This window comes from Apodemus sylvaticus, chromosome 6 (assembly GCF_947179515.1).
Source record: "Apodemus sylvaticus chromosome 6, mApoSyl1.1, whole genome shotgun sequence".
In the NCBI taxonomy this organism is placed as follows: domain Eukaryota; kingdom Metazoa; phylum Chordata; class Mammalia; order Rodentia; family Muridae; genus Apodemus; species Apodemus sylvaticus.
The window spans coordinates 137086952-137375309 of record NC_067477.1 but is presented as its reverse complement, the minus strand read 5'-3'; the positions used below and the strand labels follow the sequence as shown (position 1 = coordinate 137375309).

Here is a 288358-nt window from a genome sequence, read left to right as displayed (position 1 = left end):
CCTGCACATTGCTTTACCACTGAACTACATATCCCAAATCTGTCTGGTTTTGTTGTGAATCTCAGGCTGCTCTCAAACTCATAGCTCGTCTGCTTCAGCCTCCCTAATGCTGGTATTACAGACATCCAACACAGTACCCAGCTTGTGTCCCACCTTCAATAGAACTGTACAATTTAGACAAAAACACAAAGATTGGCGGTTACTTTAACTAGTAACAGGAAGGTTTGATCTTCTAGATCCAGTGCTCAGGGGAGGTGGAAGGCAGAAGGATTCTAAGTTATCGTTGCCTACCCAAGAAATCTCTGTCTCAAAACACCTAAGGATTAGAGAAAGGGAATTTCCCTATTTCTCCTCAGGGAGTAAGCTCAAGCTTGCCTGGACTCCAATCAGCCTGCTCTACAAGGGAAGGAGACCCAATCCCCTGCCCCCTACCCCAGCCTCTTTAGAGGAACTCAGACCTGGGTAAGGAGCTGTCCTAGAAGTCTGGAAAAATGCAAAAGTGCACAGAGAGTTGCTCCAAATGCTAAATCTTCCACTTGAGCTGTTCCTTTGACCTGGTTGATCCTAATCCAGGGCTTCTTAAGACATCTCCTCGCCCACATCCCTGACAGATCTTGAGCTCAGCCCACACCTTTGCCAGAGTCCAGTTGAGGTTGTCCTGACCAGCCTGACCATGATTTGGGATAATAGGGTATAATCTCTTCTCACTTTCGTTTGACAGAGTGTAGATCTTATGACCTGTGCCAGGAGATCCGCATGCATCTGTTCAGGAAACAATATTTGTTGACACTGTGCCAGATACTATTCTGGGGCTTAGAGAACACAGCCTTGAGCAAAGAATAAGAAGAGGAACAGGATAAGGAGGAGGAAGATGAGGCATAGGAGGAAGAGAATGAAGAAGAAGGGGAGAGGAGAGGAGAGGAGGGGAGGGGAGGGGAGGGGAGGGGAGGGGAGGGGAGAGGAGACACCTGTTCTTGGGTGCTAATAAGCAGAAGGAACAATGACTTTAAACTCTTTTAAAATGTCCTTTAAAATGTTTCCTTAATTTCCTACATTTCCCCCACTCTCTCTTATTTCTGTTTCCCCATAATAAAAACAAAATTCTGTTGCTTAAATTTAAACATGAAAATGATACTTCCTATGTATTTTCACATATTTATTGGAAACATTTTCTGAAATTATTTTGACATGATTCCCATTTACAAAAAAACTGGAAACATGATGGGGATAATTCAGAAAGATTTCCCAGTGCCAACATCTTACATAACTAATGCACATCTCATTAAATGAAGGTTTATTGTCATAACATCACTAACTAAAGTTTAGACTATATTCAGATTTCAAAAAACTTCTTGTTTCTCTAATTTACCTTCAGCTCTAGGAGCCATCATGGGACTCCATATCACATGTACATTTCCTACCATCCTCTAGTCAGTTTATTTGTTTTCCTTTTCCTGGGCATTGAAGTGTGCTGGTCAAATGAAAAGAAAAAGTCTCATTGTTTTCTTGCTGTTGTTTACATAATATTTGCCTATGGTTTGATGGAGATTATAGATTTGGGGACAAATACCATAAAATGATAGGCCTTCTTCATTGCATCTACTCAAGAGTACATGATGAATCAATATGACTTAGTATCCATCAGCCTGGTGTGGCCACTTGATTAAATGTGTCCCCATTATAAAGTGAAACAGGTTTCTTTTATGTGATTTGTTACTAAAACAACACAATAAAACACAAAACAAAACTTTCAGTCCAGTCAGCTTTCCAAGAGATAGAAAGCAAGCTACACCTGATAGAAATAAAAACATTGAAGAGTTTATAGACACATTAAAATTACAAATCCAATAAGCATTTTTGGAGACATTATTTGAGTATTGGTTATATAAGATTCTTCATTAAAGCTTCACTCAGAAGTTTCCACAACCACTTGTGGATCTTTGTAACAGGGTCATCTTCTTGTGCCCCTTTCTCTGTCCTTTACCCCCCCACCCCACCCCCACTTCACCCCTATCTAGTAACTACCTACCTCTGTGTAATCCTGTTAGCTAAAGAGAAGTGTTTCCTTAAGTTTCAGTTCATGAATTTCAGGCCTGTTGTGATTTGACCACTGGAGACACTCTTACCCATCTTCAGAACCTACCATTGTCAGTGGGAAATGCCTTAGTGTCTACAGAAACAAATTTATACAATTATTGTACATTTATGTACAATACATAAATTTATGGAACATACATAAATTGTTCAGAACAGAAAGCACAGTGGTTAAGTTGTTTATTTTAGTGGAGAAGAAACAGCCCAGGCAATTAGGAGTATTATTTCTACTTTTATTTCTCCTTCCTTAATCATTTAAGGGTCCATCATTAATACATAATGGCTCACAATTCCCTCTTCTCTGCTTGTGTCCATATGAGCTGGTTTGTTTAGCAGGAAAACACTAAGTCTCTGACTTATAAGAGATCAAGGTCTACTTTCAAGAAGAGGAGAATTAATTTGAAGAGCATGCCCTCACCCAGCTTAGGGGTTCCTGCTTACTGCTTCACCATAAATTTCTATATCTAATACAGTGCCCTTCATACTCTCTGGCTCCTTGAAGATGGAGACTTGAGATTTGAGGCCTATTCCATTCTCCTCCAGGTCCAACTTGACTACACCATCTTCTTCTACTAACTCCTGACCCCCAAGCATTCAGCAGAGCAGTGAGCAAAATGTACCTCCCATCTCAGCAACAGCTATATTGTGGCAACTTTCTAATGGTAATTCCATTCATCTAATTCAGACTACATTTATTATTTAGACTTCCTCCACTCTATTCCTTCTGCTCTTTGCTTATTTGATAATTTATTTATGCCACTTTGGGTTCGTGGGTATTTATTTCACTTCTGTTGCAGGCTTCTCTGGTAATTATGAGGTGTAAATATTAATCCACATTCTACAACTAAGAAAATGGTATTCAGAACCTTTGTGTGACTCATGTCACCAATCAACTGCCAAACAGGACCCATATTTGAGTTTCCTCATCTCAGCTATCAGCCCTGTCTGGCTTTGTTGGGCATACATATTACTGCACACCATGAAAAATAAAAACTAAACAAATGAGAAAACTAACAAACAAAGTAGTTTATTTACAAATTCACTTAGCAAATGTAACTGGCATGTAGCAATCTTCTTCTAAGTGTATAGAAACTCAAGACATACATCGACAGAGTTTCAACAACTAGCACACCAATTCTTTTTTTATTATTATTTTTATTTTTTAAATTTTATTCAATAAAATTTTTATTTACATTTCAAATGATTTCCCCTTTTCTGATCCCCCACTCCCTGAAAGTCACATAAGCCTCCTTTCCCCCCTCTGTTCTCCCACCCTTCCCTTTCCACTTCCCTGTTCTGGTTTTGTCTTATACTGCAACACTGAGTCTTTCCAGAACTAGGGGCCACTCCTCCGTTCGTCTTGTACCTCATTTGATGTGTGGATTATGTTTTGGGTATTCCTGGAATGCTCCACCCTCAGAGAGGCTCACGGATGTTTCTAGTATTATCTTAAGTTATTATCAGATGCTTTGTATATCCAGTTTTCCATGTTGCTTCCAAATCAACATATCCAAATCACCCCCTTCATATTGGTAAAGTTAACCATCCCTCCTTATTTTTAATGAGCTTCTGCTGTACCAGCAGCTTAAAAGTCCAGATCCAAGTGATTTTTTTTTCCTTTTTATTTTTTATTTTTTTATTTTTTATTTTTTTTATTCGATATATTTTTTATTTACATTTCAAATGATTTCCCCTTTTCTAACCCCCCAATCCCCGAAAGTCCCACAAGCCCCCTTCTCTCCCCCTGTCCGCCCACCCACCACTTCCCACTTCCCCGCTCTGGTTTTGCCGAATACTGCTTCACTGAGTCTTTCCAGAACAGGGGGCCACTCTTCCTTTCTTCTTGTACCTCATTTGATGTGTGGATTATGTTTTGGGTATTCCAGTTTTCTAGGTTAATATCCACTTTTTAGTGAGTGCATACCATGATTCACCTTTTGAGTCAGGGTTACCTCACTTAGTATGATGTTCTCTAGCTGCATCCATTTGCCTAAGAATTTCATGAATTCATTGTTTCTAATGGCTGAATAGTACTCCATTGTGTAGATATACCACATTTTTTGCATTCACTCTTCTGTTGAAGAATACCTGGGTTCTTTCCAGCATCTGGCAATTATAAATAGGGCTGCTATGAACGTAGTAGAGCATGTATCCTTATTACAGGGTGGGGAATCCTCTGGGTATATGCCAGGAGTGGTATAGCAGGATCTTCTGGAAGTGAGGTGCCCAGTTTTCGGAGGAACCGCCAGACTGATTTCCAGAGTGGTTGTACCAATTTGCAACCCCACCAGCAGTGGAGGAGTGTTCCTCTTTCTCCACATCCTCTCCAACACCTGCTGTCTCCTGAGTTTTTAATCTTAGCCATTCTGACTGGTGTAAGGTGAAACCTCAGAGTTGTTTTGATTTGCATTTCCCTAATGACTAATGAAGTTGAGCATTTTTTAAGATGCTTCTCCGCCATCCGAAGTTCTTCAGGTGAGAATTCTTTGTTTAACTCTGTACCCCATTTTTTAATAGGGTTGTTTGGTTTTCTGGAGTCTAACTTCTTGAGTTCTTTATATATATTGGATATTAGCCCTCTATCTGATGTAGGATTGGTGAAGATCTTCTCCCAATTTGTTGGTTGCCGATTTGTCCTCTTGATGGTGTCCTTTGCCTTACAGAAACTTTGTAATTTTATGAGGTCCCATTTGTCAATTCTTGATCTTAGAGCATATGCTATTGGTGTTCTGTTCAGAAACTTTCTCCCTGTACCAATGTCCTCAAGGGTCTTCCCCAGTTTCTTTTCTATTAGCTTCAGAGTGTATGGCTTTATGGGGAGGTCCTTGATCCATTTGGATTTGAGCTTAGTACAAGGAGACAAGGATGGATCAATTCGCATTCTTCTGCATGCTGACCTCCAGTTGAACCAACACCATTTGTTGAAAAGGCTATCTTTTTTCCATTGGATGTTTTCAGCCTCTTTGTCGAGGATCAAGTGGCCATAGGTGTGTGGGTTCATTTCTGGATCTTCAATCCTGTTCCATTGATCCTCCTGCCTGTCACTGTACCAATACCATGCAGTTTTTAACACTATTGCTCTGTAGTATTGCTTGAGGTCAGGGATACTGATTCCCCCAGACTTTCTTTTGTTGCTGAGAATAGTTTTAGCTATCCTGGGTTTTTTGTTGTTCCAGATGAATTTGATAATTGCTCTTTCTAACTCTGTGAAGAATTGAGTTGGGATTTTGATGGGTATTGCATTGAATCTGTATATTGCTTTTGGCAAAATGGCCATTTTAACTATATTGATTCTACCGATCCATGAGCATGGGAGGTTTTCCCATTTTTTGAGGTCTTCTTCCATTTCCTTCTTCAGAGTCTTGAAGTTCTTGTCATAAAGATCTTTCACATGTTTGGTAAGAGTCACCCCAAGATACTTTATACTGTTTGTGGCTTTTGTGAAGGGGGTCATTTCCCTAATTTCTTTCTCAGCCTGCTTATCCTTTGAGTATAGGAAGGCCACTGATTTGCTTGAGTTGATTTTATAACCTGCCACTTTGTTGAAGTTAACAGAGATAAACAGAGGGTAAAAAGCCATCCCAATAACATCACCAACAGAAACCAAGGCAACATGGCTCCATTCTCCAACAAGTCCTGGATACCCCAACAGACCAAAAAAGCAAGACCTGTATTTAAACTCACACTTCATGATGCTGATAGGGGATTTCAAGAAGGACATAAATAACTCCCTTAAATAAATACAGGAGAACATGAGTCAACAGGTAGAAGCCCTTCAAAAGGAAACACAAAAATTGCTTAAAGAAATAGAGAATAACATAGGTCAACAGATAGAAGTCCATAAAGAAGAAACACAAAACTCACTTAAAGAAATACTGAAAAAGGCAACACAAAACCCCTTAAAGAATTACAGGAAAATGCAAACAAACAAGTGAAAGAAATGAGAAAAACCATCCAGGATCTAAAAATAGAGGTAGAAGCAACTAAAAAAAATCACAAAGGGATCCAAATTTGGAGATAGAAAACCTTGGAAAGAATTCAGGAGTCATTGAAGCAAACATCAACAACAGAATACAAGAGATATAAGAAAGAATCTTATATCATAAGATACCATAGAAAGCATTGACTCAACAGTCAAAGAAAATGCAAAATGCAAAAAGCTTGTAACCCAAAACCTCCAGGAACAATGAGAAGACCAAACCTAAGGATTATGGGTATATAAGAGAGGAAAGATTTAAATCTTTAAGGGCCAGTAAATATCTTCAACAAAATTATAGAAAAAAAACTTCCCTAAACTAAAAAGAGAGATGCCCATGAACCTACAAGAAGTCTACAGAACTCCAAGCAGATTGGATCGGAAAAGAAATACCTCCTGTCACATAATAATCAAAACATCAAAGGTACTAAACAAAGAAAGAATATAAAACACAGTAAGAGAAAAAGGCCAAGTAACATATAAAGGAAGACCTATCAGAATTACACCAGAGACCATGAAAGCTAGAAGATCCTGGGCAGATCTCATACAGACTCTAAGAGAACACAAATACCAGCCCAGACTACTATACCCAGCAAAATTCTCAATCACTATAGATGGAGAAACAAAAGTATTCCATGATAAAACCAAATTTACACAATATCTTTCCACAAATCCAACTCTACAAAGGATAATAGATGGAAAACACCAATACAATGAGGGCAACTACACTCTAGAAAAGGCAAGAGAGTAATCTTTCAACAAAACCAAAAGAAGATAACTACCCAAACAGAAAAAGAACATCAAAAATGACAGGAAGCAATAATCACTATTCCTTAACAATCACTATCTCTTTTTTCTGCCCCTTCCCAGGTGGCCTCTGGTGCACAGCTTATCTCCCGCACTTCCTGGAGAACGAGTGCTGTGGCCCAGGCTGTTCAGATCCTAAAGCAGGCACCAGAAGGCTCCCGCTGGGGCCCGCTGGATTCACCAGAGCACACCTACTTCTCCCTGCTGGCTGCCTGGAAGCCCCTCTTGCCTCTTGCAGGACCTGGAGATGTAGTGTTGCCGCCCAGGCTGATCTGGATCCGGAAGCCCTCTTTTTTCTTTATTTTTAATTCAATATCATCTTCATTTACAATGCCATGGTAAAACCTTTCCCAATTTCACCCCTCCACAAAGAACCCCCATCCCCTCCTCCCTCCCCCTGCCTCCATGTATATGCTCCTCCACCTGACACACTCCCACCTCCCCACCTCGGTTTCTCTTTGTTGGCGCCTCTGTTGAGCCTTTACCTGACCAAGGACAAGTCCTCCCACTGATGCCCAACAAGGCCTTCCTCTGCCACATTTTTGTCTAGAACCATGTGTGCCGCTTGGTTGATGGTTCAGTCCCTGGGAGTCTTAGGGCATCAGGGTGGCTGAAAGCAGTGTTCTTCCCATGGGGCTGTAAGCCCCTTCAACTCTTCTGGACCACCCTCCAGCTCCTCCATTGGGGACCCCATGCCCAGTCCAAGAGTTGATTGCTAGTATCTGCCATATTTGTAAGTCTCTGACAGGGCCCCTCTGGAGACAACCATTGCATTCTCCTTTTGGAATAAACTTCTTGTCATCCTTAGTAGTGTCGGGGTTTATTGATTGTTTATAGGATGAATCCCCAGGTAGGGCAGTCTCTGGGTGGCTTTACTTCAGCCCCTGCTCCACACATTGTCTCCCTTATTGCTCCTGTGAGTATTTTGTTCCCTTTCTTAGAGGAACCAAAGCACCCTTACTTAAGTTCTCCTTCTTGAGCTTCCTGTGCTGGGTGAATTGTAACTTGTTTATTTTGAGATTTTGGGCTAACTTCCGTTTATTAGTGAATGCATACCATGTGTGATCTTTTGTGACTGGGTTGCCTTGCTCAGGATGACACTCTCTAGTTCCATCCATTTTCCTAAAAATTTAATAAATTCATTGCTTTTAATATCTGAATAGTATTCCATTGTGTATATATACCACAGTTTCTGTATCCATTCCTCTGTTGAGGGACATCTGGGTTCTTTCCAGCTTCTGGTGATTATAAATAAGGCAGCAATGAACATAGTGGAGCATGTGTCTTTATTACATGTAGGAGCATCTTCTGGGTATGTGCCCAGGAGTGGTAAAGCTGGGTCTGCAGGTAGTACTATGTCTAATTTTCTGAGGAATTGCCAAACTGATTTCTAGAGTAGTTTTAACAGCCTGCAATCCCACCAACAATGGAGAAGTGTTCCTCTTTCCCCACATCCTCTCCAGCATCTGCTGTCCCCTGAGTTTTTCATCTTAGCCATTCTGACTGGTGTAAAGTGGAATCTCAGTGTTGTTTTGATTTGCATTTCCCTGATAACTAAGGATGCTGAACATTTCTTTAGGTGCTTTAGAGCCATTAGAGTTTGCTCAGTTGAGAATTCCCTGTTTAGCTCTGTACCCCAATTTTTAGGGTTATTTGACTCTCTGGAGACTAACTTCTAGAGTTCTTTGTATATATTGGATATTAGCCCTCTATCGGATGCAGGATTAGTAAAGATCTTTTCCCAATTTGTTGGATGCTGTTTTGTCCTATTGACTGTATCCTTTGTCTGACAGAAGCTTTGCAGTTTTATGGGGTCCCGTTTGTCAATTCTTGTTTTTAGAGCATAAGCCATTGGTGTTCTGTTCAGGAACTTTTCCCCTGCACCCATGTGTTCAAGATTCGTCCCCACTTTCTCCTCTATAAATTTCAGTGTGTCTGGTTTTATGTGTAGATCCTTGACTCACCTGGACTTGAGCTTTGTACAAGGAGATAAGTATGGATCAATTTGCATTTTTCTGAATGCAGACCTCCAGTTGCTCCAGCACAATGTGTTAAAAATGCTGTCTTTTTTCCACTGGATGTTTTTAGCTCCTTTGTCAAATATCAAGTGACCATATGTGTGTGGGTTCTTTTCTGGGTCTTCAATTCTATTCCATTGATTTTCCTGCCTGTCTGCATACCAAACCAAACAGATTTTATCACAATTGCTTTTCAGTAGTAGAGCTTGATGTCAGGGATGGTGATTCCCCCAGAAGATCTTTGTTGTGGAGACTAGTTTTTGCTATCCTGGGTTTTTTTGTTATTCCAGATGAATTTGAGAATTGCTCTTTCTAGATCTATGAAGAATTGATTTGGGATTTTGATGGGGATTGCATTGAATCTGTAGATTGCTTTGGCAAGATGGCCATTTTTACTATATTGATCCTGCCAATCCATTAACATGGGAGTTCTTTCCACCTTCTGAGACTTTCTTCTGATTTCTTTCTTCAGAGGCTTAAAGTTCTTGTCATATAGATCTTTCACTTGCTTTGTTAAGGTCACACCTAGGTATGACATATTATTTGGGACTATTGTGAAGGCTGCCATTTCCCTAATTTCTTTCTCCTCTTGTTTATCCTTTGAGTAGAGGAAGGCTACTGATTTGCTTGAGTTAATTTTATATCCAGCCACTTTGCTAAAGGTGTTTATCAGCCTTAGAAGTTCTCTGGTGGAAGTCTTGGGTCGCTTAAGTATACTATCATATCATCTACAAATAGTGATATTTTGACTTCTTCCTTTCCAATTTGTATAACTTTGACCTCCTTTTGCTGCCTGATTGCACTGACTAGGACTTCAAGTACTATATTGAATAGACAGGGAGAGAGTGGGCAGCCTTGTCTGGCCCCCTGATTGTAATGGGATTACTTTGAGTTTCTCTCCATTTAACTTGATGTTGGCTACTGGTTTGCAGTATACTGCTTTCATAATGTTTGGGCCTTGGACTCCCCATCTCTCCAAGACTTTTATCATGAAGGGATGCTGGATTTTGTCAAAAGACTTTTCAGCATCTAATGAAATGACCACGTCATTTTTTTTCCTTTAATTTATTTATATAGTGGATTACATTGACATATTTCCATATATTGAACCATCCCTGCATCCCTGGGATGAAGCCTACCTGATCGTGGTGAATTATAGTTTTAATGCATTCTTAGATTTGGTTGGCCAGAATGTTGTTCAGTATTTTTGCATCGATTTTCATGAGGGAGATTGGTCTGAAGTTCTTCCTTGTTTGTTATAAGCATTATTGTGGCTTTGTAGAATGAGTTGGGTAGTGTTCCTTGAGTCTCTATTTCGTGGAAAACAGAGTATTGGTATTAACTCTTCTTTGAAGATCTGAGAGAATTCCTCACAAAACCCATCTGGTCCTGGGCTTTTCTTTATTTTTTATTTTTATTTTTTGATGGGAGACTATTATGTCTGCTTCTATTTCCTCAGGACTTATGGGACTATTTAGATAGTTCATCTGATCCTGTTTTAGCATTGGCACCTGGTATGTATCTAGAAAGTTGTCCATTTCATCCAGGTTTTCAAACCTCATTGAGTATAAACTCTTGTAGTAGGATATGATGATTTTTTTGAATTTTCACAGTTTCTGTTGTTATGTCTCCCTTTTCATTTCTGATTTTATTAATTTGGATACTGTCTCTGTGCTAGTCTGGCTAAGGGTTTATCTTTCCTGTTGACTTTTTTTTTTTTTCAAAGAACCAGCTCCTTGTTTTGTTGATTTTTTGTATAGTTCTTTTTGTTTCTGTTTGGTTTATTTTGGCCCTAAATTTGATTATTTCCTGCCATCTACCCCTTTTGGGGGTATTTGCTTCCTTTTGTTCTAGAGCTTTCAAGTGCACTGTCAAGCTGTTAGTATAAAATCTTTCCATTCTCTTTTTGAAGGCACTCAGAGTTTTCCTCTTAGCACTGCTTTCATTGTGTCCCATAAATTTTGGTATGATGTGTCTTCATTTTCATTAAATTCCAAAAAGTCTTTAATTTCTTTCTTTATTTCTTCCTTGGCCAAGCTGTGATTGAGAAGAGCATTGTTCAAGAAGAGTAAGGTTCATATGTATATGTGTTTTCCATTGCTTCTGTTTGAGCTTAAGACCAGCCTTAGGCTGTGGTGATCTGATAAGATATATGGAATAATTTCAATATTTCTGTATCTGTTGAAACCTGTTTTGTGACCAGTTATATGGTCAGTTTTGGAGAAGGTACCATGAGGTGCTGAGAAGAAGGTATATTCTTTTTCTTTAGGGTGGAATGTTCTATAAATATCTGTGACATCCATTTGGTTCATAACTTCAGTTAGTTTCACTGTATCTCTGCTTAGCCTCTGATTCCATGATCTGTACACTTTTGAGAATGGGGTTTTGAAGTCTCCCACTAATATTGTGTGGAGTGCAATGTGTGCTTTGAGTTTATTAAAGTTTCTTTTATGATTGTGGGTGCCCTTGCATTCAGAGCATAGATTTCAGAATTGAGAGTTCATCTTGGTAGACTTTTCCTTTGACCAGAATGAAGTGTCCCTCCTTATGTTTTTTGACAACTTTTGGGTGAAAGTCAATTTTACCCAATATTAGAATGGCCACTCCAGGGAGGAAAGAGGGCTTATGGGACTTGCGGGGAGTAGGGACCCAGAAAAGGGGAAATCATTTGAAATGTAAATAAAAAAATCAATAAAGAAAAAAAAGAATGGCCACTCCAGCTTGTTTCTTGGGAACATTTGCTTGGAAAATTGTTTTCCAACCTTTGACTCTTAAATAGTGACTTTCTTTGTCACTGAGGTGGGTTTCTTGTATGCAGCAAAATGTTGGGTCCTGTTGACATATTCAGTCTGTTAGTCTGGGGGTGCAGAGTGATTCTTAGCAGATAATATGCACCTGCCAGATCACTACAAGTATCAGGAAGAGGAATCTTCCTCATGACAGATGTGGCACAGGTCTCACAATCACTATCTCTTAACATCAATGGACTCAATTACCCAATAGAAAGACATACAATAACAGACTGGATACGTAAACAGCACTCAGCATTTCGCTGCATACAGGAAATGCACCTCAGTGTCAAAGACGAACACTACCTCAGAGTAAAAGGCTGGAAAACAATTTTACAAGCAAAGGGTCCCAGGAAACAAGCTAGAGTAGTCATTCTAATATCAGATAAAAATGGCTTTCAACCTAATGTCATCAAAAAAGACTCTGAAGGACACTTCATACTCATCAAAGGAAAAATCTACCAAGAAGAACTCTCAATTCTGAACATATATACTCCAAATGCAAGGGCACCCTCATTCGTAAGAGAAACTTCACTAAAGCTCAAAGCACACATTGCACCTGACACAATAATTGTGGGTGACTTCAACAATCCACTCTCCTCAATGGATTGATCAAGGAAGCACAAGCTAAAGAGAGACATGGTGAAATTAATTGAAGTTTTAGACCAGATGGATTAAACAGATATATAGAGAACATTTCATCCTAAAGCAAAAAAAAAAAAAAAAAAAAAAATTACCTTCTTCTGACTCATGGTACTTTCTCCAAAATCGATCATATAATTGGTCACAAAACAGACCTCAACAGATATAAGAAGACTGAACTAATCCAATGCGTCCTATCAGATCACTGTGGAGTACGGGTGGTCTTCAATAGCAACAAAAACAACAGAAAGCCCACATACACATGGAAGCTGAATAGTGCTCTACTCAATGATACCTTGGTCAAGGAAAAAATAAGGAAAAAATCAAAGACATTTTAAAATTTAATGAGAATGAAGGCACAACATACCCAAACTTATGGGACACAATGAAAGCAGTGCTCGGAGGAAAACTCATAGCACTAAGTGCCACCAAAAAGAAACTAGGGAGAGCATACACTGGCAGCTTAATGGCACACCTGAAAGCTCTAGAACAGAAAGATGCTAATACACCCAAGAGGAGTAGAAGGCAGGAAATCATCAAACTCAGAGCTAAAATCAACCAAGTAGAAACAAAAAGAACCATTCAAAGAATCAACAAAACTAGGATCTGGTTCTTTGAGAAAATCAACAACAAGCAAGTAGATAAATGGAATAGAATTGAACACCCAGAAACGAACCTACACATCTATGGTCACTTGATCTTTGACAAAGGAGCTAAAACCATCCAGTATAAAAAAAGACAGCATTTTCAAAAAAATGGTGCTGAGTCAACTGGCAGTCAACATATAGACAGATGCAAATTGATCCATTCTTATGTCTCTGTATAAAGTTCAAGTCCAAGTGGATCAAGGACCTCCATGTACACCCAGATACACTGAATCTAATAGAAGAAAATTGGGGAGGAACCTTGAGCACATGGACACAGGGGAGAATTTCCTAAATAAAATACCAATAGTTTAAGCTCTAACATCAAGAATTGACTAATGGGACCTCATAAAATTGCAAAACCTCTGTTATGCAAAGGACACTGTCAATAGGACAAAAATGGCAACCAACAGATTGGGAAAAGATCTTTACCAATCCTACATCCGATAGAGGGCTAATACCAAATATATTCAAAGAGCTCAAGAACTTAGACTCCAGAGAATCAAATAACCCCATTAAAAATGGGGTAGACAGCTGAACAATGAATTCTCAACTGAGGAATACTGGATGGGTGAGGAACACCCAAAGAAGTGTTCAACATCCTTAATCATCAGGGAAATGCAAATCAAAACAACCCTGAGATTCCACCTCATAGCAGTCAGAATAGCCAAGATCAAAAACTTGGGACAGCAGATGCTAGAGAGGATGTAGAGAAAGATGAATGCTCCTCCATTGCTGGTGGGACTGCAAGCTGGTAAAACCACTCTGGAAATCAGTTTGGTGGTTCCTCAGAAAATCGGACACAGCACTATCTGAGGACCCAGCTATACCACTCCTGGACATATACCCAGAAGATGCTCCAACATGTAATAAGGACACATGCTCGACAATGTTCATAGCAGCCTTATTTACAGTAGCCAGAGGCTAAAAAGTACCTAGTTATCTCTCAACAGAGGAATGGATACAGAAAATGTGGTATATTTACACAATGGAATACGACTCAGCAATTAAAAACAATGAATTCATGAAATTCTTAGGCAAATGTATGGAGCTAGAAACTATCATCCTGAGTGAGGTAACCCAATCACAAAAGAACACACATGGTATGCACTTCTTGATAAGTGAATATTAGCCCAAAAGCTCAGAATACCCAAGATACAATTCACAGACCACATGAAGCTCAAGAAGAAAGACCAAAGTGTGGATGCTTCAATCATTATTGGAAGGTGGATCAAAATACCCATGGCTCACAGCCAATCAATAGACTGAGCATAGGGCCCCCAATGGAGTAGTGAGAAAGTACCCAAGGAGGTAAAAAGGTCTGCAGCTCTGCAGGGATAATAATATGTATCAACCAGTACCCTCAGAACTCCCAGAGACTTAACCACCGACCAAAGTGTACACATGGAGAGACCCATGGCTCTAGCAGTAGATGGTCATTTTAGACATCAATGAAAGGAGAGACCATTACTCCTATGAAGGCCCAATGCCCCAGAGTAGGGGAATGCCAGTCAGGAAAGTAGGCAGGAGGTTGATGAGCAGGGGGAGGGGGGAGGGGATAGGAGGTTTTTCAGACAGGTGATGATGAAAGGGAATACCATTTGAAATGTAAATAAAGCAAATATCTAATAAAAAAGGAAAAATAAATAAAAACTGGAGGATTCAGAATATGTTTAAAGATACTTTGCAAGTTTACTAATAAGCTAAGATAACATATATGCATTTCACATCCCTTGCAATCAGAAAGCATGGGGAGTTAAACCAACCCTGTAGCTGTGTTATATCTGAGGCAGATTTAAGCATCCATTTATGCAGAATATCCTCTAGTAACGGGGAAATTAACTAAACCTTGTATATATATATATGGATGACAGAGCAACAAACCTTAGAACACACTGAAGAAATACAGAGTTCACAAAGTAGGTGTGTGTATGTGTGTGTGTGTGTGTGTGTGTGTGTGTGTGTGTGTGGTGTGAAAGAGAAAGAGAGAGGGAAGGAGGAAGGGAGGGAAGGAGGGAGGAGAGAGAAGGAAGGAGGGAGGGAGAGAAAGAGAGAGGGAGCGAGGGAGAGAAAGATAGACAGGGAGGGAGGGAGAGGCAGTGAGACAGAGAGGCAGTGAGACAGAGAATACAAGCCATGACTTTTGTGTAGTAGTGTCCTTGAAGGTTTGAAGAAACAAGGGCTCAGGCACATAAGTGCTCAGCCTAAGTATCTCATGCTATCACAGAAATGGAAGGAATAGAGATGTGCATATAAAGGAAATTAAACTCAGTATTCATATTTAAGAAGTCAAAATTGAAAGCAAGAATAAATACCAAAATTAACCAACTGGTTTCAGAAACATTCTAGTAGTTTCTAAAATTCAAAATATGATCACTAAAAATATTCAAAGAGTTAAGCACCAGATCAGGCATGTTTTTAGAGAAAATAAGAAACTAGGATGTCAGTGTGATGAAAATGAACAGCAAATGGAGAACTCAAAACAGAAGAGAGTACTTAACAATTCATCAAAGTATCTTCTACCTAAGTACAGAGATTATTAACAGGGAACTGGGTGGGTAGTGCTTAGATAATACTTACCATATTCCCTAAAATTAATGGAAAACATTAATTCTCAGCACCAGAATTTCAGAAACCTTCCAACAAAGCATAAAATAACAGAGCTTTGTTTTTCCCTACAACATAGATCCAAATGAAAGCAATGGTAAAAAGAAATTCTTAGAGCAAAGAAATGGTGGATCCACAGGACAACACTGAGATGATGCTAGTATTTAAATGGATGGGAAGCCAGCTTGCTGATCAATAGTATTCTCATGTATTTTCAAATTATGAGAGAAATATGAATCTGCATGTGTATTCTGTTAAAAGATTATCAAGAACACAAGGGCCAGGGAGATCATGGGTTTAAGGCCAATCAATGTTCCCTAGAGAGTTCCTGAAGAAGTTACAAGAAAATAAAAAGCAATCAATTAAAAATCAAAAGGAACAAAAAATAAAATAAAAATACATTCATATACTTAAAAATTAGTTTGTCATCAAAACATGATTCGAGAAATGAAAATTACCCTGAGGACAAAATAATGGACCAGTTTCTCTGCTCCTGTGAAGACACCACATTTGCAAGTCCTCCCAGGAGTTCCACTGCACTCAAAGGCAAGTAATACTGGACCCTCCAAACAGCTACAGCTGCTGGGAACCTGGAGGAACTCAGTGGACTTGGGACCCATCACTCACCAAATTCCCTATACTTTGGCATTCCATTTCCCTTCCAGCCAGTGCCTTTGTCAAGGCAGGTCACAAGCTTGCCTGCTCCTCTGAAGACAACACAGTCTGAAGGCCTCCCAGGAGTTCCCTGCATTCAGGGTAGCTGACCCAACAGTTTGAAAGCCTCCCTGGAATTCTGCTGCACATAGGGCAACAGATCCCACAGTCTGAAGCCTCCCAGAAGAACAGTTACACACAGGGCAACAGCTTGACTATTCCTCTGAAGACCCAAAAGTCTGAAGGCCTCTCAGGAAATCTGCTGCAGTAGGGTAACAGGTCATCAGCTTGTCTGCCCCTCTGAAGGCCTCACAGGAGGTCTGCTACAGCCAGGGCCACAAGCCTACCAGAAGACCTGCAGCAACCCAGGGAAACAAGAGGCAGGCTCCAGACAGAGACACCTAGACCAGATAACACAAGGAATAACCAGATGGTGAGAGACAAGCACAAGACCATAAGCAACACTTCTGCTGCTAGTATACTTTGGCATCATCAGAACCCTACCACAGCTTTCCTGGATACACCAACACACATGAAAATCAGGAATCCAACCTAAAATCCTATCTCATGAAGATAATAGAGACTTTTAAGGGGGATATAAATAACTCACTAAAAGAAATACAGGAAAACAGGTACACAGAAGCCCTTAAAGAGGAAAGAAAAAAATTTCTTAAAGAAATACAGGAAAACACAATCAAATAAATAAAGGAATTGAACAAAGTGGCCCAAGACCTAAAAGTGGAAGTAGAAACAATAAAGAAAACACACATGGAGACAACTCTTGAAATGGAAAACCTAAGAAAGAGGTCGGGAATTACAAATGTAAGCATCACCAACAGAATACAAGAGATAGAAGAAAGAACGTCAGGTGTACAAGATACCTTAAAAGATAGTGATAAAAATGTCAAAGAAAATTCAAAACAAAAGAACTCTTAACCCAAAATGTCCAAGAAATCCAGGACGCAATCAAAAAGACCAAATCTAAGAATAATTAAGAATAGAGGAAATTGAAGATTCCCAGCTCAAAGGACCTGAAAACATCTTTAACTAAATCATAGAAGAAAACTTCCCCAACCTAAAATAAGAGATCACCATCAATGTACAAGAAGCCTATAGAACACTAAAGAGATTGGACCAGAAAAGAAAATGTTCTCATCACATAATAATCAAAACATTAAATGCACAGAACAAAGAAAGAATATTAAAAACTTCAAGAGAAAAAGGCCAAGTAACATACAAACAAAGACCTATCAGGTTTATACCAAACTTCTCAACATAGACACTTAAAAGCCAGAAGAGCCTGGACAGACATCATATAGACCATAATAGAACTCAAATGCCAGCCTAGGCTACTATACCCAGCAAAAATCTTAAAAACATAGATGAACGAACCCAAATATTCCAAGACAAAACCAAATTTAAACAATATATATTTACCAATTCAGCCCTGCAGAGGACTCTAAAAAGAAAACTCCAACAAAAGGAGGGTGCCTACACCAAAGAAAAAACAAGATATGAATCATCTCCCAACAAAAACAAAAGGAGATAATCACATGCATATTATGGCAACTACAAACATAACAGGTTCTAGCAAACATTTATCTTTAATCTCTCAGTATCAACAGACTCAGTTACCCAATAAAAAGACATAAGCTAACAGACTGGATAAACAAACATGATCCAGAACTTTTCTGGAAAGAAGAAACACAGCTCAACAACAAAGACAAGCACTATCTCAGAGTAAAAGGCTGGAAAAAAATCTTTGAAGCAAATGGTCACATGGAACAAACTGGAGTTGCCATCCTACTATCCAATAAAATAGATTTTCAACCAAAATTTATCAAGTGAGACTAGAAAGGACACTTCACATTCATCAAAGGAAAAATCCACACGGAGAAAAATCTCAATTCTGAGCATCTATGCCACCTACTCAAAGGAACCGACATTCATAAAAGAAACCTCAAAACACACATTGAACCGCACACTATAATTGTGGGAGGCTTCAAAACCCCACCCTCAGTTATTGACAGGTTATTGAAACAGAAACTAAACAAAGACACAGTGAAACAAATAGAGGTTATGAACCATATGGATTTAACAGATATCTACAGACCATTTCACCCTAAAATAAAAGAATATACCTCTTCTCATCATCTTGTGGTAGCTTCTCAAAAATTGACCATATAAATTGTCACAAAACAAGCCTCAGCCTTTACAAGGAGATTTGAATAATCCCATGAATCCTATTAGATCGCCACAGACTGAAGGTGGTCTTCAATAACAACAAAAAACAACAGAAAACCAATATACCCATGGAAACTTAAAAACTATACTCAATGATAACTTGGTTAGGGAAGAAACAAAGAAACAAAGAAAGAAATTAAAGACTTTCTAGAACTCAATAAAAAATGATGACATAGTATACCCAAACTTATGGGACACAATGAAAGAAATGCTAAGATTAAAATGCATAGCACTAGGTGGTCTGGTAAAGAAATTGGAGAGATCCAACACAATCAACTTAACCGCACACCTAAGAGCTCTAGAACAAAAATAAGCAAACACAAGCAAGAGGAGTAGATGGCAGGAAATACTCAAACTCAGGTCAAAAATCAACCAAATACAAGCAAAGAGAATGATACAAAGAATCAACAAAACCAAGAACTGGTCCTTTGAGAAAATCAATAAGATAGAAAAACCCTTAGCCAAAATAACTAAAGGGCCCAGAGACACTATCCAAGTTAATAATATAAGAAATAAAAAGGGAGATACTGAGAAACTGGGGAAAATCAAAAAAATCACCAGATCCTACTTTAAAAAAAAGCCTATATTCAACAAAACTCAGAAATCTAGATGAAATGAATCATTTTATAGACAGTTACATGTGCCAATGTTAAATCAAGAACAGGTAAACTATCTAAAACATCCCACATCCCCTAAGGAAATAGAATTCTACCAGAACGTTAAAGAATAACTAATACCAACACTCCTCAAACTATTCTACAAAATAAAATAAGAAGCAACACTACCTAATTCATTCTATGAAACCACAATTACTCTCATACCTAAAACACACAAGGATGCAACAAAAAAAAAGAGAACTTCAGACCAATTTCACTTAGGAGTATCATTGCAAAAATACTCAATAAAATTCTCACAAACAGAATCCAAGAACACATCAAGTAGGCTTCATTCCAGGGAAACAACACCCTTCAAATTTGTCACAAATAATATAAAGTATCTTGGAGTAACTCTAACCAAACAAGAGAAAGATCTGTAAGACAAGAACTTCTCAAGAAAAAAATCAAAGGAAACCTCAGAAAATACAGAGACCTCCCAGGATCATGGTTTGGAAGAAACATATTAAAAATGGCCATCCTTCCAAATGCAATCTACAGATTCAATGCAATCCCAGTCAAAATTGCAAAACAATTTTTCAAAAACATAGAGTAATTATCAAATTCATCCAGAAAACCAAAAAACCCAGAATAGCAAAAACAATTCTTAACAATAAAACAACTTCTGGGCCAATAATCATCCCTGACCTCGAGCTATACTACAGAGTGATAAAACCTGCATGGTATTAGTAAGGAGATGAACAGATTGTTCAATGAAATAGAATTGAAGACTCCAAAATAAAACCACACACTTAAGGACACTTGATCTTTAACAATGAAGTAAAATAACACAATGGTAAAAAGAAAGCATCTTCTATAAATGGTGCTGATCTAACTGGCATTATGTGTGAAGAAAATTGAAAATAGAAACATATTTGTCAGCTTTCACAAAGCTCAAGTCCAAGTGGATCAAGGACCTCATCTTAAAACCAGATACACTTATTCTAATAGAAGAGAACGTGGGAAAGAGCCTTCAACTCATTGACATAGGGGAAAATTTCCTAAACAGAACTTCACTCAGGCTATAAGATCAAGAATTGATAACTGGGACCTCATGAAACTGGAACGCTTCTATAAGGGAAAAGACATAGTCAATAGCGCAAATCAGAAACCCTCGGATTGGAAAAAAAAAATGTTTACTATCTCAACATTGGATAGAGGGCTAATATCCAAAATATATAACACTCAAGAAGCTAACAATAAAAAAAAACCAACGCAATCAAAAATGGGGTATAGAATTAAACAAAGAATTCACAACAGAGGAATCTCAAATGGCTGATAAGCACTTAGAGAAATGTTCAAAGTCCTTAGTGATCAGGGAAATGCAATTTAAATCAATCCTTAGATCTCACCTTACACCAATCAGGATGGCTAAGGTCAAAAACTCCGGTGACAGCACATGTTGGCAAGGATGTAGAGAAAGAAGAACACTCCTCCATTTCTGGTGGGATTGCAAGCTGGTAGAACCACTCAGGAAATCAATCTGGCAGTTCTTCAGAAAATTGAAAATAGATCTACCTAAAGGCACAAATATACCACTCTTGGGCATAGACCCCAAAGATGTCCCACCATGCCACAAGGACACATGTGTGCTATGTTCAAAGAAGACCTATCTGTGATAGCCAGAAGTAGGAAACAACACAGATGTCCCACAATGGAAGAATAGATACAGAAAATCTGTTCATTTACACAATGAACTACTCAGCTATTAAGAATGAGGACATCCTGCAAACCCCTTCAGCTCCTCTGGTCCTTTCTCTAGCTCCTCCTTTGGGTACCCTGTGCTCAGTCAAGTACTTTGCTGAGAACATCTGTCTCTGTATTTGTCAGGCACTAGCAAAGCCTCTCAGGAGTCAGCTATATCAGGCTCCTGTCAACAAGCACTTGTTGGCATTCACAATAGTGTCTGGGTTTGGTAACTGTATATGGGATGGATATGCAGGTGGGGCAGTCTCTGGATGGCCTTTCCTCAGCCTCTGATCCACACTTTGTCTCTGTATCTCCAACCAAGGATATTTTGTTCCCCCTTGTAAGAAACACTGAAGTATCCACACTTTGGCCTTCCTTCTTCTGGAGTTTCATGTGGCCTGTGAGTTGTATCGTGGGTATTCCTAGATTCTGGGCTAATATCCACTAATCAGCAAGTGCATATCCATGTGTGTTCTTTTGTGATTGGGCTACCTCACTCAGAATGATAGTTTCTAGCTCCATCCATTTGCATAAGAATTTCATGAATTCATAGTTTTTAATAGCCAAGTAGTACTCCATTATGTAAATTTACCACATTTTCTGTACACATTCCTCTGTTGAGGGACAACTAGGTACTTTTTAGCTTCCGGCTACCATAAATAAGGCTGCTATGAACATTGTCAAGCATGTGTCCTTATTACATGTTGGAGCATCTTCTGGGTATATGCCCAGGAGTAGTATAGCTGGGTCCTCACATAGTGCTATGTTCAATTTTCTGAGGAACCACCAAACTGATTTCCAGAGTGGTTTTACCAGTTTGCAATTCCACCAGCAATGGAGGAGTGTTCCTCTTTCACTACATTCTCTCCAGCATCTTCTGTCCCAAGTTTTTGATCTTGGCCATTCTGACTGGTGTGAGGTGGAATCTCAGGGTTGTTTTGATTTGCATTTCCCTGATGATTAAGGATGTTGAACATTTCTTTAGGTGTTTCTCAGCAATCCAATATTCCATTGTTCAGCTCTCTACCCCATTTTTAATGGGGTTATTTGGTTCTCTGGAGTTTGAGTTCTAGAGCTCTTTGTATATATTGGATATTAGCCCTCTATGAGATGTAGGATTGGTTAAGATCTTTTCCCAATCTGTTGGTTGCCATTTTCTCCTATTGACAGTGTCCTTTGCCTTACAGAAGCTTTTCAATTTTATGAGGTCCCATTTGTCAATTCTTGATCTTAGAGCATAAGTTATCAATGTTCTCTTCAGCAAATTTTCCCACATCCTCATGTGCTCTTCCCCATTTTCTTTTCTATTAGTTTCAGTGTATGAGAGGAGAAGCCCTTGATCTAGTGAAGGCTCTTTGCCCTAGTGTAGGGGAATGCCAGGACAGGGAAGAGATTATAGATGAGTTAGTGAGCAGGAGGAGGGAGGATGGGATAGGGGGTTTTTGGAAGGGATATGAGGAAAGGGGATAACATTTGAAATGTAAATAAAGAAAATATCTAACAAAGTTTTAAAAAATATTAATATAAAATGCAAACAATACTTATGTGAAATATCAAGTATAACTAGTTCTCTTAAATGTCTTTTGCTTTTTTTTTTAACAAAGGGCAAAGAAATATAAACCATTGGATTAATCAGATATCTTAGTTGGTAAAACAAACACACAAATCTAAAGGGCATGAAATGAATAAACAATTTAGCAGTTGGATGATAACTATTTTTAAATTTTGGCTTCTTTTCATTCTGTCAGTTAATGGAAGGTCATGGATCAAAACAATTATGGACCTGAATATAAGGGCAATAGAACCCAGGTCCGTGGGGCAATGGATGTCCACCTTAACAGCTTAGCCCCCACTCAAATACTTTGATGGGGAGTTTACAAAGACACAGAATGAGAGTTCAGCAATATCATCTTGTAGAGAGAAAACTATCTGCAGTAGCTCTTAGATCCATCCTAATATATGCATTAGACACCTGGAAATAAGGAAAGCATGGCCCCTTTGCATGTAGCTGTGTCAAGTGTTGGAGGGATAGGGAAAGTTTGATTGGTGGACAGTAACTTACAGTTAAATAGGAGTTATAGTTGTTAACTGTAGGTGATGACATGCTGTACATTTCAAAAGACTACACTAAAACACCCAAGGCTTGTTTTAGTAGTAGTTGTTTTGTATTTCACCAAAAGATGAATAAATGTTTAAGGAGATTAAAAAAAAAAGAAGACATCCTTAATTTTGTAGGCAAATGGAAGGAACTAGAAAATATCATCCTGAGTGAGGTAACTCAGATCCAAAAGGATATCATGGTATCTACTCACCTATAAGTAGATATTTGCCAAAAAAAAAAAAAGTACAGAATGCCCAGGATACAGTCCAGGTAACTTAAGAAGGTTAATAAGGCTAAAGGCTCAAGTTAGGATGCCTCAATCCCACTTGGGAGGGAGAAGAAAGCAATCATGGGGTGCAGAGAGAGGGAAGAACCTGGGTGGAAAGGGGGACAGGAAGGAGAATGGGGGAAATGATCAGGTATTGGAGGGGGGAACAGGCCTAAAGCTCTGAGGACGAGCAGAAAGAATAGAAACAGGAGGTAGGAAGTGGGAGTACCTTCTATAATGTACCAGAGATCTGGGAGGTGAGAGATTCTCAGAACTCAGGAGGAGAGACCTTAGATGAAAATGCATATCAGTGGGGAGATCAAATTTGTAGAATCCAGGTCTAGTAGAAAGACAGGAAGGACATCAAGTGAGGGATGGGGTTGCCATCCCACAGTCAAAAGCTCTGACCCAGAATTGTTCCTGTCTGAAGGAACTACAGGGATAAAAATGCAGAAGAGCTTGAGGGAAAGGAGGTCCAGTGACCAGCCCAAATTGGGATCCATTGCAAGGAGAGGGTCAGCTATTACTAATGCTATGGTGTGTTTACAGACAGAGGCCTAGCTTGACTGTACCCTGAGGGAGAAACAAGCATCTGAAAGAGTCAGATGCAGATACATACACCCAGCCAATGGACAGAAGCCAGAACCTCCTGTGGTTGAATTAGGAAAAAGCTGGAAGAAGCTGAGGAGGAGGATGACCCCAAAAGCAGACAAGCAGTCTCAATTAACCTGGGCCCCTGAGATATCTCAGACATTGAGCCACCAACCAGGCAGCATACACTAGTTGATATGATTCCCCCCTCCACATACTTGGTCTGGCCTCAGTGAGAAAAGAAGCACCTAACCCTCAAGAGACTTGAGGCCCCATGAAGGGTGGAAATCTAGTTGGGTTGGGTGTTGGGATATTCACTTGGAGACGGTGGAGCAGGTATGGGATGAGGAACAGTCAGAAGACAAACCAGAAGGGGGCTAAAAACTGAATTGTAAAAAGATTAAAGAATAAAAAAATCCCTTCCCTATTAATTTTGTGGGATATTAAAAGAACTGTTTTAAAGGAAAAAAGGATAAAAATAAAGAAAATACCAAATGTATGATTTAAACTAAAGAGATATTATTTGAGGAAGAACATAAAAAGTAATTGTTAAGAGCAAATAAAGAATTGAAACAGAAAGTCTAGAGAATGAAGAAATGTAGATTTCAGATATGTCCAATTAAAGGATTTACTTAACTAAAATAATGAGCATTTACTATAAAGCTCTATATATTAACTATATAGAAGCGATTACACTGGGAAAAGTCAACAGTTACAAATAATTGTCCTAATCAAATTTGCACATGGACATTAGGAGGAAAGCAAGGATTCAAATAATACGATTTCTGTTGAGAAAACCATAAAAAGATCTTACTTACCCCTTTATACGTCTCTTACGTACTCATGCATTCTTTTTTTAAAATTCAGTGATATACAGGAAATTATCCAAGAAATTTTTAATTTTTGAAAAAGAGTAAAATAATTATAGTTAAGCATGTGAAAACGGGGATATATTTTGAAACTACATATGAGGAGAGATGTACAATCTAATTGGAAGATGAATAAATCATTCAGTTAAAGAAAAAAATGAGAAATATCTTATAACAAAACAGAAATAATAGTAAGATAAGTAAATCAAAATATTTCAAGAATTGCAGTTAATGAGTATGGGCAGACCTTTCTTAGTAAATCCCACGAAATGTCAGAGATGGTTACACAGAGCAAAACAAATACAGTTTTGCTGTATCATACAGCGACAAGTATCATAACAGAGACAGAAAGACATCCATGATAATGAAAAAAGCACAAAGTGTATTAGCTAAAGACATCTCTTTTCCTCTACCACACCATTCACAAAGGTGTACCTATGAAGGTATAGCTGAAGAAAACGAGACCAGAATGAAAGGATCTAGTTTCATAAGACAGATACTATAGCACCAATGTCCCAAATATGTACAGAAAAATTAAATAAATAAATAAATAAATAAATACTGAATCATGAGGACAAATTAATAACCTATCTGTGTATTTGCTTATTCACGAAATTTGCAGATCAAAGAGAACAACACAATAGCAAGCATGATGATATTTAAATATAAAAAATATTAATAAACATGAGAGATGAAAAATATTAATATGAAAAATTTTGTGTCTAAAATGTGTATTGTCTTCTAACATAAACAGAGGCCACTGCTTCCCAGACCTGGGAGAAGGCAGAGAACAAGTAACAGTGAATTTCATGGGTTTGGGGGCTCTGATTTTTATTGTTGTTGTTTTGGTTTTTTTCTGTACATTATTTGTTTTGTTTTTGCTCTTTTGTTATTGGTAGTGGTGGCAGTTGTAGAAAAATTTAATCTCTGTCAGGTGCTTCTACTCTGCCTTTGATGATTCAGTTCCCAGATAAAGGACACACAACCTTTATATATAATGAGCCTTAATCAGCACTAGAGCTTGGCAGATATCTACTCTCTAAGATATTTAGTGTTTACTCCCTATCAATAACCCAGAGTTATGACTTGCCATGCTCCCTATGGGTAGTTCTTACATGGACAGCCTACATGGACAGTTCCTACAATCCCTTACCGTATGATATCATCCTATCTTCTCCCCCTTCTCTCTGCCTCATAGTCTCCTCAGACCTCAAGCCCCCAAAACCCAAAAACTCTGCCTATCTCTCTTCTGCCCAACTATTGTCATAGGCATCTTACTTCAATAATCAAGGATAACTTGGGGGGGCAAGACTACCTAGCACCACTTAAGTATGTCACTTGGGTACTTGCAGAAGCTCTCTTCCCTGGGGACAACCAGGCCTTGGAAGCCAGTATTTACTATTACAAGACAAGAACCAAACCTCAACAGGTGAGAGTGTTTGGTTTTGATTTGACTTTTGTTTGTTTTGCTTTGTTTTGCTTTGCTTTGTGTGAGATAGGCTCTCATGTATTTCACTGCTGCCTTGAACTTGCTAAGTAATTGAAAAAGTTTTTGAACTTTTGATTCTTCAACCTCTAATGAGTAAATGCTGGGATTACTAGTGTGTGACACCACATCCAATTTCTGTAGTGCTAGGGGTAAGACTAGGGGTTCCGTACAAACTAGGCAAGGGCTCTACCAACTAAGCTACATCTCTAGTCAGTCCAAAATAGTAGATTTTAGATACAAATCAGTAAAATAACAACAAATAACCCAGAAATCTGATAAAAAAGACTGTATCAAGATAATGATCCTATTAAAGGGTACAAAATATATCTTTGAAAATTTATTATTTCCCTATAGGATGAGGGGAAGAATTTGAAACAATTCAATATTGGCCCATGATAAAAAAAAAAAATGGAACCAACTAGCAACAGACTAGACTATTTAGTGGGTCATCAAATTGTGTAGCCTCCAAAATCTATAACATGACCCACTAAATAGTCAAATAGGAGACCTATCTCTTCAAAAAATTTCAAGAAGGCTCATTAGAGAATATTCCAACTGGGTATTTATTGGATACTTTTGTCATCACAATAAGTATGAAAAAATAAAGCTTTATTAGAACTGGCATAGAAGACAGATAATATCATTAAATAATTGTATTTCTGTATAAATGAACATCAAAAGAACTCAATAGACAAAATGTCAGCATTAGAAAGACTTGTGAAATGCAACTAAACAAAGCATTAATATGAAATTGACTATATTTCTATATACCCAAAGTGGTTCTTAAATGCAATTTTAAAGACAGTCTTGTGTTTACCAGAATAATGTAACATATATTTCACATATATTTATATTTTACTGAGAACACACAAAAACATGATTAAATCATTTCATGAAATAAAACAATTTGAAGACATTAGAAAACAACCAAATAAACTTTAAGTTAATCAATAACCAGGGATCTTGGGTGAAAATATATATAATGAAAGCATATAAAATAGTCTTAAATTAGACTCTACTTGTAGTGTAATTTTATCCTACTTTACTAGTTTCCTTTAAATGTTTCAACAAGTTAATTTTCACATCTGTGAAATCAAAAGAATCAGCGCTTTTATGATTTTTAAGGTATGTGTGAGTGTCTATGTGTAAGAGTGTGTGTGTGTGAGTGTATGTGAGTGTATGTATGAGTGTGTGTGTGTGTATGTGTACAGTATAGATTTTGAATACTACTAAATCAGATGAAAGGAACTTGAGTCTGTTGCTATTTGACTGAAAATTGTGAGAGTTTATTCTTTTCTTTCACCATGTGAGTTCCAGAGACTGCATAGCCAGACTTGAAGGTAAGCACTTCACACGCAAAAAGAAGGCCCTCTCACTCCAGAGGCAATCACTATTAAGGAAGAAAAAGAGATTCATCATGAACTGTAATAAATACAACAATAAGAACTCATCCAATGCTAAACAAACTCAACACAAGAGAACAGTACCCAGAAACAAAATCTTTCCATGGATGCAGATTATTACTCTGATGGGTGCCGTTGACCATGGGGGAAATGGGCTGTTTAATAAATGAAGTTGGGAAAATTGCTTGTCCATATGGAAAAACTGAAATTATACCTCTGAGGCCAAAGCATACATGCAAAGCAATTTCTAATAAATTGCAGACTTACATAGATAAAAACAAACTTTGAAATACATCTCTGTGACTTTAGGGTAAAGAAGCAAGGGCTAACCACAATGGGAAAACAATTTAGTGGATTGAAAATCATGAATGACTATGTTAATATTGAGGGCTTCTCTTCATCAAAATATTTCAGGAAGAAGATGAAAATAGAAGAGAGAAACTGCTAGATAAACACAACTATAGTTTTAAATGCATTCAGTAAATCAAGTGAGAACCAAACTTACATAAAATCAGATAAAATACTGAGGATCAGTCAAAGAAAAATAAGCAAACAAATATTCTCTCTGACTCTTAAGCAAAAAGTTATGAGTCAAGATAATAAGCTATAATTCATGACCAGCAATATGACAAATTAAAATAGGATAATACTGAATGTGAGTGGAACATGAGACAATAAGTATTAACTCTCATTAGAATTATTACAACTGACTGGATGCACTGTTACTATCATGTCATACTGCTTGTACATGAAATTCCAGGCACCAGACTTTTATACAGTCACTATACCCAAAAAGGCCCAAATATTTAACGCAAGATACATATGTGATTTATGATTTTTAATATTCAAATTCAAAATAGCATATAAATAAAAAACTGCTCTTACTAATACTCAACGTTTTTATTTAACCCAATATAACCAATTTTAATATCATGTAAACATGCAATCATTATGAAAGCTATTATCTAGAAATTTAAATTTCAGTACTTAGCTTAGTAGTAAGTTAAGAACTAAGTAAATACAGAACTTATTGATTTAGGCTAGTGGTAGTTCAAGCTTTGGACCTCCAAATTACTGGTTACCATGGCATGTAATACAATTTAGGACTCACAGGAAATAAGTAGAGCGATGCTTATACTTACAATGATACTTTTTTTAACAGAAATAATCAAAATGCCCATAAAAGATTGCTCACATGATGGAATCGTATGCAACAATTACCATGAAGGAATGGCAGTCACAAATCTCAAGGATGAGTCCTAGGAACTAGTGAGGAACAGAAAAGCACCTCTCATAGAAGCACGGGGAATGCAGCCTCATTTCCACAATGCTCAAGGGGGGAGAACTAACTGTCTCCACTTAGGGGTGCAGGTAGATTAGTAACACTGTGCAGAAAACAAGAAAGGGAAATCACTCTGAGGTAGTGCTTGCCTGTGCAGAAACACAGGGAAACTGAGGGAAAGTTAACTTTCAAAGAAGCTTTGAATAGTATAATAAGTTTTCATTATTAAATGTATTTAAAATTTTTATTCTTAATTACAATTTTTGAATTTAATCACAAAACCTTTTATTATGACCTCCTCACAGTCCTCCATCCTTCTCTATTTGTGTGTGTGTGTGTGTGTGTGTGTGTGTGTGTTGTGTGTGTGTGTTGTGGGGGGTATGTGTGTATGTGTGTGTGTGTGTTGTGTGTGTTGTGTGTGTGTATGTGTGTGTGTGTGTGTGTGCTACTACACTGGTAATTTTTCTCTGCACATGATACCTTCCTCTCTTTTCTAGTAGCCTTCCTTCTGCCAAGTAGCCTCCCTCTGCTTTCAAATAGCATATGCATATATGTGTTTATGTATATAGTAAAAGCTAAACTTTACATGTGAGAAAAACACTTGGCATTTGGTGTTTCTCCCACACATTACCTTCTTCTGCTGTCACTTACCTTCCCCTATGACCTCTACTCACAATGCTCCTTCTACTTCATGTTACAGTCACACATATGCACAAATATTCATGTGTTTGCACATATTCAGCAGATAAGAGAAACTGTTTTGTTCACTTAACTCCAGTTTTGCACATTTTTTTTCACAAACGACATAACTTCATTCTTCAGGGCACTGTGTATACATATTCATGTTTCATTATCCATTCATCTCTTGATGTGAATCTAGACTTGTCCTGTGTCTCAGCTATCATGATCAGTGCTGCAATCAACATGGATATGCAAATATCTCTGCGGTATGCCACTGAGAGTCTTCTTATGCATGCATGTTCTCCAGCTGGATTGTGTGGTACTGGATTTTGGTTTTGTGAGACAACTGCAAATTGATTTTCATAGTGGCCACATCAGCTCACCCTCCCACAAACAATGCAAGCAGATTCCTCTTTCACCAACATCTGCACAAACATTTGTCAGTAGCATTTTGACAGCCCACAAAGGCACTGTCATAGGTAATCGTTTTAGTATTCTAAGTCATAAGTCACATTTTTTACTTATGGTTCATTACGTGTTAAAGTCTCCATAATAAAATGAGGGAACAGTTAAAAGACTGCTCTGGAAAACATCAGATTTCCTTGCTATGGCCAGTTATTTCTCCTCTTTTCAATGTTTTTTTTTTCAAAATTTATCTAATAGCTACAGAGAAAGCATTGGATGGATAGGCAATGACTGTAAACATTAGGTTAAAACAATTAGACAAAATGAGTCACTGATGAAATAAATAAACCAAATCCACTTGTTTAGGAAACAGCCTATAGAGGATTTAAATGGAAGTGTGATGGAAAGTGAAGTTTACGTCCCCAAATAGCACTCATGAGGAACAATGTCCTTACAGCTCCTTTCCAAGTTACTGCTGGAGCATTTTTTTGTTTGGTTGTTTGGTTGGTTTTTGTTTTTTTTTTTTTTTACATTGTTTGGTGCTAAGATGGAACCCAGGACTTGTGCATGCTAAGCACATTTCTAATCTCCCTTTGTCTTTTCTTGCTTGATGTGTTTTGTATAAAATAAATATAGCAAACTGAGAACAACAAGACCAGGGTTGTGATGTGTGAGTTCTGGCACTTCTTGCAAGCAGAAGTTATCAGGTACTTTTAACCTAGAATATAGATATTAAATAAGCAAGTGACATGTGTGAGGCATGTTTTTTACATTACTCAGTGTTCTCTCTTCATGCTTGGTGTTGCTGTGCCTGAAGCTTTGTGATGCTGCTAGATTGCTCTTGACTTCCTTGCAACAAGAAAAAAACTGAGGCTCTGCTATTAGCCTATGGTTATGCATTTATACAGTGGCCAACTCAGGATTTAAATGAGCTATAACTGTAACAAATACTAAGCAAAGGTGCCAAGGTTATACCTCAATGAAGGAGGGATTGCATAGAAGGCCACAAGCACTACAAAACAAACAGAAAAGCCAAGGAAATACAAGGATGTAGTAAATTCTTCTGTCAGGAGAATTTGCAGATGAGTGAAGGCCCACCAAGTGAAGTATTAAATAGCTCCTTGTGTGCTTGTGGAAATGTTTAAAACTGAAAATGATGCACAGTACAAAACACACCTGTGGGCTGTGCTTGCCCAAGTCAAGAAAGGAGGAACCCATGCTACACTGTGGGCGTAAGAGGAGGTGAACCTGGAACCAGATGAACCAAACGACTGTGAGGAAGAAAGGTGGGTGCTGATTCTACAAGATGACATACCAGTTAATGGAAATGAAGGCAGTGGCAGAGGATGGAGTGATTTAAGTAGTTTTGCTTTTAAAGGTACACTTTGAAATTCTGTGATATGTATAGTGAATAATTCATGTTCCCTGGCATCCCAGAAAAGCTTTGAGATTCTCTAGGAAAAAGAAGAAGGTAGAAATATCTGTCTAGAGGGGCTTGTGGGTTTGGAGAGGAGAGCTTATGTGTATTATGCTAATACAACCTGGAGCTGGATCGGCAACTCTCACGATGAACCACATGATAAGGAATCAGACTGGCTCTGAAAGGGAGTTCAAGCAGCTGTCCAAACGGTATTTTAAATAAAAAAATCTTCACATGGGGAACATTCTGTGTGAGCTGCTAGCTAAAACTGCCTACCAGTTTTCTTCTCCTATTATGTTATCTTTTTAGGTTGCTGTCTTTTTCCATCCAGGGCACCTGTGTCCATTAAAGTTTCTGCCCAGCCTCTCTCTGCCTCCTTGATCCTCTGGGCAATAGTTCTGAGGCATTAAAAAATCTGAAAAGCTTGAGATCCAACAAACATGGGAGAGGCTCAAGGGTCAAGAGAACCCCAGTGGAGCATCAGAGGAGGCTATTTTGCTGGTTCTGTGACATAGGTCTGAAACATATTTCAACAATCCTTCAAGCATTGATGGGGGATAGCAATGGCAGAATACAATTATGTCTTCCAAGTCCACCTACCTCAGAAAGCCTCTGATTTCCCCTTTTGAGAACCAGAAGAAATCCATGGGTGACAAACAAGGGTCCAGGCAACACGGTAAAAGAAGCTAAACTGTTCTTTGAAGAGAGCTGAACTGACATAATATTCTAGAGAAAATTAAGAGACAAGACCAGGAAAATCATATGAAAGACCAAATGCAATGGACAATCAAAAGAGAATCATGCTGACATCCATGTCAAGAAAATTTTTGAAAGAGACTTTAAGGACTAAATGGCCACTTTCCAACTCTAAGTTACAAGAAAAGGGTAAGACTTCCAGGCAATGCGGTCTCAGCAAATGGGCTCTTTCAGCTACTCAGAGACAAGGACAATTCATGTGCTCCTCTACGCACAATGCTCTCTGTTGTAAAGAAAAGTTTCCTTGATGAGGGATGAGAACTACGCTTATCTCTGGGGCTAAGAACAAATGTTTGGAGTGTAAGTAGGGATTATGCTGGTTTAATTTAAGGGTCACTGTAGATTCTCCTCCAAGGTCTTCGACCTCAGTATTCCTGAGAAAATGGCTTAGGAGGGAGAAAAGGAGGAAGAGAGAAATGGTATAATTATAATATACTCTTAAAAAGAAAAAAAGAAACCTGGAAAGGGTGATAATGATGATTTACTTATGCCATTTATTTACTATGTTGCAGGATTTTTCTACTTAAAACCAGTTATCCACCATGGCCCAGTGATACAGGTATTATGATTATGATTTTGGTGGAGGTGATGGTGAGAATGATGGCAACTCTGATGATAGTAGTGATGCTATATTCAGCAGATCAAGAGATTATTGCACAGTTCAGTTAAACAACTGTTTCAAGTTTAAACAGTGTTTAAATGTCAACATTCACATTTGTACTCTGGTGAGAGTTCGGAGAACCAGAGTTCTTAATGTCTTTCCATTAGTGCCTAACAAAACTGAATGATTTATAGTTCTATTTTCAAAGGAAAAGTACTTGTGAACCTCCAGTATTGCTTAATGGTAGCTATAAACTTCTTATAAGAGTCACTAAACCAAAGCCAAACATACATAAAAGCACTTAATAACTAAGGTATAACACCAATAAAATTCAATTTAAAAACATTAATTCACTATACTGAGGAATGATACTCTATTCTATTTAAACTAGATCATCACTATTGGTTTTAAGGGGAGAAAGATGAGCCCCAAGTCAGGTTCTATACTGAATAATTTTGTATATATTTTGGCTTCAATAATTAAAATAAAGCCTGTTAACATAAGTATGCTATTAATTATTTCAAGGTTTTTCTTGCCAGTTCAAAGTAAATAGACCACATTTTTCCAAAACACTGCCAACAAATAATCTTCAAGTGTTAATTTTCATTAGGTGTTAGATGATAACTCTAATGGCGTGTTACATAGAAATAAGAATCTCATTGCGCTGCTATTGAAATGTTCATTGTATTAATGCTGGTTGCCAGAAAGCCACCTCATTTCATGTGCTGATGGCATATGGCTCTCTTACAGTGAGACCTAAACGGTGTGTGCACAAACCAGAAGTTCCTGCCCAGGACACATGTAGGTTGATGTTTTATGTGACTGGAGTAAAGAACTGGAAAAGCACATGAGTGAAAGGCTGCTGCTGGCTCTGCCACCACATTTCTTCCTGGGATGTTTTTGTTAATACACTTCCTGGACTGTGTTTATGTTCAGTCAGTGTCAGTGAGCAAAGCCAAATACAGCTGCCAGGCATGGTGGCCCATGCCTGCAACACTGCTGCTGGGGAGCAACACCGCTGCTGGGGAGCAACACCGCTGCTGGGGAGCAACACTGCTGCTGGGGAGCAACACCGCTGCTGGGGAGCAACACTGCTGCTGGGGTGCTCCAGCTCTGCCTAAGCTAGAGTGTGGGGAACCATTTCATATCATCTGAAAGGTAAATGTCCACCCCAAAGCTATTTGGCAATTCCTAAAAACAGTAATCTTTAGAATGGTTCATGGCATGCCTTAAAAAGCATCAGATTATCACATTTTAAAAAATCATAAAATGTTTGGATTTAAGATTTCATGATCAATTTGAGAAACATGAAGGACACAAGCTAGTTTCCTAGCATCCAATAGGCAGAAAGCAGCTCTTTCAAGAATTCCCTACTATGAAATTTTGGATTTGAAATCGTCTTCAAATACACGGAGTTCCGTCTGTTCTTGTTCCCTTCCCACCTGACCATAAGCATGGATCCACGTTTCTGCGTGTGCATGCTATCTATGTGTACAAGGTGCACACACCAGCATTTAACTTTGGTAAAACCTTTATTATTTGTTTATTAAATTAAAAAGGCTTCAATTTAGAAATTTTTAGAGGTTTTTGGAAACAGATGTCCTTGTGGTAAGAGAAATCAACTGCCTGGCCCCTTGAGTTATATCCAAACAATGCAAACACTGACAGTAGTTCTCAAAGATCACTGATTTCCCCACCAGCACAGATGGCAAAAGTGTGTGTGTGTGTGTGTGTGTGTGTGTGTGTTTGAGTAAATTGAGTGCATCCATGGCAAACCAGACTAGCTCCTTGAAGATTTAGCTAATTGTTCTAAATAGCAAGTTTAATAATTAATGTTCTTTAAATGACACTATTTAAATTAGAATATTTCAGACTTGGAGAAATATGTTACTTAGTCTCACAACTGCCTTTTTATGGAGTCCTTCCAAAACAAATGGATTATTAAAATCCAGCAAACTGTTTCAAAGGGACATAAAACCCTCTCCAAGGAGTAGTGCCTGTGGGCCACATAAGTGATTGCTGTTATGGCCATGCACATTAAACATGGGCTATTCTGCCATTTTACTCACTGTCTATAAATGTTTATGAATGTAGCTGTGACTCAACAACATGATAATGTGGCACATGGGAAAAGCTGTGGTGTGAGGTTGTACTAAGAAACAAGGTTACTATTTTCTACCTAGATCCGTCTGAGGAGTGTCCAAGTATGCATGTGGAACCCCCTTGGAAGACAACTCAGAAAAGAAATTAGACTTATTAGAATTTCAATCATAAAATATTTTGTACTTATTTTAAGAACAAAGTAAGTCAATTTTTCTACTTAAGTATATCACATCCACCAGACATAATGCTAAACAAAGGAAAATTAAAACTCAACACCATTCCATCTCAAAACACTTATAACTTGATGGATGTGTGTGTATGTGTGGGTGTGTGTGCGTGTGGGTGGGTGTGCATGTGTCTGTGTGTGTATGTGTGTGTGTGTGTGTGTGTGTGTGTGTGTGTGTGTGTGTGTGTGTGTGTATGTGTTGAAGAGAAGGGAATGGTAGACAGGTTGGGTAAGTTTCAATAATAGAATTTCAGAAATAAGTTTGCTGCTTTAGAGTCACACTATAGAAAAGTATTTGATGTCTCAAAATTCTAATTTTCTTCTGTTGTAATATGTCACAGGCTAGCCTAGTGTAGCCAGAAATGACAAAAAAGTTGCAACAACCTCCTTCATTTCCCTCTGTGTGTGTATGTGTGTGTCTGTATCTTTTTCAATACACATACACAAACACACACACACACTCACATCAGAGCCAATTCTCAGACACGGGCTCTTAAGAGGTAAATATTCCTCTCAAGATTTCATAGGAACTGTGGTTTATCCCACTCTTTAAAAACTAAATATAGAGAAAAAGACTGAATTAGCACTTGGTTATGATATCAGAAGAATACAAATGAATAAAAAGGAACAGAGAATTACATAATTAACTCTGTCAACTGCTAAGAAACAAGAAGTTTGTCCTCTGGGTTCTAGAGTCTTTGGTCTCTCCATCTTCTTAGATATGTGATATGGCTTTCACATCTTCTTAAAGTTAGCTTCCATGAGGATAGCACCTATGCTGTCTACTGCAGACAACAATAGAAAAATGCACCTTCTGCAACAATGTGCTTGTGACAATGGCCCATGTAGACAAGTCAGAACATCTGACTTCTGCCTAAGGAGGTAAAGGTCAAATAATCCATGCAATGGAGAAAGGGAGTTTCTCTTCCCACATCTCTGCCATCGCCATTGAATTTTATTGACAAGTTCTGATAGATTTTCCATTGCTTGCCATATATATTGTGGGAATTGGTTTCTTGTGGTGTGAAGAGTGTAAATTAGGCTTCTGAATTTCTGTTCAGCACTGTCTTTATTGGGAGGTGGTGCCTGTTTGCTGTGGCCTTTAAAGCTGTTTTGGTCCCATAATAGACCAAATTCACTCTGCAGGACTTGCAGTTTCCTCTGAGTTCTGGTCTCAAGTGGCTGAAGGTCTAAACAACAAATGCAATATTAAGAACTCCACCAATGTTCACCAATGACACTCTTGTGGCTTTAATACTGAATGGACAAGTTTGTCTTCCAAATTCCACTTTACTACTGACCACTACTAGGGTTTATTACCTCTGAAACACATGTGCCCGTTGTGAGGTATAAGGAGGCAGAGGAGCCCCACTTCCTTCTCCAACTTTCCCCATATCTCCTCTATCATATTGCCTCTGAACTTCCTTTCTTCTTTTTTCCCTCAAGACTAAAGTTTTAATTTTTTGGTTTATTTATTTGTTTTAGAGAATGAGATAAAAGCTGGACATGATGTTTAGAGATGGAGTCCTCAGAAGATGGCTGAGATTGATAATGTCAACAGGAAGGAAGTCCTCAATTGACTACTGAAGGCTTTGAAGAAGATAAAAAGTGTAGATAGGAAGGAGTTGAGGGGTATAGCATTTGACTGGCATTTATAAGGCCTGGATTCTATCCTCAGCAGATGCATAAATGAGAAATCAAGAAAGTAAGCAGGAGGAAAGAAGGAAGGAAGGGAAGGGGGGACAGAGAGAGAGGAAAGGGAAGGAGTCAGTCTGTGAGTCCAAAAGATAAACACATAAACTGACTTCCTTATCATGTGATAACTTGTGCCATCATAGGGACATAGCTTTTGTCTTACAACTGCATATTACAAAATAATAATAATAATTATTATTATTATTATAATAAAAATGATGATGATGATAAATAAAATGGATCCAGGTATTAATGAAAAAGACAACATGAAAAAATTCCCAAGGACATTTGAGACATCCTTGTACCTTCTCATCACAGATCCAAAGGGCTGTAAAAGCAATATCATTTCAGAAAATCTTGGAAACTTTCTCCAGCTGCTATTCCCTAGGTTAGAGTCGATCCTAGCATAACTCTCAAGTACGTGCAGAAGTGACTTGTGCCATTGCTCTTTATTGAGCATAGGACAGACCTTAGGATTTACTTGACTAATTACGCAGCCAAACAGAATGGCAACATATCAGTTTGCGCAAAATCTCAAAGAAAAGTTAAGGAATCCAGGCATAGGTCTCTCAAGATGTCACTGCCAGAGAGGTCATCCGATGAGGTAATGTTTGCTAGAGTCAGGGTAGCCACTGAAACCCAAAATTAGAAAACTACTGGCAGGCAGCAGCAGCCTAGAAGAGGCATAATCAATAGATTAAACAGAAAGATCTGAAGGCCAGAAAATCCACGGGGCTGCTGGAGAGTTGGAGCTGGACTCTATACTAGCACACAGCAGATGCTGACCTGGAGCTGTGAGATTAAACATCTTCACTTCCAGATTCAGACTCATCATGGCTCAATAAGTATCAACACTTGTCTATATGCCTTTAAAATGAGACTATATATTGCAAGCCTGCCTCCATTATTCTATATTGTAGATATGTAACTTGTTTTGATCTCACAAGTAGCAGTTCACATTTGCATCATGGGTGATACTGTAATTTGTATATATGAATTTATGCTGGGATGAAGTTTGATAATGTAGAGATGCAATGCATGTAGTGTTTGAGAAAAACATCATAGTCAGAAAGGTAAAAGTTATCATTAGCAATAGAAAAAGCCCTAAGACAAGAATTCATTCCTTTAATGTTCTTTCTTTCTATTTTCTTCTGAGTCTCCTATAAGCTCTAGAACATTTCTGTAAATCATCTTTCACAAGTTTCTCCCCAGCCCAGTATCAGATGGTATCTGTCTTTCATCTTCAGTCTCTCTTCTTCTGCATTACTGATGCCACACTATCTACACGCCATTTTGTTTCAGCACAAACTAATGTAACAATTTTCTTCTTGATTCGTATGCCCATGATCACATTCTATCATCCAGCTTCTACAGAGTAGCGAGAAGATTTTCCCAAATTAAATCTCATCAATCACTCTTTACCTCAAAGGATTCCCCAAGTATCCCATTGTCCAGTTTTCCATTGTCCACAAAAATTGTTCCTTGGCTCGGTAAAAAATAATTTTATGATATGGATCCTGCCTAGCCTCTCCAAATCTACCTTCTACAGCTCTCAAAATGTGTCTTATGATCTCAACGCACTGAATTATCTGCAGCCCCAAAATATTTAAAACCATCTCTCTACAATATTCTCCATTCTTTCCCTCTCACCTGTCACACAAGCCATCCATGACAGTGAGCTAGCTGAAAACTGCCCAAATGAAATAACATGACGGAATGGTGGGGCAGGACCATCAAGGGGTCGGAAATATTTTATTCTTTCAGAGCAATCTATGGGTAAGAGCAATATATGCTTAAGAATCATTTTATTACTGTATTTCTTTAGAAGATTAGTAGTAGGTTTATCCCAAGGGACATAACCTCTAATCTTAGGTGGAAGAAGTGGAAAGATTATAAGTCAGAGAAGGTGGATGGCTTCAAGGAAACTGTTTCCAGACACAACAGGACAGATGCAGGTTTGAACTAACAGAGACTATATAGCATGCTCAAGACATGCTTAGGCTCAAGTCAGACTAGATCCTAGCCAGGAGAGGAAACAAAAGCACAGTGATTTGCCCCTAGCCAAGAATCTATTGGCATTGCTGTTGATTGAGGGAAAGTCAGTTTTCTTCAATGGACTGACATATAGCACCTATAACCTAAGGCAGGTCCCACACTCAAAAGTAGTCAAATATGGCCTCATGGTGGTGTTGTTGTTCTTCTTTGTTTCTTTTATTTTATTCTTTTGTTACTATTTTGATTTGCTTTGAGAAAGGCAAATCTGTAGGATCTGTAAAGTTGTGTAGTGAGGATATATGGGGAAATCTGGGGAGGGGGAGCTGATAGATAGAAATAAATAGGTAAAAAAAATACTGCACAACATTCTAAAATAATAAATGAAAACTTTTTAAAAGAGCGTTTTCTGGGCATGGTAACATAGCTGTAACCAAAGTACTCATGAAAGAAGGAGGTTGGAAATTTCAAGGCCAGCCTGAATTACCTAATCAGACTTTCTCAAAGCAAATCTGCATAAAATTTTATGAGTTGATTTCAATTCCTCTGTAGCCTGAAATTAAAATTTATAAATTGTGATTCTAATGAAAATCAATGGAATATTTAAGGATAATGGAGAATTTCTGGAGACGTCATTGTGTGTGTTTTTACTTGTTCAGAGTTTTTTCATGCTCACTCACTTCAAAACACAGATACCCTCCTCCTGGCACTTGGTTCTTCCTGGAGGAGGAGCCGAATGTCAAACACCCTCCTTGACCATGAAAGATCTTCATTTGACCAAATAGTACATTTGTATAATTTGTACAATTTGGACAAGTAGTATATTTATGTTATATTAAAGCTCTTATTCTTTCTAATTCTTAAAATTCTTCTAACTGTGATTAAAGTTTGTAAATTGTATTACAGAAGAAGACACCACTTTTTCTTAGGTAGCAATCTAGCAAGAATGTGGACAATGTCACGTTATTGATCTGGGCTGTAAAAGAAGGCAAGGGTATGAACCACGAGGAGAAAGAAAATAGATGAGATGAGAAAATGAGCTGTAGGAAAAAGTAGGGATTCAAGGTGGTTTTATCCAAGAGCAGCCAGAAAATATACATACATGCAGGAAGTGTGTATGCCATTTTTCTCCTCTCTGCTCGCCCAGGATTCTGTGTAGAAATTTCCTTCAAGTGCATGTATTCTTATTTAACAATCAATTCTAAGACAATTTGAGAAATAATACCAGAATTGTGCTGGTTTACATGGCAAATTCATCATTATTTTGAAACCCTCATGCTAAAAGCTGGTGTTGAAGTTGAGCTATTTTAGAGAACTCAGAGCCACAAAAAAATCAAACCACAGCTCTAATGCAGGAAACTTGGCCACAGGGAGGTCAGAGTGATTCATCCTGTGTATCTGGAAGAATGAAAAGAAGGATCCCAACTTTCCAGAGTCAAGGAGTCACAGAGAGTCTTGTCTCCCTAAGAAGGGCAGGAAGGCAGCTCAGTGAAGTAACTATCAGGCTGGCCTCAGAACTCAGAGATCCACCTGCCTGCCTCTGCCTCCAGAGTTCTGGGAGTAAAGGCACCAAGTACATCACTACTGCCTGGTTATTTATTCATGGTTTCAAAGCTAAACATCTGGGCTCCTTGTGGAAAAGTTTGGCATACTAGACTGTGGTACATGGTAATTTCTAGGTCCAGGCCCTTGGCCGATACTGTATGTACTTGTCAATTCCTAGACCTAGGCCTTTTGCAGACATTGGGTCTATGTATTAATTCCTAGGGTTAAGCATCTAGGAGACAGTAGATCAATGTGCATCTTACTGTTAGTTTCACTACAAGCAATGCAGTGAGGTTTCATCTGCCCTAGAATTTTAGTGGAACATTCCAGAGTTCCTATCCTTCCCACTGTTGGTTGGATATTCCTTCTGGTTCTATTTCCTATGAAGTTTAGACGTGGTAAGGGTGAAAACACTGACTGCAACGTGACTTGTTCTGCCTAGAATGCATTGACATTCACTCCATTTTTGAATGAGACTGAGACTTTCTATGAAACATTATGAAAGGCAAGAAATAAAAATTCACTTTGTTCACTCAAAGGAACTTCAAATTCCACGGTAAATTTAAAAGAACACCTTCTTTCTGCTTATCGCTGGCTATTGTTGTGACTCGTGTTGTTGATATAAAGTTTCCTCCACAGTCTGTTATCAAAAGTAGTCAAGGACTAAGAAAAGCACATTTTTCACTCAATCCATAATAAATTTGGCTTGAGATGGGCATAGTGGCCCATGTTTTGAATCCCACAGTATTAGTTCAGAGGTAGAGGCAGGTGTAGTTCTGTTCGGTCAAGACCTGCTTGGTTTATATAACAAATCAGAGATATATAATGAGATCTCATCGTGAAATTCTACCCCTCCAGAAGAAAGTTTGCCTTGACCTGCTCAAGTCCTTAGTAGAGAATGGGTCCAATGAAGAAGTGTAGGTCACTGGAGACACATGCTGGCATTCAAAGGACCCATGTATGAAAGATTTAACTGAAATTGTTCATATGTGTTTTAACCACATAAAGAAAGTGGACAATTTCCATAATACTTTCATTCTTAGCAAGACATGACTGTAATGCCATCACTTGCATAGTAGAAGCAGGGAGATGAAGAGTTCAAGGTTAGGCTTGGCCACATAATGAGTTGGTATCCAATCTGGGCTATATAGGATACTCTCACTCAGACAAAAGCAAAATAATGCTGGAGTTGTAGCTCAGTTGGTAGAGTGATTTTAGATCATTCATGAAACAGGAGCTCAGTCCCAGAAACTCCAAAAAAATAAAAGGAGGTAAAGTGGTGCATACTTGTGATCCCAGCACTACAGAGGTAGAGTTAGGAAGATCAGAATCAAAAGTTATCTTTGGCTATATAGAAAGTTTAAGACCAACATGTGCAACATAAGACATTGTCAAAACAACAATAGCAATATAAACTTACTCTCATGACAAAGGGCTAGCTGCCTCTCTCTTTCATCATGACAGCTTTGAGGAGAATGTCATTCCTACAAGGCTTTCTCACAGCACTGACGCCTACTATCATTCTTTTACACTTACATAAGTGTTTACACCTTCAATACAGAGAAGAAGAAACTGAACAGATGATTACAAATATTGTGAGATGTCACAACAGTGACAAAGTTATGACCAGAGCCTGGGTCTGCAAATGCTGGCATATTGTTCTTCTTCCTCGGCTTTGAAGAATTTGAACTATAGACTGTGGCTTGAATGCAATCCTAAATGATAACCCTGCTCACCTGCCCAAACTGCATGCTCAGCAGTACACCAGAACACTCTTCAGCAGCCCATACACCAAGGTCTAATGAATTCCCACTCCCCAAGCTTGTCACTGATTGCCAATACCCACATGCCACGACTGCAAGTCTAGCAAGGGCAGTTGTGCCTTATACACTGCTCAGTTCAACAGGCTTCAGTAATATCACAACTTATAGAATGGTCCTGTGTCAATGTGGAAAATTTGATATAATTACATTAAAATGTAATAAATATATACTATATTATATATAGTATAAATAAAATAATGTAATATAATGTAATAATATATATTATGTATTACATAATAATATTACCTATATATTAGTCTCCTATTTTTACATAATCCTTTCTATTCTTATCATCCAAAATACAAATAAAATATCACTTAAAAAGACTAATGTTTAATAGAAAACATTCAAATGAAGTACAAGAAGAAAGGAAGAATGGCCCCTTGTTCTGGAAAGACTCAGTGAAGCAGTATTCAGCAAAACCAGAACGGGGAAGTGGGAAGGGGTGGGTGGGAGGACAGGGGGAGAGAAGGGGGTTTACGGGACTTTCGGGGAGTGGGGGGGGTCTAGAAAAGGGGAAATCATTTGAAATGTAAATAAAAAATATATTGAATAAAAAAATTTTAAAGAAAAAAATAGCAGTACAAATGATATAAAAAAAACTGTACTCAAATAGTAAATTAAATTGTATGTTTAAAATTAAAAAAGAAGACATGTTAACAACTAAATTAATACTCTTAGTTTTATAATAATATAGTTATGTAGAAAGAAATTTGTGTCCTTATTAGACAGAGACAGAAAATAAGAATTAATAATGTTGTAATTTTAAAAAAATGAACCTGTATCATTTTTTTCTCTGGGGATAACAACATACCTATTTACTACGTTAACAAACTAGTAAAATCTGAAACAGAATACACAACATTATCCATATCAGCAGGTGAGTAAGCTTCATTTGAAAAATGACAGAAAAAAAAACACAAGTATATAAAACAATGTCCTCTAAATACTTCAGTACTAGAGACAAAATCCTAGTAAAAGTGATCACAATAATTCACACCTTTATTTGTACATGTGTCACAGCATTATTTTCATTGGGTAACTTTGAATCTAGTATGGCTTTGTTGCTTCATATGACCCAAGAGACTATAGCAAAATTAATGATATGTGAATTTGGAGCCTTTGGAATAGCATCATATGAACAAAACCAAACCAACTTGTAGCACACTTAGAGAAGCTGTCAAGACCATCATAGATCTACAGTTTACTGTAACCATGGAAGCGAACATGGCTAAGTCTCAAAATACTCAGCACAACTGACACAAAACTACACATCCCTGGAAGAGCACATGAAATAGTAGGTTAAAAAAAAAAGACATAATATTGTTGCATACTGAATCTGTCTCAATATCAATAAGAAAACAAGATTGTTTCATGATCTTCATATTTTGTATCCTTTTGCTAGAAGACACCCTGACAGAACTTCCTCCCCTCCATTTGCAGTGCTACTTAGAGCATTGCTTCATCATGTGACTGCTTTACCCTTAGGCTGGCATTATCCCCAGCCCAAAAGACCAAGGAGTTCACCTAGGAATGCTGTTCTCACATGACTACACAGAAAGGAGAAAATGCTTTAGAAGCTGGCTGATGAGATAGATATGTTGTAAGCATTGCCCATTCTGACCTCTGACAGACATTTCCTGATGAGGCACTAGATGCCTCTTGTGATGTCACCCATGTATTAGGACTAAACAAACCTGCCTGAAGAAATTGCTTTAATCCCAAAGTTATTCCAAGCAGAGTAATGTCTAAAGACTGTCACTGTTAAAAATTGAAATTGTTAGATGATTTCTAAGACAGTAATCACAATTGTGATAGTCTTACATTTTCATATTTCTTCCTCTCTATATAGAAGCATGAACAATGTGGAGGAGCTGCCATATATAAGGTATTCTTTTCTGGAAGTGGGAACAAGCAAATAAGCTCTAGAAAATAAAACAGAATAAATGGAAGGGAAGTTGATGACAAAATGAAATAATAAAGAAGGAGAAATTCACAGAGAAGAAAATGGGATTTGTTTTCTTCAGGGTTCAAGGTTCAAATCCTTAGTAAGGAAGGATTTAATTCAGGATTATCACCATTTTCCATCAAATTCCCCATGACAATAGAGAGAGTTTTTCTCTGTCTTCTGCTTGTATAATAGTGCCGAACCCTGCTCTCACAAGTACTACTCTGTGTCTCTGCCATGAGCAAGGTTTGTTCCCACTCTACAAGAGCACAACTCTATAGACCTGCAATAGGGAACATACCACATACATTTACCCCCTTAAACAATGCCCCCCAGAAATCTCTCATAGAGTTAAATACCACAGAGCAAAAGTCAACAGTTGTAACAAAATGCAGATGACTAAGTTCATCTTACAAAAGAAGGAAATCACAGAACTGCTGCAGTCTGTCTGCATTCCTGGGGACTCTGTGTCCTTGTGTGAAGACAGCAAACTGCTAACTCTAGCCCATTCCTAACTCCCCTCTGAGCCTCCCTCTGTCTGATTATGTCACCTACTGATTTAAAGAAGCACTCTTTACCAGGGACCCTACAGCCACCAACTGCATGGGATGCAGACTGAGTAATAGTGACTAATAATAGTCACAGGACACTAGTAATAGCAATGGAACTTGAACCCAACAAAGACGAAAACAAATATCTACACCAAAACCACTTTAAAGATCATAATTCTTGATGCTAGAGCTCAATGGAAAATATATAAACACACACAGTAAGGACAGTGTGCCTTTTCCACAAGTCAGAAACCCTACTGCGATGGGCTCTGAGAACAGCAATTCGGCTAAAGCACAACAAAAGGACTGAAAATAGAAATTACACGTTCAAGAACCTTAACAAGGATATAGGCAAATGCCATAATGAAGACTCTGAAAGCATACAAGTGAACAAAATAATGAAAACAATTCAAGACAGGAAAGTAGAATTTAGCAGAGAAACAGAACATGACAGAAATCCAAACTGAAATAAAATTAGAAATAAAAATATTGAAATCCCAAACAAAAGATGTAAAGGGAAGTAAAACTCACCAAAAGAATAAAAGTCATATAAAGGAGGATTTTAGAGCTTGAAAACAAGACAGAAGAAATAGATATATCTGACAAATAAAATGGTAAGTATTTTTAAAATCCAGGCACAAAATATTCAGGAAATCTAATTATGGAAAGACAAAACCTAAGAATAATAGGCATATTGGTGAAAGAAGAAACTCAGGCCAAAGGTACAGAAAACATTTTTAACAAAAACATGGGAGAAAGTTTCTCCAGTCTGAAGAAAGAGATGCCTATTAAGGAACAAGAATCATATAGGATGCTAAATAGACAGACTCAGAAGAGAAAGTTCTCCTAACACACAGCTATCAAAACAGTAAATGTACAAACTGAAGAAAAGAGACTTATAGCAGCAAGGGAAAAAGACTAAGTCACTTACAAACGGTGGCCCATTAGAATAATGCAAGACTTCTCAGTGGAGACTCCAAGAGCCAGAAGGACCTGGTAGGATGTTTAACAAGCTCTGAAAGACCACAGATGCCATCCCACACTACTATACTTAGTAAAACTATCAATCACAATCAAAGACAAAGAGGAAAAAGCCATTCTATAATAAAATTAAATTCAAGAAATTTCTTTCTAACAATTCAACTCTCGAGAAGGCACTAGAATAAAAAGTTCAGTCTGAAGAAGTGAACTACACTGAAGAAGACAGAAGAAATAAAAATAATTATTCAAGAACAATTCATCAGAAGAGGGGAAGCCTACAGGACAGCAAAATATCAGTAGTCAGTAACACTGGTTCATTAATAACACAGTGTTAATGGTCTCAATTGCCCCAATCAAAATATAAAAACACAGACTAAATATAAAAACGCAGACTAACAGATTGGAATACAAAACGTAAGTCATCTTTTTGCTGCCTTCAAGAAACTCATTTCTCCATGAAGGATAGACATTTCCTTACAGTATAAGCATAGAAAGATATACTTCAAGCAGATAGGCCCAAGAATTTCCACCAAAATCAGGAACAAGGCAAAGATGTCCACTCTCTCCAGATCTATTTGATATAGTACCTGAAAGATTAGCTAGACCAATAATACAACTAAAAGAAATCAAGGACATAAAAACTGGAAAGGAAGAAGTCAAGTATCTTTATTTGCAAATGATATTACTTTTTATTAAGGTATTTTATTTATATACATTCCAAATGTTATCATTCCTGGTCTTCCATCCCAGAGTTCTTTACCATATTCTCTCTCTGCTTTGCCTCTGCGAGGGTGCTCCCACACACCCCAAACCACCCAACTCCACATGCACTCACACCCCATACCCCACCAAATATCCCCCATCACTGAGCATCAAGTCTTTAAAGGATTAGGTACATCCTTTCCCACTGAAGCCAGACAATACAGTCCTCTGCTACCTATGTGCCAGGAGCCAAGGAGCAGCCCATGTAGGATCATTGATTGGTGGCTTAGTCTCTAGCTGCTTGAGGCTGTCTGGGTTAGTTGAGACTGTTGTTCTTCCTATGGGGTTGTCATCTCCTTCAGCTCCTTCAGTCCTTTCCCTAACTCTTCCATAGGGGTTTCTGACCTCAGTCCAATGGTTGGCTGTAAGTATCTGCATCTGTTTCAGTCAGCTGCTGGTAGAGCCTCAGAGGACATCCATGCTAGGATCTTTTCTGCAAACACAACAAAGCATGAGTAATAGAGTTAGGGTTTGATGCCTGCCCATGGGATAGTTCCCAAGTTAGGCCCATCATTAGATGGCCTTTCTTTCAGTGTCTGCTCTATTTGAGTCTCTGCATTTCCTTAAGGCAGGAAAAATTCTGGGTCAAAAATTTTGAAGATGGGTGGATGGCCCCATTCCTCCACTAGGGGCCCTATATATCTACTGGAAGTGGTCTCTTTAGGTTCCATCTCCTCACAGTTAGTCATCTCAGCTGAGGTCATTCCCATTGAGTCCTGTGAGCCTCTCACATCCCAGGTCTCTGGAACTTTCTAGATATCCACCCCACCCACACTTTGCCATGTTACTTGTAATTTTTAAAACATGCAAGCCTTTTCTCAAGATCTCTGTCCAAGCTCTGTCAACCTCTTCCAACTAGCTTCCAACAAACAGCCAACGACCACCCCAGATGTGCCTCTTCTCTTGCCCACCTTAGTTGTTATGGATAGAAAACACCAGACAGCCTTAATAATTTAAAACTAGCCAGATAACTCAATGGCTGGGAGAATATCCTGCCCCATTCCCCTTGGCCTTCGCCCATGGTGAAGGCTACACCCTAGGCTCCCCAAGCCCCACATGTTTGCCTTTTCTTCTGCTCCACTGCCTGTCCTTTCTCTTCCCTCTAGTCCCCTCCTCTTCCTCCTCAGATCCAGAAGTCCCACCTTTTCCCTTCACCCAGCAATTGGCTTCCATCTCCATTATTGACATAATCATGAACCAATCAAGGGATCAACACCCCCCCACACTGTCTCCCACAGCTCCATATTTCCATTCATTCTCCTGGTCCTTGGGGCTTCTCTACAATCTCCCCAATACCTGATCCTGCTCCCCTTTCCCTCTCCTCAACTCCTCTCCCTCCCATGTCCCTCCATCTGCCTCCAGTGATTATTTTGTTCCACCTTCTAACTAGAATTGAAACATCCTCAATTGGGTCTTGCTTCTTGTTAAACTTCATACTGTCTGTGAGTTGTATCATGGATATTACATACTTTTTGACTAATACCCACTTATCAGTGAGTGCATACCATTCATTTGAGGTCTGGGTTACCTCCCTTAGGGTGATATTTTCTAGTTTCATCCATTTCCCTACAAAAATCATGATGTTCTCATTTTAATACCTAAAATAGCATTTCATCGCATAAATGAACCACCTTTTCTGCCAAGCTGTACTACAGAGCAATAATAATAAAAAACTTCATAGTATTGGTATAGAGACAGACAGGTGGATCAGTGCGATAGAAATGAAGACCTCAAAAATGAACCTTTGGTCATTTGATCTATGACAAACAAAAGTCTATACAGTGGTTAAAAAAAAAAAGAAAGAAAGTATCTTCAACAAATGATGATGGTCTAACTCGCAGTCTGCATGTAGAAGTATGCAAATTGTACATTTATCACCTTGTACAAAGATCAAGTCTAACTGGATCAAGGACCACAACATAAAGCCAGATACACTGAATCTAACTGAATAGAAAGTGGGAAATAGCCTCAAACGCATTGGCACAAGGGAAAATTTCCTGAACAGAGCACCAATGGTTCAGGTTCTTAGATCAACAATTAGCAAATGGATGACAAATCATGAAATGAAAAAGCTTCTGTAAGGCAAAAGACACTCTCAATAGGACACAAAAACACCAACCAACAGATTGGAAAAAGATCTTCACTATTCCTACATCTGATAGAGAGCTAAAATCCAAATATATAAAAATAAATATAAATAAAGAAGTTAGACTCCAAAAAAACAAATAAGCTAATAAAAATGGGGTACACAGCTAAGAGGAGAATTCTCAACAGAGGACTCTCAAATGGATGAGAAGCACTTAAAGAAATGTTCAACATTCTCAGTCATCAGGGAAATGAAAATCAAACAGCATCTTACATCAATCAGAATAGCTAAGATCAAAAATTCAAGTGATAGCAGATACTGGTGAGGATGTAGAGAAAGACGAACACTCCATTACTGGCAGGATTGCAAACTGATACAAGCACTCTAGAAGTCAATCTGGCTCTTCCTCAGAAAACTGTAAATAGCACTATCTGAGGACTCAGCCTTTCCACTCCTGGGCATGTACCCAAAAGATGTTCCAACATGTAAAAAGAACACATGTTCTACTATGTTCATAGAAGCCTAATTCATAATAGCCAGAAACTGGAAAAACCCTAAATGTCCATTAAATAAGAACAGATGATAAGATTTTATAAGTAAAAGACCCCAAAGATTCCACAAAGAAATCCCTGACACTCATACAAACACTCAGCAAAATAGCAGGACACAAAATTAACATACAAAAAGTGGTAGCCTTCCTACCTACAAATGACAAATGTGTAGAGAAATCAAAGTAACAGCACCTTCATAACAGCCTGAAAAAGGTCTTGGGATAAACTCTAGCCAAGAAAATGAAAAAGCTGTTTAATAAAACTTAAAGTCATTGAAGAAAGAAATTGAAAACACACCCAGAAGTTAAAAGATCCCCCATGCTCATGCATATATAGGATTCATAATATGAAATGGCCATCCTACTAACAGCAGTCTGCAGGTTCAATATAATTCCCGTCAACATTTCAACATTAAATATCAATCTTCAGCTTCATATGGGGACACACACACACACACACACACACACACACACACAGGATAATTAAATAAATCCTCGATAATCAAAGAAGTTCTGGGATTATCACTAGCAAAGATATCATGTTATATATATTACAGAGCAACAGTAATAAAGGTTATCATGGTATTACAACTGACACAAGCAAAAGGAAGATCAGTCTTCTCCAATCAAGTGCCACCATGTATATATCAATCACACCCAAGGCAGGTCCTATGCCCAAGAGAAGTTAGTCAATAACAATGAACCCCATGCTGGAGTGTTCATTTTGCTTTGGCTTATGTATTTACTTTGTCTAATTAGTATTTACCTGTTTTATTCTGATATTCATTTTCTGCTTTTAGTGTTTTTTAAGAGAGATAAACATGAAACATTACTTAAATGTTGGTATAGCAATAGTATACAACATATGTGAGTTATTTAGAAATAATTTTAAGACATATGAAGGTAACAGAATAACATGGAAATAACATTAAAGAAATTCTTTAAGAACATGAGGAATTTTCTATATTCTTAGATAGGTAAATAATGTTGTAAAATTACCAATCAACTTAATTTTTAATAAAATTTTATAAATGTTCCTTTCCAAGGAGTCAAATAAATCTAAAAGTCTTTCATAAGCATAAAATTTGTCCAAATTCTCAGAAATTAAGTATTTTTTCTTTTTTTAATATTTTTATTTTCCATATTCTTATGTTTAAACATTCCATATGTTTACATTCCAAATGATTTCCCCTTTCCCAGATCCCACCTCCCCATATGTCCCATAAACCTTCGCTCCATTCATTCTCCAATCACCTCCCTCCTTTTTCTCTGTCTTTATATTCCCCTCCAGTGCTAGATCAATCCTTTCCAGGATCAGGACCCTTTCCATACTTCTTCAAGGGAGTCATTTATTATGCGATTTGTGCCTTGGATATTCAGAGCTTCTGGGCTAATTAGTATCTACTTATCAGAGATTGCATTCCATGTGTATTCTTTTGTGATTGTGTTACCTCACTTAGGATGATATTTTCCTGATCAAACCATTGCCTAAAAATTTTGTGAATTCATTGTTTCTAATTGCTGAGTAGTATTCCATTGTATAAATATACCACATTTTCTGTATCCATTCCTCCTTTGAGGGTCATCTGGGTTCTTTCCAGCTTCTGGCTATTATAAATAAGGCTGCTATGAACATAATGGAGCATGTGTCTTTATTGCATGCCAGGGAATCCTTTGGGTATATGCCCAGGAGAGGTATAGCAGGGTCCTCTGGAAGTCTCATGTCCAGTTTTCTGAGGAACTGCCAGACTGATTTCCAAAGTGCTTGTACCATCTTGCAATCCCACCAGCAGTGGATGAGTGTTCCTCTTTCTCCACATCCTCGCCAACACCTGCTGTCTCCTGAGTTTTTGAACTTAGCCATTCTGACTGGTGTAAGGTGAAATCTCAGGGTTGTTTTGATTTGCATTTACCTAATGACTAATGATGTTGAGCACATCTTAAGGTGCCTCTCAGCCATCTGAATTTCTTCAGGTGAAAATTCTTTGTTTGGATCTGTACCCCATTTTTAATAGGGTTATTTGGTTCCCTGGGGTCTAACTTCTTGAGTTCTTTCTATATATTGGATATTAGCCATCTATCAGATGCAAGGCTGGTGAATATCCTTTCCCAATTTGTTGGTTGCCGTTTTGTCCTTTTAACAGTGTCCTTTGGTTTACAGAAACTTTGTAATTTTATGAGGTCCCATTTGTCAATTCTTGATCTTAGAGCATAAGCTATTGTGTTCTGTTCAGGAAATTTTCCCCTGTGCCCATGTCCTCAAGGGTCTTCCCCAGTTTCTTTTCTATTAGTTTCAGTGTGTCTGGTTTTACATGGAGGTCCTTGATCCACTTGGAGTGGAGTTTAGTACATGGAGATAAGAATGGATCAATTCGCATTCTTCTGCATGCTGACCTCCAATTGAGCCAGCACCATTTGTTGAAAAGGCTATCTTTTTTCCACTGGATGTTTTTGGCTCCCTTGTCGAAGATCAAGTGACCATAGGTGTGTGGATTCATTTCTGGGTCTTCAATTCTATTCCATTGGTCCACTTGTCTGTCACTGTGCCAATACCGTGCAGTTTTTAACACTATTGCTCTGTAGTATTGCTTGAAGTCAGGGATACTGATTCCCCCAGAATTTATTTTGTTGTTGAGAATAGTTTTAGCTATCCTGAGTTTTTTGTTATTCCAGATGAATTTGAGAATTGCTTTGTCTAACTCTGTGAAGAACTGAGTTGGGATTTTGATGGGGATTGCTTTGCATCTGTAGATTGCTTTTGGCAAAATGGCCATTTTAACTATATTAATCCTGCCAATCCATGAGCATGTCAGATTTTTCCATTTTCTGAGGTCTTTTTCGATTTTCTTCTTTAGAGACCTGAAGTTCTTGTCTTATAGATCTTTCACTTGTTTGGTTAGAGTCACACCAAGATACTTTATATTGTTTGTGGCTATTGTGAAGGGTGTCATTTCCCTAACTTCTTTCTCAGCCTGCTTATCCTTTAAGTATAGGAAGGCATCTGATTTGCTTGAATTGATTTTATAGCAGCCACTTTCCTGAAGTTGTTTATCAGCTGTAGGAGTTCTCTGGTGGAGGTTTTCAGGTCACTTACATAGAACTATCATGTCATCTGCAAATAATGATAATTTGACTTCTTCCTTTCCAACAGGGACACAGTGAAACTACTTGAAGCTTTGGACCAATTAGATTTAACAGATATATATACAACATTTTATCATAAAGCATAAGAATATACTTTTTTCTCAGCACCTCATGGTACTTTCTCCAAAATTGATCATATAACTGGCCACAAGACAGACCTGAACAAATATATGAAGATCGAAATAATCCCATGCCTCCTATCAGATCACTATGGAGTAAAAGTGGTTTTCAATAGCAACAAAAACAACAGAAAACCCACATACACGTGGAAACTGAACAATATTCTACTAAATGATACCTTGGTCAAGGAAGAAATAAAGAAATTAAAAACTTTTTAGAATTTAATGAAAATGAAGACACTACATACCCAAATTTATGGGACACAATGAAAGCAGTACTAAGAGGAAAAGTCATAGCCCTGAGTGCCTCCAAAAAGAAAATGGAGAGAGCATACACTAACAGCTTAACAACACACCTGAAAGCCCTGGAACAAAAAGAAGCTATTTTACCCAGGAGGAGTAGAAGGCAGGAAATCATCAAACTCAGGGCCGAAATTAATCAAGTAGAAACAAAGAGAACCATACAAAGAATCAACAAAACCAGGAGCTGGTTCTTTGAGAAAATCACAAGATAGATAAACCCTTAGCCAGACTAACCAAAGGGCACAGAGACAGTATACAGATGAACAAACTTAGAAATGAAAAGGGAGATTTAACAACAGAAACTGAGGAAATTCAAAAAATCATTAGATACTACTACAAAAGCCTATTCTCAACACAACTGGAGAATCTGGAGGAAATGGACAGTTTCCTAGACAGATATCAGACACCAAAACTAAATCAGGATCAAATAAATCATGTAAACAGTCCCATAATACCTGAAGAAATAAAAAGGGTCATAGAAAGTCTCCCAACCAAAACAAGCACAGGACCAGAATTCAATGCAGAATTCTATCAGACCTTCATAGAAGACCTAACACCAATAAATACTCTTCAAACTATTCCACAAAATAGAAACAGAAGGAGCTCTACCCAACTCATTCTATGAAGCCACAATTACTCTGATACCAAAACCACACAAAGATCCAACAAAGAAAGAGAATTTCAGGCCAATTTCCCTTATGAATATTGATGCAAAAATACTTAATAAAATTCTTGCCAACCGAATCCAAGAACACATCAAAACGATCATCCACCATGATCAAGTAGGCTTCATCCCAGGGATGCACAAATGGTTTAATATAAGGAAATCCATCAATGCAATCCACTACACAAACAAACTCAATGAAAAAAATACATATGATCATCTCATTAGATGCAGAAAAAGTATTTGACAAAATTCAGCATCCTTTCATGCTAAAAGTCTTGGAAAGAACAGGAATTCAAGGCCCATACCTAAACATCGTTAAAGCGATATACAGCAAACCAGTAGCCAACATCAAACTAAATGGAGAGAAACTTGAAGCAATCCCGCTAAAATCAGGGACTAGACAAGGCTGTCCTCTCTCTCCATATCTTTTCAATATAGTACTTGAGAAGTATTTTTTAAGATTTATTAAATTTTACTTTGAATTTTCAGTAATTAAGACATTGTAGAATGCTTATTTTAGCAGTATAGATAGATATAGTATAGACAAGGGAATAATAAAAAGCTTAGACAGAAACACACACAAAAGTCACTTCAAACATAAAAATAGCTTTATCAATTAGAAAATAATATATTCAATAAATATTCTTAGCACTGTTGTTGATTTGTGTGATGAAACACTATTCCATCAAATATTATTATGCTATTAAATTAAAACTGAAGCTGAGTTTCTTACATCAATCACAATTATTGAAACCAAATAAAATGGAAGTTAAATATTATAGAGGAAAATTAAGAAACTTACTAGAAAAAATGTAAGTCTATTTTCTGACTTGAAACCTACCTAACTACACAGCTGATCTGGAATGTGAAGTCAGTGTAAAATGACACATAACACAAAACTGCTCACAGAGGTCCTATAAATCCCAAAACAGTAAAAGTTAAATGACAGACCTTTAGTGACATTAACTTTTATAAATAAAATAAATGACAAGCACAAAATTCAGATTAACAACACCTCTGTGCACTAAGTTGTAAAGAACTGACAAGAAAGGTTCCATGAACTAAATGCAGTAAAATTTGTCACTTCCTGTGACTTTACCACACACTGTTTATTGTCGAGCTTAATAAATTATTTATATAATGTATATTAGTTTTACATTGTGACTATAAAATTTAAAACCAAATCTCAATTTTAAAAATATTTTAATTCATTTTACAAAGACTGATTTAGTGATAGCTGGACATCTATAAAAATCTATGTCAACTGGATATGTGAGGTGTAGCAGATAGAGTTTCTTGTCACTGAAGTTATTCAGACATATTTTAAAATAAACCCAAGACATAATTGAATGAACTGACTTTTACACCTGAAAGATACTAATTCATTGGATGAGTTGTTGAGTGAATTCCTTTAACTGTTCTTCTCAGTCAACTTGTTACTAGTAATGTGTTCATATTTAATAGGGCCACAACATCCCAGAGCAAAATTTGAGTCAATCAACTGGAAGCCAGACCACACCCATCCTTTCAAATTACTTGTCTCTGTTTTCCTCAAAATGATCTAATCCTTTCATTACAACTCATTTTTTCATTGGATAGGAAAGGGAAAGTAGAAAGAAGGTCTCTGTGTGTGTGTGTGTGTGTGTGTGTGTGCGCGCGCACACGCATGCACGCACGTGCCTGTCCATGTATGTGTGTGTGTGCCTGTGCGTGTGTATAACAATTTTCATGAGATGGTGTTTGCTGTATGCAAAGATGGTACTGAAGGTAGTCTCAGCAGGTGGTAAGTTGTAGACATGATCTTAAAGATGTGTAAGCTTTTAGTGTTCACAGACTCTGGGTTGAAAGAAGAAAGCCCTGTCACTTTTGTTAAATATTCTTGAAACCCTTTATTACTAAGCTTAAAAATGCCACTACAAATACCTAGGGTGTCTCTCACAGGAAACCTGTAAAATAAAAAATATAGACATGATAAGTTTATTTATGCTAACTCTTGAAATCAGAAGGAAGTACAGTTCTCAGAGTTAGAAAGGAAAGACAGGAGATGCCACAAAGACTATGCCTGCCTGGTGAACACTGTGACCAGAAGCAGCCCATGCCTGAGGTCACACAAGTGAATTGTCTCCACAGAGAAGCCTATCACAGGCACCTCCCACCCACAGAGGCCTAGTGTTAACACTAGCTTATGCTGTTAATCGCAGGGTGACTATAGCCCAGATATATATAGTTTATGTCAGATGGGTCACAGGAAAACAGCAACGCAAAATACTAAAGGTAAATTTTGTTCCCTTCATGTCAGTACATTAGAGATGTGTCATATAGATGTGTTTGGGGGGGGGGTCAATAATGTCACTGAGGAGAAGTGAGTGGTGAACAGTAGAGACCCCGAGCAGTAAATTATGTGAATCTGCTGATATCAGTCAATTAGACTGATATCTCCAAATATGCACCAAGTTTCTATTTGTTGTCATTTTGGTGTCAAGGAATAGAAAATAGAGACCTTGAAGGATAAGGCAGATGCTTATTGACAAATATTAATCACATATCAATCATATATTATACATATAATCACTACTGACACATTAGTTTTACTTGCCTGGAAGCGACAAAAAAAAGAAAGCATCTCTTGGTGGGTCATGTGACTTTACCCGTTCTCCAAGCAGCTCTCTCTTATCCGGACAGTGTGTGGAGGAGCCTGGGGAATCTGTGGAGGTTTTCGCTGCTGGAGCAAGAAAGCAGGTGGATGGATAAATAAGCATGGCCTTGCTCCTGGTCTCCTTACTGGCATTCTTGGGATCGGGATCTGGATGTCATCACTGGCTGTGTTATTGCTCTAACAGGGTCTTCCTCTGCCAAGATAGCAAGGTGACCGAGATTCCGCCCGACCTCCCCCGGAACGCCATTGAACTGTGAGTATAATCGCGGGACAGCTGTGTGGCTCCCATTTGAGCATTGAGTACTATTATTATTTTCCTATTAGACTGATATCTGCTGGGCTGAAATATTTCTGGCCTGACCAAAGGCTACAATAGAACATACTCCCCCAGACAGACACTTCTGTCCTGTGGCTTTCCAGGGCGAGTTGGTGAAAGTTTATAATGCTATTTGTCAGGGAATACCAGGGTGGAAACTTGAAAGGGAAAGGGGGAGGAAGTAGTTTAGAGGATACATTTACTCTAGGGGTCCACACCCCCTAAAGAAGCAGGAAAAATAAAAGGGAAAGCAAAGTAGAAAACTTAGGAGACCTACACCTGGAAGCAGGAAGTGTTGCCTGAGGCCAGCTATACACACTGGATCTCACGGAGAATATCTGTGGCTTTGCAAACAGCAGCAGCTAGTTCTGGGTTCTGGGGTTCTTCTTAATCAGGAAAAGCGGGCCTTAGGAGAGGGGAAAGAGTGTGATCGGGGTAGCATGGCTAAGCGGGAGAAAACATAGCAGGGAAAGTGATGCCAACTTTAGATTTTCCTCAACTATTTAAACAGGAAGTGTGCATTCTCCTAGAATCGGGCAAGAGCTGGGACATACCTCACCCCATCTCTTCGCTTTGCAATTTCGAATCCAGTGGCCACACACTCAAGAAATTTCCAAACTCTCACAGTGTGTTGAAAGGGATCCGGAGTATATGACACAGAGACCTGCCCTCTCAGCAAGTTCTCTCCTGCCGCCCCAGACACAGGGCTGTTTGATTGTTCAGGTAGCACTCCCATGAGAAGTGCAGGTATGATTCAGGGGGTAAACAACCTCGGGTTTTCACTCGGAGCTATGACTGAATCTCTGATTGTCTCTTTAGGAGAATGTGTGGAACTTAATATGCTCCGTTGGCCTCTCAAGTCAACAGTGACTGTGCAGAGGCAGTGAGTGCCACAGAGGGAAAACATTGCACAGCTCTGTATTTTGGCTACACTGCCCAGATGAGACTGCTCTTCCAGATTATGCAGAAGAATGTGCTGTGCACAAGCCCAGTCTAGTGTCTGAGGTCACTCCAAACACAAGGAAGCCAGTGTACCCTCAACTCCCACAAGTTATCTGCACTTGAGTGTTTTAGGCAGTACCCTCCCTGCCACTGTTTTCTACCTCAAAAGCAGTATTAATGCATGGTTGGGTGACTGTGCCATAGATATAGATCTCTTACTCTCAGCACTGATTCACCTCTCTTTGGGTCTCCTCTATTGCCTCCCATGTGGCTCTGTCGGCCAAACAGTGGTGTCCATGTTTTGAAGTAAATATCCCCTATAAATTTAATTGCTGAGTAGCTAGCGTCCCACTATCTTCTTGGATGCCCTCCACGCCTGGCTGTCTAGTGGCTGTAATTTCTTCCTCAGAAGATGGAATTTTTCCATTCTGCAGAAAAAACATTGGGTAACAAGAAAAGTGGGAGGGAAAGATCAGGGGAACAAAAAGAAGGGACAAAGGAAAGGAGCGATGGGGAATGTTTGTGTGGCACATAATGAGACCCAAGATGGCTTCCTTTTCTTACACTGACACATAAATGACTGAAACACATCCCTGAGCAAGAGCATTTCACAGCCAGGGAACAAGCGTGGCCTGTTGTGATTTTATAGAAACTGAGAGAACCTTAAACAGAACAGCAGAGACAAATTCTGTGCTCTTGATTCTATAACTCTAATTATGTATACACAATAAAGAAAAGTGCATAGAAATCAAAAGACAAATAGATGCTGACTTGGCATTCCCTGACACAAGCCTTGTCATCTAGGGATGAATGTGGCTGTTTGGAAGCTCTGGGGATTATGTAAAGAAGATTTCCTCCTCCCCATAGGACTTAATCAGACTCTACTAAGTGCAGGCACAGTATGCTGTGAAAAAGAAGATAAAGTGGAATAATGACTTGATGTGTGTGTGAATGTGTGTGTGTGTGTGTGTGTGTGTGTATTACAAAAGAGAAGATAGAATGCCAAGAACAGACATTTTGTGTGAAAGCATTGTGGTTGTTTATTATTTCTTTCATTTAAGAATAGGCTTAGGGTCAAGTGGAGCTTTGCCAAGGAAGGAAATTTGAGGACTCAGCCTGGTGCGCCTCTGCACCCTGCAGTGTCCTGGGTTTGGGTAATGACCGTAGTGATGGTCATGTCAGGTTAGGGTGTGTTGACTAGCTGAGCTTCACTGACTACGACCGTGTACAAACATCAAGGCTTGGAGAACCAAGTACCTGTTTCTCCAGCCTTCCTGTCTAGTTCTAAGCAGTTTCTCTTCATTTCCTTTTTTTATGGTAATTATGTTATCCCCTTTCCCCGTTTTCCCCCAGAAACTCTATCCCATCCCTCCTCCCCCTGCTTCTATGAGGGTGCTTCTCCACCCACCCACTCCTGCCTCCCTGCCCTGGTGTTCCCCAAGCCTTCACAGGACCAAGGGCCTCTCCTCCCATTGATACCCAACAAGGTCATCCTCTGCTACATAAGCAGCTGGGACCATGGGTCCCTCTATGTGTACTCTGTGGTTGGTGAGTTAATCCCTGGGAGCTTTGGGGGGCCTGGTTGGTTGATACTGTTGTTCTTCCTATGGGTTGCAAATCCCTCAGTCCTTTCTCGAAGTTCTCCATTGGGGATCCTGTACTCAGTCCAATGGTTGGCTGAGAGCATTCACCTCTGTATTTGTCAGGCTCAGGAAGAGCCTCCCAGGAGACAGCTATATCTGGTTCCCCTCAGCAAGCACTTCTTGGCATCTACAATAGTGTCTGGGTTTGGTATCTGTATATAGGATGGATTTCCAGGTGGAGCAGTCTCAGGATGGCCTTTCCTTCAGTCTCTGTTCCACTCTTTGTCCCTGTGTTTCCTTTAGACAGGGTCAATTCTGGGTTAAAAATTTGGAGATTAGTGGGTGGCCCCATCTCCCAGCTGGGGGCTTTGCCTAACTCTGGATGTGGTCTTTACAGGTTCTTCCTCCCCTTGTAGGGCATTTTAGCTAATTACATCCTGTTGGGTCCTAGGAGCCTCTTGCTTTCCTGGCATCTGGGACTTGCTTGTGGTTACTCCCAGTTCCGCATCCGCCATTGCTATACAACTCTGTTCAAATTCCTGACCACCTGTATATATTCTAGTCTCCTTGAGTACCTGATCCTACCCCCCTTTTCTCCCTCCCTCACCTCTCTTCCTCCCAAGGTCCTCCCACCCCTACCTCCCATGAGTATTTTGTTCCCCCTTCTAAGAAACACTAAAGCATTCACACTTTGGTGTTCCTTCTTCTTGAGATCCATTATATGATCTGTGAATTGAATTGTGTCTTGGGCATTCTGAGCATTTCTTGCCCTCGAATATGCCCATGCTGGTGTAAGCAGCAGAAGGACCAGAAGTACACTGACACACAAGTGGATCCTACTTTCCAAATGGCTAGTGCAGCATGCTTTATGCTTTGTATATAGTTCCTCACTAAAAATCTACAATACAAGTGCAAGCATGACACTGCTATTGCTTTTCAAAAGCATAGAAAACTGGACAGTTTCAGGAAAGAGTTCCATGTAGCTAAAACTAAACCAAATTTAACTCTGCTTGTATCTTCTCTGCGTCTTGTGGGCAATGCATGCCTTCTGACTACGTTCTGTTCTTCTTCTGTGGAAAAATGCCAATATGCTGTTCTTAGAATCCGGACTAGAAGTCAATCAGTCTCTTTCCAGCTGTTCAACTCATATATGGTAGTGTAAAAGCAGACACTAACAACAAGTACCTGAATCAAATTGTCCTTAAAAAACGTTATTTGTGTACATTGAAATTTAAATTTTATATCATCTTATAATACAAAATCTTTTGATTTTTTTCAAACCTGATAGATAAATAATAAATAAAATAAGAGGTAAAGAAAATATTTAAAGCTCATGGCCTTTAAAAAGTCAATCACAAAAATGTTATTTTGGTTATAGATGACAGCCAATTTGGCCCAGTCCAGTTTGTTTGCTGTCTACACTTGCTTCCACTTAAAGCTTCCTTGTGAGAGAATACATTGAATGTGAGTGACTTGAGTCGGGTCTAGGAACTTGAAGCATTGCACCACAGTGAGAACACCAAGCCAGGTCAAGAGTTGGGGCCACCCAGGTGGAGGGGTGACTGTCAGCTTTCAACTGATTGTGACTAGTCAACAATGACAGAGTTAGTGCCTTGCTGCCATTAGGCTGTCCTCTGTGCTCCCAGCTATATGATAGAAATGACAGTGCATGCCTAACTCACAGAATTGCTGTGGAGGCTAAACAAGTAACCAACTTAGCACAATGTCTCCTGGGCTTCTCTTGTTAATAGTGGTGGTATTGGTACGTGTGAAACATTAGACAAACCTACTCTTGCGCACAGGGCTCTCATAAAAATTAGATCAGTTGAGAAAGATAAGAATGATTTGGAAACTGATAGATTTTATAACATCTGTTGCCTCCCTGCTGTTATATGTCATTGGGTGCAGCATTTAACGTTCATACACAGAGGGAAAAAAAGCCACCACCAACAACAAAAACCCAAACAAAAGAGCAAAACAACTTGTATTCCTGTTGGCGATCAGTATTTGCCAAGCACAGAGGAAGCAGGTTCATTCAGATCATCAAAAAAGCAATTGTGATTTTTGACTTATCCTACAATCTGCTTCAGCTGGAGGCAGCCACCAGATCGAGAAAGGTCTTTGATAACTCTTCATTCTTATTGGAGTTGAAATTCTTGGAAAAAAGAAAAAGTAAACACTCACTCCAGCTCCAAATTTTAAATCTAGAAGATACTATGGATACAATTCTTTTCCTTAGCACAGTCTGTAATAGTTAAAGAGACTCCACTGATATCATTCTTGGTTTAGGGAAGGCTGAGCCCAGCTCCTGGCTGCCTGTATTGAACCCTCTCTTCCCTTATATGGGAATATATGATTGCAATCTCATTTGACTAGCATTTACTTCTAATTCATTCTTTCTAAATTTCTATTCTTTCTTGGCCTTAGATTCCTTGTATGGTTTCTTGGCTTAGCTGGTTCTCCACATCTCATAGCCCTAGGTTATTTTTCAGTTAGGGAGAAGTTTTCTGGCTTAGAGTTTGTTTAGCAGAACCTTACTCTGAGGTCTATTTCAGCGTTCTGTGCAAAGAGGGATTGCAATGTACATTCACCATGCTCACAAGTAGTATGATCTCCATGAAAAATAGTTCTTGGTGTTTCAAACATACTTTTGGAGTGCTCTTTTCCCTAGAAGCATGATTGGGGTGTTAAGATTCCAGAAACAGAGACTTTGGGAAAAGCTGGTCTATTCAAGCCCCACTGCCAGAAAGAATTCCTACTTATTGTCAACCATAAGCAGGAAACATGGTTCCTGAGACAGTCCTACTAAACAATACCTCTTGGATAGATTTTCATTGTATTGTGCCAACAAAGTGACAATTTAATGGTGTCTATTCTTATCACCAAGGAGCTTCTAACACAAGACTAGAAAAACAGGCTCGTACCATCATGTAAGTTTCCAAATTACAAACGATCTTCCTACTGCTCCTAGCAACATGCTCTTTCCATTGTGATGACTTTTGTCCTCTGACAGAAGGACTAACCCTCCAAGGTTTTTCTGTTTCTTCCCCTATCCCTTCCTCTTAAATTCCTCTTTTGTCTCCAAATCTGCCTGCTTATTGTCAGTCCATTTCCTATGTAAAAAGCCATTGTCACCATGTTATGACAATTCAATAGGTCAATAGCTTTCCTTGATGGCGTACATCTCCTCACCCTCTGGTGGATGAGCGAACTCACAGGCTGGAAGGTTTCTCTCAAACTGCATCTCTACCTCTCTGTCTTTATCTACACTCTTGCTTCTGTTGCCCTTAGGTTTTTCTTGGCCTCTTGCTGTGTACTCTAGTTAACATGATCACACTGGAAGTTTGTGTCTTTCACAACATCATCTGTGGTTACTCAGTCTTTATTTAGTGTTGCCTTCATCTGAACCAAGATGTGGCTCATTTCACACTTAATCTTGCTTTGGGTTTAATTTTTCATATGTGTCTTATTTCTCCAACTGCAGTGAAAATTTCCCCTGTGCTACTGATTGCATCTGGTTCAATGCAATGTACATTCTGGGTCTTCAATTATGTGTTGAACAAATGATTTCATAAATCAGGCAGGATTACATCTGTTTATTTGTTCTGCTACTCAGTATTGAAGAAAAGATTTTTATAAAAGATGATTATTATTCTCTCTTGCAGTGTACCTCATCAGTGTTTGGTAGTGTTCTTGTTTTCCTTGCTTTTCTATGTGTTTATTTTAAAGAAAATGCCTATATATCACTCTGGAATCTGTTAATTTATTCAGAAAGAGCAAAACAAGTCATCTAAGTTAAAAGTTGATATTCTGTACACTAGATATATCATTAAATTCTTTTGACTTGAGTTAACTGTGTCTACCTCTCTATACTTATAAATATTAAAAAGATGGATGAAATTGCCTAAATAAAATCATTTTAAACCTGACAGAAATGTTCAAAGAGAAATATATTTTGCCAAATAGGACCAGATCTGAAACCTGGAATCTTATCCCTTAGATGTTCTTTAATTGTAGCTCTGTCTGATTACCAAAAAGTGGAGTACTCTCTGTGCACATTGTACGGTGCACAGTGCAGACTTGCCAACTGCCTTGCCTTGTTAAGATGTTCCTTTGAAAGAAACAAGCAGTTCTGTGTTAATGTTATGCATACAACATAATCCTTCCTCCTAAAAAATAACCCCTGCACCTAGTTTTTTGAAAATTGTCTATGGTCAATATTTGGAATTTAATTGGGCTGCTAGAAACATTTGTATTCCCTACAGAAGAAATACAGTACCTTGAACAAGTAGAAATTACATTTTAAGGGAAAAAAATCTTTAAAAGCAGAAGATGAACTCTACCCTGAGAATTGTCTAAGAGCTATAATTTACAGAGGCGTTATCAGCAATTGAAGGATAGAGGCTTGATGGTACAGAACTTCACTTGCTACATGATGATAAAATACCACTACTGTTCCTAGGGGTCCCTGCTACCCTTCCTCACTGAAGAAACCTGCATTTTAGAAAAGGGGCGTTTCATGCCAGAAGATGAGAAATTCATTTGGCTTTTGATTATCCTTCTCCAAACTAATTAATTGGATTATCCAATCACTATAGTTGATTGGATTATATTTTTTCTTTTAGCTGTTAAATTTTGACTCTCTAATTTAGTTTTATTTAGACTAGATTCTAGCTTATATATGTCCACAAGGTCAACCATGAAAGAGAGTAATTATTTTTAATTGCCTAGGATCTGATTATAATGAGATTTGGATGTTTGTTTCTGTTCTGACCTCTCCCTGAAATATCTGAAAGCATGCTTTCTGTCTCTGACCTGGACATGCCATCACCTTGTTCTTTTATATGGAATATGCCACTGATCTGAAGTTCTTCAAATATATATATATGGAAATCAAGCCATGGACTTGAACTCAATTAATTTTTTAGCCTTAGGTGTAGTGTGAGTTCATTTTCCCTCTCAAATCTTTCTCATCAAACAGTAACATAAAGCCTTTACACCAAGTCCTGTTTCAACAATTGCAGTAAATGTACACCTCTATAATGCCCCACTTGATGAAAACCTACCTCTACAAAATAGAGGACCCCCCATAAGCTCAATTAAGCCTCAATGAAATAGAAAAATCAACTGACTGAGGATACCAGGGAGAAAATTCTTATGTAGGTTGCTGGAAGATGAAACTAGAAGGATTCTGGTTCTTTTCATTCTGAAGTGCTTTCATTTTATGAATACCATCCAGGTAAACTTGAAAAAACCAATGGGATTTTCTTAGGCCTCAAATTCCAACAGTTGAATAATAATTCTAGTTGCTGTATTCAATATGTGAGGATTCCCTTGGGCTTAATGTAGTTTTGTTGTGTGAAAAGCAGTATGGAGAATCTATAGGTCTACAGACACCTAGAGTGTTGTTATAAGTTGATAAAGATTTTGAACAAGAATTTGCTAAGATTCTCAGCTCTAACTGTGACATTGTGCCTAAATAAACAAAGTCGAGAGGTTGCTGAGTGTGCTGCCCCTTTGAAACCCACTTAGACGACGACAGCAGTAGGAAAGAGAGGCTCCTGCTACCGGAGGGTCACATTCTGGAGTTCCAAATGGTCAGGAGTAACATTCCACTCTATGAAAATATATGAGATTGGTCTCAGAAAGACAGGATCCTACCCCTAGAAGAAGGTGTGGCCTATACTCATGCTTCCTCTTCTCTCATCCTCAGTCTGTCAGTTATCCTCTGAGCATTCTGCCCCCCACCACCACCCTGGATCCCTGGGCTGAGCTTTTGTCCCAACTTATTACCCTCTGTGATACAAGTCTCAGATTCAGGACAAAAAGCCAGATGTATTCTGGCATCAAGTCAACATCCCTGCAGCCTCTCTCGTCCTTTCTGACCTCAACTCTGTTGGGTACACACTATTTTCTCATCCCTACCTCCCAAATATATCTTCTATTTCCCTACCTAAACATGAATATTTTTTCTCATCTAAATATATTATTCTTCTCCAATATATTCCATTTTGAGACCACAGGGAAGTGACTCATTTTTTCAAAACATGTTCTTTGAACTACAAGAATTTATTGATTATATATGTCCAAGATACTTGCCAAGGACCGGCAATGTCCCTTCTCCTATGAAGTTGCAAAATAAGCATCAAGTAACAACAACTTCAGTTTTCCTTATTCCTACCCACAACAACCCACTCCCTAAAGAACAATCCTTGTGAAGACCACCAACTTGATGGTTTATTGCATGTTGTTTATGTAGTATAAAGAACAGATGATGAAAACTAGAAGAAAAGGATACCAGTAGAACTGAATGAGAACAGGGATATTGCCTAGCACTGAAATAAAGCTAAGGAAGACAAACCAGCCTTTCTACATTTTTCTTGCTGATCACCCTATGGTGGATTTCAGGAGCTGTCTAGGGCCACTTCTCAAATGCCTGTGGCTTAAAAGGCTGGAAACTATTTACTATATTTTATAAGAACAACATAGGCAAGAAATAAAAGATAATAACTAACACCAGCAAATTAATGGTAGGGCTTAATGGAACATGTTCATATAATCACATTTCACTTTAAGTTTTCAAATTATGAAAATGACAGGGTTGGATCTTCTGAGCTTAGATGTGAAAGACTGACAAACAACTTGGAAGGAGCAGCAAGTAAGAAAGACTGGGATATTGTATTTCTTTCGCCAAATTTTTATTGTATTTACTTTTCACCAAAGCTACTGTGTTCCGAAATGTTGTCATGCATTTGTTGCAAAAAATTTTGCCCATCAGTGGGCTACGTTTGCCAAATCCACCCAACCATCACCAGCAGCAGGACGGTAGTAGCACCACTAGAAGGACTGCTAACACCACCACCACCACCACCACCACCACCACCAGCAATACTATCACCATTACCATCACCATCACCATCACCACCACCACCACCAGCAGCACTAGCACCACCACCCGCAGTAGCAGCACCAGCACCAGCAGCACCATCACCAGCATCAGCACCACCACCAGCAGTAGCAGCAGCACCACCACCAGCAGCAGCAGCAGCACCAGTAGCAGCAGCAGCACCACCAGCAGCAGCACCACCACCACCAGCAGCACCACCACCACCAGCAGCACCGGCACCACCAGCACCAGGAGCAGCAGCAGCAGGAGCTAACACATTATCTTCATAGTTGGAAATAACAGTGACTTGCCTCACAACGTTCATGGGCCTCCAAAAGCAATACACCTTCAAATATAAAGGGACACAAGCAGAGGGTCCCAAAGCCCTGAACTCCTAAGGAATTTCTCTTTCTTCCTAAGGAAAACTCTTTTGTGTGGCTATGTTAGCCTTAAACTAGAAGAAGAAATCAAATACAAAACAAGACAATCACTTTTCATTTTCAGCCCACTGCATGAACCATCCGCAGCCAGCTCTGGGCATTGCCACTTCCATATACCTGCCTACACTGGGTTCAGACTAGAGAAGGAAGATACTTTGTGGGTAAGCAGTGTGACATTTGTCTTCATGTATACTGGAAAAGGGGAAAATCATGCAGTAAGAAATGCTGGCTTAGGTTATAAAACTGAGACAGTAACAAAAAATATGAGTATGTGACAAACAGCTGAGAGGTCATCTGGAATCCTGCCTATAGTAGCCACACTGCTTATCACGCCCCTGAGCATGAGAAATGCCCAAATTCCTTCGAGAGGAACACACAATCTTAGAAAGGCATGTCATTCCCCCAAACAAACACTCAAGACAAGTGGAAGAAGAACAAACAGTTCTGATAGTAAGATAGAAAGCCATAGAGCAACTCTTGGGAGCAGCTCTCTTGTGGAAGATTCCTAAGAGAAAATAACAACAGTGGCGGACACTGTAATAATCTCAGCAGAAGACCCAGCTGGGTCATTAAGTCGAGGGAACATCAAATCTTGGATCTGGACTCAGGCAGGTCATGCTCCCTGGAGAAAATCTTTCAGACTCCTGCAGGAGGATAAAGCTTTTGTTGTCAGCATCCGGGCACACTGATGGATGAGTAAGGGCTCTGGGAGAAATAACTTAGCATCTGCATTCATAACTGGTACCTAGTACCTATAAATCCACAAACTCTGTTTATGATCTGTGAAGAATGCATCTTCAGCACCTGCGCTGCTGGCCTAAGTTCAGCTACTTGGGAGGCTGAGGCAGGATTGCCAGCCTGGGTAACTTAGAGATTCAGTATCACTTTTTTCCTAATCTGAAGAATTTCATTATACAACTCAATGGCAGAGTACTTGCTTAATATTTGGGAGAGCCTGGTTCAGTCCTCAGTACTACACACGCACACACACACACACAAAGATGATACATGAATTAATGCATCTGTGATGTTTTGTGGGGTAAGGGCTCTTGCCTAACAACTCTCAATGTGTCTAGCTGCCTATTTATTTATTTATTTATTCATTCATTTATTTATTTATTTATTTATTTTTGATGAGAAGGGATTTGAGACATGATCTCCCTATGTAGCACAGGCTGGCCTAGAACTCTCTATGTAGAACATGTAAACCTCAACCTCAGTGTCCTCCTGCCTCTGCAATCTGAAAGCTGCGATTAAAGAAGTGTACCACCATCCTCGGCATCTTAAACAAACTCTGCCAACCTTTATCCAGCTCTCTTTGTTCTAACCTCTCCCCAGAGCCACCATACTCCAAAGGATGGGAACTGGGCACCACCAACCACATTGCTGAAGGAGATCACTGACTCTGAGATGTCAGAATGGCTCTGCATCAAAACAAATATCATGTGAGGGTTTCTGCTCCGACTGTGCAACCTTGGGGTGAGCTGAGGTTCTACAAATTAGCCAGCCCAACGAGAACACTACCACAGTGTTGGTCATTGGTCGTTGCATCTTGTTCACAGCTTTACAGTCTAAATATTTGGTTGCTCTTCTTCCTACAACCTTGTAGCTTCACACTTTAAAAAATATCCCCTTATGATTTCCTCGGTGAGGTTTTATGCGGAGGGGGGGGAGGGGAGGAATTGTTTGTTTAACATTTCCTCCCCACACAGGAATCCTGATTCATTATTCAGTTGGCTCAATCTGGCTCTGTTTTCATGTTTGCATTGAAAATCCTTCTTGTCACAAGGCTGGTAAATTACTCTTTATTCTTAGTACTATTGATACAGTGATTTTCAAATAGAAACAAAAAGTCCAGTATCAGAGATTTGCCTTCAAACTCAAATGGCAAACTCAAAAACACCTTGAAAGACTCCACAGAGCTGGCCAACACCTGCCCACTACTGCTTTCTTCTGACTCCATGCTAGAGCTTCTCTGACATCTCAGGCCAAACTTTAATCTTCTCTTCCAAGTTCTGCACTGCTTCCCAACCTCAGATACTAGGACACACATTCTTTAGTCTGCTGTGATCTGCATTCTCTATAGTCAGAGATTCAGTCATTCATCCAGTCTGTAGGGTTACATAATACATACTTTGTGCCATCCTCAGCTGCTTCACAGAGCCCCAGTCATGGAATGCCCAATGAAAGCCTGGATATCTTTACCTGGATCCCTCCTTGGAGTCACGAAATGAACAAGTACAAAAAAGTACGATTAACCTCCTTCACGCAAGGTGCCCACCTCTCCCTGTGTCACTGAGTCCAAGCCCCCAAATCATCCCATCACCTGGTACTAGAGATTTAGACTCTGAAGTGTGTCTCTGAGGTCTCCACGGCTCCATATCCACACCACCACCATAGCTCCAGCTGTTATCTCTTTCATCAGTGCTACAGGAAAAACCCCCACAAGTCTCCATTTTCTGGTTCCAGTGAATCCATCCCTAGCATGACAGTAAGAAAAGCTCTAGAGTCTCCCTCAGAGTGAGATTTATTCAGCCCACATTTCATGACATCTGACTATGACTGATATGATTGTACCTGTTGGGGCACCAACAGGAGGAAGAACACAAAATTCTTTCTCTTGTAGAGATCATATGCTTTTCCCTGAGTACAAAGTAACCCCTGGCCTGATTCTGTCTTCAGTAATACAATACCCATCATGCACTACTTTCCCATCACCACCAAATTCCAGTCAGCCTAGACATACACTGGGTGCAAATGTTTCCACTTCAGCTCGTTCCCTTCTCTTTCTCTCTGTCTAGAATGCTTTTGCTGATCTTCTTGACAATTTCTCATCTTCCAGATGTACCCATATGCCACCCCTAAGGCAGTGGTTCTCAACTTTTTTAATGCTGTGACCCTTTAATACAGCTCCTCATACAGTGGTGACACAAACCATAAAATTACTTCAGTGCTACTCCATAACTAGACTTTTCCTACTGCTATGAATTATGGTGTAACTATCTGATATGTGGCCCTCACAAAAAGGTCCTTCTATCTCCCAAAGGGTTCTGACCCATAGGTTTAGAACCACTGCCCCAAAGTGTCTTTCTTGATCCTCCACCACAGTTGCATCTCACGCTAGTCTAGCCTGTGATTTTCATATTTTTCCATAAACTCACTGTAATTTAAGTGTTTCATGTTCCTCTTGTCTCCCACTAACCCTGCCTCTAGAAACTATAACTGAAGTTACGTGACGGCAATAATTTCTTCATGCTTGATAGTCCCTGTCATAGAACAGAAGCATGATATGTTCATAAATTGAATGAATGAGTCAAAAGCTCCTGCAAGAAAAGAACCAAACAAGATCCAAATCCCACCAGTATGTGCTCAAGCTAATTGGACAGCTAAGCTGTTCGCATCTAACACTGTCTTTCCAAACAGTATCTTGCACCATGTTGTCACTTTCCCTGGTTTGGAAGGGAACGGAATGATATCAAACAAATAGCCCAAAGATGTCACACTTGTTAGTATCACAAACAAAACTGACATCCTGAATACAGCAGATTTCAAAATATCAAAGAACTATAAATGGCCTCCCTCTTTCCTGAACCCAAAAAGGAAGTGTCTGAATTCTTTATTTGAGGACTTATATATGTTCAAGACTGGAGTTACTTATATTCAAAGTATGCATTTTGTCCTGATCCCAGAATTCAGTAATCTCTCTGAATGTTGGCACTGCACCTCTTTATTGAGTCCCACTATACCCAGCCCTGTTGGATACTCAGTAATAACCCAGTAAAAAGAGGAAGAGTTCAATGAAAAATTATTCTATCATGAATGCGTAGAATAAGGAGTGAAGGGTAAATGCCATAGACATTTCCAGCAATAAACTGCAAAAAAAAAAATGACTAGTAGCTGTTTAATATTAATGAGCTGTTTGGGCAGTATATCTAACTGTGGAGGGTGCAACTGGCAAGTTCCTCCTGCCTTTACACCTTTCCTTTGAGTTCAGATCACAGATGAATAAGCCCTAGGTAGGTAGATCTTCTGAAGGAATAGAGATTTCTGCTGCAAATGAACATAGGGTGAAGGAAAAGCATTAGAGGAGACTCATGGTCAGTGGAGCTGCTCTCTAAATGGTCAGAACACAAATAAATGTAATACAACACTGCAGCTTTTAGGGGAAATTTACATTGATCTGACATGACCTCACAACCTCCTTTCTAAGACTTACTTCTAGATTTGGAGATTGCACCTCTGTTTTCTCATTGGACTGATGTAAAGCTATAGCTTTATGATAAGCTCATAGACATGTGGAATCACAATTTTAGAGGCATCAAGTTCAGTCGCACCCAAATATCATCTCTATGATTTGTCATAATAGCATCATTAATGAATCCTTGAACCTTAAAGATTTCCAAAATTTCCAAGATTCTGTGATTAAATATGAAAGTATAAAGCCATCTTGAATGTGTGTACACATACAGGCACACATGTATGGATGTGTCCACGGGAAGGGAGACCAGAGATCATCCCGGGGTGCCATTCTTTGGATTCTGTGCAACTTATTTGTTTAGACAGAGTTGCATTGTTTTGCAGCCAGTTGATTTGTCTAGGATAAAAGGCCATTAATTCCCAAAGACCCATCCACGTCTGCCTTCACTGTCCTCAGATTCTAAACCCAGGCCATGTATGCGTTCTAGGGACAGGACTCAGAGCATCATGCCTATGCAGCAGACATTTGACCAGTTAAGCTTTCTCCCCACGCTAAAAACACAAAACATATAAGACTCAACACGCAAACTTTTTATCTGTTTTAAGACAGTCTTGCTATGTCCAAACTGGCTGACCTGTTATTTTCCACATAACCTATGCTGGTCTCCAATATATAGCAATCCATCTGTCTCAACCTTCCAAGTGTTGAGATTATAGTCATGTATGATTATAACCTATGAAAATTCAACTATTCATGATTTTTCAAATGGTGTACTCCTCAAAGCCCTAGTTTCCAGAGACACTACATAGAAAATAAATTCATTGAAGTTTCTCTAAAATCAGGTTGGTGAGAATGCTGCATGCTATGCCTCCATTTCTAAGTGTTCACATGCATATAATAAACTAGGAACTCTCAAAGAAAGTCTAACTCAGATAACCAATAAGAAGCTGTGATAGTGATATAGTTAACCAAGAATATGATTGGCCAAATGAGCTTCCATATGTCCTCTGAGAAATTAGGGTATGAGAAAGATAGTACATAGGTGGCAATGTAAATTGATAGCAGCCACTTTGGAAATCAGTATGGAGTTTTTTCCAATTACTAAGCGGAGAAGACCACCTCTCCCATCTGGGAATATACCAAAGAGCTCAGATTCCTCCTGAAAAGATCCTTTTACAAAGATTTGAGTTATTGCATTACTCTTCACAATAGTCAAGAGGGGGCATCTGACCAGATGTTTATTCACGTACAAATGGCTAAAAGAAACATTGGTACATCTACACAGTGGGATTTTATTCATTCACAAAGAAAAACATTATCATGTGTTGAGAAATGCATAGAATTGGAAATCATACTGCTAAGCAAACTAAGAGTCAGAAAGTATTTTAATCTTATGTGCATACCCTAGACTTCAATTTATGCATATACATTTATGTACATGTATATGCACGTAGATAGATAGATAGATAAATAGATAGATAGATAGATAGATAGATAGATAGATAGATAGATAGATGATAGGCAGACAGATAGATATGATATAGATCATAACACTAGAAAGGCAATCATGACAGAAGAAAAAAGATCTTAAGGAGGAAGGTAGAGCAAGAATGGATAATGGACTATATGTTACATAGGAGCATTACTGGAGAGCTGGAAGCAGACCATGCCGAGGAGCTCATAAAACAGAACAGGGGAGAAGGAACAGAGACTGATAAGAGCAACCTATGTCCGTAAGTGCCATAATGGAACCCATTGCTTTGCTTTCTTATATACTAGGTTAAACATCAACTTCAAAGAGAGATGGAAAGGATGTGAGACAATCATGCCACATAAAGGAAGTTGGATTTTATCAATGAACACCACACACCTGTGTGTAAATATCACAACAAATTTTGTTAATATGTACAATTAGTCACAAAACATTTGAAAAAATATGTGTGCACATACACACATGTGAGTGTGTTTGTGTGGATGCACCTGCACATGGGTGTTTAGGGCCTAAAATTAGAAGGTAAACTGTAAGATCAAAGGAAAAGATTATAAGGAGGAAGAATGATATGAAAAGTGATGCACACTATACGAAGCAAGTACTGGAACCTATTTCCTCACCTTTTTTTTTTAAAGGGGAGGGGTGCTTCAAATTGTCTCACTTCTTTCTTAAGACAAAGAAAAGACATTATCTATCTCTTTGCCCTATACTTGCTTAGGACTCTCAATATAGAACAGGCTGGACTCAAACCTGCCACAATCCTGAATACCAGGATGATAGGATTTGCTACACCCAACATCCAAAATCCCTTTTAAATTCTATATGGGGACAAGTCTTTTCTTTTGAAAATGCACTTTCTTTCACAAATTAGAGAGTTTTCCACTAGATGAACATGATACTGCATGGGAACTTCCCTCTCTTTGTTTGAAGAGTAAAAAATAAAGCCCCATGCCATGAGATGACTTATCTGAGGTCAGGCAAGTCACTACAGGCATCCTGTACGTGAATCCTCTATTCCCAAAACCAAAACCTCTATGTTTGCTATACCCAAACTTCTGTGTAAAACTTAGTGAGGACAAAACATACCTGTCTTTCCACCCTAAAGTCTCCTTCTACAACCTGTAGCCCTTTCATCCTCAAATCAAGAAATACCTTACAGATATTGTGGACAATTAGCATTCCATTGTCATTTTGTGTCTCCATTATATAAGTTTTTGAAAGAAAGTTCTCAGATGAAATTAACACAGAATAACATTTAACTCAATCCCAGTACTACCAGCATCCCAGGCAAGTATTACCAGTGACATACTTCTCTACACACTAAATCATACTTATCAACCAACACTTCTCTACATTCAGCATATACTAGCCTGGCTTATCTGTCTATAGGTTTCTCTATTCTGACCTTGCATGTAGGTAGAATCACATGAACTCAATTCAAAGGTTCATTTAAGCTGATAAACTTCACTAATTGTAGACAGACTGAATATTTCCAACAATTCTCTGGGGAATGAGTTTCTCTACAAACAAATTCTTTCAAGTTAGATTCCTTCTAAGAAGTCACTTCAGAGGGCAGAAAGAGTTGTTTGCTTAGAACCTAGATTGGCCCCTTCCAACTGTCTTACTTGCATAGGATAGCCTACAAAATCTTTCACCCCACATTACAATTTCAAAAGAATGCATGGATATAAATGAAATTTTGTCTGATTCTACCATTCTGGCACTTGAGTGGTCTACAGTGTAAGGAAGATACTGGCTTGAGATTTAATTTCTTTTACTTTTCCACCATGGAATACTACCCCATGGACTAGGACAAAACTTAAGGCCCACTAGTCTTGGGCAATGCCCAAGTTATAATTGAGTAAAAGTTGCCCCCAATACTATCAGTAACAGGAGATTGGCAGCATTGTGAGAAGTGCTAATATTCGACAACTTCAGCTTGGTGTTAGACAGAGGGAAGCGATCTAGACTGGCTCCCTGTATTTCTAAGGTAGGAAGTGGATGGGAGCAGTGTTCTTCATTCAAATACTGTGTGTGCATCTGCATATGCATGTGTGTATGTCTATGTATGTTTTGCTGAATTACCATACATTTTGAAGATATATTTCTCACTTAACTTTTTGCCATTAGAGCCTTTGTTGTTATTTTAATAGCTTTCTTAAAGTTCACCGTGGAGTAGACCTAAGGTCAATCCTACTACTATGTTGCTAACCCAAAAAAGGGTGTGTGTGTGGGGGGGGGGGTTACAGAAAGCCAAACAGTAAGGAACCAAGATCTGTGACATTCCTGGTATGCCTCTGAACAAAAGAGCAGTTGGGCAAGCCAGAAGAAATAAAACATTATCATAACCAAATTATTAACCCAATGTTTGATTTCAATGTTTCTATGTGCCTTAGTAGTTTTAAATAATTCAGCACATATATGCTCTTTTTTTCCTATTCGCTCTTAACTTTTTAATTCTACCAGTATAGAAAAGCATTTATATTCAATTATATATGCATGCATGCATATATATAGATACATGTATAAGTAAAAAGAACACATAATATGATAACACATAGCACACATAAAGATATACAAATATTGATAGTAATTATGATTATTAAGCAAATATGCACAAAGATATTAAAAGAATAGTTATAATAGATATTTTCATGTACTTATAAATGCATACATATATAAAATACTGGTTATTCATGAATATGAAAGCATTTTAATGGATGCTTTTCTTTAGATATTCTGCTTTCAAATGTCATATTTAAAAATTTTAATGGAAGCACCACTTCAATTTTAATTAGTACCTTGTGGTGGAGAGAATTCTTTCTTTTTTTAAAAATAAAAATCACATAATATATCCTGATTATAGTTTCTCTTCCCTCTACTACTCCCAGTTGCTCCCTACCTCCTATCCAATCTAGATCATCTCCCTTCTGTCTCTCATTAGAAAAGGACAGGCTTCTAATAAATAACAAAAAAATACAGTACAATATGAAACAATAACTTTCATATGAAAGTTGAACAATGAAATCCAACAGGAGAAAAAAATGCCCCAAAAGCAGAAATCTCTTTTGCATAGTCCTGGAGCAGAAATGGGAAAACCATAATTTTATCATAAAGTGTTTCTACTTCCCTTTACTTCCCTTTTCAATAAATAAAAAATAAATAAATAAAAATTAAAAAAATAAATGGGAAAACCTGAAGTATTTCTACTCCATATCTTTTTCTGATTGTCCATCAGAAAAAAAAAATGTGGTTTTCTTTTTTTTCCAAAGGGATTGAATTGTTTTAATTTTTATTCAATATATTCTTTATTTACATTTCAAATGATTTCCCCTTTCCCGGATACCCCCTCCCCGAAAGTCCCATAAGCCCTCTTCCCTCCCCCTGTTCCCCATCCACCTCTTCCCACTTCCCTGTTCTGGTATTTCCCTACACTGCTGCACTGAGCCTTTCCAGAACCAGGGGACACTCCTTCCTTCTTCTTGGACATCATTTTATATGTGAATTCTTTCTTGGGTATTCCATGCTTCTAGGCTAATATCTGCTTATCAGCGAGTGCATGCCATGAGTGTTCTTTTGAGACTGGGCTACCTCACTTAGGATGATGATCTCCAGATCTATCCATTTGTCTAAACATTTCATGAATTCATTGTTTCTAATGGCTAAATAGTACTCCATTGTGTATATATACCACATTTTTTGTATCCATTCCTCTGTTGAGGGACATCTGGGTTCTTTCCAGATTCTGGCCATTATAAATAGGGCTGCTATGAACATAGTGGAGCATGTGTCCTTATTACAGGCTGGAGAATCTTCTGGATATACACCCAGGAGTGGTATAAGAGGGTCCTCCAGAAGTGTCATGCCCAGTTTTCTGAGGAACTGCCAGAATGATTTCCAAAGTGGTTGTACCTGCTTGCAATCCCACTATAAGTGAAGGAGTGTTCCTCTTTCTCCACATCCTCACCAATATCTGCTCTCTCCTGAGTTTTTAATCTTAGCCATTCTGACTGGTGTGAGGTGAAATTTCAGAGTTGTTTTGATTTGCATTTCCCTAATGATTAATGATGTTGAATATTTCTTAAGGTGCTTCTCAGCCATCTGAAGTTCTTCAGGTGAAAATTCTTTGTTTAGCTCTGTGCCCCATTTTTAATAGGGTTGTTTGGTTTCCTGGGGCCTAACTTCTTGAGTTCTTTGTATATATTGGATATTAGTCCTCTGTCGGATGTAGGGTTGGTTGGTGAAGATATTTTCCCAATTTGTTGGTTGCCATTTTGTCCTTTGGACGGTGTCCTTTGCCTTACAGAAACTTGAAATTTTATGAGGTCCCATTTGTCAATTCTTGATCTTAGAGCATAATCTATTGGTGTTCTATTCAGGAACTTTTCCCTATGCCCATGTCCTCAAGGATCTTCCCCAGTTTCTTTTCTATTAGTTTCAGTGTGTCTTGTTTTATGTGGAGGTCCTTGATCCACTTGGAGTTGAGCTTAGTACAAGGAGATAAGAATGGATTAATTCCCATTCTTCTGCATGCTGAGCTCCAATTTGTTGAAAAGGCTATCTTTTTTCTACTGGATCGTTTCAGCTCCTTTGATGAAGATCAAGTGACCATAAGTGTGTGCGTTCATTTCTGGGTCTTCAATCCTATTCCATTGATCTACCTGCCTGTCACTGTACCAATACCATGCAGGTTTTAGCACTATTGGTCTGTAGTATGGCTTGAGGTCTGGGATACTGATTCCCCCAGAAGTTCTTTTACTGTTGAGAATAGTTTTAACTATCATGACGTTTTTGTTATTCCAGATGAATTTGAGAATTGCTCTTTCTACCTCTATGAAAAGCTGAGTTGGGATTTTGATGGGTATTGCATTAAATCTGTATATTGCTTTTGGCAAGGTGGCCATTTTAACTATATTAATCCTGCCAATCCACGAGCATGGAAGATTTTTTCCATTTTCTGAGGTCTTCTTCAATTTCCTTCTTCGGAGACCTGAAGTTCTTGTCATATAGATCTTTCACTTGTTTGGTTAGAGTCAAACCAAGATACTTTATATTGTTTGTGGCTATTGTGAAGGGTGTGGTTTTCTTTTAACAGTCTTCAGTGATGTGGGTAGAAATAATGAAGGTAAGATTCAAAGAAATGTAATAGTGTAATAAATTCATTTATTTTAAGCCACTTAAGTTATAATGAGTTAGGCCCTGCCTAAGTTTGCACCTGAGAAGTACCCATGACTTGAGTCACCACATATCATTCAATATAGAATTAATTTTACATTCATCTGTTTCAACTGCCTATAGGAACTGGCTGATATTTTATTATACCTAGAAAGTCTTCAAATATAAAGCCACAAGTTCCTGAACTAAAGATTACTTTTGGATAAACTTTTGAGTTTTAAAAGTTGAGATAATCAGCCTTTTACACTTGAGAGTAAATTATTTTCAACTAAATAGAAAATGTCCCCCAAATTAACTTGAGTTTACTATTTTAATTGTCCACCCTCAGCTCCTCTTCTCTTTGCTTAAATAAAAAAGAAATTAATAAATTGAACACTTAGTATGAAAATTGAATACCAAGGACTAGAGAGCTTGTTCAGCAGGAAAGAATTCATATTATTTTTGCAGAAGATCAGAGTTCAGTTTCCAGGACACATATTGTAAGCATATAATTGTCCATAACTTCACTTTCAGGGAAACCAATGTCGCTAGCCTCTAGAAGCACCTATGTTCGTGTGTATACACAAACACACATATAAGTCATAGTTAAATGTAGGTGGTTAGGGGCTGGAGAGATAGCTCTGCAGTTGTGAATACTGGCTGCTTTTCCAGACACCTTGAGTTCAATGCCCAGGAACTACATGGTGGCCCACAAGCATCTGTAATAGTTCTCACTGCAAACCTCTGGCTTGCATTAAGACAGGGCACTCATATACATAAGATAAATAAAACTTTTTTAAAAGTAGTTTTTAAAATTATTTTAAAAATTCAAAAATAATATACTGATATAAAAATAATAAATATCAAGAAAATGGTGTAAATATCCTGCCTTGATATTTCTCGTATTTCTCCAGCTCTGTCTTCAGGGCAGGCCATCAAGATCAGCCAAGATCTGTAGTCCATCTCGTTTTATGTTTCCTTAACTCAGTTGTCTCCCTTCCAATAATGATTATGGTATAAGTGACACTCCAGGGGAAATCAATTACTTTTGACTAAATAGAAAAGACTGTCTACCTCCCTGGAATCATAATTGGTGTTTTGTTTACGTCATGGTTGTTCAAACCTTGTAAGATCCACAGTCTTGTTTTCATCAAAGTTCAGCAGCTTATCTGCTGTGAGCTCTAGGGAAGACTTGGCAGCACCCGGAAACACCCGCCTCAAGGACAGAATAATTAGAACCACTTAGTTATTACAAGTGAATTTTCCAGCAACTAGCTAAACATTGTTTTCTTCATGATTTAAAGAGAAAGACCTGTATGTCCTTAAGGGAGTAGAGGCTTTTTCCATCCACTAGAAAATATGTATAATGACAGCGTGTGCTCAGATTTGGATGAATTTCAGAGAGGAAGATCCCTCACCAGTGGCCTTTCTATTTGACTTAGAAATGCCAAGTACTGTAAGTCTGAAATCACAGGAGATTATTCTGAATGAGTGCAATTAACACCTAACTGTGAACTGATGAGTTATATTGAATTGGATGGTACTGAAGTGAATTTTAAGTGTGTGTTTATGAACTGACAGGTGTCCCCCATGAGCATAGAAGAAACAGTATAGTGCTCTGAATGAGTAGCACTCCCCATAAACTCAGCTATTTGAACACTTGGTCCCCAGTTGGTGGCACTGTTTGAGGGGTTTATGGAAGAGCCATATTGGAGGAAGGAAGTCTCTGGGTTGTGGGGTGGGTTTGGGGGATCAATAGCCTTGCAGCACTTCCAGACTGCTTCAGCCACATCCTGTGAAAAGAGATGGCAGTTACCTCCTGTCTCCTGCTATGCCTCCGCGCACGACTGACTCTTCCTCTGGAACCCTAAGTCAAAACAAATGCTTCTTTCTGTACTGCTTTTAGTCGTGGTGTTTTATCACAGCACTGAAAATGTAACCAGGACAGAAGGCCAGAGTGTTGTCTACGCACTGTATGATCAAGGCCAGAAGTTAGGATGTCCAGGCTATCACTTTGAGGAAACTGATTTTAAGTGACTTGGTCAAGGACAGACAGGAAAACAGGAGCTATCTGACACTATGGGCCTGGTAATACAAACAACACATTGTCCTCAGTAATACTGAGGATAGGCTGTGTGTCAGCCTCAGTTCCAAGTATTCACCCTGTCATCCTGAGCCTTCCTAGGTGACCCAGAGAATAGGACTCTCTACTGTTCTGTTTTCAGCTGCAGAAACTGAAGCATGAAACATTTGAATAACTCAGCCATCCAAGGACAGCATCTAGGATGGGAGCAAGGCTATCAACACACTTCCCTTAAGCCTTTAAGGACATCATGGTCACCAGAATGGAAAATTAAGAATTTATAATTTCTTACAAAAGAAAAAGCAAGATTTGAAGGAAATGGAGAAATAGAATTTTTTTTTTACTTGAGAACTTGAAATTATAAACTTTTCCAGTCACCTAAACTTAACATTGTAAAATATTCAGATCTCGCATGTCTCAGTATCCTAGAGTTTTGCCTGATTGGAGTCTGCAAGCTCGTTGCTGTGCAGAGTCCTAGAGCTTGTGCTGGCTTTTCATTTCTGAGGAGATCATGAAGTAAAAGCTTCTGGGAATAACATATTCTCATTTATGTATTTATCCATTAATTTTAGAACAACTCTATAATGATCAAATGCTTAATTGTTGTCACTGGTTCAGAGACCTTATCAGTGTTGGGCACTATAGTATATTTTATTACTATAATATCAATATATTATATTGTATAATATGCATAACAGTATATAAAATATTATATAATATAATTGATATTTATATTATAGTATACAACATTGATAAGGATATATATATCAAATTGATAGATAGATAGATAGATAGATAGATAGATAGATAGATAGATAGATAGATAGATAGATATCACCCCCAACATATCCAGGAATGCTATGGACTAGACCTGTCTTGTACACCAAAAGGCCTACCCACCAGTGAGAACTGACTGAATGTTTCCACTAAGCCTGCCACACACAAGGTCCTCATCAACCTACCAACATCAGAATTATCCAATATTTTTAGACTGAAGACCCAAACTCCTTAGGGTTTTGAAGACATTGAAGTTTTTCCTTGATGAGTTGCTTGGCATCCTTTACTAAGGAGTAGGTTTCTGGCATGGTGGTGGTAGTAGGGAGGTAAGAGATAGCTTAGAATCCTTGAAGTTTTAGTAATGTGATGTGAGCAAGAAAAAAGAGGCTATGAAGGAAACCTCAACTCTGTCATCAGCAGTGAAGAAATGGGAGTGGATGCCACCTTCTGGGTTCTGCTAGCGATAGACTGATGGAAGAGGGGGAAAATAAAATCATAAGTACTACATGGGACACAAATTTGAGATGCATTTGAAGATTACTGAAACGTTGGGAATGACCTGATGGATCTGTGATAACTGATGTATGTGTTCAACCATTATCTAGATTTGAAGTGTGGATATCTACTTCAGTATAGTTCAAACCATTATCTATGAGAAAGGTAAAATACTAGAATTATGAAGGAGTCCTTAGTTAATTTTTCTGATCTAGAGTTTCCAGATGGTTACCCTTGTACTGAAAGGCTAGGTAATGTATGACATAAAGTCTAATATTATCCCTCATATCATAATTAAGGAGTGTCCTGTCCATTTGTATAAGGTGATGTATAGCCTTGACCTATAACCCATGTCTAAAAGTATATATCCACACCTCAGGCTTTACCTCCAAAATAACAGAATACAGGGCAATGATTCCTTGGGTAGGAAGGTAGGAAGACAACCAACAATGGGTCTTCCATTTGCCATGTCTCCTATGAAAGTCAGTCTCAGTAGAACGCTAACAACAGGTCCTTCATGTGTCATGTTTCCTATGAAAGCTGGTCTTGGTAGAATGCCAACAACAGGTGCTGCATGTGTCATGTCTCCTGTGAAAGATGGTTTCCGTAGAATAGTAACAGCAGGTCCTTCTTGTGTCATGTGTGCTGTGAAAGTTGCTCTCAGTAGAATGCTCATCCTTTGTTTTCTTCTTTTCAAATGGATGTGAAATAAAATACCTTGAAGGCCCTATTTGTATTATTTTTTTGTAGTTAGTTCACACATTTTTAGATATCACTATAGCATTTTTATAGTTATAATTTTTTCTCTTTTTTGTGGATTTTTTTATTTGATATATTTTTATTTACATTTCAAATTATTTCCCCTGTTCTGGCTCCCCACTCCGTTAAAGTCCCATAAGCCCTCTTCCCTCCCCCTATTCCCTCATCCACCCCTTCCCACTTCCCTGTTCTGGTATTCCCCTATACTGCTGCGCTGAGTCTTTCCAGAACCAGGGGCTACTCCTCCGTTCCTCTGGGACATCATTTAATATGTGGATTATGTCTTGTGCACTCCACATTTCTAGGCTAATATCCACTTATCAGTGAGTGCATACCATGATTGATCTTTTGAGACTGGGTTGCCTCACTTAGTATGATGTTCTCCAGCTCCATCTCTAGGATTTAAGTTTATGCTGTTCTTTTTTCTTTTAATTGTATTTATTGTTTGAAAATTTTATTCATGTATATAATGTACCTTGATCATATATATGTCTTCTACTCCTGCATCCAACTTTCTCCAGTGGCTCCATATCTCCCTCCAAACTTCATGCCACCCTTTATATCCATCTGTCATCTACCTATTTTCTATCATCTATCTGTAGATCTATTGACCTATCTTCTATCATCCATCCATCTCTCTATCTGTGTATCTACCTATCATTGATTGATTAACCTATTTATCTATGTGGCTCACTAAATCCAAATTGTGCTGCCATGATCACTGAGTCATTCAGTGAGGCATGAATAACCTAACAGTGGCTACAACCCTAAGGAAAGGCAGCACTCCTTACCAGCCATCATTTGCCTGCCAGTAGTCTCAGAGCTAGGAAAGGGGGCTCAGAGGCCCCTCCCCATCCCACATTGGCTTAATCTTATGCAGCTCTTGTGTAAGTAACTATTGCTGTAAGTTCATGAGTGCAACCCTGTGTAATATTGAAAATAGCATCTAACAGCCTTCCTCCCAGTCCTAAGACTGTTATATTCTCCATGCATCCTACTATATGATGTTCCCTGAGCTTTGGTGCAGTGGTGAGTTAATATAAATGTCCTCCCTATAGCTAACACCTACAGTCATTTACTTTCAGCGCTTTGAGTGGGAAATGCATCTCTGTATCAACAATTACCCACTGCAATTAGTGAAGGCTGAGAGAGCCACTAATTAAGGTATAAATATAGATATTTAGTAGAGATTTTTACCAATGTGACCAGTATTAATTAAAAAATAGTTATCAATAGGATCTTGCATAGATCCAGTTTTTTTTGTCATGTTTAAAATGCTATCTATGTATTCTTTTATAACATGTAAAGTCTCTTGTAACAGACTTTAATTCAAACAGGAGTGCATTTAGCCTCCCCCTTTCATAGGCCTGCTGCTCTTGCATCAAGGAACACATCATGGCTAGCAAGTCAACACTGCAGTTGACGGGGTCCACCTGTGTATACCGCCACTAATGTCCTTTCTCCTCAGACTCCTGCATAGTTCCTTTTGGCATTATAAAAGTTAGCTAGCAGGAAGTTTCTGGTCAGCTAAAAATTGATATCTCTGCATCCTATAACTATAGAGTGTAGTGTCCTCAGCAAGAGAATTGGTCTAATTATTGTGAGAAACCAAGAGCAATGGTAATACCCTGTATTGATATAGATGCCTCTGGGCTCTGTCTGGCCAACAACTTATAAGGAGATATGGCATGCATAGCACTAGATAGTCATTTAATGAGCCATGTCTTCTGGAACTAGCCTCATTCACTAATGTGCAATGCTTTTATTCAAATTCATTTTAAATAATATATTTGAGGTATTGAGAGATCCCCCTGGAGTTAACAGCTCTTATATGAGACTGAAGCTTCATTTCCAGAATTCACACTAGGTAGCTCATAACTACCTACAAGTCCAACTACAGGGATGTCTGATGCTTTTGTCTCTCCAGGCACCTGCATATACACACAAATATACTCAAAGTTTTTTAATTAGACTTTAATTAGCTAACAATCTAGTAGTGATTTGTAAGGTTCTTCTTCATTCTTTGTTTTGTTTATCCAGCCCCTTCTCCTCCCTCTCCTTACTCCCACCCCGGTCCCTGCTTAAACCTTTGGCTTTCCAGTATTTTCTCCATGATTTTACCACCAGATTTGTGCTACTGTCTAAAAATTACTATTACATTTCTACTTGGGTTGAAAGATCTTAGATTTCTAACTAGTTTTTTTGTATGCATTTCACTTTTTAAGCCTTCACCTGGCCCTCCATTTTCCATCCCCTTTACCCTCAGCGGGGTTCTACCTTAGGGTTTCCTCTGTTTGCTTTCATTTCACCTATATTTAACTGTTGCCACTGCCTCACTAAATGGATCCTCCCCACTCCAGTGGCCGTTTTCTGGTTTCCAAGCTTTCTTATTCACTCCATGTTAAACACGTGAAGCAAAGTATTTGAAGTTAGGACCCATATGTGAGAGAAAGTATAGAGCATTTGTCTTGGGATCTGGGTGATCTTACTTAGCGTATGCCATTCTTTGTCTTGATATTTAACATTTTTCTCCTTCTGTGCATGCCAGCTTATTAGATAGTACAATGCTTTCCAAGCTGTTGTCTCGGCATTACTCTACTGGTTTATGTGTATATACTCATTATAAATGCTAATAGTTTTATCTTTATTACTCTACAGAAATATTCTTAGCTGTTCATTTACTCATTCAATAACTGTCTGCTCAACATCCTGAGACGTAGCCAGTCTGCAACACAGAAAGGCTAATGATACTCATGGGTGCCCAGGAATAAGTCTGACAAAAATTAAAAGTATCACAGAGAGACAAAAGTTTTAGATAAATTTATAAGTATCAGAAGTAGTGTTAGTAAGATCACTGGGACAACTTGAGGTTTAAAAAAACTGCACAATATAGATTTCAGTGATTTGTGACTTGAAACATTTATGTAAGGAAGAAGAGAGGGTGCATGTTCATGTGTGTGAGCATGTACACTTATACTTGTAAACACATGCATGATAGTGCCATGGGCACTGAGGGGAAACCATAGGATTCCAGGAAAAAATAATCTAACCAGTTGAGTTTTTAATAAATACATCAAACTGATATAAAAACACTTATTCCATATCTTAATTCTTTTACTTCTCCACAATAAACGTTTTGTATCTGTGCCCTTTTATATGATCCAAAATGTCAATTATGTTGCCACTAGCACTCCTTTCACCAAGGCTATTTATTCTTTCATGGATGCTTCTGCCACATTGTTCAAACACATTTTAGTCACCCGCCCTTTCTCAGGCAGCTACACAGAAGTAGGACATCTTCTTTTCTGCTGCACCAACAAGCATAAGTATTAGACAAAGGCCTTCTTGTGACAAAAGTTGCTTACTGGCTTTGTATGAAGGCTGTAGCAAACTCCTCTCCTGTTAGGTATGCCCCAAGACATGGAGGTCAAGCATGACGGTGCAGTGAATCTATGGATGGTGTCAGAGAACCTAGGTGTGGATCCAACAGCAAAAGTATAGATTTATGCAACCTAGGAAGGCCATGCACATCTTTGGGCCTAAAGTTGTTTCTCTGTAAGTGATAAAACTGAATATACTGATCCCATAAGTTCCTTCATCCATGCAAAATAATGAACGCTAGAAATGAACCGTGACTGAGAAGGTCACTCAATCATTTAATGATAGAACTAGCTGCCTATCTAGGTCACCAGCCTTCCACATTGACCACTTCCAGAGAGTTTGACAACTTTGTCATTTATGAATCTGGAAACCCCATGTGGGGAGAAAATCAAAAACAAAAACACAAAAAAAAAAAACTAATTCACTGTCCTTTTCAGCGTCTTTCTTCAGGATTGCTATGTATGAGTAGCAAGTCAAATAAGCTAGAAGGAACATTGTCATTTTATTGACAGTTTGCCCTTCAGAACTTGCACTGGTAGGAAGAAGTACATGGGCTAATTGAGCTCATTAACCTTCCACAGTTTTTTGTCTTTAGGACTGTCAGCAAGTGACATTTCATCCACACCTTCGGAGCTATGAGAAAAACTGGAAAATGAGGGCTACTTTGAATGTAGGTGTATAAACACTTCTCCTTACCTAAATGCAATCACAGAGACCAACATTTTTGAAAATTTAAGCTAACTAATGGCTTTTGGAGACTCCGATGTTATTTACTAAAGAATGAACCATAGAAAGATTAGTGGGTATCAATTCATTCATTCATTCATTCACTCATTATTTAACACATATTTATTGATTGGTAACTGTATGCTCAGTACTGTTCTGTATTCTGAAGAAAAAGGAAAGAAAACAAAAACAAAATATTTAAGTTCAGTGGAGTCTATGTTCTACATCAGATTACTTGAATGTGCTTAATAGATGTCTAATTTTCTAGGTGGTATTCAACCCATTGAAAGAAATGAACAAAGAAAGGGAATAAATAGCTCAGAAGTAGGAAGTAACATTGGCCAAGAAGCCCACTGGAAAAGATACCAATTCAGTGTTGGCCTAAAGGTAGTTAATAAATAAAGTATGCAAACATAAGAGAGAAAAGTATACCAGGAGAGGAAACAAGAGCAATTAATGAGACAGAAGCATGTCTATATGTACAAGTAATATCAGAGAAGCCCATATAAGAACTGAGATGTTAAGTGATACTGTATGGTCAGAGAGTGACAAGTGGCATGGAGTTAAGAGCATGTAGGGTCTTGTGCAGCTACCAGATTTTCTTTACAAGTGGTAAGCCACCAAAGGGATGTGATTATTCTGAAACCTTTACATTATTACCGTAAGAATTACTATCTGGATAAACAAGGATGGGAAAAGAAAAGGTAGTGTATATGGGGTGAATATACTCCGTATAAAATACACACTTGTATGAAAACTTTAAAAGTAGATGAGGAAGAGCTAGGTGTGGTGCTTCATGTCTGTAATCCTAGCATCTGAGAAACAGAAACAAAGAGGATGCTGTGGGTTTGAACTGGGTTACCTATTAATTCTAGGTTATCCTGAGCTACAGTGAGCCTTTGTTCCAAAACAATAAAAAAAACAAAAAAACAAAAACAAACAAACAAACAAAAAAACGGCAACAACAAATGGGAGGTTCCCAGGACCCTTTAGCTGAAATGTGCAGCAAAGGGGAGATAGAACCTGTAGAGACCACCTCCAGCAGATAGACACGGCCCCCAGTCAAGGAATGGGGCTGCCTACCCATCTCAAACATTTTAACCCAGAAGTGTTCTTGTCTAAAGGAAAGATAGGAACAAGAAATAGAGCAGAGACTGAAGGAAGGACCATCTGGGACTGCCCCACTTGGGGAATCCATCCTGTTTGCAGACAACCAACTGTTGCTGTTGCCAAGAGGCACTTGCTGACAGGAACCTGGTGTGGCTGTTCCTTAGAAGTTTAGGCCAGCAACTGACCAATGCAGGTGTGGATGTTTGGAGCCAACTATCATACTGACCTGATGGGAGAGCTGGCAGAAGGACTGGAGGAGTGGAGGAAGATTGCAATCCCCTAGGAAGAATAATGTCAGCCGGCCAAACCACCCAGTGCTCCCAGGGACTAGAGCACCAACCAAGGAGTGTGCAGGGAGAGATCACTGGGTCCAGATACACATGCAGCAGAGATTGCCTTGTCTGTCATTAATGGAAGGGGAGGCCCTTAGTCTTGTGATTTTCCCAGTGGCAGTGGATGGTGGAGTGGTGGGGCAGGAGGGGGCTGAGTGACAGAGCACCCTCATAGAGACAAAGGGGAGCACTGAGAGGGAGAATATGGAATGGGTGGTTTGTGGAGGGGTAACAGGGAAGGGGGGATATCATTTGAGATGTAAACAAATGGAATGATTAGTGAAACAAAAACAAAAACAAAACAAAAAAACAAAACAAAAACAAAACAAAACCACCACTACCACCACCAACAACAACAAAAATAAAATAAAATAAAATAAAAAAATAAAGGAAGCCAGGGCAATACATGGATGACCCTTCAGAAAGGTCTTAAATTAATCTGTGATCAAGGAGAATAGACTACAGGAAGTCAGAAGGAGGAGAAATGAAAAGGAAGTCTGTGTCTGGGCAGTTGAAAGTGCAAACAACAGCCTGATGATAAAAGTGGAATATGGGAGAAACGATGTTTCTAGAACATTCTAGAAACACCTAGAATGAAGGAAGCCCATTTTCCAGAATTAGAAAGAATATAAGGAGAAATGGACTGTGTGGTGAAAGTCATGGGAGTGGGGAGTGTTTCATACTGGAGGACACAGAGCATGCCTGTAATAAAGGAACTCCACAAGCCAACGATTATGGCTTGGATATTTAGTTTTCCTCCTTGTCATCTGATGCTACCCACACTAAACTTGAGCTCATCATTTGCACGTAGAATGTTAACAATAAAAATTTATAATTAAAAGTGTTCAAAAAAGTCTGGATAGCTATATTATGCCTCACTAGAAGTTTTGTTCATGTCTCCTAGTAACAAAGCAACTTTCTTCAGTCTCCAACCTTGAGCAATGTACCCTGGTTCATCTATTGATGGTGCAGAAAGACCTGAAGATTGCTGGGTGTGTCCCCTTTGTCATCGACATTCCATACTATTCTTCCTTACTTGCCCCACTTTAAATACCCAGCTGCTGTCTCCCTCCTGGCCTACTTCTCCAGGGAACAACTGTGCAAGGAAGACTGATACCTGCATCTTGCTTGTGACAAATATTTCCTCTTAAATCAGTCTATACAGCTATAGTGAAAAAGGTAGGCTCTGTAGGACTCAAATAAGTCATTAATTTGTTTGTGTCCTGAATAGTGTGTGTCCCAGGGGAAGGTGACTGTTGCGCAGATTCCTTGATGCACATATGGAGGTTGGAAGTCAATAAGATCCCTCTGTGTTTTTCTACTGTGCACACCAAGCTACTTGGCCTGTGAGCTTCTGAGGATTTCTTTGTCTTCCCTTCCCTCCTTCTGATAAAAACACTGAAATTATAGAGCTCAAGCTACCATCTATATTTTCTGTATTTTCACACGTTTACTGGGGATTCAGACTCTGGTCCTCACACTGACAGGGCAAACACTTTACCCACTGAGTTAGTCTTGTCAACCTGACTATGATTTTTTTTAATATGAAATTGAAATGTGGAGGAAGGAATAAACAAGAAAAAAAAGAAAAAAGAACGAAAAATAGAGAATAATATAATTCTTAGAAATGTCAGACATTGTGAACTATGCAGAGAGACTTCAGTAAACCTACTACACTCTTCATTTGACAGAGTAGAAACTGAGATTTAGAACCAAGATCTGACAAAGCCAAGGACAGAACCCAAGAAAACTGTACCATTTCTCAGGAATGGCTTCTTTATCAAAACAATCTTTAAGTTAACAGAGGATTGTTGGTCATTATAACTGATGATGGGAAGCGTTGGCCAGCCTTGGATCAGGGGTGAAAGGCTGAGCTTCTGAACTTTTCTCCTGGGGAGAGAGAGGAGGCCTCTATAGCTACAATGTCATGAGGCAAGACAGAACTTGATCGGGGTGAAATTAGGAATACTGACATTTGTTGACTCTGAGACATATTCCCAAAAAGGTATGAGGTTTCTGGATTTTGAAAGTTGAAAGAGCATGACACAAGTCAAAGGAGGCCTCAACCACTGCAGGGACAGAAACAAAGAGCTGTTTCACAAGCTTACTGTCACCCCAGGGTTCCATTCTTTCTTGCTTGCTTTTTTTAATTTAGGAATTGTTTATTGGAGCAAATACAGATGAGATTTGCTCCATGGTTCCATTCTTAAGGGTAGCTGGAGCCATCTCCCACGAGCTCCAGGACAATGACAGTTCTGCCAGCTGAATCAGTATGGAACCAGCTCACTCCCTTGTAAGCCAAGAACACACCCAGGTGGGTCTGCCAATCTGCTTCTGCCTCTCTCTTTCTCTCTTGAAGGTACAAAGGGAAATGCTCAGAGCATGCTTTAGGCAAAGCATATTTTATCTCAAAGCTAAGAAACAAAAAAGTTCACCTCTCACATCATACAACAAGCTCTGATCCTTTAGTTATAAGCAATTTACAGTGGCATGAGTGTCGCCTGGCTGAGCAGACATTGGGAGGGAAAACACAACAGGGGATTTGATTGAAGTGCTTTGGAGGGCAATTTTCTCAAATAAATAAATAAATAACTGGGAAAACATCACATTCAAGAGAAAGGTGTTTATTTTGGTCCTCATCATGAAGGGGTAAGGCAGACAGAAGTTGCTTCCTTATGGGAGTTTTTCTTAAGAAAAAAGTTGTTATTAAAAATGAAAATCTTGGATAGTTTGATGTGGTCACAGACTCTCCTCTGACAGATTCCAAGATGCTGGAGTCAATGTTTCCATGCATGTGGCTTTCTTGAGCTATTTTTATTTTTTATTTTTTAAGGAAAATTACAGTGGCTTACATGCACGAGAAGGTTTAAACACCTTGTACCCAATGGTACTCAGGTGCCTTGACTGGAAAGAGAAAGATGTTCTATTGAGAAAATCTGGATAGGCAATATCAAATAAATGGTTAGGCTCTTTGATGCACCACGGCCAACCCCAGAGATACACATGACTGCAGGATTTTAAGATATAAAAACAGTCAGTACAAAGCAATTTTGCATTATCACATTTGGCTTTCATAATGCCTAAATTAAAGGTTATTGTTCTGTACTGACAGCACTATTGGAGGTCAAAATGTTAAGTGATTCGTTCGAACATGTATAGGTGTGTGTGTGTGTGTGTGTGTGTGTGTGTATGTGTGTGTGTATATGTGTGTGTATATGTGTGTATGTGTGTGTATGTGTGTGTATGTGTGTATATGTATGTGTGTATATGTATGTGTGTATGTGTGTATGTATGTGTATGTGTGTGTATGTGTGTGTATGTATATGTATGTGTAAGTATGTGTGTGTATGTGTGTGTGTGTGTATGTATGTGTGTGTGTGTTTGTGTGTGTGTGTGTGTGTGTTTCAAAAATGATAACGCAGATTGATTCAAACATTGCTTTAAGAAACCAAAACCAGATCATGGAAAACACTCAGCAGTGAATGACACATAGTAACTGCTCAGTAAACAGCAACATCTGCTGCCCAAACACACAGACCCTCCTGACCTCGTAGAACTTGATATAAATATCACATCTGCAACAATGCCTCCTCACAGCATGACTGTGAAATGCAGCTATGTGAGCTATGTGAATGCTCAGTCTCTGAAAATCCAAAGGCACTTCTGGCTCCTGAAAATGGATTATGTCATATGAAAAAAACCAAAGTGCATCACTGTCCACATTGTAGGCCAGAGTGAAGATCACTGGCATGTTCTAAAGCTTGGTTAACTTTAGTGTAATGCTGGTTCAGAATTTAAAAATGCAAAAGGAAAGCACAAAGGCCGTCATGGTGTACTCTGCATCCGCATTAGGCCCGCTGCCCTGGCAAGGCCTTTGGTAAGAGGCCTCTGCATTGGACAGACTGTATGCATAAGAGAATGAGGTTTTATACATGTACAAAGCGTGACTGCTATGTCACCAGCTGGGATCTGCTGTCAGCAGCTTGTCGGCTCTAAACTTCTCTAAGCCCAGGACCTCTTTGGTCTAAGGATTGCTACAGTGCTATAGACTGCAACCGAACCACTAAAGCCCAGCTGCTTCCAGGGTGTACATAGCACTCTGCACGCCAGTGTTGAGTTACTTCCTTCTTTTTAAGCCTCCACCAACTACAAAAGGCCATCGTATGTAAGGATAGAGACTGTAATCCATCCATTTCACTGACAAGTAAACACATTTACCCCGAATTTGGTTTCACAATTAATTCTATCACCTCACTAACTCGGGAAATGAGGTTTGTATCTAGATCACTGAGCTATAATTACTTTCTTCCTTACTCAAGAACTACTACTAAGCATCCCTGTATGCCTATCCTGTCCATCTTCATGATGCGGTCTACCTCTATCATTTTACCCTGACAGTGATGTTACAGTGTGGAGAATAATAGTAGCCCAGCCTGTAGATAGGAAGACTGGGGTGTCGGCTCTGCCATCTACAGGTGGAAGTTCTAAGAATGGTGGACTCTTGATTTACTCTTATACTAGTGTCTATTTTTTTATGTTGAAAATTATCTCTTAAGATCATAACAGCTGCAAAGAGAGTGGATCCTAGAGTGATATATCTTACCTAGATGCCAGTTACAATTCATTATAAATGTTTACATAATGTTTTCACAGAATCCTATAAGTTAATTCAATGTTCAAAAGATTTGGTCAAACCAAACAAAATGAATCAGTAATTTGAACGTTGAAAAAATTAAAATGGAACAAAATTGTACAGGTGTAAAAGTGAATTGTACAGTGGGCTGGAAAGGAAAGTTAAGATAAAACTTCAACTATGGAAGTTTCTAGGAAAAAAAAAAGATGATTAAACCTGAAAAAAACTAAAATCCAGGTGCTTCTTTGTTCAACATTGGACCAAGTTGTGCATTGTTTGCTAAAAGAACACTCCTAGCTACTCATGTTTGTGACCTAAGTTTCCTCACGCTGCACCAGCATAACACTAAAAAAATGGTTCTGTAACAATAGTAAAGCAGACAGCCTATGACTTCCTGTTCTCCTCTCTCTCCCAAGCTCCAGCAACAGCAGCACCAGTATTTCATCTTCAGACAGTCCCATGACAGCTCTGGAGGGGGTTACACATTTCCAGATGTGTCTCCACCCCATCACAGCTGCCAGGAAGCCACTTCCCAGGATGCTGGCTCAGTCTTGAAGGCTGAGTGGAAGGCCGAAACATCTTTTCTTCCATTTTGCCCCATTGGGCCAGCCTCCAAGAAGAAATTCTCTTGCTTTGGCTACCAGAGAAACGTACCCTTCCCTCTCCATGCAGCCTCACTCGTAGCTTGAAAATGTGGTGCTTGTTGACCCAGGAAAGGAAACTTTTCCCTCTGCTTTTCTCTTTGCTGCAGGCCACTCTGTACAGTTGAACAGAAGCCCACAGCCTGGGAGTAAATAGACACCTTCCTAGCTCTTTTTCCTCCCCATGATCTGTCAAATTCATGTCTTCAAAGAGAATTTCCAAAGCAGCCTGTGCTTAGCCACTCCTGTGTCTAAATGTTAAGCAAATCCCTGTACCTCACCCTGTCCCTAGTCTAGTGGGAAGAGTTGCCAAGTGATTGAACTTCGATCGATGTTCCTGCACAGTTCCCTAAAATGAGAGAGAAATACTCCCTTTTGATGGGCTTTCTGCCCTTTCACTATAAGTAGTGAGCATCACTGTGGTGCAGAATCAAACCTATGAAACAGACAAAGGTGTCAACATTTAACCAGATGAAAAGGTCTCCATTGAAATATTTAAACAATGGTCAGTGAGATGATCAGCAAAAGCACAGACAGGAGCAAAAATGGGAAGCAACGTGCAAAACAGAAAGATGCAGGCGTGGAGAGGTTAAAATAGTCCTCGGTGCCTTCATCACTCTAAGGAGTCAGGACACATTGGCTGGACTCTGATGTCCCTGAGCTCTTTTTGTCCCCTTCAGTGACATTGCCCAGGGCACCCAACAACACTCCTTAATTATCTGGAATTAAACTCTTCCAGGGACTTGTACTGGTCCTCAGCATAAATACAAGAATTTATGGTTTTACAAGTCAGACTGCGTTCTAGAGAAGCACAAGGCAAAACAACTATCTACTCCATGCTTACTTTCCTTTGTTACAATCTTGACAATGGGTTATCACTGTATGGACACTCAGTGAAGACACAGAACTGTACAAAAATGAAGGGTGGAGGAATTACCTGATGTGCCCCCATTCACTATCCCTTAATGATAGTAATGACACAAAAGATGAGGGGAATGGGTTGTTTTCATTTGTAAACAGAGGGCTGATATCCAGAAGAGTAAACATTAAATACTATTCTATAGCTGCCCCAGAGGTTAATTTAAATGTAAAACATTTACATTTTGAATGTTTCTTTTACATTTTCTTGTTATTTCTTTTTTTTTTTTCATTTCTTTTTGACTATTGACAAGTCAGCAACCTCCGAACTGCACCATAGCAATAATTATCACCACCAACATTTCTAGGGAGCTCTCACAGGGCCAAGGCTGTGTGTGTGGGCAAGCTAAGGAGAGGAGGGTTTCTCCCCCAACACAGAAGTTCTGCTTTCCTCACACAAATGTTTCCACCTTATCACAGATTTACACATAAATAGATCAAGAAGGGAAGCTGCCCCCTCATCTTCTTTTTCCCTTCTTAATTGGGCGAATAAAAGACATATTGTAAAGAATTTGGACAAAACCCATTAGTCTAAGACAGATAGTGAGAAAACATGAGTACATACAATGTATTTTGGGGACAGATAAGGTGACTCAGCAGTAAAGACATTGTGAGCAAGCCTGAGGCCCGACCTATGATCCTCAGAAGGTGCATGGGAAAAGGGGACTATTGACTCCCTCAAGCTGGCCTCAGACCTCCATATGCACACTCTGAGGATGCATTCCTACATAAATGCACACTCCCATATTGCAATAGCAGTGCCAAGCTTACAGACACACGTCATCACACCCTAGCTTCACACAGATTCTTGGACTTCACACTCAGGAGTTAATTTTGACAGGCACTGAACAGAAAACTTAACCTACATTCACTTTGACCCATTAATGCCTCATGGGAAACCCCACAAGTTGCTCTGTTCCCGGCTTTGTCTTATGCGAACAGAGTGCTCCGACAGGATCAGACACAATACCTCATCTACTCAGCATTCCAGCTTCGTCAGACTATTGGCTACCATCATTCTTGGTTCCTATAGACACCTCTTCACCTAGTTCACCTAGGTTGTTGTACAAGACAGCAAGTTGCAAACTTTGATCATCATTCTAGATAGAGATCCTTGAGGGCAGCAACCATGTTCTAGTCACTGTTTTAGCCCCAGTACTCAACATTATGACAGGCATAAACCAAGGTCTTCAAATATTGGGCACTGCAGGAGATACAACTTATGTTGCAACAAGGCCACTGGCCAATGAGGATCTGGCCTCTTCTGCCCCCTGGTGGTGCAGCACTGCAACTTGGCTGGGCTGTGTCTCTCACCATGTATGCTCCCAGGTTCTTAGACTATCCTCCTTCCAGGAGACATTTCTACTGTGGTTAGCTCAGCTTTTCTCCAGCAACTTTGTATTTATTTGATTAGATCACTGTATTTTAACTATTCTAACATATTATACAATCCATAAAATATCAGAACCATGCTGGCGCTGCTCATTCTTACCACATCTATCACAGTATCAAGTACAAAGAAGGTACTGAGTGACTTTAATCTTGTTGTGGGATAATAAGCTTCGTGGGTGCTTTTGTTCCATATGTATAAAATGATGGGCTTAGAATCAATGTTCAGAAAATCTTCGGGCCTATAAACAAAGTACACCCAGCTACGGCAATGTGTTCCTCTAATAAGTTCACTGCTTGTAAAGGACCACACAGTGCCCAGGTCATTCTGTCTTCCTGTCTTCCCGCAAGCCAAGTCTTCTCTGTGATTGGGGCTGAGAAGGCAACCTTCCACACTTAGACTCCAGGACTGGATTTACAATGAACGATTCTCTGAGAATAATAATCAGCCCCAAACTTTCAATCAAATAAACTAAATTCTCGTCCTCCTTTTTTCTTTTTCAGTATGAGGCAATATTTTCTCTGTGAATCCTATCTTTCAAAGGATCCTCATTTGCCCATGCTGTGTTCATTCTTTCTTAATCAAAGCTTATGCTATAGCTGTGACAATATTTAGTTCTTAAAGCCTAACATGGATTTATCATTCCCTCACACCAGAATGTTTATGCTTTGATTTTAATTCAGGGCTTCCTCACTCTCCCAAAAGCAGAGAGAGAGAAATCATCTCAATTCAGACATCTTCAAAATATAAATGTACAGTGAATGTTGGAATTGTCATCTATCCCATACTCAGACATTTCAACATGCATTGTTCCTTCTGAGTGCCATGGCAACCCCACAAAGGTTTCTGTCCTCCCTGTTGCTTCTTATAATTGGGTCAACTGAGACCCTCCAAAATTAACACACTCTAGGTCACATAGCTGCTAGGTACCAGACCCAAAGTTTAAAGGTTTGCACTCGAAGTTAATGCAAAAGCCTTCTAATTCATGTGTGTGTGCATGCGAATGCATGCATGCATGCATGTGTGCATCTGTGTGTGCATGTGTCTGTGCATGTGTGTGTGTGTGTGTGTGTGTGTGTGTGTGTGTGAAGTGCTTTACCAAAGCCAAGCAGAGGTTTTGGAACAAAGGAAAATATATCAGGCTCACTCTGACATATTAAAGTGATAGAAGGAGAATGCTGTGCTGGTTTGGAATGAATGTGGGAGTCTGCAGAGTAGATTTTTCCTGATCACCAAATTCAGTGTTTCAGCAACATCCATCTCTGTGACGTGAAAGATATTTGAAAAGATTCTGAATGATTAAACTTGTGATGTGAAGATGCTCCGGTTCCAAAGCTGTTTATTTGTATGGTGGTCTCCATGCTGTCTTCTGGTGAGCACAGAGAAGAAAAGAAGGGATTGCTGGAGAACATGTGTGCAGTGAAACAGACATCCGCCCATAACTCTCCTGCAGGTCAGAATGCTAGTGTGCTTCGTGGTATAACTTGAGAAGTAGGAAAAACTCAAGACTGACCCAGTCCTCCTTCAATTTAATCATTCTGTGTACAAAAAGGAATGATAAGGCTCCCTGAAGACACCAAGGACATGATGATGATAGGAAATAAAGGGTGTGGATGCGTTCAAGGCTGATGGCCTATGAGCGATGGAGGGCGGGGCTTACACCTGTCATCTAAGTTCCCACATTCCAGGGTTCCCTACAGAGTACTCAGAGCACTTCTCTAAATTCTGTTCAGAAACCACCTGCTCTCAAGAACCACTGCCAAGGTAGGAAACCCAAAGCTGTGTTTCTGGTAGAGATATTCAGTGCCATTAAAGTAGTTTCTTTGAGGGTAAAGACTTGAGGAATAATATTCATTGGTGCAAGTTACAGAGGAAAATGCATTAGGACATAAGGAAAGTTAAAAAAGGCCTGAAGTATTTCTGATTTAAATCTTGCCTCCTAATCTGCCAAGTTAAGCTCCCTGATCCCTTTGTCTGTATGATCTGTTTACATGACGTCACATCCACTTAAAATGCAGGAGATATGAATTCACAGGAGTTTCAGAATGTAGCTTTTCCAAGGCACATCCTTTAACCCCCACTGGCTACCAGACTCTCTGGGAGCCTCATAAGAACATCTGCACAGGTTTTCATCCTGTGCTTTGACATTGGGATAAACAATGCATTGAAATGGCTTACCCTTCTCTGATAGGACTGACTCTGAAAACATGAAGCCTGAAGATACCAGACATGCTGGAGCTTACTCAAGGTCAATGGTAGTCAGTGCTTGCAGTGAACCTGATAAAGGCATACTTTCCAGCATCTCCACCTTTACTCCTGTTCATAATTCCTCAAGCTTTGTCTTAACTCTGTCCCTTGCTTCTGTTCCACTATGACCTTTTAACTACTTGTCCCACTCTTCCCCATCACACTCTTATTTCCATTTTTCATTTCCACCCAATTGTTTTCAGGTAGCAAGGTATTTGGAACTCAGTATGGAATGTAGGTTCTCAGAGCTGGATCCCAAGGTGCCCATTTTGCATTAATGTTCCATCCAAATAAATATGCACCATCATCTCATCAGCACATCTGGTGCAATGTATAAACATAAGTAACACATTTTCTGCAACAATGCAAACTCATGGGACAGCTCGGAAGGACTAGCCCCTCAATAGGTTAAAAATAATTTTTTTTTATCCCCAGAGTTAAAATGAAAGAACAATGAATGTTTGGCTCTAGTGGTGACAGGGATTGTCTTATCTAATATTCTTTTTAATTCAGTCGAGTTTTTATGCATAAAGATTCCAAAGACAAGCCCTTCTCCACCACACCACTCTATCTTTAAAGCATTACTATTTTGTTCTGAAATGCTTAAATATTTACAAGTATGTATACAGAGAATAACATCTAAGAGCAACAACAATGGATAAAATGACCACTCTCATTTCACCTCCAAGAATACTGTAATATTTTGAAGCAAAACCAAGGCAGTATTAGTTAGTTCATCTGTTAACCATTTTCTGCATATTTTGATGGGACAAAATGGCATTTCTCTTGGCCAGCTTTACACATACGTACTCTTCCGAAGCTCCAAGGCATACCTTAGTGTGATTTTTGTCAATAGAAATGTGTGATGCTTAGAATGGATTTTTTTTCTTTGCCAAAATTCAGAAAGCTCACACACATAGGCAAAGCATCTGTCTCACTTCATACGAGAAGTGTCATGGTGATGTGAAAGGAATGTGCAAACAAACATCACTATCCGCCTGGAACCTGAGCTTTCTGTTCTAAGGGTCCTTTTCCATATTGTGGAAATGATACTGCCAGCCCCATAGGCTTCACCAAAACCTTTCAGGAATCCCACAGGATGAACTATGTGCCATTGCTGTAAATACAGTATGCCATTCAATTGTAAGGAATAATTACAGAAGAGGGAAGACATTGCAGAAGCTGTGCTCCGCAGGAGTATGTAAAGAAGATGGAGATTTTCTCTCTAGCAGCTCTGCCACTGTGGTTCCTGGAGCCTTCTGTAGAAGCTCATAATGGAGGGGTGCTGAGGAGCCCTGGAGGGCACCAGCTGCAGAGCTCTGTCAGGAGAGCCTTCCTCAATATGATCTCAATCAATAAACCTGCTGTCGGGCCAATGCAACCTTCCCCCCTCTATTATTCAGTTCCAAGAAACAGCAGAAAAACTTTTATTTTTTTTTCAAGTTTTTGAGACCCAAATTGAGGGTCTTTCTTTCTCTGTTCTTTCTCCTTAGAGGGAAGAAAAAATGTCTAATAACAATACTTTTCTTAGCTGGCCATATAAATGAAGAGATTGGCTGAACTGAGCAAAACTGATTATTCTTTTGGAAGAAACTATGATCCATGTGAATTCAAAAACCAAATGCGTTTTAAAGGAAAAAACACCTGCGGAGAAGAATGGACAACAGATTTCAACACAAAACTTTCCCTCACAGGACTAGGGAAAGAACAAGGAGTGGACACCAGGCAGGAATAAATCAATGGTTAGTTAAAGAATGGCTCTTTGTCTGACAGAGCCACAGCCATTTCCCCACAACATTCAGAACATGAGTTCTCACACATCTTCGTAGTTCAATGAGGCCAAGATGGTGAGAACTGAACTGATGAGGACAAACACTCAAGAGGGGTTTCTGCCTCTAGGTAACATGACCATAACACGTGGAGCAATATTGCATTTATTATGATATTTAAAAACATCACTGTAGGGTCAGATGTTGGAGTATATAAGTTTAATCTCAGCATTCTGGAGACAGAGGCAAGGCAGATCTCTGTGAGTGTGAGGCCAATTTGCTCTATGCAGAGAGTTCCAGATTAGTCTGGGGCTACATAATAATAACCTGTCTTAACAACCACCACCATCACCACCACCACCACCAGCAGCAGCAGCAGCAGCAGCAGTAGTGTAATCACCATTGTATGTCACTATGTGTTCTTAAGGGAAACATAGCAAACAACCCCCCTAATCACAGTGGCTTTACACAAAGACAAATCTATATATTCTTTATTAACGAAGTCTCCATTTGTTTCCTTTACTCCATTCTATTGCTAGAATTCTGAACAGCCTAGCCAGGATGCATGGATGTAAGGGGTGGCCAGCAATAATCCTAAACTCTGGAAGTGTAGCAGAGAGCACATCTTACAGATGTGATAAAGTCTGTTTTATCAGCTGTGTCTAGTACTATTAAACCAAGGCGTCATATGTTCTGAGACACAAGCTAAAACATCTGTGAATACTTGTCCTGGGCAAAAGCTTCTACTGGCTGTTCTAAGAGTAAGACTTTTGAGCCTCCGAAACTGAAACCCTAGTGAGCATCACAACTATGCAATCAACCACCAACTGTCATGATGTGGAGTGGCTGCCCATCCCGCTGTGTTTGAATTGTTGACGCTAATTTCCTTCTGTGGGATACGGGTAAGTGTTGTACCTCTACTTAGGAACAAGTCATTTACAATGCAGGTGCTCTGCCAGGAAAGCTTTATCGAAGAGCTTATTGTGCAGAACAGTTTATTAAATGATTAAGAGCATCAGCATTAGGACCAGATTGTGTGTTCAGATTTTGTGGCTGCCACTTCCTCAAGCTGATCTGCTGTGTTCCTGTTTCTCATCTTTAAAACTGAGGAAGGAGGCTGACTTGTCTCATCTGGTAGTTGAGATGACTATGTAAGTTAAAAAAGTACATTTCTTAGAAGCATGCTTGGCATGAAGAATAATGTTAGTGTTAGCTGTCATGACTGAAGAAAAATGAATTAATACAAAGAGTGTAAACAACCTTGGGTTGCAAAATAGTTCCATCGAATCTGGCTCCACAGATACTTCCTTGACCTCCTCTTACCTGTTCCAATGCACCTCCAGATGTCTCCTTGGTATCTGCTGAGAATATGGTCAAAATGTCTTCCTAGGTGACTTCTTTTTCTTGATTGCTAACAGTTCTTACTTATTCTCCAAGTTGTAAGAATTTATCTCTTTTAAAGATATATTTTTCTTTTCTTAATTTGTAATTTCATTTCTGTCATCCTCATGTGGCAGCTGTTTGGCTTCTCTTCATCACGGTGAGCTGAGGCAGAAATGCACTCCTGTCTGCAGGATCAGGGGCCTTGGGTATGGTAAATAATGCAGGCCACATTTGGAGAGCTTTCTGTGGCAAGCAGCTATTTGAATTTGGCCAGTTCTCTGGCTGTCTGGTTTAAGTTGATAAAACTGAATTCACCTTATCACACCATGACTCGTCCTCCCAAACCCAAGAAATACCACAAGTCATCAGTAGGTGTGACCTTGTGGGATTCTCACTTACTGAAGCAGCTCTTGTCTTCTCCAGTCTATTCCTGTACCATTGTCAAAAACATCTTTGTGGAAAGCCAAAAAAATGGGTGTGGCACCAGCAGCCCCATTCAGTATAGTTTGAAAAGCATTCTATAGTAACGTCTCTCTGCTTTCTTTTGCAGAATACCTTGTTCATTTCTGCTTCAATCACTGAAAAGTGCCTTGCTTAGATTTTTCATGAGAGGCAGTTGCAGGTGAGATACAGTGAACACTACGAAAGTCTCCTGCTCTTGGCCTACCTTAGAATCTGATATGAAAATAATATATCTCTAAGTTGGCTCAATAAAACCTAGGAAGGAAAAGGAAGAAGTAAACACACATGAGACTCAGAGCTTGAGTGTGTGTGTGTGTGTGTGTGTGTGTGTGTGTGTGTGTGTGTGTGTATGTGTGTGTATGTGTGTATGTGTGTGTGTATGTGTGTGTTTGTGTGTGTGTGTGTGTGTGTGTGTGTATGTGTGCATTTCTATTAGCCAGGACTCTTCGGGAAAGTAGAATCAATAGGATAGACAGGTTAAAAACAAATAATATATATGAGAGATGATAGATGATTGATAGATGAAAAATAGAGATAAAAGGATAGATAGATAGATAATATAGCTGATAATATAGATAGATGATAATGCTGTTGCTGCTGCAGATAGGTAGATAATTGATAGATAGATGATAGGTAGGTAGATAGATGACAGAGGTGTGTGTGTACATGTAAGTGTGTGTGTATGTGTGTGTCTGTGTCTGTGTATGTGTGTGTGTAGCTGAACACATATTTGTGGAGAGATATTGGGGTCTGCTAGGAGCAATTGACTTATGATCACAAAGATGTAGGAGAAAACTTACCATTTAGTAACTTCTGGATGAACCAATGGAGATGATTAGGAAAATTCCAACTCTAAGGTTAAAAACCAATGTTCCAGTTTAAATAGACCAGCAAGGAAGCAAAGGACATGACTTCACCTTTCTCTAACTCCTGATTCTGCTGAATGATTGGATGGTGTCTACCATTTTAGAAGGAGAGATTCTCTTTTACTGATCCGCTGAATCGGATGCTAATCTTATTTTCAAACACCTTCATAGGGTGCACTCTGAAATAATGTTTCCTGAAACAGTCAAATTAGCAACCACAGTATTGATGCATCCAGGTAAAGAATGCATTCTCAAAGACAATCTCGGCATTCATCTGAGAGCTATGGCAGCATAGAGGAATGGATTTTAGCATTAAAGTTAGAAACAATGTGCCTGAAACTCATCTCTACTGCTCAGAAACAGTATAAACTTGTGGAAGTCATGTGGTCCGCCTCAACCTCATTTTCTTCATCTATAAAAATTTAGTCTAGTTGTTCTTACTTTGTGTGGTTATTTTTAAAATGATTAGGAAATGAGCTACTAAAGCCTCCTACTAGATCTTGACACACAGCAGATTCCTAATAAAGGGTAGTCATTATTAGTAATTTTGTGATTAGCCATTGTCAATCTCTTTATAATCAGATAGCTTCTCTTTTACTATTATAGATAGATCAATTATTCCTCAGCAAGTGTTTCCTAAACACCTATAATTTTCAAAACACAAGATGAGTGAAGGACAGAGCCTGTCTCTTGGGGCTAATTATAGTGGAGTAAAACAGTCAGGTCAGCAAATAACCGTAGTGATGAGAGAAGCACTGCACGATGGTGTGTGCAAGACAGCAAGCAGGCTGTTCCAGAAGGCTCTGCGGAGCCTAAGGACGCAGGAGCCCACTGCCCAGGGAACTCCCTCGAGGGCCAGAAAGGAAGGTCATTTCAAGCTGAGGGGTAACATGAAAAAAGCAGATACAAATTCATGGTGCATTCCAGAAACAGCATCAGTTTGAGAGGAAACCAGAAGACTCAAAAGGGCCAGCCTATCGACAACTCATACAGCGTGTGTTCACAGCTGCCATCACAGAGAGCGAACTCTGTTGTAGAGGTAATTTGCACTCATTCCCTTTGCAGAGAGATGTGAGGTCTTTATCTCTTTAAGAAAACAAACAGAAGTGCTCTAAGATCCTGGCACAAACAGAGGAATATAGTAAAGGATGGGATCTTGCAGTTAGCAAAAGATCTTTAGAGAAAAGGGCTGCCCTTGGGCCTCACAGGGGCGCACAGAAGCTGGGAGACAAGGCACAGTTTCACACAGCTGCCTCTTGTGGCAGCTGAGCAGTATGGGGCAGCACTCAGGTTAGGAACCTCTGCACTGGAGGGATATAAGGTCAGGCAAGAACTGTTTGGTGACTTAACTACACTAAGATGTTTTTCTAGAGAGAGGGGAAACCAATGGGGAAAGTCTATGCAGTAACTGTGCTTTTACACACACTGTCAAAAATATTTCTCCTTGAGCCTGAGATATAGTAAAACTTAATAAGATGTTCTGGATGGCATGGGGCATGGGGTTTGTCCTTTCTTAACTGATTTCGATCTTTGCCTCTAAATTCTGAGTGCCCATCAGTTCTCAGCCAAACAGTACAGCTAATTCAGTTGAGCCCTGGAATTCTGTCTTCCCTCCTTCACTGTAGTCTCCACATGATTACTGCCACTATCTCAGGCCAACTACAGAACTCTGGCCCTGTCAAATGTGCCTGTGGCTTATAAGACACCTCATATAGTTGTTCACCTCTGGGTGAGTGCTGTCATTAACACGTCTCCTCTACTGATTTTCTGCCCTTAAGGTGCTACACCATCACTTAGTGTGATGACCTGTCCCCGTTACTAGAGATTTTCCTTGAGATCTCAGGAAAGAAGGTGCATACACATCCAGACCCCTGCTCCCATACAAGATGACAGCTTTCAAGTGTCACCTCTTTGGTCAGAGGGCAGAGTGAACAGCATTTGCTCATTATAGAGCAGCAAACTGTAATCCAGAATTCTGCACCCACTTAAGATCAGCGTTTCCTTCGCAGCTAGGTCAGGCTTGGCGATTGTGTGTGAGTAGGAAAGGTCAGCTTGCCGTGGATTCCCCTGTTGATTCAGCATTCTTCAACTTCTATTTCACCCGGAAGATCCAGCCAAGTCTGCACAGTGAAGTGAGGCCAGCACAGCCCAGTGACCTTCTTACAGTGCTTTGTCTGTCTGCAGAGTGGCCTTGAGTCAGCATCTTCCAGCCATCTGGCACGGAAGTACAGCTAGCAAGGACAGAGGAACATTGTCCTGAAAGACCCATGTATCAGTGTTGAGACTGAGATGAGCTGTTTGGGGCACAGGGACTAACTAACAAGGCCTTGGATGGGCAGAAGCAGCCAGCAGAGCCTGCCTTCTGAGAAATCAGAAACCTGCCTCATGGTACCTACTTACGTCTTCCCCTTTGCCCCCCCACCTTCATTTATTTGCTTATTCACTTTACATCCTGCTCACAGCCCCCCTCCCTCCTCTGTCACAGTCCCACTCTCACAAGCCCCTCCTCTTTCTGCCCTTCCCCTTTCTCTAGAGAAGGGGAAACCCCATATGGGTACCAACCCACTCTGGTACATCAAGTCACAGCAAGACCGAGTCCACCCTCTCACTGAGGCAGACAAAGCAATCCAATTAGGGGAAGGAGATCCAAAGGCAGAGTCAGGGACAGCATCCCTCGCAATTGTTAAAGGAAGTCTTTTCCATTTTTTCTCATCTTATCCTCCTGAATATTGAACATTGTGTGTGTGTGTGTGTGTGTGTGTGTGTGTGTGTGTAAAATATATGTGTGTGTTATATATGTGTATATGATATATATTATATATGTACATATAATATATACACATTGTACAGCATATATTCATACACATATACATACACACACATACACATATTCATATACAAAGAGAGCTTTCTGGTTGTTAGTTTATCATTTGACATACCTTAAAACGAGCTTGCTTGGAAGCCTCTGCTTTCATCTGGAGCACTGAACATTCGGTCTCAATAATGAATGTGGTGTGTAGTGATGGGGAAAGTCAGAGATGAGGCCGCCATCGTGGCAGCACTGAGACATGGGCACACAAGCAGCCTGCAGTCGCTCTTCAAGGCTGGTCATCATCATTTAAGAAAACAGACTGTGCTAATGAAGGCTCCCATCCGCGTGCTCTGCGCCGTTAGCTCCTGAATACTCCTGCTGCCCTGACTTGTCCAGAGCTGATGGCTGGGGCTTCTGCATCCAGAGACTTTGCTCCTTCAGATTACTTAACAGGAAACATTGTATTTCTACCTGCTTTCTTCCTGTTAGTTCTCGCATATTTATTACATTATTCTCAGTCTCCACATGTCCCAAGTAGCGTTTTGCAAGCAGGCCTCCGCCATGGCAGGTGTGCCCTGTTCCCCAGGAGCACAGAGAAGGCATGCCTCCAATCCACGTCCGACACCTGCTGTCGTGAGAGGAGATGCTGCGTTCCCGCTCTACCACACTTTGTGTCGGCTGACAGTCAGGAAAGCAGGCCAAGAAGACCAAGCTGAAGACTTGTGTTCCTCTTCATTCTTCTTCTCTCCATTCCCTCCTGTGCCCTAGATACCCTTTGAACACAGCATTGCTCTATGAATGTTTCCCTTTATTAATTAATTGTGTATTCTGCTTCCGGTGAGAGCCACTCAGGTGAGGTTACCATTGAACTGAAATCCAAGAAAACACTGAGCACAAATAGTTTTCTTTTTTTTCCCCCAAACAGCATTTTTATTGACTATTTGGGAATTTCACATAATGCGCCTCAGTCATCCTCACTGCCAAGTCCTCACAAAGGACTCCCTACCATTGTGAACACACACACACACACACACACACCACAAAAGAAAAAAGAGAGGGAAACGAAGAAAGAAAAAGCACAATTTATTCTTTCATTTTTAAGCTTTATTGTTTTCTGTGTAAAATCCTTTATGGGTTTAAAAAAATAAGAAAAGAAAATGGGCTTGGGAGAGCAGAACCATTCTCAGAAGAACTTTCTTGTGAGAATTGTTCTGAACTCTGACTGAACTGGAAGACTTCGCCATCTTTCCCAAGGAGCTAAGATCCAGCTGTCAGCTGGTCCTAGTGTATCAGCAACTGTCCTTTCCCAACATGTCCTCTGCCTGACCTGGAGAAAAAACAAAAGCAAAAAACCTGCAACTGTGTCAAGGGAGCTGGTTAATCTGTCCAGCCCACTGGGACACCAGAGGAAAGCTACTTGCTACCTCAAGGAACAGCTCTTCATGGAGGGATCATTAGGTCCTTGGGGCATTTTACAAACATTAAATCTACTATAATCTTCTACAGCTAAAGGTTGGCTGACTCATGACCTTCACTGCTTCCCTGCCCAGTGTGATTACTGCTACTATCATCTTCCCCAGGCCTTTACACAGGGAAATTGCAAGGATAATGGTGAGTTTTCTCAATGTCTCGTTAAGGGATAAGGAAACCACAGCCCACCCAGCCTCAATAATCCATGTTTTTACGCTTTGGTGAGCTGGTGGAGACTCAGTCACATGAAAAGGGAGGAAGAGAGCTGCTGTTCTGACTCTGCTCCGGGCTCCTCTTTAGCCCACATTCTGTCTTAACATAGAGTTTTCTTCTACCTGGTCTGGAAACTCATGAGAGGGAAACTGATAATAGTGAGGCTGGTATTTCAGTGAAATCAAGAGAGTCAAGGACAATTGCTTAATCGTTTCAGCCACACCCATCCTCATTTAACAAGACATGGAAGGGGTCCTGGCTCTGCTCATGAAAAGGCCACAGAGGCAAGCCATCATTTTTGTAGAGACACCATCTCATAGTGCGTCCATTATCCTGAGATGCCACCTACAGTGTGGGCCCAATCCCCCATCTGGATCAGGACTACTCCTATTCACTGGGGGCTCTGCAAAACAAACTGAGAGTTCCGGCCTTGAAAAGAGCAGTCAGTGGCCTTTGTTCCCACGAGGAAATGATACATTTGTTTCTCAATCTAGTTTTGTGAGAATTTCCCAAATGCTACTTGAATATGAATCTGAATTAGTTTATAATCCTTTATATTCAGCACAAAAATGAATGTGGCAACATTTCTATACCCAACCTTTCCCAGGTATCCTTCAGGATTCCCATTGCCTCCCAAGGACAATCCAGTTATTTATCTAGAGCATTTTCTCTCAGTAGGACAATACTGCTTCCAAGAAGACAAAATTTTATATTGAACTTGGGGGATGGGGGTTCTTACTCCCTTTAGGTATAAATAACATATAGTATGCAAATAAATAGAGAGCATATCTATGATATTAAATTTTCATAGAGGCAAATGAGGAGAAGATTCTAGAAAACTTCTTGCCTACCAAGATTCTTTAGGGAAGCAATAACCAAATTCATTCTGTGCTAACCCTCATGTAAAGATACAGTTTCCCCATTGATTTTTAGAGTTTAAAAGCCACTGCTCATTGGGCACTGGACACTGTTAGTTTCATAGAGTTCACACAACAAACTAGGTAGATTCAAATAACAGAAACCTATTCTTTCATGGTTCTGGAAGCTGAAAGTTCTCCCTGGAATTCCCATAAGAGAGCCTTGCCTACACATCCCTTTCCTACCTTCTAGTGACTGCCAGCAATGTCTGTCTTCAGGTGACATTTCCCTCCCTGTGTCTACTTTCTTCTCTTCAGACCATCAGTTATAGTGGATGAGGACCTACCCTCACCACATATAAGTCAATCTTAACTGTATCACACTTGAGAAATCCTTCCTTTAAAATCAGGTCAGACTTACAATTCTGAGAGACTAGCATTGCAACACACTCCTTTGAAAGGGATATATTTCAAGCCAAACTGATGCCCATTTCAGAGCTTCTAGATGTCACTTACACATATAAATATTACCTATTTTTCTCTCATGTAACAGTCATGATTTTCAATTGAATAACCAAGTCCTAGTTTTAGTATGTATGTGAGGAGATAGAATATATTGGTATATGTTACACTCATGTAAGTTTATATCCATATATACCATTTTGAAGTATCTCATATATCTGTCTCTCCTTTTAATCCCTCTTTCTTTTGGCCAATTCATGCTCACGTTTTCTTCACTATTCAAGTGACAAAGTCTAATCTCTGTAACCTGGTATTTATGTCCTCCAGAAGCTGGGACCTAATCTTAGTGACACCAATAAGATATTCTACTGCCAAATGGTTCCTTACCTTGAAATCTTTCTTCAGTGATCCCCGGGACTTGAAGGAAGGGCATGTAATACAGATGTCCTGTTTAGAGCTGAGAAAACATAAATTTTAATGTAAATATGTCTTGTTAAATATCTAGAAATACTTAATTAAACAAACCTATAAAAACAAAAACTGGAAGGGAGATGTCACCTGAAGGCACAGGTTGCTGCTGGCTGTCACTATAATAGAAGTTATTCAAGTGACCATATATTCCCTCATAAGAATCGGTGTTAATTCTTTTCTAAAATTCAGTACAAATCTTACATGAAACTATATGTGTTATAAACACCTATAATCCTAATATCTGAGAGAAAGGGGCAAATGATTTGGGCTTCTCATCCAGTCTGTACTATGGAGGAAGATTATATTTAGGGAAAAAAACAATAGAAAATCATCATTGAAGCCATTTGGTTTAGGAATATCCTTTGGGAGAAGTTCTTCTAGTGCTATTACTAACCCAGTCTCTTTATAATGAAGAAACTTAATGAAAAACTCTATTCAGACTTTTTTCAGTTCTTCTGCTTGAGTCATCCTAGAAACTTTTTCATCTAGGTTATCCTTTTTGTTAGCATGCATTGTGTAGTATTCATTTCTGATGCCTTCTGTTCTATGTTTAGTGTTTTTAAATAATATGTCTTGCTCATTATAACTAAAATTTTATCAAATTTTCAAGTCATACTGAGCTTTTGTTAGATTTTTTTGTTTCTTCTTTCATATGTTTATATTGCAATCCTTATCCCTATTATTTCTCTTTTCTCTCTCTTTTATTAAGGTAAGAGTTTTCTTCAATTCTTTTCATTATCTTCTTTTTGATTATTCCTTTTTAGTGTGTTACTTTGAATATAAGTACTTTCTTTTTCACATATGTCTGGTTAACTTCAAACTTTTTATTAGTTAATTAATTAATCAGTTAATTAATTTTATATCCAGATTTTAGTTTTCCCTTCCTTTTTTCCTCCTAGTTCACCCCCATCATCCACTCCTCCTCCATTTCTCTTCAAAAAAGTGGAGCTATCCCACAGATATCAACCAGCCCTAGCACATCAAGTGTTGTGGCTTTGTCTCCTATTGAAGCCGACAAGGTAGCCCAGGAGGATAAAAGAGTCCCAAAGGCAGGCAATAGTCAGAGACAGTCCCTGTTCCCTCATGAAGACAAAACTACACAACTGTAACATATATATAGTAGGCCTAGGTCGGATCCACACATGCTTCCTATTCTGAGAAAGCATGAAATGGTTCTCTAAAGTAGCTTTACAAGCTTGCACTTCCATCAGAAACCCACAAGTGTTCCCTTACTCCACATCCTTGCCAGCATGATCTGTCAAGGTTTTGTTCTTAGCCATTCTGGCAAGTATAAGATGAAATCTCAGAGTTATTTTGATTTGCATTTTTCTGAGGGCTAAGGATATTGAATATTTCTTTAAGTGTTTCTCGGTCATTAGAGATTCATTTGTTGAGAATTTTCTGTTTAACTCTAGATTCAATGTTTTAATTGGATTATTTGGCTGATTGATATTTAGCTTCTTGACTTCTTTATATATTTTGGATATCAGCCCTCTGTCAGATGTAGAGTTGGTAAAGATATATTCTGTAGACTGCTGTTTTGTCCTTTTGATTATGCCTTTTGCTTTACAAAGCTTTTCGGTTATAAGAGGTCCTATTTATTAATTGTTAATATGAATGACTGAGGTATTTGTATTCTGATCAGGAAGTTGTTTCCTTTGCTAATGCATTTGAGGCTAGTCATCACTTTCTGCGATATCAGGTTTAGTATACCTGCTTTTATATTGAAGCCTTTGGTCCACTTGAACTTGAATTTTGAACAGGGTGATAAATATGGATTGATTTCCATTCATCTACAAACAGAAGTCCAGTTAGACCAGCACCACTTATTGAAGACATTTTCTTTTTTTCCATTGTAAAATTTTGGCTTCTTTGTCACAAATGAAGTGTCCATAAGTGTGTGGATTTCCTTCTGGGTCTTTTATTCAATGTTATTATTCAAACTGTTTCTTTTTATGCCAATACTGTGCAGTCTTTATTACTAGTGCTCTGTAGAACAGCTTGGAATCAAGGATGGAGATACCTACAGAAGTTCTTTTACTATACAGGATTGTTTTAGCTATCCTATTGCATGAAATATATAAAGGCAACACATCTAAGCTAATGCTGGCTAGGCAGCAGCAGGCAGGCCAACCTATTGTCAGCCCACAGACTTTCTTGACTCAGAGCTCCAAAACTGTCCTCTCCTCTAGCTCACTAATTTCCCAGGGCCAGCTGCTGCCCTGCTTCCAAATCCCTGCAGCTGGCCCCACTGAACCTTTCTCTGGAACCCAGTTGAGTCACAGTGTGAAGGAAAATAACACACAATCTTACTTTAAAATCAACAGATAACATAATCACTGGGTAAAGAATATAGCATCCTTCTTAAGCTTCCTGTGCTGGGTGAATTGTAACTTGTTTATTTTGAGATTTTGGGCTAACATCTGCTTATTAGTGAGTGCATAGCATGTGCGTTCCTTTGTGACTGGGTTACTTTGCTCAGGATGACACTTTCTAGTTCCATCCATTTGCCTAAGAATTTCATGAACTGATTGCTTTTAATAACTGAATAGTACTCCAATGTGTATATATAGCACAGTTTCTGTATCCATTCCTCTGTTGAAGGACTTCTGGGTTCTTCCCAGCTTCTGGCTTTATAAATAGGGCTGCTATGAACATAGTGGAGCATGTGTCCTTATTACATGTAGGAGCATCTTCTGGGTATATACCTAGGAGTGGGTATAGCTCTGTCCTCAGGTAGTAAGTACCATGTCTAATTTTCTGAGGAATTGCCAAAGTGAGGGTGCTTTGGTTCCTCTGAGAAAGGGAAAAACATATTCACAGGAGCAATAAGGGAGATAATATGTGGAGCAGAGACTGAAGTAAAGGCCACCCAGTGACTGCCCTACATAGAGATTCACCCTATAAAGAGTCACCAAACCCCAACACTACTATGGTCGACAAGAAGTGTATACCAAAAGGAACATGCCATGGTTGTCTCTGGAGGGGCCCTGCCAGAGCTGTACAAATACAGAGACAGATGCTAACAGCCAACCATTGGACTGGGTGTGGGGTCCCCAATGGAGGAACTGGAGGGTGGTCCAGAGGAACTGAGGGGGTTTACAGCCCCATGGAAAGAACAAAGACTTCGTCCACCCAGCTGCCCCAGGTCTCCAAGGGACTAAACCATCAACCAAGGGGTACACAAGGTTCCAGCCAAAAATGTGGTAGAGGAATGCCTTTTTGGACATCAGTGGGAGGAGTGGTACTCGGTCAGGTAAAGGCTCAATAGAGGTCCCAACAAAGGGACATCGAGGGGGGTGGGAATGCATCGGGTTGAGGGGCATATAGGTTGAAGCAGGGGTTAGGAAGAGGGGTTTGGGCTCTCTGGGGAGGGGGAAATCAGGAAAGGTTTTACCATTGACAATGTAAATGAAGAAGATATTCAATAAAAAATATAGCATCCTAATTTTGTAAAAAATTTATGTTGTAAATCCTTGAGTAGGAGATCCTGATGGATCAGCCACTCAAAACAACAGCCTCTGGCTTCCTACATTCTATCAGCCTCCCTTGCTCCCATGTTCAAAAGGCTGCTCCTTTCTCCTGCTTTATCTCCCAAACCTGGAAGTTCTGCCTCCTCACCCAATGATTGGTCCCTTGTAATCTTTATCTATTAGGGAAAAGTTCCACCACACTCTCCGGGTATATTGTTTTTTCTTATGAAGTTGAATATACTTTTTAAAGTCTGTAAACACATTCTTTAGAATTTTGAAGGGAATTGCACTAAATCTGCAGATTGTTTTTTAGTAAGATTGTTATTTTTACTATGTCAGTACTACTGATCCATGAACATCGGAAATCTTTATATTTTCTGATATCATCTTCAGTTTCTATTCAAAAACTTGAAGTTCTTGTCATCCAGTTTTCTTAGTTGCTTGAGTTACACCAAGATATTTTATGTTATTTGTGGCTATTGTAGAGGGTGTTGTTTCCCTAACTTATTTCTCAATCCATTTATTATTTGTATATAGGAGGGCTGCTGCTTTTTTAAGTTAATTTTGTATCCAGCCACCTTGCTTCAGAATACCTGTTTATCATCTATAGGAGTTCCCTGGTAGAGTTTTCAGATCACTTATGTATACTATCATATCATCTTCTTTTCTCCATCTATGATGAGTGAGAGTTTTGCTGGGTATAGTAGTCTGGCCTGACATCAATGGTGTCTTACAGTCCATAAGACATCTCCCCTGGCTCTTCTGACTTTTAAAGTCTCTGTTGAGAAGTCATGTAATTCTGATATGTCTGCCTTTATATGTTAGTTGTTCTTTTTCCTTTATAACTTTTAATATTCTTACTTTGTTTTGTACATTTAATGTTTTGATTATTATTTGGCAGGAGTCAGAGAGATGTTTTTTTTCTGGTCCAATCTATTTGGTGTTCTGTAAGCTTCTTGTATGTTTATAGGCATCACTTTATTCAAGTTATGATTTTTTTCTGATTCTTTTGAAAATATCACTCTAGTGCTTTGAGCTGTTAGATCTTCTTTTAATCCTATTAGTTTTAGAAATGATCTTTTCGGCAAAATGGCCATTTTAACTATATTGATCCTGCTGATCCATGAGCATGGGAGGTTTTCCCATTTTTTGAGGTCTTCTTCCATTTCCTTCTTCAGAGTCTTGAAGTTCTTGTCATAAAGATCTTTCACATGTTTGGTAAGAGTCACCCCAAGATACTTTATACTGTTTGTGGCTATTGTGAAGGGGGTCATTTCCCTAATTTCTTTCTCAGCCTGCTTATCCTTTGAGTAGAGGAAGGCTACTGATTTGCTTGAGTTGATTTTATAACCTGCCACTTTGCTGAAGTTGTTTATCAGCTGTAGGAGTTCTCTAGTGGAGTTTTTTGGGTCACTTAGGTAGACTATCATGTCATCTGCAAATAAGGATAGTTTGACTTCTTCCTTTCCAATTTGTATCCCTTTGACCTCCTTATGTTGTCGAATTGCCCGAGCTAGTACCTCAAGTACAACATTGAAAAGATAAGGAGAAAGGGGGCAGCCCTGTCTAGTCCATGATTTCAGTGGGATTGCTTCAAGTTTCTCTCCATTTAGTTTGATGCTGGTTACCGGTTTGCTGTATATTGCTTTTACTATGTTTAGGTATGGGCCTTGAATTCCTGTTCTCTCCAAGACTTTAAGCATGAAAGGATGCTGAATTTTGTCAAATGCTTTTTCAGCATCCAATGAAATGGCCATGTGGTTTTTTTCTTTGAGTTTGTTTATGTAGTGGATTGCATTGATGGATTTCCGTATATTGAACCAACCCTGCATCCCTGGGATGAAGCCTACTTGATCATGGTGGATGATCCTTTTGATGTGTTCTTGGATTTGGTTGGCAAGAATTTTATTGAGTATTTTTGCATCGATGTTCATAAGGGAGATTGGTCTGAAGTTTTCTTTCTTTGTTGGATCTTTGTGTGGTTTTGGTATCAGCGTAATTGTGGCTTATACAGATTCAATGCAATACCCATCAAAATCCCAACTCAATTCTTCACAGAGTTAGAAAGATTATCAAATTCATCTGGAATAACAAAAAACCCAGGATAGATAAAACTATTCTCAGCCACAAAAGAAAGTCTGGGGGAATCAGTATCCCTGACCTCAAGCAATACTACAGAGCAATAGTGTTAAAAACTGCATGGTATTGGTACAGTGACAGGCAGGCAGATCAATGGAACAGGATTGAAGATCCAGAAATGAACCCACACACCTATGGCCACTTGATTCTCGACAAAGGGGCTGAAAACATCCAATGGAAAACAGATAGCCTTTTCAACAAATGGTGCTGGTTCAACTGGAGGTCAGCATGCAGAAGAATGCGAATTGATCCATACTTGTCTCCTTGTACTAAGCTCAAATCCAAATGGATCAAGGACCTCCACATAAAGCCAGATACTCTGAAGCTAATAGAAAAGAAACTGGGGAAGACCCTTGAGGACATCGGTACAGGGAGAAAGTTTCTGAACAGAACACCAATAGCATATGCTCTAAGATCAAGAATTGACAAATGGGACATCATAAAATTGCAAAGTTTCTGTAAGGCAAAGGACACCATCAAGAGGACAAATCGGCAACCAACAAATTGGGAAAAGATCTTCACCAATCCTACATCAGATAGAGGGCTAATATACAATATATATAAAGAACTCAAGAAGTTAGACTCCAGAAAACCAAGCAATCCTATTAAAAAATGGGGTACAGAGTTAAACAAAGAATTCTCACCTGAAGAATTTCGGATGACGGAGAAACATCTTAAAAAATGCTCAACTTCATTAGTCATTAGGGAAATGCAAATCAAAACAACCCTGAGATTTCACCTTACACCAGTCAGAATGGCTAAGATTAAAAATTCAGGAGACAGCAGGTGTTGGAGAGGTTGTGGAGAAAGAGGAACACTCCTCCACTGCTGGTGGGGTTGCAAATTGGTACAACCACTCTGGAAATCAGTCTGGTGGTTCCTCTGAAAACTGGGCACCTTACTTCCAGAAGATCCTGCTATACCACTCCTGGGCATATTCCCAAAAGATTCCCCAGCATGTAATAAGGATACATGTTCTACTATGTTCATAGCAGCCCTATTTATAATTGCCAGAAGTTGGAAAGAACCCAGGTATCCCTCAACAGAAGAGTGGATGCAAAAAAATGTGGTATATATACACAATGAAGTACTATTCAGCCATTAGAAACAATGAATTCATGAAATTCTTAGGCAAATGGATGGAGCTGGAGAACATCATACTAAGTGAGGTAACCCAGACTCAAAAGATGAATCATGGTATGCACTCACTAATAAGTGGATATTAACCTAGAAAACTGGAATACCCAAAACATAATCCACACATCAAATGAGGTACAAGAAGAACGGAGGAGTGGCCCCTTGTTCTGGAAAGACTCAGTGAAGCAGTATTCGGCAAAACCAGAACAGGGAAGTGGGAAGGGTTGGGTGGGAAAACAGGGGGAGGGAAGGGGACTGATGGGATTTTTGGGGAGTGGGGGTCCAGAAAAGGGGAAATCATTTGAAATGTAAATAAATAAATATATCAATAAATTTTTTTTAAAAAAATGATATTTTCATAGTGTTCCAGAATTTCTGAATGTATTATGTCAGAAACTTTTCAGATTTAACATTTTCTTTGACTGATATATGAATTTCTTCAATTGTATTGTCTACATCTGAGATCCAAGCTTTCATCTCCTGTATTCTGTTGGTGACGCTTGCACCTGTAGTTCCTGTTCTCTTACCTAGGTTTTTCATCTCTATGATTCGGTCAGTTTGTATTTTCTTTATTAGCTCTATTTCTATTTTCAGGTCTTCAACAGATTTATTCACTTCTTTCACCTGTTTGTATTTTCCTTTATTTCTTTAATGAATTTATTTGCTTCCTATTTAAAGGACTCTATCATCTTCAAAAGATTAAATATAAGGCCACCATTTTGTACTTCAGTTCTGTTGGAACACCCAGGACCTGCTGCAGCAGTACAACTGGACTCTAAGTGGTGACATACTTCCCTGGCTGTGTTTGTGATTGTGTTTTTATGCTGGCCTCTAGTCACCCGAGTTTGGGGTTATTACATTATTAGGTGCTGATTTGCAAGTTTATCTTTGCTAGATGAGTGTGTTTTGGATGTTTATCTTTTGATTTCTGTTTCTTCTCCAGTCTTCTGGATAAATGTCCAAGGGTTCTAGTGCCCAGCAAGTCTTCAGGTCTGGTAGAGTGCTCCCACTGGGCTTTTTATAACCTGTGTGACATATGGGGTTTGGGGTACCAACATGTCTCTGGGTTTCCTAGAGTTGAAACAGCCTTCAGGAAAGCAATGGCCTTCGACCAAAGTTGTTGATCAGATATGGAGTCTAGAGTATTGAGTGCAACTGTTGTATATAATTAAAGGGGAGTTTGTTGGCATAGGGCTGGATCTTACCTTGGGCCCCTGGGGCCAGCATGGTCTATGGGAAGGCAGCCAGAATTGTAGGCTAGAATATGGAGCCTGGGTTTTGCAAGGCTGTAGGGATGATCTCTTGTGCACTGTGTAACAGCATCAGCTCCCAATAAACAGCTGAATGTCCTAAAGCAAGGCAGGAAAGAATAGAAGGTAGGACATCTGGCAGAGAGACGGTATCACTAGGAAAGAATCAGGAGCAGGAGCTTTGCCACCAAGACTGAGAAGAAATCGGTATGTTAAAATGAACAACAGGAACCAGCCACATGGCAGACACAGAATAGTATAAATAGGTTATTTGAGTTACAAGCTAGATATGAAATGATGCCTCAAGGCTTAGGCATTATTTCATAAATAAATAAATAAGCCTCCATGTCATTATTTGGGAACTGAGGTAGACATAGAGTTAGGGTGCACTTGAGTGTGCTTTAAATGGAGTTCATGGGCATAGGGTAGAACTTTAAATGTCTTAAGTACAAAAGATAACCTCGAACTTTCAAACCTCCTGCCTCTACCTCCCTAGTGCTGGGTTTTCATGTGTGCACCACCACGCCTGGCTTTATATAACACTGGGACTTCACGCAGTCCTTTATGCATACCAGATAAACACTCTTCTGTCTGGGCCACTTTCTTAGTCCTGGTTACAAATTCACTCAAAACACTGCTTTCACTGAATCCAATATGTTTTAGTGTGTTGAGGTTTTGGTTTTAATTTAAAAAACAATATTTTTAAGACATCATGTATGACTAGTGGTAAAGAATGTGGTAATATGTACACATAAATCCATCATTCAAATGGAGAAGAAAAAGCATGTCACCAACCTGAGTGCCATAGAAAATTGCAGGCCAGCAAAGAGGAGAAATGAGACATCCAAATAACCCTAAGAATTTGTTGCATAGTAATCATAAAGAAACCTCATAACTCAGATGTATTATACCAAAAACAAACTTAGAATATTGACAATAAAGTAGAAGTGGTAAAAATCTAAAATATCTGGGAAAGCATAATAGGTTATTCTTTCCTCTTTCTAAATCTTTTAAATATGTATGAGGTTGTTGAAAGTAAAACTCAAAGCTATTCCTGATGGTATTTTCAATGTCTGTAAATTAAATGCCCATGACAATTATAACATGCAGGGAGGGGGCTAAACGGACTAGGTGGTAGCAAGGCTTCTGCATTCCTATTGAATTCATAAAATATTCATCCTAAGTAGATTCTGAAATTTTAAGTGTGAATATTTTAAAGCAACCACTTAAAAATTTATGCAATATGTATCTAAATACAAGTTGAAGAAAATTCAAATAGTCCAAAAGAACACAATAATAAAAACTAGAAAAGACACAAAACACATCAGAAATAGTCAACCAGAATCTAAACACATCGACAATTGTCTTACACATAAGTTCATTGTAATGTATTAAAGCTACAAATCTCAACTGCATGTTTTCTAAAATGAATCTACCCTAAACTATTTATAATTAGGATAAATAAAAGAATTTAAAATAGATCGTGGAAACACTAATCAAAGGAAGGATGAAGGTCCTATATCAACCATATGAAGTAGATATTAGAACAAGGAACATTACCCGGAATAAAAAAAGACATTGAAGGTCAAAGACACAAATAATTTCAAATTTTTAGACCAATGTTAAGCTATATTTGGAATGTTTAGCAATCCTGTAACATCAATAAAAAAGCAAGTACATCAGTAGACAGAAAATCGGTAAGAATTTTAAAGAATGAACATTACCAGACAAGTGGATCTAACTGATATATTTATCTCATTTTATGAAAACACTATTATCCCACTATGAAAACTATACAGCTACAATACAAGAAAAAGGGAAACAGGAATCTCTCCTGAAGATCGATTTAAAAATCTTTAATTTCACACTGGCAAATAAAACTCCCAAATAGAGTTTATTCTGGAGTGTAAGGTTGTGTGAATACTTGGAAATAAAGTGATATAATCTACAGAAACTAATGAAAAGACTAAAGAGGAAATGCAGCTATGCTAATTAATATAGAAAACACGTGAAAACCAGATGACTTCTATCCATGAATGAATGTTCAGCAAACTAGAAAGAGAAACTTCTGATCTATCTACCCATTTATTCATTCATTCATTTATATTTATTAGTAGTAGATTCTGTCTTCTGTATTTGAATATCTATTAACAACTCATGGTGGCTGGAAAGAGTCAATTTTCTCTAGGATTCTGTCCACTGGTATACATCCCATACATCAGTTGATAGCTACATACTCATGACCATATACAGTCATTAATTAGACACATTTTTTTAAAAGGACATGAAATTGAAAGGGGAACATTTTGGTGGTCTCAGAGTGAGTTGGAAGGTGGAATTCAGGGTATATTTGATTATCATATAATGCATATATGTCTAAAATTCTCAAAAATTATTAAAATGGTTTTTAAATGCTAATGCCAAGCACCCCATCCTCCAAGCACTGTTTGGCAAAACTCCAGTGCTAGTATGACCTGGATTTACCTGTCACTATGCTTGGTAGAAATTTGCTACACAACTTTCACTCGTGTTTCTGACATGCTTAATATTTGAATTCCTTGCTATTAAGGGTCCTTCACTGAAGGATGGGGCTGGGATAATATAACAGTTCATATAAATACTGATATTAATAAGAATAAAACTAATGGTAGTTTGCTGGGAGAATCAGCTATGCAAGAAATTGACTCTACCATCTAACCTATTACTTAAGGGTTATTAATAAGCATGAGACACAGGATTTGAGCAAAAAATCAAACCATTAAGGAAGAAAAACTTTGGGAAATTCCAGGAGCTGACAAACTATAACTGAATCATTAGGATTTCATATCATCCTTTCTATATATGTCTAGCCTCAGATGCATAAAACTAATGTGGAAAGGAAAAATTTTGATTATACAATTAATGATAAACCTCTACACTGGTACCCTCCTGAGGGAAAACAAAGCAGTTTTAGAAATTCTGAGGTTCTTCTATCCTTTACAGGATTGTAATAAAGATAGTGATCATACTGCAAGAAGGGTTTATGACAGAGACACATAAAAACATTTTGGCTCAGTGAACTGCCTGGTTTCCTGAGCAGGCTTGTCAGATCAGGACTTTTTCTGATATTGTAGGAAAAAAAAAATGATCGCTGTGTTTAAACAATGCTTGTATGCTGCCAAAAAGGCTGCACAAACTTTAAAAGTCAAAGGAAATGATGGTGCTTTTATATCAAATATAAAAGAAAATTAGAAAGGGGATGGGAAATTAAACAAAGGAGTGAGAACTTAAACTTCTGTAGAAAGATTCAACATTCAGGATAGTAAAATGGGATAGGAGAACTTTATGGAACAAAGGGAATTGTGAATTTACACCTAAGAAAGGATTTGGGGGATGGAGAAATGGTTCAATTAAGAACAGTTGCTTCTCTTCCAGAGGACCCAGATTTGATCACCAGCACCCACATCAGACTTCTAACAACTGATGATAACTCCATCTCCATGAAATAAACTGGTTTCTCTCTTCTGCCTTCTTCAGGCATCTATGTGCACATGCACATAGAAGCGTGCACACATATTTACATAAATTGTGTGGGAGTAGGGAGGATCAAGCATGCCAAAAGACATTCATGACTCAACAGAAGGAAAATAAGAAAATTTTAAAGAAAAATGTAAAAGTGAGAGGGGACAATTGAATATTTCACTAAATATGTCACAAGAATGATAAATGTGTGTGTAGTAGCATCAGTATCCACTAAGAATATAGTGAAAATCATCCAGCTTTTAGGATAACTAAAAATGCAAATGAAACAGAACTGATACTACTGTATGTGTTGTTGGCTGGGTGGGCAATTCCAATGTGTCAAGTGAGAAATAAATGTATATAGCTGTTCTGGAAAATAGCCTAGTCCTTTTATGTGTAGCTAAACTTATATTAATCAAATAACAGTAAGTTCATGTGTAGGTAATTAGCCTAAAAATAAAGTATTAGTGACATAAAAACCAATCCATCTATGTTTATAAAAACTCCATTTGTAATCACCAGCTCAAATGTGCTTCAATAGATAAATAGGAGAACAAATTGTAGTACATCCATATAATGAATCCTCACTAACAACAATGACAACAATATTCATTGTCTTGCACATTAAAATAGATTAATATCATGAATATGAATATATGAATAGGAATTATGTTGATGAATGTGACATGAATTACATAAATATGAATATAAAATTGATTAATTATACTGCCTGGAAGAAACAAGTATAGAAGAAGGCATATATGTATAAAACGATGCATGTAAAACTTTTAAAAGAACGATAGTGACAGAAAAGAGTTCATGCATTGTCACTGGTTAAGTCAGGGACAGAGTTTCTTCATGGAAGTTTTGTAGTTAAGGAAACATTCTACGTTTTGATTGTAGCAATAGCTACACAAACATACCTGTGAGTTTTTCTACCTGGCCTCTTTGTTCCCAGAATAATGACTCTGAGACTTAATTATTTATAAATAAATGCCTAGGACAAAAACTTTGACTTATTCTCCAACTAGCACATAACTTATATAACCTATTTATTTTATTCCATGTCTACCACATGGCCAGTTACCTCTCCTCTGTTTTGTTAATCCATCTCCTTCTGGTCTGGAACAAAAAAATCTCCTGGTCTTGGCTCTTTCTCAGAGTCCTATCTTTCTCTGCCAGATATTCCATCTTCTAATTCTACCTCAGCTCATTGACCATCAAATTTTTATTGACAGGTAATGCTTACACACACATACACACACACACAAAACTATACACATGTATATCTGTATACAGTAATACACATGCCTGCACACACATCACTTTTATTGGACATTATTAGTTTTTAGCCATGCTGTAAACTGAAATCAGCATGTAGCAAGAACCCTTGAATAATGACTGTCTGTACTATTTGATTACCTTTATTTCACTTTCCTAGATTTTTTTTCCTCTTAGACAAGACCAAGAGGGTTGTAAGTGGCCAGAGTACTTCATAACCAGACACTATATCCTCTTGAATTAGAAAAGCCTTATCGTTTCTCGGCTTTTTGGCTAAGATCAAGTGTAGAAAAGCCTTGAGGAGACTGTGGGTCTGCATCTGCCAGGGGTAACTCACACCTCACATCATGCTGCAGCCAAGTCAGTGCAAAATCCTCTTTAACCAGACCATTTATTGCTAAGATCTCCGAATGTTGTCAAAAGCCACATGCAGTTCTTCTTAGAATAGAATGGATATAATTCTGCCTTGCAGAAGTCAGGGCCACACCCTCCTTGATATTTTTTGGGTGTGATCTTAGAACTGCCGCATCACTGGTGTACACTGCATCCTGGATGAGCTTTTGCTGAGCTGTCACACACAGGTATTCTGGAGAGAGTGACTACCACATGGATTTCACTCTTTTAAGTGAAACGTCCTGAGTCTCATTTGGCCATGTCTACTTATTTCTACCAGCTAAGACCTATAAATGACAAACGTGACCAGATGTCATCACTTGTGCCTTTATTCCCAGAATGCAGGAGGCAGAGGTAGATGGATCTCTGTAAGTTTGAGGTCAGCCTGATCTGCAAAAAAGTTCTAGGCCATCCAAGGCTACCTTATAAGAACTGGTCTCAAAGAATAAATAAATACTCTTAATTGCTTTTTAGAAGATAGACTTTGTATTACCTGTATAGTGTGAGCTATTTACTCAGGACCTGCTCTGCTCATGCTCAGAACCTAGAGAAACAATGTATACTTAATAACCACTTCATATTCTGATGCAAAACACTTATTTAGCTTGATCTCTGCTAAAACTCTCCAGTCTGTATTCAAAAAAAATATCAATATTTTAAAAGATACTTCATTTTCATTCCCACAGAGAAAGTTTAAAGTGTCAACATACATGTTATTCTAGGAATTATATGTAACTACCGTTAGGTGATTATCACAATGATTAAACCACTAAATAGTCATGCTTCAAGCATATTTTTGGTCTTCAAAGTGAATTGGGAGACAGAGCTGCATTCTGGGCACTGAATCTTGGCTTTTCTTTGAATCAATTTTAAGTAGCTTTATGTGTTTGCTCTTGTCTTTACCAGAGTTCATCTGAGTGTTTGGCATTTGTAGTCTACACATTCACTACAAGATAATTATTCAGCACATATGCTTTCTGATTAAATGTGTGAAACATCTACATAGAAAATGGAAATTGATTGTAAATGCATTATGAAAGACTTAAACCTATCTTTGGTCCACAGAATGATGACCAGTTTTTCTTTCCATCTTATTGGTGACTGCCAATCAAACCGATCCAGGGACTTGGAAAGGAAGCTGATTCCTGGTTAATCCCCTCTGTGAGCAGAAGCAATCCCAGATTGACCTGTGTGTGACAGTTGCCTTCCATTACTGTGTGGTGAGCTAAATGTTGTCAATAAGAATAACAGTTAAATCAGGTTGGCATCAAATAGGGAGAGCATAGGCACTGTGCAAAGGCTGAGTGTGTTTGCCATTGTATCTCATTTGTCTTTGGGGATAGTAAGGTATTAAAGTGGAATTCTTCTCATTCACTCTGACAGATTCCATGAAGGGAAGGCCTAAATTCTATTCAGATCAAAACTCAGGAGCCATAGCAACACAAAATCAAGTCTGGATTAATTTGATAAAAATGACTCCCTGGAAATCACTTTGGGGACAGTGAAATCACTCAGTAAATAAAAGCACTTAGCACCAAGCCTGATGACCTCAGAGTCACTTGAGGCTCAGAATAAAGGATAGTGGAAGAAGAAAACCAATTTCTACAAGCTGTACTCCAACCTCCACATACATGCCCTGGGGATCATGCCTCTACACACAGGAAGTCAAAAAGTGCAAAGTTTTAAATGATACCCCTGTGAAGAGTTTTTGGGGCTGCCTTGTCGTTTTCAGTGTCTGTAGTCTTAGAACATCCCTGTCTCCTCTGATTCATGTTTCTTCTTTGCAGAGAAGCTTGTGAGCCTCATGTGTTGTGCATCCCACTTTCCTGCTTCAAACACTTCAACCCTAAGTCTCAGCCCCAGCCTTCTGCACTATAGACAGAGGCTTACACACATGACTTTGGGAACAAACTTCAATTTGAGAACCAGATTTAACACTTGCTACTGTGATGATGGTCAGTTGCCCAACCACTCTGAACTTGGTGCCTTCATCCCTAAGTGGCCACAGACACAGTTAGCCACTTCATAAGGTAGTTTTTAGTTTTATAACAGCTAATGCAAACATACTGTTGAACATAGCACCTGACACAGAAAACACCAAATTGCCACCCACCTCTCGGCACTTTCCTTAATAGATTATGTCCATATATGACAGTTAAACTTAGTAGGGAAGGAAATATATTTTCCTTACTAGATTCCCACAGAACATTAGAAATTGTAGACAATGTGCTCAAAATTAATTTAAAAGTAATTAATGGCAGATATCTCTCACCTTCTTCACATTCCCCAGCCATGTATGTATGAATACATACTTGAATACATGTATGTATTCATAGAATTATAAAGAAATATTTCAGCTTTTTCCTATAATGTTCTGCACTACGGAACCTATATTTTTAGCTTCATAACTATTCCTGCTCTGGTTTAGACGTATCTCCTTGCTCTTATCTCTGGCTAGAACATAAGCTCCTTATGGGACACAGTTTAGGTTTTGTTTGTTGTTGTTGTTGTTATGCCATTGTGTCACCAACACATAGAGCAATGTCTGATATCGGAATAGAAAAAGCAGAAATGTTTGAACAGGCATGGTCTGATACCCCTTCTGGCTTATGACTTCACTGCTCTGAGGTGTCCTGCTCTGCCGTGCTGTCTACAATGGGTATCATGTCTGACAGAGTCTTCTTCATTGTGATGCTGACTCCATTACCCATAAACCCAGCTCTGTCTATCAAAGGACGTACCCACAGTAATGTGGTTAGTTGTGTGTCAGTTCCAGTCATGTGTTAACTGGAGGTTCTTGCTGCCCTGAGTTGTCAAGAACACTTTAGACTGTTCTTTAACCACATTCTGAAAGAAAAAAATGGTAGCTTAGTGAAACTGACCCCATCATGCTCCCAGTTTCTGCCAACTCCTTAACAACCAGCTGGAGCAGCTTGCTGCCGACTCTTCATTTCATTTAGAACAGTTGTACTCAACTTTACCATGTATCTAAGTCCCCCAGCAAGCTTCTAAACTAAGGATGACTGATAGCCAAGACCCGTCCAGGGTTGAAGCACAGGCTCAGGTAAAAGGTTCCATCAGAGATTATAATGTGTGACCAGGATTGAGAACCTCTGCCTCTGAAGGATTCTGGCTCATACAGAATACAGCTTTTCAGGCACCAGAAATCCCAAACTCAGTGTTTTAAATCATATAGCAGTGTATCAGCAAATACTGACCAAATGGCAGTTCACGGCAGTGTAAGGTGTCATTTAACCAGTGCCAGTCCATCCATGGTTATTTAGACTGCAGCCCAGTCACACTACATCTTTTGTGTCCTCAAGAAAAGCCACAAGTCTCCCATTTTAGATGAAATCTCACAATTGGAAGTGCTGGCAACCAATTTGAATTTCTTTAAAAGATGATTAAAAAAAAATACAGTCTGGGCTGAAGAAAACATGTCTTGGCCTTGATTCCATTCGTGGGCCAATAATATATAGTTTCTACTTTAAACCAACTGCTCTGTCATACCATAAAATATGTTGTATATTTCTAGCATATCTTTATTAAATTTCCTAGAAAGCTCAATTCTTTCATAGTTCAAAATTGTTCTAGATGCTAGTTCATAGATAACTGATCAATATAGTCAGACTAGCTTTTTTTTTAATTTTTTTATTCGATATAATTTATTTACATTTCAAATAATTTCCCCTTTTCTAGCCCCCCCTCCCCGAAAGTCCCGTAAGCCCCCTTCTCTTCCCCTGTCCTCCCACCCACCCCTTCCCAGTTCCCCGTTCTGGTTTTGCCGAATACTGTTTCACTGAGTCTTTCCAGAACCAGGGACCACTCCTCCTTTCTTCTTGTACTTCATTTGATGTGTAGATTATGTTTTGGGTATTCCAGTTTTCTAGGTTAATAACCACTTATTAGTGAGTGCATACCATGATTCACCTTTTGAGTCTGGGTTACCTCACTTAGTATGATGTTCTCTAGCTCCATCCATTTGCCTAAGAATTTCATGAATTCATTGTTTCTAATGGCTGAATAGTACTCCATTGTGTAGATATACCACATTTTTTGCATCCACTCTTCTGTTGAGGGATACCTGGGTTCTTTCCAGCATCTGGCAATTATAAATAGGGCTGCTATGAACATAGTAGAGCATGTATCCTTATTACATGGTGGGGAATCCTCTGGGTATATGCCCAGGAGTGGTATAGCAGGATCTTCTGGAAGTGAGGTGCCCAGTTTTCGGAGGAACCGCCAGACTGATTTCCAGAGTGGTTGTACCAATTTGCAACCCCACCAGCAGTGGAGGAGTGTTCCTCTTTCTCCACACCCTCTCCAACACCTGCTGTCTCCTGAATTTTTAATCTTAGCCATTCTGACTGGTGTAAGATGAAATCTTAGGGTTGTTTTGATTTGCATTTCCCTAATGACTAATGAAGTTGAGCATTTTTTTCTTTTTTTTTCTGTTACATTTTTTTATTCGATATAATTTATTTACATTTCAAATGATTTCCCCTTTTCCAGCCCCCCCACTCCCCGAAAGTCCCGTAAGCCCCCTTCTCTTCCCCTGTCCTCCCATCCACCCCTTCCCACTTCCCCGTTCTGGTTTTGCTGAATACTGTTTCACTGGGTCTTTCCAGAACCAGGGGCCACTCCTCCTTTCTTATCGTACCTCATTTGATGTGTGGATTATGTTTTGGGTATTCCAGTTTTCTAGGTTAATATCCACTTATTAGTGAGTGCATACCATGATTCACCTTTTGAGTCTGGGTTACCTCACTGAGTATGATATTCTCTAGCTCCATCCATTTGCCTAAGAATTTCATGAATTCATTGTTTCTAATGGCTGAATAGTACTCCATTGTGTAGATATACCACATTTTTTGCATCCACTCTTCTGTTGAGGGATACCTGGGTTCTTTCCAGCATCTGGCAATTATAAATAGGGCTGCTATGAACATAGTAGAACATGTATCCTTATTACATGGTGGGGAATCTTCTGGGTATATGCCCAGGAGTGGTATAGCAGGATCTTCTGGAAGTGAGGTGCCCAGTTTTCAGAGGAACCGCCAGACTGATTTCCAGAGTGGTTGTACCAATTTGCAACCCCACCAGCAGTGGAGGAGTGTTCCTCTTTCTCCGCACCCTCTCCAACACCTGCTGTCTCCTGAATTTTTAATCTTAGCCATTCTGACTGGTGTAAGATGAAATCTTAGGGTTGTTTTGATTTGCATTTCCCTAATGACTAATGAAGTTGAGCATTTTTTAAGATGCTTCTCCGCCATCCGAAGTTCTTCAGGTGAGAATTCTTTGTTTAACTCTGTACCCCATTTTTTAATAGGGTTGTTTGGTTTTCTGGAGTCTAACTTCTTGAGTTCTTTATATATATTGGATATTAGCCCTCTATCTGATGTAGGATTGGTGAAGATCTTTTCCCAATTTGTTGGTTGCCGATTTGTCCTCTTGATGGTGTCCTTTGCCTTACAGAAACTTTGTAATTTTATGAGGTCCCATTTGTCAATTCTTGATCTTAGAGCATACGCTATTGGTGTTCTGTTCAGAAACTTTCTCCCTGTACCGATGTCCTCAAGGGTCTTCCCCAGTTTCTTTTCTATTAGCTTCAGAGTGTCTGGCTTTATGTGGAGGTCCTTGATCCATTTGGATTTGAGCTTAGTACAAGGAGACAAGGATGAATCAATTCGCATTCTTCTGCATGCTGACCTCCAGTTGAACCAGCACCATTTGTTGAAAGGGCTATCTTTTTTCCATTGGATGTTTTCAGCCTCTTTGTCGAGGATCAAGTGGCCATAGGTGTGTGGGTTCATTTCTGGATCTTCAATCCTGTTCCATTGATCCTCCTGCCTGTCACTGTACCAATACCATGCAGTTTTTAACACTATTGCTCTGTAGTATTGCTTGAGGTCAGGGATACTGATTCCCCCAGATTTTCTTTTGTTGCTGAGAATAGTTTTAGCTATCCTGGGTTTTTTGTTGTTCCAGATGAATTTGATAATTGCTCTTTCTAACTCTGTGAAGAATTGAGTTGGGATTTTGATGGGTATTGCATTGAATCTGTATATTGCTTTTGGCAAAATGGCCATTTTAACTATATTGATTCTACCGATCCATGAGCATGGGAGGTTTTCCCATTTTTTGAGGTCTTCTTCCATTTCCTGCAATCCACTACATAAACAAACTCAAAGAAAAAACCACATGGTCATTTCATTGGATGCTGAAAAAGCATTTGACAAAATTCAGCATCCTTTCATGCTTAAAGTCTTGGAGAGAACAGGAATTCAAGGCCCATACCTAAACATAGTAAAAGCAATATACAGCAAACCGGTAGCCAGCATCAAACTAAATGGAGAGAAACTTGAAGCAATCCCACTGAAATCAGGGACCAGACAAGGCTGCCCCCTTTCTCCTTATCTTTTCAATATTGTACTTGAGGTACTAGCTCAGGCAATTCGACAACATAAGGAGATCAAAGGGATAGTCAGACTAGCTTTAAGGGATACAGAAACTTTTACAATTTAGAATATGAGATAGCCAATTGCCTTAAAGGTAGAACAATTGCCAGTATAACCATCTTCAACCACTTATCTAGACTTATAATACATAAGACACTGACTAAGCCATTTGGGTTCCACACACTTTCCTGTGCTCCAGATGTCTGGAGTTATAGGGACTAGGTTGATGCTATTTTAAAACAAACAGAGCTCAAGGCAATAAGTGGTAAAAGTCTAATGAGAGATGAATTTAGACATGGTAGCTATTACAGCAAATGTTACAGGTTTTTATTTAGAAAGACATGTAATTGGGTGTGGATTAAGGGAAATAAGAAGCAGAATGTGACCATTGAATCTGGATTCAGAGAGGCAGTGGTGAAAAGAATGAATGGGACATTGGCTTTCTTTGGGTTTCTTGGCTTGTTACATCTTTCTTTGGGTGGAAGAATATGTGGAAGTCATTTTAGGAGCAGCTTTAAATGTGATAGATGTGACAGACTAGATACAAGACACAAGACTGGAAGACCAATGCATAGTTCCTAACCAAAGCGATGATGGGCTGAGACAGTGGTCTGAGTGATGGTAGACAAATGAGAAGGAAGACATTCTGACTTGGGTACAGTAAATGAAATTTTATTCTGTCATTCCTTAGAATGGATTCTTTCTATGATAGGCGATCAATACAAATTTGTTTCTTTTACTTTATAAGAAGGCTTAAATAAAAAGAGCATGAATATGATCCCATTGTATAATCATATTGTAAAACTTACCTGGTCTAAACTCATAATTTATAGCTGAGACTTATATGCTATGTAAAGTATAGAGAGAACAGGGTTCAGACTTCCTCACAGTGCTTTTCAGAAAAGCTGGGGAACAAATATGGGTCCTCTGGAAGAGAAGCAACTCTTCTAAAAGATAACTGAAGATCAAATATGGTGGTCAGTGTAAATAAAGGGGAGGAGAAGGCTTTCACCCTTTCTGGGAGGTAGTATGAAGGATGAGGTAAACTCAGGCGGGACCGGAAGAGATGCCATGATGCCTGCTACCAAACAACATAGATGTGGAGATAAGTACAAGGATATCAGACTCAGAGCAGCTGTGAGAAATGCTTGAATCAGACCTTTGAGCAGCCATCATTAGAGAAGATTCCTCCAGAGAACCCTAAGAGAGAACCCTAAGACGAGAAGCAACCATTCTTTCTCATTCATTTCAAATCCAGAATACTGTTTCTCCCACACGTGGGAGATGTGTTTTAGCTAGACATAGTGGCATATGTATAATTCCAGTGCTGGAGAGGAAGAGACAGGTGGATCTCTGTGACTTTGAGGACACCCTGGTCTAAATAGTGAATTCCAAGACAATATTTGGCTTGGAATTTGACTTTGAGGACACCCTGGTCTAAATAGTGAATTCCAAAACACAGAAGGCTTTGGAGAGAGAGAGAAAAAGAGAGAGAGAGAGAGAGAGAGAGAGAGAGAGAGAGAGAGAGAGAGAGAGAGAGAGAGAGAGAGAGAGAGAGAAATTGAAACGGAGAGTGACCTTTCTCAAAAAATTAAATTAAATTTTTGAAAGGAGAAACTTTTATCTTTTCAAGAGGGGGGTTAATAACCCAGAAATCAACACAGAGGCCAATTTCCTTTTTTTGCCTCTTATTTCCTTAATTCCTGATGAAACTATAGGCAGACACCATTGCTATCCCACTAATGTAAACATAATAAAAGCCTAGTGAGTTTATTCATGTTAAAACTCTACTGTTTGAATCTATTTAAGAACTATTTTTTTGTTTGTTTTTGTATTTTGGTTTTTGTGTTTTGGTTTTTGGTTTTTTTCTAATACTATAATTTAATACTATAGGCTTGGAAATTAAAAACTGCTACAGAAGTTACCTCCTCCTCCAGTTGCTATAGTTTCTGATCTCCAGTGAGTTGTGCTATGGAGAGAGATTAGAAGGAAAAGAATTCAATTATATCCCCAATGGCCTGGCTGCCCTTAGGGTATGGCAAAGGATGCAGATATCAGGTATTGCTCTCAGGGAGCTGCTGTGCGCTCAGCTGTCTCCTGCCATTGATGAGCCCCTCAGGCATCCACTACTCACAGCCTCACTTCTGGTACCAATCCAATGTACAGAAAAGTCCATTTTCTCTAGGTAAATATCTCCATTCTAGGAGAGGCCCAGGTCTACTGCATGGGAAAACTCAGCTTTGCCCAATTTTCTGTGGAGCAGAAATGTCCTCCCCACTCCCAAAGGAGCTAGCTACTTTCTAGGTCACAGATGAGTCATATTCTAGTTCCTCTGTCTCTCTGCATCTCAAATAACAGGAAGCACATATTAACTACCTTAAATAGTTCTTCAGTTACCTCCCACACTTGGCTTGAACATATTCCATACCTTGAAGAGATATCAGAGAACACCAACACTTCTCTTCAGAGTCCTCCCTGGGAGATAATGAAGGCTACATCTAACTAGTTATATTTCCTTATACAACCTGGAGGCAATTGATGAACTAATATTGGCTAGACCTATTCCCATGTGTTTTACAGAAGGCAACATCCCATGGTAACAGGACATTTGCAAATATCTTAGTATTCTAGGCAGTTTGGATTTATACAAAAACATAATGGATTTTTATTTAAAAAAAATAAGGTGAAGGCTCAGGAGACATCTCATGGGGTAAGCATGCTTGAATATAAATGTGAGGGTTCAAGTTCATATTCCTAGAGCCCACATCCATCTGGCCATTGTAGTACTTCTGTAACCCCTGCATCCCTATGGCGAGGAGAGATAGTGAGATGCAAGAATCATCAGGAGCTCACGGTTCATCTAGCCTGCATGTATAGCACAAATAAGAAGAAATCTTGTACTCACAAGGTAGAAAGTGAAAACTGACATTTGAGGTTGCCTTCTGACCTCCATATTCATACCGAGCATTCATGACTACACTTACATCCATATACTCTATTATATATCATCTATTCATCCATCTATTAAATCTCTCTATCTCTATCTCTATCTACATATCATCTATCTATGTATCTATCATCTATCTATCATCCTTTCATCCATTTATTGGTTCATGAATCAAGTAAGATATTGAACCTCTGTTCCTACTCAGTACATGGACCTAGGACTCATGGATAACAACAGAAGAAATCTAACCAATTAGATTTCCAAGTCACTTTAAAATCAGTCAGCTTATCTTCTGGGTCATGAAAAATGGTTAATTCCTGTTGCTTTTCCTATTATTTCTTTCTAATTTCGTTTACTTAGTTCTGTCTTCCTTTTTACATGGTGTCCCTAAAACCATGCTTAGAAAGCTGATTGGAGTAGGAATTGGGCTAAAGAGTTGTGAGACCTGTGGGCTTACGGGTCAGGATGATGGTCAGTTCCCTTCCCTGTGTATCCTTTGCCAAGCTGTTCTCACTTCAAATTTTAAACTCATGTGAAATTCAAAGAACGTTGAATCTAGTGTCAGTTACACTTGGGCCATCATAAAAAAGGCAGATTTCTCAAAAAGAATATTGGCTGTTTTCCAGGCTGCCAGAAATCTTTTTATGGAATCTTTTATACCATTCTCCTTTAGGCTAGAAAGAAAAATTAAACTTGGCCAAGGGTGAATGCTCTTCCAAAGCTATGAATTACTGTGACCAGAGACAGAGTTCAAGAAAACCCTAAAGTTTCCAAATATTGGGGGAAAGAAATGCAGAGCCCACCTACCCCATTTATCACAGAAGAACACTAAGTAACTTGCAAGGTAATTAAGAACATTTTCTTTTTAGAGTATCTTGGTAAACTGTTCATGCTTACAGAATCTTTTGTGGGGTTTCTGTCCCTAACACAGTAAGGTAAACATGCTACTCCCCCAAAAGCAGGTTGAGGTCTGCTCTAAAACAAACATAAATATAAGATGCTTGAGATACAGCCTAGCAGGAATTTCAGTCTTCCAAAGTTGATCATGAACTATTTCAAATACAGAATGACATAAAAATATCCATCAAATATCAGCCAGCCTGGCCAGGTGTTACTATTTGGTCACCCTTTTTCAGTTCTTTGTTAAAATATAGGATGTTATAGAGAAAGTGTCGAGCACTCTTTGCCTTACCTCTTGTTACAGAGATAAATCCTGTCAGTATCTGTATAAGTTTCGAAATGAAGGCTTCGTTATTCAGACGTGGTGAAGCCAACAGGTCTGAAGACAACTATCACTGAAAAGATAGTTCTTTATGCTTCCAAATACCAAGACCAGAGAAGTATGTCATAGGTGGTGGGAAGACACCAAGTTTCATCAAAGAGGAAAGCGGAAAGTCTTAAGAAGTCTTAGAATCCCTGAAGAGTGTTCCCTTCCAGCTCTGAACTCTGCCTCCCATTTCCATAGTAATACCAGGAAGCAAGATATCTTAACTGCCCCTCCTTGGGCATCCTTATCATCTGGTCTGCTGCAAAGATGAGAACATCTCACAGATTTTACACTTTGTTAGATAAAATATTCCTCTTTCTCTTGGAGGCCCACTTTTTTCTGAAGGAATATGGAGGAGTGGATCTGGAGAAAGGCTGAGGTGGAAGAAGGGACTGTGAAGGGTAGAGAAAGGGGAAACTGTAGTACGGGTGCAATATATTAAAGAAGAATAAATTTTAAAAAAGATTTTTTCATGGTTGACATCAGTTTCCTTGAACATATTTTCGATGCCTATTAAAGAAATTAGGCTTTTTCTCTAACATTCAATTTATTTGATAAAATTTTCTAGTATATAGCAATTTTTTAATTCTCAGAAAAACAAATTTGATAATGATTTATTATTTATTTATACTGTAACGTATATATATTATTGCTGTTATTTCAAGGTGTATATTTATACTAATAAGATTTTCTTAAAATTTTTCAAACTTTTATTGTGTCCCTGCCTGGTTTTGCTACCAGTTTACGCCAGCCATATAAGATTGGTTGAATGGCATTCTTGTTTTCACTATGGTGGTGTCTTGGGTAGTTTATGCAAAATTGGAATTTTCCTATTTCCTTAAAGAGGCACAATACATTATTTTGGTGGAAAGTTTTTAAACTATCACTCTGATTTGTTAGTAACTACCAAACTATCTCATGTCTCATCTATCTGAGACAGCTTTACTAATTCTGTTTCTATCAAAAAATTTGTGTGGCCTGATTTTTATTAAAAGAGCCGTTATTAAAAAACCTTCTCAGAGTTGTTTCATTTAAAGTCTATCATATCTTATATCTATAGTATTTAAAATAGACTCCATCCGTGTGCCTGTGTGTGTATGACTCTCTGTGTGACTGTATGTGTTTGTATGTATGTGTCTGTGTGTGTGTGTGTGTGTGTGTGTGTGAGACAGAGAGAGAGAGAGAGAGAGAGAGAGAGAGACTGTATGTATATTAGTGCCTGTGTATGTTAATGTGTGTTTTACTGTTTGTTAGTGTGAGTGTATGTGGGGGGTGTTAGTGTGTGTGAGTGTGTATGTGTGAGTATGTGTGGGTGGATTTGTGTATGTGAGTGTGTATGAATGTGGTGTGTGTGCATGTGAGTGTGTGAGTGTGTGTTTTAGTGTGTGTGTGTTAGTGTATGGAAGGTATTGTGTTAGTGTGTATGAGTGTGTGTATGTCAGTATGTGTGAGTTTATTTGTGTATATGAGTATATGTGAGTATGCAGTATGTGTGAGTGGTGTGTGTGTGTGTGTGTGTGTGTGTGTGTGTGTGTGTGTGTGTATGTGTCCTGTGCAGCAAGAACACATTTTATTTCTATACTATTACTCTTCCCACAGAGTGAATTTTTGGTTTTGTCAGTTCTCTCTATTCTCAGTTTTACTTTATTGCCTCTCTCACTTCTTTGCATTGTTTTTCTGTTTACTCTTTCAAGATTAACTTAAATGTTGCGATGTATTTTAAATCCATTCTGTTAGTTTTATGTAATTTAGTCCTAAAATGAAAATTTACCAACAAAAATGATTTTATTTTTGCTTCTAACTTAGATAAAATCTGCTCATTGCATTGAAATTAGTTGAATAGAAATAGAGTAACTAAGTCATAATGAATCATGAGACATTTCTGATTAAGACAAACTTTGTATGATAATAAAATTTACAGCATTAGTAATTCAAATATCTTCAATAAAATTCAAATATAGATGTCTTTAGGAATTGTCATAAATGATAGAATTATGAGGGTTTTAATTTTTTCTCTATTTAAACATTTAACTGAAGATGGTGACAGAATTTCTTCTTGTGCTTCTATTTCTTTTTTTATTAGATATATTCTTTATTTACATTTCAAATGATTTACCCTTTCCTGGTTCTCCCCACCCCAAAAGTCCCATAAGCCCTCTCCCCTCCCTCTGTTCCCCAATCAACCCTCTCCCACTTCCCCATCCTGGTAATCCTCTACACTGCTGCATCGAACCTTTCCAGGACCAGGGGCCTCTCCTTCCTTCTTCTTGGACATTGTTTTATATGTGAATTGTGTCTTGGATATTCTGAGCTTCTGGGCTAATATCCACTTCATTTTATAGGTGTAGGTGTTTGGCCTTCATGTATGTCTGTATAGCACCTGTGTGCATGGTTCCTGCAGACCCAGAAGAGGGCATCAGATCTGCTGGAGCTGGAGTTACAGATGGTTGTAAACCAGCATATGAGTGCTGGAAATTAAGCCCAAGTCCTCTGGAGGAACAGCCAGTGCTCGTTCTGATGAATCATTTCTCTAGTCCCCAGAATTATGAGATTTTAAAGACACTACACTAAACCCTGAATATTAAAAAAAAAAAGCTATTCATGTCCATTTTAGCCATAAAAGGAGAGAAAACTTCAACCTCACAAATATAGAATGAAAACTTTATATAGGTTAGGATTAAATGTTATCAGTACAGATGTTTCTTGACTCACATCTAGATAAATTGATTTTTAAGTTGACAATATTGAAAATTAAAAAATTATTTGGGGAGGTGAGGAGAACCTTGAAGGAGGAAAGGAACATAATTAGATATATTGCATAAATATATCTTCAATTTAAACAATCATCACACTTAAGTTAACAAATATAAGAGCTTAATCTGACCTGCCTTGAACATGCTGGAATACTTGCAATGGCCTGTGATTGGTCAAAGTCATCTAACAAAAGCCTATTTAATGACAATGTGATAAATAGCTAATGCAATTTTTGAATACTTATATCCAGGAAAGCAGTGCCAATTCACAATAGTAGCCATCTGTATCCACAGATAAAATCAACCATGAGTCAAAAATATTTGTAATGTCAAACCTATATAAAGCTTTTCTTGTCATGTCTCCCAAACAATACAGGATAACTACTTATCATAAGTAACCTAGAGATGGCTTGTGCAGGTGTATACAGGAGAACATATATAAGCTAGATGCACACACTATACCATCTTAGATAAAGTACATGAGCATTCATGACTTTTGGTATCCTTGATGGTATGATGTAGCCAAAATCAATTGCCAAATGATTCCTAGGAGCAAATGTTGTAAAGTGTCTGCGGTCTCCTCCCCTGTCCTGATCACTTCTGTGCTGTGGCTTGCTTTTGTTGCAAAAGTAAAATTAAAATTACAGTTTCTAATAAAAGCATATTTATTACTTTTACATCATCATGAAATATAAAATTCATAAACTAAACTACTCTAATTCAAGGACTTTTTATCAAGTCCTAGTGTCTCCTGAGTGTTTCATCTTCCCCAAACTCCTCTATTGACAGTGTCTCACTTCACCAATTATTAATGATTTGATCAGAGTCTCTCAGCTCTGACCAAATGCTGACAAAAGTAATGTAAGGGAAGAAGGGCTCATTCAGCTTAGAGTTTGAAGGAATGGTCCACTGTGGTGGTTTGAATGAAGCTGGCCCCAATAGGCTCATAGATTTGAATACTTGGTCACCATGGGGTTGCACTGTTTGAAAGGGTTAGGAGGTATGGCTTTGTTGAAGAAAGTGTGTCACTGGGCATGGGCTTTGAGATTTTCAAAAAGCCTATGCCAAGTCCTGAATCTCTGTCTTCCTGCTGCATGTGGATCCAGATATAGAAATCTCAGTTATTGCTCCAGTACCATGTCTGCCTGCATACCACCATGCTTCCTGCAAGGATAATAGACTAAGACTGTATGTAGGCTTAGATTTTCCAAAACCTACTTTAATAAGAGTTCTTAAATGCTTTAATCTCCCTTCTAGCCTACCACCCACCAGAGGTAGTTGAGAGGAAAGGTTAATAGGGCAAAAGGGGGACATGGACCTGTTGATAAATAGTTCTTTTGGGTGATTCCTATCTTCATTGTCAGAAAATCAACAGTTCAGTCCACACAAAGTCAGCAGTAGTAGCTCAAATCACTCTCAAACACCATTCACTAATCAGCAATGGCAGTCCATTCCAGAAGTAACCTCAAGGCTCTGCCAACTGACACTAGTCCTGGGAAGTGGCAAGAAACCATTAGAATATCACAGGAAGTTCTTTGTTGCATTTCTCTCTACAAAGTCACACCAAATGATGAGTGAAGAAGGCAAGGTGAACCAATACCACAGCATTGTCAGTCAGTGTCAGCAAAGCCCAACAAAGAGCAGCAATGATTAGCAAGGCAAACCATCGTTTCAACAATTCAGCCACTGTCTGTTGGGTAGTATTTATACCCTTTCCAAACTTCAGAATTCACTCAAGCATCTGCTCCAGCAAAATATCACATGCCCTTTTCCCAGGAAGCTTCCAAGTGTCTGTTCTCAGCAAAACATCCACTCATGTGTCTGCTTCAGCAAAACATCCTCTCATAATACAGTGTCCAGAAAATATCACAGGACATAAGTGAGTCTCCAAGAAAACCAGAAATGTTCACTTCATAAGCCTCTGAACCTGTAAGACAGCCCCAAGCAAATGCCTTCTTTTGTAAGCATTGCCACGGTCATGGTGTCTCTTTACCGCAATACAACACTGACCAAGGCATCCACTGTGATATCAGTGAATCTTGAGGTCACATGATCTTGAGGCAGCTTGCTGTATCACAGCCACAATAAGGAGTCAGAGATCAAGTCTAGTGCTTGGCTGGCCTACTTAGTCTAGGACCCCAGTCCATGAAATGGTAACACCAATGTTTAAGTTAGGTGTTCTCATCCCAAATAACACAATGTAGATTTCCTCCCAGGCATATGGGTGTGGTCTTCTACATGATTCCTGATCTTGTCAAACTGATGATTGATAAAAATAAGCATGTCAGTTGGGTTTTTTGTTTGTTTTTTTTTATCATATTGCTTTTGATTTTCACTTTAAATTCTGACAAGGAATGCAATGTGGAAGCACTGCCTTGTGGTTTTTCTCTTCAACAATTCAGTTCTTCTACTAGATTCTTATGTTAAATGCTTAATTCATTAATTTTCCTCTTTTTGTTCCCCCATATACTATAATAATTTAAAGTCAACATATACATACATATATTATATGTTCCATATATATGGAACAGCATAACTTTTTATATTGTATTTTCTTATATTACCCAAAATCTTTTTTCTCATTGTAACTTTTTCTTTGACCCATGTATGATTTAAAGGGGTGCTAATATTTTGCTTTTGTTTTGATTTTCCTTATGAGTGTATGTGTGTTGAGGAAAAGGAGTTACTTATCTTACAACTAATTCATTGACTTAGCAATTCCATTCTTGCCAAAGAAAGTTATTCATTTTTACCCTAATATGCTTTGTAACCTAGTTCAGAATCAATATTTTTAAGCAATCTTTATTGACTTGGAGGGTTTTGACCATTATGAACTCCCACCTAGTCAATGAGGGGTACTAATTTCTGTTCCTCCATGGTGTGTGTGTGTGTGTGTGTGTGTGTGTGTGTGTGTGTGTGTGTGTTTCTGTCTTCCTACTGAATCAATTTTTTATCTATAGGAATTATTCTGCTAAAAAATGTTTTAACATCTAATTAAAAATATCTACAAGTATCTTTATTTTACCTTCACATTTGAATGGTAATTTTCTAATCATATAATTCTAAATTGGCAATTGCATTTCTTTAATACTTTGGAAGATTTTTTTTTTAATTTTTCTAATTTTTTTCGTTGAAGATACTTTGTCTTTTTCTCCCTGTGTGCTTTAAAAATATTTTATCTTATTGCTCCATAAGATTTTTTATTAATTAATTTATATTTTTACACTCCATATTTTATCCCCCCACACCCACCTTCCAACTGTTCTGCATCCCATACCTCCTCCCCACACCCTGTGTATACATGAATATCCCCACCCACCACCTCACCTGACCTCTGAACTCCCTGGGACCTCCAATCTCTTGAGGGTTAGGTTCATCATCTCTTAATGAACACAGACCTGGCAGTCCTCTACTGTATGTGTATTGGGGGCCTCATATCAGCTGGTGTATGCTGCCTGCTTGGTGGCCCAGTGTTTGAAAGATCTTAGGGGTCCAGATTGAGATTGTTGGTCCTCCTACAGGGTCTCTCTTCTCCTCACCTTCTTTCAGCCTTCTCAATAACCCTAACTCAATAACAGGGGTCAGCTGTTTCTATACATTGGTTAGGTGTAAATATCTGCATCTGACTCTTTCAGCTGCTTGTTGGGTCATTTGGAGTGTGGTCATTCTAGATTCCTTTTAGTGATATATAGCTTCAGTAATAGTTTTAGGCCTTGGGACCTCCCGATGAGCTGGATCCCACTTTGAGCTTGTCACTGGACCTTCTTTTCCTAGGGATTCTCTCCATTTCCATCCCCGTAATTCTTTCAGACAGGAACACTTATGGGTCAGAGTTGTGACTGTGGGTTGGCCCTCCTCTCCCTCATTTGATGCCCTGTCTTCCTGATGGAGGTGGGCTCTATAAGTTCCCTCTCCATACTGTCATCTAAGGTTCCTCCCTTTGAGTCCTGAGAGTCTCTCACCTCCCAGGTCTCTGGTGCATTCTGGACACACACACCCCCCCAGCCTCCTGAGGTTGCCTGTTTCCATTCTTTCTGCTGGCCCTCAGGACTTCAGTCTTTATAACTCGCCCAATAATAGATCAGGTTCCCCTCTCCTCCTGACTCCCCCAACACCCTCTTCACTTTCCCTCCCAGATCCCTCCCTTCCTCCCAACTTGTGATTGCTTTCTTCTCCCTCCCAAGTGGGACTGAGGCATCCTCACTTCAGCACTTCAGCTTGTTGACTTTTTTGAGTTCTGTGGAGTGTATCTTGGGTATTCTGTACTTTTTTGCGGGGAGGGGAGGCTAATATCCACATACTAGTGGTGCATGTTCTTTTGAGTCTAAGTTACCTCACTCAGGATATTTTCTAGTTCCATCCATTTGCCTGCAAACCTCAGTATGTCCTCGTTCATAATAGCTGAGTTATATTCCATTGTGTAAATGAACCACATTTTCTGTATCCATTCTTCTGCCATGGGACATCTAGGCTGTTTCGACCTTCTGGCTATCACAACCAAGGCTATGAACGTAGTGGAAGACATGCCCCTGTGGCATGATGGGGCATCTTTTGGCTATATTCCCAAGAGTGGTATTGCTGGGTTTTCAGGAAGATCCATTTCCAATTTTCTGAGGAAACTCCAGATTGATTTACAGAGTGGTTGTACCAGTTTGCAATCCCACCAGTAATGGAGGAGTGTTCCTCTTTCTCCACATCCTCTCCAATATGTGCTGTCACCTGAGGTCTTGATCTTAGCCATTTTGATTGGTGTAAGGTGAAATCTCAGGGTAATTTTGATTTGCATTTCTCTGATGACAAAGGACTTTGAACATTTCTGTAGGTGCTTCTCAGCCATTTGAGATTCCTCAGTTATGAAATCTCAGTTTAGTTCTATACCCCATTTTTTTATTTTTTTCTACTTGGCTGATTTCAGACCTGAGTTTGATTATTTCCTGCCATCTACTCCTCTTGGTTGAATTTGCTTCTTTTTATTCTAGGCCTCTGAGGTGTGTTGTTAAGTTGTTAGTGTAACATCTCTCCAGTTTCTTTACCAGGATACTTAGTCTTAGTGCTATGAACTTTCCTCTTAACATTGCTTTCACTGTGTTGCATGCGTCTGGGTTTGATATGTCAACATTTTCATTAAATTCCAGGAAGTCCTTAATTTCTTTATTTCTTTCCTGACCAGATGATCATTGGGTAAAGAGTTGTTCAGTTTCCATGTATATGTGGGCTTTCTGTACTTTTTGCTGCTATTGAAGACCAGCCTTAGGCCATGGTGATCTGATAGGATGCATGGTATTATTTCTATCATCTTGTATTAGTTGAGGGTTATTTTGTGTCTAATTACATGGTCAGTTTGGAAGAAGGCGCCATGAGGTGCTGAGAAGAAGGTTTATTCTTTTGTTTTAGGGTGAAATGATCCCAAGATATCTGTTAAATCCATTTGGCTCATAACCCCTCTTAGTTTCACTGTGTCTCTGTTTAGTTTGTGTTTCACTGACCTGCCCATTGGTTAGAGCAGGGAGTTAAAGTAGGGTTCAATATGTGTTTTCAGCTTTAGTAAAGTTTCTTTTATGAATGTGGGTGCCCTTGCATTTGTGGCATAGATTTTAGAATTGAGACTTTCTCTTGGTAGATCTTTCCCTTAATGAATACAAAGTGTCCTTCTTCATCACACTTGATAACTTTTGGATAAAAGTCTATTTTATTGGATATTAGGATAGCAACTCCTGCTTGTTTCCTGGGACCATTTGCTTGGAAAACCTTTTTCCATCCTTTTATACTGAGATAGTGTCTGTCTTTGTTATTTAGGTATGTTTCTTGAATGCAGCAAAATGCTAGGTCTTATTTGCATATCCAGTCTGTTAGCTTATGTCTTTTTATAGGTGAGTTGAATGCATTAATATTGAGAGATATTAAAGAGAGATGACTGTTGGTTCCTGATATGTTTTTGTAGTTGACTTTATGTGGTTCTTTCTTTTTGAGTTTATTGTGAGATGCTTAATATATTGTCCTTTCTTTGGGGCAGTTTGTCCTTCCATGTGTTGGAGTTTTCCTTCTAGGATCCTCTATAGGGTTGGATTGGTAGATAGATATTGTTTGAATTTGGTTTTGTCCTGAAATATTTTGGTTTCTCCATCTATGTTGATTGAGAATTTTTCTGGGTATAGTAGCCTGTGTTCTCTTAGAGTCTGCATGGCCTCTCACCAGGCTCTTCTGGCTTTCACAATCTCTGTTGAGAAGTCTGATGTAATTCTCATAGGTCTACCTTTGTATGTTACTTGGTCCCTTTCCCTTGCACCTTTTAATATTCTTTTCTTGTTCTGTGCATTTACTGTTTTGATTATTATATGATGTTAGGGTTTCCTTTTCTGGTCCCATCTCTTTGGTGTTCTATACACCTCTTGCACCTTTATGACTATCTCTTTCTTTAGGTTGCAGAAGTTTTCTTCTATGGTTTTGTTGAAAATATTTTCAGGTACTTTGAGCTGGGAATCATCATTTTCCTCTATTCCGATTATTCTTAGATTTGGTCTTTACATTATGTCCTGAATTTCCTGAATGCTTTAGGTTAGGTTTTTTGTTTTGTTTTTGTTGTTATTGTTGTTTTGTTGTTGTTGTTGTTGTTTGTTTGTTTGTTTGTTTGTTTGGATTTTGTTTTTTCGAGACAGGGTTTCTCTGTATAGCCCTGGCTGTCTTGGCACTCGCTCTGTAGACCAGGCTGTCCTCAAACTCAGAAATTCGCCTGCCTCTGCCTCCCAGAGAACTGGAATTATAGGCATGCGTCACCACCACCTGGTAAGGTTAGGAATTTTTTATGTTTTGAATTTTCTTTGACAGTTGTGTAAATCTCTTCTCCAATATCTTCTATACCTGAAATTCTCTCTTCTCTCTCTTGTATTCTGTTGCTGATACTTATATCTATAATTCCTTACCTCTTTCCTAAGTTTTCCTTTTGCAAGTTTGCCTCCATTTGTGTTTTCTTTATTGTTTCTACTTCCACTTTTAGCTCTTGGATCACTTTATTCAATTCCTTTACCTGTTTACCTGTATTGTCCTGTATTTCTTTCAGTAAGTTATTGATATCCTCCTTAAACGGCTTTATTATCTTCATGAGATAGGAATTTAGAACAGATTCCTGATTTTCAGGTGTTTTGTTGTATTCAAGGCTCATTGTAGTAGGAGAATTAGGTTCTGATGAGGCTGGCATGTATTGGCTTCTGTTGCTTCTGGATATCCCTGGTGTTTTTTGGTCTGGATTACTGTCTGGAGTCTGCCTCTTTTATTCTTAGGTTGCTTCAGGTCTCCGGATATGCCTGAAGTCTTGGCTGCAGCAGACCACCTCTGGGTCCTTCTAACTGGGGTTTCTTCACAGGGGCAGAGAAGCTGCTGATCTGTTGCCCTGGCTGCAGTAGATCTCCTGAGAGGCCTTTAGACTGTTGTGTCATCAGTGGAGCAGTTAAGCTGATGTCCAACTGCTCTGAGTGCAGCTGATTCTCAACTGCTCTGAGTGTAGTGGATCCTCTACTGCTCTGAGTGCAGTGGGTCAGAATATGGTGTCTTCACTGTAGTAGACCAGCTAAGAGTCTGCCCCAGCAGAAAGGACCAGGAAGAAGGGGCAGAAGGGATGGAAGGGAGCTGTATCCAGAGTTTCATGCTCAGATCTCTAGCAATGAAATACAGTTCCTTTTTCAGAGACAGCTTGAGATTTCTCAATCTGAGGGTTTATAGCTTTAACAAATTATGGTCTTTTTTTCTGGGTGTTATTCCATTGGAAATGCACTGGTCTCTATTCTCTGTACATTTCTTCCTGGAATGCATATAAAATGAAGGAAAAATAAATTCAGAGGGAGAGACAAGGTTGGGAGAAGGAAGAGAAAAGAAAGAGATAAAGGGAGTGAGAGGAAAAAGGGAGAGAGAAAGGAGAACCTTTTTACTTACCCTCTATTGTTTGATGGACTAGTTTGGCATCCATATACAAATTCCTTGGTAACCAAATCTGAAAATCCTCTGGAGAAAACATATTGCTCTCTCTATCTTTAAATTCTGGTTGGCATACACCATTGCTCAGAATAACATCTGGAATTAAGTTTTCTACTTTGGGCTTTTAAAAACTTTTGACACTTTTGTACAAACACAGCCATTTATGTTTAAATAATATGTGTTGTGATTTATTTCTGGAGAAAATGAAAATTGAACTTTTAAAATGTAAAAGTCCATAAAAAATATGTTCAATAGTAAAGTGCAAAATCCATTGTGAGCCTACATAACTTCCATTCCAAATTACTATTCAACCACATACTAGTTCATTGGTGAATGACTTTGATTTTGGTTGGTTTTCCCAATTTTTATAGTAATGTTTATAGATTTTTTAAAAATCTTTTATTATTTTGATAACTTTAAACTACTCAATGCAACCATGTTCCTCAGAATTTTATAAAACAAGCCTGTTTCTAGAAACACAGAAGTTGAGTTGGTATGAGACAGAAGAGTCACGCCTTTGGAGCAAAGTATCATGGGAGTGCCCTTCTATGGGTTCTCATCACCCATGGCATGGCAGAGCCAACCAAGCTCAAGCAAGAAAAGATAAAAGTCCTGTGTACTTCTCTTGCAACTACAGAATGTCTGAAAATTCCAAACCCATTCTAACCATGCAAGGTAGCCTATGGTCAGGGATGGAAACCAAACAAACACTATGCCTTGGAGAATTTCCCAAGATTCATTGTTTTGCTTTCCTGTCAGGTGCTAGTGTTCCTAAAAACCTATGTAGAGAAAGCTGTAATGTGTGAGGAGTGGGTAAGGTGACAGCTCAGAAGAAAATCTCTGCCATTGTAGAACTCTCACACTACTAATGGGGAGAAGACAATTACATGAACATGCAGGTAAATACACAGATTGTAGAACATACTAGAAGTGCCATAAAGAACATTTTAATCATAAAAGGAGACCAGGGGACATGTAAGGGGATTATCATTTTACATAAAGAAGTCCGGGGGGCAAGGGGAGGAAGGAAACCAGCTGAGGTGAATTTTGAGAGAATGGAAGATAGGAAGAACGATGAGAGGATGGACCTGAAATAGTGCCTAAAACATGCACTGTAAACTCTTGCTATCAACTAGGCTATTTATGAAACTTTGGAAAAAAAGAGGTTGGATGGTCTAGGGAACAGAAAACAGGAAGCTCCTTGGGGCTTCTGAATGCCACTGTAAATAATTTGGGGTTTTCCTGAATGAGGTGTGAAGCAGGAGCCAATGGAAGTTGTTTTTAAGCAGGAGTGATACAGATATTTCAAACAAAAGAAATGTTAAAAACTGGAGGTCACTGGTACTAAGAGAAAAGCCTTCATAAATGGGGGAAAGGATGATGTGTTTTTATAACAATGGCATAATTCAGCAGTGAAGGGAAAATAGAAACAAGAAATGCATAGAAAGAAAAGATGTCATTTGATATAGTGGCTTCCCAGGACAGAGATGAAAAGATGGAGTATGGATGGGAGGGACTGTTCTTAGGCAGATCCTGGAGATCTCACCTGTGATACCAGGTGGATTGCCAGGTAGAGAGCTCACTGCAGTAAACTGTAAGAGCAGGAGGAAACTTTCTTCTGCTTCCATTTCCCCACCCCCATCCCCCAAAAAATGGGATTCAAGGTCAACCTTAAAGGACAATGAGTTCGTAGCTGATAGGGAAATAGAAGGGGTTTTACTTCTCATGGCTTATAAGTGGCAGGCCTTGGCTATGGTCCTCATTCATCTCCGCTACAGTGTTTCTTGAAATATAATGGCAAAAACCTTAGTACTCATGTTCATCTCATCATACAAAGAGAACCTGGACTAGCACTTTTCTGTGAGCAGGGGGAACAATTTCAACCCTCTTTATTATGGTAGGCACTGCATGTGTATTGGCTGTTCCCTGATGTCATTCATCTCACACTCAATATTGGGTAGATTGTAATGCATGGTACATACTCTCTTTTCAGGAGATTTGTGCTGACCAAGCTTCGAGTCATCCCAAAAGGATCATTTTCTGGATTTAGGGACCTGGAGAAAATGTGAGTATCTGATGTCACTGTGTGAATGTCTCAGGTGGTCTATGGAAAGTGATCTTGGATCATGTCTAGCACAGTCTTCGATACAGGTGTCCACCCTTATCACACTCAAGAAAGCATGGATTGAAAATATTTGAGAAAAATATTCTGGTGTGTGTGTGTGTGTGTGTGTGTGTGTGTGTGATACTTATTGTTATTCCATAACTAATACACTATTACAACTATTTATATAGTTTGCATTGCATTAGATATTACAAGTAAGCTAGAGTTTATTTATGTGGCAGTATGCAGGAATACATGGAAACATTATGCATGATATATTAAAAAAAATTCCTGCACTATTGGTATGTAAGACCTGAGCACCTATAGGTTTAGTGACTATGACATGTCCTAGAACATCTTTTCCATGGGAAAGACTGCATTCAGAAGTCACCTAATGTGGCAAACATCCTTGACATGTCTTCCTATATCCTTTCTCTATCATGCTTCCTATGAAATGGTATTTAGGAACAATTGCTAATTCCATTACAACATAAATGGTCACAATGAGCATTTAGTCACTCTTTTGAATAGAAAGATTTCCTCTCCAGAGCCTTTTGAGTAGATACTTCATAAATTAAATCCTTTACTTCCTTTCTTTTTTCTTATAGCTTTTTTTTTCTCTCAAAGACATGTCCCTGCTAGTTCTGGTTTGCTTTGAATCAAGAACAAAGTTTAACATCTGTATTCTCAGCACTCTTTAGACCTCTGGTTCCCACATCATGCATGCACGCAATGGTCACTGAGATGCAAACATTTAAACGTACTAAGAACATTTTCAGGACTGGCAAAGAGGTCTCCTTTGCTATAACTAGAACCACCTTTTTATTGATGTAGTTTAATTTACAGTTGGCGCCAAATAGGATTTTCTAATAGTAGAGTGCAGCAGTAAACCCAGAGTGATACCTTTAGCACCTTAAGTAATATGCCCTTTCTTTGAAGGCCTCTGTCCCATTCTCCCAGGGTTTTGGAAGGAAGACACATTCTTCACAGTGGTACAAATAGGGTTCAGAACTTCCATGCCAGTAAATACATTCATCAATGTATTGAGTGTTCAGAAAGGGGAATATTTATATTGTGATTCAGTGAAAGCCACCCTCCAGCTCATATGCTTCTTTGGGAAGCTGTTGGAATTTTCCACCTAATTTTTCACCTATCTTTAAGAATACCTCTTGATGATATAAGGGGGAAAGACAATGTAATCTATTATCAAAAAGGACACAAAGTGCTATGTTTCCACAGTTAACTTCCACAGTTAGCTTGCATGATAGTGGTCAGAGTCCTGGTGGATTGCTCATTTTCATATAAACTGACTATGTAACATTGAACTATCCTTTAAGACCTTTGCTTTCTCATCTGTGTTTAAGAAAAGGAGTTTTGAAAGAGACCATCATTGTCTTATTAAATAAGATATCAATTTAAAATGTTCTATTTTCCAGTGTCTTTACCTGATAAAGATGTTGACCACAAGGGCAGGCACTCATCTGAACAGAGAAAACCATAGAGTTGTAGGGGTTTGGGATTAAGTAGATTGGTGCTCCTTGGTAGATTATCCAATGCCCTGACAATGATCTGGCATATACTAGATGACTATAAATTAATTCTCGGTACCCCCAAACCCTTCCTCTTGCATACGGACAGACATAATGGCTACCACAAACAATGTTCCTTATAAAACTTAATCAGGAAAATATGGCTGGTCCCTTACAGTGCACTCAGAATCAGACAGACCATGCTATAGTTAAAGATCTGACCAAAGGGAACTGACATAGCAATAATACAAGTACAAAGCCAGGTGGCTCCCCTTAGTCTCCAAGCTCCCTCTCTTTCCATCAAAAATGACACAAAGTGCTATGTTCTCCTTCCTTCCATTACCCCCCACTCATATCCAGACGCACCCTCCTTCCATCATCACACTCTGTTCAGGTCACTGCTAAGCTCTCAACTTCTTTGTGAATCCATCCTTTCTACCAAGGCCCTTCCTTTACCTTTTAACCCATTTCCTAAATTTAATAAGTACCGGCTTCATCTTCCATGCCTCCTTCTCCACAAATCTCTTTAATTCACTCTGCATATGACCAAATTCACTTCTATCCTTATTAAAAGGAGGAAAAGGAAATACCTTTGCTTGAATACCCTCCTCACCATGCATTGTCCTCTCTTTCCATCAGGAGCACCATGATAGACCAGCCTCCTTTGCCAGCCTGCCTCACTCCCTTTCAGTCACCCCTTCACCTCCATCCACTTGCTATTTGGCTACAAATTCTTCGAAGGTATATAATTATTCTACCAAAAGTCTCAAATAACAACTATAATTGCCAGATCAGGTGGCTTAGGGGAGGATAGGGGAAAACTGATGGGTGCAAAAGGCTTCAGTGAGTCACTGTCACATGTTTAAGCCATCAATAAATGTTAACTACAGTGATAATTGCTGTGATGAGGATACTACTAAGAAACTCCTGCTAGGATAACTCCTATCATCTTTCAAGTCTCAGTTCGCTTCCAGAAACCTTCCCCAACCACATGGGACACAGTGACTTTGGTGAGTTTGTTCTTCTATGTAAGAGGACTCATTTTCTCTGAAGGCTTTGTTTACCCAACTATCCGCAGCAATGAATCCCTACTATCCTGCTCACTCCTGAAGCACTGGGGCACCAACTTCTATTTTGTTTTGTGGCTCATTTCTCCCTCACACTAAGTACCTGTGGGTTTGGGGGACATTTCCAGCTCTAAAGATGAGTTCATAATTGAGGAGACAGGTAGTTTGAATATTGTATTCTCTTAGCCTCCATGGCTTCTGGATGGTTGCTTCTGCAATTGGGGCAAGTCATTATAAATTTTGAGATTTTTATGGATTGAGCAATAAAAAATTAAGCTTTCTCTTCAGGAATAGAACTCCACAAAGAAGTGAATCCAGGAGAGTTGTCACCATCTATCCACCAGAAATGGAGATAAGAATAAAACTAATGCAATGGAAGGGAAGACTCAGAGAGAGCTCAACCACTAAAGACACTAACATCTGAATAAAACTGCTCCTAAAGCCATTCTTACTCATCAAGTTGAACCATTAAATTCCCTTTTTAATCCTTAAACCCATTGAGAGTTTATTTTCTTCTGCCTCTCAGAACAGAAAAGTCTAGCAAATGTTCTTGTCACTGATTTTGCACATAACTTCTTATGTATTTTTTTAAATCATGGGCTATATTTTAATTGTTACTATATAATTACCTGTGTCACAGTAGATTTTCATGCTCATCTGCTTATTGAGTCCTTTACTATTGACCATAACCATTTATATTATTTAGTATATTGTGTTCATATTTAGAAGTCTTCTCTTGCCATCTTATACTGATTATGTTTTTCACTCACTTTTGTCTGTGCTTATTACATTTTTATTGTATGTGTCCAACTCTTTGCAACATGAATTCAATGCTGTACAAAAAGAAGAGAAGCACATCCTTGTGCCTATACAATTTGTATTCCAATAGTATAATTAGAAAATAAATATTGTGCTGGAGAGGTAGCTTAGTGGTTCAGAGCACTAGCTGCTCTTCCAGAAGATCCCAGTTCAGTTCCAGCACCTACATGGAAGCTCATAACTGTCTGCAACTGATTGCAGGAATCTGATACCTCTCACCAATGCACTTAAAAATACAGTTAAATAAATTATTTTTAAAACAATGTCATATAAGTAAATTTAAAATTGCACAGTGACAGTCACTACAGAGATTAGTAATTTGAGAGTGTGTTAGTAGAGAATGTTTATAGTAGCAGTTTTCCCTACTGAAAAGGCTACAGGAAGCTTTTCTGGGGAAAGACTGGGGAAATGACGTGGGTGTGGAAATCTGAAGCAGAAGGAGTGACCACCTAAATGAATGTAACAGCCTAGAAAGTGTGTTCCGGCCCGAAGAAATAACATGCCCAAAGTCTCATGGCACGCTCTATGACACTGAATATATGTATTGAACAAGGGCTGCAGAGCCAAGTAGAACATGCAAAGTGCTTACTTCTTCAAGCAGGACTGCCTCCTGTGCTAGGGGACTTCCTCGATGTGTAAAGACTGGTAAAGCAGAAGTTCAGGATGGGAAAAAGCAAGGGTGTTTGTGTGCATAAGGGCATGAGAGGTGACACAACCAGATATTAATTCAGAAACTCTTGCTCTTCCTGCTGTGCTATGGTGGATAGCACAAAGCACACCAGTGGACAGGGAAAGAATGGGAGAAAATGTAGAGACCTATGGTTTTTATCATCCTTCTCTGTCCCACAGGCAATAGGCTTCACCATTACAGCCATTCTGCAGATTAGAAAACAGGTCTACAGAAATCCAGTAACCCCTAGAAAAGGATACTCCCAAATGGAATGTGGTTCCTGCTCATGGGCTTAACTAGATTGTGTAGAGTTTGAGAATCTTTATTTCCTTCACCCCTTGTATCTTCCCCCATGCTATATGAGCATCTAACCATCCATCAGCTATAAAAGTGTTAGTGACATCCCTAATACATAAGGTTATGAAGCATCTTCAACATCCCATCTCAAGCCAGGCGTGGTGGCACACGCCTGTAATCCCAGCACTTGGAAGGCAGAGGCAGGCGGATTTCTGAATTCGAGGCCAGCCTGGTCGACAGAGTGAGTTCCAGGACAGACAGGGCTACACAGAGACATCCTGTCTCGAAAAAAAAAACAAAAACAAAAACAAAAAAAACCCAAAAAACAAAAAACAAACAAGCAAAAAACCATCTTATCACTACATCTGGACCATTGATGGGTTTGAATCCTCATCTCTTCCTCTTGTTAAAATTACAAAGTCTCTGTGCCTTTTCCCATCCAAAGAGAAAGAAAACTTAGTTTCCAACCTGACCCTAGCAGGTGAGTCTTCCTGGTCCGATAACCCAGCTCTTTATTGTATTTCATTTTATTTTTTATTTATTCACTTTATATCTCACTCACTGCTCCCCCTCCCAGTCAACTCCTACCAAAATCCTTCCCTCCTTCCCTCTCTCTACTCTCCTGACCCCCTTGGTATCCACCAACCCTGACGCATCAAGTCTCTGTGGGGCCAGGCACATTTTGTTCCACTGAGGCTAGACAAGGCAGCCAAGCTAGAACATATCCCAAGGATAGCCTTGGGGCTAACCCTGTTTGAATATGCTTAGTCCAGGGAGTGGCACTATTTGGAGTTGTGGCCTTGTTAGAAGTAGTGTGTGTGGGCTTTAAGCTCATCCCAGCTGCCTAAAAGACAGTATTCTCCTGAATGTTTTCAGATCAAAATGTTGAACTCTTAGCTTATTCTCCAACGCAGTGCCTGCCTGGATGCTGCCATGCTTCCTGCCTTGATGATAATGAACTGAACCTCTGAACCTACAAGCCAGCCCTAATTAAATATTGTCCCCTGTTAGAGTTGCCTTGGTCATAGTGTTTCTTCACAGCAGTAAAACCCTAGTTAAGATGCCCTTGCGCCACTTATTTGGGACCCGAATGAAAGCCAAGCTGCATATCTGCTACATATATGTAAAGAGGCCTATGACCAGACCAGGTATGCTCTTTGATTGGTGGTTCAGTCTGTGAGAGCCTTAAGGGTCCAAGTTTGTTGATTCTGTTGATCTTTCAGGAGTTCCTATCCCCCTTGGGGCCCTAAGTTCTTCCCTCTACTCTTCTTTAAGAGTCTCTGAATTTCATCCTCTGTTTGGCTGTGGGTATCTACATCTATCTGAGTTAGCTACTGAGTGGAGTCTCTCAGAGGAGGGCCATCCTAAACTCTTGTCTGCAAGCATAACCAAGTATCATTAATAGTGTCAGGGACTGGTGCTTATCCGAAGGATGGGTCTCAAGTTGGACTGGTTACTGTTTGGCATTTCCCTCAGTCTCTGCTCCATTCTCTATCGCTGTATTTCTTATAGATAGGATAAAATATGGGTTCAAAGTTCTGTGGGTGGGTTGGTGCCTCTATTGTTCTACTGGAGTTCCTGTCTAGCTACAGTAGGTAGCCTTTTTAGGTTCCATATCCCCAATGCAGTGACTCACAGCTAATGTCACCCCCATTGATTCTTGAATGCCTCCTTTATCCCAGGTCTCTGCCACTTCTCAGAGATGCCCCCGAGCTCTGCACCTTTTTCCGTTGCAGATGTCCGCTCATTCTCATGGTCATCTGACCACATCTCCTGTCCTCCTCACACCTGATCCTGACCCCTCCTCCATTCATTCCCCCATCTCCAGACCATACCGCCCTGAATGTGCCTGAACTCATCAGCTCTATTTTTATAATCACTTAGTAGAATCTTCTGAGTGAAATGTAAGCTTCTCCATTGATGATGAAAGGGCCACTGTTCATGCTGTAGCCTTCATCAGCATCCTTGTCTCAAGACTCCCAGCTCTGCATTGCTTTGGAACGTACTGGGAGAACACAGAAATCGTTAAACTCTGAAATGTGAAGTGGCTTTGCAAAGTGCACTGTAAACTGTTTACATTGTTTTTAATTACTTTGGAGCCATATGTCAACTTGGTATAAAGTGTGAAGATTATGCTGAATAGAGTGGGGGGGAGTAGGTGACAATGTGGTGATTTATGGGAACCAGAAAAATTATGTATGGAAATGAGTACAATTTAAAAACACATCTACGTGCTATTATAACACTGGAGGGGGAAGAAAAGCCAGTTTATAACAAAATATCTTTGAAAAGAGGAGCATGATGAATATGTAAATGAGACCAATCAACATCAGCTGAGATATGGTATATGCAGATGAGACGGCAGTGAGCCAAAAAGTGAAATAGCTCCCAAGCCATAAATATGAACCATATAAAATTCATTTGAAATATTCATGATAACATAAGGACAAAATATATAATCAAGTGATTTATTTGCATATAAAAAACAAGAACACTGGCCTGACACTGCAGCCTCTGCCTCCATATCACCGGGAAAAGAAAAGTTGATATAACAAAGGGATGGGAAGGTAGAGTGAGCCCTGGTGCAAGTAGCTCCACCAAACTGAGGCTCCTCCCAATTCTCTGTGCCCGGTGCTCAGTTGGGCAGATGAAAAGAATCATAGCAAATGTTTTGCCTTCTTTCCACTTCCCTGCTAGAGCCCTCAGGGCCCTTTCTACCCCTGTCCTTTATTCTTCTTATAATCATGGAGAAAAGTCTGGGTCCCAGTTGCTGAAATTAACAAGAGAGACTGACCAATGCATGAGTGTCTGTGGAAAATGGGAGGCCACTGTGGCCTGGGGAGCCTGCAGATAGGAAGAGTGGTCTGGTGCCTCTGGGATGACAGTCACATTTTATCCCCATCTCCAACTCCCTGTGGAGCGTTGGAAATCATCCATATACATGAACTTTTTTGATTCCACGTTCCATGGCAGATACAAACAGTAACCCTTATAACACTTCCTTAATGATACTAATGTACTCCTAGAATAGTTATAGCCACACAATGAAATCTAATTAGTAACTGTAAAAAAGAATGCTGCATTGGCAAGCACTTTTAATTTTTTTTACTACATTTGTTTATTGTGTATGTGCATTTACATAGGAGCACACAAACCACATACACATGTGGGGTTAGGGGAGTTAGTTCTATTCTTCCCTAAAGTTTGTACAGGGGCTTGAACTCAGGTTGTCAGGATTTGTGGCAAGTACAATTACTTACCAAGCCATTTCACCATCTCTACAACCACCATTTTACAGAATTATTCTATAAAATGAGAGAGTTTAGAAAACTGAAGGCCATTGAGCCTTCCTTTAGTGTCATCCATAACTAACTAGTGCAGACTAACTATGTCTGCTTCTGCATGTGTCTCAGGAGCCAAGCCCCATGTGGTATTCTACAGAGCCTGCTGAGGAGTGAAGGAATCCTCTTCCTGGGGTGCTTTTCTCTCCAGCACTCCTGTGTCAACTCACTTCCAGGTGAAACTCTCTTGAGAGTAACTTAGGACTGAGCATTTGCAAAATTAGAGTTGCCTGGTAAGTCACAAATGAGCTTAACAGTTGGAAAAAAACAAGAGTTGGATCCATTAAGTTGTCATTATTGAGTCAGGTCAAGATGAGTTAGTGTGCAGAAAATGAGTCCTTATGCCATTTCTGTTCTGCATAAATGTCTGAAAAATAAGTATTTTCATTGTATTTATTGCTTCAACCAAGGACACAGATGTTCTCTTCTTGCTGCCCTTCCTGTTCTTGTGGTTTAGAGTTTCCCATAAGTCTCCTTGTTTCAACTCTTCTAAGAGGGTCCCTAAAATTTACTCCTGCAATGTCTAAAAGCTGCCAAGTTCAGGAAGGTAATGATTTTTATTCATATCCTGGTGTGTGGGCTGTTTGCTTTGCTTTTATTTCTTCTACATATTGCCAAGAGAATGAGTCAATCTGAAAGGGAAAACAGAGTTCCTAAAAATCTAGGATTTTGGAGATAATCCCAACCCTCTTTCTTTACAGATCTCCACGCCTCAGTCATTAAATACTTCATCTATGAGGCCAAAAGTGGGAAGTCCCTGACCGGGAAGGATTGTAAAGGGAAATGTAGGGAATGGATGGAGAAGAGAGCCCTGCTGTGGACTCTCAAGCACTCAGTGACCAAGATGTGGGTTTTAGTCCCTTGTTTGGGACAGTACATTTCCCTCATCACAGCTCCCACCACTAAAATCTTCCACCTCTTTTGCCATTTCATTCTGAAAAATATTTATGTTCTAGTGACTCCTTCTTGGCATCTTACATTCGGCAGCTCAGACTTACAAGTGATAGAATGTGGCAGATGCTACTCACGGCATTTTTGGCTTGCCAGAAAGTGCAGCCATCTTCCATTTTCTTTCTTTCTTTTTTTTATTCTTTTTATGGATATTTTCTTTATTTACATTTCAAATGCTATCCCTGTTCCCGGTTCCCCCCTCCCAGACACTCCCTCTCCCATCCTCCCTCTCCCTGCTTCTATGATGGTGGTCCTCCATCCACCCCACTTCCACCTCCTGCCCTCCATTCCCCTACTCTGGCGTCTATCAAGCCTTCATAGCCCAAGGACCTCTCCTCCCATTGATGCCTGAACGGCCATCCTCTGCTATATATCCAGGCTTTAAGATTTCTATATCAGCACACTTAGCTCTTCCGACCTTTCTTGGTAAGGCAGGCTATGGGAGAGACCTTCCAATAGTACTCACAGATATACAAGAAGATGAACAGGCCTCCTTCTCTTCCCTGCCAGTAGTTCAGTGTTTGTGTCTGCTCAGGGAAAATACAATTAAGGCAGGATGATACTCAAGTTGATAATATCCTCAGGCTCTGCTCTGGGGACTCTTGCTAGTTATGTTTTTAATAGGACAGTATTAAAATAAAGAACATATAATCTAAAGTCAAGCTCAATTGATGCATAAACTATTTTTTATTTCCTCACTATCCCATGCCAGTCACACTTGCATCCATCTGGGGCATTTATGACTTAAGAAGATGCTTTAACAATAAAAGGCTTACATGGACTCTGGTCCTACTCACCTGACCTCTCCTCAGCAAAGCTATCTCAGTCTAACACTTCATAACCTCCCCTACAGTATTCAGATTCACCCTGGCTAGCCCACACAGAAATCAAATGACTAGGGATGTGTTTTTATAGCTCAGTCCATTTCATAATTTAAACAGCCAGGGAAAGAAATACACAAGAATGAGAGATAAATACCCAAGGAGCCAATGCGAATATAGTGGAAGTCAACCACTCCAGTGGCTCTGAAGCTCTAAAGAGAGTCTATGCATAAAGAAAGCAATTATTGATGCCAAGTGTTTTGCAAGCATGTAATTTGTACTTGGATGTCAGAGTACTTTGCTAAATTAAAAATATGTGCAAATGCAAAGTAAGGGGAGTGAGAGCACATACGCTCAGTTGTATTAGTGGTGTCTCAGCTCAGCCATGCATGCTTCAATCTCTTGTTCTTCCCATATTTCTCCAAAGCACCCAGGATGAGGCTGAACTCAAAGAAATGGGAATAGCGCTCTGTCAATTTTTCGCCCTTACCTCTTGGTTCCTTTTATACACACACACACACACACACACACACACACACACACACACACTTTAATTCAGTCTTGGTTTAAGAAGAAAACCACTTTAAAGCTTTCTATTCTTGGGCTGGAGAGATGGCTCAGTGGTTAAAAGCACTGACTGCTCTTCCAGAGATCCTGAGTTCAATTCCCAGCAACCACATGGTGGCTCATAATCACCTGTAATGGGATCTTATGCCCTCTTCTGGCCTGCACGCATACATGCTGGCAGAATACTATAGACATAATAACTACATCTTTAAAGCTTACTATTCTTATTACAAACATTTCTCCAACTATATTGAAATATGAGCAATATATTTTAAAATTACATATCTAAAGTGATATTATATGTTAAGTGATATTATATATGATTTATATGAATATATACTATGAAAGATTATCATACTCAAACTCATTTTGTAAGTCAGATTCCTAACTGTTTTTCTACTTCAGTTTTCTCTCTCAGAAAAGATAACAGTCAGAAGAACTCAATGACCCTGAGAGCCAATGAGGTTCTTCACTGGTTCCTCTCAGAGAATTTCCCTTTAAAATAAGAAGAAAAATAACAAAAGGAAGGCCATAGCCACTCTGGAGGACTAAATTACTAGTCACAGAATCTTCATCAATGTGGTACATCTCTAGATTGAATGTACACACACAAATATGAACTCACATATGGGGAACGGATGTTCTTTTCTCTAATCATGTTCATAGTACTTTCAATATTTACTTCACCATTAAAGGACAGAGGCACAGAAAACTATCTGTTGCCAGTCTTCACATGGATATTTAAAATGTAACCTCATTCCTTCCCTTTAATTCATTCATTATTTCTCTTTATGTAACATGTAACACTCAGCGAAATCAAATGCAATGTGGCTTCTTAATGCTGTAAAATAAGCATTTGATTTGGGAGGGAATGATAGTGTTTTAACTCAGTACCAAGCACTACAATGAATGTAAACGCAGCACAGGAGAGTAAGCCTCTCACTAACTTCACGGAAGTGAGGCCAATCCAAAGACCACTGATGGAGGTTTTTAAAAGAAAGCAATTTATAGTCTCCAGTCAAATCCTCAAGACAGGTACAGAATGATGGATGTCATTAGCTAATCCAACAAGTGATTCATCAGGGTTCATGGAGTGAATGACTGATACTTCCTTCACTCCCTGTTCATCATGAGAATGAGGCTTGTAAAGCCAAGAAGCATCTTCAAGCTGTATATACCTCTTTATGATTAATGCATATGCTCTGTGTTTTCTCTGTCCTATTTTTGAGCAACTCTAAGAGAAACCACCCAAACCAAGAAAGCAATAATCCATCCATCAGGCAATAATGCAACAAATTCCTCTTGGGCCCCCAAATGAATCCAATACACCAAAGAGTACTTTGATAAGACTCATGTGCTGACCACTGCTGGCTGCTATGGGCAACAGCATAGTTCCTGATCTCCAAGAGCGATCACCCCATAACTGAACAGCAATAACAAAAACAATTTGTTGAAGCATATTTTTTACTAGAAATCATGATGAACCACTTTACATGGAAAGAAGTCAAAGTTCTATTAATACATGTTTGTACAATTCTGATTTTATTTGTGGTGACAGTTGATATGCTGCTATGTTGGTATCCTGCTTTATAATCCCTCCTGCAGCAATTATCTTCTTAATAACCTACACCAACCCATTAACGGAAGCTGAGATGAGTAACTGTGATTTTCCTCAGCATTGAGCATGCCCTTGAAAAAGATAGTTGTCTGATCCAAACCATGAATAATCCAACGCTTCAGTAAATACATCTATTATTAAGAACTGGCCCTGGGGACCGGAGAGATGGACCGGCAGTTAAGAGCATTGACTGCCCTTCCAACGGTCCTGAGTTCAAATCCCAGCAACCACATGGTGCCTCATAACCATCTGTAACAAAATTTGACACCCTCTTCTGGGATATCTGAAGACAGCTACAGTGTACATACATATAATAAATAAATAAATCTTAAAAAAAAAAAAAAGAACTGGCCCAACTGGGAGAGAGCAGGGAGGACTTGGAGACAGGGAGATCCTCTGAGCTCACTGGCCAACCATCTTAGCTAGCCCAGGTTTAGTGAGGGACCCTGACTCAAAAACAGGAGAGAGAATAGAAGAGTACACCCAACAGTCCCAACAGTGACCTTTGAACTCCACACATGCACACATAAATGACCACATCCACATATCTATCCATATGGACACCATAGACACACCACACACAAACACACACACACACACACACACACACCAAACTTGTACCACCAATTATTTTTAAAGAACATTTCCTAAGTCAATTAAATTTATCAGATTTGTTCTTTTTTTACTTCTAATCTCAACTTAAAATTAACATTCTAATGCTGTGTATGCTTGACCACAACATTTTAGTCAAGACATAATATTTCATCCTGAAAAAAATAGGATAATTAGTCAGTTAGTTTTAGAGAAAGGGTTTCATGTAGCCCAAGCTAACCTTAAAATTTCTACGTAGCCAAGACTGGCCTTGATCTGCTGATTCTCTTACCCCTGCTTTCCAAGTATTTGATTCTATGTGTATGTCACCATGTCTAAAAAAGTAATTACTTTAGTTAACCTCAGTGAATACTTCATGAGTTCCTGCTTAGTTTCTACAGTGAGACACATCAAATGTTAATGAACATGCCAAATACCTGTGGCTCTAACTAATACAGAATGACAGATTTAAAAGGCCTGGATGCTACCCAAAATGCTATAGAAGCCAGGTGGACTCAATATTCCTGGTCTAGTGTTCACACTGAATAATAAGACCCCAAGATACTAGTCCTATGCAGGAAAAGAATGGCATACCATTCCAAAGAAACAGCTCTTACTCTGTTTCAGGGTAATCAATAAAATAAGCACAAAATAGAAACAAAGCACAGAATGTGTGTAGAAACGCACTCCTCTTTATTAGTCTGATGATAGTCTATAAGGGAAAGTGTCAATGTTCCTTTTGCCAGTATCAAAGAACATTTAGTACTTTTAACAATTCTGAGCTTTTAATCTATTAGTCACTTATAAAAGTACCTTGCCATTTTTGAAAGTTACACTATTGGTTCTCAAGAACCATCTGTACACAAAAAAAGTTTGATTTGTGCCTAGATATTACCAAAACATACCACTGTATGAACATCATAGTTTACTGAACAGGGATCTCCTTGGTACAGGATATCATAGGCAAGAATAGAGAAAGAATAAAATCTCTTTTTCCTTGAAGTCTGAGGTGAGCCAAAGACAGAAGTCATGGTAACACATAAGGTCTTTTCTAGGTAAGGCATAGCCAGAATCTTAAGTGAGATGGTTCCGGAGGGACACACTCTAGGGAGGCACTCAGGTTGCTGGGAAGAGACATAGAGACAGTCTTTGTAGCTCTACACAGCCAAGACCCACTGACATTCCTACAACAGAACCCTGAGGGAACACAGAATAGAGAGAACACTGCTGGTCAGCACAAGTTCTTAAGGAGGAATGTCTAGAGCTAATCGCTGGCCTGAGGTTGCCATCCCATGCCCTTCCTCCATAAACCATTCATCAAGTTTATAGCAGCAACACGAGTTCATTACCATGTTCCTGTTTTGCACATTCTTGAGCAAGGTTATGCCTCCAATTTTAAGTGTAGTATATAAAATGAATGAGGAAAGGTGGGAGGGTGAGAGGGTTCCTGGAGGGAACAGTAATAAATAGAATAGGCGTTCCTTGCCAACTGGAAATGCGAATTTCCCCCACCTATTCATGACTGTATAATCAGAAAGAATGGCACATCATTTACACTCTCAGATCTATTTCTATTAGTGGCTCTTAAACTGTTTTTATGAATCTACCTATCCATTCATCTCTCAGCCATCCTTCCATATTATGAGCTAAAAGAAAAGGTAGAATTTGCTCCTAAGGAAGTTTATAACGTGCTTGTGGAAATAAGAACTTGGGTGAAACAAGACCCAAGCCTCTAAAAGTTGCTGTCTGTGGAGCAGGTGCTGAATCAACTCTAAGAAGTGGGAGTTGGGGAGACAGGCTTTTGTGGTGAGCATAGGATTTCCATAATCAAAGAAGATTGAAAAACATATTCTGTGCAGCAGCTCTTGACGAAACAAATTCAAAGTCATAATAGGCATTTGTGGGTCTTCCTCAAAGGGGTGTACCCTCCTACAACCCCTGTCATTCAATCATATTATGCCCAATGAACTCTCACTGAGCTCTGAAATTTCGAAGAGAAATTGAAGCACAGAAACTCCACACACTGGATCAAGGCATCAGAAGTCACACTGTATTCTGTATTCCACTCCACTCTGTATTCTGTGGGCAAGATACAGGGATCTTGCCAATCAATGTCGTGATAGTGTAAGAACTTGTATCTAATAGGCAGACTGAAATTATGTCTAAAAGTGCTTAGTGTCACTGATTTCAGGAAGCTAATGTTTGAGAAGTTGGCGCTCCATAGAATAGTTATGTATTCCCAAGTCAAATGATTCCCAAGAAGAAGGAAGGAGAGGGCCCTGGTCCTGGAAAGGCTTGATGCAGCAATGTAGGGGAATACCAGGACAGAGAAGTGGAAAGGGGTTGATTGTGGAATGGCCAGAGGGAAGAGGGCTTATGGGACTTATGGGGAGGGGGAAACTGAAAAATGGGAAATCATTTGGAATATAAACAAAGAATGTAGAAAATAAATAAATAAATAAATAAATAAATAAATAGAATACAATAGATATCTTTTGCATGGGTCTTACAAGAACCAAAGGAAATGGGGGTTTACATGCATCCACGTATTTCTTATTAAACTCATTTTATTTCAGTGTAAATGACATAGCCAAATCAAGGCAAGTATAAAAAAAAATCATTTTAATTCAATCATGCCTCTGGCTTTGTGGGTACTGTTTCTTGTGAATGTAGTGAATGTGTACACTTCTTCTCGCCCATCAGATCCTTATGTGGAAAAAGCAAATCATGCCTGGCATAGTTTGGCATAGTTACCCTAGGTTCTACAAAGTAGTCCTCCTTTCTGCCAAGAGAACAAGTATCTTCAGTGCCCCTTCACTAAGATAGGAATAAAATCAGAAATGGAGATATTGTACTCTAGCCAAGAAAACAGATCAATTTTCCCACTCCTAGAGACAGCTAAGTGAATGTTCACTGTTCTCAAGCCTTGTTTTCTCAGACGCGGAGATTTGGAAGGGGCTTGGCATGGATTCCCAAAGTCTCTGAGATCTATCATATTCTGTCTTTTTTTCATAAAATTGCTGTTTGTGTGAGTCATTGAAAACAAGCAATCCAGTGAGTGGGTTCATGGATGTCATAACACTGCAGCTGGCCTCTGCCTCTCAGAAGTCCTATACTTAAACAATGTACATGACAGTTTTTGACTGAACTGAATATGCCACAACCACCAGCCTTTTTCATTAGCTCTGTTCTTTGGTCCCAACCTTCTCCCACCCTGGAGTGTAGACATGGCCGGCTTTATGGACACAGTTGGCCCTTCCCAGCTCTATATGTCAGACTGGAAGCCACAGAAAAGGGAAATCTCTGCAACTATGTTCACTAATGTGTGCCTCAGAGCAAACCTTCATTCTTTGAACAACTTCAAAACCTGCAGCAGTGCAAGCATGTGAAGGTTTCATGGCCATCCAAGGCAGAGGAAGATTGAAAATGCAGTGGAGGGTTGAGCTTTTATCGAAGGCATTGGTAGATTTTCAAAGTCTTCTGTCTGCACCCAAGACTGATTACACAGCAGAGATGACCCAGTTATAAGGTCATTATAGTTCTTAGTTCTTTTTCTTTCTTGTCTCTTCTACACCCCAAATTCCTCAGGGCCCCACGACATCTAGTCTAGCTTTATTCTTTTTTTTAATTAGGTATATTCTTTATTTACATTTCAAATATTGCCCCCTTTCCTGGTTCCCTCCTTCCCTGAAAAATCCCATAAGCCACCTCCCCTTCCCCAATCAACCCACCCTACATCCCTGTCCTGGTATTCCTGTACACTACTGCATTAAGTCTTTCCAGGACCAAGGGCCTCTCCTCCCTTTGTAGTCCAACAAGACTATTCTCTGCTGCCAATGTGTCTGGAGCCATGGGTAACTTCAGGTGTACTCTTTGATTCATGGTTTTGTCTCTGGGTGCTCTGGGGGTACTGGGTGATTCATATAGTTGTTCCTCCTATGGCGCTGCAAACCCCTTCAGTTCCTTAGGTGCTTTCTCCAGCTCCATCATTGAGGACCCTGTGCTCAGTTCAATGGCTGCCTGAGAGCGTTCCCCTCTATATTTGTCATGCACTAACAGAGCCTCCCAGCTTTATTCATACTAATAAAAAGTTTAAGGACAAGGATGTTTGGCCACCTTTGAGCCTCAGGTTCGATACTACAGAACCAGACCACTGAGCTAAAAGCAGGAAGGTGGGATTTTAAAAACACCACTTATATACTGCACTACCAACTGTAATATGGAGGAGTGAATATTTGCCACATACTTGGATGACTATGGTAATCTAAGCTGATCTCATTGCCTAATTTTGGATTTTTGTTTGTTTGTTTTTGACTTGTTTTTGGGGGTTTGGGGGGTTTTTTGTTTTGTTTGTTTTGTTTTGTTTTTGCAGTTCTATGCTGAGATGAAAAGAAGTTCCTTCTATGACATAGGAAATTGCCCTTTGGTTTTCAGACAAGGGACTTAAACCAAAGATTCCATGCATCACTTAACATGGCCTCCTCAGACTGCTTTGCTATACTTTGTTTTAATGTTTAGAGATTATTCCATTGTGAAGTTTGCCAATGACACTATTTTTGTGTCTCCTTGTAATAATCTAGAAATATTAAAATAAAATCCCCTGAGGCCATCAATCAAACACTACCTGGAAGGAACACAGGGTGTCACTTCTGCCCAACCTAATTACAATTTCAATTTTTCTAGTATAATTCATGATTTCCGCCTGGCAGGAGGAGCTCCTGACATGTCACCCTCAGAAGATGGACGAAGCAAAAAGCATACCATCTCTCTTCAGACACAGCAAAGGCGTGCTCACTGTTCCGTGTAAACATTTTATACTAAGTGAATTCCATTTCTATCCGTATTCATCACAAATGAGCACCACCAAAACACTCAAATGCATATTCACAGTGTGCCTCCAAAATGCACTGTGAGACAAAATAGAGCTAAAGCACAGGGCACAGATCCATTTCATTTAATTAGAGCTTCAAAGAAGCCTGAAGAACAAGATCAGTGTCTCCTTAAGTGTTCTGTTTCTGCTTGAGTGTAGCTGCCCGATAGCATCAGGTGGTTTGGAATGAAATGGTGCCAAGCGCAAAGCCTTTGAAATCCCACTGCTTGGCTCAGGTACTGCTAACACAGAAGGAAAGGGGGACAGTTTTGTTGTTATAAATTTTGTGCAAGTGTGTATTTTCCCTTTACTGTGGATCAGGGATGAGAGGCTCAGCGCTCCCTTCATACCAGTGCTAGAATCTGAGTCAGAAAGTCCTGCTGGGCAAGCTCAGAGAGCTTACCTTTTATTCAAAAACTCCATTGTGTATATATACCACATTTTTTTTTATCCATTCCTCCATTAAGGGACATCTGGGTTCTTTCCAGCTTCTGGCCATTATAAATAGGGCTGCTATGAACATAGTGGAGCATGTATCCTTATTACATGCTGAGAATCCTCTGAATATATGCCCAGGAGTGGTATAACAGGGTCCTCCAGAAGTGTCATGCCCAGTTTTCTGAGGAACTGCCAGACTGATTTCCAAAGTGGTTGTGCCAGCTTGCAATCCCACCAGCAGTGGAGGAGTGTTCCTCTTTCTCCACATCCTAGCCAACACCAGCTGTCTCCTGAGTTTTTTTTCTATATTCTTTGTTTACATTCCAAATGATTTCCCCTTTCGCGGATCCCCCCTCCCCATATGTCCCATAAACCTTCTTCTCTCCATCCATTCTCCAATCACCTCCCTCCTTTTTTCCTCTGTCCTTATATTCCCCTCCAATGCTAGATCAATCCTTTCCAGGATCAGGACCTTCTCCATACTTCTTCATGGGAGTCATTTGTTATGCGATTTGTGCCTTGGGTGTTCAGGGCTTCTGGGCTAATTAATATCCACTTATCAGAGATTGCATTCTATGTGTATTCTTTTGTGACTGGGTTACCTCACTTAGGATGATATTTTCCAGATCAAACTATTTGCCTAAAAATTTTGTGAATTCATTGTTTCTAATTGCTGAGTAGTATTCCATTGTGTAAATATACCACATTTTCTGTATCCATTCCTCCTTTGAGAGGCATCTGGGTTCTTTCCAGCTTCTGGCTATTATAAATAAGGCTGCTATGAATATAATGGAGCATGTGTCTTTATTGCATGCCTGGGAATCCTTTGGGTATATGCTCAGGAGAGGTATAGCAGGGTCCTCCAGAAGTGTCATATCCAGTTTTCTGAGGAACCGCCAGACTGTTTTCCAAAGAGGTTGTACCATCTTACAGCCCCACCAGCAGTGGAGGAGTGTTCCTCTTTCTCCACATCCTCGCCAACATCTGTTGTCTCCTGAGTTTTTGACCTTAGCCATTCTGACTGGTGTAAGGTAAAATCTCAGGGTTGTTTTGATTTGCATTTCCCTAATGACTAATGATGTTGAGCACTTCTTAAGGTGCCTCTCAACCCTCCGAATTTCTTCAGGTGAAAATTCTGTCTCCAGGCAGTGCAGGAGGTCAGCTGTGCACCAGAGGCCACCTGGGAAGAGGCAGCTTGCACTGGTGAGTCCAGCATTGACAAGACCAACTAACACCAGTGAGAACTAGATGGCAAAAGGCAAACACAGGAACGTCACTAACAGAAATCAAGGCAATATGGCAGCATCTGAACCTAATTCTCCTTTATCAGCATGTCCGGGATACCCCATCACACCAGTAAAACAAGATTTGGATTTAAAATCACTGGTCATGATGCTGGTACAGGAACACATGAAGGACATACTTAAAGAAATTCAGGAGAAAATGGATCAAAAGTTAGAAGCCCTTGCAAGGGAAACACAAAAATCATTGAAAGAAATCCAGGAGAATACAAAAGCCAATAAGGAGGAAACGCAAAAAAACACTTAAAGAAATACAGGAGAACTTTGGTCAACAGGCTGAGGTCATGAAAGAGGAAACACAAAAAGCTCTTAAAGAATTACAGGAAAGCACAAACAAGCAAGTGAAGGAGCTAAGCAAAACCATCCAGGATCTAAAATCAGAACTAGAAAGAACTAAGAAAACTCAAAGGGAGACAACTTTGGAGATAGAAAACCTTGGGAAGAAATCAGGGGACTTAGATGCAGATATCAACAACAGAATACAAGAGATAGAAGAAAGAATCTCAGATGCTGAAGATACCATATAAACCATGGACTCAACAGTTAAAGAAAATGCAAAATGCAAAAAGCTTGTAACCTAAAATATCCAGGAAATCCAGGACACAATGAGCAGACCAAACCTAAGGATTATAGGCATAGAGGAGAGTGAAGATTTACAACTTAAAGGGCCAGCAAATATCTTCAATAAAATTATGGAAGAAAACTTCCCTAACCTAAAGAGAAGGATGCCCATGAATATACAAGAAGCCTAAAGAACTCCAAACAGACTGGACCAGAACAGAAATACCTCCTGTCACATAATAATCAAAACACCAAATGTACTAAACAAAGAAAGAATATTAAAGGCAGTAAGGGAAAAAGGCCAAGTAACATATAAAGGAAGACCTATCAGAATCACAGCAGACTTTTCACCTGAGTTTTTAATCTTAGCCATTCTGACTGGTCTGAAATGAAATCTCAGGGTTGTTTTGATTTGCATTTCCATAATGACTAATGATGTTGAACATTTCTTAAGGTGTTTCTCAGCCACTCGACATTCTTCAGGTGAAAATTCTTTGTTTAGCTCTGTACCACATTTTTAATAGGGTCATTTGGCTCTCTGGAGTCTAACTTCTTGAGTTCTTAACATATATTGAATATTAGCCCTCTGTCAGATGTAGTGTTGGTGAAGATCTTTTCCCAATTTATTGGTTGCCATTTTGTCCTATTGACAGTGTCCTTTGCCTTACAGAAGCTTTGTAATTTTGTGAGGTCCCATTTGTCAATTCTTGATCTTAGAGAATAAGCTATTGGTGTTCTGTTGGGGCTTTAACGTCTTAAATGTTCAAGCTACACTCAGTGAGAAGTGCATCCAGTCTGTTCCTGCTGCATTAAGATCAGAGTGTAGAACTCTCAGCTCTTTCTCTAGCACCGAGTCTGCCTTCACATGCTCGTGCTCTCTGCCATGATGATAATGGACTAAACCTCTGAAACTGTAAGCCAGCTCACATTAAATGTTTGTCTTTATAGGAGTTGCCTCAGTCATGGTGTGTCTTCTCTGCAATGAAATACAAACTAAGACATGGGATAAGAATTTGTTATGCTTTTGAAAGTAGTGCATGCTGGCTGTACAAAAGGAGAAATTATTCTGAAACTTTAAATAATAATTTAATTCTCTAATGATGTCCATAACATTTTTTTGTTTATTGGAAAGGGAAGTAAAGGGAATTAAAAACACTTTATGATAAAATTAAAGACTTACATGGAAAATATTTCAGATAAGCACGTTAAAATTGACAATTTTCATGGAAAATTAAGGAGTACATTGGTAGACATATATAACATTGCTGAATGAATTGAGATATGGGATAGAAGCATTTTATGATAGAATTGAAGATTTAGGTGGAAAAATATTTCTGATAAAATTGTAGAAAAACGTAAAAAAATGTTAGAATTGAACATTATCATGGAAAATTTTATATAGATACAATAATGGTAGGCATAAAAATATTCCTAAGTTGATTAAAAGTGGAATTATAAACACTTTTAGTAAAACGTGAAGATTTGCATGGAAAATATTTCTGATAAAATTGTAAAATATATATAAAAACATGTTAAAATTAAAGATTATCATGGAAATTATATAGATAAAATGATAGATATAAAGATAACTCTAAGTTGATTGAAGGTAGAATTATAAACATTTTCAGATAACATTGAAGATTTACATGGAAAATATTTCTGGTAAAAATCAAGAAATAAATACACAAACACATTAAAATTGACTGTTTCATGGAAAATTTTACATAAAAATGGTTGATGTAAAAAATTTTTCTAAATTAATTGAAGGTGCAATTAGAAATATTTGTGATAAAATCAAAGATTTACATTGGAAACATTTCTGATGAAATATAGGAAATACATAGAAAGACATTAAAATTGAAGATTATGATGAAAATAACGCAGATAAAATGGTAGACATAAAAGAAATTACTAAATTAATTAAAAGGGGAATTACAAACATTTTCTGATAAAATTGAAGATTTACATGAGAATTATTTCGTTAGTCTATGTCTTTTTATTGGGGAGTTGAGTCCATTGTTATTAAGAGATATTAAGGAATAGTGATTGCTGCTTCTTGTTATTTTTGATGTTATTTTTATGCTTGTGTGGGTATCTTCTTTTGGATTTGTTGGAAGATTACTTTCTTGCTTTTTCTAGGGTGTGGTTTCCTTCCTTGTGCTGGCATTTTCCATCAATTATCCTTTGTAGGGCTGGATTTGTGGACGGGTGTTGTGCAAATTTGGTTTTATCATGGAATATCTTGGTTTCTCCATCTATGATGACTGAGAGTTTTGCTGGGTATAGTAGCCTAGGCTGGCATTTGTGTTCTCTTAGGGTCTGTATGAGGTCTACCCAGTTTCTTCTAGCTTTCATCCTCTCTGGTGAGAAATCTGGTATGATTCTGCTACGTCTGCCTTTATAAGTTACTTGCCCTTTTTCCCTTACTGCTTTTAATATTCTTTCTTTGTTTAGTGAATTTGGTGTTTTGATTATTATGTGCCAGGAGGATTTTCTGTTCTGGTCCCGTCTGTTTGGAGTTCTGAAGGCTTCTTGTATGTTCATGGGCATCTCTTTCTCTAGGTTAGGGAAGAGATTTTCTTCTACAATTTTGTTGAAGAAATTTACTGGGCCTTTAAGATGTAAATCCTCACACTCCTCTATACCTATAATCCTTAGGTTTGGTCTTTTCATTGTCTCCTGGAGTTCCTGGATGTTTTGAGTTACCAGCTTTATGCATTTTGCATTTTCTTTGACTGTTGAGTCAATGTTTTCTATGGTATCTTCAGCACCTGAGGTTCTTTCTTCTATCTCTTGTATTCTGTTGTTGATGCTTGCATCTATGACTCCTGGATTCTTTCCAAGGTTTTCAATCTCCAGAGATGTCTCACTTTGTGATTTCTTTTTTGTTTCTACTTCCACTTTTAGATCCTGGATGGTTTTGTTCAGTTCCTTCACTTGATTGTTTGTGTTTTCCTGTAATTCTTTAAGGGATTTTTGTGTTTCCTCTTTAAGGGCTTTTCCCTGTTGACCGATGTTCTCCTGTATTTCTTTAAGGGAGTTATTTAAGTCTTTCTTGAAGCCTCTATCAGCATCATGAGATATGATTTTAAATCCAACTCTTGCTTTTCTGGTGTGTTGAGGTATCCAGGACTTGCTGTGGTGGGAGAACAGGGTTCTGATGTTGCCATGTAGCCTTGGTTTCTGTTGGTAGAATTCTTGTGCTTGCCTTTCGCCATCTGGTGCTAGTTGGTATTCTTGTCTCTGGCTGGACTTCGTTCCTCCTGTGGGCCTGTAGGCCTGTGTCCTTACTCCTCTGTGCTTGAAAGTGAAGGCACTGCTGGGAGATCTCTCTCTCTCTCTCTCTCTCTCTCTCTCTCTCTCTCTCTCTCTCTCTCTCTCTCTCTCTCTCCTGGAGGGCTATGCACAGAAGACTGTGGAGTTTTCCAGCTCCCCAGCTGCTCCACTGATCTTAGGCCCTGTGTTTTCCTAACTGGATCCCCTCCAGGGATTAAGTAGAGATCCCACCTCTGTGCTCAAAAGTGAAAGCCTGCTGGGAGATCACTCCCTCCTGGTGGGCTATGCACAGAAGGCTGTGGAGTCTCCCAGCTCCCTGGTGCAAATGGCAGGAGGAAGACTTCTGTCCCAGCTGCTCCACTGATCACAGAAGGCTGTGGAGTCTCCCAGCTCCCTGGTGCCCATAACTAACATTTTAATGAATGGCCTTCTATAATCTTTTTGCCACATACATGGATAAAAATAATAAGCATGCTCATTTATAACCAAATTTTTCACTCAGCTGTATGTTCAGAAAAATATTTAGTAAAAAACAATCTAGCCTTAATGCTATCAAAGCAATTTATAAGAACTCCTAGATTCAGAATATTAGAGGTTATCCTTGACTGATCAGTAGAAGGGACCAGATACTAACTGAGAAAAAATAAAAAGCTTCAAGGAATTTCACATCCATTGTAAACTGAAAACCTGGCAGAATGGCTCAGCCCAGTTCACACACAATATAGACAATGAAAAGATACTTCCAAAAGAAAACTTTTGTGGGTTCACACTCCTATATACATCCCCTATGGAAGCTGAGTACTCTCTGAAACGCCCTCTGCCTATGTAATCTTTATAGTGAGTGGCATTGAATATGATTGAAGAAAGGCCAACATAAAAGACATCAGGGCTCCAGAGTACAAGTCTTGCAACAAAAGATTAGGAAGACCCTGGATTGCTTCAAATACTGACCAGGAAATAAGGGTGTGAAGAACACCATAGACCACCCTGCCATATATGCTGATGAAGAATCTCCCGACTACAGATGTTTATGTAATGCCTGGAACAGAATAACCTGAAAAAGTGCCATTCTTGGTATGTGTATATTCAAACTTTGTTTTATATTTATAGTTAGGACAGGTGCAAGATATTAGAAAAACAGAATTTTGAAGTTTGTGAACAATCAAAAGCATCTAGTACTTATACATGTTCATACACAAAGCCATGCATGCATATGTTATATACATATATACATACATACATACATACAAGCATTTGTACACAGACATATATAAACAATATGTCTTCTGTTGGTGATGCTTTAAATGCCATTAGAATGCTTTTATTTTTTTCTCTCTCACTGTGCACTGTTCTCATAGAAGTCCAAATTAACCATTAGGGTCATTAATTCTTACTGAACAATATTTGTCATGTGCAATTTTCAATGCTATTTTTGTTTAGTACTTCAGTTCTATCTTGCTCTTATGTTCCTCCAAGTTGTTATTAGACCTGTGCTTGAACTTCATATTCAGTTAAATCAGGATTCGATTCAGTTCAGTTTAAGTCAATTCAATTCAGTTCAACTCAGTTTGGATTAGCATTATTTACCAAAGATTTTGATTCTTGAATTCTAAATTTTTCTTCTGAGTTTAATTTTCTTATTGCTAAAGAAAATTATTTAGTTATAATTTCAGTTAAGGTCATGATATAGAGAAAACAATCTAGAACTTAGTAGAAAGTTTGCCCTTTTGGGCTAACATTCATAGTCCTGGAAAGAGCTATGCAGGCTGTTGGTGGAGTAAAGGTCTTACCCAGCTGTCTATACTGCAATCTACCTATGAGATGAGACCAGCCTGCCAAGTAAGGTATGCCTACTTGTAGCACTGCTCTCTGCTTGAATTTGAGACCTGTTGCATAAGAATATATGCCTGGCCATAGCAGGGCAGATCACAGTCCTAGGAGAAAGCTGAATTGTAGTGTTTAGATAAATTTATGTACCATTAAGCTGTCATCTAAACATGAATGTTTCTGCCCATAGATAAACACTGTTTTCGGTCTTTATCAGCGAACTCTCTCTTTCCATTGGACAGTGGTAAACAGGAATTTATTTATGGCTATACAAGGTGCAGAGACTACGTAAGAAATGAGTCTGTGGCTCTAAGCAAGCCATTTATACCACCCTTTCTAAGACTCAGGAAGCATAGTAGATGAAGGGAAAAGAATCTAAGAGCTGGAATTAAGAACAAGAGCTGTGAAGTAATGGTTTTTCTAGGTAAGATATGGCCACTGTGATCACAAAGTCACACCAACTACAAGACATAAAGTGAACCTGCACACACAATTGTCCATCAGCAGTCAGGCATGGATGGAGGAAGGCCTCTGAGGCCCTACACTTCGCTGCTTAAGTATTTTCCATCAATAGATTTATAGAGACAGGAAATAAGTGTCTTCAGTTATGTACCGTCTGGTGAGCCCTACCCCCTGGTCAAGCTCCAACAGATAGATCAATTCAGATGTCACAGAAATTACTCTTTTAAACTAAATGGGTCTAAACACAAAATCTGAAGTCAAATATTTGGGAAAGAGACTGATAGGGATGGTGGTGAGAGGGGCGAAACAGTAGGGTAAGATGGGGAAGGGAGATATTAGTCAGAATGAATTTTATACTTATATGAAATTGTCAAATGACAATAAGAATCAATAAAATGGCTAAGAATTAACTCTTTTCAGTCTTTTTGTGTCTTATGATATCATCTTTACCTCTCCCAACCTATTAATGTAAAATTACACGTAATTTTATAAATTTTATTTGGTAATAACTTCCATTCAGTAGATGGGGCTTTTTTCATATTTATTTCTTCTTGCCTAAATTTTTCAGCCAAAATCTAATTTTTGGCACTCTCAATTCTTCCTTTCTAATAGGTTTTGAGGTGTTTTGATTTGTCTTTGAGTATGGTTTCAGTTTTAATTTTTATGCTTGTGGTTTAGTGCCTTACTTGTACACAGTCAGATTTTCCTGATTGTAAAAGTTCTTCTCTGTTTTTTGTTTTATTTTTTGTTTTAGTTTGAGTTTTTTGTTATCTGTAACCCATTTCCTTATGCTTTTCTATCCTCCTATTCAGACTGGGTTGGAATTTCTTATATTATTCTCTCTCTTTCTGTTCTAGTTTCTGTGAGAGACTATCTTACAGAAACAAAAGAAAAATGATTTAGATTGGCTCACACTTCAGGAACTTCGGTCCAGTGAGGGCGGGAAGGCACAGTGACAGGCTTGGCTCCCAGATCTGGCTGCAAGAACATGAGCCAGTATTCAGAATGTAGAGCAAGCCTAAACCAACATGGCTCTCATCCAGAGGCACTCTCTTTCGGTAACCTATGTCCTCCAACTTACCTCCATGTCCTACAGATTCCACAACCTTCCTGAAACAGATGAGCAGTGAGGACCAAATATCCAAACACACCAAGCTAAAGAGGACATTTCACATCTGACCCTCAACATCTTCAATGCCTTGTCATCATCCTTTCTATTTCCTGACACGCTGTCGATGAGCTGCGTTGCATAAAATGCCTCATTTATTTTGTAGCACATTTATATCATCTTAGATTATATCTATTATTCAGTCTGCTTTATGCTTTTAATTGGCTTGACCATATTCATGCAATTTATTTCCCAATAATTCCCTTTAAATCTATTCTTCCCATACTTCCCAGTTTCTCTTATGATTTTTGCATCTTTTTTTCTTTGAGTACTTTTATTTTGCTTTCTAGTTCCTTAGGTGTAAGGAACTTCATGAAGTTCCTTAAGGACTTCATTTCATCACATAGGTGGTGTTCTAGTTCAGATTACTATTGCTGTCCTGGAGCACCATAACCAAAAGCAACTTGGGGAAGAAAAGGTTATTTCACTCACAGTTCCATATAACAGTTCATCATCAAAAGCAAGCAGTGAGGCCATGAACTCAAGCAGGGCAGGAAACTGGAGGCAGGAACTGATGCAGAAGTCATGAAAGAGTGCTGTGCACTAGCTTGCTACTCATGGCTTATTCAGCCTGCTTTCTTATAGAACCCACACCACCAACCCAGCAGAGGTTCCCCAAAGCCATAATGTGCTAGGCCCTCCCACATTAACTACTAATTCAGAAAATGTCCCACAGGCTTCCCTACACCTTGATCCTATGAAGCCATTTTCTCAGCCGAGGATCCCTCCTCTCTGATGAGTCTAGATTATGTTATGTTAAGTCAACATAAAACTAGCCAGAACAGATGATGACATTTACCCACTTCTCAGGTGTGGGATCTGTTCACCCCAAACCCTATGTTTTCTACATTAATTCTGCCCTAGAACAAAAAGAAGCTATTTCACCCAGGAGGAGTAGAAGGCAGGAAATCATCAAACTCAGGGCTGAAATCAGCCAAGTAGAAACAAAAGGAACCATACAAAGAATCAACAAAACTAGTAACTGGTTCTTTGAGAAAATTGAAAAGATAGATAAACCCTTAGCCAGACTAACCAGAGGGCACAGAGACAGTATCCAAATTAACAAATTTAACAACAGAAACTGAGGAAATTCAAAAGATCATCAGATCCAAACACAAAAGCCTATACTCAACACAACTGGAAACTCTGAGGGAAATGGACAATTTCCTAGACAGATAACAAATACCAAAATTAAATCACAATCAAATAGACCATCTAAACAGTCCCATAACCCCTAAAGAAATAGAACTGGTCATTGAAAATCTTCCAACCAAAAAACATATAGGACTAGATGGTTTTAGTGCAGAATTCTATCAGAACTTCAAAGAAGACCTAACATCAATATTCTTCAAACTAGTCCACAAAATAGAAACAGAAGAAACACTACCCAACTTGTTCTATAAAGCCACAATTAAACTGATAGCAAAGTAACACAAAGATCAAAGATAGAGAACTTCAGACCAATTTCCCTTATGAATGTTAATGCAAAAATACTCAATAAAGTTCTTGCCAACTGAATTCAAGAACACATCAAAACTATCATTCACCACGATCAAGTAGGCTTCATACCAGGGATGCAGGGATAGTTCAATATACAGAAATCCATCTATGTAATCCACGACATTAATAAACTCAAAGAAAAAAACCACATGGTCATTTCATTAGATGCTGAAATGGCATTTGACAAAATTCAGCATCCTTTCATGCTAAAAGTCTTGGAAAGATCAGGAATCCAAGGCCCATATCTAAACATATTAAAAGCAAAATACAGCAAACTGGTAGCCAGCATCAAACTAAATGGAGAGAAACTTGAAGCAATCCCACTAAAATCAGGGACCAGACAAGGCTGCCCTCTCTCTCCATACCTATTCAATATAGTACTTGAAGTTCTAGCTAAAGGAAATTGACAACAAAAGGAGGTAAAAGGGATAGAAATAGGAAAGGAGGAAGTCAAGTTATCACTATTTGAAGATGATATGATAGTATACTTAGGTGAACCAAAAAACTCAACTAGAGAACTCCTACAGCTGATAAACAACTTCAGCAAAGTGGCCAGATATTAAATTAACTCAATCAAATCAGTAGCCTTCCTATACTCAAAGAACAAACAGGCTGAGAAAGAACTTGGGGAAATGACTCCATTCAAAATAGTTACAAACAATATAAAATATCTGGGGGTAACTCTAACCAATAAGAAAGATCTATATGACAAGAACTTCAACTCTCTGAAGAAAGAAATCAAAGAAGACCTCAGAAAATGGAAAGATCTCCCATGCTCATGGATTGGCAGAATTAATATAGTAAAAATGGCCATCTTGCCAAAAGCAATAAGCAAATTCAATGCAATCCCCATCAAAATCCCAACTCTATTCTTCATAGAGCTAGAAAGAACAATTCTCAAATTCATCTGGAATAACAAAAAAACCAGGATGGCTAAAACTATTCTCAACAGTAAAAGAACATCTGGGGAAATCAGTATCCCACACCTCAAGCAGTACTACAGAGCAATAGTGTTTAAAACTGCATAGTATTGGTACAGTGACAAGCAGGTAGATCAGTGGAATAGAATTGAAGACCCAGAAATGAACCTACACGCCTGTGGTTACTTGATCTTTGACAAAGGATCTAATTTCATCCAGTGGAAAAAAGACAGCCTCTTCAACAAATGGTCCTGGTTCAACTGGAGGCTAGTATACAGAAGAATGCAAATCAATCCATTCTTAGCCCCTTGTATTAAGCTCAAGTCCAAGTGGATCAAGGACCTCCACATAAAACCAGACATATTGCAACTAATAGAAAAAAAATGGAGAAGATTCTTGAACACATAGGCACAGGGGAAATTTTCCTGAAGAGAACCCCAATAGCCTATGCCCTAAGATCAAGAATTGAAAAATGGGACCTCATAAAATTACAAAGTTTCTATAAAGTGAAGGATATGGTCAATAGGACAAAATAGCAACCAACAAATTGGGAAAAGATCTTTACCAACCCTACATTCAACAGAGGGCTAATATCCAATATATTAGGATTATTTAATGACTGAGAAGCACCTAAAGAAATGTTTAACATCCTTAGTCATCAGGGAAATGCAAATGAAAACAACCCTGATATTTCACCTCACACAGGTCAGAATGGCTAAGATAAAGAACTCAGGAGACAGAAGGTGCTGGAGAGGTTGTGGAGAAAGAGGAATACTCCTCCACTGCTGGTGGGATTACAAGCTGGTACAACCACTCTGGAAATCAGTCGGGCTGTTCCTCAGAAAACTGGGCATAATGCTACTGGAGGACCCTGCTATACTACTCCTGGGCATATATCCAGAGGATTCTCCTGCATGTAATAAAGACACATGCTCCACTATGTTCATAGCAGCCCTATTTATAATAGTCAGAAGCTGGAAAGAACCCAGATGTCCCTCAACCGAGGAATGGATACAGAAGATCTGGTACATATACACAACGCAGTACTATTCAGCCATTAAAAACAATGAATTCATGAAATTCTTAGACAAATAGATGGAACTGGAGAATAGCATCCTGAGTGAGGTAACTCAATCACAAAAGAACACTCATGGTATGCACTCACTGGTAAGTGGATATTAGCCTAGAAACTTGGATTACCCAAGACACAATTCACATATCAAATGATGCCCAAGAAGGAGGAAGAATAAAGTTTGGATATTCTAGTCCTTCTTAGAAGGAGGAACAAAATACCCACAGAAGGAGATATAGAGACAAAGTGTGGAGCAGAGTCTGAAGGAAATTCCATCCAGAGACTACCTCACCTAGGAATCCATCCCATATACAATTACAAAACCCAGACCCTATTGTGGATGCTCACAAGTGCTTGCTGACAGGAACCAGATATAGCTGTCACCTGGGAGGCTCTGCTAGTGCATGACAAATACAGAGTGGGAAACTCTCAGCCAGCCATTGAACTGAGCATATCTCATCCCAATGGATGAGATAGAGAAAGGACCAAAGGAGCTGACGGGGTTACAGCGCCATAGGAGAAGCAACAATATGAGTCACCAAGAAGTACTCCCAGAGCTCCCAGGGATAAAACCATCAACCAAAGAATACACTTGGAGCTATCCATGGCCCCAGACACATTGGCAGCAGAAGATCATCTTGTTGGACACCAAATGGGAGAGAGGTCCTTGGTCCTGGAAAGACTTGATACTGTAGTGTAGAGGAATACCAGGACAGGGAAGAAGGGGAGGATTGATTGGGGAAGGGGAGATAGCTTATGAGATTTTGGGGCGAGGGGGAACCAGGAAAGGGGACATTTGAAGTATAAATAAAGAATATATCTAATAAAAAATAAAAATTAATTTCCTTGGGTAAATAGCATCTACTGTTTCTCCTATAACACTTTTGGGCATGGTAGTCATAGGAAATAAGGAAATGTTTGAATGTCACATATTATAAATAATTATGGTAGAAGATATTGGTTAAAGGTCCATAGCAGATTATCTAAATAAACTGCAGATATACCTACTGCTTTCTTAGTTAGAATCTAGTATATGTACTCTCTGTATTTCCTTATCCACAAAATGATCAGAGAGATGCAGAGATGATGAGAAAGAGGCAGAGAAAAGAAGAGGGAGAGAAAGAGATGTACTCTTGTCGAGTGAGATCTATATGCTTGGGCTTACTAGTGATATTTGCCAAGTGCAATGGGTATCAAATTCTTTGGCTTTTAACCTGAGGAACACTTATCTAGATCTCTGCTCACTCTGAGAGCCCTCATTCACCTGGCCTGCGGGATGCCTGAAATCATTGTTGAGCACATCATTTAAGGATGGCAGTCTCTTATTAAAACACAAAGTTGCAGCCAGGCAGTCGTGGCACACGCCTTTAATCCCAGCACTTGGGAGGCAGAGGCAGGTGGATTTTTGAGTTCAAGGCCAGCCTGGTCTACAGAGTGAGTTCCAGGACAGCCAGGGCTACACAGAGAAACCGTGTCTCAAAAAAGAAAATTAAAAAAAAACAAAAAACAAAAAACAAAAAACAAAAAACAAAAAAACTTTAACAGCTGGGAACTTTTCTGTGCCCTCAGATTCCTTAGGGGGTCAAAATACGTGATCTCTGAAATCTCTTCTCTCATTCACTTGTGGTCTAATTTTGAAATATGATGTCCTCACAAGTAAACTTTGAGAGAGAACCTTCAATCAGGCAGTACTTAGATCCATATATCACATGAGGGAGGTAGTTGAGGCAGTGGTAGGAGGGAGGGGACCAAAGGAAGAAAATCTGTTGAAGTCTCAGTACAAAATTCTATGGTGAAAAAGCCCTAACTCCAGAATTATCTGCGGGGCCTTGTAAGGAGACGACAGAGTTCTAAAATAAAACATTTCTTTAGTTTACCCTAATGCCTACATTTTTTTCCTCCCAGCACCATTTAAGTATCACCTTATATGTAGACCTATATTTTAATAGTGAAAAAGAATAACTAGGTCTACATAAATAACTCTAGAGAGAATTTATCAAGCTGCTTATAAGTTCCATCTTTGAAAAAATATATATCTTGAGGAAAAGCATAATGATAAAGAGGAAGAAGGACACATAACAGGTCAAAGAATAACAATGTCCTCAACAAAAAATAATGATGTAACTGCTCCTTCACCCCTGCTGAGTGAAGTTCTACTTTTTTCTGTTCCAGTTATCCATACTCAATAAAGTTTGAAATCAGTAAATTGGAAAATCCAGAAATAAATGGTTCATATGTTCTAAATTTCATGTTATTCAAGTAATGTGATGAAATCTCATACCTTCCCATAAGTATCCTCCCCGTATCTGAACCCCCACTTTGTCTAGTGTATCCATGCTGTATACACTGCCCTCCCATTAAGTACTTAGTAGACTCTTTCTGTCAGATCAGCTGTTATGGTAATTTGTGTGTGTGTGTGCGTGTGTGTGTGTGTGTGTGTGTGTGTGGTGTATGTATGTAAGAGATAGGGAGAGACAGAGAGGTGAAGTTCATATAGCTTTTATTATAATGTTTTCATTTATTTATATATAATCTAAAATTTTAATATATTATTTTGTCTTCCTTATGAGTGAAACAAAATAAATACGTAATACGTATGGATAGAAGAAATAAAAATTTATGTAGGGTTTAGTACTATCTAAAGCTTCAGAATTTCTCGTACAAGTCTAGGGGCATACCAATCACTGATAAGGGAAGTAACAGGACTCTCATAATAATCATTTTAGCCATTTTAAACACTATGTTAAATGCTTTACAGTCACTAGATACTTTCATAGATGATATTTTTATCATAAATACATAAGAGAGATTTTTAACCCACATTGCACTGGTATTTTTGAAATTAAAAGATCTTATCCCAGGCTACAACACTAAAAAAAAAAATCTCTAGCCAGATGCCAGCTAATGACTGCATGTATGTGGTGTGTGGCAGATATCACATACAAAGGCATCTGGATGGTCACAGACACTTTGTAATAGAAGTTAGAGGTTTAGCCTTCACATGTCACACTTTGCTTAACTTCTAAGGATTTATTGGGGGCAGGGAAGGGAATGCTTTGATGTCCTGACATACTCTATCATGTGAGAAGTGCTTTTTCCAATCAGTCCTGAAGTTGAGAATAGACAGGGAAGAATAAAGGAGTGGGAAGAAGAAGGGAGGGTCAGGCAGAAGGTCATTCACTCTTGGTTCTGGATTGGATAAAGACAAACACTTGAGGCCTCCATACTATAGGTCTTGTATCCTTAACATGATGTTCCCAGACATCATGCTATCTGTCTGCCTCTCTTGGGTTTTCTCCATGCCCAATACACATGTGCACTTTGACTTCTAGAACATTGACCTCACTTTCTCTTTTCTGCACTTATAAGGACCTGAAACTTATTTATATCTAACCACAACAGGCCATAGATGTAACTTCAGGTGCTCTAGAAAAAGTTCAACGTTTCCCAGAACATCTCCCCTACCTGCTCTTCTGTGACGAGCATCCACTGAGCCTCTATTATGAAAGTTCTTCTACCAATAAGAAGAGCTCCCTATCTCCCTCACTATGGTAGAACTTGCACTGACTATCAGATGTTAACTGTAATTGGTTGAGTGTGAATGAGTTTCTCTTCTTTGGAACAGAGCTGTAGAGGGTAAGAGAACAGAGGAAGGCATTGAATGGGTCCAGATATGTAGGCTGAAAAGTTGACTATGCTTGCTACGATGCTCAGAGCCCAGCTGTGTCTCACAGCCTCCAGTCTAGGCAAACTTCCTCTTCCCACGTAGCTTTCTCCCCATGTTAGCTTAAAATAACCCTCCTGCACTTGCCTCATTATTAACCACCCTTCTCCTGCCGTTATTCTTCCCTTTCAAATCAATGCTCTTCCATCTTTAGTTTATGAAGCGTTTGAGGACCAGCCTCCTGTTGGCAGATTATGAACTGTTGCTCCCGTAAGAGGTATCTAGGTTATACAGACAGCCAGCAGCAAAGGAATCACTTACTATTTCCAATCGTTTCCCACTTCTTCACTGCACATTGGCAGCATGCTTTAAACACTGTGGGGCTTACCCCATACTGACCTTGTCTAATCATATTGATTGTCAGCAATTGCAGTCTAATTGGGAAGCACGTTGCTATGGTAATTCCTGTGTCTTATGTCTTACATTTAAAGACACAATGATCCTAAGATGGAGGGAAGGGATTGCTTGTGCTTGGTGACCGAGAAAAACATAATTAGATATGCAAATTACAAAACTAATGTATTTAAATGAATTCTGAAATCTAAATTGGGATTTGATATAATAAATTGGCCCCACAATTTCAAATAAAAGTACAGTTGTTCTGAGCATATTTATTCCCCTCCCCCAAACACTTTTTTAGGAAAAGGAACAAGAATGGTCAATTATCTTGGTTAAGGTAAGATGCTGAAGGCATGGGTTGATCGTGAAGAGGCTCTTCACTGTACAGGGGTAGTTGCTCTCTTTAGAATGGGAGTATAGTTTATTAGAGGAGTGCTCAGGTAACATGTTCAAAGACCCGTATAAACCAGGCATGATTATGTAATCCCAGAACTTAGCAGGTAAAGCTAGGAGAACAAGAAGTAAAAGCTTACTCCTCGTTCCATAGCAAATAGAAGTCAGTCAGCCCTGCCTAGAAATAAACAAACAAAAGGCAGAGTAGGCTAGAGAGACTGTTCAAGTGCTAAGAACACATATTGCTCTTCAGAGGACCATAGTTCAGTTCCCAACACCCATGTCAGGGAGCTTATAGCTTCATGCAACTCCAGTTCCAGAGGATCTGATACTCTCCTCTGGCCTGTGTAGACATAAGCTGAGAGACATACACTCACATAAAAATAATCAAACTAAGCCTTTTAAAAACAGAAAAGAACTAAGGAAGGAAGAAAAGAAGACAAACTATCCTATGAACAAATAGAGTAAGTCAAGGGGACACAGGGAGCCTGGACCCTGGGGTACAGCACTGTGCCTGAGAGAAAAGCAGTCTAGACTTAAAGGGCTAACTGTTCCTCCTTTCTTTTTTAATTCGCTGGGAAAACCAGCTAGCCTCCATGTTCTTTGTCAGGCTTCTTAGGTAAATTAACAATGCAGCCGTGTTTCTGTCATTCCTTTAGTCTACCAACCATCGGTGAGTGAGAGCCACTAATCAGGCATACTGCAGAAAGCAATCCTGCTCACAATGCAGTGCAGAAGATGCTGCCACTTCTTGTGAGATACAAATCTTCCTGAAGTCAGAAATTACTCTCTGTATACATCCAAAGGAAGACAAAGGAATTTGAAATTTGGCATCAAAGCTACTGAATCATTGTTCCTCCTTGTTTCCTCAGTTTACACACAGCGTGGGAATGAGAACTACAACCACAGTGCAGTTGCTGTGACCCACTGCTGGTATCACTGTGATAAACTCCTCAGATAAAGGCACAAGCAGTATCCTAGGAAGCTGAGAGGATTGAATGGCTTAATTCTAGGTGATTAGAGAAGTTTCCCTTGAAATTATTTGAAGAGATGTCTCAGAATGAGCCTGAGATTGCCCTTTTGTTGCACTGCTCAAGAATAGAGAGAATGTCTACTCTTACTACACATAACTCATGACCAAAGGGCTTCTGAGGACTCTCTTGAAGAGAGCCCCAGGTCCTGTAGGTGCCAAGTGAAGACTCTACACACATTGTCACAGAATGCCTGCTATACAGCTCCACCCTACAAATGCAATGTCACCCAGGGAAAGTTGGCTCTAGATTAGACTCCTGTAATTATAATTATGACAAAAAATACCAGGGCTGAGGCTGGAAAGGTGCCTAGTGTTTAAGAGAGAATGTTTGGGGCTCTTGCAAAGGACCTGAGTTTAATTCTCAGCACCCATGTCAGATCACAAGTTCTGTAACTCCAACTCCAAGGGGATCTGAACTTTAGAACTCTGCCAGCATCTACATGTACATGCACATATCTTCCCTCTCCCAACACTACACACACACACACACACACACACATACACACACACACACACACACGTGCATGCATGCACAGACACGCATGCACAGACACTCAGACACACAGAAATGCAGGCACACAGCTGTATACCTACGTGAGAACAGAACTGACCTTCTGTGTTTCTGAAGGGTCAAAAGGGACAGCTCAAACAACAGCATTACCTAAGCATTCTAAGTGGCCAAGTGACACTCCTTCACTATGACTCAGAAAGGAAGCACTTTCATGCCAAGTGTAAGAGTTATTGAGGTAGAAAGTAGAAGGGCATAAAATATGGAGTTATGATGAGTTACCGAGTGAAAACAGAGGCTTGACGAGGACGGAAGTCAGTTGGGGAAGCGGGGGTTCTTACAGGTATAGCATAGAAGGGAAAACAGTGCCCCAGCCTGAAACTATTAAGTGTTTGAGGTGCTGTGAGGTGATAGCAGCGGGCAGGATAACCCTTAGTAATTATCACATACGTGCAGGCACACAAGCAAGCACACACATACATTTGCACACTTGTACTTCTGGTTAAGAGGAAATCCAACACTGGCTTACTGGGGACATCAATGAAAAACCCTCTGAGCTGACAATAAAACACACACTCTCTTCAAGCGATCATGACTCCTGCTCTTGGGTCTCATCTAGCCCAGAACTGCTGCTGAAACCCTGATGCTGCGCTTTCGTAGGTCTGCCCCAGGAGAGCTCTGGAGACAACAGCCATGAGCTCGTGAGAAGGCTGCTTCCGGGAGGCCTTCCTCTACTCAGCACATTAAAATGGAAGTTGGCTGTCATGGAGAACTGCCCACGATGTGGCTGGCTGACTTTTAATAACAGAAATAATTAAAATCACAGAATTCTGAGGCTAGAAGAGACCCTAGAGATTATTTGAATCAACAGTGTTGTTTTATAGATGAAGAGCAGAAGCCCAGGAAGATAACAGATTTGACTCCGGGACGGTGCTTAATTAGTGGCAAAGTCAGGAGGAGAACCCAGGTCTCCTGATTCTGTGAAGTAATGAAAATGACAGGAAGCCACGTGACCTCTGCACACACCATGTGTCTTGCTCAGTCCTGGACATGCATTATTTATGTGATCGTCAATAGCCCAGCCCAGCCAATGAAAAGGATTAAAGATACATGCACTTGGAGACAGAAGACCTTTGCAACATTTTACAGATGAAAATGGACTTTAGACAACTCCAGCGATTTGCCCCAGTAGTGAGGCCCCTCTTCTCACCAATCTGTTGGAGAAACCTTGCTTCCTGCAGCCCTGCGTCTCTAGATTTTAGACAGCTAGGGACTCAGGACTCTTAACCTAAATACCTTCTCAGGCTGTGAACCACTGAATTTAGCAGCCTCTGTTTTTTAATAGTAGTTTTGTTGCAGACAGTTTTGTTGTTGTTTTGCTTTGCTTTTGCATGAAGTAACTGAAAAGGCAAGACTCCAAGAGCTCCTGTGTGATTCAATGAGCAGCAACCACTTCCTGCCTGTGTTCCCTGTGAGTGGTCTGACAACTCAGTCACAAGCAGTAAATACTGTCACTCAGGGCAAGTGGCTTCTGGACAATTGAGGTCAAATATACATTTAGTCAAGAGGATTTTGTCATCGCTTCTTTTCTCCAAACAGTGTGCTAATCAACCAGCGAGTAAAAATGTATTAACACCACTGAGTATGCTCATGTTTCACCCCATGGTAGATGCGAAACTCTCCCCCAACCATTACAGGAGGAGCACTGGTTGATCAAACACTAGGCTCCACTCTGGCTGTTATCCTCTTACTTTAGGGTAAGTAGATAACAAGAAGTGTCAAAATGTCAAGGGCCTCTTTGATATCTCTTAACCTAAGGTGCTCTCTCCTGCTTAGAATCCCAGGACAGTGGCAGCTCTGCCATCACCAGTTCTGGATTTTTAAGGTTATCCTATTCTCTTCCAGATGACAGAGGGAAAGGAGGCAGAATAAGTAGTAGCAGTCCCTTCTGCTCACAGCCTCAGGCTGGGTCCTTTTTCTGTAGAGCAACAAGGTTAAGCACAATTGGCTAAGAAATAGATATGGTAGCACATTCCTGTAAACTAAGCTACTCAGCAGGCTAAAACAGCATGACCTCATGTCAAAAAAAATACTGTTTAACAGGCTGAGCATATAGCTTAGTGGTGTAGTATTCAGTCTCTAATACTGTTGGAAGGTAAGAAAACAGGGAGGGAAAAGGAGGGAGGGAGGAAGGCAAGGAGGGACCTATTATATAGCTAAGTATGAATAAGTGAGAGAGAGTGAATAGATATTTTACAGGATAGCTAAAACTATATTCCACACCATATATTATCATTATAATTCTCACAAAATCTTTAAGTGACTATACATTTATTTCTTTTGAAATATACGAGTGTTGGGTTGGAGAGAGATGGCTCAACAGTTAGAGCACTGACTGATATTCCAGAGGTTCTGAGTTCAATTCCCAGCAACCCCATGGTGGCTCACAACCATCTGTAATGGGGATCTGATGCCCTCTTCTGGTGTGTCTGAAGACAGTGACAGTGTATTCACATACATGAAATATACAACTGTCGGGAGTGATAGCTCACTTATCCCAGGTCACATACACACCAGGCAATGATAAAAGGTAAGAATGTGAATCCAAAACAATCTGGTTTCCCTTGTATATTGTCACTCATACATGACTACAAACTCGACAAGCACAGCCATCAAAGCCACTTAGTGAAACTGCCTGTGTTGGACATTTAGTACAGTGGTTACCATGCAGCAAATGTCTACTAAAGGTTAATTGCTATCAGCAGCACCATTGTTCTTGAAGCCTCCGATACATAGCTAAAGCTTAGAAGCAAGGTGAAGTACATTTATGGGCCTTCCTGGACTCTGGAACTATGGACTAGGTCTTTGATGGATTAGGTCTTTTGTTCCAGTTTTTGGCAGATCTTGAGGTCTACATGTTGAGTTCTAAGGTCAGAATGGTGCCTCTAACATGACTTCAGGCATGCTAAGGACCTGAGGACATCTTACTGCAACCCTGTGTGTCTGGCTGCTCCAATCTTCCATTCCCACTACCAACACTGGCCTCAGATAAAGCTGAGAAGTTATATCAGTACCATGTGGTCTAATCAATGTCCCTTTCCTTTTTGCTCTACACAGAGTCACCTAGTTTACTGCCTTGATTTCTCATCACTAAGAATAACACAATGGATTTACCTTTAAACAATTTCTGATAGGCACACACAGTAATACAGTAATTGTTCACCCTTAATAGCTCTGGATGTGATCTGTTTCTACCTGGAGAAAGTCTAGCCCCTACTTTAAGCTCACTTGTTTTCCCCAAACAACAACCCCATGTATGGCTTTGAGAAGCAGGTATCATCCACAGTCCTATTCAAAGTGGACAGCAGCTCAGTGTACCAGTGTCCACTCCACTCTTCTCCACTTGATACTCTTCTGTTACAGTTGTTGGGAGGTTATTCAACCAAAGGACACACAAACACTCTTAAAGCCAAATAGAAAGTCTGTATTGCCAGCCTGTGACTGCATGGGGAACTTGCCCAAATCATGCTACCTGAGCCTCACCATTCTTTGTCATTTATGAACAAGACAATCCTGATTGATACACTTCAGTTAGTAAGAACAGTTAGTGAGAACTAAAAGTACAGAAGCCAAAAGCAAGGTGAAGTACATTTATGGGCCTTCCTGGACTCTGGAACTATGGACTAGGTCTTTGATGGATTAGGTCTTTTGTTCCAGTTTTTGGCAGATCTTGAGGTCTACATGTTGAGTTCTAAGGTCAGAATGGTGCCTCTAACATGACTTCAGGCATGCTAATGTCTGAGTGCCTGTTACACTGTCATACTTATACCTAATCCTGAGTCTACTCCAACTACTTAAGTCTATCAAATGGGCACATTATATTTGTTTAAAAACAGTTACCCATGATTCCCATAAAATCACTTGAGTTAGCACAGACTGTTAAGAACTGGCTGAAGGAAATAGCAAAGGGCCATAATGAGGATAATAAAGGTAAGAAATGGCAGTGGCAAGAAATAGTGAAAAACAATGGAAAGGATTTAAGGTCTTAATGCATATTGAATGACAAAGTGGTCATTGGTGACCCTAGGACTAAGGTTTGAGCTGGTCCAATGGAGCAGTAGACAGGGCTGTTAGCTTGGGATTGGCTTGAGGTAGAAAGATGGTGGGGGTAAGGGAATAATCCTGCACCAGACTAGTTGTTAGAACAAGTAGTTCACAGAAAAGATGGTATAACATGCCCCGAGCATCAGACATGAGGCCAATGTGCTCCAAAATGGAAGAGTATCCCAATGACATGTGATCTATTGGGAAAGAGGTTTACCTAGGACTTTTGCAGGAAAAGATAGAGACCTCAAGTCACAGCCCGAGAAGTGCTAAGATTCAGAGAAAATGTGGTGTGGAAATGAACATTAGAGAGAGCACTCGTTGCCAAAGGCTGGCATGGGCACTTGGCACACCTCCCTCTCTTCCCCCACTAGTGTTCTACTGACTTCACACTCTTATTTATGTTTATACATATGACATTTATCCCATTAAATTGCACATTTGCGGAATACACAGGCTCTTCTTTTTACTGTTTTATATGTTTTGTACTTGCATAAACATGTACAAAAAAAGGTACTAATCATATGAGTTGCTTCTTGGAACTTAGATTTATCTGTAGGTGATGCATTTGTATGTGAACTTGTATATTGATTTGTCAGAACTCAGGATCCATACACCAGGGAGGGAGGGATGATATATAGCTATTTTATAGGCCTGTTGTTCGGCCCCAAATCTGCTGTATTAGAGATTAAAATAACAATAACAGGATTTCCTAAAGTAGAACACTTTTAGATACGGGAAATATGCACCTCTAGTCTATGCCACGTTCTGAGACTTTGGAGGATGGATCCATATTCCCTGTTGACTGTATAAGTTAACTGGGGGGGAGGGGTAAAGAGGAAATCAGGCAAACTCTCTTTGTTTTTCCTTAAAAGACAACACCTACATTCTGAGGTAGCTGTGAGCTTCAAACACAGAAAAAAAAATGCCTGGTACATAATAAATCCTTAATGCATATTAACTGCTATTATTATGGTTTTTCATCCATTCTGCTGCTGCTGGGAAGAAAAGTGAGGAATATACCAATAGATGTATGACCATATTCAAGATAAGATCCCAGTGGGTACAATTATTCTGAGCCACTGAGGGTGATTATATCTCTGTGTCCTTTGGGTGTATCTTTAAAGCAACCTCAGCAAAAACTGGCCATGCCCATTATAAGAAAAGAATTCTGAAAAGGACTTCCATAGGCATTCTAGGAAGCAAAGGGACTTGCCTGTTGGCATTTGAGGAGTCAGAGGAGCCTTTGGCTCCTGACTCACTCTAATGGTGACCTGCTGCACTTAAATTGTCCCTCTATCTAAAGAAACAGCATCTTTCTTTGGTTATAGCTCCAGGAGGGGTGGCTATCCATGCCAAGGTTCATTCTTGTCCTATCTAATCTCCTATGTGTGGTCAATGAGACAGCTGGCCAGTCTTAATCTAGGAGTCAGAATGGAGCTGACATTGAAGACTACAAATACCACAGCCTAGTTGAAGACTGCAAATGATCTATAGAAGCAAATAGGAAATTTCTGGATTTCTCTGTGTTGAGGCTGCAAGGATTCCTAGGACACTGCCAGCAGCCATTCCCCAGCTCTGTGGTTACCTAGGCCAGCATCTCCTGAACTCATTAGCCTAGAGGAATCCAGTCTTAAACAGCAGAAGGGGAGGAGGCATGTGGTCTACTAGGAATAGTAATATTTGAATTTGCTGTCAAACAAGTATTTCCTGTCACACAGATGACTCAATCCATTAGGGACCCCTGGAGGTGACTATTATCAACAAGCACAGAATCTCAGTAGTGTTCCAGTGGTAACTGATTAGTCAGATACAGTGGGTTCAAATCTTACTTTCATGTTAAAGTCTCTGAATCAATCTTAAGAGATTCTAGATAGGGTATGAATGTGAATTTAAAGAGCTTTATAAACTTCTCTGTAAGACACTTTCATGAGAGTTTCCACTAACATTTTCTAACTATACACTGCAAAGTGTATTTCTAGAACTAAGAGAGTAGACTAGGTAAAAATACAGGAAAAGGCAGGATGTATGTGCTACATATATACTACCATGATGATATGTAGCAATATTCACACTAACATGCCTTCACATATATTACATTACAATTTTCATGAGATATTACATAAGGATACTCATATAATAATGCCTCTTAAATACTTTTATAATATAATGTATATTGTATAACACTTATACTATAGTTTTAGTATGTATAATAAAAATGTGTGTATTTGTATAAGACCATAAAATATGGTTTTATGTTATGTGTCTTTTCATTTGCAAAGCATGCAATATGTGTTGTGTTTGCATATGTATTTTTCTCAACTCCAATAGGAATGTGCTTTGCAACTAAATATAAGTATATTATATATGTGTGTATTTACTGCATTCTTATTTATGGGGTATGTTGTATGTTAGCATATGTAACTAAATACACCATTATATTTAAGTACAATCTATCTATATAGCAACCAAGATGAGGCTTAGCACATAAGTTTAACTGGACTGTAGAAACCTGCAAAGCCCAGGACCCAGGTTATTTATCTCTAGATTCTTGTTACCAATGTCAGCACCCAAAACACAGATGCTGTTTGGTCAATATTTGCTGTAGAATTAGTTCTCCCTGTTTTAACAATCCCACTCTGAGATTCTGCTGAACAAGACGCTTCCCCCCTGTGTTAATGTGCACTTTGATTTGAACACATTGTTTGCTGTATGTGTTCAAGAGCACAGCTTTATCATTCAAAAGTGAAGTGGAAAAATCTTTCCTAATCACTCAGAGCCAATGCATTCATTTAGCAAATAGTTGGTTGGGAGCAGAAATACTAAGACAAAAGACAAAGGAACTATGGAACTATCCTCTAGAAGCACTCTGAGGAGATCAGGAAACTTTCCTATTTAAACTATAAACATAGTAAAAGCAATATACAGCAAACTGGTAGCCAGCATCAAACTAAATGGAAAGAAACTTGCAGTAATCCCACTAAAATCAGGGACTAGACAGGGCTGCCCCCTTTCTCCTTATCTTTTCAATATTGTACTTGAGGTACTAGCTTGGGCAATTAGCATAAGGAGGTCAAAGGGATACAAATTGGAAAGGAAGAAGTCAAACTATCATTATTTGCAGATGATATGATAGTCTACCTAAGTGACCCAAAAAACTCCACTAGAGAACTTCTACAGTTGATAAACAACTTCAACAAAGTAGCAGGTTATAAAATTAACTCAAGCAAATCAGTAGCCTTCCTATACTCAAAGGATAAGCAGGCTGAGAAAGAAATTAGGGAAATGACACCCTTCACAATAGCCACAAACAGTATAAAGTATCTTGGGGTGACTCTTACCAAACATGTGAAAGATCTGTATGACAAGAACTTCAAGACTCTGAAGAAGGAAATGGAAGAAGACCTCAAAAAATGGAAAAACCTCCCAAGCTCATGGATCAGCAGGATTAATATAGTTAAAATGGCTATTTTGCCAAAAAGCAATATACAGATTCAACGCAATGCCCATCAAAATCCCAACTCAATTCTTCATAGAGTTAGAAAGAACAATTCTCAAATTCATTTGGAATAACAAAAATCCCAGGATAGCTAAAACTATTCTCAACAACAAAAGAAATTCTGGGAGAATCAGTATCCCTGACCTCAAGCAATACTACAGAGCAATAGTGTTAAAAACTGCATGGTATTGGTACAGTGACAGGCAGGTGGATCAATGGAACAGGATTGAAGATCCGGAAATGAACCCACACACCTATGGCCACTTGATCCTCGACAAAGAGGCTGAAAACATCCAATGGAAAAAAGATAGCCTTTTCAACAAATGGTGCTGGTTCAACTGGAGGTCAGCAAGCAGAAGAATGCCAATTGATCCATCCTTGTCTCCTTGTACTAAGCTCAACTCCAAATAGATCAAGGACCTCCACATAAAGCCAGACACTCTGAAGCTAATAGAAAAGAAACTGGGGAAGACCCTTGAGGACATCAGTACAGGGGGAAAGTTTCTGAACAGATCACCAATAGCGTATGCTCTAAGATCAAGAATTGGCAATTGATCTCTAGAATGCAGACCCGATATGATATACAAGGCTCACTGATAGAGGATCTGTAATCCCCTAGGCTATAGGAAGGAGAGATAGTTCAATTTGTTCTGATGTAGTAAAGATGAATTTTTTATTTTGGATTTGGTTTTTTCGAGACAGGGTTTCTCTGTATAGCCCTTAGCTGTCCTGGAACTCACTCTGTAGACCAGGCTGGCCTCGAACTCAGAAATCTGCCTGCCTCTGCCTCACAGAGTGCTGGGATTACAGGCTTGCACCACCACCACCCGGCAAGAAATGAAATTTTATTTCAAATATTTTTATGTGATTGGCTGCCCTAACATACCCAATCAAGGAAAAGCAAACTACATAAATCAGAGAAAAATCCTCATTGAAGTGATCCTTGATTGAAGTAATCATCGGATCCTTCACACAGCATCCAGTTCATCACCTCCCATTAAGTCCCACTCCTTCCAGTTACATGGACTATAATCATGAGCATAACGGGAACAGAATTCCCAGCAATGGAACCTTTGGACATTTGAACCGGTCTAACCCATGAATGGCTCTGAGCCTTTCAGATGCTAACAGCTGACAGTCACCAGGGATCTTTTAAAACTCAGGTTGCGACTTGTTTAGCTGATATCCCTGGGAGGCCTGCCCTTGTCTGTGGGGAAAGAAAAGAGGGGTAGATCTGGAGGAGAGGGGAGGTGATGGGGAGGGACTGGGAGGAGAGGAGGGAGGGTAAACTGCAATCAGGGTATGATATATAAGAGAATTAAAAAGAAAAAACCCCACAGGGTGGCATTAGAAAGACCTGAATAGAGAGCCTCGTGTTCCACACTTCTGAAAGCTTGTGTGGTGGTGCTCGTGTCAAGACTGCAATGTTCTTCAAAGCAAGACTAACAAAACCATACCAAGCTTCCCCTGGCATTCACACACACAGTGGGATAAAGCATGATAGCATAATCTAATTGTAACAACTCAAGGGGTAAGACTGTTTTATTAAAAAGAAAATCTGTATCACCCCCTCCCAAATGTTTACAACTATTACAGCTTGCCTGATGCTTAACTTCTCATCAAACTTTCTGCAGTTAGAGCAATTCCCACACTATTGTTGTGTCACTGCTTTGTTATCAGCATTATTTCATTTTCTGATCTTCGGTCTGATCTCACTGAGTCTTTTGTCTTATTCATGTGCCTCTATATTACCGCGTCTAGTGGTGATTCAGTCACATTTGTGACTCAGTAAATGACTCGTGGATAGATAACAAAGTCAGAAGACTGAAGTGTTTGGTCTTGGGCGTGGCATCTGGTGAACTGCAGAAGAGGGGAGCTCTGTTCAAGGTTTTCTTTTGTACCTTTGTTGGTTGGCAGCTTGAGCAAACCTAGCAAATGACTGTAAGTCTTTGTCTGTGGTTTAAGTCTTTGTTTCAGGTTTTGTTTTGTGGATTGTGTTGTTTTACTAGTCCACAACAAACAAGAAGAGCTTACTTGTGTTTGTCCTGCTGTTCTAAAGCCAACAGTGTTTCTTTGTCTTTACTTCTCATTACCATAGACAATGAATGTTTATACAGTGAAGTCCTTGAATGCATAGAATAGCCATAACTGAGGAAAACCATAGAAGTGACCATAGAAGATTAGAAATCATTTCACTGGGAATTAAGGAGGGTGACATTAAAGGTTCTGTCTACACATGAAGCCCATGAAGTATAAAGAAAGGAGAACTATGCCTCATGTGTCATGGGTGTGGGAGAAGCAGGACAAGTGCTGGAGAGGAGATTTCAGAAAGCTCCATATTCCTCAGATGTGTGTTCTTCTGCCCAAGTGAGTGGTGTTCACATCCAGTACTTTTTAAGGAAAAGGAGGTTTCAATGTTCCTAGTATAAACTTTTTAAAAAAAAAACAACTTGTTCCATTTTTATTTATATTACTCTAATTTTGTGCATGCCCGTCAGTCTTTACTTAAAGAAGAGCATAGGATTACAAGTCTGCAGAGGCTAGAACAGAGTGGTGAACTCCCTAGAACCAGAGTTAGAGGAAGATGTGAGCTCTTTGGTGCTGGGAACCAAACTGCAATCCTCTGCAAGAGCAGCAAGTACCCTTAGCCACTTAGTCATTTTTCCAGCTTCCTACTAAAGAGAATGCGAGGGAATAACTGAGCATTTGAATGTAGTTAGAGATCTGGCATAAATATTTAACCTATCATAGAGTGATACTAATGTATCTATGGCCGTGTGAATCCAGTCTTACCTGATCTTGTATTGAGCCTGGTTAATACTTGGATATTACAATGTCATGAACATCCCCACTATTACAGCTTATATTAATTTACCAAAAGCTGACACTATTCATTTTGATTTGAGTTACCACAGGTTTACAGAATAACAAAATCCCAGCCTGTGGCTTAGGGCTAAACTCCTCACTAATGCTGCAGCCATATGAATTGGAGGAAAGGAGATAATACGAAATTAAATGCTCAGTGCTATGGTTTTGTTATGGTTCAATTGTCTCAAGGTACATGTGCTGAAAATTCAGTTCCTGTGACTGAAGAGAGGCAGGGCTTATGATGCTCATGGTAAGAGATGATGTAACTGGAGAGAGGTGGAGCTTAGTAGGATGCGATTAAGCTTCCTTGGCTCCCAAAACTAACCTTCTGCAGAGCTATGCTTGTGGAAGTGACCAGTTGCCATGATCTAGAAAGGAATTAACAAACTATCTCACCTACCTCCTCATTTTAGAGTGGGGAATCCAAGGACCAGAGTGCTCCATGGCCTGAAGAGGCAGAAGAAAGTGGGCAAGACCTGTCAGTGGTCAGAGATGGCTCTGCATGCAGAACCAACATGACAAATTGGAAAGAGTGTCTGCATCTCTCAGAAACAGTAAAGACACAATAAATGACCACAGAAATGATTGGAGAAGGGGGGCTAAACTGGAAGGAGACCTAGGAATTTCTTAAACTCTCTACTACTGCACCCTGTCCTCTATGCCCAACCTCATCTGGCCAGAGACGTACTCACCAGTCCCATTACTCTCCAGTCTCTGAAGCTGACACTAAAACATCGGAATTACTTACTGAAAGAATTAAGTCAGGAGTGTTTCTTAGCCAGTTTATGCTAATAAATTCCAGGATATATTTTTTAAACAGCATTAAAACATCCATACATGAGTTTGGTTAAGTAGACAAGTTCTAAAATTAGGCAGAATATCAGCAAGAGCATGGTGCTCAGTTGGAAGCAGAGCCAGAAGTGTTGCCAGAGGACAGTGTGTCACAGATCCCACCACAGTGTCTCACAGATCCCACCACAGTGTCTCACAGATCCCACCACAGTGTCTCACAGATCCCACCACAGTTTCTCACAGATCCCACCACAGTGTCTCACAGATCCAACCACAGTGTCTCACAGATCCCACCAGTGACTGTCTCACAGATCCCACCCAGATTTAAGCTCTCCTCCTTATCTGCTCCTTCCCTTCCTCCAGCTCTTTCACTCAATAGGCATGTTTTCTGGCCTATTGTTAAGTAAGAGTTTTTCACTTACAAACTCTCATTCACCAGCTTGTGAAAATGACTGGCACCCCAGGTCTACTTGAACCTTAAGTCCCCATCCCTCTCTGAGTCAGCGGCTACACTACCCTCAGCCAACTGCTCCCATCACTACCCTACAGAAGTTCTTTGGAGCCATTTTAGAACTCTTACTCTCAGTCCCAGGCCAGGCCAGCAGACAGCATTTCTACCTCAGCCTGTTTGAATGCATGCTGTCTGCGAGGTTTCCTGAGGCAGCCACTGAAGCACTAAAACTGCACGAGTCTTCCCTGGTGGCCTCATCTGAGCCTACTTCATCTGGAGACACGTCATACATTAGCCCACCCTGTCTCCTCAGAGACTCTGGCTTTTTCTGGCAAACTATATTCTCCACAGCCTTCAGATCTCTCCAAAAGGAAGAAAAGCTAGGGTCTGAACCATAGAGTGTTTGATGCCAAGCCGTCATTAGTAGCAAAGGTAAGCTTTATCGCTATAGCATGGATGGGGGATAGATTTTAATACATGTTTATTTTTAAAATAATTGATTACAAAAAATAAAACCATATCCATGTCATCACATATAACAAGCAATTCAAAAACATCAGCGACTTGAATGGAAGACCAAAAAACCTAGGAACTGCTACAGTAAAACAGAGGCAAAACACATCGAGACGTAGGATACCAATAGCACAAGAAACCATCTCCAAAACTGGCCTCCCTGCAAGAACTGCCAGAAAATTAGTGAGTTTCTTCACAACAAAAGAAACAACAGCCAGAGTGAAGGGATACTGCAGGATGGGAGACAATCTTTGCTACCTGTCCATCGTATATGATTTTAATATGTAGAACCTAAGAAGAACTAAAAAGAAACAGCAGAAAGAAACCTCCAGGCAATGAACTAATCAACCAGATAGTTCTCAAAGAAAAAAGTTCAAATGATTAATATTTTAAGTATTCAAACAACCTAAACCATCATGGAAATTTAATATTCTATCTCATTCCAGTCAGACTCATTACTCTCAAAAAACAATTAACAAATTCTGAAAAGGATATGGAAGACACAGAAATCTTATACATCCTTAGGGATCATGTAAGCTTGTACCATTGCATGTAAATCGGCATTTAGGTTCCTCAAAAGAATTAAAAGTAGAACCGTTCTAAAAATAGAGGTACAGCATGATCCGATGATACCACTCACTCCTTGAGTATACCTTAGGATCCTAAGTCAGCACTCAGCAAAGATAGATATATGTCCACATTTATTGACGCAATATCACAGCAGTCAAGGTCAAGAACCAGCCAATAGTGCAACAGTAGTCAGACAGATAAAGAAAAAAATATATATATATATACATACACACATACATTTTCAATGGATTGTACTTGGTAATAACAAAAAGTGAAATTATAGAATTCACCAGAAAATGAATGGAACTGAAGTTCATTATGTTTAGTGAATTAAAGCAGACTCAGGAAAAAAAAGTATAATATACTCTGTCACGTGTAGTATGTAGAATAAATTTGTATGTGTACTTGCCTCTGTGTGTGTGTGTGTGTGTGTGTGTTTGCAGAACATGAAAGGATCAATGGAACCATGAGAGGAGAGAAGATGTCTACTACAGGGAACAGGAGGGTTGAGCCGGTGAGGTGGTGGGATGAATGTGCTGTGAAAACAGAGCACGGTCTGACTTGGCAGGGGAAGAAGACCTCTGAGAAAGGGGGTGGGTCAGTGAGGGGCAGTAGGACTTGGGAAAGAATGACACACACACACACACACATATATATGTATGTATGTATGTATGTATATATGTATGTATGTATGTATGTGTATGTACATATATCATATGGATCTAATGTTATAAATGCATCAAACTGACATTTTGAAAATGCCATTATTCTAACGAAAAACTTTAAAATAATTTTAAGGGACCAAGAATGACCAGGGCAGATCACTAGAGAGGGAAGAAGGAGCAAGAATGAACATTTATGCTCTTAAACATGACAGGGAGTTTAACAGAGAACCTGGTTCCAGAGTCAGGACAGGTTCAATGAACCACAGCCCATGGGCCAAATTCAGCCCTATTTTTTTTAATAAATAAATTTTTGTTGAAAAACAGTTCATTTCCTATGGTTTTACTGGAACTTCATTGTAGTAGTTTCAATGCAGATCAATAAATAATCCACAAGGACAATAAATAGGTAATGATTCATAAAGCCAATAATAGGTACTATCTGGAGCAGAAAAAGTTGTTTGACTACTGATCTAAGAAACTTAGTTTGATTTCATCCAGTTTATTACTCTAAATACCTTTAAATAATTCTCCCTCCAACTTTGGTTTCCATGGCTAAAGAATGTCTAATCTCTAAATGAACTGCTACCCCAGATTTATTATCTCACTGTTCTGTAAACATTAGCATCAAGTGTATTAGTTTAGACTTATTGCTACAGCTGACTTGAAATGAAAGCAGTTTTGTGTCTTATGAATCCTCCTAAGCACAAGACTCTAATTGAGTCCTTAGAAGGTTTATGGGGGAAAACTAAACTAACCTGAATTATCTTTCTTTTGCTGCAGAGAGATCTCTCAGAATGATGTCTTGGAGGTAATAGAGGCAGATGTGTTCTCCAACCTACCCAAGTTGCATGAAATGTAAGCAATATGCCTGTGTGTGTGTGTGTGTGTGTGTGAGAGAGAGAGAGAGAGAGAGAGAGAGAGAGAGACTGAGACAGACACAAACAGAGAGACAGAGAGACAGAGAGACAGAGTCAGAGAGAGACAGAGACAGAGAGACAGAGACAAACAGAGATTAAGGAGTTATTTAGAAATGATACCCTGTTGATTTCTGCCTACTCATTCTGCAGCCTACCTCATGCTTCCTTGTTTTCACTAATGTCTCGTTCCTGTATTCTCTCTCCACCTGCCTTCATCTTGTCCTACTTATGAAAAGAGACCTGATGGGGCTTCAAAGTCCACAAAGCATATCAGAGTAATAAACCAAAGGCACAGTGTACTGCACCCCTTGATCTCATCCAGTGGTAAGGAGGGCTCATGGGACAGTTCTTGCATCTCCTCCTTGCATGGGGTGGTATTCATTCCCATGCAAGACTGGCTGTGTTCAAATGATTAATTGCCTGGTACTTGGCTCTCTCGTTAGCTACAGGTTACTGCAACATAAAAGCTAATGAAACAGGAAGGAAGTAATTAACAAGAGTATCTCTGCAAATATGCATTGATCCAGCAAGATGAGAAAGAGATAGGTTCTCTGCAGGAATCCAGTGTGAGCAGGCTCACTTCCACACTATTGATCAGGACATAAGATGGGTCAAAACCACTGGGCAGAAGTCCCTATTCCCCATCTGCTAGGAGAAACCACCTTGCTCTACAAAATGCGGGTAAAGGGCCTCCTACCAGATGCTCTCCCCATGAATTTGGTGCTTTAAGTCAGAGACAGAAGTCAGTTGCTTTTCTCCCAGACGAGCAGATTTTATTTCTTTGCTAATTCATTTCTGTTTCTCTAGGCTTTTCTGCAGCATCACCTATATCCCTTCCCTCCCCTCTCATCTTCTTTTCACCCTTCCTTGCTGGCCATAATGTTCTTTTTTTGTCTGCATACCATTCCCTAGTTCAGTTTTCCAGGTTAGTGTCACTTCCCAATTCTTAGTTCACCCTGTTGCTGGGACATTGTTACTAGTAAAATCCTCAGTTCTCCCATGCTTAATTAAAAATGGACTAGAGGACAGTGACCAAGTGCTAAGTGTTAAATCAACATGGTTGACACTCAGTTTGCACAGATTTCTATAATAAATGTTACTGCATTTGCTGAAATGATGCATGTATAGACAGATTTATGGATGGATGGATGGATGAATGATGGATAGATGGATGGAGGGAGGGATGAACTTGATTATTTGCTGATGTACTCTGTATAATGGAAAATAAATGGCACTCCTTGCCATTCAAGTCACTTACACACACCTTCTTCTTTTACAGTAGGATTGAAAAGGCCAACAATCTTCTGTACATCAACCCTGAGGCCTTCCAGCATCTTCCCAGTCTCCGATATCTGTAAGCACTCATACATCACCACACTGCTTCTGTTACTAAATTGTGCATTCTTATTTTAGTAAAACCTCCCATTGCTATTAGAAGGACTAATTGCTTTTTTCTTTTTTTTCTTTTTTTAAAAATTTTTATTTTCTATATTCTTTGTTTACATTCCAAATGATTTCCCCTTTCCCAGATCCCCCCTCCCCATATGTCCTATAAACCTTCTTCTCTCCATCCATTCTCCAAACACCTCCCTCCCTTTTCTCTGTCCTTATATTCCCCTCCAATGCTAGATCAATCCTTTCCAGGATCAGGACCCTCTCCATACTTCTGCAGGGGAGTCATTTGTTATGTGATTTGTGCCTTGGGTATTCAGAGTTTCTGGGCTAATTAATATCCTCTTATCAGAGATTGCATTCCATGTGTATTCTTTTGTGATTGGGTTACCTCACTATGGGCAGGAGTGACCAAAGCAAAGGTGGGAAGACTGTTGGAAGTGAGTTTAGTTTTGTTTAATAGGCAATGTCCACTAATGTAACAGCATTTTGTTTTCATTTTCAAACGAAGGATGTCTTTCACATTTACAGAATTGTCATGCAGAACATTTACAGATCTCAGCCAAAATAAAGGGTTAATGAGATGCAATCAAACTTTCAGCTATCTTTCATCTTGCAACCTTGACTTCAAAGATACTGTTTGTCTCACTTGTTTTACATATAAGTGGTTTTCTCAGATAGATTGCAGTGCTTTGTTTTGTACATTTTGGCCAATAACTGTCATGGCATTTTATCAGCAGAGAGATTTCTGATATGGAACTCCATTCTATGGCCTGTCCCCATGGTTTCCTACACTCAAATGACTTACTTTAGCTGAGGGCTTGACAGATACTTGAACATTATGATGAGATCTTACAAAGTAGCAGAAAAGAATCTAGACTCTGTAGTTGAACTTTCTGAGTCTATTCACTAGCTGTTTGTTAGAGGCAAGGATCACATAGCTTGTTTCTTTGTTAAAAAAATGGAAATAATAATGCATATAGGTTGTTAACAATGCTGCCTAGAGACTTAAAGCAATAACCATCTATCACTTTTTACCTGTCTCAGTTGTTCAGCCAAATAGATCTGTTGGCCAGGACTTGGTTTCTCTGACATCAGTTCAACATACTCATGCATCTATAGCAAGTCAGCAAGTCATCTGGGGCAGGGCATGGTCAATGGCCCCAGCTGGAATGACTCAGCTCTCCTCCCAGTAATGATCATCTCCACCATGCTAGGGTAGGCTTATGTGCACTGAGATCCCAGAGTTCCAAGAGATACCTTTGAAGTACAAGCTTTTCAGCATATACCCTGAATAATACACCATCTCTTCTGGTGCATTTTATTAGATACAGAAATTCACAGACCCAGTCTGAATTCAAGAGGTAAGAGAAATAGGGGTCAGTTCTTGACATTAGAAGCTGTAGTCATGATATAGAGCTGTGACAAAGGAAAGAAAAATAGGCCTGAGGAAGGACACCTCTACATTCAATCCAAGTATATAAAAAGTTTTCACTGTGCCTTTGTCATGGGGCAAGGACCCCAATAACAAAATCAGAGTCTAAATATGAGAGTCTTTATAAGGCAATCTCGTGACTGGCTGAAGAGAAACAGTTCTCACAGAGTAGCCCTGAATGATTTCTGCTGGGAGCTTTAAAAGGCAAAAACCATATCCTTGTTGCCAGTTCCAGAGAAAAGGAAAGGAAACAAACAGTTTAGCAGAATCATAAAGCAGCAGTTAGCTGGGTCAACTTGACCTCAAGTCCTCAGGACAGAGCTGGTCAATTTTCTAACTTTCCCATAGAAAGGAGCATAAGGGACTTGGGGATCAGCTCTGGCAGATCTTGAATGGCTGCCACAGGGACAAGGTGAAAGAACCTTGACCCTATCACACCCATCACTATAGATATTCAGGAAATATTAGCTTCTAATCACATCATTCTGTGGCCCTAAATTTTGGTTCACACTAAGTAGAGTTAGTAAGTGTGATAAAAGGCTACTGAGCCACTGTGGACCTCAGCCATCTGAGTGGGAACTAAGGAATAAGATTCATCAAATGAGAATCCATTCAACCTATTATGCGTTGTCCATGACAGGAATCCCAGGAAGGGTATAGAGAAGGCAGAAGGTTGTTTTTTTCTGAAGCCATGTTATAGGCAAGTCAGCTGCATGGACACACACCATATGCAGTTACATAGTTGGCCGCTTTTGTTCTTCCTTCTTTCTTCCTGCCTCATACCTTTTAGAAGATATCTGAGCAGAACATGGGGCCATAGAACCTTCTGTACCAGAACAAAAGAATTCTGGGAGGGCAAAAGGAGTTCCTGGTGATCCAGTGGCAAACTATCCCTAAACCATACTCTAATGGAAAGGACAAACTCATGAGGAAAACTTTATGCACACATTTCCTAGCCTGTCCAAAAAGAGAACAGCACAACAGATAAATGAGAACTGAGAGGAAGCGTTCCAAACTGTGAAACTAAGCATCCGAATTTGACTCTGGGGCTGGGGATATAGCTCAGCTGTAGAGTGCTTGCCTGTCATGTGTAAGGTATTAAATCAGACCTAAGAACCACAAAAAATAAAACTAGAATTGGACTGGTATTGGCCCATACATCATGGCTATCACCATTCATTCTTCATTCTGGGGACCCTCAACAAATGAAGAACTTGTAGGATGCAGATATGGAATTCACTGTACAACAAGAGAAGGGTGTAGGGAACCATCAGTAGAATAGGGGGAAAAAAGCTCAAACTTTGACCTCAGAGGAGATAACACCTGTGTCATTTGTCATCAAGCCCAGACTATTCTTCATGACCTTTGTTCCTCTGATGTCATCTGTCCTCTTGAGTCATCATTAGGGGAAGACTGGCTTCAAGGACACAGTCCTGGGAATTTGCTCAAATCCCTATGTTCAAATAGATTGTATATTGATCCTATCTGTATCCTGTGGCAGTTGACAGACAGATAACAGAAGCTGGCTCCACCCACGTTATGGTCAGGGAGATTATTCATCATCATATTTTAAACCTGTTTTCTTGGAAATTTGGAGTTATTGCATCATTGTCAAAAGATTTCCCCCCAACACACACAAAAAAAATCCACATCAAAATATTATTGTATTGATCAGTTTATACTGCTACAACAGAATACTATAATCTGTAGTTTAAATCTTAAGTCAATATTTCTCAATTGTCTAGAGATTAAAAATCTAACATTAGGAGCTCAGTGGTCCTGATGAGAGGTTCCTATTCTTGGTATGTTCTTTCTAATGAATCTTCACATGTCCTTTTACAAGTATTATATGTAAAGGAAGAAGAGAAAATATTCTATTTCTACACATGATTTTATGATATCACACTGTGCTGTAGGGTTTCTACATAAATTTGGGGGAAACATCCATTGAATAGTAATGACATAATTCTATACCATATAGAATCTTCTTACATATGGAGTCCTGTGGCTCTTCCCATAAGGAATTTGAAATAGAAATTGTATATCTTAAGCCTTTCTCAGTTCCTAGCAAAACTAAACCTTCCCCAGAAATGCCACCTCAGCATGTCGATTGCACATGATATCCCCTGGAGGTTTAAACAACTCTGCCCTCCAACAGCACTTCAACCAGCAATACACCTGACTGTGGCTCAGACTGTGCTCTTTACATTTAAATTACATTCATATTTACATTTCAAATGTTATCCTCTTTTCTCTTTCCCCTCCAACTCCCCCATACAATCCCCCTACCCCTGCTCAAAACCCCACCCATTCCTACCTCCCTGCCCAGGATTCCCCCACACTAGGGCATCAAGCCGTCACAAGACGAAGGGCCTCATCTCTCATTGGTGTCCAATAAGGCCATCCTCTGCTACATATGTAGTTAAAGTCATGGGTCCCTCCATGTGTACACTTTGACTGGTAGTTTAGTCCGTGGAAGCTCTGGGGGTACTGGCTGGTTCATATTGCTGTCCCTCCTATGGGGCTGCAAACCTCTTCAGCTCCTTGGGTCCTTTCTATAGCTCCTCCATTGGAGACCCTGTGCTCAGTCCAATGGTTGCCTGAGAGCATCCACCTCTGTATTTGTCAGGAACTGGCAGAGCCTCTCAGGAGACAGCTATATCAAGGCCCTGTCAGCAAGCACTTCTTGAAATCCACAATCGTTTCTGGGTTTCGGAACTGTATATGGGATGGAACCCCAGATGGGGCAGTCTCTGGGTGGTCTTTTCTTCAGTCTCTGCTCCACACTTTGTTCCTGTATCTCCTTCCATGGGTATTTTGTTCCCGCTTCTAAGAAGGACCGAAGTATTCACACTTTAGAGTTCCTTCTTTTAGCACTTCATGTGGTCATTGAATTGTATCTTGGGTATTCCAAGCTTCTGGGCTAATATCCACTTATCAGTGAGTGCATATCATGTGTGTTCTTTTGTGATTGGGTTACCTTACTCAGGGTGATATTTTATAGTTCCATTCATTTGCCTAATGAATTCATTGTCTTTAAAACCTAATTAGTACTCCATTGTGTAAATGTACCACATTTTCTGTGTCCATTCCTCTGTTGAAGGACATCTGGGTTCTTTCCAACTTCAGGCTATTATAAATAAGGCTACTATGAACACAGTAGAGCATGTGTCCTTATTACATGTCAGAGCACCTTCTGTCTGGGTATATGCTCAAGAGTGGTATAGCTGCGTCCTCAGGGAGTAATTTGTACAATTTTCTGAGGAACCGCCAAACCAATTTCCAGAGTGGTTGTAGCAGCTTCAAATCCCACCAGCAACGGAGGAGTGTTCCTCTTTCTCTACATCCTCACCAGCATCTGCTGCCACCTCAGTTTTTTATCTTGGCCATTCTGACTGGTGTGAGGTAGAATCTCAGGGTTATTTTGATTTGCATTTCCCAATTGATAACTAGGGATGTTAAACATTTCTTTAGGTGCTTCTCAGCCATTCCATATTCATCAGTTGAGAATCCTTTGTTTAGCCCTGTACCCCATTTTTAATAGGGTTTTTGGCTCTCTAAAGTCTAACTTCATGAGTTCTTTGTATATATTGGCTATTAGCCCTCTATTGGATATAGAGGTAAAGATCTTTTCACAATCTGTTGATTGCCTTTTGTCTTATTGACAGTGTCTTTTGCCTTACAGAAGATTTGAAACTTTATTAGGCCTTAGTCCATGGTCATCTGATAGGATGCATGGGATTGTTTCAATCTTCGTGTATCTGTTGAGGCCTGTGTTGTAACCAATTATATGGTCAGTTTTGGAGAAGGTACCATGAGGTGCGGAGAAATTATATTCTTTTGTTTTAGGATAAAATGTTCTATAGATATCTGTTCAATCCATTTGTTTCATAACTTCTGTTAGTTTCACTGTGTCTCTGTTTAGCTTGTGTTTCCCTGATCAGTCCATTGATGAGAGTGGGGTATTGAAGACTCCCACTATTATCGTGTGAGGTGCAATGTGTGCTTTGACCTTTAGTAAAGTTTCTTTAATGAATGTGGGTGCCCTTGAATTTGGAGCATAGATGTTCAGAATTTAGAGTTTTTCTTTGTAGTTTTCCTTTGATGAGTATGAAGTGAGTGTCTTATCTTCTTTGATAACTTTAGGTGGAAAAATTGATTTTAATCGATATTAGAATGGCTATTCCAGCTTGTTTTGGGGGACCATTTGTTTGGAAAATTGTTTTCCAGCCTTTTACTCTGAGGTAGTGTCTGTCTTTGTCACTGTGGTGGGTTTCCTGTATGCAGCAAAATGGTGGGTCCTATTTACACATCCAGTGTCTTAGTCTATGTCTTTTTATTGGAGAATTGAGTCTGATGATATTAAGAGATATTAAGGAAGAGTGATTGTTGCTTCCTGTTAACTTTTGTTGTTAGAGGTCAAATTATGTTTATGTGGCTATCTTCTTTTTGGTTTGGTAAAAGACTATTTTCTTGTTTTTTCTAGAGTGTAGTTTCCCTCCTTGTGTTGGAGTTTTCCATTTATTATCCTTTAAAGGGATGGATTTGTGGAAAGATATTGTATAAATTTAGTTTTGTCATGGAATTTCTTGGTTTCTCCATCTTTGATAACCGAGAGTTTTGCTTGGTATAGTAGCCTTGGCTGGCATTTGTGTTCTCTTACGGTCCATATGACATCTACCCAGGATCTTCTGGCTTTTATCGTCTCTGGTGAAAAGTTTGGAATAATTCTGATAGGTCTTCCTTTATATATTACATGACCATTTTCCCGTACTGCTTTTAATAATCTTTCTTTGTTTTGCGCATTTGGTGTTTTGATTATTATGTGATGGGATGAATTTCTTTTCTGGTCCAATCTATTTGGAGGTCTCTAGGCTTCTTGTATATCTTTTTTTAAGGTTAGGGAAGTTTTCTTCTATTATTTTGTTGAATATATTTACTGGCCCTTTAAGTTGGTAATCTTTACTCTCTTCTATACCTCATATTCTTAAGTTTGGTCTTCTCATTGTGTCCGGAATTTCCTGGATGTTTTGGGGTAGGAGCTTTTTGCATTTTGCATTTTCTTTGACTGTTGTGTCAATGTTTTCTATGTTATCTTCTGTGTCTGAGATTCTCTCTTCTATCTCTTGTATTCTGTTTCTGATGCTTGCAGAGAGAGAGAGAGAGAGAGAGAGAGAGAGAGAGAGAGAGAGAGAGAGAGAGACTCCTGATCTCTTTCTTAGGTTTTATATCCCTTAGGTTTTATATGTGATTTCTTTATTGTTTCTACTTCTGTTTTTAGATCTTAGATAGTTTTGTTCAATTCCTTCATCTGTTTGGTTGTGCTTTCCTGTAATTCTTTAAGGAATTTTTGTGTTTCCTTTCTAAGGGCTTCTTTCTCTTTACCTGTGCTCTCCTGTATTTCTTTGAGGGAGTTATTTATGTTCTTCTTAAAGTCCTCTATCAGCATCATGAGATGTGATTTTAAATCTAAATTGTGCTTTTCTGGTGTGTTGAGGTATCCAGGACTTTCTGTGGTGGGAGATCTGGGTTCTGATGATGCCAAGTAGCCTTGTTTCCTATTGGTAAGGTTTTTGTGCTTGCCTTTTGCCATCTGGTTATCCCTGGTGTTAGTTGGTCTTCCTGTCTCTGGCTGGAGCTTGTCCCTCCCTATGGGCCTGTAAATCTGTGTTAGCACTACTTGGAGACCAGCTCTCTTCTGGTGGGACCTGTGTACAGAGGGCTGTGGAATAACTCCAGCTCCAGGGTATAGAAGGAGACTAAAACTATCCTGAGCTAACTGCTCCACTGTTCCTCTGTGCATTTCTCACCGGTCTCACTTTGGGCAGATATTGGAGAGAAAATGTTTATTTCACCTCTCTGATGTTGTTTGTTAAAGAGACTAACCCAATAGGGTAAGGCCCCCATTCTTATCACCTAACTAAATCTGAATTGTCTCCTAAATATGTTCTCTCCACATATAGTCACAGGAGGATTAGAACTTAAAGTGATGAGCAGGGGAGGGACCAAGGTTGGTCCCTAGTACACCTCCTTCCATGCTTATTCCTGTCATAGCATCAGCTATCAATCTGCTTTCCGATCCAGCAGCCACCTTGTGACAGAGACAATTTCACACATTCTTTGGGATTATGGAAACTTGTTTCAAGACAAAGGAAAAGCACAGAATGGATGAGAACTCAGTAGTGATTCATAGGGTTGAGCTACTGTTTGTTTGTTTTTAATGTTGTCATTTTGGTTTTTGCTTTCCTAAGTCAGGATAAATATTTAGCATCCAATCAGGCAAAAGCAGGAAATTATCAGGGGGGCGGGGATGTGACGCCATTTGACTTTAGTATCCTAATTGCTGCACACACACACTTAGACATGTTGTTCTGAAGCTCTCCGTACTGATTCCATTTCATGCTGTTTATTTGATAGCACAGAATTCAGGACAACTAGAAATCAGCTCTCTTCATCAGCACCTTCATGCTTCACAGAGGAACCTGAAGTAGTTTTTAAAAAGCTTATAAATAAAGAAAAGCTCTTTAACCAGAAGAATATGCATAAAAGAATTCATTTGAATGGATTTTTAAGTCAATATTTTATTTGCAGGCAGTATTTTTTTAAATGCTTTGCCTTCATGGAGCTGACCTTTTATGTGTGAAAGATTATCTATTGATCTGTAAATAAGGTTTCTACAATATTCTCTTCCATTTGCATCTTGTCAATGTAATTCCAAGGCAGCTGGGTGGTGGTCTTTGCTACTCAATAAACTAAAATTCCTTTAGTAAGCATGTCACACTGCTGTGTCCCCTGTCCCAAAGCCACCACTAACAAGCATCTTTCACTCAGATGTAAGGCATTCGACTTCTTTGAAAGTACCTGATGGTGGTTGTCAGGCTATTGGCTTTCTACAGCTGAAAACCCTTCCAGGCGTTTTCTTACAGACACTCCCCTCATCACTTGAGGCCATTTTATCTCCTATCCTGGTTACAGGGCTTTTATTACAGGAATATACACTGTTCCTATAAAATGGAGCACTCTGGTACTTTTGGTCATCAGATGTGCAATCTTGTCTTTGGTGGCTGAGGAAAAAAAAACACAAAGTTTAAGTTTTAGAAACTATGGCTACTATATTTATGGTTCACTCATCATTTGGATTATGCCAGTCAGTAGGAATTCATTCAATAGTTCATTAAAAAATAAACAAGTACATATATATACAAGGCTTTGTTATGCATACTAAATATGGCAAGGCAAATTAAGCCCCTGCCATATGTATGTATGTCAAATACATATTTCAGAGAATATATATGATGTCTTTAGATACATACATGCATACATAAATACACACACATATATATACATACATACACACACACACACACACACACACACATATATATATATATATATATATATATATATATATATATATATATATATATATATATACAGTTCTATGTAGGATCTAGGAGATATCTGTAAGTCACTCTTTCTTCAATGAAAAAACTATAGTCCTGAACATGATATGTGCAGAGCTTATCTTACTGATCATGTACGAGAGGACTGAGCCAGTGCCTAAGCCATAAATATCATGGAATAACACACTGGATGGAAGGGTAATCACATGATGTAGAAAGACAGAAAAGGAAGGAGTAGAAGAAATGCCCTGTGTGAAAAAAGTAGCAAGGAAATATGTGCAATATGCAAGGCCCACAAATCAGGAGAAACTGAGCCCCAGGGAAAAGGAGGCCATACACAGTCAAGCAATGTGACTAAGTTTTGGTACATGTGGCTAAGCAAAACTGGGGGAGAACCTGAGGCAGGAAAGTTTAGCACAATAGAGCAGGAAACAATAAGTTCTTCAACACTAGTGAGCAGTAGATTGGTGTGATGGTGGTGATTGGACTGTAGAATACCCTATAGCAAGCTATTCTCAAAGGCGACCTGCTAATAACCAGATGCTTTAAGCCAGAGGTAGAGTGATAGTGACAACAGTTGAAAGCCAATGAAAATCACAAGCCATGCGGGTCCATGCAATTGAAATTATTTTTGTCCACACCATTACCCTGACTCATTCCCCATGTACCTCACACACAACCATGGTACAGAAGACAGTCATCAAAAATCTAGTCATCTTACATGGAATGATGATTATTAAGATGAAATTATTAGCTGTCTTCTGGGCTATCAGCATTGCATCTCAGGATGTTGCCGTAACAACTAAGATGCTTGTACACAATGAAGACTGCAGAATTGCTTATTTTATCAGTAACCAGTCTTCCAAATCCGACTTTGCTTAACATTGTCAACTCCAAGATAACATGGCTATTCAAGGTGAGATTTCCATCTGATCATGACTGCTCCCAAAGGCAAGAACCTCTCGTACTTGTAATTTGGCAATATTTTTATACTGTTAACCTTCCTCCCCATGCAGAAAACTTTCTTCTGCAAGAACTCAAGTCTTTTCCATCAGAGGAAAAAATTAGCTGACCTAATGATTCCTAGCAATACACTCAGGTTTTATATTCTTCTTTCCAGAGTAATTAGCATTTTCTTATGCTTGTTTCTATTTAATATATGTGTCTAGTGTACATGTGTGAGTGTAAACATGTATGTGCACATGTGTACATGTCTGAATGCACATGTGGAAACTTGAGGTCAATATCTAGTTCCTTCCTTGATGTTCTCCAATTTTTTTCAAGGCAGAGTCTCTTAATCCAGAGCACAACAATTGAACAATTGGCTAGACTGGCCAGTGATCTGTGAGCTTCAACTATTTGTCTACATACACACACACACACACACACACACAGAGAGAGAGAGAGAGAGAGAGAGAGACGTGTGCACATAAACACACGTTTGGGCAGACCTGCAGATTCAGATTCTCGGTAATATAATTTGCTCAGGATAGTTCTTTTAAGTAAGGTGTGTCCCTCTCTCATTAATTTTGAAGTAAGATTGGCCTCCATTTCCTCACTAAAAGTCAGATATGAGAATAGTCCACAAAAGGATGCAGGGGAGTGGAGCTTAGCTCAGTTTCTTTCTCATTCATAGTACCATCTTCCCCCACCCCTCCCCCAAACAGTGATGTATTGACCCTTCCATGTTCCTCCATCTGAAAAACAAAATTAGCAAATGTACTTCAGAGAGATTGCCAGGGGAAAAATTACCTCTAACACCTCTAAGATCTCTTTCAGCCATCAACTACTTGATTGCTTACCTGTAAACTTCACATATATGAGGTTCTCAATGTTACTCTTGTCCTGAATGCAGAAGAGCAAGGTGTGCCTGTGAGATAAGGACAAATCTGTCTGTGGTACATGATAGATCCTTGCATTTCCATGGACATATCTAAAACTCCCTTTCCCTGGGCTTTAGCTGCTATAGTCTTGGAAGTGCACTAAGAAACTCTAGCCAGCTAAAGCTCAGCTCCTGTGCTAACATACAACCATGGGATGCAGTCCTGCTATTGTGGACCCCTGCAAATAAGCAAAACCACCTCATCTAAGCCTGAGAGGCACTGGCTATGGGGACAGGTTTACAGAGTCAGACAGCATCCAGCAGCCATTGGAGGGGGCCTGATATATCCCATCTCAGGCTTAACTACACCAAGAACAGCTTTGGACAGTAGAATATGGAAGGGCAATGCGAAAGCCCACAGTGCAGGACCTATACACTTTTGCTTCTCACTCCAGCCCTATCTGTGTCCACATAGATACCTTTAGACTTGCAATTATTTCTGGGAAAGGACACACACTAGAGCCACCATCACCATAAGAGTTGACCAGAGGATGTATAGACAGCAAAAGTAGACAGGACACGGAACAGAGTCACCTACACTCTTTCATTCCCTCTCTCCTTCCCTGCCTGCCTTTCTCCTCTCCTCTTTTTCCAGGATGGGAACAAAGTTTTCTTTTTTTTTTTCAATATATTTTTTATTTACATTTCAAATGATTTCCCCCTTTCTGGCTCCCCACTCCCCAAAAGTCCCATAAGCCCTCTTCCTTCCCCCTGTTCTCCTATTCATCCCTTCCCACTTCCCTGTTCTGGTATTGCCCTATACTGCTACACTGAGCCTTTCCAGAACCAGGGGACACTCCTCAGTTCTTCTTGGACATCATTTGATGTGTGGATTATGTCTTGGGTATTCCAAGCTTCTAGGCTAATACAAAGTTTTCATTAGCACTGAATTCCTAATGCATAAGGAGAGAGAGAGCCCCAGTACATCGTAGCACAGATGGGAAGGATAAAGTCAGAAGGACAGATGGACAGAAGGAGGAAATACTGAAGGTCCTTTCTCTTTCAGCGTCACCTAGTTGTGATGTAGGCTCACAGGCTGTGTTTCTAGCTTCCCCTCTCATTCTATAATTGTTCTGGGAAAGCTACATTTTTCTCTTCTCTTCTACACACTCACTCTTGTCATCTACATTAACATCTATAGCATACTAGTCCGTAAGCTCCTAGGACAGATGTAGTCTAGCCAAGTGCCACAAGCCCTTGACTCTGCCTAGGAAGGGTGATATCCTCTATGAGAGCTAGACTGTATAAAGAATATATCCTTGGGCTCACCAGACAGCAGGATTCCCTGGATCATGACTGAAGAGCAATGAATAGGCGGGCAATGCCTGCCTTGGAGTATACACACAGCATAGCTAGAGCAATGCCTTGTCCCAGTCATCTCTGAGTCTGTGAAGAGCCAAAACCAGCACATGACAGTCCCTTAATGAGAATGTGGACCTGGTATAAAAGCTTTCTGTTTGTGTGGTAAGAGAGAAGCAGTGACTGTTTTTAGAATGAGAGCAGCAAAGTAACAAATGCTCTGAGGAATCTTTTCCTCTTCAGCAGACATTGCATAAATGTTCCACGGTGGTTTAATCACACACTCACCCACTGTGATCAGCCTACAGACAGTGCCTATTTCAGGATGCAATGAGCTCTTTCCTCATCTAGTTGGGGTATGGAGATGTGGGTAGAGAGCAGAATGTTGGTGACCTGCGAGAGAAGCATCTTGGCTACCTTCTCATAAGGTTCATTCATTACTATCTCTCTGGCAAGGACCAAACCACACAAATCCACTTACCAGATTCAAGAAAAAATGTTATTCCCAATAGAAAAGTCTAAGAACCAGGTTACAGTCCTGGCCTTACTTGTGACAACAGTAAGCTCCCTGGATCTCATCAGGAAATGAAGAGAAGGGGTTCAATGATTGAAGTGCTCACAACACAAGCAAGAGAACCAGTGTTTGGGTCTCCAGAAACCACATGTGGTCATTCCCTTGTTATTGCTCTGATAAAAGTACCTTATGGGAAAAGAGGTTTATCACAACTCACAGTTCCACTTACAGGCCATGATCGTAGGGAAGTGAAGGCTGAAACTTTTGAAACAGCTTCTCACACCACACACAACCAAGAGAAGAAACAACAGAGTTCTCGCTTGCTCGTCTGTTCTCTTGTATTCAGCTTGCTGTATCCAGTGTTATGCAGTTGAGGACTCCAGGCCTAGAGAACAGTGCTGCTGAACACTGAGCTGGGACTTTCCACATCAATTGCCTAAATTAAAGCAACCACCCAGGGACATGCTACAGAGGCCAAATCAGTACAGACATTCCCTCATTAAAATTCACTTTCCAGATTATTCCAAGTGGTGTCAAAATGCCAGTTAAAGCTAACCATCACACCACAGGAATGCACAGTGACTGAGAATTTCAGCCTTAGAAAGTGGAGACAGGCCATCCCCAGAGCAAGCTGGCTGACTAAACTAGCCATCACAAAACTGTAGGTCTAGCTAAGAGAGAGACCCCATGTCAGAGAAATAAGGTAGGAAATAACTGAGTAGGATTCTTCACATCAACCCTAGGATTCTGCGCATCCAAGTGCACATGAACACACATGTGTTCATCTCCCTGAATTCACAAGCACATAAGTAGGCACACTGAACATATATAAAAAGGTGGAAATAGAAAACTGGAAAGAGGCCAGGCGGTGGTTTTGCATGCCTGTGATCCCAGAACTTGGGAGGCAGAGGCAGGAGGATTTCTGAGTTCGAGGCCAGCCTGGTCTACAGAGTGAGTTCCAGGACAGCCAGGACCACACAGAGAAACCCTGTCTCGAAAAACCAAAGAAAGAAAGAAAGAAAGAAAGAAAGAAAGAAAGAAAGAAAGAAAGAAAGAAAGAAAGAAAGAAAGAAAGAAAGAAAGAAAGAAAGAAAGAAAGAAAGAAAGAAAACTGGAAAGAACTATTACTGTGCCACCTCCAGCCAAAAGTCACTGTCATGAAGGGAAGGTGGTACATGAAGGGCAGCTCTGTGATGTCAAAGGGCATTAGTCAACAGTGTGGGTTACAGGAATCAGATTTCACAAACCCTTTTCACCTTGCATTAATTTGCTTACAAAAGCAGTGTGAGCTATTTTGTGACAGACAAAATCTGTGTCTCACAAATTGAAGCAGGAGGTTCTGAGACAGTGATTAAATTGAGCAAGGTCAAAATTATTTGGGGCAGGAGGACCAGGGAAATTCATATTAAACATGTACAACATGGCAAATTCTGAAGTGGGAATTTTTTCCACACAATTTGTCTTGTTCTTGGTTCTCCAAAAGCAGTAAGAAGTGTTTTGAAACTCAAGAAACTATATGAAGAACAAAATCCATCCACGTATGGCTTTAACCCAGTCCATCCTCCAATCAGAGATGTGTACTATTGATAGAGAGAACCCATGTAAACCTCTCCAGTTTCAGAGCACAATGACACCTCAATTATGTGTTTACCATTTGAAATTTGTGATCATCCAGCCAAGCAAACTTGAAGTGTACCTAAGAAATAGCTTTCTAAATAATTTATCTTAGAAATGAGTTGTGGGAAAGGGTGTGCAAACTGTTTAAAATATTAACTTTTTTTGTGGCTCCCAAATGTGATGTAAAAGTAACTGCTTGCCACAAATTGGTAGTTTGATTAAAGTTACCCTTACATCAGTGTTGTAAAGGTCTCCAAAGGTGGACACTTGGCAAAAGCACTAGCTGTGAATCTAATGAGATGGTCTTTAGGTTTTAAGAGTTCCTATGTACACAAGAAAGTGTGTTGAGTTTTATTCTCCAATGTTTCTAAAATGGAAGGCATCTTAGAGATCACATTTCCTGCCCTTTCACAAGTATAGCCTTCCAAGGGTAAGTGCTGTGCTAGGGCTAGGAAACCCAGACCTCAATAACACAATCTTTTCTTCATGGGCAGCTATCATAATAAGACTCAGTCACTGGGCCAATCATAGATGTACAAGATTAATTTGGATTCAGAAAGACCAATGGTCCAACCTCCAGTTCAGCCTCTCCTCTGAGAAAGTTCCTGAACCTCTCTCAGTCTGTCTGCTAAGGTGGTAGGGAGGAATAAATAAAATAATCAATGGTAAGTGCTTAGTGTGGTATCTGACTCATAGGAAGTGTTCAATAAATGTTGACCATTATCATTATGAATCTATACCTTCTTTCCAGAACATCACAGCAAAAATCTATTGCCATTTCCACTTGGCTACTTTTCAGAATCACAGGTTCCTCTTTCCAAACGAATACCCTACACCTAACCCCCATTATGAATGTTCCAAAATAAGCCGATTTCTTTATATAGTAGATATTCATGTAACTACAGTATCGTGTGCTTTAGAAATAAATGCAAAGCTAACGAGGGTTGAAATAATGACAAATAATTAATCAATTTCTACGCTTTCATCTTCCCTCATAAAGTGTTCTACATGGAACAAAGGTGTTTGGTTTGTTTGGTTTTGATTCACCTATAATCCAGCAGAGAAAACAGTGTCATAAAATGTGATTTGTCATTTTTCTAACGTTTACTTTAACAGTAAAGCAATCTACTGATCATAGGATACTAGATTTAAATGGCTGCCAAAAATGAAAAGAAACTATTAAAAGAAGCAGATTCAATAGAAGAACTCTGGAATTATAGCTCCTGTGTTATCATTCTCAATATTCCATGGTATATCTCTTTTATACAAGTATTTTCTTTTTTGAAAAATTCAACCAGTAAATTTTCTTCCCTAAGGTCAATCATGTTTTCTGTCAAACTACCTGGGAGATGTTTCATTTTTAAATTTATAATGAAAACATCCAAAATTACATGAAGAAACCCTTAAATGGCCTATAAAAGGGACATTTTCTTATTTTTAAAATCTGTAATATGAGACATTTCACTTATACCTCATTTTCAGGGGTAAAATAGACTTTTACACATATACATACATGATTTTTCTCCCCAGTAGCTCCCTAAGTGTCAGAAACATTTTTCAATTGCTGTATTTATCATTGGTAAAATATCCTTTGCCCTTAAAGAAATGAAAAAAGTATCTAATTTGAAAGTATCTGCTTTATAATTTGATTTCTTTTTTTTTTTAATTATTCGATATAATTTATTTACATTTCAAATGATTTCCCCTTTTCTAGCCCCCCCACTCCCCGAAAGTCCCGCAAACCCCCTTCTCTTCCCCTGTCCTCCCACCCACCCCTTCCCACTTCCCCGTTCTGGTTTTGCTGAATACTGTTTCACTGAGTCTTTCCAGAACCAGGGGCCACTCCTCCTTTCTTCTTGTACCTCATTTGATGTGTGGATTATGTTTTGGGTATTCCAGTTTTCTAGGTTAATATCCACTTATTAGTGAGTGCATACCATGATTCACCTTTTGAGTCTGGGTTACCTCACTTAGTATGATATTCTCTAGCTCCATCCATTTGCCTAAGAATTTCATGAATTCATTGTTTCTAATGGCTGAATAGTACTCCATTGTGTAGATATACCACATTTTTTGCATCCACTCTTCTGTTGAGGGATACCTGGGTTCTTTCCAGCATCTGGCAATTACAAATAGGGCTGCTATGAACATAGTAGAACATGTATCCTTATTACATGGTGGGGAGTCTTCTGGGTATATGCCCAGGAGTGGTATAGCAGGATCTTCTGGAAGTAAGGTGCCCAGTTTTCGGAGGAACCGCCAGACTGATTTCCAGAGTGGTTGTACCAATTTGCAACCCCACCAGCAGTGGAGGAGTGTTCCTCTTTCTCCACACCCTCTCCAACACCTGCTGTCTCCTGAATTTTTAATCTTAGCCATTCTGACTGGTGTAAGATGAAATCTTAGGGTTGTTTTGATTTGCATTTCCCTAATGACTAATGAAGTTGAGCATTTTTTAAGATGCTTCTCCGCCATCCGAAGTTCTTCAGGTGAGAATTCTTTGTTTAACTCTGTACCCCATTTTTTTAATAGGGTTGTTTGGTTTTCTGGAGTCTAACTTCTTGAGTTCTTTATATATATTGGATATTAGCCCTCTATCTGATGTAGGATTGGTGAAGATCTTTTCCCAATTTGTTGGTTGCCGATCTGTCCTCTTGATGGTGTCCTTTGCCTTACAGAAACTCTGTAACCTTATGAGGTCCCATTTGTCAATTCTTGCTCTTAGAGCATACGCTATTGGTGTTCTGTTCAGAAACTTTCTCCCTGTACCGATGTCCTCAATGGTCTTCCCCAGTTTTTTTTCTATTAGCTTCAGAGTGTCTGGCTTTATGTGGAGGTCCTTGATCCATTTGGATTTGAGCTTAGTACAAGGAGACAAGGATGGATCAATTCGCATTCTTCTGCATGCTGACCTCCAGTTGAACCAGCACCATTTGTTGAAAAGGCTATCTTTTTTCCATTGGATGTTTTCAGCCTCTTTGTCGAGGATCAAGTGGCCATAGGTGTGTGGGTTCATTTCTGGATCTTCAATCCTGTTCCATTGATCCTCCTGCCTGTCACTGTACCAATACCATGCAGTTTTTAACACTATTGCTCTGTAGTATTGCTTGAGGTCAGGGATACTGATTCCCCCAGATTTCCTTTTGTTGCTGAGAATAGTTTTAGCTATCCTGGGTTTTTTGTTGTTCCAGATGAATTTGATAATTGCTCTTTCTAACTCTGTGAAGAATTGAGTTGGGATTTTGATGGGTATTGCATTGAATCTGTATAGTGCTTTAGGCAAAATGGCCATTTTAACTATATTGATTCTGCCGATCCATGAGCATGGGAGGTTTTCCCATTTTTTGAGGTCTTCTTCCATTTCCTTCTTCAGAGTCTTGAAGTTCTTGTCATACAGATCTTTCACATGTTTGGTAAGAGTCACCCCAAGATACTTTATACTGTTTGTGGCTATTGTGAAGGGGGTCATTTCCCTAATTTCTTTCTCAGCCTGCTTATCCTTTGAGTATAGGAAGGCCACTGATTTGCTTGAGTTGACTTTATAACCTGCCACTTTGCTGAAGTTGTTTATCAGCTGTAGGAGCTCTCTAGTGGAGTTCTTTGGGTCACTTAGGTAGACGATCATGTCATCTGCAAATAATGATAGTTTGACTTCTTCCTTTCCAATTTGTATCCCTTTGACCTCCTTATGTTGTCGAATTGCCCGAGCTAGTACCTCAAGTACAATATTGAAAAGATAAGGAGAAAGGGGGCAGCCTTGTCTGGTCCCTGATTTCAGTGGGATTGCTTCAAGTTTCTCTCCATTTAGTTTGATGCTGGCTACCGGTTTGCTGTATATTGCTTTTACTATGTTTAGGTATGGGCCTTGAATTCCTGTTCTCTCCAAGACTTTAAGCATGAAGGGATGCTGAATTTTGTCAAATGCTTTTTCAGCATCCAATGAAATGACCATGTGGTTTTGTTCTTTGAGTTTGTTTATGTAGTGGATTGTATTGATGGATTTCCGTATATTGAACCAACCCTGCATTCCCGGGATAAAGCCTACTTGATCATGGTGGATGATCGTTTTGATGTGTTCTTGGATTCGGTTGGCAAGAATTTTATTGAGTATTTTTGCATCGATGTTCATAAGGGAAATTGGTCTGAAGTTCTCTTTCTTTGTTGGATCTTTGTGTGGCTTTGGTATCAGCGTAATTGTGGCTTCGTAGAAGGAATTGGGTAGTGTTCCTTCTGTTTCTATTTTGTGGAATAGTTTGAAGAGTATTGGTGTTAACTCTTCTTTGAAGGTCTGGTAGAATTCTGCACTGAAGCCATCTGGTCCTGTGCTTTTTTTGGTTGGAAGACTTTCTATGACTCCTTCTATTTCTTTAGGCATTATGGGACTGTTTAGATGGTCTAGTTGGTCCTGATTTAATTTTGGTATTTGGTATCTGTCAAGGAAATTGTCCATTTCCTCCAGATTCTCCAGTTGTGTTGAGTATAGGCTCTTGTAGTAGGATCTGATGATTTTTTGGATTTCCTCAGTTTCCGTTGTTATATCTCCCTTTTCATTTCTAAGTTTGTTAATTTGGATACTTTCTCTGTGCCCTTTGGTCATTCTGGCTAAGGGTTTATCTATCTTGTTGATTTTCTCAAAGAACCAGCTCCTCGTATTGTTGATTTTTTGTATGGTTCTCTTTGTTTCTACTTGATTGATTTCGGCCCTGAGTTTGATGATTTCCTGCCTTCTACTCCTCCTGGGCGAAATAGCTTCTTTTTGTTCCAGGGCTTTCAGGTGTGTCATTAAGCTAGTAATGTATGCTCTCTCCATTTTCTTTTTGGAGGCACTCAGGGCTATGAGTTTTCCTCTTAGCACTGCTTTCATTGTGTCCCATAGATTTGGGTATGTTGTGTTTTCATTTTCATTGTGTTCTAAAAAGTCTTTAATTTCTTTCTTTATTTCTTCCTTGACCAAGGTATCATTGAGTAGAGTATTGTTCAGTTTCCACGTGTATGTGGGCTTTCTGTTGTTTCTGTTGCTATTGAAGACCACTTTTACTCCATAGTGATCAGATAGGAGGCATGGGATTAGTTCGATCCTCTTATATTTGTTGAGGTCTGTCTTGTGACCAATTATATGGTCGATTTTGGAGAAGGTACCATGAGGTGCTGAGAAAAAGGTATATTCTTTTGTTTTAGGATAGAATGTTCTATATATATCTGTTAAATCTAATTGGTCCAAAGCTTCAATTAGTTTCATTGTGTCCCTGTTTAGTTTCTGTTTTCCTGATCGGTCCATTGAGGAAAGTGCAGTGTTGAAGTCACCCACAATTATTGTGTTAGGTGCAATGTGTGCTTTTAGTTTTAATAAAGTTTCTTTTACAAAAGAGGGTGCCCTTGCATTTGGGGCATAGATGTTCAGGATTGACAGTTCTTCTTTTTGTATTTTTCCTTTGACCAGCAAGAAGTGTCCCTCAGGGTCTCTTTTGATGACTTTGGGTTGAAAGTCAATTTTATCTGATATTAAAATGGCTACTCCAGCTTGTTTCCTGAGACCATTTGCTTGTAAAATTGTCTTCCAGCCTTTTACTCTAAGGTAGTGTTTGTCTTTGACCCTGAGGTGTGTTTCCTGTAAGCAGCAAAATGTAGGGTCCTGTTTACGTATCCATTCAGTTAGTCTGTGTCTTTTTATTGGGGCATTAATCCATTGATGTTAAGAGATATTAAGGAATAGTGATTGTTACTTCCTATCATTTTTGACGTTATTTTTTAAATTTGAATGCTTAACTTCTTTTGGGTTTGATGAAAGGTTACTATCTTGCTTTTTCCAGGGTGAAGTTTCCCTCCTTGTATTGGTGTTGTCTTCCTATTATCCTTTTTAGGGCCGGGTTTGTGGATAGATATTGGGTAAACTTGGTTTTGTCATGAAATATCTTAGTTTCTCCATCTATGGTGATTGAGAGTTTTGCTGGATATAGTAGTTTTGGTTGGCATTTGTGTTCTCTTAGAGTCTGCATGAGATCTGCCCAGGACCTTCTAGCCTTCATAGTCTCAGGTGAAAAGTCTGCTGTGATTCTGATAGGTCTTCCTTTATATGTTACTTGGCCTTTTTCTCTTACTGCCTTTAGTATTCTTTCTTTGTTTAGAACATTTGGTGTTTTGATTATTATGTGACGGGAAGTATTTCTGTTCTGGTCCAGTCTGTTTGGAGTTCTGTAGGCTTCTTGTATATTCATGGGCATCTCTCTCTTTAGGTTAGGGAAGTTTTCTTCCATAATTTTATTGAAGATATTTGCTGGCCCTTTAAGTTGTAAATCTTCACTCTCCTCTATGCCTATAATCCTTAGGTTTGGTCTTCTCATTGTGTCCTGGATTTCCTGGATATTTTGGGTTACAAGCTTTTTGCATTTTGCATTTTCTTTAACTGTTGAGTCCATGGTTTCTATGGAATCTTCAGCATCTGAGATTCTTTCTTCTATCTCTTGTATTCTGTTGTTGATATTTGTATCTCTGTCCCCTGATTTCTTCCCAAGGCTTTCTATCTCCAAAGTTGTCTCCCTTTGAGTTTTCTTAGTTGTTTCTACTTCTGATTTTAGATCCTGGATGGTTTTGCTTAGCTCCTTCACTTGCATGTTTGTGTTTTCCTGTAATTCTTTAAGAGATTTTTGTGTTTTCTCTTTCATGAACTCAGCCTGTTGACCAAAGTTCTCCTGTATTTCTTTAAGAGATTTTTGTGTTTCGTCTTTCATGACCTCAGCCTGTTGAGCAAAGTTCTCCTGTATTTCTTTAAGTGTTTTTTGCATTTCCTCCTTGTTGGCTTTTGTATTCTCCTGGATTTCTTTCAATGATTTTTGTGTTTCCCTTGCAAGGGCTTCTAACTTTTGATCCATTGTCTCCTGAATTTCTTTATGTATGACCTTCATGTGTTCCTGTACCAGCATCATGACCAGTGATTTTAAATCCAAATCTTGTTTTACTGGTGTGATGGGGTATCCAGGACATGTTGGTAGAGGAGAATTGGGTTCAGATGTTGCCATATTGCCTTGATTTCTGTTAGTGACGTTCCTGCGTTTGCCTTTTGCCATCTAGATCTCACTGGTGTTAGTTTATCTTGTCAGTGCTGGACTCACCAGTGCAAGCTGCCCCTTCCCAGTTGGCCTCTGGTGCACAGCTTACCTCCTGCACTGCTTGTAGACAGTGTGCTGCTGCCCAGGCTGTTCAGATCCCAAAGCAGGCACCCGAAGGCTCCCGCTGGGGCCCGCTGGATTCACTGGAGCACCCTGACTTCTCCCAGCTGGCCGCCCGGAAGCCCAGCTAGCCACTTGCAGGACTTGGAGATGTAATGCTGCCGCCCAGACTGATCTGGATCCGGAAGCGGAGAGAGTAGAGCTAAGGGCTTCTGCCTGAGGCCTTGCCCCAGATTGTGTCTGTGGAGCAGATGGAGCCCGTGTGCACTCCCAGGGAGTGCCGATGGTGTATGCTACTGTGACCTCCCCTGTGTTCCGCTCACTCTGCTGGGCAGCCGATCTGCCAACCGGGCTGTCGCACACAAGGTTAGCCTGGCCGCCCAGTCCCTGAGTCCAGGCAAAAGCCTGGGAGGCCAAGGTCTGAGCAAAGTTCCCCTATGGCTTTGACTGTTAATTGGGTTTGCCAGGTGACTAGGATGGCGGGCATGCGCGCCCGCGCTCCCTGAAAGCGCCGGGAGAGTCTGCTTTGCTAACAATCACCTGGGCGGGTTGACTCACAGATGGCCCACCAAGCCGCCCAGTTCTTGGGGTCAGTCCTGTGCCTTTTGGGGCCTGGACCCCCGCTTTGTTAGCCTTAGGCTATGCCTGTTACAGGTCTGCCCGCCTGAGCTCTCTGTCGCCCTGCAGGCAAAATGGCGGCAGCGTGCTCGCAGGCCTGGGCAAAAAACCTCCTGGTTGGGTTGGCACCCCGATGGCCCCCCGACCCGCCCAGGGCCTGGGTGCAGGCCAACGCCCGTCGGGCTCAGACCACCGCGGTGTTGGCCTCGGATTATGTTTGTGTACCTCAGTCTGTCCGATTCCTGGAGTACGGAGCCAAGATGGATGCTCCTCTCCTGACTGGTGGGAGGCCGAGTTCTGAAGTGGCCTCCGTGCAGGAAAGGCGCCGCACAACTGCAGCTGCTTGCTGTCCGGCTGGTCAGCGAAGGTCAGTGGTCGTGGGCGCAGGGCCTAACTGGTCCCTGTGACGCCTTGGTTCCACTGCTGATGGCCCTTCAGCTGGAGCAGCCACTGCTGCCGCTGCTGCCGCCGCCGCCGCCCCTATAATTTGATTTCTAGTGGCCACTTGTCACTGTAGAAAAAGTCACACTTAAGTCACTTGGCTCTTAAAATGAGTTAAGTCACATAAATCATTTCTAATTTTGTCAATTCTAGAGTATTATTTGCTATGTTTTTAGTTACTTTCTATGGGAATGCAAAACACTGACCTGAATAACCTCAGACCAAATAGGTTTGTTTGATTTACACTCCGACATTACACTCCATTCTTGAGGGTATTCAGGGCAGGAACTGGATGGGAACACAGAAGGAGACGTTGAAGCAGTGACCGATCGTGGAGAAGGATCACTTACTAGCTTGCTTTCTAGGCTCATGGTAAGCTAGCATGCTTTTACGTCCCAGAACCACCTTCTCAGGAATGGCACCAGACACAGTGGCCTGGGACTGCCCACATCAATCATTAATCAAAGCCCTATAGATATACCCACAGGTCAAACTGATGTAGGCAATTTCTCAGTTGAAAGTCCCTCTTCTCTGGCAATTCTAGTTTTTGTCAAATTGATTAAAAAAAAAAAACTAGCACACATGTCAAAATTCTAAGTTGATAGTACGATACTGGTTGTTAAAAAGCCAAGATTCAGAGTCTAAAGAGGAGGACAGTTGAGAAAGGTATAGCAGAAGGAAGCAGACGATAGTAAAATGGGAGGGAAAGAGGGACTTGGGAAACTTTGGAGTGGCCAGCCACTTGGATATCACAGAGGTCAAGGAAATAGCATGTTATCTCCCCTCAGAGAGTTAGGGAAATCAAGTCAGGAATGAGAGAAATAAGAGTCTTAGTGCGACAATTGAAGTGAAAGGCAAGCACCTGGCCACAGAACAGATAGTGCCAGGAGAGCAGAGGAAGCTTACTTACAAGGCAATTCCCTTGCCCTAGATAAAGGCAATCAGCAAACTCCTGAAGCTAAGCCAAGACATCTACCCAGATCCTCTGGAGCCAGTCAGCTCCTTTGAGACAATGCTACATGCCCACACCCAAACCAGAAGCTCACTGTTCTGCTGAAGCACTGGGTGAGACAGCATCTAGCCACATAGGGCTAAACTCTTGGAGGTGCTACCCTCGGACTAATCAAATCCCTTGTGTTTGCTGCAAAGCCTTTTTTCCATGGAGATTAATGTTTAAGTTGAATATGGAAGTTAGATGGTTCCTGTTCTGAAGGTAAAAAATGGGATGACAGGAAATGAGATTCTATGGCTATCTCCTACAAATTTTTTATGCACTGTCATTTAACTGAGACAAAGTAGGATTCTGCAAAGTCAGCCCATTAGTTGGAAATGTACCTAGCTATGATCACCATCCTTGAGTCTAGGGTCCTATTCATTGTACTAAGTATCATATAGGTTCTTCCATCTAACACTAAGATTCTGGGATACTGGACCCAGACAAATCTTTTTACAGTGATTCAGAAAGCATACATCAGAATCTTTTATCACAATGATTACTGATACACAAACTCCCTAGCTAACAAAGATTTGTGGTTAAAACAAAACTCAGTATCACCAACCTCCGTACATAATGACTTCCTTTTGGATACACTTGGTCCTTGTTTTCACACTTCACATCTGCTAGCTCATGCACTTTTTAACATTTATTTCCAAGAACAAATTAGTAGTTGTAAAACAGCTGGTAGCATCCCCTCCCTCCCATAATCAAATTTCCTAAAAGCACTGGATGGAACGTTTTAGCCATAACCTGAACTCCATCTATTCCTCATGTTCCAAACTGGCAGAGTTTACATAATCTCAGAGCTGCTCATTCTATACTAAGCTGGATTGGGAGTAGACTATAGAGAAGCTTATGACAGTTGGCATAAGTGAAATCAGGAATGTCTTATATCTCTGGACACCCATTGCTTGGTTTGGTGGACTAAGTATTTCCCCCCATTAAAGCTTTTCAGTTACCCCATTGGCTTGGCCCGCTTAGTGCTATGAAGTCTTGAAGTAACCAGACCATGAAGCCTTAGGTCTTCTCCTTCTAGTATACAGAAGAGGCTTCCTATCTTTTCTATCAAACCTACACTACTCTATGAACTGTCAAGAGTTCTTAAGATAGAGCCTCCCCCTTCCTTGTTATACCTTCTTATGCTTCCCACCCCCTCCTGTGCCCTCCCTCTAACCCTTGACCCCACTGTTCACACTACCATACTGAACTCAGTCCTCTGGTTAGTTGTCCTTCCTGGGTTAGTCCTCACTGGCTGTTCTGATCACCATGCTTTCCCCAGTCCTTTGAACTTTTGAGATGTTAATGATCAATAGCTATAGTTTAGCAATCTTCCATTTCTTGAATGTTCTACCTGTGTAAAAATCTTAATTTGCTTCACCTTCAAATTCCCTAAAGCCAAGGCATTGTCTCTGGCTTACTCTCTGGGGCATAATGAAACTTTATTAAGGGGATGATACTTGTACCAGTACAGGACAAATAGACCTCGTAAACAAGGGGAAAAAAAAAACAGGAATCCATGTGCTATTACAGACAAATGAAAGTATCAATGATGCAATGCTATAGATTGGTTCTAATGCTATTTGTGTTAACTAGGCTCCCAAAATTACACAGGAACTTGCATACCTACCTGTAAAACACTGAGGGATCTTGCCCCCATTTGGCTTTGATTGTTGAATAAAGCTGCCTGTGGCCAATAGCTGAACCAGTAGACAGAGGCAAGACTTTATATTTCTCCAGCAAGAGAACCATGGGAAGAAGGAGGATTTAGTATCATGCCAGGAAGCAGGAGGATGAGGCAGGAGAGCTGCACAAGACAGATTAACAATTGTGTAAGGGCTGGGGAAGAGCAGACCCAACGAGACCCTCCCTAACTGAGTCTGGGTAGCAGAAATAGAATATAGATTTTAGTAAGTAATAATTCAGGAGTATCAGAAGGAATTCAGTAATCAGAAGGAAGGTATTAGCGACATGGAAGGGTGGGAGTGGGTCAGTCTTGGAGCTTCTTAGAGCATATTCAAAATAAGGGTGTGTGTGTGTGTGTGTGTGTGTGTGTGTGTGTCTTTCATTCAAGAATGTACAACATAGTATGTTGGGTAGTATGGAGAAGTGTGTGCACCCACCAGGGAGTTTAGAGCAGATAAATTTACTAAGCAACAATGAACAGGGTTTAGAGTCCCAGGATGATCTTTTTGTGAAAGGCAAATACATTGGCCTGCAGCTGTAGAAGTGGGGATGACTTCCATCAAGTGCAGGACCCCGCTAAGTTGATTCTGAAAGGGGAGACATTTTTTATTGCAACTTAAAGATTTAGGACAATCAAGATAGAAAGGCACTAACACCAGCTCAGAAGTAAAACTAGCCATGGGAATGGGGAAGTCCACGCCAGTTACTTTTCTTTGAAAGACCTATTTGCAGAACTTAAATTTGTTGGCATTTTACTCTTAGGCCTTTAGCTGTTCCAGAAGATTAAGCACAGCTGAGTGAATCAAAATAATTTTGCAACAAAAAATCATTTGACCAAGTCAAACCCATTGAGACACAGAGCTCCTAGCTGATTATACAATTCCAGACTCCTTCAGATATAAATTTATTGACCAAAGGGGGAAAGATGAATTTAAAACTAAGTGTTCATCAGAACTCCATTTTTGGCCTTATCTTGGGGTAATAGAGAGTCTTAGCTACAGAGTTGTAACCAATACACCATCCAGCTAGATGGCCAATAGATCTTTTTAAGCATCTTTAAGTCAACACTATTGGAATAATTTTAGCCATATGCACTGTGTGTTTTCTTTTCTATAAAGACCAAAGTATTCAATGTGCTTCTGTGGATGTCTGTAGATGCTCTTGTAACAGGGGAATGGGAGCTCATTCTGTTGATAATAGCTAAATGTTTTGCTCTTATGTAGCCTTCATTGGAAAAGCATGACTCCTCACTTCTTCACTGACTCAAAACTCAATCATAGCAATTGTTAATACCATGTCAAATCGGTTGTATGCTGTGGATGTGGTACTACATAGTTTCTCAGGCACTGGCAGCTCAAGCACATTACCTCCCTAAAAGCTTGGCAATGACACATACCTTTAATCCCAGTACTCAGGAAGCAAAGACAGGAAGATCTCTGTGAGTTCAAGGCCAGCCTGGTCTACAGAGTGAGTTCCAGGACATTAAGGACTGCACAGTGAATCCCTGTATGAAAAATAAACAAAGAGCACTTGGCCAGGATCAAGCATAGTCTATGTTCTAACCAGTGCAGAAATATTGTTTCCAGGACAAACACAGATCTGCCTCTATGCGGTTCACATTGTGGTTGAATAATATATGCTTTGAAATGTTTTAAATTTTATTTTATATTAATGTGTTGAGTATTTTACCTACATGTATGTGTATGTATCACATATATGCCTTGGGCCTACAGAGTGAAGAAGTGGCCCCAAATTACCAGAAAGTAGTGTTTTAGACCATTGTGAATAGCTTTATGGTACTGGGAATCAAACCCAGGTCCTCTTCTAAGAGCAGCCAGTAGTTTTAACCACTGAGTGGCTGTCTCTCTAGGCCTTGTTAGGAATTTTGATGAACCACTAAAAATAAAAAGTGCTACATAAGATGGAATTTTCCCAGGAGTAAATCCGGGGATCTAATTAGCTTTTTTTTTTCTTAACTTTAACAGCATATATTTTGCTTATTTTTGATAACTCCACACATATAAACAATGAATATTGATTATATACACCACATATCCCCCCTTATCACTGCCCCCAAATGTCCCTACGCAATCGTTTTAACACTTTCATGTGAGACGTAAATTAATAATGCAGTAAATCCCATTTGCTATTGCCTATTAGAATGTTGAGTACTTTTGTTCTACAGTAAGTTCACAGATGCAACATGTATGTAACACCCAGAAGACATCATTTCACATACTCCTTCAGCTCATACATTCCTTCACCTCCCTCTTCCATGGTCTCTGAGCCTTGATGGAAGTGAAGCTGATACTGGTGTACATTTAGGACCAAGCACTTAGCAGTCATTTCTTTTCCATTCTTTAACCAGATCTGAGTCTCTGCATTAACTGCTCACCAATCCAGAGAGAAATTTTTCTGACCAAGGTTGACAGCTACAATAATATAGGAGTATACACATAAATATCTGGAAGGCAGTTAATCAGTATGTCCTTTAGGAAAATAACAGCAATAGTTTCTTTTCTATGGCTTATGATCTCCTGAGATGTGGGCTTTTATCCAAGTTACAGTACTATACCTAAATCCCTGCCTGTAAACTAAACCTCAAATTCAATCTAAAAGCAATTGGCTACCCTCTTGAAACTTGGTGCCACTATTGCATTAGTAAGAACATCTTGTCTGGCACATGCGTATGCAGGTATACCAATGTCAGATTTTCTCCACCAGTGGTATATATAGCATTGCCCAGATTTGTGAAAGCTAGCCAGCAGGGAGAAAATTTTCAAGGCAAAGGATAAATTTCTCTACAACCTGCTACGGAAATGAAATGTGTGGTGTCTTTAGGAGTAGGATCTCACCATATAGTTATGGCAGGCAACCAAAAGCAATGGAAATAGCCTGTGTTATTTTGGGGCCTTTGAGGCTTCTATGACTAATAATCTTTAAGAATGTGACATTTACCTGGGCCTGAGATTTTCTTTTAAAAGCCTATGACTTCTAAGGGAAGCATTGTCCATGCATGTAAGGTAGCTCTTAGGGGCCCTAATTTAGATCTGTAGACAGGTCTTCTCTCTGAGGAAATACCATTTGAAACTAAATTCTGTTTTTTGGGTGTTGTTGTTGTTGTTGTTGTTGTTGTTGTTGTTTTGATTTTCAAGACAGGGTTTCTCTGTGTAGCCCTGGTTATCCTGGAACTCACTCTGTAGACCAGGCTGGCCTTGAACTCAGAAAGCCACCTGCCTCTGCCTCTCAAGTGCTGGGATTAAAAGCATGCACCACTACTGCCCAGCTGAAAATAGATTCTGAAGTTTCAATTGGCCTGGTGAAAAAGCGGGTGAAAGATCTCCTGGGGAAGTATATGCAAATAACTCAAGGTAGGATGGAGCAAAAAGAAAGAGACACTGGATTTGAAATCCATTGATGAAACAACATGAGGCAAACAGAAGAGTTCATAGTACAGAATATAAATTCCACCCTGGGTCTTATGGGAAATAATAAACCTTTCACAAGTGAGGGTGCAAAGCAATCTGGTTCGTGTGTCATAGAAGAATTTGCTGCATGCTGCACAGAGAATTGATTGGAAAGGAACAAGATGAAGTGTGAGGCCTAAAGGAAACTATTTAATAAAGCCAGGGAAAGGTAGCAACTGTTTTAACATGGTGTCAGTGGAGGTGGACAAAATTGCTCAAAATCAAGATAGCATTTTGGAATCAAAATCAAAGAAGGTTTTGAAATGGGCTGGCTATTGGATGATAAGAAAGAAGCAGCTAATTTTTATCAATTCTCCAATGAATAACTGATAAATACCAACATACTTCTTGGAAAAGAATCATGGGGGAAATGTTTGATGGAGGTGACTGTCAGGGGACAAATTCAGCTCTTACAGTGGACCACTGAGGAGCATGTAGGGGGTAAGATCTCATTCCTGACAGACTAGGGAGGTCAGACTACAGGTGTGAACCTGGAACTCACAATAATCACAATCAGAAAGCCACAGGAAACAAAATCTACTTGGCTGGAACTATTGGAGACAAAGGCTCTGCAAACTAGTAGAGGAAAGGATGAAAACAAGGGAAATGAAAGTATTCAAGAAAAGGAATGCAAATGAGCGTGACATAACTGAAATGGAAGAGAGAGACTGGCAAGGAGCTCTGCAAAGTTGTCTGCAAAATATGAATTTGAATGTTCACTAGATTTGGTACTTGGTAGGCTGGTGAGTTTGGACACATAGATGTGGATGAAGATATGTAGATTGACTAATCAGATTGGAGCAGATTGGACCATATAAATAAGAGGCAATGAAATAGTATTGCAGATAATACTTTCTGAAAGTTTTGCTGAGAAAGAAGGGAGAGAAACTTTGTAATTTTATGAGGTCCCATTTGTCAATTCTTGATCTTAGAGCATATGCTATTGGTGTTCTGTTCAGAAATTTTCTCCCTGTACCGATGCCCTCAAGGGTCTTCCCCAGTTTCTTTTCTATTAGCTTCAGAGTGTCTGGCTTTATGTGGAGGTCCTTGATCCATTTGGATTTGAGCTTAGTACAAGGCGATAAAGATGGATCAATTCGCATTCTTCTGCATGCTGACCTCCAGTTGAACCAGCACCATTTGTTGAAAAGGCTATCTTTTTTCCATTGGATGTTTTCAGCCCCTTTGTCGAGGATCAAGTGGCCATAGGTGTGTGGGTTCATTTCTGGATCTTCAATCCTGTTCCATTGATCCTCCTGCCTGTCACTGTACCAATACCATGCAGTTTTTAACACTATTGCTCTGTAGTATTGCTTGAGGTCAGGGATACTGATTCCCCCAGAATTTCTTTTGTCGCTGAGAATAGTTTTAGCTATCCTGGGTTTTTTGTTATTCCAGATGAATTTGTTAATTGCTTTTTCTAACTCTGTGAAGAATTGAGTTGGGATTTTGATGGGTATTGCATTGAATCTGTATATTGCTTTTGGCAAAATGGCCATTTTAACTATATTGATTCTGGCAATCCATGAGCATGGGAAGTTTTCCCATTTTTTGAGGTCTTCTTTCATTTCCTTCTTCAGAGTCTTGAAGTTCTTGTCGTAAAGATCTTTCACATGTTTGGTAAGAGTCACCCCAAGATACTTTATACTGTTTGTGGCTATTGTGAAGGGGGGTCATTTCCCTAATTTCTTTCTCAGCCTGCTTATCCTTTGAGTATAGGAAGGCCACTGATTTGCTTGATACGGCAAAGGACACCATCAAAAAGACAAATCGGCAACCAACAAATTGGGAAAAGATCTTCACCAATCCTACATCAGATGGAGGGCTAATATCCAATATATATAAAGAACTTAAGAAGTTAGACTCCAGAAAACCAAACAACCCTATTAAAAAATGGGGTACAGAGTTAAACAGGGAATTCTCACCTGAAGAACTTCGGATGGCAGAGAAGCATCTTAAAAAATGCTCAACTTCATTAGTCATTAGGGAAATGCAAATCAAAACAACCCTGAGATTTCACCTTACACCAGTCAGAATGTCTAAGATTAAAAATTCAGGAGACAGCAGGTGTTGGAGAGGATGTGGAGAAAGAGGAACACTCCTCCACTGCTGGTGGGGTTGCAAATTGGTACAACCACTCTGGAAATCAGTCTGGCAGTTCCTCCGAAAACTGGGCACCTCACTTCCAGAAGATCCTGCTATACCACTCCTGGGCATATACCCAGAGGATTCCCCACCATGTAATAAGGATACATGTTCTACTATGTTCATAGCAGCCCTATTTATAATTGCCAGATGCTGGAAAGAACCCAGGTATCCCTCAACAGAAGAGTGGATGCAAAAAATGTGGTATATCTACACAATGGAGTACTATTCAGCCATTAGAAACAATGAATTCATGAAATTCTTAGGCAAATGGATGGAGCTAGAGAACATCATACTAAGTGAGGTAACCCAGACTCAAAAGGTGACTCATGGTATGCACTCACTAATAAGTGGATATTAACCTAGAAAACTGGAATACCCCAAACATAACCCATACATCAAATGAGGTACAAGAAGAAAGGAGGAGTGGCCCCTTGTTCTAGAAAGACTCAGTGAAGAAGTATAGGGCAAAACCAGAACGGGGAAGTGGGAAGGGGTGGGTGGGAGGACAGGGGGAGAAAAGGGGGCTTATGGGACTTTCGGGGAGTGGGGGGGGGGGCTAGAAAAGGGGAAATCATTTGAAATGTAAATAAAAAATATATCGAATAAAAAAAAAAAGAAAGAAAGAAGGGAGAGAAACTGCTGGACCTGAACTAAACATCAGGAAAGAAGGCAACTACCTGTCAATCTGTGCAGAATGTGAAACTCAATGCAAGTTGGTGTCCATCTTGACCTAGGGTCTCCAAAAATGCCTGAGAAAGGGTTTATATGTGACTGCTTTATGTACACATATAAACACAAAGAAAGGAAATGGATGGCTAAAAAGAAAAGAATGAGGAAAGCGGAACTTCAAAGAAAGCATGTGTTATCAGGGCCAGGACTGGTGGTACAGCTCTATAGTCCATGCTACTCGGAGCGTTAAGGAAGAGAATGACAGTTTCAAGTCCTTTCAGGACTAGGACACAAGTTCAAAGTCAGCCTAGGCAACTTAGAGAGACACTGCCTGAAAACAGAAAGTGAAAAACTGTTCAGGGCATAACTAATTGGTAGGACACTTGTGTAGTATGTATGAGCCCCTAGGGTAAAGATCAAGTGCTGTAAAAGAAAAAGGCTGAAAAGCATTCATGTTCAGCAAAAATGCTTAATTGACCCACTGTCTTCAAACCTATACGGCCAGACAATTTGAGGTCAGCCAGTTAAGATACATGTAAGATATAATGTAAAATATATTTAGAACTGTTCATAAAACCAAAGAGGAGTATTCCACATCAACTAGAAATTCTCCACCACAGTGTTAAGTCCCAAGCATTTAGGGATTTGTCAAAGTTTCAGAATGGCTTGGCAAGATTCTATACATGCCTAACATAAAAGTGGCCTAGAAGTCCAGGACAAAAAAAATGAAAGCTACTCTGTATAGCCAAGGAAAGTATCTGCAACATTAAATCTAACAGCAGCCTATTGCCATAGCAACAAGCAACAGCTAGAGTAAGAATCGGCCCAAGAGAAGGTGAAATGACAAAGACATCTTTGATCGAATACCTACCATCTACCCACAGTCCACACCTTTTCTGGCCTGGAGCAATAAACTGGCTTGTATCCAGTTCATACCAGAGTTCACATGCAGGTTCCTGTGATTTCTAGCCTCTGGACTTCCCCGCCTCTGTTTAAGACTAATTACCTCCAAATAGCAGTGATACCTGACAAGCAAATCAACCAAATTAGAGTTTTGATCTATTCCTTGTGACATAGAAAATGTTTGAGAAACATCATGCAATTGACCTGGTATTTTATGAACACATGCTGCATTCCAGACTTACACACAGAGGAAGATTGTCAGAAAATATTAAATATGGTCGCTGCTCTGATGTCTCATTAGGGGAATACTGAAAGAACACTGTAGGAAGATTTCTAAAAATAGAGAAAGCTAGAACTGATAAAATAGGATTGCAATGAATTGTGGGTGTTTAGAGTTATAACATTGCTCCCAGCAGCTCTGGATAGACTCTCGGGGGTCATTGAAGAGCAATGGTGAAGGCAATTTTAGTGGAAACTCCCCACGTCAAATAGTAACAGATGCTAGTGCTGGGCCATAGGGTGATTTTTGCTCTCTTCTGTTAATGTCTTTGTAAAATTTTCACAAGTCTCATATATAAATACATATATTACTTTAATACGAAAAGAATATATGCACTTTTTAAATAACCAAAGTATGTAGAGTGACTGGTACTCTCACACTCTTCTGGTTGAGTGCAAAATGGTACACTCGTTTAAAAAAAATGTTAAGCTACTTCTGTTTAAATATAAGCTTGCTAGTTGACCAAGAAATCACACTCCAAGGCATTTACCCAAGAAAAAGATATACCTATCCCCCTTCTCTCTCTCTCAGTCTCTGTGTGTGTGTGTGTGTGTGTGTGTGTGTGTGTGTGTGTGTGTGTGTATGTGTGTATGTGTATACCTTCCTTCTGTCCCAACAAACATCAACCATGCACAAATGTTTAAAGCACCTATTATATGTGTATGATATACCACATGAACATTAATATATTTAACTAATATTTTTTCTGCAAGAAAACCCTGAAACTTCCATTGGGGAATAGAGAAACAAATTTTGAATTATTTAAAGAAGAAATTCTATTTAGCAACAGAAAAAGGAACTACTGAAACACATGACCACATTGGGAGGATTTCAAATACATCACATCTTGGAAGTATTAAAGGAAAAGCCATCCAGACTCAAAAGTCATTTGTTCTATGATTGTATTTTGGAAAATAAAGCCTTTATTAAAAATATATATAGCTTCAGAAAACTGATGGGTTGTTATTAGGATCTGGAAGTTAAGAAGAGGTTAAATGCAATGTGAACCCAGAAGGGAGCAGGCAGTGGCATGGCACTGTATCTGGTTGTGGCTGTGGTCACATGCTTCTATGCACTTGCTGTCACTCATTGATGTTAATGTCAAAATGTCCATTTCTCTATATGGAAAATGAATTTTGAAACAGGGCTTCACTATGGAACCCTGACTAGCCACAAATAGCAATTCCACTGGGATTCCAGGCCTGTACCATCATATCTAGCTTTTAATTTTTAAAGAAAAATTAATGTCATAACAAATCCTCCAAAAGAGTATATGAACAGTCCGTTAGTCCAGTAAAAAGCAGGAGATTTTGTTGGAAGTATTAAAAGTTTATAAAAATGAGTTCTACTTGCAATGTTAGGAGCCAAGTGGGACACAGCCTCAGAGAACCATTACAACAATCCAGAGGCAAGATTTACTGACCCTCTGAATAAAGACATAGGAGAACAAATCACCAAAACTGAGTCCAGATATTTGGTGCTTCACAATGATGTCTATGTCAATAGGGTTCTTCTGAATGGGCGTGACAAGGACCAACTATGGCTTAGCTAAGCCAGACACAGAAGTAAACGGAGGTAGAGCTATACTAGAAGGTTTTGAACAAATTACAGTAGGAAAATCTGAAAAAAGTGGTGTGCCTGATTGTTTTCATGAGTCACTGTACAATTAGCAACCACTTCTACCAAAATGTCAGCTGGCTTAATGAAGGTGCAGCTGGACACCACCACTTCATCTAGCATTTCCTCTTATTCGCTTTCTGCTCCAGAGAACCACCTATGCTATGGTAAGAGATACCCATGCAAAACTTACTGGGTTTTCATAAATATCTAAGCTGAAAGTGGGGCATCTGTAACATGGTACTGTCTTTGGCCATTAGGAAATATGAATGCCTTCCCACCCTGCACACTGTTCCTTCAGAGCGATAACTCTGATATATGTGCTGTAGATCTCCTAAATCAGGTCCTTGAGATTACAAAAACTGCACCAGCAGCAGTGGCCAACACCATTACTCATGCTGGTGCTGACTAGATTCCTCCTCCCCTGCTTCATGTTTCCTGCCTCAGATGCTCTGAACCTACAGTGTCCATTACATTAGTCATCGGAGACTAGTCATGCCTTCACTCTCAAGCTTTGATTCCCAAGGAAGCTGAACACTGGGTAGGATCAAGGGCAGATCTGCTGTCATCAGGTGTAGGGATTTTTAAACTCTCTGTCCGCTCAGGAAAGCTTATCTCCAATCAACTGCAACCACTTTCTAACTGACCCTGTTTTAGATTACTTATATACTCTGAAGTCAAAAAGTATGCACTCTAACACTGTAACCCCAAAAGAACTTCTTTAAAAGGGAAAATACCAGTTCTCCAACAAGTATGCTAAGGTTAGAAAATGGAGTAACTAGGCAAATGTTGTTATCTCATTGTAAGTAATTTTTGAATGCTGCTATCTTATCGATGTTGAAAACTAAATCAGTATATGAGTGATAGAATATCAACACCTTGTAAAAAGAATTGTACATTTCTTTGCTCTAGGGAATCAGCAACCTTCTAGATCCTGGTGAGATTCTTAAACTAAAAAGCAGATAATTAAAGTATAATCTATATTGTGAGAGCTCTGATGGGTTTTTCTTTGTGACAGTCTGTAATTAGTATTGTGAACTTGGAAAGTTCAGCCTCTAACAGATGTTAAATGACAGCTTCCTCTCTGCTCACTCTTGCTTTGTCTCACTCTAGGTTAATATCCAACACAGGCATTAAACACTTGCCAGCCGTTCACAAGATCCAGTCTCTCCAAAAGGTTCTCTTGTAAGTTTTTATTAATAGGGTGTCAATCAGCCTTCCAACATCATAACAAATGTGAAATAGACCTAGAAAGACAAAATGATTATCTTAGTTTACACTTCCCCAAATTTTAGTTTGTGTTTGGTTGGTCCCTGGCTTTGAGTTTACTATGCCTTTCTGTTCTTCTCTTTTAACTATGGTCTCTAATATCCATCACAGTACATTTTCCAAATACATGGCCCTATGTGAGCAGAAGGAGGAAGACAAAGAGCAAGAGGGGCCAGCAAAGTTCAGTTTGAGTGAAGTTTACCGGCTCTGCAGTAACAACCATTAACAAACAAGCTTAAAACAAATCAAGTTTTCTATACATGGATGCTTAACATATATGGAACTTACATGGAGGCTCTCTGCAACACCCCCAGATTCCTCTATGCTCCCTTACTTCTAGAGCTCCTGTGTTTCCCTTACACAGAGAAACTTCCTGAAAGATCTGCACTACGGGATTAATAATAACTGTTTTCCCTTTTCTCAGGAAATATGTAACTTAAAAGAGAAGGAGAAAAGAAACTATGTGAAGCTAGAGACAGCTAAGTAGTAGAGTATTTTTTCCTAGAAGGCATGAGTATTTTTGTGTTTGATCCTCAGCACAGAAAAGGTAGGGGGAGTGGACAGGGGAAGGGGATAGAAGAAAGGAAGAAAAGGAGGGGGGGAGTAAGGGAGGGAGGGAGGGAGGAAGGAAGGAAGGAAGGAACAAAGAGAGGTGGGAGAGGGAGGAAGGAACAGAAAGAAAGGCAAGGTAGAAAGGGGGAAAGGGGAGTGGGGAAAGGAAAGGAAAGGAAAGGAAAGGAAAGGAAAGGAAAGGAAAGGAAAGGAAAGGAAAGGAAAGGAAAAGAAGAAAAATGCTATTTCCAATAGTGAACCTGTGAAAATCTGGACAAACCCCAAAGGAAAAGGTCAGAGCGGGCATAAGCCATTGAGAATGTAAGACAGAGAGAATCTTCTAGGCTTTTTGAATTTTTCCAGCTGTTAGCACTTCTGCTGTTATATGGTCACCAGACCTGGTAGGTCAGTCTGATGGAAAGATAAGTAAAACAAACAGAAAAAAGTTTTCAGTATCTTTTAACATGGGAAGAAAAATCAATATTTTTTCCTTTGGCTCAAGTAAAAGGAAAGAAAAAACAATATATAAGAAAAAGGAAAAAGACCTGAGGGATAACTCAGATATAAGTGATTGGTTTATAAGTACAAGGGCCTGAGTTTGACATCCCTAACCCCTACGTTTTAAAAGGCAACTATGTACCACCATGCTTAGAGTTTCAATACTAAGAAGATAGAGGCAGGACACTTGAGATTTGCTGACCAGCTAACCTGGCATACTAGTCTACTTCTAAGCCAATGGCACATGGTGTCTCAAGAGAAAGGTTAGTGGCACCTGCGGAATGACCTGAGACTGTCCTCTGACCTACACACACATTCAGAGAAAATACTGGAAGAATGAGAAAGAAGGAGAAGACACAAATAAAATGAACAGAGAGGTCCATCCATAGGAACTAAGTCAGCTTCTGGGTCTCTTATTGAGCAGAGACCAACTGCAGAATCAAGGCTAATAAGGAGCTATATTGAGAAGAACCTCAACACAGTGACCTTTTAAAGAATCCTCCAAAGAGAAAAGGTCCTACGGCTTTACAATGTCTTCCTTGGGAAGAACTAACACAATACAGAAAAACAGGCCATTTGTTGCCCAAACTTTGAGCTGTTATCCTCTGAACAAAAACTCTATCAAAGTGTTATGCCAGCTGCAGAACTTAGTGCCAGCAAGCTGCGTGTAGGAAGGTTACACAGGTGGAGCCCACACAAACATCTAATTTGTCTGCTCTTTCTTCTTAGAGACATTCAAGATAACATAAACATCCACATCATTGCCAGAAACTCCTTCCTGGGACTGAGCTTTGAAAGTGTGATTCTGTAAGTAAGGGGCAAACCCATAGTCTAACACTTGGTCCTTCACTAATCTCTGTCTTTCTCACAACGGCCTAAGCCTTTGTGTGTTTGTTTAACACTGGCATTTAGCCATTTAAATCATTCTATGGATTCTGTGTTTCCTCTCATTTCTACTTCTCTGCATCTCAACATGGACTCATGTTAATAATTCATGATTCTCTAGTGCAATTCAAGTATTTAAAATTGCTCTTTGACTGATGGTCTCCCATGATGCAGCATCTGCTCCAAAGGACAAAATAGCTTGTGTGTCAATAAAGCTGATTATTGCCTGGCAAGGCTTCTGTAGCCAAAAGAGAACAATCAGGAGGGAAGTGGACTTCCATTCTGGCCCATGCTGAGCATGCAAAGATGGTCTCCTTTGCTCAGAATTATCATGCTTGCTAATAAGCTAATAATCTGTCTGAATTCTGGGGAAGTTTTAAACTGCACTAGGTGTCTCTAAGGAATGCCTTTCTATTCCTCTCTGTTACTCGCCAGCATGGCAGTCCACCCGCTTCTCAGGATAGTCAAGAAACTAGGTACTATGAACTACCAAGGATTCCCAGGAGTCATGCAACTTAGATGCACACAAATTGACAGTTGGAGACTGACTGCAATTACATCTTAAGAAATGAATTCCATCTTCCTGCTTCACAGATTGTCATGGGTTCATTTCACAGTGTGGTTTCTCGTGAGTCTGTTTTTAAATGAACTTCACTGTATGCAGTTGGCCAAGAGCAGCAAATGCCATGGAGATGTTGGCTCTTCACCATTTTGTTTATGGCTGCTGTGTGATTCCATAGCCACACACTTCTCGAGAAGATACTTTTCTCTTGGGAGTCAACATTCTTCAGACATATCTCCAAAAGATAAGTTCACACTTGTGAGGACAATATCTATTTTCTTACCTTGTCTGTTCCTTAATCCATATATAATAGAGTAAAAGATTTTTGCTCAACGCAGCTATGAGTTTCCAGTTGTTCTTATTCTGAGTAGTACCTTTAATACCAGGATGTTTTCTCCTAAGAGAGCCATCTAATGCACTCAGGGGAAATGTAATAACATGATGTTGAGCACTCAAAACCTCTCCACCTCATCACGTCTCCAAAACTTCTGAAATTCTATTCTAAAGACAAATGTAAATATTTATTTGTTCTAAACATCCTAAGGTCACCTGGCCCTTGGCTACTGACTCAAAAAATGAGCAATAGAAAACCATTTTTAAGGACCTCTGAGTCCTTTCTCCCCCACCTCTGGGTGAGAAAGCAGAGGGGCTGCTAGGGAAAGAACCTAGTGATGGCCTTCCTGAAGAATGAGGAGGCCAAATCTACTTGAGGAGAACAGGGTACAACTGATGGCCTGAGGTGGCCTGAAGCACTCCTGTCCAAACAAACCTGCTTCCCAGACATCTTAGTGAAATGAGCACAACTGTCCCCCGTCCCAGAGTCAGCAGTGGCTGCTCACTCAAGCGCATGCTGCCATAGCCCACAGTCGCTGTAACTGATTTCTCATCCTTTCAGCCATAACCCAGAGCCACCTCCACAAACCTCCAATAACCAGGGCCCCATGGGTCACTGGAGATGTTCAAGTTGTCTGACAACTTAATTAGATCGTTCTGATGACAGCTAGTCCTGCTGCTGTGGCTTAAGAGCATAAAGCCCCAAAGAAAGGTGAACAAGATCGTTCTGTCTCTGTCTCAGAAATATTTGTTCAATAATTATGACTTCAATCCTTCAAGTCAGAGGAGATCCTTGATCTTCCTATAGAATTTTCTCTGTACGTGGGTGGAGTGTACAAAGATCTTATAGGTATAGGATCTAGACAGTGTACCTTTAAAAAAAAAACTAAATTTCATGTATTCATTCTTCTCCATGAAGCCCAGTTATTTCTGGGAATAGACAATGCCCAGACATAATGCAAACTTCAAAACTTACAAAAGGGTTGCACAGTGATAAAGCAGCAGTATCTGCCCTCCCATCCCATCCCTGAGCTTAAGGGTTGCATCTTATTTATCCCACTAACTGTGCTGTCTGACCCTGCTCCAGTATGTCCAATTACAGCCCCCTGTATTGTAGGCATCTGACATTATTAAGTTTTTAATGGGCTTTTATTTCAGATGGCTGAATAAGAATGGGATTCAAGAAATACACAACTGTGCATTCAATGGAACCCAGCTAGATGAACTGTAAGTAGTCCTGACTGCTCTCCCAGGCCATTTAGAGGGAAATGGCTCTTACAACAGGGATATTTATGTGGCTTTCTTTTTCTTATTCTTTCTCCAACTCCATCCCCAGGAATCTAAGCGATAACAATAATTTGGAAGAATTGCCTAATGATGTTTTCCACGGAGCCTCTGGGCCAGTCATTTTGTGAGTAACTTCGTCTGTTTCCATGCAGAAGAGCTCAGCTTATATGAGCTAGAAGTCAACTTTCTCTACCTTGAAGAAGCTTACAAGATAGGGTAGTCAAACAAGGTCAATTTTGATGTCTTGATACCTGTGAAGATTTGTGGGGACAATTTAGGATTGAGCTACAGTATGACTTTCTATACACTGGTGACAATAACATGTAATGAGTATGTCCTGAATCTCAGACAGTGTTCTAAGAGGTTAAAGTATATTCTCAATTAATCTTTATAAAGCCCTCTGGGATAAGAGCTATCATTGTCATTTTGAAGAAAGAAAAACTGGATTACCTGGTGAAGTTAACAAACTCACACAAATGCAATGCAAGCTGTATAGAAGGTATTTCAAATTAAGTGGTGGGACCCATGATAAAGTCAGGCATTCTGCTACGTGTCTCTTCCTTGACAGCGACAGCTTGATGCTCCTTCCTATCCTGAGTAAGCGGGAGTCATGCATATACACATCCACTCAGTGCACTGAGGTGCCCATGCACACTACTTTCGGATCTTCTCTCCAGATCCAGTGGGATATATCAGTGCCTTACTTCCTGTGTCAGAACTTCCTCCCCTATACCTCTTCCACACTCCCAACTTTCTTCAAAAGTGGCTTTGCCCCTCCTCTTTTCTTCTTTTTTTAAATTGAATATAATCTTCATTTACATTTCAAATGCTAAAACCTTTCCCAGTTTCCCCACTCCGCTAAAACCCTCAACCCCTCCTCCCACACGCTACCTCCAAGTATATGCCACTCTACCTGACCCACTTCCACCTCCTCCCACCCCTTGATTTCCCTTTGTGGAGCATCTATTGAGCCTTCACTGGACCAAGACCACTCCCCCCACTGATGTGACAGGCATTCCTCTGTCGCATTTTTGGCTGGAACCATGTGTACCTCTTGATTGATAGTTTAGTCCCTGGAAGTCCTAGGTCATCTGGGTGGCCGACCTCATTGTTCTTCCCATGGGGCTGTAAACTCCTTCAGCTCATCCAGTCTGCCCTCCAACTCCTCCAGTTGGTTGGCTGCTGGCATCTGCCTCTGTACGTGTAAGGCTCTGGCAGTGCCCCTCCTGAGACAACCACAACAGGCTCCTTCCAGTATGCACTTCTTGTTGTCCATAATAGTGTCGGGGTTTGGTGACTGTTTATAGGATGAATCCCCAGGTAGGGCAGTCTCTGAGTGGCCTTTCCTTCAGTCTCTGTTCCACATTTTGTCTCCATTATTGCTCCTGTGAGAATTTTGATCCCTTTCTCAGAGGAACTCAAGCACCCCCACGTCAGTCCTTGTTCTTGAGCTTCCTATGGTCTCTGAATTGTAATTTGTTCATTTTGAGCTTTTGGGCTAGCAACTACTTATTAGTAAATGCATACCATCTTCATTCTTTTGTGATTGGGTTATCTCTCTCAGGATGACACTTTATAGTTCCATTCATTTGCCTAAAAATTTCATGAATACATTGTTTTTTAAAGCTGAATAATACTCCATTGTATATATATACCACATTTTTTGTATCCATTCCTCTGTTGAAGGACATCGGGGTTCTTCCAGCTTCTGGCTATTATAAATAGGGCCGCTATGAACGTAGTAGAGCATGTATCCTTATTACATGTTGGAGCATCTTCTGGGTATATGCCCAGGAGTGGTATAGCTGGGTATTCAGGTAGTACTATGTCTAATTTTCTGAGGAACTGCCAAACTGATTTCCAAAGTTTTACCAGCTGGCAATCCCACCAACAATAGAGAAGTTTTCCTCTTTCTCCACATCCTCTTCAGCATCTGCTGTCCCTGAAGTGTTTTTATCTTAGCCATTCTGACAGGTGTGAGGTGGAATCTCAGTGTTGTTTTGATTTGCATTTCCCTGATATCTAAGGGTGGTGAACATTTCTTTAGGTACTTCAGAGTCAGAGGAAACAACAGTTTCCTGTGTTGAGAATTCCCTGTTTAGGTCTGTATCTCATTTTTAATGGGGTTATTTGACTCTTTGGAGTCTAACTTCTTGAGTTCTTTGGATATCAGCCCTTTATCAGATGTAGGATTGGTAAATATCTTTTCCCAATCTGTTGATTGCCATTTTGTCATATTGACAGTGTCCTTTGCCTTACAAAAGCTTTGCAGTTTTATGAGGTCCCATTTGTTGATTCTTGTTCTTAGAGCATAAGCCATTGGTGTTCTGTTCAGGAAATCTTCCCCTGTGCCCATGTGTTCAAGATTCTTCCCCACTTTCTCTTCAATAAACTTCAGTGCATCTGGTTTTATGTGAAGTTCCTTGATCCACTTGGACTAGAGCTTTGTACAAGGAGATAAGAATGGGTCGATTTGCATTTTTCTGCATGCAGATCTCTAGTTGATCCAGTACCATTTGTTAAAAAAGCTGTCTTTCTTCCATTGGATGGTTTTAGCTCCTTTGTCAAATATCAAGCGACTATAGGTGTGCTGGTTCTTTTCAGGGTCTTCAATTCTATTCCATTGATCTTCCTGCCTGTCTCTGTACCAATACCATACAGTTTTTATCACAGTTGCTCTGTAGCAGAGCTTGAGGTCAGGGATGGTGATTCCCCAGGAGATCTTTTGTTGTGGGGAATAGTTTTTGCTAACCTGGGCTTTTTGTTATTCCAGATGAATTTGAGAATTGCTCTTTCTAGATCTATGAAGAATTGATTTGGAATTTTGATGAGGATTGCATTGAATCTGTAGATTGTTTTTGGAAAGATGTAAACTACATTAATCCTGTCAATCCATGAGCATGGGAGATCTTTCCATCTTCTGAGATCTTCTTCTATTTCTTTCTTCAGAGACTTGAAATTCTTGTCATACAGATCTTTCACTTGTTTGGTTAGAGTCACACCAAGGTATGTAATATTATTTGTGACTGTAAATATGATTTGTGATTGTAAAAGGTGTCATTTCCCTGATTTCTTTATCAGCTTGTTTATCCTTTGAGGATAGAAAGGCTACTATTGATTTATTTGAGTTAATTTTATATCCGGCCATTTTGCTGAAATTGTTTATCAGCTTTAGGAGTTCTCTGGTGGAAGGTTTGGGGTGGCTTATGGATAAGATCATATCATTTGCAAATAGTGGTATTTTGACTTCTTTCTTTCCAATTTGCATCCTTTTGACCTCCTTTTTTGTCTGATTGCTCTGGCTAGGACCCCAAGTACTATACTGAATAGATAGGGAGAGAGTGGGCAGCCTTGTCTGGTCCCTGATTTTAGTGGGGTTGCTTCAAGTTTCTCTCCATTTAGTTTGATATTGGCTACTGGTTTGCAGTATATTGTTTTCACTCTGAAGTAGTTACTGCCTTTGTCATTGAGGTGGGTTTACTGTATGCAGCAAAATGTTGGGTCCTGTTTACATTTCCAGTCTGTTAGTCTATGTCTTTTTATTGGGGAATTTAGACCATTGATAAGAGATACTAAGGAAAAGTGATTGCTACTTACTGTTATCTTCTTTGTTAAAGGTGAAATTCTTTGTATGGATATCTTCTTTTGGATTTGTTGAAAGATGATTACTTTATTGCTTTTTCTATGATGTGGTTCCCTGCCTTGTGTTGGTATTTTCCACCCTTTGTAGAGCTGGATTTGTGGAAAGATGTTGTGTAAACTTGCTTTTGTCATGGTAATTGAGAGCTTTACTGGGTATAGTAGTCTGGACTGACATTTATGTTCTCTTAGGATCTGCCCAGGATCTTCTAGGTTTCATAGTTTCTTGTGCAATTCTGATAGGTCTGCCTTTATATGTTACTTGACCTTTTTCCCCTAGTGCTTTTAATATTCTTTCTTTGTTTAGTGCATTTGGTGTTTTGATTATTATGTGACAGGAGGAATTTCTGTTCTGGTCCAGTCTATTTGGAGTTCTGTAGGCTTCTTGTATCTTCATGGGCATCTCTTTCTCTAGGTTAAAGAAGTTTTCTTCTATAATTTTGTTGAAGATATTTACTGGACCTTTAAGATTTAAATCCTCTCCTCTATACCTATAATCCTTAGGTTTGGTCTTCTCATTGTGTCCTGGATTTCCTGGATGTTTTTGGGTTACAAGCCTTTTGCATTTTGCATTTTCTTTGACTGTTGAGTCAATGTTTCTATGGAATCTTCAGCATTTGAGATTCTCTCTTCTATCTCTTGTATTCTGTTGTTGATGCTTGCAACTATGACTCCTGAATTCTTTCCAAGGTTTTCTATTTCCAGAGATATATCACTTTATGACTTCTTTATTATTTCTACTTTCTTTTCTAGATCCTGGATAGTTTTGTTCATTTCCTTCACTTGTTTGTGTTTTCTTGAAATTCTTTAAGGGATTTTTATGTTTCTTCTTTAAGGGCTTCTTCCTGTTGGCCCATGTTCTCCTGTGTTTCTTTAAGGGATTTTTGTGTTTTCTCTTTAATGGCTTCTACCTGTTGACCCATGTTCTCCTGTATTTCCTTAAGGGAGTTATTTATGTCCTTCTTGAAGTCCTCTGTCAGCATCATGAGATGTGATTTTAAATCCAGCTCTTGCTTTTCTGATGTGATAGAGTATCCAGGATTTGCTCTTGGGGTAGTACTGGGTTCTGATGGTACCATGTTGGCTTTGTTTCTCTTGGTAATGATCTTGCATTTGCCTTTGGCCATCTAATTATCTCTGGTGTTAGCTGGTCTCACTGTCTCTGACTGTGACTTCTCTGTTCTGCAAGTCTGTGTATCTGTACTCCTGAGATTCCCATTCTCTCAAATGCTGCTGGTTCTCTAGAAAGTATCATGAGATGGGGCCTTCCCTGTGTCAGAACTGGAATGGGGCAAGTGGCAGAAGAGGGAATAGAAGGAACACACCCCTTTTCTCTTCTTATCTATGCCCCCTTTTGTAGATGATCTAAATCCTGTGTCCCTTCCAGGTCTCCCTAAAAGCCAGGCCATCAGTGACTTGCCTCTGTGACTACCACTGTCTTTGTGATACAGAGTGATGGAGGACACAATATCTCAGTTATCAAAGGTCATTTGTTAAAGTGCTTTCCTGGACCCTACACAAGATCCACTGAAGTAACTAAAGAATGTTCTTCAGGAAGAAAGGCACATAAAGGAAAGAAAAGAGGTACAGGAAGGCTGGCAAACAATAACTATAGTTATACCAACCCTAAGGCTTCCCCCTCCATGTCTAACTTCTCTGCAGATATCTGGTAGCCACACTTCTGTCGTCTTATTTACCAGTCATCACAGGCTTCCACGCAAAATCATTTACCTGCCTCCCTACCATGGGCCAACATCACTTTCACATGCACAAATGAACTGCATTCTCTTTTGTGAAAAAACAATCTTCTTATTTTCAAAATCATGTTCTGTGTGGCAGGGCAGTAACTCCGAAAATGTTTCTTATTGATGATAAAGGGTATGTTATAATTCTGAAATAGGCTCTACCCTTTGAAGAAATGAAAATATGTATTAAGATAGATTTATCAGCCTAAGTTCAAACATTAATCCCATGTGCCAGAGCTGCAATGGCAATATGAGAGACAAGAGGAAACACTGGCTTAAAGCCAGTCTGTCAGGGCAGACAACAGTGCTTAAAACTTAATCGTTCCCCTTTCTAAGACTCAGCCCCCTTATTTAAAGAACAGGAAATCCAGTATCTATTTTTTACAGTCTGAAGCTTAAAGGCATATACCCACAGAAATTTCCATATGCATATAGATGGATGTATAACTTCTACTTGTATTTTAGAGAGCTCTTCTATATAGTACAAGAAACCAAAAGAAGTTCTTCATCCCAAGGACATTATATTTTATGGAAGAGGAATCAGGTAATAATCATATAGTTTAATAGATTATGATGTTTGGTTTGAAGCACAATGTAAGGCACAGTAAAGAGTACCAGGAACATGGAGTATTTATAACCCATACGGTTAATGTGTTCTGTCCTGAGAGTTCTTGGAAAACAGACTTTAACAAAGTACTTCTGATGCCCTGTGGATGGGTAGAAGTTCATCCATTTCACCTAGCTACAAGTCCTGAGTGCTTTGGATGTTCTTTGTGAGCACTGCCTCCCAATCTTGGAAGAACATGTCAGCGGTGGGATATGCATTCAATATGCAACCTGCTGAATCTGTAGAGCCATAACCTATTGTATGCTCCTGAAAATGTTGCATGAGATATGATCCACAGCTGGCTCATTATCAAGCTGAGGCATCCAACACTAGAGATGGAAAATGACCCATTGAAGGTCATACTATAGCTATAAACAACACAGCTTGAGGCAAAAACTAGCCTTGATACTTCACATTCTCATGTGTTTCCACCATGCCATGAATACATCTACTAAGAGATCTGCAAGTTAGTCATTAGCCTCCCAACAACTGGTAGCAAACTGAAGTCGAAGGGAAAATAATTATGACCATCATCTGCTCGTCCTAGGAGCACAGGTCACTGACACAGACACATGGCTCAGGTGATCGTGTGCTGAGGTTGCACCAGCAGGATCCAGGCCAGACACTGATAATGTGTCTCCTCAGAATGCTAACAGAGAGCACAAAATACAAATCTCCCACCAGTCCCTGATGTGAATGTAAGCAGGAGAGAAGGAGTCAGCAGAAGCAATTCTGCAGGGTCCTGCCCTTTATAGGACTGTGTTGCCATCCCCTCTGTTGCTGGAACATATGTACACAGATTAGGAAAACAAACTTTGTAGGAATCCAGAGAAAATAAGAAACACTTTAATTGACTCAAAATGGTAGTGAAGCTGGTATGGTATGACACTCTGATAAACCTGGAACTCTGGAGGAAGACACAGGAGGATTTCCATGAGCTGCAACTGGCCTAGGTCAGTTATGTAGTAAGTCTGAGGACCTCCTGAGCTCAAGTCTTGCCTCAAAAGGCACTCTCAAATGGTGTTAAGCAAGAATAATATCCCATATATCTCCTGCCTTTTCATGTCAGTGTATAAGGATATGTGTGCAAGAACCTGGCTGAAATCCCAGCATGTAACTGCTAATTTCCTTCTGCCACTTCAAGGGCAAGTTATCACCTTAACTTCCTGCCTCTCCTTCTGGGACTTTGGGGTAATTCCAAATGTCCTTCATGCCTCTCTCCTCGACAACTGGGAAACAGAGAGACGATGGCCGATCTATCTCACTTTCTACTTCTGCAGTGTTGTGCAGCAGTTTCTCAGTGGGTTGTTTGGGTGACCATCTTCCTCCAGTGCTTTAAACGAGTGAGAGGAAACAGGAACATGCTCAAACAGCCCACAGCACAGCAGCTGCTACTCAAACCACAGTTTTACTTAGGTCTTGGGCCAGATTCCCAATTCTCACCCCAAAAAAAGAGTGCTTCGGGATTCTCAAGTCAGGAGGTCCACTACAGCATGCTCTCTTGGTATATGAGGAATGATCAGTAGACTCCCAATCAGGCTGAATAAATAGCAAAGCATTTATAACAGATCAGTGGATCCCATAGAAAGCCCTAGAACCAAGATGGGTCCTTAAAGTTATATTTAAGTAAGTCAAGAAAGCATGCCTCTTCATAAGCAGTCATTGCACATGGTTGACCCTGAGAAGGAGCCAGATTATGTAAGTCAGCCTAGGGCAGATCTCGCAAAAGAACACAGCTATGAGGCATTAGATTGTTAGTGGGTTTTGACTGAACTGAAGCAGGGTTTCTAAGTATGATTGCATATTACAAGAATCTGGAGGCTTTTTAAACTATAGATTGCTAATTCTCATACTAAGAACTCTTGATGCATTGACTCTGGCATACACTAGTTATTAGAGTACTTAATATACCAGGTACGAAACCCTGGGTTAATCCCCAGCCTTATATGAAATTGGGCATGATGACACACACTTGTAATTGCTGAACCAGAGGCAAGAGGTAGAAACAACAGGATCAGAAGTTCAAGTTCAATGACTGCATATCAAGTTGGAGGCCAGCCTGAGTCACATAAGACCCTGTTTCAAAAATTGGGGAGGGATGATTCAAAATCCCAGGGCCAGAGCTTAAGAACTGGTACCTCTAACAATGTACCCCAGTGGTGCTGATGCTGGTAGACCCAGAAGCTGCTCTAGCATCCTGCTCTAGAGTCAGCATTGGGATATGCCTTGCTCAGCCTCTACAGCATCTGCTGGAGTATGTCTTCCTTCTCCTTTCTCTCCAACAGATAAGTATAAAAGCTTCTAAGGGAATTGGTGCACTCACTCAAACTGATGGCTGTTTTTTCCTGAAGGTGAAAATTCTAGCTACATGAAGAACAGTGCACCTTTGAACACACAAGTCTAAGCTGTTTGATTGCAAAGAGGAAGGGATGCAGGGAGCCGGGGCAGTAGGCGAGCTCCATCATGTTTCAGAGGCATCACATCATCAGTTCCCCTTATGAGTGTTGACCTTGAACGTCAGCAGCCATCTAAGTTTTCACCTGATACTGTGAACTCACTAGAGCTGGACTTTTTTTTTAAGCAATCAAGCAATTGCTGTTTCCTTGGAAAACAGTTTCCTGTGGGGAAAATGCAATGTATTGCCTTTGCAGGCTGGAGCCAGTACAATCATATTCTGATGGTTTATCAAATTGATTTGGCTATAGCTCAGATTCACCTGATAGTTCAGATTCAAACACTGAGTTATTTGTATAAGAATGATTCTCTTCCATTACCAGTGTACCCACAGTCCTATAGATAGCAAATTGCCTTTTTATCCCACCTGGGATCATGAAAGAGAGGTCTTCTAGCCATCTGTCAATGTAGAATACACCAGAAATGTGCTCTCACTTATGGAAATGATTGACCTGCAATAATATCTTTGCTGGGAAAAATAGAAATTGTTCAAATCAAATTTGCGGCAGTGGCTATAACAGACTTTATTAAAGGGGCATGGAGCACTATTTAACTCCTGCCTCTCCTGTGCTGGTGTCATTCCTGATTGCTCTCTCCCTTGCCACTCCGTAACTCAATACCAAGAATCCTAATAGTGCTGAAACAATTTAGGATTACTAAATCTCTGGGACCCAGACATCAGCCTGTGGTGTCTCTGTTAGTACGTTTAATAGTCTAAAGTTTCAAAACTGTTCATTACCAAAATATAGCATGTGTTGAAATACTAACCAAAATTATATTTAAAAATGAAAAACTGTAACCATTTGACCTAACCAGGCTAGAAGACAAGGATTAGACAAACCAGTGAACAACCCCTGCCTCCTCTCTGTCCACCAGGAATGAGGTCAGAATTGAACATTCTCAAGTGCCCACTAAGGATTCAGTAGCAAATCTGCCACTGTATGTCTAGCCTGGGGATAGGTTTAAGGAGCAGAGAAACTTAAAACCAACCAAAACAGTTCCTGTTCTGCAGTAGTTGGTGAAAAAGTAAATGCTGACTGCTTGGGCAATAGCCATGCTAGGAATTTCCATTTTTTTCTCAAGAATTTATTTATTTATATTCACTTTACATTGTGATCACAGCTGCCCACCTCCTCCAAGTCATACCATTACAAATTCTTACCTCCATTGCACCCTCCCCTTCTGCTCAGAGAAGAGGAGCCGGCCCACTTTGGGTACCTCTTCCCCCTGGGTCATCTAGTCCCAGCAGGACTAGGTACATCCTCTCCCACTAAGGCCCTACCAGGCAGTTTCAGTAGAAGGGGATTCAATGGCAGAGAACAGAGACCAAGAAAGCCCCTCCTCCACTTGTTAGGGGACCTACATGAAGACCTGGCTGCAGATTTACTACAAATGTGTAAAAGGCCTAGGCCCAGATGCTACATCCTCCCTGGCTGAGAGCCCAGCCTCTGTGAGTTGCCATGGGCCCAGGTTAGTTGACTATCTAGGTCTTCCCGTTGGTGGTCTTGACCCCTCTGGCTTGCTCAATTCTATCTCCCACTCTTCCACAAGACTCCTTTAACTTCACCCGATTTCACTATGGATCTCTGAATCTGCCTCCATCCACTACTGAATGAAGCCTCTCAGGAGACAATTATGCTTTGTTTCTGTCAGCAAGCATAGTCGAGTATCATTAATAGTGTCAGGAGTTGGCGGTCTCTCGTGGGATGGGTCTCAAGCTGGGGCAGTCACTGGGTGGCTTTCCCCTCAGTCTCTGCTCCATCATAATCCCTGTGTATATTGTAGGCCATACAAATATTAGGGTGAAGGCTTTGTGGATGCATTAAAGAGCCCCTCTTTTCTCTGGACATCTTGCCTGGTTAAAGAAGGTAGCCACTTTTGTCTCTATATCCCCTTCTCAGCATAGACTTTAGGTCAGATTGTTAGAACAATTTACAACAGATTGTTGATTGAAACACTGTGACTTTGGTTTGGGATTGGGTTTGGCTTTTTGAAACATGCCTTACCCTGTAGCCTAGGCTGGCATAGAACTCATTGTATAATTCAGGCTACCCTTGAAATTCCAGCAGTGCTCCTGACTCAGGCACTCTGTTACTTAGGTTACAGGCAGGGTCCACTATACTGGACAGCATGATGACTTGTGACCAGTGAAGTAGCAGTGTGAATAGAATTTATAAACACAGGCAAATTTGTCCATTCATCTTTAGACTCATTTGTTTCTAGTTCACTTGATGTTCAATTTGTTGAATACTAACATATAGTGTGTGTGTGAGTGTGTGTGTGTATGTGTGTGAACTATATGTATAGATTCAACACTAATTTCTCAAAACTAGAAAACTACAGATTTCAATGAGTTATTTTTCTGTCTTGTATAAATTCTAAATTTCTATCTGGTTTTCAAAGCTTGGAGTTTTAATACCATCCCATACTTCCCTGTGTTCCTTAAAACATAATTGTCCATCATAGCCTTCACTGTGTTTCATTTTGTGCTCTGGGAATATCTGAAATACTAGCCAAAATGTCGCTAACCACAGTGATTGCATTAATCACAGTTCTCCAGAGACAGATAACCTATAACAAAGAGACATGTACAGATCTGTAGAATGAGATTCATCAGGGTAGTCAGTTCATGTGAAGGTGATAGCTGAGAGGCCCTTTTTATGCCATCTACAGCAGCAAGAACCAGGGAATCTGACAGGATGGCATAGTCCAAGTTCAAATCCTCAGCCCAACATTAGAGAGAACAAGGAGTTACTGGTCCAAGTCCTAAGGCTGCTGAATCTGGACTTTTGTTATATGAGGAAAAGGAAAAGAAAGATATTAGGTCCAGAAGTAAGAGGCCATATGAATTTCTCTTCCAACTGGATGATATCTACCCACATTGATTAAAGGCAAATCTTCTTCCCCAAACTCAACTGATTCACATACAATCTTCTGAAAATCCCCATAGATACTCAGAAATAATGCTTTCCTAGCTCTCTGGGTATCCATTAATCTGAAATTAACAGTTAAAATTAACCAGTTGAGTTACAAGCACTTATATTCATAAGAATGTGAATGGCTAATGTTTATTACACTCCATACGTTTTCACCATGTAGGAGTGAAAAGCATTTTTATAAAGAAATTATAAAATCAAATGTCATATTTCTGTTATCTGTGAAAATCATAACCAGGCAATAAGTGTGTGTGTGTGTGTGTGTGTGTGTGTGTGTGTGTGTGTGTGTGTGTGTGTGTGAGTTTGATAGAACAGGGTATATTAGCATTCTCTAGAATCATAGAGCATATGGGTAGTATCTATATAGTTAGGGAATTTGTTGATGACTTACAGTCTGTAGTCAAACTCCCCAACAATGGTCAGCAGCAGCTGTGGATAGCAGTCCAAGAATCTAGCAGTTCCCACAAGGCAAGCAGGCAAGGAAGGAAGAGTGAGTGAGTCTTCTTCCAATGTCCTTATGTAGGTCTCCAGCAGAGGGTGTGACCCAGATTAAAGACATGTGCCATGGCACCTTTAATCCCAGATGACCTTGAACTCAGAGATCTCCTTGTCTTAATCTTCTGGAATTCATAACCACTATGCTTCAAGATCTCCATGCCAAGATCCAGGTCAGAAACTTGTACCTCTGAGCCTCCAGATTAGGATCACAGGTGAGCCTTCCAATCTTGGTTGTAGTTAATTCCAGATATAGTCAAGTTGACAACTAGGAATAGCCACTACACAGGGTAAACATGGAAATATTATTATAGTTATGTCTCAAACAACATTAAACAAGACATACTTATCTTTATTCTTGCTGACAGAAATGTATATAAACTTAATTTGGACATTATGGGAGTTTTGTGTGATTTTTTTGAAAGCTTAATTGTGCAAGCTTTTGCCTGAGAACTTTGTAGGCAACAATGCCCTATGACAGCATCTAAAGGTTAGACACATCGTGTACTGCCAGTAGATGTTCACAGATTTCATGGCGGCCCAGAATTCTACAGAACCAATTCAGAAGCCATTAATGCTCTTAAAATCTGTGTCCAGAACTCAACTAGCAACGCTTCCATATTCTGTCACCTCAAAGCTTCAGAATTCATCCCATATTAAAGGACAGGGCATATAAGTGGTTAATAGAATCTTTATCATTGATAATATTAGATAACAGGATAGTATTCTATGGAATGTAAACGTTTATTTCACTAGACATCTAAAATTAATATTAATTACATACATATTCCAAACTCAAGAGAGAAGACTTAACTAAGAAAAAAGCTAGTTTTCAGTTTTATATTGCTTGCTTTGGAGAAATGTTCTTGACAAATAACTAGCACCATTGTTTTAAATTGTTCTTCATCAACTTCAATTCTTCCATGTCATTCCATAGACAGATCTTTTAACATAAAGAATAAGTACCTGTGAAATCTTCCACATATGAGAGAGAAGAAAGGAAAAGGAGAGGGCAGAGAATGGGAGCTTGTCCACAGAGAAGCACGTGCATGCTAATAGTAGAGCTGGCCTGAAGAAAAAGAAGGAAGTAGCAGGAAGATCTTGTAGAGCAGAGAATTGGGGAAGCTCTAAAACAAGGAGGAAAAATGACGAGCAGGCCAGCATAGCTGACTCATTTAGCAGCCGAATGACGGCTCTTCAAGGGACAATAGTTTATGTGCCAGACTTACATCTACCAGAACTCCAGATCAGAGAAATTATAAGTCAAAAACAAACACTAGAAAACATACTGCATATTGTTGTTCCTCCTATGGGGCTGAAAGCTCCATCAGCTCCTTGGGTCCTTTCTCTAGCTCCTCCATTGGGGACCTTGTGCTCAGTCCAATGGTTGGCTGAGAGCATCCATCTCTGTATTTGTCAGGCACTGGCAGAGCCTCTGAGGAGACAGCTATATCATGCTCCTGTCAGCAAGTGCTTATTGGCATCCACATTAGTGTCTGAGTGGAGCTTGTCCATGGAATGGATCCCCAGGTAGGGCAGTTTCTGGATGGCCTTTCCTTCAGTCTCTGCTCCACACTGAACCAACCAGTACCTACAGAGCTCCCAGGGACTAAAATACCAACCAAAGAGTACATACATATGGATGGACCTATGGCTCCAGCTGCATATGTACCAAAGGATGGCCTTGGTGGACATCAAAGAGAGGAGAGGCCCTTGACCCTGAGAAGGCTGGATGTCCCAGTATAGGGGAATGCCAGGACAGGGAAGCAGGAATTGGTGAGCAAGGGAAGGGGGGGGGGGATTGGATAGGTTGTTTCGAACAAAAAACCAAGAAAAGGGATAACATTTGAAATGTAAATAAAGAAAATATCTAATAAAAAAGAAAAAGAAAAGAAAGGGAAACATACTGCAGGCTGAGTGGGGTGTCACAGTCCTTTAGTCCCAGCACTCAGGAGGCAATGACAGGCAAATCTCTGAGTCTGAAGTCAGCCTGGTCTAGAAAGTAAGTTCTCGGACAGCTAAGGGCTATAGCACAGAGAAAGCCTAAATTGAAGGGGAAAAAAGAAGAGAAGAGGAGAAGAGGAGAAGAGAGGAGGGAAGGGAAGGACAAGGGAGGGGAAGGGAGGGGAGAAAAGAAAAAGGAAGAGGAAAATGAAAAGGAAAAAAGGAAAGCATGCCTCGGAGCATCTGAACCTGCTCTCTATAGGGATAGCAATGAGTGAGAAACATTAATAGCTAGCTTCTGTATATATAGGATGTTTCTCTAAGTTTGAATATGGAATACAAAAGAGTCAATGATGCCATCTAAATTTGTTTATGACAAGTAGGAACATCCAGCCTGCTTCAAGTGAAGCAATTTTTTCTTTTTTAAATGAAAACCTTAATTTTTAGTATCAAAACTTTACCTGCTGATTTGCAAGTTGGGATTGTGCTGAGGAAAACTTAGAGCATGAGTTTGAGAGAAGTAACTAGAATATAAACAGGGTTTTACTCACAAGGCTTGCCAGATTCATACACAGAGTAAGAGAAGACAGAACAGAGCACAGTAGGTACCCATGGTGAGGGTGGTGAGTGGCAGTTCTTAACAAGTGACAGTCAGGAGGAACCAAAAAATAGGAAAGTTAGAGTTAAGAGGCAGATATTAGTATAAATGGAGAAAATCATGAGGAAAATGACTCTAAATTTATAGAGACCTAAAAATAACCAAGACTACAGAAAGCAAGAATTAACACAACAAGAAATATTTAAATGCAGAATCACGACAGGAGGTTGTGGTGTACTTCTCTTGGTAATAATAGAATTGGGATGGGGGAATCAGTAGGTATAGAGGATTTAAATTGGAATAAGCAAATTTGATTTAATTGTCAAGAGGGAGAGTATAACACAGTCAAGTACTACATAAAGACAATTACTGGTTTTGAAAATGTCAGTCTACCTGATGATTTAATCAGGGACCAATAGCCTGGAGATCAGTGGTAGATAGCACTTCTAACCCCAGGACTTAAAGAGCAAGTGACAAGTAGCCTTCCTGTAGCCAAGGAACTAGAGAAAACTAAAGAAGCAAGATTTTCAGCAGCTCTATTTAGAAGCATTTGGGAATCTCAGAAAAGATTCAGACGCTACTTAAGACAGGAAGCAGAAGGAGATGCTCTCTTGCCATCCCACAAGACTCCCACTGACACTGTTAACAAGGAGATGCATAAACAACAGACCCAGCAGGGTTCAGCCCTCCTGAGATGCAGAGTGGAGCACAGATAAGGGCATGCAAAAGATACAATATAAACCAGGCAGAGGAGAGGCATACTACACCCAAGGACTTGTCTTTTGTCATAAGAATCATGGGGAATCGTTGGAGAATTTGAGGTCACAATGTGATTAGCACGCTAAAATTTTTACTCTAGTTATAGTGAGAAGATTGCATTGGAGTCATGGTCAGGAGGACACATTATGGGTCCATTTTATCTGTCCATGGAGATACTCTGGACCCTCACTAAAGTAACAAAACCAAACTAAAGGTCAGTAGAGATGATAGACTTATGTCCAAGTGAAGTGAAGAGAAGAGTCAAAGGTAACTCCTAGGTTTCTATCTTGAATAACAAGAACAATATAGGAGAAACATACTGATACAGGAACTAAATGGAAGAACATGCTTACAAGAAAAGTGAATCTGGTTTTGATGTTCATGGGAGTCATTGACACCTTGGGATCCAGTGCAGTGCGTTAATGCATAGTGGGAGAATGCAGTATCTTGCTGAAGTTCTGAACTCACACACATTTTAAAGACATAGCCACATATCTGATAGTGTGAAACTAAAGGAACAGGCGCATGTTTGAATAAACACCAATGTCTAAATGAGAGATAAAAGAGAAATAAAATAAAAATTAAAAATCAGAAGGAAATTAAAGGAGATGTCCAAAGAAATTAAATAGAGTGCTTAGACTGAACATTTCAGGAAAAAGTATTTCCCATTCACAAGGTAATTATGAACCAAGATGATGGGAACCCAGAGGTGGCCTTGGTAAGCATTGTTTCTGTAAGAATGAGGAGGCAGATTGGTGCCAAATGGACCTACTGACGTCATGTACAGAGAAGTAATATAAATTTGGCTGGGAAAGAGAGATGACAGGAGTCAAGGAAGTTCCACTGGACAATAGAAAGCCATGATAAATTTTTGAGCAAGAGAATGATAAGGGGGTGCAGAGGGGACTTTGAGAATGTAATTTTCACCAGGCTGTGAGAACATATGGGGCAGAAATGATATATTCACACTTTGAGTTTTGTTGCTTTGAGTGTCTAGTGCTTTGACTTACAGAGAAAGCCAACAATAAAAGACTCTTCCTCAAGTCTATTCAAGGGTGCCTTTGGCAGAGGACACAACTGAAAAGAACTATCCAAGCTGTCACTTGCCACCACCCACATCAGGAACAGCCACTCATAACTAACCCAAAGTCTCTAAAGCACTAAGATGGTGCTGTTTCAATCTCCTTGTTCTTGCCACGGACCTTAGCTTTGAAAGTTTTAGCTACTAGTGTCAACACCAGCAGTGCATCCCCATCACTAGTGTGACAGCCAGGAAGGATAAGACTCAGAGGTTTCTAGAAATAGAAACCATTGTACCAGCTCCTACCAGGCCTCTGCTGCTTCCCCCAGGGAGAGACATTCTTACAAAGCTACGTCTGTGAACCTGTGCAGGTACATGCTTGAGTGTGATGTTTCCTCCTGATAACTGCCAGGCATTAAATATCATGTGGATAGTCCTTCATTGTGGATAGATACGATTTCTATCTTCTCACTTTGCACCTGAGGGAATTGAGTCACCAAAAACATGTAGTTTGACCAAGGTCACAGATCTAACAGGCACAGGGGCAGGCTATATATACAGGTAAATCTTCATGAAAACCAAGCTCATACTTCCTGTCTATCCTGGACCTCCAGGGGAGACTGCCTCTACTGCCTGCCAGACTCTTCTTCCCTGTATGACATGTTCCCTTCTCATCATTTCTGTGATTCAAGCAACAGACACCACCATAGTTCATTAGAGATATTTAATAGCTAGCCTCCCAGTGGCAGAAAATAATCTCAATCTCAGGCACGAATCAGCTACAGAAGAGAGATGGCTGATTCTATTACCAGCAAGAATTAAGCCCAAACCAACCAGAATTCAGGTTTATCCACCTTTAGTGTCAGCCTGCTAGCTAACTCATCAGGACCAGTAGAACCAGGACTCCAATGCAAGTCAAACATCTAAGCTGAATATTGACCTGGCCTGTATATGTTGTGAAACTGAAGTCTCCCTTCACAGCCATGTAAGAAATTCACCTTACTAGAATGTCTGCTATTTTGTCTATTAGCAAGAAGCTGGAAATTTTCAACCCAAGGTGATCATGATATATATTTTTTTTTTACCTTTTCTCCTTATAGAGACATCTCAAGGACAAAGGTCTATTCCCTGCCGAACCATGGCTTAGAAAATCTGAAGAAGTTGAGGGCAAGATCAACATACCACTTGAAAAAGCTTCCTAGTCTGGACAAGTTTGTCACCCTCATCGAGGCCAGCCTCACCTACCCCAGCCACTGCTGTGCCTTTGCAAACTGGAGGCGGCCAATGTGAGTCTTCTATGTCCATCCCTATGTCGTTGGGTCTTCACGCAGTATAGGATGGCTACATGGAGACATGAACAAAACCCACAAACAGAAAGAGTTCCTCACTGAAGTCCTAAGGCATGTTCTGGATCAAAGAGACAATTCTGTGAAAGGTGTCTGTGGTTTTTACCACTCAAGAGATTTACACACATAAACAAACCCAAAATAACTGTGCCATTTAGAAGATAATGGCAGAATTTCTTCCTAAAAAGATGTCATGTCAATGCATAGCATATGAAGAAAGTTTGAGAAAAAGATCTGTCTTCTAAGCTTCTTGATGAAATCATTTTCTGGTCCTCATTGGAAAGCAATGCCCTCAATATAAGTATAAGCCCCATGATACCATGTGGTTTGGGTTAATGACTCCCCTGGATTCCTGTAGAAACGCTGAGGCAACTATGCCCCTTAATTCTCATTCAGTCAGATATTTTCTACACTTCAGCTTTATTTTGTTTCTTTTGTTCTTAAAGTTTTCTTGTATTTAGGTCATTTCCTTGCAACTGGATTTTAAACCAATGTATCATGGCACATGCTCCTAGGTACGCACACAGGCCCAGACCCCAGCAAGAACTCAGTGCCCACCATCAGCTGGCCTTCACACCACCGACAGAGAAGAACACTCCCTGTCACACACTGTAACAATTTCATCTTTACTGTTAACATTACAGAGGCTGATCATTATCATTATCAGCATCAATTTCTTATAACAAAAGCAGAAACGAAGGCTCAGAGTTACTGAATAATTGAATCAACATTGACCAAACGAAGCTTCAAAGCCTCAGTTCTGCTTGGTTCCAGAGCTCTAGCTCTGGGGTACTCAGACTCATGACTTATCCTTTAAAAGATTTCTTTGCTTTCAACTGATTTGTTTGCTTTCCTCGTCTGCTCAATTGCCTCCTCCCTAGCATCTGTCCATCAATGGCTGGAGTCCTCGAGCGCCACATTTAAACTGTCACTATGCTAGCTCCCCCTTCTTTATTGGGCTTTGGACTTGCAAGATACTGTAAGGCACCACATTTTCCCAAGCTTTGTCTCAGCTGTTATCTCAGGGATTGTAAGTACCTTGTGTCAGTGGGCGACTTCAAGACAATGAGACCTCACTGGAAGTAGGTTGGCAATAACACCAGGGACAGAATCTTCTTCACAATAGCCAGTAACCTAAGGATGGGGAGATTTTCTCTCATTTCTCTCACTTCACTGAGCCAGGCAGCTGTTGGCAAGTATCAGAGAACTTACTTTCTGCACCCACAGCCAGGCTAAAATGAACCCAGAGACAGGATTTGAACTAAGAACCACAAGATGACCCTCTGGTCCCTTCTACACCTGTCCTGCAGCTCACCCCGCTTTAGTTTGCTGACTAAACTCACTGATTTCCTGGACTCCAGCTCTACTCACTTTCAGTAATGCATGCTAACTGTCATCACTAGGATAGCTGTGGAAGAGTTGAGAAGTCTTATGAGTTTCAAAAATAAACAATGACACTCCAGAAAAAAATTAAAACAGAATCTCTAGGGTCAAGAGGAAATGACTTCTGGCCATTGAGTTCATTTCTCAGTGGTGAGAGAAGAGAGCACAGGGTTTTCCATGAAACTCCTTCTCACGGGATGGCAGGAAAGCTCAGTCTGTAGCCCTGGACACACGCACTCTCATCCTTTAGAACCAAACAAGGGCTGTTCCTCCCACAGCTGCCTGCCTCCTCTTCTGGGGGCTTCCAAGGGACTTTAATGCTCTTTCTCATTTCCCTGCTAACTGAGATTGTGTTAAGTTTGAGAAAATGCTGTCATTTAATGTTGCTGTGAACTTTCCCCTTGAGCAGAAGTGAAAGGAAGAATAAAGATATATATGTGATTTCTTTTTTCCATCGAAAATTCTCCCTATGTGAAAAGGTCACACTAGTTAAACCTTCACATTACAACAGAAGTTTCACTTCTGTCCATATGCAAAGTCTTAGAATATTTATGCATGCACTCACAGGTTGAATATTTACCATCTGGGTTTCATTCAATTCTTTTTGTAAGTGCCTCTATCTGCTGACAAGGTCTCTTATATATTTAAACTTAAATGGGGGGGGGGGTGCAAAAAAAACAGAAAAGTGCCCTGAGAAGATTCAGTGGCTCTCAAGGGATCTTACAACCTGAGAACAAACTAGGACCCTTTGTTTGCTCTGGGGCTGCCCGCTAGGGAACTATTTCATGTACGAGAACTAGGCTTACTTTGTAGGGCAAGCAAATGCCTGTGACCTATTGTCGCCTCTGGGAAGTGAGATGATAAAGCCCAAGATCCTGGTAGCATCTCAAGAAAATTAGCTGGCCTCTCAATATAACCAAGGAGCCAAAGTATGAGATTGCCTGATAATTAACTACAGACTCTGATACTCTGGTTAGTGAAGACAAAACTAACAATTAAGCTCTCATCCATGTCAGAAAATATAATTGCCCAGTGATTAGACTAGAGCAATAGTTATGTGTTCTCTTGGGCAAGCTAGAAGGTATCTGAATGGAGATGGGGGCAGGAAAGGAGTAGAGATCATATCAGGTCTGTAAATTATTTACACTAACAGCAAGGGTTAGCTGGTCCCAGGCGCCTTCCTCCCCACACTCAGGCTGTGGCCAGATGGTTTCCCCCATGGGCCATCACACTCTAGAAATATATACATACACACATTGTTCTGTTCATTTACAGTAAGCAGCATTAACCCATGAGCCAGCCTCAAGGGCAGACAATGTTGAAAAAAAAAACACTCAGGAAGAAACCCTTATTTCTAATCTGTACAAATGTAATACATTTGCCATTCTGTACCCAGAATGTTGATTCTATTCCTTTTTGTATTTTTCTAGCTCTGAACTTCATCCAATTTGCAACAAGTCTATTTCAAGGCAAGATATTGATGATATGACTCTGGCTGGGGATCCGAGAGTCTCTGTGATAGATGCTGAGCCCAGTTACGGAAAAGGATCTGACACGATGTACAGTGAATTTGACTATGACTTATGTAATGAAGTTGTTGATGTGACCTGCTCACCAAAGCCAGATGCATTTAATCCATGTGAGGATATCATGGGGTACAATATCCTCAGAGTCTTGATTTGGTTTATTAGCATCCTGGCCATCACTGGGAACACCGCAGTGCTGGTGGTCCTGACCACAAGCCAATATAAACTCACTGTGCCCCGGTTCCTTATGTGTAACCTCGCCTTTGCTGATCTCTGCATTGGAATCTACTTGCTACTTATAGCATCAGTTGATATCCATACCAAGAGCCAGTACCACAATTATGCCATTGACTGGCAAACAGGAGCAGGCTGTGATGCCGCTGGCTTTTTCACTGTCTTTGCCAGTGAACTGTCAGTCTACACACTGACAGCCATAACCCTAGAAAGATGGCATACCATCACACATGCCATGCAACTGGAATGCAAGGTGCAGCTGCGCCATGCTGCCAGCATCATGGTGGTGGGCTGGACTTTTGCCTTTGCAGCTGCTCTCTTCCCCATCTTTGGCATCAGTAGCTACATGAAAGTGAGCATTTGCCTGCCCATGGATATCGACAGCCCTTTGTCGCAGCTGTATGTTATGGCCCTCCTTGTCCTCAATGTCCTGGCCTTTGTGGTCATCTGTGGCTGCTACACCCACATCTACCTCACAGTGAGGAATCCTAACATTGTGTCCTCGTCAAGCGACACCAAGATTGCCAAGCGCATGGCCACACTCATCTTCACGGACTTTCTGTGCATGGCCCCCATCTCATTCTTTGCCATTTCTGCCTCCCTCAAGGTGCCCCTCATCACTGTGTCCAAGGCCAAGATCCTCCTGGTCCTGTTCTACCCCATCAATTCTTGTGCCAACCCTTTCCTCTATGCCATTTTCACCAAGAACTTCCGCAGGGACTTCTTCGTCCTGATGAGCAAGTTTGGCTGTTATGAAGTGCAAGCCCAGATTTACAGGACAGAAACCTCATCCACTACCCACAACTTCCACTCCAGAAAGAGCCACTGCTCCTCAGCTCCCAGAGTCACCAATAGTTACATGCTTGTCCCTCTAAATCATTCAGCCCAGAACTAAAAATCAATGTGAAAATGGATCCTCACCTTGAAAGACAAGTATGACTTCTTTCTGAAGAGCAGGGCATGGAATAAGCTGGCAGTGTTACTACACATTTCATCTAATTTAATCTTTCTAGGTATACGAATGGCAGATTGGTCAGGGACCATTAATATCTCGTGTGACTCATCTAAGAACTGAATTATTGGTAAGAGCAATTAAAATAATGCAATACTGCTGCACGTTTCTTCTATGCCTCTGTTGAATTATCTCCACAGATCTGGTAAAAATCATTCAATAGACTAGACAGGAATTTTTCTTGGAGTTTTACAAATGAGGAAACTAAGACTCAAAGAGTTCAGAGATTTCTTTGGCATTGCTTGCTATACTAGAGGCAGAGCCAGGATGAAGTATCCCAAATTTTCAAAATTTTCCAAGAGAAACGTTACACCATCCATGCAAATCTTTATTGAATACCAGAGACAGTTTTGAAATGGGTCAACATGTATAGTCTCAACTACATTACCCAGAGTCCCCTTTCAGTTAGGGCGGACCACCTGGAGAGCATCAACAGCTGTGCTGTGGATCAACACTGCTGCTGAAGCCGACTCAGCCCAAGGCCATGTGGAGGGCAGCCCTACCTCTGGCTGGATCCTCCCTCAGGCCACCTGTGTGGTTTTAGTACCATGACTATGAAGCACAAAATTTCTGCAGGATGTTTTATCACCAAGGTCAGAAGCAACAAGGACAGAACTGGGGCTCAGTTTTTCTCCCTGGGGTTGTACCCTGTATTTGCTGAGTGTATGCTTGTGATCTTTCCTTTATAAGGACATATGCCCTGAGGACGCTGACAACATCCTTACATATTGCTTAGCCAGCCTCTCAAATGTGGGAGAGACAATTCCCAGTAACAAATATTTACCACCTATACATATTTGCATTCATACATATGTATGATTGCTTCTGCTGTTCTGGCTGAACTCTAATGGAAAATACACCTATTATATGGTATGCATATAGATTACAATGTTAAGGACGCAGCAGCTTTGAAATCAGAGTTAAGATTTTATTCAGATTTTGTAATACAGCGGGGTTCAAGCTCTTCAAGCTCACCTTGTTCCTCTACAGAGCACCTACAGTTTAGGTTCCCAGGGAGAAGGAAACAACCAATCACCAAGTGCTTCATGCTGCTGAAAGTTGAATATATTTTAATTTCTCTCTTTCCTCTCAGCCCAGTTCTTAGGCTAGGCACCAGTTCTCCTGGTCCTTGGTCGAGAATTCATTGTTACCATCTAAACTCTTGATGGAGTTTGTTTCTTCTTCCACTGGAAGGATTAACAGGCAGGAGAAATCCTGAGCACTGCAGGTAGCAGCAGAGGAAGTCCTGGATTCAGAAGATAGGACCAGCCAATGAAGAAAGGCTTTTATTGGGGGTGGGAAAACACACACACAGCAAATACACAGAGAAAAGAAGAGGAGAAGAGACACTCAGGAGCCTATGGTCTAGTTTCTCATTGGGGCGGAGGGTTATAAGAATCTTTGACAGATCTTGCTCCCCTAATTTAGCACTGGTCATTTGAACCTAAAAACAAAAAGGCCAACATTCCCATGACTTTGGGATTAATGTGTCCTATTCCAACCTTGAACTTGAGAGACTGGCCCAGAGTCTGAGGAGCCTTTAGTCTGGGGGAGGGGGTCAGGGAGGATTCCACAAAGCCTGTCTCGCCTTCCTTGCGGTCTTTCCCTGTCATTTGTAGCCCCTCTTCCTATCTGTCTACCTATCAGGGGATTTATCTAACTTCTAGTCCTTCAAGTTCATTATCATCAATACTGAGAAATAAGCATGCTACCCACATCTGTTCTCGGAAATAACACTATCTGAATAGCTACCTATGGAACCACCGTAAATTCCTCCGAATACTCCTGTGGCCAGTCAACACAGCTCTGAGCACCAGGCTGGGGAGAGGCGTGACCTCTAAGCTACAAAGTCTGTGCTATCATTGTGAGATCACTGCCTGGACCTGGTTGCTTGGGTGCTTTCTTGTGCCAAGAAAGAAGGGGCTGGTTGCGCCTACCTCAGTCATGTCTTCTCTCCCTTCCCTCCTTCCCCTCCCTCTCCTCCCTCTCCTCCCTCAGCCCCACTCTCGTCTCCTTTTTTCTCCTCTCCCCGACTTTCCTTCTGTGGATTCTCCCATCAGCAATATGGTCTTCCTCTTAAGATCAGTTGAAGATGGTCCCATAGGGTTTCCCAGTTTAAATGAATGGTGTGAAATGCTCCTCCCCCTCCCTCCGTCCTGGAAGGAGGCTCCACCTCTGCAGAAGGAAATTGTTAGTTTTCTCTCGATTCTTTTTCAAGTAGGTTCTGTTTTGCCTCCTCCCTATAACTCTGAACCAGAAGTGAGGGGTCTTCTACTCCCAGACTTGATTGTCCAGCCTCTCCATGTTGAATATTTAGTCTCTTGCGCTGTGCCTCATGGCACCTGGGCTGGGGAGGACTTTGCCCTGACTGGGTTTCTATAAATATCTTTCTCAAGTTCAAGCCTCCAGCTTGTGGGTCAACTGTGTCTCTTCAACTTGGTAAGTGTGTCAGTCTCGGGGTGAGAGAGAGCTCTATAATGTGACATAACTTTCATTGTCCTTTTTTCCACCATTGTTGTATATAACTTTTTGTAGCCAAATTCCAGATTTGTACTTTGGGGTGTTTTGTTTTGTTTCTTGCTAAAAAAAAAATCATTCTCTCCCACCTAGATTCACTATAACATTTGGAAAATGAGTAAATTTTGTGCCTTAAAAGAAAAATATTTGCCAAAGAGCAAGAAGGGGAAGGGTTGTCTTCCACCATGCAGAAGACTCTCAGAGCTTTATGAACTGCCCACGGTACAGTGCTAAAGGAAATGTAGGGGGGCTTCTTGAAGAATTTCTTCTTCTCAGAGCTCTTCTTGGAGGAACCTTCCCCACTGGCCTCAGCTCCCTGACTAGGGCTGTGCTGGCCCAGCTGCCTGCTTGAGTGGTGTCCCGATGAGCCAGCCTCCTCAAGCATAAGGAGGCAGCTATTCCCAGCATCCCTGGAAGGAGATAGCTCAGTGGGAATGTCCCAGCACGTTAAGGGATGGGGCTTCAGCCCAGAAAGCGAGCTGCACCCCCTCTCCACAGCTCCTCCCCATCCCTGCATGCAAGAATGCCCTGGAAATCATTATAAAGGTTATTCCTAAAGCATTAACAAGGGCATTCTAGTACATCAAGGCAAAAATTGCAGTTACCTCAGTCCATCTGACAGGGTGCCTTTTCAATATATTATAAGTTGAAAATGAGAAATAAAACAGTATTTCTTGTAAATAGATTATGAAGAGAGAAGAGGAGAGGCAGAAAGTGGAGACAGACAGACAGACAGAGAGACAAAAAGGGAGAGAAAAGAGGGCAAAGAAAAAGAAAGGCAGGAGGGAGGGAGCGGGGCAGCCCACATTAAGAAATAGAGTCTAGACCACTCAGATGGTTCAGAAAGACAAAGCATTTTCTAAGCTCTCCAGTTTTCCTGTCACCTCCATGTTTGAGATATAACTACACTAATATATTCTCATTTGTTGCTGTTATATTAAACGCCACACATATACATACAACCATCACCATCATCATCACTATCATCATCCACATAACATTTAAAAATCAAATGCAGCTTTCTCTGAGATTTCCAACAAACTATATGTGTTCTAGGACATTGCTGCCTAATACAGAAGCCATTAGCTGCATGTCACTACACAACACTTAAAATGTGACTAGCCTGGATTAAGATGAGTGGACTGTGTAAAACACACACTGGATTAGAAGGACATAAACAACAACAACAAGGAATACAAATCGCTTAGCAATTCTTATATTGGTTGCACGTGCTTAATAAACATATTGGAACAAACCATAACACAATTAATATGAATTTCAGCTGCCTTTACATTTTTTTGCATAGTTTGTTCACTGTATCTGTAGGAGAACTGATCTAACGCTTGTCTCACTTCCCGACGGCTCTCCCACTCTGAACCCTCCCCTATGCCCAGCCGGCACACTAGTTGGCTGTTCTGCTCAGTTGTCCCAGCACCACTGACAATCATTCTTCTTCCTTGTTTGTGGCCAGAGGCAATGCATTTCTGAATTTAGAATCAAAAGTGGAAGCTAAATTATAAATATGATGGAGAAATAATCATCTCACAACATAGCTGCTAATGACACGCTGCTTTAAGAGACTAGCTCTGACAGGCAAGATGATGTTCAGAGATGAATACACCACGCAAGGAGTTCAGAGGATGCTCTGCCTGTCACTGTCACAGCAATACTTCCTGCTGAGAGAGGGGACAGTTCTGAAACAGGCAAACATATTTTGGGGTAACTAAATCAGTGCTTCTAAACCCTTTAGGCAAGTCTCTAGGAACAGAGACACTGCCTTCACTTTCTGCACTTTAATAGAAACTATTAGAATCTGTTCGGCATCCCTCATGTGCAAAGAGTGGTGGTCCAGACAGCCCTTCTGAAACCCTGCTCCTAGGGCAAGGGGTTCATTTCCAGGAACATGCTGGAACAAGCACACACAATCAAAAGAAGTTTCAAACAGTGCTGAGACCACAACCCATGGACGCTGGATTCAGTCTAGCTCTGCAGAAGAACTGCCGTCTGGGAACAGGTGCTTGCAGAGTCTCCACCTTGTGTCACTGCAGAGTCTCCTTACTTTACTGAGTTACTCAGAAAAATCACAACTCCTACTTTTTGTCCTTTTAAAAAGTTTTGAAATAGGGCTGAAGATGTAGTTCAATCACAAAGTGCTTGCATAATAGATCCAAGGGTCTGCTTTTAATATAGCACCATGGGAAAAAAAAAAGTTGGAAAGGAGGAGGAATTTCAAAATTAAGAAAACTACAAGTTTCTTTAACTTCATTTTTAAGGCTTTGTTTCATTAATCTCTTGCATATTACATCCTGACTGCAGTTTTCCCTCCCCTTCCCCTGCCAGTCCCATGATGCACTGCCCCACTCCATCCCCTCCTCCTCCTCCTCCTCCTCCTCCTCCTCCTCCTCCTCCTCCTCCTCCTCCTCCTCTCCCTTCAGAAAAGGTCAGGCCTCCAAGAGATACCAACCAAACATGGCCTATCAGGTCAAAGTAAGACTAGGCATCTCCCTTCATATTAATGCTGGACAAGGCCCAGCTACACCACTTGTAGGCCAAAGGACTTTGTATACCCAAAGGACGCTCCATCCTGCCACAGGGACACTTGCTCAAGTATATTCCTAGCTGCTTTATTCGTAATAGTCAGAAACTGGAAAAACCCTATATGTACCTTAACCAAAGAACGGATAAAGAAAATGTGGTGTCTTTACACAATGGAGTATTATTATTCAGCTGTTTAAAAAAATAGCATCATGAAATTTTCTGGCAAATGGATGGCACTAGAAAATATCCTGAGTGAGATAACCCAGAACCAGAAAGACAAACATGGTATGCACTCACGTATAAGTGGATGCTGGCTATAAGTAAAGGATAACCATGCTACAACCCACAGACTAATCTCCCTGGGAGGGGGAACAGAATAGATACCACAGCTAAACAAGGAGTGGGTGGAGGTGGGAAAGGAGGGATCAGGTGAAGGTTTTATTTCGATTCTCAGACACCATGAAGAGGACTGGTTGCCGCCAGAGACTTCATTTTTTTTTAGTATGCAAATTTGCTTTATTGTGTAATAAATAGAAAAATTATGTGTATTCTAGCGAATTATTTTTTATTATCCATCCATTTATTTATTTATTTATTTATTACACTCCAGAATTTATTCCCTTCCTGGGCCACCCTCTGACCATTCCACATCCCATACCTCTTCCCTGCCCTCCTGTCTCCACAAGGATGCCCCTGTCCTCTGCCCCTCACTCAACTAGACCTCTAAACTCCCTCAGTCCTCCAGTCTCTTGAGGGTTAAATGTATCTTCTCTGACTGAACCCAGACCCAGCAGTCCTCTGCTGTATATGTGTTGGGGGCCTCATATCAGCTGATGTATGCTGCCTTTTTGGTGGTCCACTGAGAGATCTCGGGGGTCTAGAGCAATTGAAGCTGCTCTTCCTCCTACACAGTCACCCTCCCCCTCAGCTTCTTCCAGCTTTTCTCCAATTCAATCACAGGGGTCAGCAGCTTCTAACCATTGGCTGGATGCAATTAGCTGCATCTGACTCTTTCAGCTCCTTAGGTCGTTCGGAGGGCCAGTCATAATATGTCCCCTTTTGTAGGCTCTCCATAGCCTCAGTAATAATGTCAGGTCCTGGGACCTCCCTTTGAGGTGGATCCCACTTTGGGCCTATTGCTGGAACTTCTTTTCCTCGGGTTTCTCTCCATTTCCATCCCTGAAGTTCTTTCAGACAGGAACAATTATGGGTCAGAGTTTTGACCATGGGATGGCAACCCCATCCCTCACTTGATACCTTGTCTTTCTGCTGGAAATGAGCTCTACAAGTTCCCTTTCCCTACTGTAGGGCATTTCATCTAAGGTCCAACCCTTTGAGGCCCAAAAATCTCTCACCTTCCAGGTCTCTGGTGCGTTCTGAAGGGTCGCCCCAACCTCCTACCTCCTGAAGTTGCCTGTTTCCATTCTTTCTGTTTGGCCCTCAGGGCTTCAGTCTTTTCCCCCACCCAATATGAGATCTTGTTCCCCTCTTCCCTGCTGCCCCATTCACTTTCCCTCCAAGGTCCCTCCCTCCCTCTCTCTCCCCTTGTGATTTCTTTCTTCTCCCTCCCAAGTGGGACTGAGGCATCCTTACTTGGGATCTTCAGCTTGTTGACCTTTTTGAGTTCTGTGGACAGTATCTTGGGTGATACTCACTTATTGGTGAGTACATACCATGCAAGTCCTTTTGGGTCTGAGTTACCTCACTCAGGATGATATTTTCTAGTTCCATCCATTTGCCTGCAAAACCCAAGAGTAGTATTGCTGGGTCTTCAGGAAGATCTATTTCCAATTTTCCAAGCAACTTCCAAATTGATTTCCAAAGTGGTTGTACCAGTTTGCAATCCCACCAGCAATGGAGGAATTTTCCTCTTTTTCCTCATCCTCTCCAACATGTGTTGTCACATGAAGTTTTGATCTCAGCCATTCTGATTGGTATAAAGTGGAATCTCAGGGTTGTTTTGATTTGCATTTCTCTGATCACTAAGGACTTTGAAATTTCTTTAGGTGCTTCTGAGCCATTTGAGATTCCTCAGTTGTGAAATCTCAGTTTAGTTCTATACCCCATTTTTTGATTGGGTTGTTTGGACTTTTGGTGGTTAACTTCTTGAGTTATTTATATATATATATATCGGATATTAGCCCTCTATCAGATGTGTTGTTAGTGAAGATTTTTTTTCCCAATCTGTAGATTTGTCTACTGATTTGCTTTACTGACTAATACACATCTGTGCCAAAGTTTGCTATTGAAAATATTAAACAACTAATACAGTCTAGGCATTGACTGTGCTGGGGATGGATACAAAACTTGAATTTGGCATCCTGACACACAATGCTTTCTTCTTTCTTTCTTTTGTCCTTTCTTTCTTTCTTTCTTTCTAGATTTATTTATTTTATTTATATGAGTACACTGCAGCTGTCTTCAGACACACCAGAAGAGGGCATCAGATCCTATGTCAGATGGTTGTGAGCTATGCTGGGAATTGAACTCAGGACCTCTGGAAGAGCAGTCAGTGCTCTTAATCACTGAGCCACTCTCTTGGCCCTGGCACACAATACTAATACCAACTCTGTATACTTTATTGATGCCTTTAAACTTACCCTGGGACTGTTCATATGTCTTCAAGTGTTAACCACATAAACTCCTTAAATCCCATCAAGGCTGGCCTCTATTTTCTTCCTCCCTTCTCCCTATCCTGTATATATTCCCTTACCTAATACCTGGAAGCAGGCAGACCTGGTAGAATCCATCATGGAGGGATGCTATTAGAGAAAATAGGTAACTGCCAAAGCTTTTAGAGGGCTAATGGAGAGGGAACTAGTACACTGGCTTTTATCTTGCCATCATAGGAATGAGGAAAAGAAGAAGCTGATGGCATTGTTTTACCAAGAGCCCTGTGTTTCAAAATGGGGAATCCTTCGGATCCTTTTTGCAGTATGAAGAGAAAATTCTAGAAAAAGAAGCATTTTCTCCATATTTACTTTTCATTCATAATCCTACACTTAGTTCTACCATGCAAGTAAGGACAAATAAGCAAAAGATGAAGCCAAAGAGCTGCCGTGGAAGCACAAAGATCATGGGCTATCTCGAGCAGATGAGTGGGGTGATCTCCTGAGCTGCAGAAGGAGGATGCATGCAAGTCAGAACTCTCAGCGTTCTACCATCACCAGCACCGAGCTTCTTGCCAGACTTGCTCTTCCTGGATCCAAGGTGCTCCATGACTCCACAGTGTTCATGTTTTCTCCTGCCTTCCTAAAGAACACATTTATCCCCCAACCACTCAGCCTCAGCAGGGCTAGCCAAAGACTGGAAATGTTTGTGTTCGGCCCATCACTTGCCATGGACAAGATTCTAGGAACTATATGCTCAGGTTGGAGTTCTCATCTCAAATTTCACCCCATAGATGGTCTTTCTACCCAGACCATAATGTCATGTGAAGTTACCACCCTGCCACATGAGACCTGGGATAAGTAAGTGACTGGAGGAACCCTTGTAACCGAATACTTCTCTCAAGTGCCCAGAGCAGCAATATTTTCTGCTGTCTTTGGAATTTTGGAAACAGCTCAAAGGATGCATGGCTTTAGGGGCTCACCAATGAAGGCAATTTCTAATAACACAATGAAGTTGATCATGGATTATTGTTGAGCAGATACAAGGGACATGAGGATCTTCATAGCCACCAGAGGAAATCTTGCATCACACAGAAGCCATGGCTTTTGCCATACATTGTACTTACTTTACATGGGTTGGCATCATAGAATATGGAGAGTCTGCCCCCCTGGGGATCCATTACATATACAGACACCAAACCCCAACACTATATTGGGTGCCAAGAAATGCTTGCTTACAGGAGCCTGATATAGCGTCTCCTGAGAGGCTCTGCCAGAGCCTGACAAATACAGAGGCAGAAGCTAGCAGCCAATCATTGCTCTGAGCATAGAGTCCCCAATGGAGGAGTTAGAGAAAAGACTGAAGAAGCTGAAGGGGTTTGCAACCCCATAGGAAGAACAACAATATCAACCAACCAGACCCTCCAGAGTTCCCAGGGACTAAACCACCAACCAAAGAGTACATATGTAGTAACCAGCCACATAGCAGAGGATGGCCTCATCGGACATCAATGGGAGAAGAGGCTCTTGATTCTGTAAAGGCTTGATGCCCCAGTGTAGAGGAATGCCAGGGCAGGGAGACAGGAGTGGGTGGGTAGGTGGGGGAGCACCCTCATAGAAGCAGGGAGAGAGGAGATGGGATAGGGGGTTTCCGGAGGGGAAACCAGAAACGGGATAACATTTGAAATGTAAATAAATAAAATCTCCAATAAAAACATAAAAATAAATATATAGTAAAGAAAAGAATGGTCACTAGAAAATTAGAAAAGAATTTTACCATTGACTATCTCAAGCTTTAAGTGCACAAAGTTTTATACCTGACAGTTACTGAAACTGAGAACTTGAGAGGAACTATGTTCCTCTAGGACATAGGTCCTAGAGGAAAACATACAACTATCATTCTAATAAATGAACATAGCAATAAAATGATTTCTGATGACATCACCAACCCTCAGATGAGTGCATCTCAGCCCTCCTCAGAGGTACTTGCTGCAATAGGTAGCACTTAACTGAGACCCACAACTGCAGAGAGCAAGAGACTTTGGAGCACTCATCCCTGAATGAGATCACCTTGTCAGGCTCTTACATTCAGGCTCAGGAATCTTTGTGGAAGAAGTGGAAGGATTACAAGAGCCAGTGGTAATAGACAATTTTAAGGAAACAGTGTGCTCAGGAAAAATCTGGCCTACACAAAAATCTGATGTCATTTCTACCCAGTCACTCATATTTGTTGTTTTAAAGAGAGAGAATGAAGCTGGGCGGTGGTGGCGCACGCCTGTAATCCCAGCACTTGGGAGGCAGAGGCAGGTGGATTTCTGAGTTCGAGGCCAGCCTGGTCTACAGAGTGAGTTCCAGGACAGCCAGGGCTATACAGAAGAAACCCTGACTCGAAAAAGGCACATGAGAGAGAGAGAGAGAGAGAGAGAGAGAGAGAGAGAGAGAGAGAGAGAATGAAAATGAAGTTTGGTGTATGGACTAAGCAGGACCTAGGAGGAATTTGGGAATGGGAAAGAATATGATAAAAATATATAGAAAGCCCTTAAAGAATAAATAAACAATAAAAATTAAAATTAAAAGAGAAAACATGTAGTGCCTTATTTGTTTAAAATACAAACTAGTCTACCTTAGACCTTTTCCATCCTTCAGCTCTGCCACCCTGAGAGTAAAGCCATGTCTGCCATTCTTGTACTAGGTTTTGTGCAGCAGGGACGTGTACCGGCCAGGATCCTTCCATAAATCTCTTTTCAGAGGGAAGAAAAACATCTCCTGAAAGTCCCTAAGAAAACATGACTTCCGACCCAAAATCCAAGATTGGTACCTAGCTATAAAAAAGATGTAAAAATAAGCCCTGCCACATTTAGCCTGTCATAGCACAAAGGCTTTCTAGCCATGAAGGTAAAGAGGGGGCCTGGATTAGGATAATGAATAGAACCTCATCCTCCAAGCTAGGTCATCTGAAATGTTGTCTCCTAAGATGAAGCTAGGTTCAAGGTCAAGATATAGAACATCCATACCTTTTGTATCCTTATTCTCTACTGTCCTTTCCAGTGTCACTTTCCTGTGTTACTTGTTCCATTCATCCTGGGAACAAGCCCTAGAATGCAATCACTTGAAGGAGATATTGCCCAAGAAACTTCCTGTATTAGACAAGAAAAAAGAAAAACAAATGATACAAAAGGAAAATGAAGTCATAAATAAAAGAAGCTTTAAAAGGAAGACATAGATGAGGGAAGGAAGAGGGGAGGTCTGAGGAGTAGAGACAGAATAACTAGGTAAACCAAGGAAAGGGGTCGTGCGGAAGAGAGCGAGCCTTACTTCTGTTCCTTTGTAATGGTACTTCTTCATTTCTGTCTTTTATAAAACTATGTCAGCTTGCTGGAGGGTGGCCAGAACTAAATGAACTCAGAACAGCTCCTCAGAAAGGCACAAAGACTAAGATGTTCCAGGGTCCCTCCACACACCATAGAGTAGGTAGATCTCCGTATGGAGTAGGAGGGGTGAGTAGGGGGAAATTTTCCTAGTCATCTTCAAAGATTCCTCACCTCAGATATCAGGCACCTCAGAGCTGCCTTGGTCTTGTTCATGGCCCAGAGTCTTCGCCATATCCTATTCTCTATTCTCCCCATAACTGCAGTGGTCACAGCCCAAGCATTCTGTTCTACAACAGATGGGGCTCAAAATATGCTGATTGTAAATGCAACTTTTATTCATCTGAAATTACTGTCCTCTCAGAAGCTTACTACTAAATAATCTTACCCTTTCTATCCCTTCCTGAATTCTGAGTGGCTGGTCAGATGGTCGAGCTTATATTCATCTCCAAGCTGCCTGATTCAATCTGGCTTCTCTTGGCTTCTCACTGAATTATTCTGATTTGCCTCAAAATAACTCTGGCAATTTTTTCTACACTTAATCTTAGCCAAAAGGCCAAGAAGCGATGACAATTTGCTTTAATCTGGCTTCTTATTCTCTGGCTTCAACTGCCTGTGTTGACCTGCCCTGAACTGCACGACCTCATGAATGAACTCAACTCGCTGCACTGACTCCCAAGTGACTGAGCTGTCTTCACTCTCCCCGCACTGCTCTTAAATAACTTTCTCCTAATAGTTAGATATGTCCTATCTCTGACTTGTTCTGTCAGTTCCTTCTCTAATTCATCACTTTGTCTGCCCTTCAACATTGTTGGCTGGGATTAAAGGTGTGTACTAAGGGCATGACTGTATTCCAGTCAGATCACACAGCCCCAGAAGGTCATTAGATGTGATCAGACTAACCATGTTGCTGCATTAAAAACTCTCTAAGGCTGAACCTAAAGTCTGTAAGAGCATTCTTTTGTTCCCGCTTGCTTCCTTTTCTTAGTTTACTTACAACCCAGTATCTATTTAATCCTGAAACATTTCTTACAAATACACACATTTGCAAAAAGAATATCATTAAAGATCATCTTATTTTTAGCAATATTCTCCACATTATAAGATACAAAGAACATTTTTCAGCTTGGTATTTTAAAAGCTTTCAGGCAGCTTTTCCCCCACTTATCATTAGCTGGGGTCATTTAAACCATCAGGTATTAATAATGTGTTATATAAAAATGTTGTTTGGCCAAGAAATGTTTGAAGTTATTTCCAGTAGCAAGAGTTTCTTATCTCCTTTAATAAATGCAGCTTTGCTCCTTTTATTAAAATTGAGGCATTGTGAAAGGGCAAAGACTGAGGGCAGGAAGTTCCTAGGAAGAGTTTCAGTACCCCCAAATGTCAGTGCTTAGTGCACTTGCCAAGTCAGAAGGTTCAGTGTTCCTGAGATCGGATGAGCCATTGTCTTCCAGTCTTGCAACTAAGCTGGAGGAGGTACTTGAACAGTGTGAAGACTGCAGAGCACTATCCGCTGCACAGCCTGGCTTCCTCTGCTGTTGAGTGCAGTCCTAGAATGCAAGGCTTATAGAAATCGTGGAATTATTGATTCAAACACTTGATTCAAAATAAGAAAGCAAGGAGGAAGTGGCTTATCAAGTTCACCTATGTATAAAAGTGAGGTATGTCATCTATAGGCCTTTCCTCACGATTCCCTCCTTAAACCAAGGAACTTAACAGCATGAACACTCATGGGCACATACAAGTGCACCCCATATCTGAGAAAACTCAGCTTGGCTCTAGAGAGGTGGTTCAGCCTCAGCTGACTTGATGTTCATGCAGAAGACCTGAGTTTTGTTCCTAGTGCTAGAACAGTAGTATATTACAGCTGTCATTAACTACAGTTCTAGAAAATCTAACTCCTCCTTCTGGTCTCTTCAGGAATGACACATGTAGGCAAGATACTCATAAAGTAAAAAAATGAATAAGTTTTTAAAAAGAAGAGACAGCTTTCCTGAGCTCAGGGAATCAGCTTTTAAACCTACTTGTTCATTTTGATTAAATATCAGATTGAGGCCACCTTGGTCTACAGAGGGAGTTAGAGGACAGCTATAGCTATACTGTAAAACCTTGTCTATAGGGGGAGAGAGAGAGAGAGAGAGAGAGACAGAGACAGAGACAGAGACAGAGAGACAAAGACAGAGAGATAGACACAGAGACACAGAGAGATCAGGGGTGGTTTTAAAAACAGCTATAAGAATTCACAGTATACCCTTTCATTCATATTGATTCATTGTTTCTGTTTACTGAAAAGTCAGGTGTGATGGTCTTGGAGATGGCTACAAGAAGGTATAGAGTTCCTTTTTCTGTCTCCTCACTTGCATATGCTACTAAGTCTTCTTGGGGCAATTGCAAACCCTCTACATCCAAAATGGATTTAGGTCATTCTCTCTGCACAGAAAAAGAAGCAAACAGAGTGGAATGGTGTGAACTTCAGTTATTCCCAGAGAAAGCCATAACTCATTAAACAGTCTACAAGACTGACTGACTGACTGACTGACTGACTGACTGACTGGTTAGATCTTCAATGGTTAGGAAGATTTTTAGAATACTATAAATGCAGATCCTAATTATCTTTGGTTGCCTTAGTTGTATAAATAGCCATTTATTGACCACATTGCTGTCTGACCTAAAGTCCTTCTGACTCTAAGGTAAATTCTTTTGCAATGTGTAAAAAGAACTGTAACTTCCACTATACAAAAGCTAAGGATGTCATTAAATAGCATCTGAAACCTATATCAGAGATTTCTCTGGTTTGTTATATCCAACTATCTGATATTTTCAGCAAGATACTAAAAGTGTGTTTTGATTTATAATGTCCTTTGCTCTTTAAACTGAAACTATACTTTACATGAAGCTATTACCACATTGGGACATAGTATTTGGGGGTAACCTAACTTGTGTTCCTAGGCCATAGTAACACAGAATTCATCCTAGATAAGATCTTACTAAAGTGAGATTCTTTTTTGCATCAACCATGGAAAAGCATAAGAGAGATGAGTGAGGGAAAGAAGGAAGGAAAAGAGAATTGAAGGATGAGAAGAAAAAGTGAGGTGAAGCAAAAACAATATGAAAGACACCATGAAGAGCAGCAGTTGGAGTCTGCACTCCAGGCTAGGTAAACAAGTATGCTAACTACAGTTCTCTTCTTTCTCCTTTCCCTCAAATCCAATTCCCCAGTCTCACTACTGACTCTATAACAGATACTGCTGTAGTGTCTCCTTTCTCCCTCCTCCCTCCTCCCTCCTCCCTCTTCCCTCCTCCCTCCTCCCTCCTTCCTCCTCTACAGGATCAGGCAGATGTTCTCCTCCAATCTCCAACCCCATGCATCCTGTTATCCCAACCCACAGCTCCAGCAATCATTTCCCAGAATCTTTCCACAAGCTACCAGAGAAGCAAGTAGACTATGAAAACAGATAAGCAAGCTTCAGCTCTTCACTCTCCCTCATCTCTTCTAATATTTAACAACAAAATACAAGATATGGAAGAGAGGCATCTCTGTCAGGCATTGAAGACACCATAGAAAAACTTAGTAACTCAGTTAAAATGTTAAATCTAAAAAACTCAGGCATGCATATGCGCAAAGTAAAAGAATCACAACAACAACAAAACCCAGGAACACGACATCCAGGAAATCAGGGGACACCAGCACAGAACCAAATCTAAAAATAATAGCATATAGGAAGAAGAAGAAACCCAGGTCAAAGGCATGGAAAATATTTTTAACAAAATCATAGATGAAAATGTCTCTAGCCTAAAGAAGGGGCTGCCTATGAAAGTATAAGAAACATACAGAACAACAAATAGACTGCACCAGAAAAGAAAATAATCTTTGCATGTGAGCAAAGTAAAAGGAATTGACAAACACTGCTCAATGATATCTATAACTGCAATGATCTCACTTTCCCAATAAAAGGCAAGCAGAGGGAATGCAAAACCAGGAACCAGTCTTCTGCTACCTCCAAGAAACACACAGTAACGTCAAGCATACATATCTCCTCAGGGTAAAAGGATGGAAAAAGATATTCCAAGCAAACGAACCTAAGTGCAAGCTGGTGTAGCCACTTTAATAATTGACAAAAATAGATTTCAAACAAAATCAGAACCAGGAAAAAAGGATACAACATACTTATCAAAGAAAAAACCCACCAAAATCACAGTACAATCCTTAACATCTATGCTTCAAACACAAGGGCACTAGACTTCATAAAAGAAACACACTGCAGCTAAAATCATGTACTGCCTTTCACACACTAATAGTGGGACTCTTTAATGCCCTACTCAAATCAGTGACCAGGCCATCCAAGCAAAAAACTAAATGGAGAAATGCTGAAGCTAACTGACCTTATAAGCCAAAAGGACCTAAAAGATATATAGACATTTCACTCAAATACAAAAGAATATACCTTCTTCTCAGCACCTCAACAAACTTTCCCCAAAATTGACCACATACTTAGACACAAAGGAAGATTGAACAGATACAAGAAAATTGAAATAACACCTTGCATCCTATCTGGCAACAATGGATTGAAGCTGGATATTGATAACAAGAGAAACAACAGAAACCTTACAAACTCATGGAAACTGAACAACTATCTACTGAATGAAAGATGTATCAAGACATTAAGAAAGGAATTAAAAACTTTGTAGAATTGAGTGAAACTGAATATTCAACATACCCAAAGATATGGGACACATTGAAGGCATTTCTGTGAGGCATGTTTATAACATTAGGTGCCTACATTTAAAAAATTAGAGACCTTATACTACAAAATTAACAGCACACCTGAAAGTGCTAGAATAAAAAAGAGAAAATCACACTTGAAAGGAGTAGATGGCAAGAAATAAACAGCCTGAGGACTGAAATCAATAAAACAGAAACAAAATAAAACAGTGCAAGGAATCAATAAAGAGATCATTCTTCGAGAAAAAAAATCAGTAAAATGGACACACCCACATTCAAATTAGCTAAAGGCAAAGAAAGAATATACAAATTAATAAAATTAGAGACTAAAAAGGAAGACATAGAAACAGACACTGAGGAAATCAAGAAAATCATAAGGACATACTTTAAAACCCACTACTCTATCAAATGGGAAAATCCAAAAGAAATGGATAATTTTCTAAATACCACTGGCCAAAGTTAAATCAAGATCAGATTGGCAATTTAAAGAGACCTATAACCCCTAGTGAAATAGAAGCAGTCATAAATCTCTCCAAAAAATATAACCAAAAAACAAGCAAACGAACAAACAAACAAACAAAACAAACAAAATACCTGGGCCCAATGGCTTAAGGGCAGAATTCTACCAGACTTCCAAAGAATAATTAATGTCAATACTTCTCAAATTATTCCACAAAATAGAACAGAAGGAACATTGTGCAATTCATTTACGAGGTCACAGTTACACTGATAATCAAACCACATGTAGACCCAACAAAAAATAGAATAACAGACCAATTTTCATTATGAACATTCATACAAAAATTCTCAATAAAATAGCTGTGAACTGAATCCAAGAGTTTATCAAAGAGATCATCCACCATGATCAAGTAGCCCCCATCCAAGAAATACGTGGATATGTGAACATATATAAATCAAAAAATGTAATCCACCATAGAAACAAATAGAAAAATGAAAATGACACAAAAATCTACTTAGATGCAAAAAAGGCCTTTAATAAAATACAGCACCTTTTCATGATAAAAGTCATGTAGATGTTAGAGACTTAAGGGATGTACTTCAACAAAATAAAGGCAGTTTACATCAAGCTGCTACCAACTTAAATGGAGAGAAATCCAAAGCAATTCCACTAAGATCAGGAAGAATACAAGGTTGTCCACTCTCTCCATAGCTCTTCAGTATTTGGTCTTAACTAGAGCTACAATACAATTGAAGGAGATCCAAATGAGAATGTCAAATATATCTTTATTTACTGGTGATATGACAGTCTTTATAAGAGGTCCTAAAACTTCCACCAGGAAACTCCTCCAGATGATAAACAATTCCATAAACAATCCATGATTGCTGTTCTTGTCATCTTGACTATATCTATAATCAACTTCATTCCAGTTATGGAGGACACACTTGTGAAACATAATCTGCTTAACTTAAAATCAGTAAATCTAATTCAAGGATGAGTCTTTGATATAGGAAGTCACACCAGTGATCCAGATCTTGAGCGACAAGACACATCTTTAACCTGGGCTACACCTTCTGTAGGCGCTCTATGTAAGGACACGGAAGAAGGGAGGATTTGCTCTTTGCCTGCTTGCCTTCACCTTGCTAGCACATCCATTCCTTCACTGACATTGGAGCCTACTTCTTCAGGATTCCAGCATGTATTAAAGACCAGCAAAGACACCCAGCCTTGTGGGACCAAGCAACTACTAAATTCCTGGACTTTCAGTTCATAGCTAGCCATTGTTAGATTAGTTGAACTGCAGCCTGTAAAGCATTCCAATAAATTCCCTTTATTTATATATATCCATATATATATATATATATATATATATATATAGAGAGAGAGAGAGAGAGAGAGAGAGAGAGAGAGAGAGAGAGATTCATTCTTTAAGTTCTGTGACTGATACAAGGAGATTTTTGCTGTGAAGACACACCATAACCAAGGCAACTCTTACAAAGGCAGCCATTTAATTTGGCCTGGCTTGCAGTTTCAGAGGATTAGTTATTATCATCATGGTGGGAAGTATGGCAGTGTGCAGGCAGACACGGTGCTGGAGAAGGAGCTGAGAGCTCTGCATCTTGATCAGAAGGCAGAAGGGGACAGTCTTCTGAAGACAGCCAGGAAGAAGCTCTCTTCTGCTCTGGGCAGAGCCGGATCATAGGAGGCCTCTAAGCCTCTTCAGATAATAAGAAAATAACCCAATTTGAAAATTAGGTACAGCTCTGAACAAAGAATTCTCGAAAGAGAAAACTTGAGTAGCTAAGAAACACTGAAAGAAATGTAACCTTCAGGGAAATAAAATGAAATCTTAAGGCTCACTCCACCAAATGGATCCCATACACAACATAACCAAGAAAGACCAGGAATCTAGGATAAAATCAAATACTACTGTTATAAAAATAAAATAACTCTAGGCATTCTGCTATCCTCATAGATCCATGCCTTGTTTTCATTAGAGACAATCCATGCCTTGTTTTCATTAGAGAAGCCTTTTTTTTTTTTTTATTTGAGGCAGATGGGATGTCTCCATCAAATTCTTCCTCTTAAGGCTTCGGGAAACTTGTAGTAGAGGAGGCAGAAAGAGTTTACGAGCCAGAGAGGATGAAAAACAATGTGGGATCAGGCCCTTTAAATCAACAGAATCAACACAGTTATGAATTCCCAGGGACTGCAGCAGTGTGCACTGGACCTGCACAGATCTGCCCCAAAGGGGTCCGAGGGCTGAAAGGAGTGGACAAAGCCCCGTCCCTCACCCAGAAGCAATCTGCAACTAATAACCACTTACAAATGAAAGTGTTGCTTTCTCAAACTGAGTCACTGGGGAAACAAACTACTCTTAAGCACAGGCACATACTCAGCAGCAGATGCCCCATGACGACAAACTCAATGGCACTGGTGGAGACTCCATGACTCATAATGGTGTGTTGGCACTTTGTTTTTCATTTGTATATGCTCTCTGTCTGTGTCTCCCTCTCTCTGTGTGTCTCTGTGTGTGTGTGTGTGTGTGTGTGTATGTGTGTGTGTGTCTCCCTCTGTGTGTGTGTGTGTGTCTTCCTCCCTCTCTCTCTCTCTCTCTGTGTGTGTGTGTGTGTGTATGTGTGTCTCCCTCTCCCATGTGTGTGTGTCTCCCTCTCCCTCTCTCTCCCTCTCCCCCCTCTCCCTCCCTCTCTCTCTCCCCCTCCCTCTCCCCCCCATATCCTTGGTATATATATTAAGACTTCAGCACAGTGTTCGTATTGGATTCCTGAGAGTGTGAAAATGCGATCTCTGTGTCTCCACTTATCTCCTGTACCTCTTCTAGAGCCATGCTCCTTCTACCTCTGTGTTTTGTCCTATATTGTTTTGTTTGTTTGTTTTCTTTTGTTGCTTTGGGTTTTTGTTTGTTTATTTTGGTTTTTGTTTTATTTGTTGGTTGGTTTTTGGTTTTTGGTTTTGTTAGTTGGTTTTTGTTTGGTTTTTCAAGACAGGGCTTTTATAGCTTTGTAGACCAGGCTGGCCTCAAACTCAGAAAGATCTGCTTGCCTCTGCCTCCCACATGCTGGGATTGAAAGTGTGTACTATCATGTCCTGTAGTAAAAATATTTTTAAAAAAATTCCCAGCACAGGGTTTCTTCTCACCTTAGAACATTTATATTCCCAGGTGAAAGACACAGACAGCCTTGTATTTAAAATATGCATTAGGCAGCACAATAGCTGGGCAACTGTCTACCCTCCATGCTGTTAGACTCCATTTTCCTATCAATAACGCCAAATTATCATTTACAAATTACTGTGTTTCATCAGAGCTGTTCTTAGCTCTAATTGGACAGCCCACATGGCCATGTTTTTTTACTCCTACCCCATGGCTGCTCCCTGTGTCCCTCCTACAAGTTCTTCTTCTTCCATGGCAGCTTTCTTCTCTTCCCCCTCCCTTTCTCTAAACCCACCAAAACTCAAGCCCCACCTATTTCTCATCTAAAGATGACTGTTGGCATCTTTATCTTCCAGTCACAATTAACTGGGGGCAGGGTCACTCAGGGTCTCATGTGCAGACTCTCTCATCTTTGGAGCAAAAAGTTTTGGAGACCCAAATTAGCATTAGAATACAAAGAGCATTCGGCCAAACCACTACAATGTCCAGTGCCTGTTTTCTAGAGAGGTTGGGATTAAGGAAGAAAAGATGAAGAGGAAATGGGAAGAGTATAAGGAGGGGAAACCATAATCAAGATATATGATGTAAGAAATAAAAGAGGGGGGAGAAGTGGGAGCTCTTTATAGACCTTTACAGACATTTCTGAGATGTTTACACACACAAAAAAAAAATTCAGTCACACTGACCTTCCTGTGTATCTGCTTCCAGTGTAGGGTCCCAGGTTCCCATGTCACAAACCAAGGGATTCGTCTTTGGGAAATGGCCAAAAACCAAGCCCCATCTGTGTCTGTGGAAATATTGGGTGAGTTAACCAATCCTAGAAGCTCAAGGAAGGTTAGATTTCGGTGTACTTCAGTGAACAGCTTTAGATCAAAATTCAAGAACAAATTATTTGTAGAAAATAGTCTAATCAAAAGACATAAGTCTAATCAAAAGACATAAGTACATTTGCAATAGTACAAATATTTGATGCTGGGATAAGTCATATCACTGGTGGCCACCTCCAGAAATCAAATAAAATTCTGAAAAGTCCCACACAGTACTGTTTTCCCTTCATTCAGTCATTCACTCAGTAAATATTTACTGAATGTCTACTAGAACAAAATGTCACTCCTATAGCTGGAAGTACAATGGATAACTAGGCAAACACTTCTGCCCTCAAGGACTTAATACTCTAGCAAGAGTGGCAAACAAAGTACAAGCTACATGATTAAAATGTATTCATGCTAAGTAGAGACAAGGGATGATGATGATGATGGAAGTGGTGGTGGTGGTGGATATCAGAAAAGAGGTACTAAATTGGAAAATTAGGGGACTAGGGCTCCGGAAAATTCAGTATATCAAACCACCCTGATCCAGAGGATTTCGAGTTCTTGTCTCACAGACCACAAAGAGTAAATTGCAGAGAGAAGTTTATTACATATTAATAGATGCGAGAATTAGAGAAAGGAAAGGTAGAGCTCTTGTGTAGGAAGGGGCCAAGTTTATTGACTACAGGGCAGCTGCTATTCTGGGTGTGCTTGAAAACCTATGGCAGGAACTAGATGGGGAGGAGGTTGAGCTCATCAGTCCCGGTGGCCTAACCATAAGGTGTCCATGTGGCTTCTCTCTGTTTTAACCATGTCTTTACATGTACCTTCCAGGAGGAGTGAGAGGCAAGATGAAACCAGGAACCAGTGCTTTTTTCTGGCATCCTGGCATCCAGCAAGAGCATTTTAAGAACTGCTGCATTGGGATTCCTGCGCCACCCAGCTAGGTTCTATCTCCTGTTCTCAAAGAATGGTGTGAAATGTCAGAGAGCTATTGAAGGCAGTGGCTTCTCTAAAGAGGGTTACTTCTATCTACAGACCTTAGAAAACAGGAAATGAACTGTGTGCAAACTGAGGAAAGGAGTTCCAGGGAAGGTAAGAGGGCTACAAAAGCTCTCAGAATCACATGAGCCTAGAGAGTCCTAGGAAGACGTCCATGCAGTTGAAACTGGGGAAGAGGTCAGGCCAAGGAAAATATAGAAGTGAGGCAAAATATAGAAGTCTAAATAGTCTGGATTCCTTTATTTCTAAAATGATGGGAGATGAATGATAAAACAGTAAACTTTAAAAACAAAAACAAAACTCCTTCTCTTGGAGTTTATTTGCTGTGAAGAGATACCATGACCAAGACAACTCTTATAAAGGACATTTTACTGGGGCTGACTTACAGGTTCAGAGGTTCAGTCCTTTATCAGCAGGGCAGGGAGTACCACAGTGTTGGGGCGGGGGGGGGGGGGGGTGTTTGTAACTCTTTTTAAAAGATGCACCAGTTGTGACAATCACTAAGAAGACAGTCTAAAATGGACCCAAGGAATTTGAAATCTGCTCTTCTCCTGTTGTTCAGCTGCACCACTGTAGCTGGGTGGCTGGAGTGTGGAAAGTGATTTCTTTATCTGTAAGAAGGGAACCATCTGTCCTACCTCAGTGGGATCTAATTAGCATAGTGCTGGGGGTGTCAAGAGTTCTACATATTTATCCAAAGGCAGCAAAAGCAGCAGGAGACTCTCCTCTACATTGGGCAGAGCTTGAGCCCTAGGTGCCCTCAAAGCCTACCCCCTGCAGTGACACACTTCCTCCAACAAGGCCACACCTCTCCCAATAAGGCCACAGCTCCTAATAATGGCACTTCCCGTGGACCAAGCATATTCAGACCACCAATGTCCTAAATGGTGGCACATTTATTATGCTTCTGTACTGATTACCCAGCCTGGTATTTACTACAGGGCTATGTTGGAGACCAGTCAGTCACCTTTCATTTTCATTTAATAGCTTACTTCATCTCTTCTTCCTCTCTGTCTCTTTCCTCCATTCTCCTGGCTTCCAGATCCCCACCTTAATCCTCTGCACCTTCAGAGAGTGTGCATCTCTCCACAGTCTCAAGCACCGCCCTCCTCCATGGAGCTGACATATGGAAAACCTGTGATCAAAGGCCCACACAACAGTAACAATCTTCTCCTATTACATTCTGATGGGACTTTAAATATTTTCAAAGACTTGGGCTTGCAATGGCTCATTGGATCCTCAAGACATCCACACTGAGGTAGGACAGAAGGTTCCCTTCTTGTAGACAAAGAAAGCACCTTCCATATTCCCATGACTCAGCTACGGTGCTGTTAGCTGAGCAGACTTCAAGTCTCTTGGGTCCATTTTAGATGGTCTCCTTAGTTACTGTCGCAATCAGTGTGTCTTTTTAAGAATTAGGGAGAGAAAGGGGCCACGACAGATCGGTCACCATTGACATCGAGACTGGGTCCACAGCACAGCATCAGCTGTGTACCTCTTGGCCCGGCTCCCTGGTCAGGCTGAGGCCTCCGAGGGTTTAATTTAATCAAGTGAACAAGAACAAAAAGGCACAGCACAGCACTCAGGTGGCAGTGTTTTTACTAATTCCCTGGAATATCATTTCTCCTGATCTTGAGTGTCCCCCTGACTGGCATGCAGCTGAGCTCAGCAAAAGCCAGGAGAGAGAAAAATGAAGGCAGTGAAATAGACTCTGGCCCAAGAGAGTGCTAACTCCAGGACCAAGCTTGGCTCTGGGCCCAATACAGAGTTTGCAAACTCTGAGGTGCTTCCTGCAGAGGAGAATAATCTTTAGTTCAAGTGTTTCTTTGTTCATCTCTGATTCTTCAGATAGGATCTCTGATCTTATTTGTTGGAAGAGAAGTAGACAATCCCACAACCTTGAACATTTTTATTGTAATCATTAAATCATTTTATTATAATCACAGATGAGTACTCGTAGGCAGTAATACAGAGCACCAGCAGAAGCACTCGGGCCTGAGGAGCGAGGACTGGAACTGCGAAGAGCCACACCCTGGCCATCTGTGGATGTGCTGACAAGAACTCTCAGAGCCCATGGGGCCAAGGAAAGACAACTCCCCACCCAACAGTACACCCAGCACACTCCATTGCAAAATCTAGAGTCAGGGTAAGCCTTGGCATCCTAGGAAAGCATCACTGAGCAAACCCCAGGCTTGAGGATGGCTGCAGTGATGGGCTCAGTGGCACTGGAGCAGCACCATGGATGTTCAGTACAGTTGGCTGAAAGGAGAACACTGTAGGATAGGACTTCCATTTCCACAGCCGCCTGAGGCTGACGGACTTTACAGATAGAACTCTTGAAGGAGGACATGTAGACCTCATCTTTTCTTCCCCACTGCTAAGAAACCACCCCAGCACAGCTGACAGACTTGCACTGTCACTTTCTTATGAAGCACATCCACGTTGCCTCTGTTCTCCCCCTCAGACCATACCACCATGTTTATCATAACCCATGTGCTACATTCAGATTGTGTGTGTGTGTGTGTGTGTGTAAGTTGTGTAAGTATATGAATACACTTACACGCTCAGGAACAAATAACAGTGAAAAAGACGCCATAAACTTGAAGAAGAAGAGGAAGAGGTGTATAGAAGGATTTGGAAGGAAAAAAGTGGGGAGGGAGAAACATTGTAGTATAGTCTCCAAAGGAAAAGAAAAACTTAGTCAAACAGCTTCCTTACCACCCGGAAATCAGTTTGGGAAGAAATTCTATGGATGTGCTCAGTTAAACAAATTACTGACAAGAGCAGGTGTAGGCTTTCATTTTTCAAAACCTACTTTAATAAGGGTTCTCAAGCATTTTGACTTCCCCTTCTAGCGCACTGACCAAAGGTAGAGGAGAAAAGTTGGGTAATAGGACAAGGAGGGGATGTAGATATTTTAGAAGCAGTACTTCGGGGCAATTTCAATCTTCATTGTCAGGATACCAGAAGTCCAGTTCAATAGAGTCAGAGAACCAGCAGTCCAGTTAAAAAATGTCACCAAACATGAATCAGCAGCAGCAGCAGCACAATCTAGCAGAAACAGACAGGCCACCACTGAATTGGCATGAGTCAGTAGAAGCAGCCAAAATCAGCTGGAAAGCCAGGAGAGGTTCTGTGCCTCTCTCAATGAAAGTGAAGATCAACGAAGATGTGAGACCAGTGAAGTGTTGCAAGGCGAACTATGCAAGCACCTGTCACTATCTGTTGAGTCCTACTCTCTCCAAACATCACATGTTCTCTCACGAGTTTGTTTCAGCAAAACATCACATGAGTCTGCATCACATGACACAGGCAGCAATTTCCACTTCGGGTGGCTCTGTTTATTTGGCCAGATTCAACTTTTCTAGGTAGGGCTGTGTCTCATGAAAACAACATAATTTCCTGGAATTTAAGTGTACATTTAGTGCACGTGTGTGTGTGTGCGTGTGTGTGTGTGTGTGTGTGTGTGTGTGTGTGTGTGTGTTGTGTGAATGTGTATCTGCAAGATGTGAGAATCCTGTCTAATTTCTATTAGGTGGACTACATGAAATGAAGCGCATCTGGGGGCAAGAGATGGCTCACCGGTTAAGAGCATATACTGCTCTTGTAGAGAACTCAGGTTCAGTTCCCAGCACCCACATTTAATGGCTCAGAACTACCTATACCTCCAGTTCCAGAAGGATCTGATGTCTGTGGCTTTCAAGGCATCTGTAATCATATGCACAGACCCATATGAAGATACACTTACAAATAATTAGAAATAATAAAAAATATTTTATCTTAAACATTGAAACATTAATTCAGTGCATGCTTTCTGTGTGCTACTATTCTGTGACTTTACACTTTGATCTCTGGCAACTATTCCAGTAATTCTATAACATGAGAATTTTTGATACTATCATATGTAAGAATTAAAGTTTTTTAATAAACTCTCCAACATGAGGTGGCAAGTAATCGGCCAACAAGTGCATACTGTGGTTATTACTGCTGTGACAAATACTTAAGAGAAATGACTGGTGGGATTGTAAGATGGTACAACCACTATGGAAATCAGTCTGGCGGTTCCTAAGAAAACTGGACATGACACTTCCAGAGGACCCTGCTATACCTCTCCTGGACATATACCCAGAGGATTCCCCAGCATGCCATAAGGACACATGCTCCACTATGTTTGTAGCAGCCTTATTTATAATAGCCAGAAGCTGGAAAGAACCCAGATGTCCCTCAATGGAGGAATGGATACAGAAAATGTGGTATATATACACAATGAAGTACTATTCAGCAATTAAAAACGATGAATTCATGAATATTTTAGGCAAATGGATGGAACTGGAAAATATCATCCTAAGCGAGGTAACCCAATCACAAAAGAATACACATGGAATGCAATCATTGATACGTGGATATTAATTAGCCCTGAAGCTCTGAATACTGAAGATACAATTAGCAAATCAAATGATTCCCATGAAGAAGGAAGAAGAGGGCCCTAATCCTGGAAAGGCTTGATCCAGCATTGTAAGGGAGTACCAGGACAGAGAAAAGGGAGGGGGAAAGAGAGGAGAATGGATGAAGAGAAGAGGATTTATGGGACATATGGGGGGGGGGGACTGGGAAAGGGGAAAGCTTTTAGAATGTAAACAAAGAACATAAAAAATAAATAAATAAATAAATAAATAAATAAATAAGAAAAAAGAGAAATGACTTCAATGAGCAAGTTTTATTTTCGATCATAATCAGTTGTCACACTCATGTGGAGCATGGAGTGGGCAAAATGTAATGTGGCAGCGGTATGTGGTAGATGAGTCAGCTCCTAACCAGACAGCCAGGAAGCAGAGAGGACCTGGGAAGAACCAGGATTAAAATCATGGCAGGAAAAAGCACCTCTTCTGTGGCCTCCTCTCTCCAATGAGGCTTCCCTCCCAAAGCTTCCACTGCCTCCCAACAACGCTAATTGTGAATTGACTAATGAATTAATCTATAGATCTATCAGAGCCCTGATGATCTAGAATGTTGTCAGTTACTGGCTCCAACATCTGAAGAAAATCTTCTATACATAAGTTTTAATGGCTACTTCATATTCAGACGATTGCAATGGGATTCATATTCTCTCCTTCATTCATTCATGCTGATGAGCTTACAGTGTGTGTGGATTTTATATACATCACTGTCACCTCCATTTGCATTATGGTGGCAAAGACAAACAACCAAGTCACAAAACTTGACAAAGGACAACCTCTCAATAAATGAATGGCTAAGTAGCAGGAAGATGTGGAAAGGGGTGGTAGGTGATGTCTGAGATGGGGCGCACAAGGATCTGTCTGGTTGTAAAGCACAGCTGTTTCCAGAATCCTTTCTGTCCCTACAATGTGCTTCAGAAGTTTATGTGGCAACCAATCCTGGCCTCTTCACCTCCTACAGGCTCCACTTCTAGTGAAGGTTTACAAAGTTTGCTGTGTCCCTTCCCTTGATCTCAAAAACTTTCCAAGATGTTGCAGAATTAATTTAGTACTTCTTAACCTGCAAAGAATATAAAAGACGTGTGCTATGCTAGCACCTGCCAAAGCAGAGGATAACAAGACAGTTCATGAGGGACGCATGCTGTGGGTCAGTCAGCACTGTGACCCTCAGCTTATGGTGTATGCAGGAACAAGCTCCTCCCACATGGTATGATTGAAAGCAACCAGTGCTCACTGCCTTGTGCCATCCCCCCTCCCTTGGCTCCAATCCAAACTCTCTTCCCTATCAGTGTTCCCCAGTACCTCAAATCCCCACCTGTATCAGCCATTTTCCATCACTATAATAAAATAACTTAAAGAGGAATGGGTTAGATAGTTCAGCATGTAAGAACACTTGTCACAAACCTAACAGCCAGAGGTCAATCCCTGGGAGTGTAGGAAATAAGAAATAAATCATTATGGCCCATTTTCAGTATGAAGTGCACCCACAAATCCCAGGTAAGCAAGAGGTACTGGGTGTCTGCCTTCCTTAGCTAGTAGCTGACACTGGCTGTACAGTTACTCTTGTTCTGTTAAAAATCAATTGCTTAACTCACTCTATAGGCCAGAGTAGCCTCACACCATTCAGGATAGGCAATGTTACAAAGAGAAACCCTGTCTTTAAAAAATAAATAAATAAATAAATAAATAAATAAATAAATAAATAAATAAGTGTTTTAAAAATCAATTGTTTAACAAACAATACCTAGACGGTCAAACTTCATAGGATATTAAGACCTTGTAATATTTTAGACAGATGAAATGATTCTAAATGCAGAAAAGGATTCCAGTTAAAACTGAAAAAGAAATCACTAAGTATGGAAATATATTTATAAGTGTAAGCTTCTAAACGGCAAAATTTTTAAATGAAAACAAAAGAACAAATCACCTTTGTTGCAGGATTTCCCATGTCCAATCGCATTAGGACAGTGGAAGGCCTGTGATTGGACAAGAAAAGGGAGGCAGAGCTAGGAGTTGGGGGGAGGGGGAACAGAAGTCGCAGGAGGGGAAGGGAGAAGAACTATCGTTTTGATAGCAGTCTGACGTGATGCTATCAAAAGGTTAAAATAATTGGGTTAAGGCTTTATCATTATCAATTGGCTCTAAATTACTGTATTGGTATCTTGTAATCGTGATTTTAAATATACATAAATCTAATCAGCTAAGCATTAAGAGCCATGCTTCTACCGGGTAATTGGGGGGGTGTGAGCTGGCAGACCATGAGATATGTGGGTGTTGTGTGGAAGCGAGATGAACTCGTGGGACCCCCCACAGGGGCTGGAAAGTAGCAAGGGCGGCAGATCACGGGAGTGTGGGCCTGACCCATGGAGAGTTCATAGGTCCATTGGCAGGCTAGCAGGAGCCCTGTGGTCCTGTGTGAGGTCTGCAGAGCACCATTGCCTTGCCGGCACTAGCACTGGAATGTGCCGGCAGTCATTTTTAATATTTCCTGCAATAACCCTAAGTAAGACAAAATTTGAGGGTACTGATTATCACCCTCGAAGCTGAAATCATTAAACAAAGGAAAGGACAACATAATAAAAATTCAACATGTCTGCTCTTCAACATGTCTGCTCTTCAATAGGCACATCTACAAAAATAAAAAGCAAGCTAAAGCTTAGTAAAGGTTTTTGTCAAAGTATGTATCTGAGAGTGAGTTCATATCCAGAAAACACAAAGGATACCATAAATGAATATTGAAGAATGCTTAACATGGGCTGGAGAGATGGCTGAGCTGTTGAGAGCACTCACAGCTCCGCTGGAGGACCTGAGTTCAGTTCTCGGCACCTGCATCAGCAACTCACAATTGCTGAGACTTCAGTTCCAAGGTGATGTGATATCCACTCCTGACCTCAGTGGGCACCTGCCCACATGACCACACTGTGTGTGAGAGTGAGTGTGTGTGTGTGTGTGTGTGTGTGTGTAATGTATGTCTATTCACATGTCTTTATATGTGTATAGAGAAAGACATATAAATTGTTGTAAAATAATTTTTAAAATACATAAAATAAAGGGAGGGACCCAGAAACCCCACTTGTAGTTTACACAAGAGACATTTTAAAATAAATCACAAACAGATATGAATATGTGCAAATGGAGTGGATGAGTTGTGGTGTTTACATAATGAGATATTTACTTGTACAGTCACTGTATCTGTATTCTTTTCAATTCTAAAGTAGTCTAATTGTCTTTACTAACAGCAAATGGAATTTGTGGTAGAATGCAAGCATGTGTGATGTGTGTATGTGTGTGTGTCTGTGTGTGTGTGTCTATGTGTGTGTTGCTGGTGATCAAACCTTTGCACATGTTACACAACTGCTCTACCACTGAACTATAGTCCACCATTTCTTTGATGCAATGATTCAGTGTTGTATAGACTGACCTTTAATCTGTGATCCTCCTACTACTGGGAATACCAGCATGCCCAGCTGTGCAAGCTAAAACATCAACAAATAGGTAAGTTGCTTTTAATTAAGGCTGAGTACTAAACCGTTGTATATTTGATGAACTGGTCTGTATAAGGTCGGCTCTTTGCAATGTAATGATAAATCTTCTGTAGGCTGATTTCACAATCGATTTTTTAAAAGTTAATCTTTGTGTTCTCAAACAATGTGTCTTCCATGTTTGTTCTTCTGGAATCACTGAACCCGTCTATGTAAGGACATCGCATAATTCTCACTCTCCCTTCTCTCTAGAACGCATCCTTCAGAAGTTATCCCGGTGTAGTTATCATGTGAGACCAAGACCACATGTGCACCCAAATGTCTGTTTCAAATCCATGTTAGAATAATAACTTTGCTGTGGACTGCTGGTAGCACAGATAGTAAAATAGTTGATACTGTCAACTCAATAGGCTCTAGTATCACCCTGTAGACAAATCTCTGGGTAGGTCTGTAAGGCCATTTCTAGTCTGAGTGAATTGAGGCTTAAAAACCAGGTCTAACTATGGGTGAAACCATCCATGGACTGGGATCTGGGACTGAATAAAAGGAGAAAGTAGAGTGACTCCATCCTCTCTCTCTCTCTCTCTCTCTCTCTCTCTCTCTCTCTCTCTCTCTCTCTCTCTCTCTCTCTCTGCTTCCTGATACAGATGCATTGTCTCCTGCTCATGATACCACATGATCCTTCCACAAAGATGACAGAGAGTATGCCCAAATTAGTGCTCCTTCCCTTAAAGTATTTTGAGTCAAGTATTTCTCACAGCAGTGAGAAAAGGTAAAAGGTTGCCCGGTATGCCCCAGGACCATCAAGAAAACTCCAATATTGTACATAATAATTTCCCTCACTATAAAATTCTGAGTTTACCGTCTGCCTCCTAGATACTTGGAAGATATTAACTCACCACCTTACCACATCTAGTGCAGCTTTATAAGGGATGATTGTAATCTGATTTTCTTGTTCCTTTGGGTAATATGCTTTTTATCTTTGAAAGCTTGTAAAATTTCCCCTCTTTCTTTGATATCCTTTAATGTTACTGAAGAGTGTCTCTGTGTGAGGTCACCACCCCTGCCTAGCTCTCTCTGAGTCCTTTCAGCACAGGGCCCGTTTTCTCCTCCTGTAATCTTCTTACATGAATGTTATCATGAATATCATAGCTACTTCAACCCTCCGTATCTTCTCCAGTGCCTTCTAAAAAAGTTTCTTGTTCCAGAATCTGAAATAGTTCCCATGCTCTTTGGCTGTCATCATTTTTATAGGCCACTTGTCCACACAGTTTTTTTAACTGTGTAAATTACATGTCTGTAATTTACCCAGTGTCTGTAGTTGGCTTCTCTTTGTGTTTCTCTTTGCTTTGTTTTTCGATGGTTGCTTACCCCTTTAAAGATAATTGCTATACTTATTTTTTAATCATGTTCATTTCATTTCCTCTGGTTTACCTTGTTTAGTTTAATGTTTTCTCCTGAAGATTTACCCTTCCTCATTGCTCCAGCTTTGTTTCTTCCGGTGAATTCAAGGAAGGTGGCCTCAAGGTAGCAGAGGTAGTTTTCCTCTTCTCAAGCCCCCATTGCCCAGCAGTGCCCTGGCCTCATGCTGATATCTTCTCATGCGCTGAGAAGAACAAGGGGACTCTTGGAAGACTGATGCTGATGGAAGGTGGAGGGGGAATAATGGAATTCTCAGGGCCATCCATCTGTCTTGATCCTGCTCTCTCCCCTTGGCTGGACTGCCCCCTGGTGCCCTTCTACTGCACCCTGCTGTAGCTGCTTTTCTTCCTGTTGCAGGAAATATTAAAAAAAATGAACCTGCCACCTCTCCGTGGGGCCACTTCCACACTCCTGGCCACACCAGACCACAGGGCTCTGGGACAGGCCATCTCTCCAGTGGCAGAGGTTGGGTAGTGGAGGCATGAGTTCCTCTTGCTATCACGCACCACAGTCAGCCGTCACAATACCCAGTACTCCTGTAGAATCAAGACTCTCAATGCTTAATTAGCCAATCAGATTTATATATCAATAATAGCACAATTTACAGGATGTCAATTCAATAATTTCAGAGCCAATTGCTAATGATAAAAGCTTTCTAACCTTGTGACATCATAGCTACTTGTGGCTGGCAAATGCAGCTGGTACAGGTCCTCAGCCATCTTCCTCTCCTACTCTGAGATGCTCTCTGTATCTGCAACTCTTAGTGACACCTCTCGTTTCCCTGTCCAATCACAGGCCTCCTCTGCACTAATGTAATTGGACTGGGAAAATCCTGTGACACCTTTCCAAGAAACAGGGAACACCCAAAAGTAACAAAGAGGAAAGAAAGAACATACTAGAAAGCTTCCTCAGCCAATCCCTGCACGTCTTTGGCTTCTTCATTTCCAGATTGACATTTTCCTCAACCAAACTTCTTCCTGAAGATGAGTAACTAATGATTTTCTAGGTTGATGAAAAAATCTCATTGTTGGGTTCAGAAAGGAAAGAGAAGTGTCATGCAAAGATTGGGGCCATGTGCAACTTTACAAACACTAATGCCGTACAGCAAACACCTGGCCAAGAACTTTTGATTGAGTAAGATAGAGGGCTTGTGGCGAAATGGAGTCAGATCACATCCAGGCTTTCAGCTGAAGCTCAGTTTCCCTGCCATTCTTGAACCAAAAGGGACTTCTCAGAAATGATTTAATTTTATTGAACCTCACAAGGGATAGTAGAGAGAGAATATTTGACTACTTTTGGCAATTATTCAGAAGCTCTAACCCACCGGAGGGCAGAATATGAAATCATAGACATACACCCTTCTGGATA

The 288358-nt window shown here is 39.9% G+C and overlaps 1 protein-coding gene across 2 annotated transcripts; it reads left to right on the top strand.

Annotated features, from left to right (window-relative positions):
* Positions 1-55935: 55935 nt before the first annotated feature.
* Fshr (follicle stimulating hormone receptor) lies at positions 55936-256314 on the top strand. 2 transcript variants are annotated; one of them, XM_052184813.1, is made up of 10 exons: positions 55936-56087; positions 143663-143734; positions 193679-193753; positions 195095-195169; positions 230460-230531; positions 232395-232472; positions 234604-234672; positions 234782-234856; positions 252031-252216; positions 255090-256314. In XM_052184813.1, the coding sequence occupies exons 1-10, from the start codon at positions 55936-55938 to the stop codon at positions 256312-256314; spliced, it is 2079 nt and encodes a 692-aa protein (XP_052040773.1). The 2 variants fall into 2 exon arrangements, with proteins under 2 accessions (XP_052040773.1, XP_052040774.1); XM_052184814.1 differs by lacking the exon at positions 232395-232472.
* The last annotated feature ends 32044 nt before the right edge of the window (positions 256315-288358 follow it).

Coding starts and splice junctions, on each gene's coding strand:
- Fshr (XM_052184813.1), top strand. CDS start 55,936: ATGGCCTTGCTCCTGGTCTCCTTACTGGCATTCTTGGGATCGGGATCT. Junction 143,735..193,678: donor TTTAGGGACCTGGAGAAAAT/GTGAGTATCTGA, acceptor CTTTTGCTGCAG/AGAGATCTCTCAGAATGATG. Junction 252,217..255,089: donor GCAAACTGGAGGCGGCCAAT/GTGAGTCTTCTA, acceptor GTATTTTTCTAG/CTCTGAACTTCATCCAATTT.